This window comes from Chenopodium album, chromosome 5 (genome assembly GCF_948465745.1).
Source record: "Chenopodium album chromosome 5, dcCheAlbu1.1, whole genome shotgun sequence".
NCBI classification, from domain to species: Eukaryota; Viridiplantae; Streptophyta; class Magnoliopsida; order Caryophyllales; family Amaranthaceae; genus Chenopodium; species Chenopodium album.
In genome coordinates, this window is record NC_137838.1 from 21,064,901 (window position 1) to 21,353,258 (window position 288,358).

Here is a 288,358-nt window from a genome sequence, read left to right on the forward strand (position 1 = left end):
GCTAGGGTCAAAGTCGGTCGAAAACGGGGGTTGGGAAGGGGAGGGGATTTGGTGGCCAGAATCATGGAGGGGATATGGTGGTTGGAATTGGGTAGAGGGTGGTGGCTGGGCTGCCGGATGTGAGTTTGGGGCTTTTTTTTAAAAAAAATGTCTTTTTTTTTTTAATTTCTTTATTTTTATTTTTATTTATTTTTTAAAAAACAAATCATAGGCTGACACGTGTTTAGAAACTTGTTATAACAAGTTTGATGACTTGTTAGGACCATTTAAAGTTGAAGAGGTATAACCGTATAAAGGTCAGATATTAAAAAATAATTGAAAGGTAGGATTAATTTGGGCGGATGAGCTATAGGTCGGATTATTTTGGGCAATTTGTCCTTATTGTTATGGTTTGATATTACACATGGGTTATAAATGATTATAAATTTATGAATTTTAATATGTTTTATTTTCAATACAAAATTTTATGGTTGTTTATTTAAGAAAATAAGGGTTTAAATATCGATTTTTCATGAGAAACGTGCTAATCAAGTTACCTAATCATTCTATGTTTATATTACATTAAAGTATAATTATTTTGATTTTATACAAAATTTCAGATTATTAAAGTTTCAATTTTTATGATTAAGTTGTGTTAATTTCATATTTTTTATGCTTCTAATCTCATAAAATAATGTTTGTGGGTATTTTATGATTAAAGCCATGAACTTTAAAGTCTAACCTCAAGAATAAATTTTCAAATTTTATACTTATTATTTTGAAGCCTCTAATTTCATTGAATTGATATATTTTTGGGTTTTTAACATACTAACCTACTATACAATGATTATTTCAAGTAAGTATGATTGTGAGGTTGTTTTATATATCTAAACTAAATTTTTCAGATTATTTACTTACTTTAAAGTTGCTGGAATTTTATGTTAGAAGCTATATTTTCATGATTTTAACATCTAAACTTATAGTGAACTATTGAATTATTAACTTTGACTATTGGGAGTAATTTAAAGGCATTATTTTGACGGTTTAAATGGTTTTAAAGTAGTTTGGTATTGCTATAAATTTATTTGCTTGGGTTTTGATTTAATTCTTGTTTTTTGGTTTAGGAGAGGACTTTGTAGAAGGCGACTTTTAGTTCCTAAATAAAGTGGTCAATCGAATCTTTTATACAAGGTATGTACGAGCTAAGAAACCTTGCCTTTAGATGCATGCATGTTTAGGGATGTTTCGAGAACTTAGTATCATGTATAAAGAAGACTGGCTAAATTGTTTGGTTATTGTAGACACCTAAAAGTGTCTCCCCAAAACCAAACCCGATGATGAACAACCTTTCACCGCCATTATTGGTCGGGTTGAGTATTTAATCTTGGAGTGCTTAAATCCATATTTCCATTTCATAAACCAACCCAAATTCTAGCCCATTTCCCAAAACCATAACTTATTTTCCTCTTTTCGTGTCTTTAAACCCCAAATAATTCATTTCGTGTCCTATAAAATCATTCATTTCGTGTCCTTATTATAAAAACGTTTAATCCAGTTTATTTTGGCCCATAATCTGGGTCCAATGATTAAATAGTTGGATGAATCTTTAAAATATATTTCTAACGATATATTATAAGCCCAAATCCGACTTATAACGAATAAGTTATGGCCAAAATATTAAACTGAGCCCAAACCGAACCTAAGCCCACCTTACCTACGACCCAATGATCATGTGGAAGGTCCAAATGATTTAATCCAATTCCTAAACCAATTAGAATTAATTGGAATCTTCTACAAGTTTCTAAGAGATCTTAATTATCCTTTTTGAAAAGATAAGATTAAAGAGTTTGAAATTGAATAAAACTCCTTTTTTTTAAAGTCCTAATTCTATCCGAATTGAAAGACGTTCAAAGATTGACAGATATTATTTTCGTGCCTCATAGTTTTTATCCAAATTTTATATGGTTGGATATCCCTTGAAATGATCTTTCCAATGATATATTATAATATCAATTCCGAGCTATAACGGAAAAGATATGAATAAAATGTCAAACTCTATCAAAAACTGACACCGTCTCACTATTTCGGCCATATCTTTTATTCTATAAAATATTTTAATCTGATTCAAATTGGGTTAGAAAGTAGACTTCAAGAGATTTTCAACTATATCTTATTTATCTTATTCCAATTTTCGGATCAAAAGATATGATAAAAACAAAAACCGCAAAACTGTTGTCTATCGCAAGAGTTTTATCCGATTCGAATTCTTATCTTTTCTTGATTCTTAGACCTTCTTTTTTCTCTATAAATAGAGGTCATATCTCCCCATTTCAAATCATCAACAAGCATGATCACAAAATAATTATCTTCTCCCTCTTTAGCCTAAACACTAGCCTCCCTATTCTTTCACTATTTCTTCATTTAAGCACTCCAAGGAGTCCATACAATACCTGAAGTTCTATACTTTAACCAAGGCGTGATAGGTACAAATACCTGAGGGTTTGGACCAAATCAAATCTACATTTATTTAATTTAATTTTCAATTTGATTTATATTTTTATTAAAGTTACTAACAATTTATTCATGATGTAGCAATTTAAAGGAACGCGCGGAATGTGAGTAATTAATTAATTTAATTACTCTTATTTTATTTTATATTGCTAGTATCATGATTAGGTTATTTTATATTTTATTTGACTAACAAATTATTTTTGAATTGCTTCCAATATTAATGTTTATTCTATTATATTATTATTGATCACCATATTGCATGTTAAAGGGAATATGTAATTGAAAATCACGCCTAATAAGATAATTTGGACAACCGGTTTAGGTTCCTTTTTAATCTTGTTATTTAATCAAGTGATCACGATATTTTAGAATTATATGTTGCATTAATATTCAACCAATTTAGCTTAATAATAGTTTGGAGCAAATTGAATATTTTATTTGCATGCCTTTGAGATCGTAGGAATTATTTTTCACTGTAAGAATCGAGTAGAGGCCAATACGGGCGATTGTGACTCCATGACTCACTTCGTACCATCATCCCCGATCCTCCTTTCGTGGTTCCGAACCATATGGAGTTAGTAATCTCATGGATTATGAATGGGGTGTAACCTTCACGGGTCAATCGTTGTTGCCTTCGTTGTCCCTTATTCGTGGTTGCCTTAAATGATCCGTGAACGGTTTACAAGTTCCTTAAAAACTTGTTGGCGGCTCCCTAATTTATTTGTCCCTAATCGTATATGTCCATTCCCACTTCCTAAGAGTGCCAAGCATATTCACCATATGCTTTTAACGTAGGCGCACTTCGAGCAACGCCTGCAATTTGGCAACTCCACTAGGGAGGATTCTTGGTTATTTATCGATTTGAGTGATCGGTATTTAATTAAGATGAGTGGATGAGACTTGAAAGATTCTTGAATTGTATTCCTGCGATTTAATTGGCATTTTCACATATGCATATGCAATTTTAGGTCACCTATTTTTCCACAATAGTACGTGTTCTACGTATGTGGCTAGCCCGGGGGGTTTAAGCTCTATCAACCCGAAAACGTTCATGACAGTAAGGGTTCATCCGAGATTTTAAATCCACCCAAACCATGGAGTCGAGTTCGATTTCATCACGAACTCGCGGAGCCGCCCGTTGGAATACACCCTCAAGGGAGGCTGTCTTACTAACGCGTCCAAACTCTTAACCATGGTACCCTTTGATACCCAAAAGCTTGACCATAGTCGAACATAGAACTTAACTTTAGGTTGCGAACTTCATTGCATCATGCGTGACGATATGCTTATATGTGCATTTTTTATTGACTTTTTTAATTATTTTTTGTCTCTTATCAAACCCTTTTTTTTTTATTAGAGTCGAGTCATTGATTTTTTTTTTTTTTAATTTTTGAGTCACCCAGATTTTTTATTCCCGTATACTGCACAAGAGTCAACTTGTTTTGGTCATATCCGGAGTTCTAGAAAGAGTTACATGACTTACCACCTATGGATCTGTAGTCCTGAGTTTTATCTTTCATTTGGAGTAGGTTTCGTCCCAATCAGAATCACAGATCAAAAGTTATAACCGATATACTACAGCCTGTCCAGATTAGGTGTCTTTTTAGCGTCAACTTTTTTTTTCTTCTTTAATTTTTTTTTTTTTTTAATCTTTTCGTGTCAAGCAGTCTTAGCCAAGTCCTTTAATCCATGTCAACTCGTATAATATAGGATTATAGTTTTATTTATTTATTTATTTTATACCCATGAGTCTTAACTCTTCTAGAATTCTAGTCCTCTTCCTAGTTTCTTGTAATCAATTTTTGTGCTAACCTTAACATGTGTTCTTTGTCTTTGATTGTGGTTGATCTTATTTATGACTAACGATTGCCAATGGATCGTTTTCACCTAGTAAATAGCATAAACATTAAAATTGGACAAAAATTAATCAAGTTAGTTTATCTTTTAGTCTTCCGTGCTATTTGGTCATTGGGTCTTTTGTTTTTCACAACGTCCTCATATCTAGCCATGCGATCATACCACGAGTCTTAATAAACTCACCTAATCACACATGTTGAGTCATTGCTCACACTTTGTCTTCGAGTAATGCACTATATTTTTTATGATCGTATATTAGGACCATGCATGTGTCATTTTCCGTCGTAATAGGAATGGGTGGAGTATTTCCCATCAGATTTCAAAATTGTTTCATACACTCTTCCTTTCCAATCCGAGTATTGAGTGAATGCATTAAGTGAAATCATCCTTACACAGTAATTGAGTCTAAAATCACTAGGCAATAGTTGGAAGAATAAGGAGAACGTCATTCCTTCCTTCTTTTCTTCTAATCAAAGCATCAACAACAACAAATTTCTTGTCCCCCCTAGCGGTAACAAGTAATTCATAAGCAACCATGAAGACGAAGCACAAGACAAGTTTCCATACAAGATTTCATGCTTTTTTTCTTCTTTTGTTTCAACCCTCTCCCCTAATAAGTCTAGCATAGGTTCCCGTTATCCATGTGTACTGTCTATGTGTCATATTTCTTACCTTTTCCATCAATGAGCATTCCTTTCCTTTGCATTCGATCATGTCATTCGCAAGAAAAATAAAATAAAAAAATAAAAAAAATAAATAAAAATCAATTACTGAACTGAACACAAGGTATACCAATGATTTGAGGTACCTTTGTAACCCATTCATTCCCCATTAACTGTTCAAACACATTCCATTTCTTCATCAACCACTTTGATCCTCGTTTAACGTTTGGCCTTCATTTTTTCAACCCACATTCACTTAACCCTGGGATTGGAAGATGTGTAATTGTATAACATTCAAAAAGCAAGTAAAAAAAAAAAAGCAGCAAAGCAACAATAAAACAATGTCTAAAGGCAAGTGTTCCAATGTCTTTGATACGAACACGTCTCGAATTGCGTCTCTTATCGAGTGCTTGGTACCGTGCCTGAGAAACATGAATGCTAAGTGAGTGATAGACCGCATGATCTGAGATTGTCCACATTGATTCAAAAGAATGGAAAAAAAAAACGAAAAGCCAAAAAAAAAATGAAAATAAACTTGCAAAATTTAAAATTTTCAAATTCACAATTACATATCTTGGGGGGCTTCTCTCGGGTCTTGAGCCTTTTACCTCTTTCTTCCTTAAACCATCAACTTAACCACAATACAACCCTTGAAAGACCTCTTTGAGGTGTACACACACTTGTGCAAAGTTCGGTTAGATCTACGTTCAGCCTGATTCCTAACAGATACGTAGGCAACCTCACATTGAGGTGCGTCCACATTCATATGCATGATCGAGTCGAAGAATATCCAATGCTTAATCCTATGCCCCTATCCATTTAGAGCTAGACTTGGGGGCTTGAACCCATATCACATTAGCTTACCCAGCCTAAAGAGTCATCATCTTTGACTCTTCTCACATATATATCCATCACCATAACCCTTGCAGCCAGCCTTAGTATCACATTTACACACTTCACTCACACATCCATATCCATATCAATCATCCTTCCCTTTAAGAGCCCTTTATCATGAAATCTTGTTTCAACACTGTGCATGTTTCATCGTCTTTCAGGACAACATTCATTAAAAGAAACATTGTATACTTGCTTAGCTTCCTGACCTGAGCAATGTTCATTGTTTCATGTATCGCATAATATGTTGAGCAACATTTATATACAAAGCATATCGTTCTTAGCTCCTTGACCTACGCAACGTTCATAATCACTTCATCTATAAACGTGCTTAGCTTCCAGACCTAAGTGATGTTCAAGATCGTTTCTTTACACCGTATATGATGCTTAGCTTTATTGCCTAAGTTCATTCATCGATCTATCGTGTCACATGATGTGATTGTCATTAACCTCATGACCTAAGGACATGCATCATGCATACATTATTTTCAGGACAAGCAATTCAATCCATACGATTCATTTCGTCTTGCTCAAGGAGGAAGTTCAAAACTTCTTCCCTTTCATTATTTTATTTTGGGGAAGTTCAAAAACTTTTTTAAAATTTTTATCGAGGGAAGTTCAAAAATAAAATTTCATTTTTCACGTCTTTCTTTTTCGGGAGATTGTCGGTACCCTCCACTCGTCTCATGACAAAAATGACGGAAAAATATTTGCTTTTGCATTTTCGGTTGCCTATGTCTGCACACACTCACACCATGCATATACACACAATCCCAAGTCATACACATGTCATGTCGTATCAAATCAAATCTTGGTCAAGTCAGTTGGTCAAGTCAATCATAGTCTATACAAGTCCCTTAGCAAATTTTATTTTGCAGGTCTCAATTACAACCCACGTCCGGGGACAAGCGGACCATCTACAGCCCACGTTCGGGGACAAGCGGACCATATACAACCCACGTCCGGGGACAAGCGGACCATCTATTATAATATCAATTCCGAGCTATAACGGAAACGATATGAATAAAATGTCAAACTCTATCCAAAACTAACACAGTCTCACTATTTCGGCCATATCTTTTTTTATATAAAATATTTTAATCTGATTCTAATTGGGTTAGAAATTAGACTTCAAGAGCTTTACAACGATATCTTATTTATTTTATTCTGATTTCTGGATCAAAAGATATGATAAAAACAAAAACCACAAAAACTGCTGTCTATCGCAAGAGTTTTATCCGATTCGAATTCTTATCTTTTCTTGATTCTTCGACCTTATTTTTTCTCTATAAATAGAGGTCATATCTCCCCATTTCCAATCATCAACAAGCTTGATCACAAAATAATTATCTTCTCCCTCTTTAGCCTAAACACTAGCTTCCCCATTCTTTCACTATTTCTTCATTTAAGCACTCCAAGGAGTCCATACAATACCTGAAGTTCTATACTTTAACCAAGGTGTGATAGGTACAAAATAACTGAGGGTTTGGACCAAATCAAATCTACATTTATTCAATTTAATTTTCAATTTGATTTATATTTTTATTGAAGTTATTAACAATTTATTCATGATGTAGCAATTTAAAGGAACGCGCGGAATGTGAGTAATTAATTAATTTAATTACTCTTATTTTATTTTATATTGCTAGTATCATGATTAGGTTATTTTATATTTTATTTGACTAACAAATTATTGTTGAATTGCTTCCAATATTAATATTTATTCTATTATATTATTATTGATAACCATATTGCATGTTAAAGGGAATATGTAATTGAAAATCACGCCTAATAAGATAATTTGGACAACCGGTTTAGGTTCCTTTTTAATCTTGTTATTTAATCAAGTGATCACGATATTTTAGAATTATATGTTGCATTAATATTCAACCAATTTAGCTTAATAATAGTTTAGAGCAAATTGAATATTTTATTTGCATGCCTTTGAGATCGCATGAATCATTTTTCACTATAAGAATCGAGTAGAGGCCAATACGGGCGAATGTGACTCCATGACTCACTTCGTACCATCATCCCCGATCCTCCTTTTGTGGTTCTGAACTATATGGAGTTAGTAATCTCATGGATTATGAATGGGGTGTAACCTTCACGGGTCAATCGTTGTTGCCTTCGTTGTCCCTTATTCGTGGTTGCCTTAAATGATCCGTGAATAGTTTACAAGTTCCTTAAAAACTTGTTGGCGGCTCCCTACTTTATTTGTCCCAATCGTATACGTCAATTCCCACTTCCTAAGAGTGCCAAGCATATTCACCATATGCTTTTAACGTAGGCGCACTTCGAGCGACGCCTACAGTTATACATTGTGATTTCCGTATGTTGTGCACTATTCTACATTGCAAGTATTATTTATGCATTAATTATGCCAGATGCGCTTACAGGCAAAGGTATACGATTTGGTGAAATGATTCATTTATTACTCGTTCATGATTATTGAGATAGAACGAATAAAGGAAATATTCAAGTCTTATAAGACGAATTCAAGATTGTGGGGTGCTTTATGCACTGAAGATGTTTATACGACACCGAGGTAGTTAAAAGATTAAATAATAAACATTGCATGTCACTAATAAATCAAGAACTGAAATTGGAAACTTGCTTTTCTTGATTGAATTTATATTGCATTGATTGTATTGTTTTGCATATGAGTCATCACCATGTCTAAACTTGTAAATCACGTAAAGTGAAAGATGGATGAGCAATAAAACTCTGGATATGTGCACATCTAGAGTAATGACAACTAGGGGTTGGGGTACACGGGGTATTAGCCGTGCACTTTTCTACAGGTTGTCTGATCTACGAGTCTCTTATTTTAAATACTTTTCAAAAACTAGGAGTTAGATGAGATCTCATACTAGCTTAGCTACGGTCACAGAGTCGCGCCCGTGGTCGTTGGATGTTTTATTGATGTTTCCGAAAGGAGGCATGGGGTTTTTCTTTTTATTGATGTTCCAAATGGAGCATGGGCTGGACGACCTTGTCTATTGCTTAATACAATCAATTAAATGAAATGATTTAACTAATGTTAACTAGTGAAGTCTTAGTGAAACTGACAATTGAGTCGTGTGTTAAGTCTATAATCTAATGATGTGTGATGATTGATTATTAGTAGCATGCTAGGAACTTCTTATTATATTTCACAGCTTGTATGTACTCAGCTCAGCTGATTGCGTGCTTTTGTATGTCTTTCTTTGGTCATGGACTTCGCCTTTCAATGACCCTGTGATGATCCAATTTTTACACTTGTAATATTGGGGAGCAGATTAACCACAGGTTCTTACACATGCAGCATTCGCATCTAGGTGGTGGGATTTTGAGTGGAGTGTTGGTTGCTTTTCACAATTTATTTTGCTACTTACTTTTGAAGTTTTTTAAACTCGATTTCATTTTTATACTACTTCTACTGGTTTGAGTTTTGAATAAGGGCCTTAATGGTTCCAAGTCGTGAGACTTAATTTGGTTTTGTTTGTTGGTTTTGAAACTTATTTATAACTGATTTAGTTTTTCCGCTGCTAATTTATGATATAGTCTTAACGTTTGAGCACATAGTTGTAGCATGCCAATAATTCTCTTGGATATTGTTCAGGGTACTCACAGGCTTAAAGAGAGAATAATAAATTGGGGTTTTACATATGAAAACCATTAACATCCCACGTTCAGGGATAAGAAAAATATCCCTACGGCCCACATTTGGGGACAATCGAACAATCATCATTTTTCAAACATTAGTGATCATCTCTCAAAGCGAAGATGATTCACGACGTAAGGTTCTAGATACACAGAGACTTCCAATCTCATCATCAGACAAGCTTTTCCTCAGGCATGGAAAATTGTCGATCGTTGCCACCTCTCAAGTCTAAGAAGTCAGCAATTATATCAACATTCCTCAAGCATGGAAAATATCACAACAATCTTCATTTGGTGGATTTCATCAGTCATAGAAAACTACCAAATTTATTTGCCACCGATACACTATTGTCAGATACTATCGATCATATTCATCACCGATACACTGGTGTTAGATATGCATCTATCCCTTTACTCTTTTATCTATCAAACTAACATTTTTTTTACAGGTATCGGCGTATAAAGAGTGATTTAGGACCGCAAAACGTCTTAAATCATTCTCCGTCCCTATCGACTACCACTACTACATTTTTTATCTAATGCAACCCCTGAATTCGTTGTATTAGGCATGAAAAGCCGTTATATTACACCTAATGCTACGCCCCTATACCGTGGCTTTTGTTGGTGTGGAGATATGCCTAATACAACTACATTTTGTATCTAATGCAACGACCTCCCTTATTCGTTGCATCAGGGTATTTTTACAAAAATCATTATGAAAGTGAGACTTGATGTAACTGAAAGGCCAACACAATATATATATATATATATATATATATATATATATATATATATATATATATATATATATATATATATATATATATATATATATATATATATATATAGTTTCATATGCGGCTAGCCGCACTGTACGGCCAGCCGCAATATAATATTTTTTTTTAATCTTTTTTCTCTCTTCTCTATCTCCCATTCTCTTTCCTATTTTCTTCTTCCCACCTAAACACACTCCTTTCATGAACTCTCTTCTATCTCTCCTCTTTCTCTCTCCTTTTTTCATCTTCTCTAGTCAGCCCACTCAAATTAAACAAGTTAAATGGAGCAGTGGTGGTAGGGGGTAAGGAAGGTACTCGTACTCCGTCGTCGAAAAACAAGCTAGAGGTTTAAGGCCAAATTTATCCATGAAAACTCTAGATCTAGAGTTTTTATGGCTGAATTTGGCCTTTTTAACCATATTTCAAGTGAAATTCAGAGCCAATATTTATTTTGAGGTATTTGTTTGATTTAATTTTTTATTTAACAATTTTAATGGTTTTTAGTGGTACGGGAATTGGTGGTGGTGTGGTGGAGTTTAAGGTTTTGAGGACGGCGGGTGAGAAAAGTTGGTGTTAGTGGTGGTTTCGGTGGGTTTGGGTGTGAGTTAATGGCTACTAGGTCGGGGACTACTAGGGGTTACTAGATTGGTCAGGGGTTACTAGGTCGGTTAGGGGTTACTAGGTAGGGGGTTACTAAGGGTTACTAGGTCGGTTAGGGGTTACTTGGGGTTACCAGGGCTTACTAAGTTAGGGGTTATTTGGGGTAGCTAGGGGTTACTAGGTCGGTCAAGGGTTACTAGGGGTTACTAGGTCAGGGGTTACTAGGGGTTACCACGTAAGTCAGGGGTTACTTGGTCAGGGGTTACCACGTAAGTCAGGGGTTACTTGGTCAGGGGTTACTTTGTATTGGGAGTTACTAGAGGGGTTACATAAGTGGGGTTACTTGAGGGGTTACTTGAAGGGTTACTGATATGGCACCTTGTCACACCGTGAGGCCAACCGCACCAGAAATACACTTTTATATATATATATATATATATATACACACACATTAGCTATATTATTAATTAGCACCTAATCATTAGCAGTTTAATAATATCAGTTACTAAAATCTAAAAGTAATACTAAATATAAAATATCATTAAATTTATAACAATCTACAAAGTATGTGCGTTACTTACATTACAAAATAAAATATTGTTTTCATGGATCACTACCGCGCAATACTAATAAAGATATTAATAATAATTAAAAGCTCACTAATTAATTTAACAACTGTGCAAAATACAGTAGATCTTAATATTTTTTGTGGGAAATATGTATATGAAAATATATATTTCCAAATCTTCAGAAGCTCGATCAAGCTAAATAAAACTAGCTTAGAGTCCCCAACAACATTTACTCACCCTCTGTTGGATGACTAGTCACTATACTTCATCTCCATCTAGCTCGCCATTTACCTACACGTTAAAAGAAAATAAAATAATAGAAGTGTTGATAAGTATAAGTTATAATCAATTAACCACCTCTTGGCACTTAAATATGTGGTTATATTATAATTATACGAAGAATTAGGTAGCCATTAAATTTAAAAAAAAAATGTACATGACCATCATTCAAGTTGGGATAATTCATTGGGGTAGGTAGTTATGGTGACATGGCCGAGAACTCTGTTAGTTTAAGCCCAACACCCACCCCCATTTTCCCAACACCTTAGTGTAAACCAACTCTGCACCATAGCTGTAGACCAAAAAAGTAGTGTACATGCACCATCCATCCCTAATTATCTAGGAACCTCTTAAAAATAACGAAAACAATTCATATTGAGAAAGAAGCGTAAGGCATAGTTTGGGCTAAAAGACAAATAATATGGAAAAGCTTATAATGTATAGTGCTGATGCACATGCAGAAAGTCGTAGTGCTAATACACTTTCACAAAGTCTGAATGTACAAAAAATACACATATGAAAAGCACACAATAGAGTATGTACAATGTACAAACTTACCACATTCTACTGCAATTCAAGATGTATGCACCATTACTTTGTGTCTATTAGCTTATTAAGTAATGGAAGTTATAGATATCTTTATTTTGATTTACTAAACTCTATAAAATTTTAACTTCTGTGTAGTTTCATCAAAGATGCTCCTACAAAAACAAGTAGCAAGGTCATGTAACTAAAAGAGAGTGATGGATAGTTGGTCACATATATATTGAGCCAAATTCCTATAGAGTTTGTAGCCAAAATTTTGCAGATTCCATATTTTTTTATCCATAATTCTGCCATATACTCAACCATGGTCAGTGGCCAAAACTTATATTCTTGATTCATAATTTAAGATTTTTGTTGATTGTTAGACTTCGAAAAACTTGCTTTAGAGACTCTCCCTAGAGATAAAACATACCAAATTTGTGTTCACTACTCAGTTATGCTCACTACCACAAATGTCTTAAATCAACAATACAAGGAACATAAGCAGCATACATAAGCATTGGAAAGTAAAAGTTGTCACATGATTAACTGTTGCACCAGAATGGAAGATTGTTCGTTCTGGCCAGTGAGCTGATCTGGTGCACTAGATGCATCATTTGGATTTGATGACATCACAAAATCAGGAATCACAAGATTAATATCGGAATTAGCTTTCTGAAGTTGAGTTAAAACTGCAGTTGTAACGCTTGGTGCAAGTTGTTGTACTAATTGTGCTTGCATACTTGCTAAGAATTCCTCCGAGAATATAAAATCTGAATTTTTAGATTTTTCCTTCAAATCTGCCTTTTTCACACCTTTTCCATGAAGGCGCACACGGCTTTTGCGGTTAGGATTTGGAATCACTTCGGAGTCCTTAGAGTTGTTACCATCTTCATGTTGGGAAGACTCTAAAGCTTCCATTTTGGTATATGTAAGGTAGTAAAGTAATATGTTACTATTTGTCAAAAGTAAAGAAAATAAAAATTATATTTTAAATGTTAACTCACAATATTCACTTTTGCTTTTTCATAGTTGGTAAGGTATGTCCTTCCGACAATTCTCTTTCTTGATTCCTTATAAACCTTTGCTTGGGAAGGCTCATGCTTATCCGAATCTTCTTGTTGCTATAAAACATGATATGTTGAAATGATTATATATTATTAAAAAAAAGAAAAGGCTAAAATTAAGCCTCATGTACAACAAGTAATGATTATAAAATTGATAATGGAACTGCCTAAAATTAGATAAAGTATTTACCAACTCATTGCGTAAAATGGCAAATGACTTACGACCCAAATTGTGCATATCATCTAAGAAAAATTAGAAGATTGTCTTTGTTGGTTTTACTAATTTTCTATGGAATAAAACAATCCAACAAAAATTCAGAATTTTAAGGGCATATTTGATAAAATAAACAAGAATAATAAACTTAAATCAAGTGTGTTATTGTTAAAATAGTTAAGCAAAAGAGATTATGAATTAAGGTTTTGAAATTATTTTCATAGTAAGTAAGACGATTAAATTCGTATATATAATACCTTAGCCTTTTTGGTATGCCAATATTGCAAAAGATCTCTGAATTGAGGTTCTGAAATTGTGTCTAGTTTATGTTCCCATCATAAATCATCAGTAAGATATGCATAGAGGTTCTAGACGTATTTTAGGCAAATTTTCCACCGTATCACGGTGCGCTATACCGTGCCACAATGGACAGTACCGTGTGACGGTGCCCAGTACCGTGTCACGATACACACACCGTGACACGGTGCTCAATTAGGGTTTTTCGCGGCGCTTATCACTTATAGGGTTTCGTGGAATCTCATGTTCATTTCTTCTATAAATACCCTGCTGATTTCTTCAGTTTGAGGCGCCAAATCATTCTTTCTTCCTCTCCTATACATAAAAACCTTCTTTCTTCTCTCTCTTGCTTAAACCTTATTTCAAGCCTTCCTTATTAATCCACCATACATCCCTTAAGCACTCCAAAGAGTCCATACTTGACCCGACGTTCTGTCCTTAAACCAGAAGTGAAAACAATTGAAAAGAGCGTCTGAAATGTGAGTAATTAACTAATTTAATTACTTATTTTATTTTAATATTGCAAGTATCATGATTAGGTCTATTATTATTTGATTTGACTAACGATATTATGGTTAAATTGCTTCCAATATTAATGTTTATTCAATTGTTATTATGATCACCATATTGCATGTTAAAGGAATATGTAATCGAAAATCACGCCTAATAAGATAATTTGGACAACCGGTTTAGGTTCCTTTTTAATCTTGTTGTTAATTGAAGTGATCACAATATTTTAAAATTATATGTTGCATTAATATTCAACTAATTTAGCATAATAATAATTTGGAGCGAATTGAATCTTTGTTTGTATGCCTTTGAGATCCCAGGAATCACTTTTCACTATAAGAATCGAGTAGAGGCCAATACGGGCGAATGTGACTCCATGACTCACTTCGTACCATCATCCCCGATCCTCATTTTGTGGTTCCGAACCATATGGAGTTAGTAATGTCATGGATTATGAATGGGGTGTAACCTTCACGGCTTAATCGTTTTTGCCTTTCGTTGTCCCTTCATCGTGGTTGCCTTTTATGATTTGTGAACGGTTTATAAGTTCCTTAAAAACTTGTTGGAGGCTCCCTGTAGGGAATATTCCAAGCATTATCCCAAACTTGAATCCCACTGTGATCATACACTTAAGCATGGTGGCGTCCAAAGGGGAAAAAAGATAGAGCAAAAGAGTCGCCAACAAGTTTTGGGAACTTGTAAACCGTTCACGAGGTGAATGTTACACCCCTTAAGGATCCAGTAGATCGTCAACTCCAATAGGTCTGCAACCATGACTGGTAGTTTGGGGATGAAGGTACAAATCCAATCTAAAAGAGAAAGAACCTGCCCTAATAATAGGCCTCTACTTTATTCTGATCATATTCATGTGCGCTTTCTGACTAACATGCAATCAATAGGTTTACCCTAAACCTATTTAATCTATGTTGGTTGAATATTAATGCACAAATAAATCTATTATTGGCGATCACTTGAATTATATTCAAATTAACCCTAAACAAGATTATTAATCATCTGATTAAGCATGATTACAAGTACCAATTCCCTTTAAACATGCATAAAAGAGCGTGATCAAGCAATAATAATAAATATATCAAGCAACATAATAATCATAATAATTAAAATAATCATGTTAAAGCATAATATTAATAGCAAGATCCTAGGCATGATACTAACAAGATTAATAACAAACCCTAGCATGTCACTAAACATCAAATATTAAAGCTTTAAACCTAACATGATACTAACATAAATATTAGGAAGAGAATAAAAGGCATCATAGAAATCACAATTGTCATATTTGATATTAGAAATTTCAGTTGTTACCCTAAACATGATACTAGGAATATCAAAACACCCTAACATGACACTAAGAATCATAATAATTACCTAGACATGATTTCTATATCATAATTACAATAAATCAATTAAAGCACTTACCTGGATGCCTCGTACCTCTTTCTAATAATAAAATACACGCGTTAGTAAATTCAAGGAAAATATAAAACAAACAATTAAATTAATTTATTAAAAGAGAGATTTGGGACCAAACCCTCATAAATTAAAACCTTTCACGTATAGGGCAAAGGAAACTTCGAACTTGGCTAGGTGTGTCTAGATCTTCTGAATGCGGTATGGTGTTTGAGAGAGAATCAAGAATTCTTGATGGGAAATGGTGATAGAGAGAATTAGAGAGAATACATAAGAATTGATGAGAATTGATGATTTTTGATGATTGAAAACAGAGATTTTAGGAGGCTATTTACAGAGAAAATCAGCCGGACACGATAGAAAACGAATCAGAGTTTCAAAAAGAATAAAACATGACCGCAGCGCCAAACACGCGCCTGTCGCCAGGCGACAGAGCTGTCGTATGGCGCTGGAAATAATTTTCCACCCGTTTTCTTATTTTGATAAAATTTAAGCGTACGAGAGGCTAAAACTGTATTTTCCTTAAAAACACTTCTTTTATTCTGATTAAAACTCTAAAAAGTCAACTAAAGTCAATTTATCAATGCTAATCAAATTAGGATTCAAAAGAACCTTCTAGAAGATTCTAGAAGACTATAATCAATCCTAATCACTTCAGGAATGATAAATCATAATAGGCCCTCCTCTAGATCATTGGGCCGCACATAAAGATCAAACCGGGCCCAGTTTAGTAATTTGGCCATAACTTCCTCATTATTCATCGAAATTGGGCTTATAATATATCGTAGGAAAGCTCTTTTCGAAACCGACCCAACTACACTATTATTGGACCCTTGCCATGGACCAAACCAAACTGTATCGGCTGTTTTCGTAAAATAGGTTTTCAAAAAACAGAGAGAAAGAACAGAAATAAAACTAACCGCAACACTAGACTTTCCACCTTTTCACTTCATTCCATAATGATTCGACGTGAAAGGTATTCATCACTGGGTTTGCTTTTGGGGAGAAACAAATGGGTGTCTACAGAAGCTCCCACTTTGACTTAGTTTGGAGAAACGCAAGTTTCGAAAACAAAAGTTAAAGTAGCGATGGGGACAGAGAATGAATCATAATGTTCTTTGATCCTAAATCATCCTTGAAACGCCAATACCTACAAACTAGCATTAGTTAAAATAGATAGGAGAGTTTAGAAACGTGTATCTTGCACCGTCGAGCACACGTCTCTGTAGTAACCAACTTGTGTTGCATTGCTGTTGTTGTGACAACCTTCCACAAACTGGGGAACGCCACCCTGCTATTTGTTTGTGACAACCCTCCACAAGCTAGGGATCGCCATCTTGCTGTTTTGATGATTTTCCGCAATCTAGTGAACGCCAGCTTGCTGTTTTGATGTTCACTCATCTCTGAACAATAGAACTTTTTGGATATTTCCACGCGTCTCTGAACAAAAGAGCTTTGATATGATATGCCCACGCGTCTCTGAGCAAAAGAGTTTTTTTCTTGAATCATAGTGACAACCTTCCCAATCATAGCTAAAGTTGTCGAATACTGCTTCATCACAAACCGCTCTTCTCAAATCTTGGTGACAACCTCCACAATCTTAGCGAATGCCGTCGAAGACCGCCCATCTCGTGCTATCTTCTCAAATCTTTGGTGACAACTTCCACAATCTTAGAGAACATTGTCGAAGACCGCCCATCTCGTGCGATCTTCTCAAATCTAGGTGACAACCTCCATAATATTAGCGAATGCTGTCGAAGACCGCTTATCTCGTGCTATCTTCTCAAATCTTGGTGACAACCTCCACAATCTTAGCGAATGCTGTTGAAGACCGCCCATCTCGTGCTATCTTCTCCAATCTTATAATAACCTCCTCAATCATAGTGAAAGCTATCGAAGGTCGCTTCATCTCAAATCGTCCTTCTCAAATCCAAACGAGAGACTCTTTTTAATCTTAAATCCCCCCTGTTAAAAGCTTCGTCATTTTTAATCTTCAAATCAACCCTTCCATCTTTGGAAAATCTTTTTCAAGAACCATATCTGCGATCGATTCTTAAAGGCTTCAAATTGATTTGCGGAAATCTTCCATCCTAGGCTTTCCTTGTGAACCATTATGTCGGTGCTTTTGCAATGAGCCAATGTTTAGGCGCTTTAAGCCAAGTGGGACGATCTTTCGTCGGGTCAATCACCTTATGTGATTGTAATCAAGCCGACTACTTTTTCATGTCGAATTGCTTATAGGAGCTAACTGGCGTACCAAGGAACCCGAGATTGCTGTAAGAGGTCCGCATAATCTAATATGGAGGCCACGCATTGTTTCGCCGCACCAGCGTTCGCTGAAATTATCTGGCGCCGCGTTTTTCTTCTGTCGCCAGGCGACAAATGTTGTTGCCAGGCGACAGCCTTGTCATCTGGCGCTGGAGTCGGGTCTTCCCTATTTTGCCCTTTGCGGCTGCTGTTCGCTACTCGATTTTGCTCCGAACTTTTAACTTGGTCGTTTCCTTTCAACCAAATCCGCTCAAATCTTTTGTGAATTAAAGCTCTTCATCTCTAATTTTTTTATCTATGTAATTTTGCTCAAACTCCTTTCATCTTGGGAGAGTCTCATGCGGCGTATTTGCGCTTTTTTCGAAAAAATCCGGGAATGTTTTTGCTTGCTGGGATGCACCTGCATTTATTTTTTTACTATAGGACTTTGCTCATCTCTTTAATTATCTTAGGGTTGACCTAAGGCTTAGTGTTGCTTGACTCATTGACTTGACACAACTCAAGGTGAGTTGACACGCGTGACTCATGACTCGTGTGTGTAATGTGATGTGCTTGACTTGAAAAATGCAAAAAGGCAAAGATTTTCCGTTATTTTTTGTGGAGGGTACCGACTTTCTCCTAAAAAAGAAAGACGCGAAAAAGAATCGAAGTGTACATTTTTGAAGGTGCATGTCGAATGAGCTTAATCTGTTAACGTTGTCTCTCACATTACAAGGATTGTAACATCTTAGACTATCCTAGTTGACTCGATAATGAAAGTATTTACGTAACTTAGGCGTGGAGGCTAAGTACTTCATACTTTGTTATGCAATGATGATTGATGTTGATATGACAAGGCATGCTTCAGCGTTGTGTTAAGATTTCATGACAAAGGGTTCCTAAGGAAAGTATACTTGGTCATGTATCTATGATATGTGTGATAATGGCACTAAAGTTAGGTCGCAAAGGCTAAGTGTGTGGAAAAATATATATTGAAAAGAGTCAAATGGTGGTGACTCTTAGGCTAAGTAGGCTAACAATGTAGGGATCAAGCCCCCGAGTCTAGCTCTAAGTAGATAGGAATGAGCACAGGAGATCCTTTGATATGATCATGATGTGTAAATGTTAATGCATTTTTATTACGGCCGCAGGTCGATGTGAGGTTGCCTACGTATCCGTTAGGAATCAGGCCGAACGTAGCTCTAGCCGAACCTCGCACAAGTGTGTGTGTACCTCAAAAAGGTCTTTTTAGGGGTTGTAAAATGGTTAGGCTGAAGGTTTGAAGAAGAAGGGGATAAAGGCTTAAGACCCTCGATAAGCTCCCAAAGTGTGAAACCTTGCATTTGAATCTTTATATTTTTATGATTGAGGATTTTTACTCTTTTTTTTTTTGCTCTCCCTTTTTCTTTAGCATATATTTTATTTTTATAAGTGTGGGAAATCACGATCATGCGGTCTATCACTCACTTGGCATTCATGTTTCTCAAGCACGGTACCGAGCACTCGATAAGAGACGCAATCTGAGACGTGTTCATATCAAAGACATGTTCATGTCAAAGACATTGGAACACTTGCCCTTTTGTACACTTTTTTTTTTGCTATTTTATTTATTTTGATATTTTGAAATCACTCAAGCTTTCTAAAATTGAAAATTTCATAGGTTGCACACCATCCCATCCCAAGGTTAAGTAGATGTGGGTTGAAAAAAGAAAATTCTATCGTTAGACGAGGCTCAAAGTGGTTTATAAAAAAGGATTGTATATTTGAAGGATGAAAGGTGATATGATGTGGCTGCAAGGGGTGCCTCAAATCATTGGTATACCTTTTGCTTAATTCGACATGGATTTTTTTTTTTTTTTTTTTTTTTTTTTTTTTTTTTTTTTTGCAATGTAATGAAATGATCATATGCAAGAAAATAAATGCTCATTTTTATTAAAGGAGAAGAAATAAACCTACAAAATAAATCTAAAGAAAGGTGTCTATGCTAGACTTATTGGGGGAAAGGGATAAATAAAGAAAATGAAAAAAGGAGGTCACGAAATCTTGTCGTTGAAGCTCGCCTCTTGTCTTGTGTCGTTTTCTTTATCATCACTCGCTCTTCTTGTTAGCTGGAGGCATGGGAAGCTTGTTATTATCAATCAAATGTTGGATAGCCTCCTTAAGCGTCCAACAACTCTCAGTAGTATGACCCCTACCTTGATGATATTTTCAATATGCATCTGGATTCCAACTATGCAATCTCTTTTCAGGTGCGGGATCTTGAATAGGTCCAATGGGAGTAATGAGTCCCTTGGCATGGAGTTGATCGAAGGTATTATCGTAGCTCATCCCAATGGGGGTGAAGTCTTTCCTTAGTTGCTTCTTAGATACTTGGTTATCCATGGCTAAAACTTCACTAAGATCATAGGTACTAACATTGTTACTAGAGTGGGCGTTTTCAGAAGAAGAAGGATTGTCGTTCTTCTTTCGTTTCCATCCACTGTGGTTATTATTGTTAGTAGCTTTTTGCTTTGCGAGGTCCTCTTCGATCTCGATGCCTATGTCATAGACGGCTTTGAAAGTATTTAAATTATGTTGATATTTTAAATGCTTCGAATATTTCTCTTGGAGATTCTTGATAAACATCCTCACAGATTCTTTTTCGGAGGGCACCTCAATCATCTTAGCGGAAGTTTCCCTCCACTTATTGAAGAAAGAAGTAAAGCCTTCATTCTCTTTTTGTCTTAGCATCTCAAAGTTGTCTATAATCAGTTTCGACTTGAATATTGCATTCATACCTATTAATGAAAGCATTTACTATCGATTCCCAGGTAGAGGTTTTCTCTTTGTCAAGGGAGAAAAACCATTGTTGGCAAACGGTTTCTAGAGATAAGGAAAACAAGGAATGAAAGACTTTCCTATCAATCCCCTTAATGTTCATTATGGTTTCAAAGGGTCTTGCGTGAAGATAAGGATTATCGGTTGCCTTGAACTTAGGGATGTCAGTGGCATTGAACTTGTGCGGAAGAATCTCCTTGTCCACCGAGACCCCTTGTGAGCTAATGCCCTGAAATATGTAGTCACTAGATAGCTTGCTCAAGCTTTCTTGCATAAGATCCATTTGTTGTTGCCTCACAGGGTCATTAATTTGAAGGGTTAAAGCCTTCAACACTTCAGTTATGTCAGTAAATTGATTCCTAAGTTCGTTGACTTCTTCTTGACGTGCCATTATCTTCTTAGCTTTTCTTTTTCGGCTAACCGGTTTATCAAAAAGTTGAACTTGAATAAATGTGTTGTCCTTGATTAATCGCCCTTCTCTTCTTGACCAAGTACTGTGGAAAGGGAAATTAGGGATGTCCATTGTTAATTATTTGACTCAAACTCTATTCAACATGTAAGGATGGAAGAAGGTAGGAAGAATGAAGATTTGATATGGAGGAATCATGTAGATGGGGAGATATGAAAAAGTTAGGAATAGAATGTACCCCCAACTCAAATGACGGAAAAAACCGACTCATGCATGAACCTAAGACATGGTCATGGTGACATGTACATAAAGTGTGTGCTACGACTAGTGAGTGTAGGTGACATGTTAAGACTCTTGTGTAAGACCATGTGGCTAGACAATGCGACTGGACTAAATTAAGGACTTAACGAGGGTACTGTTATTATCAAAATAACCGAATTAATTAGAAAACTGTTTAATTAGACTCATATTGATGACTCGAGCAAAAAGCTGAACCGTCGCCGCACTCTGCAGTGCAGCGCCAGACGACAAGGTTGTTGCTTGGCGTTGCACAACATAGTGTGGTGCTGCAGTCCAAATCGTGGTGCCATTGCTGGAGCGTTAATTTGGGACTGCTTTCAGTATTTTTACTCTACGGGACATGCTTAAAGTCGTACTAAGTCAATTCCGATTAAATTATTAGACTTTAATTATTCAAATTAATTAATTAATTAATTAGGCAAAGGCATTTTAGTCATTAATCAGTTTATTTAGACTTAAACATAAGTCAAACAAATGGTTAGAAAAACACATAGAGTATGCACAACAAATAATGCACAATTAGGCAAGTAGTCACAACATGATGCAATGAGTTTGCAACCTAACCATGGCTCTAGTTCTCTAAAGTTCGGGATATCGGTTAGTCAAAGAGGGTCCATGGTTACTTGTCCGGATGCACCGCGCGGAAGCCTTACCTTTTGAAGGGTTGGCGCGAGTGGATGGGACACCGCGAGTTAAAAACTCGCTTCCATGGTTTGGTGAATTCAACATTCTCGGATGTACCCTTTGTTGCATAGAGCGTTCAATCAGGTAGATGGAGCATGAATTCCCAGAGGGTTATGTACATATGTAGAACACATATGGGTTTCAGAAAAGTGAGAAAAACTCAATTAGGAAGTAGGATCGAGCAAACAGTGCTAAAAACTAGTAAAAATTAGAACGCATATTTCTGGCTCGGTATTGGAAGAACTTGGCGCCAACGAACAGAGGTCGTCGCCCCAATTTGGTTATGTCACCTGGCGACAGAGTAAACACGACAGACTCTGTTTTCTGGACGCCAGTTCCTACATGCCTCAGCAGCTTTCTGTGCTCGATAAAATTTTCCAGCTTCGCGCAGCATTATTTCGATCTTACTTGTGAAAGATATTCCTCAAATTTCTTACGTGTAAAAATCCTATGTTTTAAATCATTACGGATCGTTTTTCCAATGATTTTTTTTATGCATATGACAATAATGTTAATAAAAATTACGCACATGAAATACTTAGAATTTTTCGAGTCTCATCCACTCATTCTAAATCATTGCCGAAATAAATTTCAGGATTTAAAATAGAAATCCTCCCCAGTGGAGTCGCAAAAAAACTATTGAGAATATTTCAAGCATTACCCCAAACTTGAACCCCACTGTGATCATACACTTAAGCATGGTGGCGTCCAAAGGGAAAAAAGATAGAGCAAAAGAGTCGCCATCAAGTTTTAAGAACTTGTAAATCGTTGAGAGGTGAAGGTTACACCCCTTAACGATCTAGGAGATCGTGAACTCCAATTGGTCCGGAACCATGACTGGTAGTTCGGGGATGAAGGTACAAATCCAATCTAAAAGAGAAAGATCTTGCCCTAATAGTAGGCCTCTACTTTATTCTGATCGTATTCATGTACGCCTTCTGGCTAACATGAAATCAATAGGTTTACCCTAAACCTGTTTCATCTATGTTGGTTGAATATTAATGCACAAGTAAATCTATTATTGGCGATCACTTGAATTATAATCAAATTAACCCTAAAAAAGATTATTAATCATCTTATTAAACGTGATTACAAGTACCAATTCCCTGTAAACATGCATAAAAGGGCGTGATCAAGCAATAACAATAAATATATCAAGCAACATAATAATCATAATAATTAAAATAATCATGTTAAAGCATAATATTAATAGCAAGATCCTAGGAATGATACTAATAAGATTAATAACAAAACCTAGCATGTCATTAAACATCAAAGATTAAAGCTTTAACCCTAACGTGATACTAACATGAATATTAGGAAGAGAATAAAAGGCATCAAAGAAATCACAATTGTCATATTTGATATTAGAAATTTTAGTTGTTACCCTAAACATGATACTAGGAATATCAAAACACCCTAACATGACACTAGGAATCATAATAACAACCTAGACATGATTTCTATATCATAATAACAATAAATCAATTAAAGCACTTACTAGGATGCCTCGTACCTCTTTCTAATAATAAAATACACACGTTAGTAACTTCAAGGAAAATATAAAACAAATAATTAAATTAAATAATTGAAAGAGAGATTTGGGACCAAACCCTCAGAAATTAAAACCTTTCATGTCTAGGGCGAAGGTAACTTCGAACTTGGCTAGGTTTGTCTAGATTTTGTGAATGCGGTATGGTGTTGGTGATAGAGAGAATCAAGAAATTCTTGATGAGAGTTGGTGATAGAGAGAATTAGAGAGAATTCATAAGAATTGATGAGAATTGATGATTGTTGATGATTGAAAACGGAGGTTTTAGGAGGCTATTTATAGAGAAAATTAGCTGGACACGATAGAAAAAGAATCAGAGTTTCGAAAAGAATAAAACACGACCGCAGCGCCAAACACGCACGTGTCGCAAGACGCCATGCCTGTCGCTAGGCGCCATGTCTGTCGCCAGGCGACAGAGCTGTCATAAGGCGTTGGAAATAATTTTCCACGCATTTTCTTATTTTGATAAAATTTAAGCGTACGAGAGGGTAAAAACTGTATTTTCCTTAAAAACACTTCTTTTATTCTGATTAAAACTCTAAAAAGTAAACTAAAGTCAATTTATCAATGCTAATCAAATTAGGATTCAAAAGAACCTTCTAGAAGATTCTAGAAGACTATAATCAATCCTAATCACTTTAGGAATGATAAATCATAATAGGCCCTCCTCTAGATCATTGGGCCGCACATAAAGATCAAACCGGACCCAGTTTAGTAATTTGGCCATAACTTCCTCATTATTCATCGGAATTGGGCTTATAATATATCGTTGGAAAACTCTTTTTGAACCTGACCTAACTACACTATTATTGGACCCTTGACATGGACCAAAACAAACTGAATTGGCTGTTTTCATAAAATAGGTTTTCAAAAACAGAGAGAAAGAAAAGAAATAAAACTTACCACAACACTAGACTTTCCACACTTTCAGTTCATTCGATCATGATTCGACGTGAAAGGTACTCATCACTGGGTTTGCTTTTGGGGAGACACAAATGGGTGTCTACACTCCCTACTCTCCTTGTCCCTAATAATTGTCCCTAATCGTATATGTCAATTCCCACTTCCTAAGAGTGCCAAGCATATTCAAACATGCTTACGTAGGCGCGTTTCGAATGACGCCTACGGGTGGGAAACGTATCAATTCTTCAAAAAGTCGATGATCACTGAAAGACGGTGAGATAAGGTAAACATGGAAGAACCAGCAAAAAATTGTGCCATAGTTTCCCGAACAAACATAAGAATGTCCTGTTCCTTTAAACACCGATTTTCAACTCTATAAGGCTTAGCATTAGATTTGCCTGAATTGGTTGCATGGTCCGAGAGGAGTATAGGTTGATGGATAACCTTGGCATGAGGATGGGTTTCGATCCAATAACGAGAAGCATAAGCTTTATCCAGGCGCTTAAAAATAGGATCTGAACCCATTTTATTATTAGTCCAAGTAAAATGTGGTCTAGTGAAAGGAATACCAACCAAATCCATCTATAAACGCCAATTAATAAATCCAATATACCAGGGATTAAATCCCTACCCCCAATTTTATCAGAAACATATTCGACTTGATTGAAATCACCTATCAAGAGTGCATTAGGGAGAGAGTCGAGATTCTCATATATTGTATGCCAAACTGCTAATCTATTAGTTACATGCGGCGAACCATACACAAACACTACATATTTTATATCACTACCCAAAAGCAAGTTATAGAGTACAATGTTTGAGGAAATATAAACAGGCTCCAAACGAGTCGAAGCAAACCAAAACACAACCAACCCTCCACTAATTCCTATAACATCCATACCATAACTACCCAAGATAGGTAAGGAGGCTAATTTCTGTATTACTCTACTATCTGGAAGCATAGTTTCCATAAGAAACCCGATATCTACACCAAAAGTGCGGACTAAAGAGAGCACATAAGGAATTTAAAGGGGAGTCCCCTTGTCCTAATCCCCTAAAATTCCATGCCATAATCTTCATGGATAATCGGATGACACTTTAGGGGAGGCCACCATCTCTACAAAAGAACTCCGAGAATCTAAAGCTGGAGAACCCTTGCATTTCTTGCAAGGGGTAAGACAAGGGAAGAAGAGAAATTGGAAGAGTAGGAGATAATTGTTCAATTGCAGAGCTCCTTCTCTTTTCTTGACACTTGTTCTTAACCCAAGTACGGAAAGTGTCACGACCCTTTTCAATCAAACGTGATAACTAAAGCTTTTTTTATTAGACGACTCTGTTTCGCAGACCCGCGCTCCTGAGATGAAGAATTTGTAGGTGTTTATAGGTACTACGTAGTGGAAATAACATGAATCATATTCATAAAGCACCTAAACCAAGAATCGCATGTATAACACACAAGACACATATTCATACTTTTGATGCGTGAATTCCACAAAGCTATTCGACAAGAAAATCAGGGAGAGAATAGAGCCCCAAGCGTTGCTCCTCTACTTAGTCCACGAGATTCGAACGAGTCGTCCACCAATACTAGATTGGTCGAGTGATTGAGGAAAACCGCAATCCCCACCTTTACGGACAACCGGCCACCACACGAACCACCACCACCACGAGACACCACGTGCGCCGGGGAGTAGGAGAGAGCCGTAAGAGAGAGAGGACTTTGAGAGGGGTTAGGTTTCGTGTTTGCTAATTAGAATTTTGATCAAATGATCAGTTAATTGCTTGCTTGCAAACCTAGGCACCTAGTCTATTTATAATCTCATTATAATTAGACTAGGGCACGAAGCCCAAAACCCCTTCTAGTCCTCCATATGGCCGGCCACCTAGAGTGATGAGTCCCATGATGGGCCTCATCCTCTGATGCTCGATCTAGCCCCTTTGTGTGACCTCATAGGATCCATCCAATTGGGCTTTGGCCTATTTTACTAGTCCAAAGATCGTTAGTACCTCTAGCTATGGAAAAACGACGACCCAAATGTATGAACTTAATTATCTCCATAATTTGATCCAATTATATATCTAGTAATTGCACACGACTGTAGGGAATATTTCAAGCATTAATCCCCTAGCTTGAACCCCACTGTGATCATACACTAAAGTACGGTGACGTCCAAAGGGAAATAAGATAGAGTAAAAGAGTCGCCAACAAGTTTTAGGAACTTGTAAACCGTTCACGAGGTGAAGGTTACACCCCTTAAAGATCCAAGATATCGTCAACTCCAATAGGTCTGGAACCATGACTAGTAGTTCGGGGATGAAGGTACAAATCCAACCTAAAAGAGATTGAACCTGCCCTAATAATAGGCCTCTACTTTATTCTGATCGTATTCATGTGCGCTTTCTGACTAACATACAATCAGTAGGTTTACCCTAAACCTGTTTATCTATGTTGGTTGAATATTAATGCACAAACAAAACTATTATTGGCGATCACTTGAATTATAATCGAATTTACCCTAAACAAGATTATTAATTATCTTATTAAGCGTGATTACAAGTACAAATTCCTTTTAAATATGCATAAAAGGCGTGATCAAGCAATAACAATAAAGTCATCAAGCAACATAATAATAATCATAACAATAATTATCATAATAATATTCATGTTAAAGTATAATAATAATAGCAAGACCCTAGGCATGATACTAACAAGATTAATAACAAACCCTAGCATGTCACTAAACATCGAAGATCAAATATTTAGCCCTAACATGATACTAACAATCATAAATATTAGGAAGAACATAAAAGGCATCATACTTTTAATCATACTTAATATTAAAGTTACCCTAGACATGATACGAGGAATTTATTGTTGTCACCCTAAACATCAAATTAAGGAAAACATCCTAACATGATACTAGGAATCAAAATAACAATCTAGCATGATTTCTATATCTATCATAATAACAATGGAAGCAATTAAAGCACTTACTTGGATGCCTCGTACCTCTTTCTAATAACAAAATACACACGTTAGTAACTTCAAGGAAAATAATAAACAATAATTAAATTAAATAATTGAAAAAAAGATTTGGGACCAAACCCTCACAAATTAAACCTTTCACGTCTAGGGCGAAGGCAACTTCGAATTATGCTAGGTGTTTCTAGTGCAAATCTATGCAGAACTTTGTATATTTGTGAGAAGGCTAGTTTAGAAAAGAGAGAGAGAGAGTAATCAAGACAATCTTGATGAGAGTTGGTGAGAATTGGTGAAAAACTGATGAAAACTGATGAATGAAAACGGGGTTTTTAGAACGCTATTTATAAAGAAAATCAGCCACAAAGATAAAAAATCAAAACAGAGTTCTGACGCATAAAACGGGTGTTAGCGCCAGACGCTGATATTAGCGCCAGGCGCTAACGCTAGCGCCAGGCGCCAAGCGTAGCGTCAGGCGCTAATGCTGGCGTTTGGCGCTGTCTAAGATTTTGACGCGTTTTCTAAAAATCAGATAGAAATTTCTGTACAGGAGGATAAAATCGTATTTTCCTCAAAAACGTTCTTTTATTCTGATTAAAACTCTAAAAGTCAACAAAACTCAATTTATCAATGCTAAATAAATTAGGAATGAAAAGAACCTTCTAGAAGAATCTAGAAGACTAAAACCATTCCTAATTGCATTAGGAATGATAAATCTATATTAGGCCCTCCTCTAGATTATTGGGCCGCATATAAGGCTCAAACCGGGCCCAGTTCAGTAATTTGGCCATAACTTCCTCAATATTCATCGGAATTGGGCTTATAATATATCGTCGGAAAGGTCTTTCCAAGTCCTATCCAACTACACTATTATTGGACCCATATCATGGACCAACCAAACTGGATTGACTGTTTTCTTAAAATAGATTTTCAAAAACAGAGAGAAGAGAAAAGAAATTAAAACTATCCGCAACACTAAACTTTTCACACTTTCACTTCATTCGATTATGATTTGACGTGAAAGGTACTCATCACCGGGTTTGGTTTTGGGGAGACACAAATGGGTTTCTACAACGACGAAGACATAAATCCTTCAATCTCCCACTTGTCTGAGACAAGGGTACAATATTCAAATTCCTTAAGTCAATATATGTGTCGATTTGATAATATGATTGCATCACATGTCGAGATCATATTAATCTAGAAATCGTTTCTTGAAATCTGAGTTAGAATTACAAAACCAAATGATTACTGTGTAATGCATTTGAACGCAGCCACGTATTTTCTGAATTCTCCCTCTTCAAGCGGCCATGACATATTTTCTAATTTAATAGGTAGACTCTATCTAATCTTGTGGTAACAAGCCACCCAATCAACTTCTTAAATAACCAGGAAACACCCTTTATAATTTCCAGTTACGGCTAGACGTTTCAGTGTACCATAGTCATGACATCCATTGAATAAAATCAATGTTTTACTCATGTCAAAGGAATCCACTAATATATACGGAAGCTCTATACTTAAATTTCAAATTAGGTCAATAGTTCGATCATGCATCATTCATGCATATCCAAGTGATTGACCGAGCATCACTATGCCCCTATAGCCCATGAAACTGAGCTTAGGTCATTATAAATGAATAATATTATTGGTTTCGCATTTCGTCTTTTATGTCGCTCTTTGGTACATATGACCTATATATAAATATTTTTTTTTTATTGTGATTTAAATTGTTATTTTCATTATTATTATTGAGATATCAATAATATAATCTATATTGTTGTTTTTGAACGCGTTTTAAAATGCTTTCCGTTACTTTCCTTTCTTGGTCTAATTTTGGGTCAACTAGCATTTATATATTGGTCGGGTTTTTGCTCAAAACTTCCATGACTAAATATATTAGGATAGGCTTGTTTATTAGCTTTCCTAATTCCATTCTTAAGCCTACATTAATCCTTCAATCAAGCCCATAAATGTAGCTTAAGTTAGGGTTATTTGAAGCTCATTTGAAGCCCAATTTCTCTCCCTTTTCACGGCAGCCACAAGGCTTGATTACTGCTCAAATTCAATTCAAAGTAACCCCCATATTTACCCTCATTAAGCCTAATTAAACCCAGCAATTTACTGCCCAAAACCCTTTCACTTCCTCTTCTCATTTCACGTACAAAGAAGTCAGTTTTCTCCACCCAAAAGATGCAGCAAATCACTCCTCTTCTCCCCATCTTTTTCGTGGAATTCAAGGTGGGAATCAAGGGGAAATCAAAGCTTAACTTGCTGCCATAATCGTTGCCAAAATCGTGCTCTATCTCTCCTCTAGAACAAGCAAAAACGAGGCAAGGGAACAAGACTGTTTGGGTGGGTGTTGTGCGTGTGATTGCTGCTGGTTGTGTGTGGTGTTGCTGTCCTTTTCTTTGGGTTTTTGTGGCCTATATATCAAGGTAACTAGCCTTTCTTCCCTTAGATTATAAATTCTAGGTTTTAGGGTTGAATTGATGGATAGAAATCATGTTAGGGTTAGGAATGGTTTCAATTTTCGTATGTAGTGAGTATGTCTGGTTTCGGAATGGATTTGGCCTTATTTTATGTGTTTAACACATGAATTTCATGCCTAGTTTGATTTACTATCAATCCCTAATTGTTTTATGATGTTTTTGATGTGTTTTAATCAAGTTATAACATGATTTTGGGGCTTACAAGTATGATGTACGTGACTGATGTGTGTGTGTGAGACTGCTGTTTCTGTAGTTCTTTCTGGTCGTGGTTAAGCCTTAATTTCAATGACTATATTTCATATTATTGTAGAGGATTGTTTCACGATCGATTTGATATATTATGGGTAAAATTCGGAGGTGTTTAAGACCTCTAAATGACTGATTTTGTGAGACAAGTTGTGTTGCCAACGTGAATTAAGAACGTGATGTTAGATTGAGTTTATGAGCATGTATATATCTTATATTTGTGACCAATTGAATATATCTTCCAGGTTTTCATGTTAGGATTATTTTGGAGTTTATACCATAGCGAAATTCCATGTTTATATGCAAAATTCTATCTTTTTATGAGCATGTATATTCTAAACTCTTGGATTGCTGACAGCATGTTTAATATATCTTCTTAGGTCTTAAATTAATTATCTTGATTGATTTTATTGCCTAATTTGAATTAGCATCATGTTAGGATATTCTCTAAATTGATATATCATGATTTTATATAATTTAAGATAGTTTAAAGTGCCTAAATTAGTGCAACATAGCTGTTGCCCCTAATCTGCTAGGCGTGTGAAGGATGGTGATTTTCAATTGTGTATTCCTTGATTTCTAAGCGCAAATGCATGTTTAATATGGCCTATTGTGTTTTTAGAGTGTGTACTAAAATGGGCTAAGCTTAGTTTCATGTTTAAGGTGGGTTTTTGGGTGATTTGGTATAATTGGTACTGCTGTACATTAGTGTAGGGGCTGCTGTAAATATGACTTTAATTTGGCATGTTCTCTTTTGAATTTTAAGTCAGGAATGGTTTTATATGATGCCTAATGAGTGTATGTATATGCCTTAATTTTTATTTTGCATTTTAAGCATGTTTGGTTGGGTTTTTATGATGATTTTCGGAGTTACTTGTTGCTGTCCTGTTTTGGTTATTTTATGAAATTCTAGTTTGGATTTGTTGTTTAATAAAATGAATTTATGGGATTTTTATTATAACTATTATATGTTAGTTGAATTTATATGTTAATAAGTGATGTGTGAATTTTTGGGTATTATAAACCCCTAAAGTGAAATATTTCTATGTGTGTTTGAATATGTGTGGGTTGTAATTGTATTGTCGACGTCGTAATGCTTTAGAGAAGGATAACACTGTCTTTAGCATCACTTCGCCAAGAGTTGTGAATGCACTTAATTGTTGAATTTCGATAATTAATTATATTCCCAAACTCAGACGATACCTTTTGTGTTTTATTAAGTTGAAGTGTGTTTTGAAAGGGAGTTTCAATTGAATTTAAGAAATATGATTTTCTTATGCAGTTTGAATTGAGTGTAAGACCATTTTTGGCTTCTCTGCAGATTTCTGAGTGAAATATATTGTATTATCTATTTTAAATGATTTTTGAATTGTGTGTGGGGCCATAGTCGGGTGTGAGGCCGAGTTGCTTCCCGATGGTTAATGAACATGCTAACTACCTGGATTGCGAGTCTTAGGTAGCTCAACCTGGGTTAATTGTTGTCGTCCGGGGGTGTGTAAGACCTTATAGGCATCTTCCCATAATCGGGAGTTGGCCAATCTTAGACATGGTCTCTGCGAGATGACCGGGGGTTCGTCCTGACAAACCTTAGGAAGTGGATTGCGAGGCCACTAGCGTTCCCTCCATGCCAGTTCTACAGTTTTGAAGGTTTTGGTTTTGAAATGTTTAAACTAATAAATTATTACTTATTTGAAGTCTATATATTATTATGATTGAAATTGAGTGATTTAATATTGATATTTCCGTTTTAAGTTTATTTTGAAATATTTCATTGTTTGTATGGTTTGATGGTTTTAAGTGATTTCATTTGAGTTTTCAAGTTGATTGTGGTTATGGTTTCTTTCTGTTAATTTAAGTCTAAGATCTTCTATTTCTGATTTGAGGGAGAACTGCTAGTTGCTCCCCACTGATTGTGGAACGTTGTTATAATTTGCAGGTTTCATTTGTTTATTTGATATCTGTGACGCTGGGTTGGGGATTGAGAGTTTAGAACCTAACTTTTAGGCTTATATGCCTTTATTGTTAGTTGACTGTTTAATTATTTTGAATTTAGTCTAGTTTGGCCGATAAGGGTTGTTCTGCCCTTGGCTTTTGAATGTAATTGATTTGTCCATGTTAAAGTTTGTTTGCTATTTTCTTTTGTTCACATAGTTTGCGCTTAGCTTAAACAACTTAATTTGGATGTGTGAATAAGTTAAATTTGACTTTTAGACCTAGGTTAAGCTTGACTTTTCTAATCGAAGTTAAGAAGCCTTCCGTTCAAGCGTAATTCCGCTAACGCTTCCAGTTCCAAAAGGACGGGGTGTTACAACTAGCCTGGCACTGATGACTGTTGCTACTATCGACAATTACTTCTAGCTGCTGCTTTTCTGTTGTTGCTAGCTACTGCTACCGGATGTTACAACTAGTTGCTGCTATTGGCTGTTAATTTTGCCTTTTCTGTTCTAGAATTTGATGGTCTAATCTAGAGACCAAAGTTGACTTTCTTTTTTTTGTTTATAAGATTGTTTAACCAAACAAAAAAATTGGTGTTTATGGAATTTTTTTTAAGATACTATGAAATTATATCAATTCAAATTGTTGTTGATTCTATATGTTAATTTCACATTCATGGTTGTTGTACATGTTTTTATATTAAATAAATAATAAAAAAAAAAAGTTTCATATTTTAAACATTAGTTTGCAAAAGTGATACATAATGTTGATTAAAGTGTTACTGTATGTCAGAAGGTGATTGAAAAATGTTACCTTATAACTAATAAAATGTTACATTAGTTGGCAAAAGTGATACATAATTTTGGATAGAGTGTTACCATATAATTAAAAAATGTTACTAAAAATAAATAAGTGTTACATAAGAGATAAATAGTAACACTTTAAAAATGATAATAATAATATAAAAAAAAGTGTTACATAAGAGAGTTTATAGTAACACTTATAAAAGTGTTATCATACGTTACTCAAAGTGTTACATAAGACCTTAGGTAACATGGGCGGATGTATCACCCACTAAAGTGTTACCTATTGTCTATAATAGCACTTTTACCACTTTATGTAACAGTTTTTGGGTGTTAAGAGGTTTGTTTTGCACTAGTGATATTACACTAGTATAGCACCCGTGCGATGCACGGCTTACAAATCTTGATACTCATATTCATTTCACAAAATTTTAAAATAAAATGATTAAATGAGTAATAATGAATTTACTTATAAATATGTCTTAACCATATATTTTTAACCCTCAAAATAGTGATATACAAAGTATAACTTGAAAACAGCCGTTTTTTTATTCTTAAATTGTATGGAAAGATTTGAAAAATAATTCAAATTAATGAACTAACAATCAATACCCACATTAAGTCATATTTTCCCCCTCATTTCTACTTGCACCACTGGCCACCTCATTTTTAAATGAGGGATTTTTTCTATATGGCTGGTCACATCGTGTGGCCAGGGTTACTTGAGTCTGTTCTTTTGAGCTTCTGGGTAGAGAAGAGCAGAGCAGAGCACAACAGGGGTCAGCAAAGCAGAGCAGATTAAAATTTCAGCTGAGCAGAGCATAGCAGATTTCAGGATAACAGAGCAGAGCAGAGCAGATTTCAACATTATTATTAATACTATTATTATTATTATTATTACTATTATTATTATTATTATTATTATTATTATTATTATTATTATTATTATTATTATTATTATTATTATTATTATTATTATTATTATTATTATTATTATTATTATTATTATTATTATTATCATTATTATTATTATTATTATTATTATTATTATTATTATTATTATTATTATTATTATTATTATTATTATTATTATTATTATTATTATTATTATTATTATTACTATTATCAATGTTATTATTATTAATGTTATTGTTATTATTATTACTTTTACTATTACTAAGTGTATATACCATTGATTTAGGTGAGTGAAAACATAAATATATGTATACCATATTTAACATATGTTTATAGTAGAAAGATAAAAGACAACAGTTTACTTATATTTATTTTACCAAAATTTTAAAATAAAATGATTTAATGAATAATAATGATTTTACTTATAAATTTATCTTAATAATATATTTTTAACCATAAAAATAATAATGATATACAAACTACTACTTGAAAACAACCTCTTTTTTTAATTCTTAAATTGTATGGAAATATTTGAAAAATAATTCAACTCAATGAACTAACAATTAATACCCACATACATATAATGTTTCTACACATTGTGCATCTAATATCAAATGTTTATAAAAGAAATTGTTATTAATTGTTATTATTATTATTTATTTATTTGAAAGAATTGTTATAATTATTAGAAATGATTAATTAATAATATTATTAAATATTAATTCTTAATAGTTTGAATTATTAAATATTAATAATGATAACTATTATTATTAATTATTATTATGATTAATAAATACTTCCTCCGTTTTCTTTTACTTGCAACACTTCCCTAAAAAGGAAATGTCACAATACTTGCAACACATTATAAAAGGAAAGTTACTTTAGGGAAAAACTATATTATTTCCCTTATTTAAAGCACATGGCCCACTAAATTACACTCCTAACAACCACTCATCCTATTTTAAAGTTTATTATATCATGTAAACCCCACCTTTCTTAATTACCGCGCTAAAGGGTGTGTTACATCTAAAAGAAAACGGAGGAAGTATTAATTATTATTAATATTAATAATTATTTTTAATATTAATAATTATTATAATTATTCAAAATAATAAATATTATCATCAATATAATATTAATTATTATTATTATTATTGAATATTAATTATTATTGTTATTATTAATTATTGTTTGAAAATAGAGCAGAGCAGTGCAGAGCAGAGCAGAACAGATTTCTTTTGAGCAGAGCAGAGCAGAGAAGATTTGATTTGAGTAGAGCAGAGCAAAGCAGAGCAGAGCAGCTCTAAAGAACGGGGCCTTACTTGGTCAGGGGTTACTTGAGTTACTTCTGACCGAGTAACTCGTAACCCCTAACCAAACCCCTCGTGTAAACCCTAGATAGATTGTAGCTAATAATATGGCTTAGTTTACTAAGTAAATATTCTTGTGCATAATTGTAGCTAATAATTTTGTTAAAGAGCAGTGGAAAGAAGAAAGAGGTAGGGAAGAAGATAGACAAATTGTTAGGGATTTTAGGATCTAATATAAAATAATACCATGAAAGAGTTTGAATCTTTTCCTTCTCATTAGGAAAGTATGGATTATATACAAATTATAAGAGCATATATAATTACCCTAAACTTAAGGAAATTTATTAGCTAAAATTAGGTTAATTTTTAAATTACCACCCAAAAATGTAACCATTTCAAACTAACCACCCGTTTAATTTTTTATTTTAAATTACCACTTCTTAAATTAAATAAATGCTTAAATTACCAGCCATTTCAAAAATCCAGTGGATTTTCCGTTTGTAAGCCCCACCTAACACTTATTTTTACTCTTTTGACTGATTTTTTCCCCGATTTTTCTCTTTAAAAACGCTCTCTATACTTTAATTCACATTTCTTTCACCATATTATACCAACTTTAAAAGAGAAAAATGTGAATTGAAGTTAGGAGAGCGTTTTAAAGAGAAAAATCGAGGAAAAAAATCAGTCAAAAGGGTCAAAATAAACGTTAGGTGGGGCCCACGACCGGAAAATCCACGGGATTTTTGAAATGGGTGGTAATCTGAGCATTTATTTAATATAAGTGGTGGTAATTTAAAATAAAAAATTAAACAGGTGGTTAGTTCGAAAATGGTTATATTTTTGGGTGGTAATTAAAAATTTTCCCTAAAATTATGCACAAGAATATTTACTTAACAAAACTAAGCGATATACATAAGAGATGGGGAAGAAGATAGATAGATTGTTAAAGATTTTAGGATCTAAAATAAAATAAAACCATAAAAGAGTTTAAATCCTTGCCTTCTCATTAGGAATGTATGGATTATATACAATTACAAGAGCATAATTACCCTAAATTTAAGGAATTTTATTAGCTAAAATTATGCATAAGAATATTTATTTAACAAAACTAAGCGATATACATAATACGGAATATAATTATCTTATATTCTAATAGAGAAAATATATTTTCAAATTTCTATATATTGAGTATTAAAAAAAATAATAATAAAAAAAACCTAAGACAGGGACACGTGGCAGCCATGGAGCTAGTGTACCCTGTTTTAGTATAGTATATAGATAGATAGATTGAAGTTGTTGATGCTAATAAGATAAAATCAATATAAAACTTTAACACATGAATTTAGTTATGTTTGGCTTGCAGTAATCTGGTTTACGCCACAGGCTCACAATCCTAACCCTAATTTTCCAACTCTCTTTTAGTGGGGTGATATCTCTTATCATAATGAATGTCATTGTTAATATAGATATTAAACAAAAATACTACGTATTATAAATTAATGTGCAATGGTATTTTAACATTAATGATGTTAAATGTCATACATGGTAATTTCTTTAATTATATCTTTAGAAAATATACTTACAAGATATATATGTATTCTTAGTTTATTAGTAAGAGAATGCTAAAATATAAGATAATTATATTCTGTATTTATGTATATGGCTTATAGTTTCTAAGTAAATATTCTTGTGCATTATTGTAGCTAATAAGGTTGTTAAAAAGCAGCGGAAAGAAGAAAGAGGTGAGGAAGAAGATAGACAGATTGTTAGGGATTTTAGGATCTAATATAAAATAATACCATGAAAGAGTTTGAATCTTTGCCTTCTCATTAGGAACGTATGAATTATTTACTTAATAAAACTATGTGATATACATAAATACGGAATATAATTATCTTATCTTCTAACGGAGAAAATATATTTTCAAATTTCTATATATTGAGTATTAAAAAGAAAAAACCTAAGATAGGGATACATGGCGGCCATGGAGCAAGTGTACCCTGCTTTAGTATAGTATATAGATTAGATACTTCTTATCTAGAATCATATATATGCATATATTTGACTTTGCCAAATGTATTATATATACAATTCTACAAAACTACATTATAAGATACATGTATGTGACCAAATGCTATATATACATTTGCAATTCTACTATAAACAATGGTGAATATCATAATCAATATTAGATTGTCACAAAAAAAAAAAAAAAAAAAAAAAAAAAAAAAAAAAAAATCATAATCAATATGATTGTGACAACAAGATACAAGCATACAACAATTCCAAAATTTAACGAAATGAAAGATCATATTAATTTGATATCACACGGAAAAATGTCACAACATTTAAATTACACATTCAACACATACAAGGCTCATGATGAACTACTAGGTATCTCGTTATTAACGTTGTAAGAAAATACTTACCTCAATAGCAGTAATATCCCTTTTCTTTTGATTGTCCAGTTGGCTAGAGTTGGTGCTGATAACGTGTTATAAAATACATGAGATTAGAGGAAGAGTAAAAAAAGATGTAGAGAGTTATCTTCATTGTCCATAGCCATTCTTCATTAGGTCATGTCATACATATATATACATTTGAGAAATATGTAAAGACATCATTATGTGAAGGATTAAGGTAGTAAAAACATAAGGGGGTTACAAAGGAAGTAAAGGCATAAGGGGAGTACAAAGGAAGTAATAAAGCTAGGTAGTTACAAAGATATAATGGACATACATAATTCTATTTCATAACAAAAATCTATACTATATACTAAAGTAATCACCGGGAATATTCTAGAATTACACGTGTCACGTTTACATTAAAAAATTTCCCGCCAAAAACTTTTTTTTATTATTATTATTTTTCCTAGAAAATAAAAAGATAATTGATAAAAAACAAAAAGAATATACAACCTTATTTAAAAAATATATATATATATAGCCTAAATAATATAACAATAACAACAAAATTTAAATAAATAAAATATTAAAAATATACACAATTTATAAACAAATACGAAGTACAAACTTATAATACTACGTAATATATAAATATAATTTTTTCTTGTGAACATCCGAGCATATAAAAAAAAATGTTATTGTTAATAAAAATTAGTGAGGTTGACAGCACAACTTAGACGTTTAAAAAGGCATAAGCACATCATAATCTTTTTGAACAAAAAAATTGTGTAGAACGGACTCATGGGGAATCCGTTCTATTAATCAGCCCTACCTCGGCCCGTTTACTTAAAGTTCAGCCCGCGCGTGGCCCTCATTTCGTCGATTAAGGATTCTTCGCCCTTAAAAGTTTATCTTAAACGAAGTAAACAAGCACGTAAACAAGAGAAGACAATTGCAATAGCTGAGAGGTTTATTATATTTTAGTTATTTTTAGGCTATACTTTTTTTTTTAAAAAAAAGTCCTTTTTTACAAGTTATTATTTTGTTCTGTAGGGGTCATTTGGAACCTCCATCGAAGAAGCGTGGTCCTAAACCTGGTTTTAAACGAAGTCGAGTTGTTAGGTGTGAAATTCTATTCTATTTATTTCGCAAAAAACCTTGTTTGGATATAGTATTTGTTGTTTTATTATAGAATATTTTCTGTTAGGAATAGCATTTCTGGTTTCTACGTAGAATATTCTTGTGTAGAATTAGCTTATTGTTGTTGTAATTATATTGTTGTAATTTGATAATAGATCACAATTACTTTGTCAGTAATTATATTATTTCTATCACAAATTAGCTTATTATTTTGTGATAAATCATATTTTCAAATTAGATTGTCTTGAATTAGATTATTTTATTTTGATAATAGTATATGTTTGTCAGGAATTAGATATTTTGTCAGAAATTAATTTCTTTTTGTCAGTATTTAAATTACATTAGTAAGGAATAAGATTGCTTTAATCACAAATAAGATTACTTTAATCAGGAATAAGATATATGTGTGATTACATTACATTAGTCGGGAATAAGATAGCTATTGTTTGAGAATACAATATTTTTGTCATGAATTAGATTATTTTGGTTAGAAATGAAGTTATTTTTGTCAGGAATAAGATATTTATGCTCAGAAATAAGATTACTTTTATTAGGGATAAGATAATTATTGTCAGGAATAAGAATGTTTTATTCAGCTTACAAATTTAATGTGATTTTTTTACTTTTCACTTTTTAGTTCTCTTACTGAAGTTGATATTTCAGACTTAGAACTTGGTAATAAATCTGGTCCTAATCATCTTTTTTTAATTTTGGAAATTAACTCGAAATTAAATACGATCTAAAATTAAATTAACGTTCCATTCAAATTTTAAGTCGAAATTAAATAGAAATTTAAATCGCATGCAAAATTGAATTAATGCTTTTGCAAAAACTTTTAAACTCCAAAATTGATTGTACAAACTCAAATTATAAGTCAAAATTAAGTTGAAATTAGATACGATCTGGAATTATATTAGCCTTCCATCCAAATTAAAAGTCGAAATTGATTGCATGCAAATTTAAATCGCATACAAATTTGAATTAATGCTTTTATGAAAAATTATAAACTCAAAATTGATTGTACAAATTCAATACGATATGTAATTAAATATGATCTAAAATTATATACGAAACAAATTATACCTTTTTCAACAGTAATTGAACTCGAAATTGATTCTATAAGTGAATCAGATTCTCCTTCAATTATCTGTTTGATTTCTCCATTTTTGTGATTTGAATGTTGTGAAATTCGAAGATTTGAATGCTGTGAAATTTGAGGAAATGAAAGCGTTCGAAATATGAGGAAATGAAGGCGCTCGAAATTTGAGGAAAATGATGAAAATGAAAAAATTTAGACATTTTATAAAATGGCTCACGGGCTTTGGTTGAGTTTATTAGGCCCGCGCCTTTTTTATTATGAGCCCGATAGTCCAGTCTCACACAAAACGTTTCATTTTTTGAAAGGATGGAGGGAGGATTATTTTGACAATGTTAAATGTTTACCGATAGAAAGTCTTTTAATCAGTAAAAGGAGAAGTAAAGGAGTAAAAGGGGATGAGTGAAGTTGTAGTGTAGTAGTAGTATTGCATCGTAATATTTTCTTGCATGACATCCTACATATATACTACCTCCGGTCCAATTTACTCGCAACAAAGGGGTATTATTTGTGAGACATAAAATATTCCTTTGTTGCGAGTAAATTGGACCAGAGGTAGTATGTATATATAGTCAAGAGTCCTATACTAAGAGTACAATCATATTCATATATATATTGCCATATAAGTTCATAAGTCTTTGGACTTATATATGGACACTGTAAAATCAAATCGATAATTGGTAATTTGGGATTTACCTTATTTTCTAACACTCCCCCTTGAATGCCCATACTCATGCAGAAAAGGTATATGTTGCCTCATTAAAAACCTCTCTAGGTAAAACCCTATGGGATAAAAAACCATAGCTTGGAAAAAGAGTACAACGATATTGTATTATATGTTTTGGTATACTGCCTCGTTTAAAACCTTGTCAGGAAAAACCCAGTGGGATATAAACCTGATCGAAGGGAAAAGGAGTGCAATACATATAATACTCCCCCTGATTTCAGCATAGTTCGCAAAGATGTCGCATTCCGATTTTGTGAACTAACTGCTTAATTTTTTTTCAAGGAAGTGATTTAGTGAACATGTAAAACCCCGTATTTTATTTAAAATAAGTATTTGAGAAGTATTTAAATAAATTGAAATGTTTTGTATAAAGTATTTTATTATTCATTTTAATAAGTTTAGAAATATATTATAAAAGGAAAGTTTATTTAATTAATTATTTTATTTAAGTTGGGGTTTAATTTAAGAAATTTTTATTTTAGTAAATTTTTATCAGGAAAGGGATTAGGAAAGATTAAAAAAGGAAAGTTTAAGGAGAAGGGTTTCTAGAGAAGGTGTATAAATATTCAACACTTGAGGCAAATCAAACTTTGCCTAGAGTGGAGAAAACCCAAGGTAAACTTCTCTTCCTTTCTCCTTATTTTTCTTTTTCTTTCTCTTTTTCCCCCTTCCCCTTCTTGGCCTCACTCTCACCGCCGGCCAACACCACCACTGGTGGGCCGCCGGCCACCAGCAGCACCAGCCGCCGGTTGCAGGCAACCACAGGCGCTGGCATCAGTCGTGGTGGCTGTCAGCTGCCCCTTTTCGAACAAAAAAAATCTTTTTGTTTTAAAACTAGATTAATCCTAGATCTAATTATTAATAATAAGTTTTGTGATTTGATTATGATATTTGATTATAAATATCATGTAAATTAATTTTCAGATTTTATTTTTAATTGAAAAGCCCCAATTTTTGAAACCCTAGATTCTTGAATTATGAATTATTGAAGGATTATGATATACAAAGGTTTAAAACTTTGATTTAAGTGTTTTAAGCCCTAATTATAGCAAGTTTTCATTAAAATATAATGCTAGAATTTTTGGTAGTGCATTAAAAATCAAGTTTCTTTATGGCCTGTTTGGATATGGGTATTTCATTTGAAATTCTCATTTGGGCCAAATGTCCTGTTTGGATAATACAAGCATTTTGATTTGTATTTGGGTCAAATCTATGCAAATCCAAGTCTTTACAAAATTAATTCCAGCTCAATTACTTTCAAATTCTATCTTACATATTGCCATTTCAAATTCTCCACTTGCCCTAATTTTCTCTCTCCTACTCTATTCCCTTTCTCAATGCTCCAATTTCTGTCTCCTCCGTTAAAGCAGCTCGATCTTCTCTCTCCTCCATTGAAGCAGCTCGTGAGCTTACCCGATTTTCTCTCTTCTCCATTGAAGCGATGCATGTGAGCATCCATTATTATTGAAGCGACTTGTGAGGTATAACCTTCTGAACTAATCGAATATCAATTTCATAATATAGGGTTTAAGGTTTATCGATATATAGTTGTTGTTGATTGTTTTAGCCATCTTTTTGTTCCTTTTATCATAAAAATAGTTGATTTATGTGGTCAATTTGTGTTTTTGATTTTAATTTGCTGTTTAATTTGAATTGTGATCGATTTGCTTGATTTGTTTATTATTTTTGTTGATTGATTTTTCTTTAATCTATTGAATGTCGGAATTGTTGGTAATTGTATTCATATTGTGCTGATAACATGGAATTTTGTATGATTGCTGTGTTGTGGAGTTCAAATTTTCTTACCAGCATAGCTTAGCTTAGCTTGATTATGCATCCATTTATATCTCCTGTTCTGCATCGTTGCGTAGTGATTCGGAATTAGTATTGATGATGATGCGTCGTTGTGTAGTCAATCAAACTTAGGGCAGAGGTTTTTTTTGGTCTAAAGTATGATTCTTTCTTTAATCTATTCTGTATTAGACTATCTGACAGGATGATGTCTTAGATCTTTGGAAATAAATGTCAATGGTTGTGTCAAGCCTTTATTATTTGGAAAGATTGATTTGGTTGGGTCATTGGCTTATGTTGTTTTTGTCTGCTAATGTGCATGTATGATTTGAATATACAAGAGTCACATAAGCGCCCAAGGGATGATGATGATGAAATGGACTTAGTTGTGATGGTTTTAGGTTTGATTATGGTAGTAGTAAAAGCAGGGTATGGTAAGAAATATAGATTAAAGGAGATAACATGGGATAAATCTGAGCGTTCTAGAACAAGAGCTACATGGATGAACACTCTGAGGAATGATAGGATATGTCGAGAGAAATTACGTCTCGATATACGTCGTTTTGAGAAGCTATGTCATGTATTACAAACTAAAGGTGGGCTAAAGACCACGAGAAATGTCACGATAAAAGAAATTGTGGTTTTATTTATTCATACCCTTGCCCATGATTTGAAAAATAGAACAATGCAAGCCCTCTTTGCACGATCCAGAGAGACTATTAGTCGTCAATTTCATGTAGTTCTTGCATCCATGCTCAAGTTAGGGAAATATTACATCAAACAAGCTTATCACACTACTAGTTATGTTGATGATAATAAATGGAAGTGGTTCGAAGGTGTTATGGGAGCTCTTTATGGGACACATATTGATATGACTGTGCCAATTGAGGATCGACCTCGCTATCGAGATAGGAAAGGGAACCTTATGTACTAGCCACTTGTGATCCTAACCTTCGATTCACATACGGGCTACATGGTTGGGAAGCATCCGCATCGGATCCTCGTGTCCTTCGGGATGCTCTTCGTAGACCTAATGGCTGTTGGCGCCAGGCGCCAAAGCTGGCGCCAGGCGCTACAGCTGGCGTTTGGCATTGATCTAGAAAATTACGCGTTTTCTTAAAATCAGATAAAAAATTGCCGTACAGGAGGATAAAATCGTATTTTTCCTCAAAAATGTTCTTTGATTTTAATTAAAACTCTGAAAAGTCAACAAAAGTTAATTTACCAATGCTAATTGAATTAGGAATGAAAAGAACTTTCTAGATGAATCTAGAAGACTAAAACCATTCCTAATTGCATTAGGAATGATAAATCATATTAGGCCCTCCCCTAGATCATTGGGCCGCATTTAAAGCTCAAACCAGGCCCAGTTTGGTAAATTGGCCATAACTTCCTCAATATTCATCGGAATTGGGCTTATAATATATCGTTGGAAAGATCTTGTCAAGCCCCATCCAACTACACTACTATTGGACCCATATCATGGACCAACCAAACTGGATTGGCTGTTTTCTTAAAATAAGTTTTCAAAAACAGAGAGAAGAGAAAAGAAATTAAAACTATCCGCAACACTAAATTTTCCACACTTTCACTTCGTTCGATTATGATTCGACGTGAAAGGTACTCATCACTGGGTTTGGTTTTGGGGAGACACAAATGGGTGTCTACAGAAGCCTCCACTTTGACTGAGTTTGGAGAAGCGCAAGTTTTGAAAACAAAAGTCAAAGTATCGATAGGGACGGAGAATGATTCAGAACGTTCTGCGATCCTAAACCACTCTTGCAACGTTGATACCTGCAAACTAGCGTTAGTTAAAATAGATAAAAGAGTTAAGAAACTCGTATCTTGCACCGTCGAGCACACGTCTCTAAAAGTAACCGATTTGATGCTGCTTTACTGTTGTTTTGATGACCTCCCGCCAAGAGAATGTCATCCCGCTTGAAAACTGCTACGCTTGTAACTGTTTCCAATATAGAAGACTGCTTCGCCTGAAACGATCCTCTTCCGCTATGATAATATTCCACATCCAAGGGAATACTATCGAAGATTGCTTCGCTTGAAACAATCCTCATTCGCATTGATAATATTCCACTTCCAAGGGAATACTATCGAAGATTATTTCGCTTGAAATCACCTTTAGTTGTTTGTGACAACTCTCCACAATATAGGGAATGCCGTCGAAGATATCCTCGCCTGAAGCTATCCTCATTTGTTGCGATAATTTTCCAAAGGAAATAACCGAAGATCTCCGCTTGTCGATCTTTAAAAGCTCGCTTGAACTTTGCTTCCGCCATGCCTGTACGTCGGCGCTTTTGTTGCTTATGAACCATTATGTACGTGCTTTAGCTGTGATGACAGTCCTCTTTTGTTTGGGAATAGTTGCCAACACAACTCTTGTATGATGTATGACAATCCGATTTAGGGAAAATTGTCAATGCTTCATAACGATCCATCCTTGGAAATGTTGCCACGATGAAGCGACAATCCGTATCTCGGAAAAGTTGCCAAAATCCAATTTTTGGGAAAAGTTGTCAATGCTTCGTAACAATCTGTCATAAGAATTTTTCTACGATGGACAATCCACATCTTGGTATATAACTCTTGAAAGCGATCCACCTTGGAAATTTGCCAACGCTATGCGACAATCCTTTTAGGAAAATGTTGCCACAATTGACAATCCGCGTCTTGGAACATTTGCAAAAAAGAGTCGACCGACAATCCACTTCGGGAAAATTTGCCACTTACTGAAATGAATGACAATCCACGTTGAGGAACCTTTGCCGAAATTTATGATGAGTAGAGACCTACAACAATCTTTCGGGAAATTTTGCCATAGGGAACTGGGTGTATGACAATCTAATCTCGGAAAACTTGCCAACGAGCCGATGAATGTATGACAATCCGAACTTGGAAAAACTTGCCAAGAAAGAGGGAGCATGACAATCCACGCTTGGAAACCTTGCCAGAGATGACAATCCAATCTTGGAAAAATTGTCGTTTAAAGAAGATGCACGACAATCCATTTTTGGAAATATTATCAGTTGGGGATGACAATCCAATTTTGGAAAAATTGTCGTTTAAGTGCTTGCTTTTAAACCGATTATAATGAGCCAGTGTTTTAGGCGCTTAAGCTAAGTGAGACGATCTTTCATCAGGTCGATCACTTAGAATGTAATCAAACCGACTACTTAATCATGTCAAATTGCTTATAGGGGCTAACTGGCGTACCAAGGAACCCGAAATTGCTGTATGAAGTTGAAATAACCATCCGGAGAGGCTTTGAGCTCTGTCGTTGCTGAGATATCTCTGGGGCCAGGAATTGACTTAGTCGCCGGATGTTGTGATCTAGCGCCAAGCGCTAACAGCTATTACCAGACGCTAGATGTTTTCGTCTGGCGCTGGAGTAGGGTCTTCCCTATTCTGCTGCACCTGTATTTATTTTTTACTATAGAACTTTGCCAATCTTTAATTATCTTAGGGTTTAACGTCGCTTGACTCATTGACTTGACACGACTCAAGGCATAAACTTGACTCGCTGTGATTGACTCGAGGTTGACTCGACTCGAAGAGTTTGACACATGTGACTCATGACCCGTGTGTGCATAGTGTTGACTTGAAAATGCAAAAAAGCAAAGCAAAAAATTTTCCGTCATTTTTATGGAGGGTACCGACTTTCTCCCGAAAAAGAAAGACGCGAAAAGGAATCGAAGTTTTGAAGATGCATGTTGAATAAGCTTAGTCAAATGTTGTTTGATATTATCTCTCAAGGTTCAAGGATTAACCCATCCTAGGCTATCTCAACTGTTGACTCCATGATGAAAGTATTTGGGTAACTTAGGCACGGAGGCTAAGCACTTTATACTTTGGGATGCGATGATGATTATGACTAATGAGTGATTTTGACATGACAAGGCATGCTTCAACGTTGTGTTAAGATTCCATGACAAAGGGTTCCTAAGGGAAGTATATTTGGTCATGTATCTGTGCGGTGTGTGAAAGTGACACTAAAGTTAGGCCACAAGGGCTAAGTGTGTGGAAAGATATATTGAAAAGAGTCAACTGGTGGTGACTCTTAGGGTAGGTAAGCTAATGATATAAGGATCAAGCCCCCAAGTCTAGCTTTACATGAATAGGGATGAGCATGGGATATCCCTTGATATGATCAGTTATGAATGTAAATATGAATGCATGTTTATTACGGTCGCACCTCGATGTGAGGTTGCCTACGTATCCGTTAGGAATCAGGCCGAACGTAGCTCTAGCCGAACCTCGCACAAGTATGTGCATACCTCAAAAAGGTCTTTTTAAGGGTGGTGACGTGGTTAGGCTAAAGTTTATAGAAGAAGGGGATAAAGGCTCAAGACCCTAGATTAGCCCCTAAGGTGTGCAACCTCGCTTTTGAATCTTTATATTTTTATGCTTGAGTTCCTACTCTTTTTTAGCTCTTTTTTCTTTAGCATTTATTTTATTTTAATAAGTGTGGGCAATCCCGATCATGCGGTCTATCACTCACTTGGCATTCATGTTTCTCAGGCATGGTACCGAGCACTCGATAAGAGACGCAATCTGAGACGTGTTCTTATCGAAGATATTTTCATATCAAAGACATTGGAACACTTGCCCTTTTGTACACTTTTATTTATTTTTTTCTTTTATTTTTATTTTGATCTTTTGAAATCACTCAAGCCTTTTTAGAATTGCATAAGTTACACACTATACCATCCCAAGGTTAGGTAGATGTAGGTTGAAAAAAGCAAGGTCTAGTGGTTTATGAAGAAAGGATTGCATATTAGAAAGGTGAAAGGTAATATGATGTGGCTACAAGGGGTGCCTCAAATCATTGATATACCTTGTGCTTAATTCGACATGGATTTTTTTTTTAATGCAATATAATGAAATGATCATATATAAAGAAATAAATGCTCATTTTTATTAAAAGAAAATATATAATGATCCTATAAAAAAATCTAAGGAGAATAAAAAGGTGCCTATGCTAGACTTATTGGGGAAAAGGGTAAATAAAAAAGAAATAGAAAAAAGAGGTCACGAAATCTTGTCGTTGAAGCTCGCCTCTTGTCTTGTGTCATTCGCTTCATCATCAACCAGTCTTCTCGCTAGCTAGAGGCAATGGGATCTTGTTTGCTTCTATGAGATCTTGAATGAGATTTTGAAACCTGTAACATTCATCACTGGTATGACCGTTTCCTCGATGGTACTTGCAATAGGAGTTTGGATTCCATCTCGAAGATCGATTTTTTGGTGTTGGATACTCGGTAGGGCCAATAGGTTTGATTAATCCTCGATCATAGAGGCGATCGAAAGCAGCATCGTAGGTCATTCCAATGGGTGTGAACTCTCGCCTGGGTTTCCTTTTAGATCCTTGATTGTCCATGGCTAAGACACCATTATGGTCAAAGGCACTAAAATTATTACTAGAATGGGCGTTTTCGGAAGAAGAAGGATTGTCGTTCTTCTTTCCTTTCCAGCCACCGTGGTTACTATTGTTAGTAGCTTTTTGCTTTGCGAGGTCGTCTTCGATCTCGATACCTATGTCATAGACAGCTCTGAAAGTATTCAAGTTGTGTTGATATTTTAAGTGCTTTGAATACTTTTCTTGGAGATTCTTGATAAATATCCTCAGACTCCTTTTCGGTGGGGACCTCAATCATCTTGGCGGAAGTTTCCCTCCATTTATTAAAGAAAGAAGTAAAGCCTTCATTCTCTTTTTGTCTTAGCATCTCAAGTTGTCTATGATCGGTTTCAACTTGAATATTGCACTTGTATCTATCAACGAAAGCGTTTACTATCGATTCCCAGGTAAAGGTTTTCTCCTTGTCAAGGGAGAAGAACCATTGTTGGCAAACGGCTTCAAGAGATAGTGGGAACAGAGAGGAGAAAACCTTCTTATCGATACCCTTAATGTTCATTATAGTTTCGAAAGCTCTTAGATGGAAGTAAGGGTTATCTGTTGCCTTGAATTTAGGGATGTTAGTGGCGTTGAACTTATGCGGAAGAAGTTCCTTGTCCAGCGATACCCCTTGTGAACTCATGCCCTGAAATTTATAGTCACTAGATAGCTTTCTCAAACTTTCTTTCATGAGGTTCATTTGTTGTTGCTTCACGGGATCATCGATCTTGAGTGTGAGTAGCTTTAGTGTCTCAGTCACGGTAACCAATTGGTTCCTAAGCTCATTGACTTCTTCTTGACTTGCCATTATCTTTTTAGCCTTCCTCTTTTGACGAATTGGTTTATCAAAAAGTGAGACTTGAATAAAGAGGTTGTCCTTGATTAATCGCCCTTCTCTCCTCGACCAAGTATTGTGGAAAAGGAATTTGAGGATATTCATTGTTAATTATTTGACTCAAACTCTATTCAACATGCAATGAATGGAGGAAGTGAAGGAAGATTGGAATAGAATGTGAAGAAAAAATATGTAGATGGAGGGATATGAAGATTTAGGAATAGAATGTACCCCCAACTCAAATGACGGAAAAAATCGACTCATGCATGAACCTAAGACATGGTCATGGTGACATATACTCGAAGTGTGTGCTAAGACTAGTGAGTGTAGGTGATACGTTAAGACTCGTGCCATGACCATGTGGATAGACTATGTGACTTAGCGTCTAGACTCAATTAATGACTCGACAAGGTGTTATTGACAGCGAAATTTAACCGACTTAATTAGCAAACTGGTTAATTAGACACTAGGTGATGACTCGATCAATAATCCGAACTGTCGGCGAAACGACAGGACTGGCGTCGCACTGTGTAGTGTAGCGCCAGACGACAGAGCTGTCTCCAGGCGCCACACTCCACAGAGTGGCGCTACAGTCCAGACTTTGGCGCCAATACTAGAGCCTTAATCTGAGACTGTTTTCGGTGTTATTAATCAACAGGGGCATGCCTAAAGTCGTACTAGGTCAATTCTGATTAAAATATTAGACTTTATTTACTCAAATTAATTAATCAATTAATTATTAGGCAAAGTTCTTTAAGTCATTAATTTATTTAATCTCAACACAAGTCAAACAAACGGTTAAGAGAAACATAAAATATATGCACAGCAAATAATGCACAATTAGTCAAGTAGGCACAATATGATGCAATGAGTTTGCAACCTAACCATGGCTCTAGTTCTCTAAAGTTCGGGATATGGTTTAGTCAATAGAGGGTCCATGGTTAATTGTCTGGATGCACCGCGCGGAAGCCTAACCGTGAAGGGTTAGCGCGAGTGGATGGGACACCGCGAGTTTCAGAAAAACTCGCTTCCAGGGTTTGGTGAATTCAACATTCTCGGATGTACCCTTTGTTGCTCAGAGCGTTCAATCAGGTAGATGGAGCATGAATTCCCAGAGGGTTATGTCCATATGTAGAACACATATGGGTTTCAGAAAAATGAGAAAAAAAAATCAATCAGGAAGTAGGATCGAGCAAACAATACGAAAAACTGGTCGAAATTAGAACGCATATTTCTGGCTCGGTATTGGAGGAATTTGGCGCCAGCAAACAGAGACTGGCGCCAGGTTTTAGCTGTAGCGCGTAGCGCCAATGCTGGCGTCTGGCACAACGGTTAAAAATCTGGCGCCAATGCTCTGGCTTCTGGCGCTAATTCCTACATGCCTCAGCAGCTTTCTGTGCTCGATAAAATTTTCTAGTTTCGCGCAGTGTTATTTCGGTCCTAGTTATGAAAGATATTTCTCAAATTTCCTATGTGTAAAATCCTATGTTTTTAACTCATTACGGATGGTCTTTCCAATGAGATCTTTTTTATGCAAATGACAATAATGTTAATCAAAATTACTCACATGAAATATTCAGAACGTTTCGAGTCTCATCCACTCGTTCTAAATCATTGCCGAAACAAATTCAGGAATTAAAATAGAAATCCTCCCCATTGGAGTCGCCAAAAACTGTGGGGAATAATTTCAAGCGTTAACCCCCTAGCTTGAACCCCACTGTGATCATACACTAAAGTACGGTGGCGTCCAAAAGGGAAGAAGATAGAGCAAAAGAGTCGTCAACAAGTTTTAGGAACTTGTAAACCGTTCACAGGGTGAAGGTTACACCCCTTAATGATCCAAGAGATCGTCAACTCCATAAGGTCTTGAACCAAATAAGGGTTCGGGGATGAAGGTACAAATCCAACCTAAAAGAGATTGAACCTGCCCTAATAATAGGCCTCTATTTTATTCTGATCGTATTCATGTGCGCTTTCTAACTAACATGCAATCAATAGGATTAACCCTAAACCTGTTTATCTATGTTGGTTGAATTTAATGCACAAATAAATCTATTATTGGCGATCACTTGAAATTATAATCACATTAACCCTAACAACATTATTAATTATCTTATTAAGCGTGATTACAAGTACTAATTCCCTTTAAACATGCATAAAAGGTGTGATCAAGCAATAAAAATAATAATCAAGCAACATTATAAATAATCATAACAATAATCATCATAATAATAATAATTAAAATAATCATGATCATAAATTATAATAATTATAATCACAATTAACATAATCATGTTAAAGCATAATAATAATAGCAAGATCCTAGGCATGATACTAACAAGATTAATAACAAACCCTAGCATGTCACTAAGCAATAAAGATCAAATATATAGCCCTAACATGATACTACTATGAATATTAGGAAGAGAATAAAAGGCATCGTAGGAATCATGATTGATATAAGCAAATCACCCTAAATATCATACTAAAGAAAGCATCCTAACATGATACTAGGAACATCCTAAATATGATACTAGGAATCAATAAAACAATCTAAGCATGATTTCTATATCATAAAATCAATAAAACAATTAAAGCACTTACTTGAATGCCTCGGACCTCTTTCTAATAACAAAATACACACGTTAGTAACTTCAAGGAAAATAATAAAACCAAAGAATTAAATTAAATAATTAAAAGAGAGATTTGGGACCAAACCCTCAGAAATTAAACCTTTCACATCTAGGGCGAAGGCAACTTCGAACAATGCTAGGTGTTTCTAGATCTAATGAATGCGGAATTTTGTATGTAAAAGGCTAGTTCAGAAAAAGAGAGAGAGAGAGAGTAATCAAGAGAAACTTGATGAGAGTTGGTAGCAATTAGAAAGAATAAGAATTGATGATTGTAGATTAAAACTGGTTATTGAAAACGGAGTTTTAAATACGTTATTTATAGAGAAAATCAGCCAAAAAGATAAAATATCAAAACAGAGCCTGACGCACAAAAAACCGAACCAGCGCCAACGCTGGCTGTTGGCGCCAGGCGCCAAAGCTGGCGCCAGGCGCTACAGCTGGCTTTTGGCGCTGATTTGGAAAATTACGCATTTTCTTAAAATCAGATAAAAAAAATGTCGTACAGGAGGATAAAATCGTATTTTCCCTCAAAAATGCTATGCTCTTTGATTTTAATTAAAACTCTGAAAAGTCAACAAAAGTCAATTTACCAATGCTAATTGAATTAGGAATGAAAAGAACCTTCTAGAAGAATCTAGAAGACTAAAACCATTCCTAATTGCATTAGGAATGATAAATCATATTAGGCCCTCCCCTAGATCATTAGGCCGCATTTAAAGCTCAAACCGGGCCCAGTTTGGTAAATTGGCCATAACTTCCTCAATATTCATTGGAATTGGGCTTATAATATATCGTTGGAAAGCTCTTGTCAAGCCCCATCCAACTACACTACTATTGGACCCATATCATGGACCAACCAAACTGGATTGGCTGTTTTCTTAAAATAAGTTTTCAAAAACAGAGAGAAGAGAAAAGAAATTAAAACTATCCGCAACACTAAATTTTCCACACTTTCACTTCGTTCGATTATGATTCGACGTGAAAGGTACTCATCACTGGGTTTGGTTTTAGGGAGACACAAATGGGTGTCTAGACCAGTTGAAGAGAAAGGAAAGAGAATCTCCCTGATTTGGTCTTGTGTGACCCCGGCTTGCTTGATGGTATTACAATATTGACAATAGTCTGCAATGTGAAAATTTGGGTCTTCACCCTTAGCTCCACTGAATTGCTTCCTCTCTATCATCGTTATAAATTAGGGTTTAATCTCAAATTGTACCCCATCAAGAGCCGGAGTGGGAGTGAGATGTGGAAAGTCTGTAAGCTTTGGTTGTGAATAATCACTAAGCTTCTTTGGAGCCGTCATCTCTGATTCTGGATCTTATGATACCTCTGAATCGCTAGAACCAGTTGGAGGACCACGGTGATTATTGTTATCACCAGAGTCCGCCAGAATTTGCTTGTAAAGGTTCTTCTGTCTATGGAAGGATCGTTCGATCTCAGGATCGAATGGTATGTACCCTGATCTGGAACACCTGGGCATAAAAAAAAATAAAAAAACTAAAAACGAATATGAGTTTTGCCTCAAAGAACTAACGTTCTCTAAGACAAAAAAGAAAATAACCTAGACTACAGAAATAATCAAAAATAAAAATAAAACTGTTTCCCCGGCAACGGCGCCAAATTTTGAAAGGGTAAAGTCGTATCCCCTAATCAAAATTAATACCTAAATCCTCTAACTAATGTAGATAGGGAATTAGGGTAGAATCTACATAGAAACGAGTCTTTTATTCCTAATTGACTAAAGTAATCTAAATTATAAAGTAACCAATATGTAAATTTGAATATGAAGATAAACTACGAAGATTAAGAATAAGGAGAAAATAATATATAAAAGGATCTAGGGCATAGGTTCACAAATAAATAATATTCCAGGGTAGAATATAATAATCATTCATCAATGCATATATTAATCAGATTATAAAGGGCTTTCGCTACGTATTACAACCACACAATTAATCTACCGGTATTAAATCTCATCTTTCGAATCTCGACTTAACCATTTATAAATTAACCTGCCTATTGAAACTAAACCTAAACATCGATTCTCATCTGTCGAATCTCGAATCAATATTGTCAAACTCATGCAAAAAAGATCAGGCCTAATCTAGTCACAGAACATTAAATCAATCAATAGAAAATTAATCTAGCATTGACAATCAACAACAATAAATTACCCCTTCATATTATTTATGGATCCCCACGAACCCTAGAAATAGAACTACTCACACATAATAGAAACTAAACTAATCAAAACAATAAAACAAGACATGATCAAAGGAATAAAATAAACAACTAAGATTAAGAGAAGAGAAATAGTTACCAAATAAATCTGGAATTAAGAATAGATTAAGAACAAAAGTATAAGAGAAAGAAACTAATCTAAAAGCTAAGTAGAGAGAGAAAATCTAAGAAGTAATTAAGAGGGTAAAGAAAAGAGTCGGAAGATCCTAAAATCGTTTTACGGAGAAGTATTTACACTCCGTACGAATCCTAAACTAAAACAAACTTAAACGTCGAATAATCGTCTCCTAACAAATACACGCGCCCGATCGGGCGCGCCTTTTTGCTCTTCAGTACGCTTCTCGCGCCCGGCCGGGCGCGTTACCGGGCGCCGACCTTTGCTTCTCTCACCCGGCCGGGCGCGCCTCCGGGTGCCAGCCCTTTTTGGTCGGCCGGCTCTCTTGGGCCACTATTTGGACTACAATTGGGCTCCAATTCTTCGGACCAATCTGGATTTCCTCTTCGGGTCTTGAATACTCGGTCCAAATGCCCCACCGAGCCCTTAATCACCGGTTCGATAGCTCTAACAGGCCCTGGGCTATAAAAGCTAGTCGCGCTTCTCCATGATCGTATTTGCTCTATAATATCTCGGGAAAATGCTCCAAAAGTGCAAATCCCTGCAAAAGTCAACCAAATCTACGAAAACACTAGAAAACACCAATTAGTAATAAAAGTGGCTCTAAAGAGCCAAAAACACTAATAATTACAACCAAGGGACGGGGGTAAAATACTATATAAAATAAACACATCAGTACTAGATAACATTTAAATTTATGGAGAGGAAACACTCCAACAAATGAAAATGAGCTTTTTAAATTGCGACACTCATCTGCTCGAAATACCATTGAAAGGGCATTTGGGTTGTTAAAGAAGCGTTGGAGCATTTTAAGAGATTCTAGCTTTTTTCCAAAAAAAAAATCAAGTAAGAATTATCAATGCTTGCTTTATCCTACATAATTTTCTAAGGGTAGAAAACATGGAGGAAACGAGTCTTATGCAAGAGGTGGACCATGACTTGATAAATATGGAAGCATAGATGAGGAAGAGGAAGAAGAAGACTACATTTTATCCGCTCGAACAACAAATGAGTGGAACAAATTTAGAGATGACCTTCCTAAGAAGATGTTTCAAGAATATGTGGCACGAAGGGGTCAAGCTACATAGGTTTTAGTTGTAATGAGACATTTGTGTATTATTTATGGTTTGTCATAAAACTATTTATTATGCAATGAGATATTTTTTTACTATGTATGGTTTGTCTTAAAACTAGTTTGCATTTCTTCTTGTCATAAAACTAGTTGGTCTTTCTTCTTGTCATAAAATTAGTTGGCCTTTCTTCTTGGCTTGTTCTATTCATTTTGGTTTTAACATTAGTACAAGTGTTGATTTGATTTTTTATTTTTATTTTCTTGTCTATAGGACCTTTGAACATCATACATTATGAGAAGACTTGGGAAAGAGCCTATGGCACCTTCACAATCACAAAGAAGAGGCTATACAAGTTGGAATATTGAAATGGATGGTGTACTCACTAAAACATTGTTTGACCAAATTAATGAGAGAAATAAGGGTGATGGAGAATTCAAATTGCAAGCCTATCAAGCCGTAGTGGATAGCGTGAGGAAACAATTAGGTATCTTAGTCACCATAGATCAAGTGAAGATTCAGATCAAGGTTTGGAAGAAACATCATTCGGTCATCAATGATATCAAAACTTACACAAAGTTTAAGTGGGATGATAAAAAAAAGATGATAGTGATCCCCGTATAAGACCTTCAAGCATGGAACATATATTGTATATTACTTTGAATATTGATATATGTTCAGTCCTGCATTATTCATATTTTTCTGAAATTACTAATTCATTAGTGTTGGGTGTTTGTTTGTCTGTTTTCTATGTATGCATTCCATGAAACGTGTTCACTTGTGGATTTTTGGCTGTATGCATGCCTCATGCCTGTATCACTTATTAGTTAGCTACAAAACCAAATCTTGAAATCCTAAAAACAGAAGTTTAATCTGGCCTGGACTGTTTAAGCTATTTAATCAGTTGAGTTGACTGCTGTGTTCTGTCTATTTGTTGATAAAATATTGCAATCCTAATAAATTAAAAATCAGTTATTGTTGTTTCTTTGTTTACTCCAATTCAGTGAATCTTATGCTCATACAGAGTGAATCTCAAATAGTATTGCCCTTTCTAATGAAATTCTACCCCAAACATATAATATATTTCCACATTTTAGGATCTGTTCAATGTTTAACTACTGATAAAATTTGTGGTGCTGGCATGATATATTGTCTGGTAGAGGGTAGTGACTAAGGCGTATGGTTAATTGATATGACTGTGCCAATTGAGGATCGACCTCGCTATCGAGATAGGAAAGGGAACCTTATGTACTAGCCACTTGTGATCCTAACCTTCGATTCACATACGGGCTACATGGTTGGGAAGCATCCGCATCGGATCCTCGTGTCCTTCGGGATGCTCTTCGTAGGCCTAATGGCTGTTGGCGCCAGGCGCCAAAGCTGGCGCCAGGCGCTACAGCTGGCGTTTGGCATTGATCTAGAAAATTACGCGTTTTCTTAAAATCAGATAAAAAATTGCCGTACAGGAGGATAAAATCGTATTTTTCCTCAAAAATGTTCTTTGATTTTAATTAAAACTCTGAAAAGTCAACAAAAGTTAATTTACCAATGCTAATTGAATTAGGAATGAAAAGAACTTTCTAGATGAATCTAGAAGACTAAAACCATTCCTAATTGCATTAGGAATGATAAATCATATTAGGCCCTCCCCTAGATCATTGGGCCGCATTTAAAGCTCAAACCAGGCCCAGTTTGGTAAATTGGCCATAACTTCCTCAATATTCATCGGAATTGGGCTTATAATATATCGTTGGAAAGATCTTGTCAAGCCCCATCCAACTACACTACTATTGGACCCATATCATGGACCAACCAAACTGGATTGGCTGTTTTCTTAAAATAAGTTTTCAAAAACAGAGAGAAGAGAAAAGAAATTAAAACTATCCGCAACACTAAATTTTCCACACTTTCACTTCGTTCGATTATGATTCGAAGTGAAAGGTACTCATCACTGGGTTTGGTTTTGGGGAGACACAAATGGGTGTCTACAGAAGCCTCCACTTTGACTGAGTTTGGAGAAGCGCAAGTTTTGAAAACAAAAGTCAAAGTATCGATAGGGACGGAGAATGATTCAGAACGTTCTGCGATCCTAAACCACTCTTGCAACGTTGATACCTGCAAACTAGCGTTAGTTAAAATAGATAAAAGAGTTAAGAAACTCGTATCTTGCACCGTCGAGCACACGTCTCTAAAAGTAACCGATTTGATGCTGCTTTACTGTTGTTTTGATGACCTCCCGCCAAGAGAATGTCATCCCGCTTGAAAACTGCTACGCTTGTAACTGTTTCCAATATAGAAGACTGCTTCGCCTGAAACGATCCTCTTCCGCTATGATAATATTCCACATCCAAGGGAATACTATCGAAGATTGCTTCGCTTGAAACAATCCTCATTCGCATTGATAATATTCCACTTCCAAGGGAATACTATCGAAGATTATTTCGCTTGAAATCACCTTTAGTTGTTTGTGACAACTCTCCACAATATAGGGAATGCCGTCGAAGATATCCTCGCCTGAAGCTATCCTCATTTGTTGCGATAATTTTCCAAAGGAAATAACCGAAGATCTCCGCTTGTCGATCTTTAAAAGCTCGCTTGAACTTTGCTTCCGCCATGCCTGTACGTCGGCGCTTTTGTTGCTTATGAACCATTATGTACGTGCTTTAGCTATGATGACAGTCCTCTTTTGTTTGGGAATAGTTGCCAACACAACTCTTGTATGATGTATGACAATCCGATTTAGGGAAAATTGTCAATGCTTCATAACGATCCATCCTTGGAAATGTTGCCACGATGAAGCGACAATCCGTATCTCGGAAAAGTTGCCAAAATCCAATTTTTGGGAAAAGTTGTCAATGCTTCGTAACAATCTGTCATAAGAATTTTTCTACGATGGACAATCCACATCTTGGTATATAACTCTTGAAAGCGATCCACCTTGGAAATTTGCCAACGCTATGCGACAATCCTTTTAGGAAAATGTTGCCACAATTGACAATCCGCGTCTTGGAACATTTGCAAAAAAGAGTCGACCGACAATCCACTTCGGGAAAATTTGCCACTTACTGAAATGAATGACAATCCACGTTGAGGAACCTTTGCCGAAATTTATGATGAGTAGAGACCTACAACAATCTTTCGGGAAATTTTGCCATAGGGAACTGGGTGTATGACAATCTAATCTCGGAAAACTTGCCAACGAGCCGATGAATGTATGACAATCCGAACTTGGAAAAACTTGCCAAGAAAGAGGGAGCATGACAATCCACGCTTGGAAACCTTGCCAGAGATGACAATCCAATCTTGGAAAAATTGTCGTTTAAAGAAGATGCACGACAATCCATTTTTGGAAATATTATCAGTTGGGGATGACAATCCAATTTTGGAAAAATTGTCGTTTAAGTGCTTGCTTTTAAACCGATTATAATGAGCCAGTGTTTTAGGCGCTTAAGCTAAGTGAGACGATCTTTCATCAGGTCGATCACTTAGAATGTAATCAAACCGACTACTTAATCATGTCAAATTGCTTATAGGGGCTAACTGGCGTACCAAGGAACCCGAAATTGCTGTATGAAGTTGAAATAACCATCCGGAGAGGCTTTGAGCTCTGTCGTTGCTGAGATATCTCTGGGGCCAGGAATTGACTTAGTCGCCGGATGTTGTGATCTAGCGCCAAGCGCTAACAGCTATTACCAGACGCTAGATGTTTTCGTCTGGCGCTGGAGTAGGGTCTTCCCTATTCTGCTGCACCTGTATTTATTTTTTACTATAGAACTTTGCCAATCTTTAATTATCTTAGGGTTTAACGTCGCTTGACTCATTGACTTGACACGACTCAAGGCATAAACTTGACTCGCTGTGATTGACTCGAGGTTGACTCGACTCGAAGAGTTTGACACATGTGACTCATGACCCGTGTGTGCATAGTGTTGACTTGAAAATGCAAAAAAGCAAAGCAAAAAATTTTCCGTCATTTTTATGGAGGGTACCGACTTTCTCCCGAAAAAGAAAGACGCGAAAAGGAATCGAAGTTTTGAAGATGCATGTTGAATAAGCTTAGTCAAATGTTGTTTGATATTATCTCTCAAGGTTCAAGGATTAACCCATCCTAGGCTATCTCAACTGTTGACTCCATGATGAAAGTATTTGGGTAACTTAGGCACGGAGGCTAAGCACTTTATACTTTGGGATGCGATGATGATTATGACTAATGAGTGATTTTGACATGACAAGGCATGCTTCAACGTTGTGTTAAGATTCCATGACAAAGGGTTCCTAAGGGAAGTATATTTGGTCATGTATCTGTGCGGTGTGTGAAAGTGACACTAAAGTTAGGCCACAAGGGCTAAGTGTGTGGAAAGATATATTGAAAAGAGTCAACTGGTGGTGACTCTTAGGGTAGGTAAGCTAATGATATAAGGATCAAGCCCCCAAGTCTAGCTTTACATGAATAGGGATGAGCATGGGATATCCCTTGATATGATCAGTTATGAATGTAAATATGAATGCATGTTTATTACGGTCGCACCTCGATGTGAGGTTGCCTACGTATCCGTTAGGAATCAGGCCGAACGTAGCTCTAGCCGAACCTCGCACAAGTATGTGCATACCTCAAAAAGGTCTTTTTAAGGGTGGTGACGTGGTTAGGCTAAAGTTTATAGAAGAAGGGGATAAAGGCTCAAGACCCTAGATTAGCCCCTAAGGTGTGCAACCTCGCTTTTGAATCTTTATATTTTTATGCTTGAGTTCCTACTCTTTTTTAGCTCTTTTTTCTTTAGCATTTATTTTATTTTAATAAGTGTGGGCAATCCCGATCATGCGGTCTATCACTCACTTGGCATTCATGTTTCTCAGGCATGGTACCGAGCACTCGATAAGAGACGCAATCTGAGACGTGTTCTTATCGAAGATATTTTCATATCAAAGACATTGGAACACTTGCCCTTTTGTACACTTTTATTTATTTTTTTCTTTTATTTTTATTTTGATCTTTTGAAATCACTCAAGCCTTTTTAGAATTGCATAATTTACACACTATACCATCCCAAGGTTAGGTAGATGTAGGTTGAAAAAAGCAAGGTCTAGTGGTTTATGAAGAAAGGATTGCATATTAGAAAGGTGAAAGGTAATATGATGTGGCTACAAGGGGTGCCTCAAATCATTGATATACCTTGTGCTTAATTCGACATGGATTTTTTTTTTAATGCAATATAATGAAATGATCATATATAAAGAAATAAATGCTCATTTTTATTAAAAGAAAATATATAATGATCCTATAAAAAAATCTAAGGAGAATAAAAAGGTGCCTATGCTAGACTTATTGGGGAAAAGGGTAAATAAAAAAGAAATAGAAAAAAGAGGTCACGAAATCTTGTCGTTGAAGCTCGCCTCTTGTCTTGTGTCATTCGCTTCATCATCAACCAGTCTTCTCGCTAGCTAGAGGCAATGGGATCTTGTTTGCTTCTATGAGATCTTGAATGAGATTTTGAAACCTGTAACATTCATCAGTGGTATGACCGTTTCCTCGATGGTACTTGCAATAGGAGTTTGGATTCCATCTCGAAGATCGATTTTTTGGTGTTGGATACTCGGTAGGGCCAATAGGTTTGATTAATCCTCGATCATAGAGGCGATCGAAAGCAGCATCGTAGGTCATTCCAATGGGTGTGAACTCTCGCCTGGGTTTCCTTTTAGATCCTTGATTGTCCATGGCTAAGACACCATTATGGTCAAAGGCACTAAAATTATTACTAGAATGGGCGTTTTCGGAAGAAGAAGGATTGTCGTTCTTCTTTCCTTTCCAGCCACCGTGGTTACTATTGTTAGTAGCTTTTTGCTTTGCGAGGTCGTCTTCGATCTCGATACCTATGTCATAGACAGCTCTGAAAGTATTCAAGTTGTGTTGATATTTTAAGTGCTTTGAATACTTTTCTTGGAGATTCTTGATAAATATCCTCAGACTCCTTTTCGGTGGGGACCTCAATCATCTTGGCGGAAGTTTCCCTCCATTTATTAAAGAAAGAAGTAAAGCCTTCATTCTCTTTTTGTCTTAGCATCTCAAGTTGTCTATGATCGGTTTCAACTTGAATATTGCACTTGTATCTATCAACGAAAGCGTTTACTATCGATTCCCAGGTAAAGGTTTTCTCCTTGTCAAGGGAGAAGAACCATTGTTGGCAAACGGCTTCAAGAGATAGTGGGAACAGAGAGGAGAAAACCTTCTTATCGATACCCTTAATGTTCATTATAGTTTCGAAAGCTCTTAGATGGAAGTAAGGGTTATCTGTTGCCTTGAATTTAGGGATGTTAGTGGCGTTGAACTTATGCGGAAGAAGTTCCTTGTCCAGCGATACCCCTTGTGAACTCATGCCCTGAAATTTATAGTCACTAGATAGCTTTCTCAAACTTTCTTGCATGAGGTTCATTTGTTGTTGCTTCACGGGATCATCGATCTTGAGTGTGAGTAGCTTTAGTGTCTCAGTCACGGTAACCAATTGGTTCCTAAGCTCATTGACTTCTTCTTGACTTGCCATTATCTTTTTAGCCTTCCTCTTTTGACGAATTGGTTTATCAAAAAGTGAGACTTGAATAAAGAGGTTGTCCTTGATTAATCGCCCTTCTCTCCTCGACCAAGTATTGTGGAAAAGGAATTTGAGGATATTCATTGTTAATTATTTGACTCAAACTCTATTCAACATGCAATGAATGGAGGAAGTGAAGGAAGATTGGAATAGAATGTGAAGAAAAAATATGTAGATGGAGGGATATGAAGATTTAGGAATAGAATGTACCCCCAACTCAAATGACGGAAAAAATCGACTCATGCATGAACCTAAGACATGGTCATGGTGACATATACTCGAAGTGTGTGCTAAGACTAGTGAGTGTAGGTGATACGTTAAGACTCGTGCCATGACCATGTGGATAGACTATGTGACTTAGCGTCTAGACTCAATTAATGACTCGACAAGGTGTTATTGACAGCGAAATTTAACCGACTTAATTAGCAAACTAGTTAATTAGACACTAGGTGATGACTCGATCAATAATCCGAACTGTCGGCGAAACGACAGGACTAGCGTCGCACTGTGTAGTGTAGCGCCAGACGACAGAGCTGTCTCCAGGCGCCACACTCCACAGAGTGGCGCTACAGTCCAGACTTTGGCGCCAATACTAGAGCCTTAATCTGAGACTGTTTTCGGTGTTATTAATCAACAGGGGCATGCCTAAAGTCGTACTAGGTCAATTCTGATTAAAATATTAGACTTTATTTACTCAAATTAATTAATCAATTAATTATTAGGCAAAGTTCTTTAAGTCATTAATTTATTTAATCTCAACACAAGTCAAACAAACGGTTAAGAGAAACATAAAATATATGCACAGCAAATAATGCACAATTAGTCAAGTAGGCACAATATGATGCAATGAGTTTGCAACCTAACCATGGCTCTAGTTCTCTAAAGTTCGGGATATGGTTTAGTCAATAGAGGGTCCATGGTTAATTGTCTGGATGCACCGCGCGGAAGCCTAACCGTGAAGGGTTAGCGCGAGTGGATGGGACACCGCGAGTTTCAGAAAAACTCGCTTCCAGGGTTTGGTGAATTCAACATTCTCGGATGTACCCTTTGTTGCTCAGAGCGTTCAATCAGGTAGATGGAGCATGAATTCCCAGAGGGTTATGTCCATATGTAGAACACATATGGGTTTCAGAAAAATGAGAAAAAAAAATCAATCAGGAAGTAGGATCGAGCAAACAATACGAAAAACTGGTCGAAATTAGAACGCATATTTCTGGCTCGGTATTGGAGGAATTTGGCGCCAGCAAACAGAGACTGGCGCCAGGTTTTAGCTGTAGCGCGTAGCGCCAATGCTGGCGTCTGGCGCAACGGTTAAAAATCTGGCGCCAATGCTCTGGCTTCTGGCGCTAATTCCTACATGCCTCAGCAGCTTTCTGTGCTCGATAAAATTTTCTAGTTTCGCGCAGTGTTATTTCGGTCCTAGTTATGAAAGATATTTCTCAAATTTCCTATGTGTAAAATCCTATGTTTTTAACTCATTACGGATGGTCTTTCCAATGAGATCTTTTTTATGCAAATGACAATAATGTTAATCAAAATTACTCACATGAAATATTCAGAACGTTTCGAGTCTCATCCACTCGTTCTAAATCATTGCCGAAACAAATTCAGGAATTAAAATAGAAATCCTCCCCATTGGAGTTGCCAAAAACTGTGGGGAATAATTTCAAGCGTTAACCCCCTAGCTTGAACCCCACTGTGATCATACACTAAAGTACGGTGGCGTCCAAAAGGGAAGAAGATAGAGCAAAAGAGTCGTCAACAAGTTTTAGGAACTTGTAAACCGTTCACAGGGTGAAGGTTACACCCCTTAATGATCCAAGAGATCGTCAACTCCATAAGGTCTTGAACCAAATAAGGGTTCGGGGATGAAGGTACAAATCCAACCTAAAAGAGATTGAACCTGCCCTAATAATAGGCCTCTATTTTATTCTGATCGTATTCATGTGCGCTTTCTAACTAACATGCAATCAATAGGATTAACCCTAAACCTGTTTATCTATGTTGGTTGAATTTAATGCACAAATAAATCTATTATTGGCGATCACTTGAAATTATAATCACATTAACCCTAACAACATTATTAATTATCTTATTAAGCGTGATTACAAGTACTAATTCCCTTTAAACATGCATAAAAGGTGTGATCAAGCAATAAAAATAATAATCAAGCAACATTATAAATAATCATAACAATAATCATCATAATAATAATAATTAAAATAATCATGATCATAAATTATAATAATTATAATCACAATTAACATAATCATGTTAAAGCATAATAATAATAGCAAGATCCTAGGCATGATACTAACAAGATTAATAACAAACCCTAGCATGTCACTAAGCAATAAAGATCAAATATATAGCCCTAACATGATACTACTATGAATATTAGGAAGAGAATAAAAGGCATCGTAGGAATCATGATTGATATAAGCAAATCACCCTAAATATCATACTAAAGAAAGCATCCTAACATGATACTAGGAACATCCTAAATATGATACTAGGAATCAATAAAACAATCTAAGCATGATTTCTATATCATAAAATCAATAAAACAATTAAAGCACTTACTTGAATGCCTCGGACCTCTTTCTAATAACAAAATACACACGTTAGTAACTTCAAGGAAAATAATAAAACCAAAGAATTAAATTAAATAATTAAAAGAGAGATTTGGGACCAAACCCTCAGAAATTAAACCTTTCACATCTAGGGCGAAGGCAACTTCGAACAATGCTAGGTGTTTCTAGATCTAATGAATGCGGAATTTTGTATGTAAAAGGCTAGTTCAGAAAAAGAGAGAGAGAGAGAGTAATCAAGAGAAACTTGATGAGAGTTGGTAGCAATTAGAAAGAATAAGAATTGATGATTGTAGATTAAAACTGGTTATTGAAAACGGAGTTTTAAATACGTTATTTATAGAGAAAATCAGCCAAAAAGATAAAATATCAAAACAGAGCCTGACGCACAAAAAACCGAACCAGCGCCAACGCTGGCTGTTGGCGCCAGGCGCCAAAGCTGGCGCCAGGCGCTACAGCTGGCTTTTGGCGCTGATTTGGAAAATTACGCATTTTCTTAAAATCAGATAAAAAAAATGTCGTACAGGAGGATAAAATCGTATTTTCCCTCAAAAATGCTATGCTCTTTGATTTTAATTAAAACTCTGAAAAGTCAACAAAAGTCAATTTACCAATGCTAATTGAATTAGGAATGAAAAGAACCTTCTAGAAGAATCTAGAAGACTAAAACCATTCCTAATTGCATTAGGAATGATAAATCATATTAGGCCCTCCCCTAGATCATTAGGCCGCATTTAAAGCTCAAACCGGGCCCAGTTTGGTAAATTGGCCATAACTTCCTCAATATTCATTGGAATTGGGCTTATAATATATCGTTGGAAAGCTCTTGTCAAGCCCCATCCAACTACACTACTATTGGACCCATATCATGGACCAACCAAACTGGATTGGCTGTTTTCTTAAAATAAGTTTTCAAAAACAGAGAGAAGAGAAAAGAAATTAAAACTATCCGCAACACTAAATTTTCCACACTTTCACTTCGTTCGATTATGATTCGACGTGAAAGGTACTCATCACTGGGTTTGGTTTTAGGGAGACACAAATGGGTGTCTAGACCAGTTGAAGAGAAAGGAAAGAGAATCTCCCTGATTTGGTCTTGTGTGACTCCGGCTTGCTTGATGGTATTACAATATTGACAATAGTCTGCAATGTGAAAATTTGGGTCTTCACCCTTAGCTCCACTGAATTGCTTCCTCTCTATCATCGTTATAAATTAGGGTTTAATCTCAAATTGTACCCCATCAAGAGCCGGAGTGGGAGTGAGATGTGGAAAGTCTGTAAGCTTTGGTTGTGAATAATCACTAAGCTTCTTTGGAACCGTCATCTCTGATTCTGGATCTTATGATACCTCTGAATCGCTAGAACCAGTTGGAGGACCACGGTGATTATTGTTATCACCAGAGTCCGCCAGAATTTGCTTGTAAAGGTTCTTCTGTCTATGGAAGGATCGTTCGATCTCAGGATCGAATGGTATGTACCCTGATCTGGAACACCTGGGCATAAATAAAAATAAAAAAACTAAAAACGAATATGAGTTTTGCCTCAAAGAACTAACGTTCTCTAAGACAAAAAAGAAAATAACCTAGACTACAGAAATAATCAAAAATAAAAATAAAACTGTTTCCCCGGCAACGGCGCCAAATTTTGAAAGGGTAAAGTCGTATCCCCTAATCAAAATTAATACCTAAATCCTCTAACTAATGTAGATAGGGAATTAGGGTAGAATCCACATAGAAACGAGTCTTTTATTCCTAATTGACTAAAGTAATCTAAATTATAAAGTAACCAATATGTAAATTTGAATATGAAGATAAACTACGAAGATTAAGAATAAGGAGAAAATAATATATAAAAGGATCTAGGGCATAGGTTCACAAATAAATAATATTCCAGGGTAGAATATAATAATCATTCATCAATGCATATATTAATCAGATTATAAAGGGCTTTCGCTACGTATTACAACCACACAATTAATCTACCGGTATTAAATCTCATCTTTCGAATCTCGACTTAACCATTTATAAATTAACCTGCCTATTGAAACTAAACCTAAACATCGATTCTCATCTGTCGAATCTCGAATCAATATTGTCAAACTCATGCAAAAAAGATCAGGCCTAATCTAGTCACAGAACATTAAATCAATCAATAGAAAATTAATCTAGCATTGACAATCAACAACAATAAATTACCCCTTCATATTATTTATGGATCCCCACGAACCCTAGAAATAGAACTACTCACACATAATAGAAACTAAACTAATCAAAACAATAAAACAAGACATGATCAAAGGAATAAAATAAACAACTAAGATTAAGAGAAGAGAAATAGTTACCAAATAAATCTGGAATTAAGAATAGATTAAGAACAAAAGTATAAGAGAAAGAAACTAATCTAAAAGCTAAGTAGAGAGAGAAAATCTAAGAAGTAATTAAGAGGGTAAAGAAAAGAGTCGGAAGATCCTAAAATCGTTTTACGGAGAAGTATTTACACTCCGTACGAATCCTAAACTAAAACAAACTTAAACGTCGAATAATCGTCTCCTAACAAATACACGCGCCCGATCGGGCGCGCCTTTTTGCTCTTCAGTACGCTTCTCGCGCCCGGCCGGGCGCGTTACCGGGCGCCGACCTTTGCTTCTCTCACCCGGCCGGGCGCGCCTCCGGGCGCCAGCCCTTTTTGGTCGGCCGGCTCTCTTGGGCCACTATTTGGACTACAATTGGGCTCCAATTCTTCGGACCAATCTGGATTTCCTCTTCGGGTCTTGAATACTCGGTCCAAATGCCCCACCGAGCCCTTAATCACCGGTTCGATAGCTCTAACAGGCCCTGGGCTATAAAAGCTAGTCGCGCTTCTCCATGATCGTATTTGCTCTATAATATCTCGGGAAAATGCTCCAAAAGTGCAAATCCCTGCAAAAGTCAACCAAATCTACGAAAACACTAGAAAACACCAATTAGTAATAAAAGTGGCTCTAAAGAGCCAAAAACACTAATAATTACAACCAAGGGACGGGGGTAAAATACTATATAAAATAAACACATCAGTACTAGATAACATTTAAATTTATGGAGAGGAAACACTCCAACAAATGAAAATGAGCTTTTTAAATTGCGACACTCATCTGCTCGAAATACCATTGAAAGGGCATTTGGGTTGTTAAAGAAGCGTTGGAGCATTTTAAGAGATTCTAGCTTTTTTCCAAAAAAAAAATCAAGTAAGAATTATCAATGCTTGCTTTATCCTACATAATTTTCTAAGGGTAGAAAACATGGAGGAAACGAGTCTTATGCAAGAGGTGGACCATGACTTGATAAATATGGAAGCATAGATGAGGAAGAGGAAGAAGAAGACTACATTTTATCCGCTCGAACAACAAATGAGTGGAACAAATTTAGAGATGACCTTGCTAAGAAGATGTTTCAAGAATATGTGGCACGAAGGGGTCAAGCTACATAGGTTTTAGTTGTAATGAGACATTTGTGTATTATTTATGGTTTGTCATAAAACTATTTATTATGCAATGAGATATTTTTTTACTATGTATGGTTTGTCTTAAAACTAGTTTGCATTTCTTCTTGTCATAAAACTAGTTGGTCTTTCTTCTTGTCATAAAATTAGTTGGCCTTTCTTCTTGGCTTGTTCTATTCATTTTGGTTTTAACATTAGTACAAGTGTTGATTTGATTTTTTATTTTTATTTTCTTGTCTATAGGACCTATGAACATCATACATTATGAGAAGACTTGGGAAAGAGCCTATGGCACCTTCACAATCACAAAGAAGAGGCTATACAAGTTGGAATATTGAAATGGATGGTGTACTCACTAAAACATTGTTTGACCAAATTAATGAGAGAAATAAGGGTGATGGAGAATTCAAATTGCAAGCCTATCAAGCTGTAGTGGATAGCGTGAGGAAACAATTAGGTATCTTAGTCACCATAGATCAAGTGAAGATTCAGATCAAGGTTTGGAAGAAAGATCATTCGGTCATCAATGATATCAAAACTTACACAAAGTTTAAGTGGGATGATAAAAAGAAGATGATAGTGATCCCCGTAGAAGACCTTCAAGCATGGAACATATATTGTATATTACTTTGAATATTGATATATGTTCAGTCCTGCATTATTCATATTTTTCTGAAATTACTAATTCATTAGTGTTGGGTGTTTGTTTGTCTGTTTTCTATGTATGCATTCCATGAAACGTGTTCACTTGTGGATTTTTGGCTGTATGCATGCCTCATGCCTGTATCACTTATTAGTTAGCTACAAAACCAAATCTTGAAATCCTAAAAACAGAAGTTTAATCTGGCCTGGACTGTTTAAGCTATTTAATCAGTTGAGTTGACTGCTGTGTTCTGTCTATTTGTTGATAAAATATTGCAATCCTAATAAATTAAAAATCAGTTATTGTTGTTTCTTTGTTTACTCCAATTCAGTGAATCTTATGCTCATACAGAGTGAATCTCAAATAGTATTGCCCTTTCTAATGAAATTCTACCCCAAACATATAATATATTTCCACATTTTAGGATCTGTTCAATGTTTAACTACTGATAAAATTTGTGGTGCTGGCATGATATATTGTCTGGTAGAGGGTAGTGACTAAGGCGTATGGTTAATTAATATATACTAGAATTAAAGTCATCTTTAGAACTTATTCTGGCCTAAGTCTCTCTTATTCTATATTGTGTAGTTGTGCTTACCTTGTAGCTTTGATTCTTATGCTCATTGAGGCTAAATTTTAAATTTATAGCCTCTTTTAGTGGTCACCGGAATTATATCCAAATCATACCATATGTCAACCCAAATTACATAATCTTTCCAGTTCTTATTACTGAATGACTTAGTGGAAGATGGCACAAAAATCTTGTTTGGTGATCAGGTCATTGTAAATGGAGGATTAAAATCAAAGTTATATATACCACTTATTATTTTTGTAGTATTCAGTCTGGCACTGTGACAAAAAAATACAGGTTTACTTATGTTAGGCCTTTTCTATTTTATTTTCTAGTTTGGAGGAGGGTCTTTGGTTTAGTAGTGTCAATTGGCAAGGTTGTGAGGGGTAAGTCGAGATGGTTCTCTGGATTACAAGTATGCAACTTCCATTTGATGCACATATAAAGTACAAAATTAATGCATGTCTCAGTCTATAGTTTTATGGTGAGAAAGCTGTGTGGGTAAGCGAAAATGATTATTAATGTATTAGGATTTCAAATAAAGATTAGTTGTGTTCTTGCTGTTCTGTGTAGCTGTGTGTAGATTGCTTCTGCTCGATATCATCATGGTGGGTATCTTTAGATGTTTTTAGGATTGCTTCTGTTATGTGTAGTTGTGTGTAGGTTACTGTTCTGTGTAGCTGTATCTAGGATTGCTTCTGTTCTTTAGTGTTGTTATAAAGAATGGGATATGATATGCTGAATGGTCCACCATAATTATAGCTGCAATACTGCCCTATTACTACTTCCCTTTACTGCTATTCTGTTATCGCTGCCCTCTTACTGCTCATCCTTTCATTATATTACATTTCAGCAGACTTTACTCTATCCTTTCAATATTGTGATTGGGTATGGCATTTGAAATCTGAATTTGTATGACTTTCTTTCTAGCTAAATTAGTTTATTTTGTTAACAGGAAACGCCTGCTGCATCTGCGTATCAAAACAAATGCATCTAGAATTGGGATGACATTTGTACCTTGTTTGCACCTGATAGAGCAATAGGAGATGGTGTTGAGCAGCATGAAGAAGCTGTTGTAGCAATGGAGAATTAAAATGATAATGCAAGTACATTAGAAACAGCTTCCGGAGATTCAAACAAAAGGTTAAAAAGGGATTGTCTTGTAGATGCTGTGAGTAGCTTTGTCGAATCTTTCAAGGTGTACGTGAGTAAATCAATAAGGCCAACTAGTCAAGAAATCTACAAGGAGGTGTCTAGTGTACTTGGAATATCTCGACACCAAGTTTTGAGGGTGGTTAAGAGATTCGTAAATGGCACCCTCGATGAATTTGACATGCTGAAAAATTTACCCGATGATAAAAAATTAGATTGGATCATTTTGTGTATAGATGAGTAGTAGTGTTGTAAGTTTAGCGATAATTAGAGTTAAGTTGGAACTTAGGTATTGAAATTTAGAATTTGGAATTCCATTGTTTCCCAAATAACAACTAGAATTTGAAATTCTCTTGTTTCCCAAACAAGTTTGAATTTGAAATCCTAAATTTGAAATTATCAAATTTTCCAAACAAATGATTTGAATTTGAAATGTAGAATTTCAATTTCGGAATTTGAATTTTATAATTTGAAAAGAAATCCTCATATCCAAACGCAGCCTTAAGGAATTTCAATTACCCATTAATTGGGTTTAAAGTATGATGTTTTAAATATAATTTCAGCTTATTTTAATTAAATTATGACGGTTTTTATAATAGTATATATTGCTGGAAATTTGTGTAGAGAGGATTTTAATACTCTTCTATGATTTTAAATTGTAGGAGACTTCGAAGTGGGTGATTTCTATTAGTCGTAGCGATTTTAAGATCGTATACAAGGTACGTTCGCGTACTTAGCATAATTTTATTGATGTAGTAGCATGCTAAATGTGTTTAATTGATTACAAGTAGTATCATGCTATATTTGAAATGGAAATAGTGATTTGGATGTTATTGGTGATTGAATTATGAAGCATGATTTATTTGTGATGGATTAATGGATGGAAAATTATAGTTTGGGATATCGTTTATGAACCACACTTTTATTTATGTCATGTTAGAGAACATATTTAATTAAACTAAATGTTTAATTTGGTTTGGAATATTAAAAGAGAATTTTATTATGGTTCATATAATTTTTATTGATGCTTTAAGCATGGGAAAGGAGTTGTGTAAGTGTCTATGTACACGAGGAATAAATTATATGTTGGTGCCTTAGTGCACTTAAGGTGTTTTTAACACCGAGGGATAGGATTTGTGGTGCTTTATGCGTTTAAGGTGTCATTGGCACTGAGGTAGATTTAAAAAGGGTTCAACACGTAATATTATTGTAGACACCTAAAAATGTCTCCCCAAAAACAAACCCGATGATGAACAACCTTTCACCGCCATTATTGGTCACGTTGAGTATATAATCTTTGGAGTGCTTAAATCCATATTTCCATTTCATAAAACAACCCAATTCCTAGCCCATTTCCCCAAACCATAACTTGTTTTCCTCTTTTCGTGCCTTTAAACCCAAAATAATTCATTTCGTATCTTTTAAAATCATTCATTTCGTGTCCTTTTTATAAAAATGTTTAGTTCAGTTTATTTTGGTCCATAATCTGGGTCCAATGATTACATAGTTGGATGGGGTTGAAAAGAGCTTTCCAAAGATATATTATAAGCCCAAATTCGTGTTATAACGAGTAAGTTATGGCCAAAATGCTAAACTGAGCCCAAACCAAACCTCAGCCCACCTTACCTACGACCCAATGATCATGTGGAGGGTCCAAAAGCTTTAATTTAATCCCATTCCTAAACCAATTAGGATTAATTGGAAGCTTATATAAGTTTATAAAAGATCTTAATTATCCTTTTTGAAAAGATAAGATTAAAGAGTTTGAAATTGAATAAAACTTTTCTTTTTCAAAGTCCTAATTTTATTCGAATTGAAAGACGTTCAAAGATAGACAGATTTTATTTTCGTGCCTCATATTTTTTTTTATCCAAATATTATATGGGTGGATATATCTTGAAATTATCTTTCCAATGATATATTATAACATTAATTCCGAGCTATAACGGAAAAGATATGAATAAAATATCAAACTCTATCCAAAATTGACACCGTCTCACTATTTCAGCCGTATCTTTTATTCTGAAAAACATTTTAATCTGATTCTAATTGGGTTAGAAATTAGATTTTAACAGCTTTCCAACGACATATTATTTATCTTATTCCAATTTCTAGATCAAAAGATATGATAAAAACAAAACCGCAAAAAACTATTGTCTATCGCAAGAGTTTTATTCCGATTCGAGTTCTGATCTTTTCTTAATTCTTCAACCCCTCTCTTTCCTTATAAATAGAGAACATATCTACCCTTTTTCAATCATCAACAAGATTGATCACAAAATCATTTTATTCTCCCTCTTTAGCCTAAAATACTAGCCACTCTATTCTTCCATAATACTCCCCCTTAGCACTCCAAGGAGTCCATACTTAACCCGAGGTTCCGTCCTTAAACCAAGGTGTGAAAGCTATAATTAACTGAGGGTTTGGACCAAATTAACTCTACTTTTATATAATTTTATTTCAATTTGATTTATATTTTTATTGAAGTTACTAACAGTTTATTCATGATGTAGCAATTCAAGGAAACGCGGAAAGTGAGTAATTAATCACTTGATTACTCTTATTTTTATTTTAATAATGCTAGTATCATGATTAGGTTATTTATATTTGATTTGACTAACGCAATTTATTGTTAAATTGCTTCTAATATTAATGCTTATTCTATTATTATTTATTATGATCACCATATTGCATGTTTAAAGGGAATATGTAATTGAAAATCACGCCTAATAAGATAATTTGGACAACCGGTTTAGGTTCCTTTTCAATCTTGTTATTAAATCAAGTGATCACAATATTTTAGAATAATGTGTTGAATTAATATTCAACCAATTTAGCCTAATAATAGTTTGGAGAAAATTGAATATTTTATTTGCATGCCTTTGAGATTGCAGAAAATACTTTTCACTATAAGAATCGAGTAGAGGCCAATACGTGCGAATGTGACTCCATGACTCACTTTGTACCATCATCCCCGATCCTCTTTTCGTGGTTCCGAACCATATGGAGTTAGTAATATCATGGATTATGAATGGGGTGTAACCTTCATAGGTCAATCGTTGTTGCCTTTCGTTGTCCCTTAATCATGGTTGCCTTAAATGATCCGTAAACGGTTTACAAGTTCCTTAAAAACTTGTTGGCGGCTCCCTACTTTTCTTGTCCCTAATCGTGTCCCTAATCGTATGTCAATTCCCACTTCCTATGAGTGCCAAGCATATTCACACATGCTTTAACGTAGGCGCACTTCCAACGACGCCTACAATTATGTGGTCACTAATTATTCAAGAATTAAATTGGTATGTTTGATTGTTTGAATAATTATTGTTGATTGAATGATTATGGTTTGAGAGTCATCACCAAGTTTAATAATATGTAAATAACGTAAAGTGAAAGAGATTACGCACCAAAACTCTTGGAACTTATTGTAGGGAATATATCAAGCATTACCCCAAACTTGAACCCCACTGTGATCATACACTTAAGCATGGTGGCGTCCAAAGGGAAGGAAGCTAGAGCAAAAGAGTCACCAACAAGTTTTAGGAACTTGTAAACCGTTCACAGGGTGAAGGTTACACCCCTTAACGATCCAGGAGATCGTTAACTCCAATAGGTTTGGAACCATGACTGGAAGTTCGAGGATGAAGGTACGAATCCAACCAAAAAGATATTGAACCTGCCCTAATAATAGGCCTCTACTTTATTCAGATCATATTCACGTGCTCTTTCTGACTAACATGCAATCAGTAGGTTTACCCTAAACCTGTTTAATCTATATTGATTGAATATTAATGCACAAACAAATCTATTATTGGCGATCACTTGAATTATAATCAAATTAACCTAAACAAGATTATTAAATGTCTTATTAAGCGTGAATACAAGTACAAATTCCCTTTAAACATGCATAAAAGGCGTGATCACGCAATAACAATAAATATAATCAAGAAACATAATAATAATCATGTTAAAGCATAATATAAGCAAGATCATATGCATGATACTAACAAGATTAATAACAAACCCTAGCATGTCACTAAGCAATAAAAATCAAATCTTTAACCCTAACATGATACTAACATGCATATTAAGAAAGAAAGTAGGAAACATCACAGGAATCAAAATAAGCATTTTTAATATTATAACCTTCTCCCTAAACATAATACTAGGAAGATCAAAACACCCTAACATGACACTAGGAATCAAAATAACAACCTAAGCATGATTTCTATATCATAATATCAATAAAACAATTAAAGCACTTACTTGTATGCCTCGTACCTCTTTCAAATAACAAAATACACACATTAGTAACTTCAACGAAAACATAAAACAAAACAACCAAATTAAATAATTGAAAGAGAGATTTGGGACCAAACCCTCAGAAATTAAAACCTTTCACGTCTAGGGCGAAGGCAACTTCGAACTTGGCTAGGTGTGTCTAGATCTTGTGAATGCGGAATTTTGTGTGAGAAAAGCTAGTTTAGAAGAGAGAGAGAGAGAGTAATCAAGAATTTCTTGATGAGAGTTCGTGAAAAGAATTGATAGTTCTTGATGATTGAAAACAGAATTTTAGGAGGCTATTTATAAAGAAAATCAGCCGGATATGATAAAAAACGAACCAAAGTTTCGAAAAGAATAAAACACGACTACAGCGCCAAACACACGCTTGTCGCCAGACGCCAAGTCTGTCACCAGGCGACAGACATGTCGTATGGCGCTGCAAACCAGTTTTCTACGCGTTTTCTTATTTTGATAAAATTTAAGCGTACGAGAGGGTAAAACTGTATTTTCCTTAAAAACACTTCTTTTATTCTAATTAAAACTCTTAAAAGTCAATTAAAGTCAATTTATCAATGCTAATCAAATTAGGATTCAAAAGAATCTTCTAGAAGATTCTAGAAGACTATTATCAATCCTAATCGCATTAGGAATGATAAATCATAATAGGTCCTCCTCTAGATCATTGGGCCGCATATAAAGATCAAACCGGGCCCAGTTTAGTAATTTGGCCATAACTTCCTCATTATTCATCGGAATTGGGCTTATAATATATCGTTGGAAAGCTTTTTTTGAAACCGATCCAACTACACTATTATTGGACTCTTTCCATGGACAAAACCAACCTGGATTGGCTGTTTTCTTAAAATAGGTTTTCAAAAACAGAGAGAAACAAAAACTAACCGCAACACTAGACTTTCCACACTTTCACTTCATTCGATCATGATTCGACGTGAAAGGTACTCATCACTGGGTTTGGTTTTGGGGAGACACAAATGGGTGTCTACACGTATATACCTTGAGTATGAACATATGGGGGGAGTTATGGGGTTTTATATTTAACCATAAATTCTACTGGAGTACAGGACGTTGTACATTCCTTTTATTATTATTATGCGCAGGAATTCCACCACTTACGAGTGGTTATTGATGTTGGCACGGTTAGCTCCCGTGTCAGTAACCTCAATTTATTGGGGGAGGTTAGTGGGAAACTCGTTTGATGCGTAATCAATGCTAAATAAATTATGTAGTTTTCTAGTTGAGAAGTTTTGTTGAATGTTGTATGCTTGAAAAACAGGTGCAACAAGGTAAGTTGTGTGTTGATAGGTAAATGCATGTTAGAGTGTTAATTACGCTTATGTACTCAGCTTTGCTGATTGTGTGTTTTGTGTGTTGTTGGCATTGTCTTTATATTGGCCCTATGATGACCCATTTCTAATGGAGAGTAATGGAAACAAGTAGAGAGAAGCTTTTCAGGTGATGAAGCATATTTAAGACTGGGCATGAGTGAGGAGCGAATCATGCTAGTTTCCATAAGTATATGATGTGTTTAATGCTTTAATTATTTATTATATTATTATGCATGACTAACGCAAAGTTTTGGAATTTGGTTGGGTTTTAATAAGGGCCTATAATGGTTCCAAGTTGTAGGTTAATTTTATTTTACTTCGTTTGACTTTGGTTTTTACTTTACTTTCGTTGGTTGACTTTCAAGTTGACTTATTTTTAATGGTTTTGAAATTAGGCTCCCGCTGTGTGTCTTTGATAGTTGCCTTAGCCGTTTTCACGGTGGCGGTAATGTCTTAGATATTCCTATTTAAAGTTTTTAAACAAGGCAAAACAGGTATTTTAAAATAAAGGAATTTCTAGGGTGTTACAGAACAGGTCGGCAAGATTGTCACAAGGCTTAATTTGCTGGATATCTATTTCCTCGTCCTTCTGCAGATAATGTGTGAAGTATAGTTTTGGGGAAATATGTTTTGTTTTATCTCCCTTAATATATCCTTCAGTTACTTGAGCAATGCATGCTGTATTGTCTTCAAATATGATGGTTAGGTCTTCTGTTATTGCGTTCATTCCACACTCCTTTTGGATATTACTGATCATCGACCTTAGCCATACGCATTCTCGTCCTACTTCATAGAGGGCTATCAATTCTGCATGATTTGAGGATGTTGTGGTTAATGTCTGCTTTGTTGATTTCCATGATATTACAGTGCCGCCATAAGTGAACACATATCCATTTTGTGACTTGGCATTTTGAGGATCTGATAAGTATCCGGCGTCTACGTACCCAATGAGAGCAGCATCTTGTTTTGGTTGATAATATAAACCAAGGTCTTGTGTCCCTAGTAGGTATCGGATTAAGTGTTGAACTCCCTTCCAATGCCTATATGTTGGTGCATTGTTGTGCCTGGCCTGGCTAACAAGTTCACAGAGAAAGTTATGTCGTGTAATACCCCGTATTTTCAAGTCATTAAATATGGATTTTCCAAAATATTTTTATCATACAAAATATTTATATGATAATTTTATACCTATATTTTATAATGATTTTAATTATACAAGTCAAGTCAAAGTTTGTCGTATCCAAAATTAGATTTTCAACCGTTAATAAGTTGTACCCGATTCTGACGACATAGTACAAAATTCGCCATTTCAATTCATATATTAGTACACTAGTACTACACAAAATTTTCACATCAATTGTCTAGCATACTACTTCAATACACACACACACACACATATATATATATTTAAAATAATAATAATTAAAAAAAATTATTTAGAGCATGTCGGAAAGAGGGGGAAAACCCACCCACTTGCCTCCTACATTTAAGAATATGGATGGCATAGTATCAAGACACTTCTATAAATAGCCACGGCAGATTGGGAGCATATCATTACTTCACTCCATTTCCTCCTCTAAGCTCCTCTTCTTACTTTCTCCTTCCTACTAGCTTCCTCCTCTTTCTTCCTCCCATATTCCCTCTCTTCATTCGTAGCCTTGCTTCAAAGTAGACCAAATTGGTCTTTCTTCTACCTTCAGTAAGTTGGACTCCTTCTCTAATATGGCATATCCTACTATAATACATACTAATGCACTCCTTACTTCTATCCTAAAGAATGTATGATTAGATTTTATGAGCTACTTTCATTATTCTAAGTATTATTATTACTTACTTTTGCTACTTGCATACTACTATATATACTAGGTACTACTACTATTACTCCTATATCTATGTACTGCTATTACTACTTATTATTATTATTATTATTATTATTATTATTATTATTATTATTATTATTATTATTATTATTACTACTATCGTTATAATTATTGTTGTTGTTATCGTAGTTGTTGTTGTTGATGCTTGCTATTATTATTATTACTAGCTACAACAAATACTTGCACAAATTACTACTACTACTATTCACATATATAAGTACTACTTATTTGCTTACGTATAGTACTACTACTTCCTATTATTATTATTCTTATTATTATTATGGATTATTAAAGATAATTTCATAAATACAAGTGTTAATTTTATAAAAAGGTTATGATAATAAATTGTTCATGCACAACTAGTCAAAATCGATAGTCTAAGTCCTTGTGTCTATGGGTTGAAAAGTATTTGATTTGGATTATTGGTTTGTTATAGGAGGAATTTCAGGTTCGAAATTAGGAGCTCCGTAATTGTGTTTAAAGATCAAGGTACGTACACGTGGCTAGACCTTTTATAAAATAACTTTTATATGCAACGTGATTTACATGTTAAGTGATTTCGAACCATGTCTAAATGATTGCGAAATATATTTCGGTGAAGCATGTTTTAATCGTTTAATCTCAAATGTTAAAATATTTTATATGGTTAATTATAAACTTGTATTGATATTCAAAAAGGAAGTTTTATTGTTTTAATTTATCCCGAGTCTGGGATATTGGAAAGTTTATTTATCAGGATTTATCCCTTGGATCTTTGGATTTTAACTCCCACTACGCGGAGTAAGTTGAAGACTATGGACTTTGTATGACCTAGTTTTTCCCCTTGATATCACTATGTAAAGGAGTTACTAGCTTGGGGGGTGTGCACACTTAGATGGGAAAATGATTTATGAACATATGGACTGATCCATCCTATTCGGAATTATCTTTGAAAAGTTGGTTATTTTGGAAATTGGTTCTTTTGACAAGTTTTTATACATGAATTTCTATTCAGGAATGGTTTGGATAAATTATGATTTATTAAAGTTAAATCTCTTCGAAAGCATGTTTAATTAATTAAATTGATTTTACATGACTAGCATTTGTATGTACTTAGCATTTTGGCTAATACGTATTTGTTTTGTTTTGGCTTGGCCCTACTTATCATTTTGATAAGTAGATAGGTGATGGCGATCGGACAACGTGAACTATATGCTGCATTGGGAATGATGGGCGGTGATCACCTAGTTTAATTTAGTAAACATAGTATTAGTGGTGTAGCTACTTTGAAAGTGTATCAAATTATTATTATTACTATTATTATTATTAATAAAAGATAAGTATTGTTTTCCGCTGCAAAACTCTGTTAAGCCTTACGTAATCACGTGGCGGTAATACTCCCATGTTACTCCCTAAAGTTGGATTAGCATTGTTAAATATTATAGAGTAATTTGGGGGTGTTACAAAGTGGTATCAATTTTCGGGTCTTAAAAAGATAAAAATTGGAATATAAAACTGATGGGTAGACCTAAGAAGGGCATATAGGATAGAGTTTCGCACTTGTTTTTCTGAAATTATATATTAAGTATATATTTAAGTAAAAACTACTTTCCATTTTAATATGAAGAAAGATTAATAGTGGGGATTATTGGATTGGAAATGAGCTCTGGCTAGGCAGGACTTAGGCTAAGGGCAACGTCGTCCCTAACCTCTCCTACCTGGGATCTCATTGGTCCAATTAATCCACATTATGAATCAAGTATTCAACTTATAACTATATATATACATATAATATCTCCGAAATTAAAGAGTTTGAAACGTATTCAAAAATGATTTCGAACTTTACGTGAATTATGTGCATATGGACTAAGCAAACGTCCAAACTATGTTTTAGAATACAAATGTTCGAATTAAATTTCAAATTGTGTTAATATTGATGATAGTCTTTTGGGAATTTTTATATTCCAAGGTATATTAGTGAAGGTTCATGAAGTATTATTCGATAATTATTCATAAATTGGAAATGGATTGGAAGGTGAATTGCACTTTTATGTGACGAATTATATGGAGAAATGTTTGTTATAATTGTATGCAAATCATGATAAATCTTGTGATGATTTTTGAGATGTTACTTAGAGTTGCTTCTAAAATGGCAATTTAGACTTGCTAGTTAAACTGATGAACGTTTAGTATTCAAGATATTTTGTGAACAGTAAAGTTATCACATCTCTGAGTCTTTGTTGGATGGATGAGTAATTTGTTTGTAAATTCATGTGTCTAATTACCCTATTATTCAGGATCATGTCTCTAAGGCAACGAATTAAGAAAGGGAGTAGTTCCAAGGTCATCTCTTTCATCAAAAGGCTAACCAAAATAACCAAAAACATAGCTGGTATTGTCTCAAACCAAGGAAAATCCCATAATGACCTTGATGCTTTTGGGGAAGTTTTTAAAAGAATGGCTGCGGCCAAACCACCCACTTACCTTGGCAAAGTAGACCCATCGAGCTTAGAAAATTGGGTGAGAGAATTTGATAAACTTTTTTATGCTATTAATTGTCGTGAGGAATTAAAAGTCAATAATGTTGTTTAATACCTTAGAGAGGAAGCCGATTTGTGGTGGAGTCAAAGGAGAGATGACTTGTTGAGTAATCCTAACTTTGGGTGGGCTCAATTAAAGGAAGCTTTGAGAGAGAAGTTTTACCCTGCCTATTTGACGAAACAAAAGTGTATGGAGTTTACGAACATTAGGATGGGGAACATGACGATTAATGAGTATTATAGCAATTTCATTGAGTTAATGAGATTTGCACCTGAGGTAGTGCCAACTGAGGCGCTCAAGGCCCAGAGGTTTGAGCAAGGTTTGACTTTAACCCTTCAAGGGAAATTGGGAGGAGTGACTTTTGAGATCTTAGATGAGGTTTTCGGGAGGGCAGCACACCTTTATGGTATCAAAGGGAGAGAGCTAGAGGGAAACTATTCTGGGGAAAAGAGGAAGCCTAGTGGAGCTTTCAATGGGAGTGAGAAGAAACCCAAGGTTAAGGGGAACCCGAGTGGGAATTTCAATGGTAAAAGGGACAACAGGGGTAATTTTGAAAGAGGAAATGGGAACCGAGGGAATGGAGACAAACCCAAGAGAACCTATTTTTGCAAGAGATGTGAAAAAACCCACCCTGGAAAGGATTGTGAGGGAAACCTAGTGACCTGCCGCTACTGCCAAAAGCTAGGCCACCGTGAGTATGAGTGTTACAAGAAGGTTTCAGATGAGCAGTCGGGTAAACCCCAAGATGAGAAGAACCACCCCAAGCCAGCTCAGCCCAGTGGATTCATTCCCAAGCCTACACCCAACAACAGTGGAGCCACTCCCAAGGGTCGTGTGTTCGTGATGAACAGCCGTGAGGCTGCATTTGCTTCTGATGTGGTAATTTCTTTATTTGTTCTATGTCTACTAAATTCTTGTTTGATTCATGGGCGTGTCACTCTTTTAATTCTAGAACTTTAGTAGATAGACTCAAGTTAGAGAATCCGGTGTCTGTTTCCTTAGATATTGCTATCCCATCAGGGGAAGTGGTGAGTTGCACTAAAATGCATTATAGTGTACCTCTTGTTATTTCAAATGTAGAGTTTCCGTCAGACTTAATCGAGCTTGAATTACAAGATCTCGATGTTATTTTGGGGATGGACTGGTTGGGCAAGTACAAGGCCCAAATTGATTGCGAGGCCCAAAAGGTCACATTGTGTGGCCCGGGCAAGGTTAGAGTAACTTATCGAAGGGAGGGGAGGAAATCAGGGTTAAAAATCATATCTGCTTTGCAACTTAAAAAGTGTGTAGCAAAAGGACATCCACTGTATATGTGTAGTGTCCAAAGGATAGAAGAAGGAGATAAAGACGATGGGAAAATATTCCAGTAGTAAATGAATTTCTTGACGTTTTCCCCGAAGAAATTCCAGGGATGCCACCTGTGAGGGATGTTGAGTTTACTATAGACTTAGTGCCCGGGACAGGACCTATTTCAAAGGCTCCATATAGGATGGCCCCGGCTGAGATGAAAGAGTTGAAGACTCGGTTAGACGACTTGCTGGAGAAAGGATACATTCGACCGAGTTCATCACCTTGGGGTGCACCGGTGTTGTTCGTAAAGAAGAAGGATGGAAGCTTGAGGCTATGTATAGATTACCGAGAGTTGAATAATGTGACAGTGAAAAATAAGTACCCATTGCCTAGGATTGATGATTTGTTCGACTAGTTGAAAGGGGTGGGAATATTTTCGAAGATCGATTTGAGATCAGGGTATCACCAGTTGAGGATAGCAGAGTCGGACATTGCAAAAAGTGCTTTTAGGACTCGTTATGGTCATTATGATTTCACTGTAATTCCATTTGGGTTAACCAATGCACCTGCTGTTTTTATGGATTTAATGCACCGAATTTTTAGGCCATACTAGGACAAGTTTGTAGTGGTGTTTATCGATAATATTTTGGTGTATTCGAAGGATCGAGATGAGCATGAGGACCATTTGAGGGCGGTATTGGCAACCTTAAGAAAGCATCAATTATATGCCAAACTCTAAAAGTGCGAGTTTTGGTTGGAAGAGGTAGCTTTCCTAGGTCATGTGATTTCTAAGGAAGGAGTATCGGTGGACCCAGCAAAGGTAAAGGATGTAAGTGAATGGCCGACCCCGAGGAGTGTGTCAGATGTTCGGAGTTTTCTTGGGTTAGCAGGTTACTATAGAAGATTTGTTAAGGATTTCTAGAGAATTGCAAGGCCTATGACGAGCTTCATGAGGAAATAATGTAAGTATGAGTGGACTCTGGAGTGTGAGAAGGCTTTTCAGACATTAAAAGAGAAGTTGACTACGGCACCTGTGTTAGCCCTTCCTGATGGAAGTGAGAAATATGAGGTGTATAGTGATGCGTCAAAGTTCGGGTTAGGTTGTGTGTTGATGCAAAATCAAAAGGTGATTGCTTATGCCTCGAGACAGTTGAAGCCTTATGAGGTGAATTACCCGACCCATGACTTGGAGTTAGCCGCAATTGTATTTGCATTGAAGATTTGGAGACACTACTTGTACGGAGTGACATGTAGGATTTTCACCGATCACAAGAGTTTGAAGTACATATTCACTCAAAAGGAGTTGAACATGAGACAACGGCGATGGTTGGAGTTGATTAAAGATTACGACTTGGAGATTCAGTATCATGAAGGGAAGGCGAATGTTGTAGCTGATGCATTAAGTAGGAAGTCAAGTCATGTAGTTAACGCGATGATCCTACCAGATCAATTATGTGTGGAGTTCCAAAAGATGAATTTTGAAGTATTGGAACAAGGAGAGGTAAAGAAAATTTTGGGTGCCTTGTTGAGCAAACCATCGATTTATGATGAGATTCGAGAAAGTCAGCCTGGGGATGAGAAGTTGAACAAGATTAAAGAAAAGATCGAGGAAGGGTAAATATTGGACTTTGCAATAGCCGATGATGGAAGCATGAGGTTTAAAGGGAGATGGTGTGTTCCACATAATCAAGGTGATTTGAAGCAAAGGTTGATGGAGGAAGGTCATAGCTCTCCTTATTCAATGCATCCCGGAGGGGATAAGTTGTATAAGGACATGAAGAAGACATTCTGGTGGCCAAATATGAAAAGGGAAGTGGCAGAATTTGTGGCTAGGTGTTTGACTTGCCAAAAGGTTAAAATTGAGCATAAGAGGCCGCAAGGAATAGTTCAATCCTTGGAGGTGCCTAGTTGGAAGTGGGATTCGATATCCATGGATTTCGTGGGATCATTACCGAAGACTCGAGCAGGAAATGATACAATTTGGGTCATAGTGGATCGATTAACGAAGTGTGCAGCGTTCATACCTATGAGGGGTACATGGTCGATGGATAAATTGGGAAGAGCGTATGTGAAATTTGTGGTGAAATACCATGGTGTGCCAAAGGACATCATCTCGGATAGAGACTCAAGGTTCTTATCCAACTTCTAGCAGAGTTTACAAAAGGCTATGGGGACTAAGTTGTTGATGAGCACTGCATTCCACCCCACAACCGATGGTCAAACAGAGAGAACAATACAGAAATTAGAAGATATGTTGAGATCATGTGTTATGGAGTACCAGGGTTCGTGGGAAGATCATTTGGACTTGATAGAATTTTCCTACAACAACAGTTATCATGCAAGTATTGGGATGGCGCCATTTGAGGCTTTGTATGGGCGAAAGTGTAGAAGCCCGATATGTTGGAACGACATAAGTGAGACAGTTACACTTGGGCCAGAGATGATCGAAGAGACGGTGAAACAAGTAAAGATGATTCAAGAGAAAATTAAAGCCGCACAAGATCGTCAAAAGCGTTATGCAGATTTGAAAAGGAGGGATGAGGAATACGAAGTAGGTGAGAAAGTTTTATTGAAAATATCTCCGATGAAGGGAGTGATGAGGTTCGGGAAAAGAGGAAAGTTAAGCCCGAAGTACATTGGACCATACGAGATCATCCAAAAAGTGGGAAAAGTAGCATACAAGTTGGATTTGCCTAACGAGCTAGAGAGAGTTCACAATGTGTTCCATGTGAGCCAAATTCGGAAGTACATACTGTAGGAGATTATAGGTACTACGCAGCGGAAATAAACATGAATCATATTCATACAGTACCTAATCCCAAGATCTAATGCATAACACATAAAGAACATATAATCGTACCTTTGAAGCGTGATTCCACGTGCGATCGAGCAAGAACAATGGGAGATAAAGAACCCCAAGCGTGATTCCTCTACTTGGTCCACGGGCACAGATAAAACCTCCACTAATGCTAGTTAATCGTGATTGAACGCTTCAATCAACCTTAAACGGAGAAGAACGAGCAACGAACCAACCACAAACCACCACGAACCACACACGCGCCACCAAAGGTGGCCGGCCGTGAGTCCAAAGGGGAAGGAGAGGGGGGCCGTGAATTATAGAGGGAATTAGGGTTTTGGGATTGGTTGCCTTGATGTCAAAATTCACTGTGTGTGAATTATGACTGCTTGTCTGCAACCCTAGGCATGGATCTTATTTATAGATCTCATCTCTAAATAAGAGCCCATGTCAAAAGCCCAAAGCCTAATTCCAATCTAACTATACTAGCCCAATCCATTTCATGATTAGTTAATTGCTCATGAGGCCCATTAATGGGCCTCTAACTTGCTTAACCCAATACCCTTGTGTGTGACCTCATAGGATCCATTTTATTGGGCTTTGGACTAGTTAACTAGCCCAAAGATCATTTGTCATATCTAGCAACAAACAATGACGACCCAAAAGAATGAACTTATTATCTCCATAATAGTGATCCTTAATATATCTAGTAATTGCACTTATCGAAGACATAACTCCTTCACATACCAGATGCTTCTCATGTCTTACAGCCTGACACCATCAAGATGGATGAAAACTTTATTTATGAGGAAAACCCTGTGATGATTTTGGATAGTAAAGTGAGAAGCACTGGGAACAAGGATGTCAAGATAGTTAAGGTTTTATGGTCAAACCATAAAACCGAGGAAGCTACTTGGGAAGCCAAAGCAGATATGAGGAAAAGATACCTAGAGTTGTTTTCTGAGGTCAGTAGTCGAGTTATGGGGGCGTAACTCCTTTTAAGGGGGTAGAGTGCGATAGAGTTTCGCGCTTTTGCCCTTTTTCGTTAGTTTTGAGTCATTTTGAGTTGTTATACCTAAGTCGTAGTTTGAGTCATTCCAAGTCATTGTAGGTTGTGCATGAGTCAATTTGAACAATTCAAATAATTTTACTTATTTTTCAACTTAAGTTTCGAGGTCGAAACTTCTTTTAAGGGGGGTAGACTGTAATACCCCGTATTTTCAAGTCATTAAATATGGATTTTTCAAAATATTTTATCATACAAAATATTTATATGATAATTTTATACCTATATTTTATAATGATTTTAATTATACAAGTCAAGTCAAAGTTTGTCGTATCCAAAATTAGATTTTCAACCGTTAATAAGTTGTACCCGATTCGGACGACATAGTACAAAATTTGCCATTTCAATTCATATATTAGTACACTAGTACTGCACAAAATTTGCAAATCAATTGCCTAGCATACTACTTCAATACACACACACACACACACACACACACACACACACACACACATATATATATATACTAGATTAGGTCCCGTGCCATGCACGGTTAATTTCAGTATTATTGTCAATTATCGAAATATTTATTAAAAAGAAACATATTCATGAAAAAAACCGATTAGCTAAATATGTATTTTAAAGTTAAACAATTGAGCATATGATTATTTTTTGTATTTCTATATATGTGGTAATGTAATAGTGTTATTTTTCTTATTAACTAAATGAAAAATTTTAAAGCTATGTACTAACCCTCTGAATAAATTTTATTTTTGCACATAAGTAAGATCACACTATTATTTCATTCAAAACCATCCAACCTAAAATAATATTATTCTAATCTTTATTCCAATAACATCTTATTTCTTATTCAACTTTTCTCCTACTATCAACTCTAATTCAAATATCAATGTATTTGAAATTATATTTTGGTACTATATATATATATTATATAATAATTAATAGTTATCAATCAATAAGTTATACAGTTAATTATTGATATTTTTACATAGATATTGATTATCAAGATAAGTTGCTTGACAAAAATAAGTAATGAAAATCTTATGTTGATAATCTATATGATATTTTTTTTCCTAAAAAAATTATTGTTTATTTATTCTTTCTATTATTAAAAATCTAGATGATAATTAATTTTTTACAATTAAAGTTACTTACATTATTGATATTTTTTTTTACCTCATTTAAACTTTATTTAAAAGAAGATCCAAAGAAATAAAAAAAAAATATACGTAGTATATTTTTTAGGACACACCAGGCGATGACACGTGTCATTGCTGGTGTGTCTTTTAGTATATATTATTGATTATTGATTATTGATATATATATATATATATAATATTTATATATTTAAAATAAAAAAATTAAAAAAAAAATATTTAGAGCATGTCGGCAAGAGGGGGAAAACCCACCCACTTGCCTCCTACATTTAAGAATATGGATGGCATAGTATCAAGACACTTTTATAAATAGCCATGGGAGATTGGGAGCATATCATTACTTCACTCCATTTCCTCCTCTAAGCTCTTCTTCTTACTTTCTCCTTCCTACTAGCTTCCTCCTCCTTCCTCCCATATTCCCTCTCTTCATTCGTAGCCTTGCTTCAAAGTAGACCAAATTGGTCTTTGTTCTACCTTCAGTAAGTTGGACTCCTTCTCTAATATGGCATATCCTACTATAATACATACTAATGCACTCCTTATTTCTATCCTAAAGAATGTATGATTAGATTTTATGAGCTACTTTCATTATTCTAAGTATTATTATTACTTACTTTTGCTACTTGCATACTACTATATATACTAGGTACTACTACAATTACTCCTATATCTACGTACTATTATTATTATTATTATTATTATTATTATTATTATTATTACTGTTGTTATAATTATTGTTGTTGTTATCGTAGTTGTTGTTGATGTTTGCTATTATTATTACTACTAGCTACAACAAATACTTGCACAAATTACTACTACTACTACTACTATTCACATATATAAGTACTACTTATTTGCTTATGTATAGTACTACTACTTCCTATTATTATTATTATTATTATTCTTATTATTATGGATTATTAAAGATAATTTCATAAATGCAAGTGTTAATTTTATAAAAAGGTTATGATAATAAATTGTTCATGCACAACTAGTCAAAGTTGATAGTCTAAGTCCTTATGTCTATGGGTTGAAAATTATTTGATTTGGATTATTAGTTTGTTATAGGAGGAATTTCGGGTTCGAAATTAGGAGCTCCGTAATTGTGTTCAAAGATCAAGGTACGTACACGTGGCTAGACCTTTTATAAAAAAAAAAAAAAAAAAAAAATTATATACAACGTGATTTACATGTTAAGTGATTTCGAACCATGTCTAAATGATTGCGAAATATATTTCGGTGAAGCATGTTTTAATCGTTTAATCTCAAATGTTAAAATATTTTATATGGTTAATTATAAACTTGTATTGATATTTAAAAAGGAAGTTTTATTGTTTTAATTTATCCCGAGTCTGGGATATTGGAAAGTTTATTTATCAGGATTTATCCCTTGGATCTTTGGATTTTAACTCCCACTACGCGGAGTAAGTTAGAGACTATGGACTTTGTATGACCTAGTCTTTCCCCTTGATAGCACTATGTAAAGGAGTTACTAGTTTGGGGGTGTGCACACTTAGATGGGAAAATGATTTATGAACATATGGACTGATCCATCCTATTCAGAATTATCTTTGAAAAGTTGGTTATTTTGGAAATTGGTTATTTTGACAAGTTTTTATACATGAATTCTATTCAGGAATGGTTTGGATAAATTATGGTTTATTAAAGTTAAATCTCTTCAAAAGCATGTTTAATTAATTAAATTGATTTTACATTACTAGCATTTGTATGTACTTAGCATTTTGGCTAATACGTATTTGTTTTGTTTTGGCTTGGCCCTACTTATCATTTTGATAAGTAGATAGGTGATGGCAATCGGACAACGTGAACTATATGCTGCATTGGGAATGATGGGCGGTGATCACCTAGTTTAATTTAGTAAACATAGTATTAGTGGTGTAGCTACTTTGAAAGTGTATCAAACTATTATTATTACTATTATTATTATTAATAAAAGATAAGTATTGTTTTCCGCTGCAAAACTCTGTTAAGCCTTACGTAATCACGTGGCGGTAATACTCCCATGTTACTCCCTAAAGTTGGATTAGCATTGTTAAATATTAGAGAGTAATTTGGGGGTGTTACATGTCGGGTCTAGTGTTGTTAGCTAAGTATATTAAGGCTCCAATTGCACTTAAGTATGGTACTTCTAGACCAAGAATATTTTCATTTTCTACTCGGGGTCTGAATGGATCATTTTTCATATTCAAAGAACGAACAACCATTGGGAAGTTGGTTGGAGTTGCTTTTTCCATGAAGAATTTTTTGAAAACTCTTTCTGTATAGTTTGATTGATGGACAAAAATACCATGACTCAAGTGCTCAATTTGCAGTTCAAGGCAAAATTTAGTTTTCCCAAGGTCTTTCATCTCAAATTCTTTCATCAAGTATTTTGTAGTTTCCTCGAGTTCATATGGGGTTCCAATGATATTCAAATCATCAACATAAACTGCAATGATAGCGAATCCTGATTGTGATCGCTTTATGAAAACACAGGGACTAAATTGGTTGTTCTTGAATCCTTCTCTCATAAGGTATTCAGTGAGACGGTTATACCACATCCTTCCAGATTGTTTCAATCCATAAAGTGACCTTTTTGGTTTTATGGAAAGCAATTGTCTAAGCTTGTGGTTTTCTGGTAGTTTTAGTCCTTCGGGGCCTTTCATGTAAATGTCTGTATCGAGTGAACCATACAAATACGCAGTCACTACATCCATAAATTGCATTTGCAGTCCTTGGGACTGTCAAACTTACCAGAAATCTTAATATAGTTGCATTAACTACTGGAGAATATGTTTCTTCATAATCAATCCCTGGGATTTGAGAAAATCCTTGGGCAACAAGTCTTTCCTTGTATCTAACTATCTCATTTTTCTCATTATGTTTTCTCACAAATACCCATTTATATCCAACGGTTTTTACACCGGTTGGTGTAAGGGTTATTTTCAAAAAATTCTCATTTTCAAGTGACTTTAACTCAGCCAGCATTGCCTCCTTCCACTTTGTCCAATCACTCATACGTCGACATTCTTCTACTGTTCTTGGTTCAACATCATTTTCGTTAGACACAATGTCAATTGCGATGGAATTTGCAAATATTTAATTCACGATAACATCTTTCCTATTCCACCGAGTCTTGGTAGAGACATAGTTCATTGAAATTTCATTGTTATCGATATTTTGATCGTCTTGTTCATTCCTTGTAGGGTTGTCTTCTTGTTCGTCCCCTTTTGGATTATCATCATTTTCTTTACTTTCATCCACATTTGGTCTTTCTTGACCTTCAAACGGGGGAACATCATTACTCTTATTTTCTATTCCATCCAATCTTTTCAATTTCCTTGGCTTAGAATCTTTTGAACCAAGTGGTCTCCTACGCTTTCTGCGTGCTTGAGATTCATTTTCTATGGCCTTATTACCGGTTGGGATTTCAATACGTGTAGGGCCATTTTCTGCTGGTATATGTGATTTTGTCACCTTCTTTGTTTCTACAAATACATCAGGCAATTGATTTGCAACACTTTGTAAATGAACAATTTTCTTGACTTCTTGTTCACACATATTAGTTCGTGGGTCTAACATCAACAGTTGTGTTGCATTCCAAATAAGTTCAATTTCATTCTTACATGGGTCCACTTTCTCTCCCCTTAAGGCTGGGTATATTGTTTCATTAAAGTGACAGTCGGCAAATCTAGCCGTTAATAAGTCACCAGTCGATGGTTCAAGATATTTAATTATAGAGGGGGATTCAAACCCTAAATAAATTCCCAGCCTTCTTTGTGGACCCATTTTTGTTCGTTGGGGTGGAGCAATGGGAACATACACAGCACAACCAAAGATTTTTAGATGTGAGATACTTGGTTCTCGACCACAAACAAGTTGTAGTGGTGAGAATTTATGACAAGTTGTAGGTCTCAATCTAACTAGTGTTGTTGCATGTATTATAGCATGTCCCCAAGCAGATGATGACAATTTTGACCTCATTAATAATGGTCTTGCAATCAATTGTAATATCTTAATTAGTGATTCAGCTAGACCATTTTGTGTATGAACATGAGCCACTGTGTGTTCAACATCAATTCCAATTGACATACAATAATCATTGAATGTTTGGGATGTAAATTCCCCAGCATTGTCAAGTCTTATTTTCCATAATGTATGATCTGGGAACTGTGCTCTTAATTTGATAATTTGGGCAAGTAATTTTGCAAAGGCAACATTTCTACTTGAAAGCAGACTGACATGTGATCATCGTGTAGAAGCATCAACTAAAACCATGAAATATCGAAATGGTCCGCATGCCAGATTAATTGGCCCACATATATCTCCCTGAATTCTTTCCAATAATTTTGGAGATTTAGTAGCAATTTTGTTCATAGATGGCCTTATTATTAATTTACTAAGTGAACATGCAAAGCATGTTAATTCATCTAATCGAGGAATTTTGACATTTCTTTATTGAATGTCCAACTGAATGTGCTATTATTCTTTGCATCATCCCGGTTGCTGGATGCCCCAGACAATCATGCCATAAAATAATCAAATTTTTGTCATCTAACTTCTGGTTAGATACCATATTGATTTCCACGGGGCGTATGTTTATACGATATAACCCCGAAGAATATGCTGGCTATTTCTCATATATTTGTTTCTTGCCATGTTTTTCTGTCGTAATGCATATCTACTCCTTTTGATCTGTTGTCAATGTTTCTAGATGATAGCCCTTTTGGCGTACATCTTTAAAGCTTATGAGATTTCTTTGAGTTTTACTTAAATATAAAGCATTATTGATTATAAATTTTGTTCCATTTGGAAGCATTATACAAGCCTTTCCAAATCCTTCAATTAATTTTGCTGACCCAGAAATAGTATTTACATTTGCTTGAAACAAATTTAGTTGTGAAAAATATTTTCTATCCTTCAAGATAGTATGTGTTGTTCCACTATCCAAAAGGCATTGATATTCGGAACTAACTTCAGGCAGATCCATATCTTCACAAAATAAATTTGAGATTAGTTTATAATAATATCATACAAACTTTTATTGATGATAGGAATTAAAAGTACATGACTAGAAATATAAAATACAGGACATAAAGAAAATACATTAAAACATAATATATGTTACATTAGTAGATGGGAAACCTAAGCATTGTTATTTTCTCCAAGGCTGAAATCATTTCCAATTTTAGCATTATCCCTGAAATAATCAGATACGTCAAGGCTGGGACAAGGAGCATTTTCTTCGTTAACATAATTTGCTTCTACATTTTTCTCTTTGCCTTTTACAGAAGCCTGGTAATGGTCTACCAAATGTTTATCCGTACGACAAGTACGTCCCCAATGTCATGTCATGCCACATCTGTAACATGTGTCTTTTCCTTTCGAAGGAGTTTGTTTGTGGCTTCCATATGATTATCCCTTCTGATTTTCAAAATTTTTAAAATTACTGTTTCTTTGAAAATTATTTCTACCACGACCCCGGCCACGGCCGCGATAATTTCCACGACCATTGTAATTTCCATGTCCACCTCTTCGTGTTGCATTTGACTCGGGTGGATAACGATTTGTTGCATTTGCCTCATGATGAATGGCCAAAGACCCAGTTGGTCTAAGATTATGATTTTTCAACAAAAGTTCACTATTTTGTTCCGCAACAAGCAATACACTCATTAATTCATTAAATTTTTTGAAACCTCTTTCACGATACTGTTCTTGCAACAGTATGTTGCTTGCATGAAAGGTAGTGAGTGTTTTTTCAATCATCTGTCCATCCGTGATTGGATGATCACAGTATCTCAATATAAATACTATCTCATGTATAGTTGTATTATAATCAATTACAGATTTGAAATCCTGGAACCGTAAATTCGTCTAGTCAAATAATGCCTTAGGAAGGAGCACCCTTTTGTGGTGTCCAAATCTTTCATTAAGACAATCTCATAATTATTTGGGATCTTCAACCATCATGTACTCAGTTTTAAGGCCTTCATGTGCCTTAACAACACTAAGGCTTTTGCCTTATCTTGTTTAGTAATAGGTTTTACAATCGTCATTGCAGAAGTGGTAGCATCAGTTGTTTGACTAGAGGGACTTTTATTTTCTTTAACAGTGTGCTCCAAGCCTTGAGCTTTCAAATTCATCATTGCATCTACTTTCCATTTCAGAAATTTCTTTCCAGATAAATCTAAGATGTTGAACTATCTTTTCATAAGGTCTCCCATTTTAGCTACAACAAATTAAGTGATAACTAGCATAGTGCCCGTGCGATGCACGGTTTATAAATCAAATTATTAAACCCGTAGGAAAAATAAAAATAAAAACAAAGGTAATTCATTTACTATTAAAGGACTTGTACTAATGGTCAATAAAAAAAATTAAAGGAGCGTTATTTGAATAGTATTTTATGTTATTTGAATTTCTTTTAATTTTTTATAATGTTATTTTATTAATTGAAAAATAATTGAATAATACTTCACATAGCTATATAAGAAGTGGACTAATTTATTTATATCTCTCGTTGAGAAAAAACTAAAATTTTCTTATCATACCATCCGCATCAGTAGCTACAATCAATCTAATATATACATGTTTTATTTACCCGTCGCACTCATTAAATCTATAGACACAATAATAACCTTATATTTGACCTACCAGAACATATATTTTTCTAAGTTAAGCATTGTGCCAAAAACTATATATTATATAATAGTCATATATATAACCAACAGCTGACTAAATATAGTATACGACACAAATACCATGTATATAGGTATGGATACTGATAGTTTTATATAAATAAAATATAGGGAGTATATATTACTAAGATTTATCCTTAACTTAATTATAAAAAGGTTAACAAAACTCTTATAATAGTGCATGGACATTTATATATCTAAAAATATTCTTTTTACATATATTTTCCCCCATTTAATTTTAAATTCCTTAAAATTGTCTCTTGAATTCGCTAAATTGATTTAAAAGGTTATGTTTATTTCAATATTTAAAGCCATTTACTTTACTTTGTATATAGGTATGGATACTAATAGTTTTATATAAATAAAATATACGGAGTATATATTACTAAGATTTATCTCTAACTTAATTATAAAAAGGTTAACAAAACTCTTATAATAGTGCATGGACATTTATATATCTAAAAATGTTCTTTTTACATATATTTTCCACCATTTAATTTTAAATGCCTTAAAATTGTCTCTTGAATTCGCTAAATTGATTTAAAAGGTTATGTTTATTTCAATATTTAAAGCCATTTACTATTTTCATTTCCTTTTGTTTTAATTTTTCTATTTAGAATTTATTAGACTATTAGGTTTCAAGATCGAAGTCAATATCTTTTTACCGTACAATCACTAAATCAAAGTCGCTCAACTAAAGTTTTGGACATTGCATAGCTACACAACATCCAACACATTTAATGATTACATGCAAATAATTTTAATAAAACTACGCATTCGATATAAGTTATTAAACAATTTAACTATATATACATTTTGATAGGTTTATATCTTTCATATTAAGAAAAATTTACAAATGTTATTATCATATTTTGAAAAAAAAAATTAGACTTTTTTGGAGTTTTGTATAAGATAGATAAAGGATAAGTTAATTCCCGTCATATATGCATTGAGTGTTGGATGTTCAATCCGGTTCACCCTTTGGGCTAATCCAGATTTGAGGATCAGTTATAGGTTATTAGGTTCCACTCCCCTTCCGATTGTTGTTGCAGGGGAGCACACAGGTCCTCCCTACCAAGTGTAGTCTCAATCACCACTACACCAACAACCAATTGGTGTAGTGGTGATTGGGACTACACTTGATATGGAGGACACGTGTTATAAAATATTATATTATATACATATATTTTTTTATATTATAAAAAATATTATATTATATACACATACTATTATAGTTAAAAGTATTATTATGTATAAAACAACATAAATTATTGCACGTGATTGTTGTATATCTAGTATAGTACATGAGCAATGCACGATTTTTGAATCAAAATGTTAGTTTTTCTAAAAAAAAATTCATAAGTAATAGCATTGTTAATACGAATATTACAATTTAAAACATGATTAATAGTTATATATAATACATTTTATATCTATCCCTTTTCCGTCAATTGTCTAATTCAATTTAACATTTATTCTTCTTGTTTAGATTGGTTATTGGTTCAGTTTTTTTTTTTTTTTTTTTTTTTTTTTTTTTTTTTTGCAACAAAAACAAAAGGTCATTGTAAAAAACATTGTATAGAAAATGAAAGACCGATTAAAATTAAATTTATGTTCAAGATTATGTATTTTTTTTCCAAGACAACATAAGACAACATTTCGGCTTAGCATTCAGTATTTGTCAAGGAGTACAACAAACGATAAAATTAAAAAAAAATTAGACTTTTTTGGAGTTTTGTATAAGATAGATAAAGGATAAGTTAATTCCCGTCATATATGCATTGAGTGTTGGATGTTCAATCCGGTTCACCCTTTGGGCTAATCCAGATTTGAGGATCAGTTATAGGTTATTAGGTTCCACTCCCCTTCCGATTGTTGTTGCAGGGGAGCACACAGGTCCTCCCTACCAAGTGTAGTCTCAATCACCACTACACCAACAACCAATTGGTGTAGTGGTGATTGGGACTACACTTGATATGGAGGACACGTGTTATAAAATATTATATTATATACATATATTTTTTTATATTATAAAAAATATTATATTATATACACATACTATTATAGTTAAAAGTATTATTATGTATAAAACAACATAAATTATTGCACGTGATTGTTGTATATCTAGTATAGTACATGAGCAATGCACGATTTTTGAATCAAAATGTTAGTTTTTCTAAAAAAAAATTCATAAGTAATAGCATTGTTAATACGAATATTACAATTTAAAACATGATTAATAGTTATATATAATACATTTTATATCTATCCCTTTTCCGTCAATTGTCTAATTCAATTTAACATTTATTCTTCTTGTTTAGATTGGTTATTGGTTCAGTTTTTTTTTTTTTTTTTTTTTTTTTTTTTTTTTTTTTTGCAACAAAAACAAAAGGTCATTGTAAAAAACATTGTGTAGAAAATGAAAGACCGATTAAAATTAAATTTATGTTCAAGATTATGTATTTTTTTTCCAAGACAACATAAGACAACATTTCGGCTTAGCATTCAGTATTTGTCAAGGAGAACAACAAACGATAAAATTAAAAAAAAAATAGACTTTTTTGGAGTTTTGTATAAGATAGATAAAGGATAAGTTAATTCCCGTCATATATGCATTGAGTGTTGGATGTTCAATCCGATTCACCCTTTGGGCTAATCCAGATTTGAGGATCAGTTCTAGGTTATTAGGTTCCACTCCCCTTCCGATTGTTGTTGCAGGGGAGCACACAGGTCCTCCCTACCAAGTGTAGTCTCAATCACCACTACACCAACAACCAATTGGTGTAGTGGTGATTGGGACTACACTTGATATGGAGGACACGTGTTATAAAATATTATATTATATACATATATTTTTTTATATTATAAAAAATATTATATTATATACACATACTATTATAGTTAAAAGTATTATTATGTATAAAACAACATAAATTATTGCACGTGATTGTTGTATATCTAGTATAGTACATGAGCAATGCACGATTTTTAAATCAAAATGTTAGTTTTTCTAAAAAAAAATTCATAAGTAATAGCATTGTTAATACGAATATTACAATTTAAAACATGATTAATAGTTATATATAATACATTTTATATCTATCCCTTTTCCGTCAATTGTCTAATTCAATTTAACATTTATTCTTCTTGTTTAGATTGGTTATTGGTTCAGTTTTTTTTTTTTTTTTTTGCAACAAAAACAAAAGGTCATTGTAAAAAACATTGTATAGAAAATGAAAGACCGATTAAAATTAAATTTATGTTCAAGATTATGTATTTTTTTTCCAAGACAACATTTCGGCTCAGCATTCAGTATTTGTCAAGGAGTACAACAAACGATAAAATTAATTTTTACACTATTTTGTATCTTTATCAAAAACTTTTGTATTCATCCGATTACTTGAATTGAATTTAGGATAACTTGTAGACTATTCTGGGTAACTTTTATCAGTAAAGCATAAATCACTTTCTATTCATTACAGGGTAGCTTTTATAATAGGTGCACAATATTTTATTGTACATCTGATTTTTTTTTTAAATGTTTGTATTGATTTCATAATTGACGTCAAACTAAATATTATCGATTTTATTTAATTTTCATAAAAAAAAACAATATTAGCCTTTCAAAATACGAAATATTTGTTTTCTTAATTATGTCACTTTAATCATATTGCTTCAAATTAGTTATTATTCTTTAACTTAACTATAAATAAAGATTGGAAAGATTTTATGGATTATTTGTAGTATTGGAAAGTATATATTTATTATAAAAAATTACAGAAGGTTTTGTATGAGTCTGTTTCACGTGAGTCCACCACCACCGACCAAAGAGCCCAAACCCAGACCTTAATTTTAATTGCGGCATTAAGAGATCGAGAAGCTAAGCAACAAGCCATTGATGAGTAAAACATTGAAGTCCGCCATTAACCTTCTGTTAATGTAGTAAAAGCTCGAATTTCGAGTAAAACCATTGATGAGTAAAACATTGAACTCCGCCATTAACAGCTCGAATTTCGAACTCCGCCATTGAACTCTGCCATTGATGAGTAAAACAATTGAGTAATAGCTTGAATTTCGAGCTCGATTTGCTTTTGATGTAGAAATGTTTCTTGAACTCCGCCATTAACAGCGTCAACCACCTGCTTTTGTCGCTTCCTTCTTCGCTTTCTCTAATCAAAAAAATACTAATCGATTCAAATTACATGATTTCAGCAACTAATAATGTGAGTTGCGGAGAAAGATGAGAAAGATGGTGGTTGTTGAGGACAGAGAAAGAGAAGAAGGAAGGAGGGGTTTTAATACCTGACCATTATACTCTAATTTCTGATATATTTAACCTATTTTCTTATATTTACAACATATTTTCTGACAATTATAAATTTATAATATGGTATCTAATATTTATAATTTAATAACTGACCATTATAATTTAATTTCTGACCATTATAATCTAATATCTGACTATTATTATCTAATTTATGACCTCAATTTTTTTTTCTGTTTGTATGACTGGACTCACGTGAGTCCGTTCTACACAAAACTTTTACAAAAAATTAAATCAATATTTATGTTAGGAAATCATGAAAATCTTATGCATGTATAGAAACTTGCTTTTATTGTTTGAAGTTTAACAAAAATAACTATGCTTGAATATGTAAACAGTAATTATATAGATATATTTTATACAAAAGATAAGCCAATGAGAGAGTGACATTTGTCATCCTCACATTGAAGCGCTTGTCTTTTAGTATAATATATAGATTAGTTTATAATAATAAATTTTATGTACAACACATATGTTTAGTCCTTCCATAATTATAGTTAGGTTAATAAAATAAGTAATAATTAAATATAACAATAATAAACCATAAATAATATAGTTCTTTTCTCCCCCTTGGTTTATTATTGTGAGTAATTATATGATTAAGCAAAAATTAATCATGTTAGATGCAAAAAAAAAAAAAAAAAAAAAAAGCAAAACGACAACAATAACAATTGTAACAATAATTATAATGATAACATTAATATTATCAAATGATGATTAATAACAACAAGACAACATAATAAAACAAAAAACAAGCTTTTCATATACTAAAACGAAAAAATAAGTGAGTTTTACTTATACATAATGACAAAAATTAATATTGCTAATAATAAAACTACAAGCACCTTAATTAGAAGGAAATATTGTTTTATATTCATTAAATCTTCCTCAAAAGTGAAGGTGTGGGTGTTTTGGGTGCCGTCGTCGGGGAACATATCAGAGAAGAAGGGGGTGAAAAATTTTTAGGTGATTTTTGGATAAAAACGTAGGAAGGGGTAACAGATAAATCTGCCTTTTATAAAGGTAGGTTTATCCGTTACTATTCTATACAACTGTAAAAATATCAAATAATAGTATAATGTACTGGAAAAACTAATGGTCCAAATATATATTTATAATTGTAAAAGGTTATCACACTAGGAATGCAAGCCATAGTGGTCCGAGAGCCCTAATATCTAAAAAAGATCATGCGTTCGAAAACAGAAAGAAACACAAAAGTATGTAAAAGTAAGAAAATTAATAAGTATAAAAAGGCTGCATCTTTTTGTCAATTTAGTTAATAATCACTACTAGAAATAGGCTGAATTCCGACGGAACACCCTGAAATCCGTCGAAAATAGGGTTTCCGGCGGAATTCCGTCGGAAAAGGTTGTCGGAAAAGCAGTTGTCGGAAAAGCAGTTGTAGGAAAAATGAACTTTTCCGACGAAAATTCCGTCGGAATAGTATTTTCAGGCACTGCAACAATCCGTCGGAAAATTCCGACGGATTCAATTTCGTCGGAAATTTCCGACGGAAATTCCATCGGAATTGCTTTTCTGAAATTTAAAAAAAAAATACGCCGCGCCACCATCGGGACGGCGTATCACCACCTCCAACCACCAAAAAACCCAACATCAGACACTGCCACAACCACCAGCCCCTAACTCGTATCAGCAGCCCCGAACCACCCCCCCACCCACAACCACCAGATCTACCATCCCACCCACAACCACCAGATCTACCACCAAACCCGAAAAAATTAGCAAAAAACAAAGAAAAAAAATTAAAATGAAAACTTAAAACCCAAAAAAAAAAATGAAAACAGAACAAAAAATGAAAACACGGCGAAAAAAAATTAACAAAAAATGAAAACAGACCACCGCCACCACCCACCTAAAACCACCGCCGAAACCCAACATCAGACAACCGCGAAAACCGAAAAAATTAACAAAAAAAAAGAAGAAAAAAAATTATAATCCCAACACCCTAAACCCGAACTTCAACAGCCACCATAACCACGTATTTTCGATCTAGTAAACTTGAAACCCGAAAAAAAAATAAAAACAGAACAAAATAAGTTGAAATTCAGACAAAAAAACTTACCACAACAATTCAAAGTCTTGAAATTGGTCTTAAAATTGGTTAAATAAGGCCAAATTCGACCATGGAAACGCTAGATCTAGCATTTCCATGGTCGAACTTGACCTTAAAACCACAACATGCCGGGAACTTGGTCGGGAAATACATCGGGGTGCTTCTTCGTGGGCTAGCTTCGGAATTCAACAATGGAGGAGAGATAAAGAGAAGAGAGGGAGTAGCAAGAGAGGAGAGATGTAGAAAGAAGGTAGATGAAGAAAGAAGAGAGAGAGGGTGTGCGGCTGGAGAGAGGAGAAGGAGAAAGGAAACTGAAAGAAGAGAGAGAGGGGAGTGCGTTTTTAGGGTTTTAATTAGCTTTTTATACGATTTTTTTAAAATATTATCAGATGCTTTTTCGACGGAATTACTACTAAGCAATTATAATAACTAAAAATTAATACTTTACGTAAAAGATGAGCATGTAACATGCATAAATCAAACAAAAAAAACAATATAACAACATGAATAAAACAAAGAGGATGATTTTACAAGTAAGAGAATTGTTTTTCACCGTTGTTTTTGAGGTATATAATACAATAAATGTTTGAGTTTCTGGTATAGAGGATCCCAAATATGCGCAACTATAGAGCATAATCCTCAAAACATTTTAGAAGTAGATAGTATTACTTATTATAGATTTTTGGAAGTAGGTATAAATATACCCGACTGGAAACTCGTGCTGATAACGTGTTAAATGTTTATCGAAAGAAAGTTTTTTAATCAGTGAAAGGAGAAGTAAAGAATAAGTAAAAGGGGATGAGTGAAACTCTAGTGTAAAGAGGATGAGTGAAACTCTAGTGTAGTAGTATTGCATCGTAATATTTGTTTGCATGACATCCTACATATATATACTCCCTCCGTGTTTTTTTAAGTGTTACACTTCTCATTTCCGGCCGTGTTTTTTTAAGTGTTACACTTCCTTTTTTGGCAAAAAAACTACATTAAAATATTATATCTCTCTCCTCTCATGGTCCCCACCCAAACTCACTACTACTTTTTTATTATATATTTCCTCCCCCATTCATCACTTTTCAATAAATTATTAGCTCCACTATCTTTCTTTTACAATTTTTTAATACTCCAACTACCCCACTTACCTCTTATTTTTATTTGAGTCAATTAAATTGCCTAAAACTATGTACCAGTCAAACTATAACACTTAAAAAAACAAAAAGTCCTATACTAAGATTACAATTATACTCATATATTGCCATATAAGTTCACAAGTCTTTGGACTTATATGAACATTGTAAAATCAAATTAATAATTGGTAATTTGGCATTCACCTTATTTTCTAACAGACAAAGTTTTATTTTATCTATTCACTAAATTTATTCGGAATTTCTATTTTACTCCTGGAGTACCATGCACACGGTACTCCAGGTTTATAAAAATCATGTTATTTTAATGTTAACTTCTTATTATTTCAATTTATATACTGTATATGTTATTTTAAAATAAATGTATGTTATTTCACCCCTTTTCTCAGTTATCTTCCTCCCACACTCACTTTCTATCACTCTCTCTCAGCTACTCCAACTCAAAATCACACACTTTTTTTTCATTTCTTCTTCCAATTTTCCAGAAATCAATCTCTCACTCTCACTCTCACTCTCTTCCTCTCACTACTCCAACTCTAAATCAAAGACACTTTCTCTCTCCTCTTTTCTTCTTCCAATTTTCTAGGTTTCTTATAAATCAATTGATTTGAAGCCATTTAAGGGTTCAAATGTGTTCATGTTCAGAAATTTAGTACCTCCTGAAGTGTTCAATTCTCTTAAAACATAACGTTGTTAATATTATTTTGATGTGAAATTATTATTTCAATTTATTTACATGTTATTTTTAAATAAGTACTTGTTATTTTATGTAGAATTTTTTGTCCAAAACTGCCTTTATTTGACAACTTTTTGTCCATAACTACCTTATAAATTTTTTTTGCCTATAACTACCTTCAAAAGATGTTCTCTTTGTTGACCACTACCTAATTTTTTTTGTCAGACATTGACCTTATTTTTCAGGTCACTTAAAGTCATGTGCAGGGCACATGTTTTTATTTTTTTATGATTTTGTTTAACTTTCTCCCATTTTTTTCCCTTTTCTCTCTCTTCCACAAATCAGATACTCCATTTCTCAAATCTCAACTCATATCCCCCCTAAAAACCCACACTACATCAATTAATATTGTTTGCATTTATTTTTTAAAGTTAATCGCACGAAAACATCAATGCCCCCTAAAACCCCAATTGTTATAACTCATTTTCAACAAAATGGTATTTCTCTCTCTTCGATTTAGTAGGTTTCCTGATTTTTTTTCTTCTTTTAATTTGGTGGGTTTTATTTTATTTTCTCTCTCTTAAATTTGGTGGGTTTTCTTTGAAATTTACAATCTATACTAATCTATTAAAAGGCGTTACTAAGAACGTCTCTGTGCCACGTAGACCACGCCACGTCACCTACTCCATTTCTCATTATGCCACATCATCACTACTCAATCAACTAGAATATTGCTTCATATAAAAAAATGATGATAAAGGGATTTGAACACCCAACATTTTATAAGAAAGATAGTTACTTAACCATCTAAGCCAATCATAAGCTATGTTATAAACAAGAAAATAAATGTATATAATCGATAATGACAAGGTCTATTAAAGTAGCAACCGGCGCAACGCCCGGGCTACACACTAGTTGATAATTGTTAGACGTTTATCTTTTAGCAGAATATTTGGTTCACTTGAATGAGTTATGTTTAATAATTTTAACTTTTTTTTTTCTTTTGTAAAACCTAAATGTCAATAGGAAGTGTTTGAGTCTTTGGTTCACAAAATTTCAAAAATTGATAAAATTACCAAAATTTCGAAAATTCACAAAATTCGGTTCGAATTGTTACTTAAATTTCGTAAAGACGATGGACGAAGTGTTCGAGTTTGGTGGAGTCCCTCACAACGTACCGCAACAACGATAACGTGGGTTTGACGGGGACGAATCGTAATATATGTGAAATTGTTTTTTGCACTACTTTGAATTTCAAACCCATCATCAATTGATCACTAGTGTCCTTTCATGGTGTTTGTTACACTCTGAATTTTTCGGGTATGATAATATAGAGAAGAAAGTGAAAGAGATGATATGGGCAAAATAAGAAGAGAGAGAAAATGAATAAAAATGGGGAAAAATTAAACAAAATCGTAAAAGAACAAAACATGTGCCTTGCACATGACTTAAGTGACCTGAAAAATAAGGTCAATGTGTGAAAAAAAAAATTTAGGTAGTGGTCAACAAAGAAAACATCTTTTGAAGGTAGTTATGGACAAAAAAAAATTATAAGTTAGTTATGGACAAAAAGTTGTCAAATAAAGGCAATTTTGGACAAAAAAACCCTTTTATGTAAATTAAAAATGCATGAGTTGAGGTTGAAGTAAATAAATAAATAACATGTTTCAAAAAATAAAATATTATTTTAACAAAATAACACAACATTTAAGCAAAATGATATAAAGTGTACCATGATCCATAGTAGAGTATATAAGAGCATCAGCAATGGAGAGGATTACTCTCCTTTTAGAACACCAACATCGGATACTTTCTCATTCCTTTCCCATGCTTTTTAGTCTCCTTTTAGTTTCCTTGTCAATGCTGGTACTTGGGAAAGGTTACTTTTAGGGAAAGAAAATTGGAGTTTCCTTTCTATGGAAAGGAATGACTTACTCGGCCCATGCGCCATGCAACATGCAAGAATTAACAAAGCAGCAGTACAACGACTATATTTCACGATATACATCCCACACAATCTTGACACTTGTCAAGTAATTATTTGTTTACTATTTTTGTTGCTCCAAAATCGTATAACGGCTATAATTTGCAAACGGTAACTTATTTTGAAAATACGAAAACACCAACGGTCATAAAATTTTTTTTCTCTATAAAATGAGTACAAATTTGACATATTTTCACAAAGTTTCAGTTTCACTTCTACAATACTCTCAAACACAAAATCATATAATTTCCATATTTTTCTCCATTTCACTTTCAATTTCGAAAATTCTTCAATATGGATCATAATAATTCTAATTATGGTCGTAACCTGAATTTTCCAAGTAATTCAAACTTCCAGATAATTTCGGTAGATTGATAGCTTCGAGAGAGGAGATTCGTGATAGAGACGTCCATATGGCTTTGAAGAACGATTTGATTGAGCATTTATGGGCAAGGTCTAGGAGGTCGGATGAAAATTAATATTTCAGTAATTTTTAAAATTATGTTTGTTATTTTCGTTGCTATTTTAATCAACGTGATTCATGTTTTTTTATTCGTGTCGTTTAATCAATGTATTTCATGTTTTTAATCAATGAATTTTATGTTTTTAAATTCGTCTCGTTTAATTAATGTGTCGGTTATTAATTATTATTGACAACATTTACAACATTAATAATAATTAAGTATATTAATAAATATATGTAAATTGAAAAGGGAATAAATGGTGGGGTATATGTAAGTAGCAGAGAGAAAGTGGGAAAGGATACTAATTGATGTTAGGGAAATTTTGAGGGAAAGAATGAGTAAAAGGATGGAGATAGTGGGAAGTGATATGAAGGAAAGAGAAGGTGATGTGTCAAGTGTAGGAAAGGAGAGAGAAAATGGGAAAGGATGAAAACATCCCCAACAATAATAATGCTCTTAGCCATCCTTTTTTGTACTTTAAAAAAAAAAATTCCTTTTAAAAAAAATTAAAAAAAAATCTAATATCATTTTTTGCATTTTTTGCATTTTTCCCCATTAATCTCATCTATTGTCGAAAACATCTAATATTACTCAAACAAATTTTTTTTCCACAAATTTCACTTCCAATTTCAAATACCCTTCATATGGATCGTAATAATTCAAATTACGAGAATAATACGAATTTTCCAAATAATCCAAACTTTCAATATAATCAAAATAATCCTCCTTTTGACCCAAATTTATTGAGTAATCCGATTTTTCAAGCTGCTTTGCAATGGTTTAATAGTCAATCAAGACCAATAAATGTCAATAATATTCCACAATGTCAACCTCCTTTCCCTTTTCCTCAAAGTAGCTCGTTATCTCAACAATCTCTTGGTAATATGGTGGGTTTTCCCATTTCTGAACATTTCACTCAGAACATGGATCAATCACCGGGAGGTTTTGGTGGTAGCAATGCAACTCCAATAGAGGAGAGTGGTGATGAACATGTGGAACAATTAGTGGGGGCGCAACATCTAGAAGAGATTAAAGATGTTGATGTCGAAATTGTTTCCGAACAAAATATCAACACCACCGGACAAAGGAAAAACCAATCATTGAGCATAGCTGAAGACAAAGCACTTGTATCGGCCTACATAAACGAAGGGGGTGACGTAGTGAGAGGAACCAAGACAAAGAGAAGTGGGTTATGGGTTGAAATCTATAACCGCTATGAACGTTCTAGAATAGAAAACCCCGATGAAATAAAGGTAAGAAACATTAAATCTATGCAAAATCGTTGGGATCATATCAATTTACATTGTAGCAAATGGGTAGATGCATATGGTTATCATTATCGAACCAAGGGTAGTGGTGAGTCCAAGCAAAATTTTGAGAAATTTGCTCACAAAGATTACTATGCAACTAACAACAAGATTTTTTGTTTATTGCACTGTTTTGAGGACTTGAGAAAATTTCCGAAATGGGATCCATCTTTGGCCAAAGATCAATTGACTATGTTACCCAGTGGCCAACAAACGTCAACCGAAAAGTGGGGGGAGCAGTAAAAGATCACAACCTGATTCACCATCCGAGGTTGGAGGAAGAGGTAAAAGACCAGCTGTCATGAAACAAACAAAGATGAAAGGTAAAACATCTACTACTTCAACTTCAAGTATAAATCTTGAAGCATTAAACACAAATTTTAATGAAGTTGGTGATAAGTTGAATGATTTGGGTGGGCTACTTCTGGATCAGTTGAAGGAAAGAGATGAAATTAAAAAAGCACAAGTTGAAGAAAAGAAAAGGCAAAAGGACGATGCCATGAAGTTTAGAATGTTAAAAAGATTAATACAGAAGCCCGTTCTTGATGAATTTGAATTAGAAATGTATAAGAAACTTAGAGATGAATTAAGTAGTAGATTTTTTATTTGATTTAATTACCTGATTGTACCGAGTAATCATGATTTGTTATTACAATTATGAGTTGTATGTTTTATTATTATTGTAACTTTGCAGAATTATTGTTAATGTACCTTTTTTAATATGAATGTAATTTCTATATATTAATATGAACTTTATGTTTACTAAATTGAGTTCAAGTCTGTTAATGTTACTTTATATTATTGTGATAATGTATAAGATTGCTACCCATGACATTTCATCTAACCAAAATCTTATCTTCTGACATCCTTTGTTTTATGACCACATATCATCATCTGAAATCTAATTTTCTGACTAACCTTATCGTTTTTTGTCTAGATAATTTATCAGATTGCTCCTATGACATTTCATCTAACCAAAATCTTATCTTCTGACATCCTTTGTTTTATGATCACATATCCTTGGGAGAAATCTTATCATCTGACTAACCTTATCCTATTTTTATCTATAAAATTCATAATATTACTCCCAATAACATTACATCTATCAATATCAACCTTATTTTCCCTTTAGCATTTGAAAAAAAAAAAAAAACCAAAACCTTCTATTTCAAATATTGTTTGGTAATAAACATAATATGAATTTCGATTCAAACTCTTCAAGTTCTTCTTCTTCGTCTTCAAGTTCAACTTATGATATCTATGATCAAATGGTCATGAATTTTATCAACGAGAGTCATCGATTACAAGTAATGCAAAATGCAGTACTTGTAGCTGTAAACAATTCAGTATAACAAAATGAACATAAACGTCAAAGAAAACAAATAATAATCGTGCTGAGAAATCGTGAAGCAGCTTACGACAATTTAGTTTCAGATTATTTTAGTGACCAACCAGGATGAAACCACATTTTGAAGGAGGTTTTGTATGCGAAGACCCCTTTTCCTTCGCATCGTCAACACATTAAGTGCAACTAACCGTTACTTCCAACAACACCTAGATGCTACCATGTGTCTTGGTGCTTCACCCCTTTAGAAATGCACAGCAACCATACGTATGTTAGCTTATGGTTGTTCTGCTGATCAAGTAGATGAGTATCTGAAGCTCGGTGAAAGCACTGCTAGAGAATGTCTTGCACAGTTTGTCGACGGAGTACTTGCTCAATTTGCAACTGAGTACGTACCTTTGCAAGCCAACATTGGAAGATATCCAACGCCTCCTTAGAGAAGGGGAGGATAGAGGTTTCCTTGGCATGTTGGGCAGCATTGATTGCATGCATTGGGTCTGGAAAAATTGTCCAGCTGGATGGAAAGGAATGTATCAAGGAAGATCTAAAACGACAACTGTTATTTTAGAAGCCATTGCTTCCAGGGATTTATGGATTTGGCACGCCTGGATCCTGCAACGACATTAATGTACTTCAGCGTTTTCCGGTGTTTGATGATATAATAAATAATCGTGCTCCACAAGTTCTGTTCACTGTTAACAGAAATAATTACAACAAAGGATATTATCTCACAGATGGGTTTATCCAAAATGGTCGACATTCATAGACGCTATTGCAGTCCCACAAACCTTAAAGTATAAATTGTTCACTACACGTCAAGAGAGTACTAGAAAGGATGTTGAGCTTGCATTTAGTGTGTTACAAGCTCGGTTTGCAATAATTAGGAAACTTGCTTTGGCATGGAGTGTAGAGTTGATGTGGAAAATCATGATGACTTGCATCATCATCCACAACATGATAGTTGAAGACGAGCGTGATACATATTTAAACTATAAAGATCCACTTGAATTCGCTCAAGAACAGCCTGAAAATATGCCAGGGTCGTCCTCAACCAGAAATGCAACAACATTTACCGTAACTCCTGGGTAGTATGATTCTGATAATTTTAGTAGATTGATAGCTTCAAGAGGGGAGATTCGCGATAGACAAGTTCATAAGACATTAAAGAACGACTTGGTTGAGCATTTATGGGCAAGGTCAAGGAGCTCGGTTGAAATTTAGCATTTTAATAGTTTTAAATTATGTGTGTTATTTTCGTTGATTATTTTCATCCGCATATTTCATATTTTTAATTTATGTCTTTTAATTCATGTATTTCGTATTTTACTAATCTTTTATATTAATGTGAAAATGTATTAGTTGACATATTTTTGTTTGATTAATAATAATAATAATAATAATAATAATAATAGTAATAATAATTAAGTGTGTAAATAGGAGAGAGAATATATGGTGGGGTATATCTAAATAGGATAGAAAAGTTCATAAGACATTAAAGAACGACTTGGTTGAGCATTTATGGGCAAGGTCAAGGAGCTCGGTTGAAAATTAGCATTTTAATAATTTTAAATTATGTGTGTTATTTTCGTTGATTATTTTCATCCGCGTATTTCATATTTTTAATTTATGTCTTTTAATTCATGTATTTCGTATTTTACTAATCTTTTATATTAATGTGAAAATGTATTAGTTGACATATTTTTGTTCGATTAATAATAATAATAATAATAATAATAATAAACAAACTAAAATAATAATTAAGTGTGTAAATAGGAGAGAGAATATATGGTGGGGTATATCTAAATAGGAGAGAGTATGGAAAAGGATACTCATTTTTTTGGTGTTTAGAGAGCCACAAGGGCGGGGTGAGAATCGATCCTGGGACCTCCTAGAATCGGGAGGGAAGCTCTAACCACTTAATCTATCCCCCACTCTCTCATGGAAAAGGATACTCATCGATGTTGAAAATATTTAAGAAAGAGGATAAGTAAAAAGATGAAGATAGTGGGAAGTAATGTGGAAGGAAGAGAGCGTGATGTGTCAAGTGGATGAAAGGAGAGAGAAATTGAGAAAGGATTGTTGCATACTCTTTATTGCTGATGCTCTAATACTAATTGAATTTTAATAAGGGTCTGTTATCTTACGTTGAAGTTCACTTCAGTTCAATTCAGCTACTAATTTCACCCTCTCTCTCCTCCATTGAAGCGCACTCCGTTTTCTCTGATCTCTATTGAAGTGTACTCTGTGTTCCTCTGTTGAACTGCCTTCTCACCTTTTTCTCCTCCATTGAAACAGCTTCTTAGGTTATTATTCTATCTATATTCCTTATGAACAGTGTTTCTTTCAAAATAATCGAATAACAATTTCACAATCTCTACTTTACTTTCATACTATCCTAAATTTAATTGTCATTTACTCAATTTAGGGTTCTTCTAATATAGATTATGCAATTATTGGTTATAAATTACTCAAGTTATGAACAATTTTTACTAGCGATTTTGCTGCTGTAATATTTTCTTTATGCAATTATATGTTGAAATTCTTGATTTTATGTGAATTTTGAGACTAATTTGGCAATTGAGTAATATTTGGTTGTTACTGTGTTGCAGAATATTGTTTGTAATCATTCAATGTTAGGATGGAAGTATGACTATGGACCTTTTCTCATCGGACCTAGGGTGGGTTTCCCTCCTGCCTTGACTCGGGGACGGTCCGGTAAATTATTTAGCCCTTTCCCTAGAATCCGCACTTTAACTGCTACATCTGTCAATCCTGTTCCTGCAATTGGAGCTTCTGTTGTTCAATTTCGATGTGCTGTTACTCTTCGCGAACTTTGTCAAGGTCATGTGCCTGAGCCTGTGCTCCGCAGGTTATTATCTTCATCCTTTCTGTTTTGAGAGTTTAATGCTTTTGAAGTTAAATGGTAGATGTAGTAGATTGAAGTAGTAATGTGAAATGAGAAATAGATGTAGGGCTTTGAAATTTTCTTTATAAAGCGCTTTTGAATTCACGTGTAATTTGCATAACTTTTATTAGTGGAAATTGATATGAGAAAAGATAATATATTTCAGTTTTTGTTGGATGTTTTTCACAATTTGGTTGGATTTAGGCATGTAGCTAAGACTTTTGTTTTTGAAATTTAGATGTGGAAGGTGGATACGGGTTCGACTAAAGAGCTTATTCGGCGTGGAATTTTTATGCGATGGTTCTGCATTTGATCAACCTTTTTTATTTTATTTTATTTTATTTTTTATTTTTAGGAAAATAGTCTGTTCACCTTTACCAAGCTATTATATGTGCAACTGTAGCCTTTGTAATTTATTAAGATTTGTTGAAATGTTAGAAAGAGTTAGGATTTTGCTGGTGTATAATGTTCGACGAACCTATTATCTTATCAGGATCGAAAATGGAGCTTTGAGTTAAAATGATGGATTTAATTGGTTGATTGACTATAAATTCTTTTTCTGAATGCCATAGGATGGATGAAAATGGATTTATTCAACCAACAGAAGTGCAGCAACAAGGTCTTCCTGTACTTTTCACTGGTTGTGACTGTGTACTGCATGCTCAGGTCACTTTTCTGCCTCTGTCATGTCTTCCCTTTGATGATATTTATGATTTACAATCTATAATAGCTCCTCATTTCCTGTTTGTTCCATTTCTCAATGGGATGTACTTTATAACACACACTTAAACTAGAATAGAATGCTTCTGTCCAAAAAAAATGTATGAGATGAGATCGTAAACGAAAAATTCTTGCTAAGATAATAAAGAGGACTAATATTCTTATCATCCCCGATTCCCAGCTTGATAAGCAAGTACCTGGGATTGTTTACTGGCTTTTGACCACTAAAATTGTTAAATTGTAGAGTGGAGATGAAGGAGATCAAAGTAAAATCTTTGCAGAAATTTATTTTTCTCCATGTAATAATTATATTATTAGGCTAAACCTATTCATAATCTTTACAGTGCCTTATCACAAGACCTACAAGCCTTTTACTTTAGAAGATTGTTTCCATGTGTCTCAATTCTATTACAAATTTACAAGGGTCAAATACAGTCCTTAAAATATTTTTATAATGTAAAATTGTAAGGGGTTCACACCTTAGAAACTTCCTAAACTAGTCAAAGCTAGTTAAAAATGAGGTTAAAATATGAAACTTAGCCTTGAAAAATGAAACCGAGGTTAAGCTAGATAGCTACTTTTGAGGTGCTTTGACGCAAAATTTTAATGTCAACTTCAAGTCCCAAATGACTCAAAATCTCAATAGAGCCCATAGACAATCCAAGCAGACCATTGTGCACTTGCATTTATGGGGCTCCTACCTAATAGACTGATAAGCTACAAACAATTTATTTAAAAGTGTTTTTACATCCATACACCTTTTGAACAATTTCATGATTTCATGTGACTTTATTTATTACTTTGTGATCTTTGGTGTGATTATCCTTCTTGTCTCTTCTATATTAGCGTGAACTCTCTATGACCTCAAAGAACTTGAGATGCAACTTTTCAGATAATTTATGCTAACCTTCTTGCTAAATCTTTTGAGGGAAAGCGTAGAAGTGACCATTATGACTGAATGTGTCTGCAGTTTTGAACATGATGGATGGAGTTGATATATTCACAAGCTATCATCAACAAACTAAGATTTCATCCTCAAAATGACATTTATTTGGGCCTTCCATATAGATATGGTTACTAAGGAAACTTTAAAACTAGTAAAGGATTTACAGAAGTGACAACATCTTAGACTCATAGCGACTCAAAAATTTACATTAGGGCCAATTATTATTGTGTCACTCAAACAAACGATCACCAGTCATCACACATAAGTATATAACCCACTGGAATTAGAATAGATGCATTTATCACACTTTTATGTTGAAACTACTATTGAAAGAACAGTATCAAGCTTCATATGCCTTTATTACTTACATATTTGCATCATCATGTGATTTTATAGCCTACATGTCTATGCAAACTTCTTCCCCAAATGATTGCCAAGTAATGAATAATAAAGCAAAAGGATTTTATGCTCTGGAAAGATCTTGAGGTGTACCTTAAGAAGATGGATATTGGAAATATTGGGCAATAAATTAGCTAAGCTGGTTGTAAAGCCTAAACACTTGAACAGTTCTTCTATGCATTGAGGTGCTCCCTTCATCAATCTACATATAGCCCACATTGAGAAAATTCCATAACTTCATTTGATTTTATAACTGTCATTAAATTCTTCTGAGTTAGTAAGAAGTTAATGTCATTATCTCAATCACAGGATTTTTTTTTTTTTTTTTGATTTGTTTATTTTTGGGCCAATCAACCTCATATATGTCTTTATTTGTCTCTAGACAGGTTCTGGGAAGACCTTGACGTACCTCCTTTTAGTATATTCAATAATCAATCCTCAAAGATCTGCTGTTCAAGCATTAATTGTAGTGCCAACAAGGGAGCTTGGTATGCAAGTAAGATGATTTTATGCATGTGTTTTTTGCTATTCAATTTATTATTTTGACCCAGAAAGTCAGCCTTTTTATTTTTTATTTTTTAATTTTAATTTTTATGTCATGTTGCTAAACATTTTTTCTTCTCAGCAGACATGGTTTTTGAAATTTTTTCCATCATAGCAAATCAACTTTTGTACTTCATCTTGTTTAAGGAGAGATTGCACTATGCTGATGTTGTTTTTTCTTGATATTTAAGGTTACAAAAGTTGCACGAATGCTTGCTGCAAAGCCATCAGATTTTGGATCAGAGCAGCAAAAATCATGCACAGTCATGGCCCTTTTAGATGGAGGACTGTTGAAAAGACATAAAACTTGGCTAAAGGTGCCTATCCATCTGTTCAATCTCAAATATTCTACATTTGAGCATAATATGAATTTTTAACATAAAGAGGTTTCACATTCAGTTGTTTTTCTTAAGCATTACAGATTAAAGTGTGGTATTCTGTATTATAAACTTGATTATTTAAAGTCGAAATTTACACTTCAACTAGAATCTCACCAGTTCAACTTTCACATTACCACCTCAAAAAATGAACTTATATCTTTCTATTTTTCAGGCAGATCCCCCAACCATAGTGGTGGCTACAGTGGCAAGTTTGTGTCAGATGCTTGAGAAACATGTGTTAGATCTTGGATCAATGAGAGTGCTGGTAATCGATGAGGTAATAGAAATGATTTCTGGATCAACTCTGAATTCAGTCCTCTTTACCAAATAGTAATCCAGGATTGTGAGATATGTCAATGGCCAATGTACCATAATCATATGAACTTACTGTTTCCTGAGACATCTCACATTTGTCACATCTCCATTTCAACCTAGCACTCAGGAAATTCAGAAAGGTGAATAGGCTGTTAATGTGTTGTCGATCGTGGTCACTATGTGTGAGCAGCCTGTATGGAGTTAAAATGCTGATTATTGAGGTCACCGAGAGTTTTAAAAATACATTTAGGTAGGGTTCAGATTCAAGCATTTCATTTTGAGCCTAGAATTTTAAATCTGGAATTTCAAATACTGGTTTTCAATTCCAAATTGTTCGTTTTGGGATAAACTGGAATTTTAAATACTGGAATTTCATCATCGCTGAAAAAATCACCAAAAAATAAAAAAAAAATTAAAAAAAATTGCAGAATGTATGAAGGTAAGGCCATAAAGTGACAAAGGAGCAGCAAGAGTTTGTGGCCGACAGCTTCTTTTCTCTCCTTCTAACTCTCTGTCTTCCTAATATTCTCTTTAGTAATTACGACTAGGTTCACTACGATCCTTGTAATACCATACCAATCAAAATCCAGACTTTAAGGTTGTATTGTAAGCTAATTTTAAGGGAATTCAATCACCATTGTTAAGGACTTAAGGTTTAATGGAGTTTCAGTTTGATTGATTTGAAGATCTTAAATTTTGAGTTTTTTTTTGGGGGGGGGGGGGGGGGGGGGAAGATGGTGGTGTTTGTTTTAGCGATGGTGGAGGTGGTTATGGGGAGAATTTTCACGCAGGTGAAGGCAGTGGCAACAAAGATGGTCAACGCGACGGCTGTGGTTAAGCGTTGGAGGTCATTTAGAAGGTGGTGATGGTTACTCCTGTGGTAGCAGCGATGGTTAAGCAGTCAATGATTTGAAGCATTTGAAATGACATCAATTGAAATTGGATTTCAGTTTCCATAAAATGAACTTAATTATCCAAAAAGACCAAGTGCATATTCTTATAATTCCAAAATAGGTTGTTTGGGACAATTCTATCATTTGAAATGAAATGATAGTTTCTGAATAGACCATTAGGGGAATTTCCTTGCATTTCATCAATGTGCTTTCGCTGATTATTGATAGCACTCTTTGCACTTCCACAAATGGATCTGTTTAATGGACTAGTTATTTCTTGTCACACCTTAGTTTTATGACACATCCAGGAATGTTTCTATTCTTATATTTGCGAGTCTGAAAATTGCTTTCTGGTTTTAATCACTAATAATGCACTTTATAATTTGAATAGAAGCTTATGTTTTTATTTTTTTATTTTAATTTTTTTTTTTTATATATATATTAGGTTGATTTCATGTTTAACTCCTCTAAACAAGTTAGTTCCCTGCGGAAGTTGCTCACCTCATATTCATCAAGCCATTCTCGTCAAACTGTATTTGCCAGTGCATCTATTCCTCAGCATAGACACTTTCTGTATGATTGTGTGCAGCAGAAATGGACCAAGGTTGGTTAATTGAGTTTTATAGACTAATTTGAATAATTGCTTCATTTTGAGTGATGTAAAGGTATTTTTGCCACTTGTGTAATCTTTGTTCTTTTGGCAGAGCAATGTAGTCCATGTCCATGTAAATGCAGTTGAACCAATGCCTTCACGCTTGCTTCATAGATACATGGTAATAGTGAACTTTTTATTTTGATTTCTCTGTTGGATTTTTTTTTGGAACAACATTATATTAGAAATTAATTATCTATTAATATGGGAGGTATTGGATTAATGAACTTTCAAAGGCTGCTTAGGAGCTTTGCTTGGTGATCAGGCAAGCTCACTACTCGCCTGATTGGGAACAAATGCATAATCAATTTTTGTGAAGAAATACTGGATTAGTGAAAGTTCTTCCAGTTGATCAAGCAAAGCCCGGACTGGGTGTGCATCCAAATAATGAATTCCTCTTGAAACTTCCAATTTTTTTGTTTTAATTCCAACTAGCTTGATAACTCTTCTATTGATGATAAACTAGTTATTGGCCCGGGCGATGCCCCGGATCATCATAAATTTATAATTTGATTAAAATTGATTAAAAAGGGTTTATCTTGAACAATGTTAATAGGTGAATGAAGATTTAATGATTTATATCATCTTTAATTAATATATAGAAGATATATCAAATTTAAATAGGGAGGTTGTACATATGAAGAGTTTTAAATTAAACATTATTATAGAGAATTGAAGTTACGCCAATGAAGAGTTTTTCAAAGAGACTAAATATAACTACAATTCAATGCGGTGAGAGAAGAGGGATGGCGCACATGTGGCACCAAATCATATTGAAGGAAGGTTGACACATGGCATTAACATGTCCCTATGAGTTTTTATAATATTATTATTATAGATTATAGATTATTATAGATATAGATTATAGGAGATGACTATTATTTCTAATTTTATGGGTGTTGTAGACACGGAAATTTTATGAGTGTCATACATTAAATTAAATAAATTAATTTGGGTTAAAATCATATGAATGATCCATTTTAATTAATTTTGGCCCACCCAAATAAATAATCCGAATTAATTAAATACAATTCGGGTTATAAAATAAATTAAATGGACCAGGTTAAAAGACTTCTAAGTCATAAAATGGGCCAAGCCCAAACCTACTAAGTCCACTCAAGGAGTTCTCATCTCCTATAAATACACCATTCCTCCATTTGAGGGGATCCAGAAATCATTATTCCAAGAGCTCATAAAACTCAAACGGAATTCTCTCTGAAGTAAGTCAACAAGCACATCAAACTCATGCCGACTTGTTCAGATACACTCAAACACATTTGAACTAAGCTTCAAAGCCCTCGTTCAGGTGTATTCAAACAAAACCCTTAAATACAGGTTGACATCATCAAACGCCACCCTTCATTCAAACTCAAGTCGACGTCATCAAACGTCAACCTACAGGTGTCACACACGTGTCATCGTCAAGCTGCGGAACAGAATCAGAGGACTTAGTTTATTTTATTATAAACTTTTATACAAAGATTGTACCCAAAAATCACATATTAATATAAATTCATTTGTTACTTTATTTCCCGTCTTTATTTATTTAGACTCGAAATTTGTGTAAACAGGTGTCATCATGTGATTTTCTTCTTGATAGTGACAGTTTCAAACCTCTTCATTTCTTGGTTTTATTCCTTCATTAATTGCTGTAAAGCATTATAATATTTTTGATTCCCAAGCTGTTACCATCTTCTTCATTCTTCTTTCCGATCTGTTTATTCTTGTTTCCTTTATGAGTCAAACACAAAGTTATCTCCCTACTGCACTAAAATTTTCTTTTACCCCTTTTTCATTTTGGGTATAAGTTCATGTGATCCAAACTCTCACCTAAAGCACAATTGTCTGTAGAATTTTATGTTAACCTTAGGGAACAAACCAGTGGATATGATTAAGCTCTATCGAATTGTTTTTTCAATTCAGTGAATCAGTGGTCTTTCATTGCCATGGCACAACAATTTTGAATTCATTTTTTTCTTATCAATTTGTTCATATTGCAAGCCTTGAAAATGCCTTATAGTTATTAGTTGAGTAGTTTTATTTTAATTACTTTTGTAACTTTTTAACTAATATATTTGAGCTTTGCGACTATTAGAATGTTGACGCAACTAGCCCTACTTTGATGGTGAAAACTCTCCATGAAGCTAAAATAGACCATTATTACCCTCTTGCTGCAGAGTTTTAGAGATAAGTGACTTAGATCAGTTAGATGCATAATATCTTTTTCGAGTCACTTAGTTGGCCATAGTTAGTACGAGGTGCTATCTGAGACCAGTTTTAGATCCCCAAGGCTGATTCCTTGAGAATTCCCATTAAAGGGTCATTAGGCCTACTGAGCTTTGAGGAAAATTGTTTGCTGTAACCCTTGAAGTCACACTTGTCACCATTTCATTTTTTTTTGCAATATTTTTTGCGGATCAGTTAGTTGAAACGACAAAAATGAATTATAGCCGAGATTGATGTGATAAACCTTTGAGATGGCTATGAAATAAGACGGTAGTTTCTAAGGTTAATTTTCTGAAACCCTGTTGAGCCATCAAACAACGTAAGTCTATGTTTGTTTTAACGGAATCAAGGACTTTAATAAAAATGAATCAAACTTTGACAAATTGTGAATGAAGCATGTTAGGTTGCTTTTTTGTTTGTGAACCGCAATTTTGAATATTAATTACCTTTGTTTCCATCATTGTATCTGTTTCCTTTTCTTTTTTTTTGTCTCTCTCTCTTGTATTATGCATAGCTATGTCTCTTGTGAATTGGGTGTAAGTTGTTTTTAATAGATTTGTCCAAGAACTCAGAGATTTCAAGCTATTTTGTCGATGCTGCAATTCGATTTGCCCGAGTCTGCCATACTTTTTGTCAATGAACAGGTTGGCATTGTTTATGTTATGTTTTTATGTTAATGTTTTTACAGATTGTAAAAGTGAGCTACTGTTTTCGCAATACTGTTGGAGAATTTAGAGTATTTAATTGATTATTCATATTATGTTAAGTTTAAGTCATTTGGTTAAAGTGTCATGACTTAGACAACTAATGATTAAGGTAGTAGTATACAACTAATTAAGAGAAAGGAAGAAAATGGCTGATTCGTCACTATTATTGCAACCGTTACCACTTACTGTTTCAGTTTTGATTTCTCTTGATTTAGTTGGACAATTACATACTTAATGCATTATAACTTAGTGTATTAATGCATTGTTTAATGCATCTCTTAACATTTGATGTTTGATGCGTTGTTTATGTGTGTCTTAATATGTTGTTCAATGCATAACTTAAAGCATTGTTTAATGCTTGACTTAATGCATTCTTACGTTTGATACTAAGCTACTATCTTATATATATGAGAAACTCCTCATATGATGGATGAAAGTTGTGAGATGAAATATAAGTTGTGAGATGAAATATAATTTCTATCTTATCACTTTGGCATAGGGAGTTATTATCAGTTGTTCATTTTCACAAAATCACAAACACTTTTATACATTGAATTGCTATCATCCTACAAGTGATGGTAATTGTTCTTCGTTGTATCTCCTGAGTATTTCCGTGATACCCGGTTGTAGTATAGGGTCGGAATTATACTTTTGGGAAAGTGATCCTGTTCACGCCTTGAAGAATTTTCCAATAATTTCATTTCCATTTCTTTGTGACCCTTGTTTACTAGAAAATTTCCAACAAATACAGCATTTGTTTTAATTTAATCTGTGTGTAAGTAAAATAAATTGGTTAAAGTAGGAGATATGAACAAATGAACAATGCACAAAGTCAAAGTGGAACAAGCTAAAAAACTGAGGAAATATAATTGAACCCTTTCTTTTGAAGTAGCAGAGAAGCTGTATGTTTATGTTTATTCTTAAAAAAATAGAAATCATAGAAGAGAGAGGGGGGTGTTTAAAAAGAAAATATAAAAACTTGGAATGTTTGGCAATCTAAGTTGAGTGTATTGTAATTGCTGCAGAAGATATGGAAATTAATTGTTATAAATATTGTAAAAAGGTTCCTAAAGTGTTGATTCTATTGTTTGAAGTCTGAAAAGTCAAAAAAGGCAGGAGATATACCGACAACTACTCTGCTGATTGAGCATTTAAAAAGCTCGTGTGATGAATTTTCCAACATTTCACTTCTCGAGGAAGACCAGAATTTTAATTCTCGAGCGGCTTCTCTCTTGGTATGTCCTTATGAGTTTTGTTTGATTATTAGGAATAGTATCTGGTTTCTAGTCTCTTCTCTAACGTGTGACATTGCAAAGTTGAAGTCTCATTACTCATAAGCGAACTTGTAATTTGTGTGTTTTACCAATGCTTTTGTATATTATGTGGGCTGATGAAGTGGGGTTTTGAAATGTCTCATGAACAAATGGACAATGTTGGTTTTATGTCATGAAAAAGCTTATCCTCCAGTTTAAAATTGAAGCAGATACAGTAACATGATGTGCTTAACCATCAATAAAGACATCACGTTAGCTATTATTCTTTATTGTTATTAACCATAACTTAGATCTAGTGAATATATTGGGGCATATATAATTGTATATAAGCATCTATGCTAATTCTACATAGCTTCCTGCCTGTTTTTTCTTTCAAATTCTTGGCCAAACGTTGTTGCTTGGTTTTGGCTGCCCTTGCTCTTTATGAATCTCACAAGCTTATTACTCATCCATGAATTTCAGGAGGTTAGAAAAAAAAATTGCTATCTTATTGTGGCGACGGATCTAGCAGCAAGGGGAGTTGACCTTCCAGAGACAACACATATATACAACTTTGATTTGCCAAAAAGTGCAGTGCACTATCTACATAGAGCTGGGAGGGCAGGTAGGAAACCATTCTCAGACGACAAATGCATTGTAACAAGTATTATAGCTCCAGAGGAATATTTTGTCTTGCAACGTTTTGAACATGAATTGAAGTTTCATTGTGAAGAGTTCTTCCTGTGATAGCTCAATGTATTGTGTTTAGTCATATCTTGCTTTTTTTTCTTTGTATTTTTTTTTAAAAATTTTTTTTCCCCCTTTTGTTGCTTGTAGTATTCTATATACTTGGGTGCAAAGCGCTATAATAAAATGCATTTAAGAAATATTAAAGCTTTCATTGTTTATGTCATTCACTTGATTACACTTTTTCTACCACATGTGCATGTGAATGCTAGGCTTAATCTTAGTTGTTTTTTTGATAGCAAATGTATGATGCACTATGACACTATCAAATCACATATTGGTAATAGATTTGCATGTGTAGATATGTTCTTAGTGTAAACGATTAATCACTTGTTTTTGGAGTGTTGAAAATTGTTGTAACTTTAATACTTTCTAGCTACTAGAAGTTTATTGAGTTGTATGTACTCTTCTTTGACTAAGCAATGACTTATAAAGAACAATTTGGCCTTTTGGTTTCCCATTGGAAAATTTGACAGTTGGCGAATAATGTAGCCTTTTCACTTGCTACTGAAGTATCCATGACATTACTCAGCATGCAGACAAAAAAAATTCTCCCCTGATGCTCCATGGTCTTTAACATAATTTTTGGGTCTTCATCTTCATATCTCTTCCTGGAAGAAGGGCTTGGTGGGGTATTATTTGTTATATTACAGTCCCATCTTTGATGATTGAGTTCTTAAATATGACGGTGATGCCAGAACGAATATAGAACCCTTCAGATGTTCTGTCTGCCTCTTGTACCCCCTGTAAAAAAGGAGGATTGTAAAATCAGATGTATATTACTACGTATATATTTAGTGTAGAATAAATATCCTGCCAAAAATGCTGATTAGAATAAATTTGCGTTCCTTTCTTCTTGAGAATGTTAATGAAGCTTAACCATCATTTACACATTGTTCTGGACTGAAATTGAAGTCACTTCTGCCCATGAGGGAAAAAAGAAGTATCTTGTGATTCTTATCTTATTAGGCTACACATATGGGGAAGGGGAATGATTTTTTTTTTTTTTTTTTTTTTTTGCCATTTGGCATTTCTTTAAGACTATTAACTATGCCTTTACATTATTTACATACAGTGTGTTTAGCAAAGAAATAAAAAATTAGTTTTCCTTGTTGCAACTATTGTCACTGGTGATTACTAATATGGAGTTTACAGAACTGGTGGAACAAAAGAAAAGATGAGGTGAATAGGTGATTCTACCTCTGTATTTGAAATTATAACATTTTTTCCAATCCTGGCATTCTTGTCGATGATGCAATCCCTGAAAAATATTGAAGGAAATAGTGTGAGAAAGAATGAGTAAATCTTATTTTTTTGATGATTATAGAGGGGAAACACAGAAATGAGAGAATGTCTTGTACTTGATTTTTGTATTTTCCCCTATTCCAATGGGAACAGCTCCCGCAGCTAACTGTGATGTAATCTCAGCGTCTGTCTCATAGTAATCAGCACCGAGCATTACTGTATCCTGCATCATGTGGAGTAAGGGGTTTCAGAGTTCTGAGTCTAACAATCATCTAATAGTCATACAAGGTCATTCTGCAAAGCCATTTCTGTAGTCACTAATTGCAACCATATTATCTGAGAGACATCAGTTCTTAAATATGTTTATTTGGTTTAAACTTTGAAGCATAAGGAAGGGTTTATAACTGCTGTTTATGACAATGAATAGTATGAAATAGCATTGCTTGGAATGGACTCTCAAATTCCTACATCCTGTCTACTTCACTATCTCCTGGAATAATGGAATGTGTATTCATTCTAAATGGATTGGTGAAAATCAGAGTTTGTCATGTGCTGTATATAAGGAATATCGTGCGAAGGGGGATATTATATACTCTTTGGTGCAGGAGAAAACATAATATTTTTATAGTGGGTAAAATTAGACATTGTGAACATTAGACTTTTAGAAATAGCTGCAGTGAACTATATTCTATTATCAGTACTCAAGAAGTTGCAGATGGAGTACATGCTGAAGTAGATCTCCATTACTGACCTTTAAGTGGACGTTAGAGTTGATGCGAGATCGGATTCCAACCACACTATGCTCTATGAAACAATTGTTCAAGAAGCTTCCATGGGATATGATCGAGTCAACAACCTAAAGAAGCAAAATAAAGGTAAGTCTTTCTATCCTTTTTCTTTAATAAAAAATGTTAAATTTTTTGTTCACTATGTTTACCACCTTGTAAGTGTAAACTGAGTGAGTATAAACTGAGTTATAGATATTCAATTAACCTTGCTATTGTCGATCTTGCTAGGAGGCAAATTTCTCCTTGATGTGTACATTGGTTTGTCTGCATCATAGAAGCTAAATCTTGGAGGCTAAAATGTAGAAAGAAATAAAGAGGAGTTGATTATCTTTTTATAAAGCCAGTACAGGTATCATACATGAACCTCAACATCAACACTTACATGTTCTGTCAAGGCAAGATTTGCCTCAAAGAAGGATCTGATTGTTCCAATATCTTCCCAATAATCGTTAAAAAGGTAAGCCTGCATACATATATCTCTATGAGAATTAAAGCTGAAGCAGACTTGATTTTGAGCAATTTAAGTTGTAGCCAAAGCATCACATACTATAGTTGGATTAGCTTTTGCTTATTGTGTTTAAATTATTTGTCAAAATTGCATGTTGTTGCTTCTTTAGGTGAATTATGGAGGTATACTTCTTATTGTTTTGTTTCTAGAGCTTGATATTGTACCTTGGTGTAGTATTCTCGAGCAGAAGCTGGAATAATTTCTGATCCAAAGTCATTTGCAGTTGGGAATCGCCATCTGAGTAACCAAAAAAAGCCACAGTGCTCAGTCTCGCCCCCCTAAGCTTGTACTCAAGTGTATTCCTATCTTCAAAACATATATAAGCTTAGAAACTTGGAAAGCAATTGGAGCTGTAAATTTTACCTTAATAGGTTAAGAAGTATTTCTTTTTTGAATATGTATACACCCATAGATGCAATATAGGGTTTAATCTGAGCTTCTTCTTTTGATAGTCCTAGAACAGTTGTGTCAACTGCCTGAAACATATAAATGTTATTAGCTCATATCCTTATTATCTACTTAAGAATCAGATGCTACTGTTTGAGTTACAAGTGCTACCATAGCTTTCAAATCTTCTCCTTTAGGTTTCTCACTGAAGGACAAAACTTTCCCCTTGTCATCAATCTTCATTAAACCAAAATCTGAGGCACGGCTACAAAGAAATACAGAATCAGCTATATATAATCTGCAATGAGTGAATTTTTAGGTTTCTGTTCTGCTTTGTTTTTTTAGATTATGCATGTGCTAAATGTGGAAAGTAAATGTGCTGAACTTCATTAGTTCTTGATCCCAGAAAAAGATACCTGTCATCCATTGGCAGGCAAGAAATACTGATATCAGCTCCACTTTGGCGATGGTTCTGTAATTGGAAACATGTATCATTTTTTGTATTTTACAGGAATATGCATTCTTGGAAGTAGCAATTGAAGCAATCTCTATTTGATAGAAGTTTGATTTATAAAAGTGGGAGGATAGCAGAGTAAAGAGTTACTTGCCTGAAGGAAGTCCATGTAATCCATTCTGTACAAGTGATCTCCAGAAAGAATCAGAACATCCTCAATTTCCTTACTCCTTTGATCCTGTTTTTTGTGTGGAAACTCAATATGCTATTTTCACATGTAAGTCTCAACTCAATTTACTAATAGGAGGAAGATATGTACCTCAAAAAGCCAGCCAAACTGCCTTACAGCGTCAGCAGTACCCTGGAACCATTTTTTGCCTGCATCACCTGGAGTTTGTGTGGCAGCAAGAACCTGAAGAAATGAAAATTCATCTACTATGTAGTCAGGTTTCCACATTATTGTTCCCTTTGATTGCTTTCTCTTTTGATCTAATTTGATCTAGGACAGAGGGGATAAGACTGTTTTGTTCGCCTTTTTTCCCACTTATTTCAGGGAACATATATTTGGATAAGGGAAACTCAAGTTTAATTTACTACTTGTATAAAATAAGTTCAAATAACTATTAAAAAGTTCAAGTAAATGAAAATTAGATGAATAGAATGCTCCCTAATATTACAAGGTTGTTTATGGTTTCTCTATAGAGTGAGCTACATAATCTATTAGAATGAATGATGCAACTCAATTTGAAGTAATTTTATTTGTAGCTTGAGTTGCTTTACAGAAACTGTGTTTGATATTGAAATAGCCACAATGTTAAAGCTGTATTAATGATCTTTTGGCTCTGTGTTTGGTATGTGCAAGGGAATGAATCTATTATCCTTAAATAAATTTTAGGAAAATTTGTCAGAAACAACATTTTAAAGTGTCCACTTTATTTAAAACAATCTTTAAATTTTTTTTTTTTTTGCAATTTCAGACCATATTATAAATTTTTTTTATCAAAGACAACCAAATGTTACTTTCCGGCGTTGACTCTATTTTTCCCGATGTTGACCACTAGTGTGCAACGCACATGAACTCGTATATTGTTTAATACACCAATTTTTCCTCCAATTCACTCGTATTAAAAGAGGGATGAAAGAGAAGCATGGTTTTAATAGGAATTAATTAGAGGGAAAAGAGGTGTATTAAGCAATATTGGAGGTCACGTGACTCGCACACTCGTGGTCAACATCGGGAAAAATAGAGTCAACGCCGGAAAGTAACATTTGGTTGTTTTTGGTAAAAAAAAATTTATAATGTGGTCTGAAATTGCAAAAAAAAAAATTTAAAAGGTTGTTTTTAATAAAGTGGACACTTTAAAAGGTTGTCCCTGACAAATTTTCCTAAATTTTATTATGTTGTTTTGAGTGGTGCATACATAAATTTTTGGAAAAATTGTCAAGAATATTACGACCTTTCAGCGGTCTTCCATAAATATAACGACCTTTGGATTATCCCGGAATATTACGACCTTTGACCCTGATCTTCCATAAATAGGACAAAAAACCGGTAACCTACCCAAGACACGTGTTGCATTGTGATAGGTTAGAAATTTTAATTTGATTTTATATTTTTCTTTTTCAAGAAACTGATTTTTAATTAAGAAAATATACAAATAAAAAAAAGAAAGAAAAATGTAAAACCCACCCTGTTCTTCCCCAACCATTCCAACAGCACAATGGGTTTTCCGACAGCCACCTTCCCCTCCCCTTCCGACTAGCCTCGGCGACCACCCTATGCCCTTCACTTCCCTTTTCCGACCACGTCACCCCATTCCCCTCTCCTTTTCGACCAGCCTACCCCATTCCCCTCCCAAATTCGAACTCTGGCAGCCCTCACCTTTTCCCTTTCATTTTCGAATCCCTGAGTTTATATTCTCATCGGTTCTGAAATTCCGGCCAACCCCTAAATAGGAAACCCGCCCACTTCACCTAAATTTCACCGCCATTAAAATCGACTTTCGACCACTTCATCTAAAATTCTACCCAACCCTTTCATTTTCGACCCTGACACTATATACTTGCTTGCATCAATGGATAGAGGACGGAGAAGCGAGAATTACGGTGGGGGTTTCACGGGGTGGGTGGGGCTCGCGGCCATGGTGGGTTTCATAGGGGTGGTGGTTGTAGGGTGTTTCACGGGGGTATGGGGGGCAGGGGGTGCTAAGGGAATTTTTTAAAATTAAAATTATTTTTTTTAATTATTCAAATCAACATTTTATATTAAAATCATTTATTAAAATAAAAAAATTGTAAAATTAAACAAAAAAGTATCTGGCCAATTAAAAAGTGACACGTGTTACACTTAACCCTTTTAACAGGTCACCAACCGGTTACGTCCTATTTATGGAAGATTGGGTTAAAGGTCGTAATATTCCGGGATAATCCAAAGGTCGTTATATTTATGGAAGACCGCTGAAAGGTCATAATATTCCTGACAATTTTTCCTAAATTTTTTTGTAATAGACAATTATTATGCCAAGTGGTGGTAAAGAACCTCAACATAGCCATCTCCTAAGTTGCCACTGCTGCCAAAATTGTAAGCTCGAGCAAGGTGCCTGTTGAGAGAGGCAGAGTTGAATTGTGTCAGAATATAGATTTTGTTGATGCCGCTGTTTATGCAGTTACTCATTGGTACATCTATCAGCCGGTATGCTCCTCCTATGGGAACCTGTCGATATTGAGTTTCAGCTTTTCTGTTGAAGTTAAGAGAAGCAGGTAAGGGAATATTTACTCACTGCTGGTTTTGCACGACGTTTTGTCAATGGAAAAAGACGAGTGCCTGCACCCCCTCCCAATATTATCGCTGCTACAGATTTTGCGCTTGTTTTCTCCTGTTCAACGTCCTTAAGCTGTATTTCAGATTTGATTATCAGGGTAAACCCATATCAACTAAAAAGTAACAGTATTATATCTATTATCTTGCCATCTTTCAGAATTTTCTAATCCTGATAAGACATGATATCACAAGGATTACATATCTTACAACAATGCTAACCCATTCGTTTGCACTCTTAAAAAAAACTCACTAATAAAATCACAAAACCTATGCCATCACTATTCATGCAAAGTATTTTGGCCTAGTGACCAAAACATTTTCAGGTTTGGCAATGATCAAGCGCAATTTTGTACTAAATGTTTGCCATCATCTCTTCGCCTTAAAAAAAAAATTGTATACAGGTTACAGGTTAAGTATAGAAAAAACAAATTTTAATCAGTAAAAATCATTAAGTTCAAAGAATAAAATATAATAGTGAATTAGTAAAATAAGTTTAAATCTGTAATAATAAATCAAAATTAGCAAAAATAACTTCACATTCTATATAAATTAAGAGAACATGGCCCTCCATATAAATTACGGAGTACCTCCATATAAATTACGGAGTACCTTTAATCAATATTGAAGCATTACTAGACATATACTACCTCCGTTACAGGTTATGTGCAACGATTAGACATTTTCCCTCTCTGCTTTATGTCAAATCGTTGCACATAATCTGTAACGGAGGTAGTAATATAAATGCGAGAATTTATGACAAAACACAAATAGATGGGTGTAATTAATGTTTTTTTTTTTTAAACACTATTTTATATAGAAGGTTGCATATATCATCATTCAATTAATACTTGGTAATAAATATTTAGTTTTAAATAAAACAATGCTAATGTATGAATACATGGCTAACATGGGAATATGGGATACAGTACAATGGAAACCAAATTAACATAGTTCAAGTGGTTTACTTTTGCTAAAACAGATAAACAAATTATTCCTAGTAGTAGAGTTATTAGTTCTTAGTAGTGCACCTTAGCTACAGAAGCAACATCAGTAGCAAGCGACATGCACACACGTCGCCGAATCGCCTTCTTGTTAGCTTGAAGAGTTTGTTTGGATGAATTATTCTTCAATTTCAGCCCCATCAATTCCCCATTGCAAAACTTCACCTCTCTCCAGTCCCTCTTACTCGACGCCACGCTTCTGGCCATGGACAACGAAACATGTCCGTTGGCCGACGACAATGTCATCTTTTTTGCAAATAATTATCAAACCAAATCCAATTTGTTACAACACTAATATAACTGTACTAGTTACAAATTAACAATAATGAATTTCTATATATAATGGGAAGAGCATATAATGTTATGCTATATATTAGTAAGATAAGTTAGGGAGTTTTGCTAGGTGAGTCCAACTATATTTATCTATAATTCACTGCATCCACCAATTTTATTTTGTGTTCGTCTGGCTAAAGAAAATTGTGTTTATTGCAATGAAGGCCTTCAATTTGTATGTAATTACGTAAATAGGAATATTCCAATGGTTTATTTGCTCGGATAGTAAGTAGTTCACGTCTTTTTGCGTGACTGTTTTTATTTTCTTAGCAACTGTCTTCTGTCTACAACTCTACTCCCATCAGAAGATACAATCTATGCTTGAGAGCCAATAAGAGGTGCCCATGTGCATAAGTGGACCTGATGAAAAAGATAACTCTGTCCGGCCATTAGAAGTGGTATTTGATGGGTCGTGCCTACTATTGTATCGTGTCAGTATTGAGCATAGCCATCCATTGCCCAAGGCAATGGTGGTCATACTATATTTAATTAATATCTCTCTTTCACCTCACTTATGCCCAATCCTCATACCTACTTATACCCATATACTCCCATTAGTTGCCCTATAAATTTATGGTCACAAATCTTCTCTTTCCTATTTTTTCTTCTACTCAATCACTTATAATTACTTAATTAATTTTTTAGTAATTAATAATACTAATAGATTAAAACATGTAATCAATATAAATTAAAAATAACTATTAATTTTAAATGTTAAAACTACTAGTGAAATGATAGTATAGATGTAATAATATTATAATACGATAACAAATTTTAAATTAGTACTAGATATAAAAATACATGATTATCTAAATCAAGATAATTCTATAATTGCAATATTTGATGAAAAATATTAATCCGTAGTTTGTACAGATTTACCATAAATTATCACATAAACAATAACTTTGCAAACAAAAAAAAAAAAGTAAAAACTACTAGTCCAATAAAATGGTGACAAATGGCGCTTTCTAAGCATTTGCCCACCCTTAGCCAAAGGTCATGACCTGGGTAATGTTTTTCTCTCTCTTAAAATAATATTTTTTGATTTTTTTAATATTCTTTTACAATCTCTCTCCTCATGCCCAGCCTTTGTGGGCAACGGATGACAATGCTAAAACGTCTTTAAATTACGATATCTTTTAGCTAGATTTTAAATCGTGCATTATCACCTTTACGTCTTAACCTGTGATATTTGATGGGTCGTTACACAAATAGGAGCTTAGTTAAATAAGCTTAAAATGAGTTTAACTTGAACTCATAAGCAATGATGAAGGCGTAGAATAGATTTGAGATTAGGCCAAACATGCAGTTGCATTACCAAGACTTGTGCGGTAACTGCGTAAGTGATTCTAAAGAATTTTTTAATAAACATGCGAACATTTTATCACCTAAACTTGTGTATTTGCAAACCTTTCTATGATGGTTAAATTAGGATGGATAAAATACTAAAATAGTACTCAATTTATTATTAAGAATTGAAACCACCTGGTTTTATTCCCGTTTTGAATCCGCTGGTTCTTAACCAATTTCAATTTCAATTTCGAATGTCTGGAATTTGTGCTCAACCTTACTCTGTACCAAGTTACCAACAAGACAACAAACTCAAAATTCTTTATTTGTAATAAGATTATTCCATTATTATTTTGTGCAATTAAAATTATACTCCCTTTGGTTCTTTTATGTTTGCATCATATGACTCATAAGATTTTCACATAAAGTAGGCACATGGTGCACATAAAAGGGGCTAGAGGGATTTGAACATAGTTTGATAAAATAATCCACTCAAGTTATTAGAGAGCGAGAGAGTGAGGGATAACTCAAATGGTTAAAACTTCCCTCCCGTCCGATTTCAATAATATGAAACGGAGATAGTATTAAAGAGGGAGAAACTCTACTAGTAATATTGATATTAATCCAACTTATCCGAGTGAGGCTTTGTTCGTGCCATGACTGTTACGTGTCATTAATTTTCCGCCATTGTTCTCATGTTTTATCCTCTTTGGAGCTTTCCACTTTTACGCTGGACCTCTTTCTCTCTCCTCCATTGAAGCGTATTCTAATTCCTCCATTGAAGTAGCTTCTGACCTTTGTCTCCTCCATTGAATCAGCTTCGGAGGTATACTATTTTTTACTTTCTTTTTTCAATTATCATTTTACAATCACGGTTTTAGTTTTACACTACCGTAAATTTAATCGTCAGTACAGTCAATTTAGGGTTCATCATAGGTTGATATCGAATTATTGGTTATACAATTACTGGAGTTATGCAAGATTATAACGACCAATTTTGTTGCTAGAATCTTGCTATTTGCACTCTACTAATGCGAGAAAAACTCTATGCCATTATTCAAGCCTTATTTGATGATTCAGTCAAATTTAGGGTTCATCATAGGTTGTTAATGTATTGCAGAATTTTGTTTATAATCCTTCGAATGCATATGAAAATGGACCTTTTTTCTCTGGGCCGAGGGTGGCCGCCCCTCATGCCCAGGCTAAGACTTGGAGGAGAGACATCTCCGCTTATTAGAAAGAGTACATTATACTCCCTCTATGGTTTTTAAAGTGCCCCAATTTGATCCACATTTGCCAATGCGAAACTTTGACAAATAATGAATTATCAATAAGTTTAGATTACAAAAAGTTGATGTTTGGAAATTATACATTGAGATGATTTTAACAATTACACATATTTAATTATGTATATAACTCAAACATTGGTCAAATAGTTGGGTTGTATGTGAATAGTGCAAAAGTCAATATGGGGCACTTGAAAACGTAAAAGGAGTAGGAAATTTGTTGCTTGTGAATTTCATTTTTTATTTTTCGGGAATGTTGAGCAGAGGATTTGAGAAAGACTGAAAAGGAATATTTTGTATGAATTTTTTTTTTTTTTTTTTTTTTTCCTTTTGAATGACTGGATAGATTGGTATGGGATTAATCAGTTCATTTATTGATATTGTTGATGCTAGGTTCCTAGCCGAAAATGGTGGCTAGAGCTGCTATTTACATTTCACAGGGTAAGGAGAATGGGAGATTGCTCTTGTATGTATGCAACATTACGGCCTAAGTTTTTCGATTTAATGTACAACCTAGGTCTCTCAGTACCTGTGGTTGACCATGTCTCAATATAGAGAGAAATTAGGTAATCTACAAGAATTCTAGATGTTTCTAACCGGGTTTAGATTGACTTTTGAATGAAATAATTTGTGCTGCTGTGGGTTAAATTTATTGTTGTATGCTACATTTGGTTAGTCATGGACTCAATATTGAAGTGGCAATTATTTTGGCTGCGGCAGCATATTTGTAATTTCAGATTAAGAAGTGGAGGCAAGATTGTTCTAAAGGTGAAAGGATCTTTACTTTGGACAAATGGTGCAAGGATTGTCAACGAGTACATTGGCGAATCCTGGAAGCACTGGACTATATAGATCAACTCTTCTATTAAGGACGGTGAAGAAATTTCAGTTACTGAATAAGGCTGAAAGACATTGCCTCTGGAATTGTGGTGTACAGAATGTATTTATCAAAGGACAATCTTATATCACAGGACAAAGAGGCAGGAGGGTTGAAGCAGGATGGCTTTTCAAAGGGGGTGGGGGTGATAAACGATTGGATGCAAGCATCGAACATAGTGAGAAGGCCAATGAAGATATATTGATTTTCTTTTTCCAGCTGGACTTGGCAACCCGGGTCCAGGTTTGTAACCTTTGCTTGTAATTATTTGTGTACCAAATTATTTTTTGGTCTCTTTGACTATGTTGACTTTAGGGGCAGATTGTTCACTCTTCAGTGCTTCACTGGATATTGTGTTCTACTCATATATTTCATATTCATTTTTTACATCATTTGTCCCGCAAATGAATGATCTTTATATAACAGTGTGATGCTTAGTAACTGGCTGCCAATCTAATTTTGCCTTTCTAATGGGTATTGAATCATCTAAGATGTAGCTTTTTGCATATGTAGTTCTCTCTGGAAGCACCTTTGCAAAAGAAATGAGATGTAACCTTGAATTGCTTCTTATCATAGAAGTGCTATCTGCATTTTTTTGATGCATTGGTTCTTTGTCTTTAATGGAGTTGAACACTGCTTGAATCATTGTTGCTTGCAGATTATGTGCTAATTATCACATGCTAACTGACTGTCAAGCTGAATCTGTCCCTCCAAATGAGCAGAGAAGAATATGAACTAACAAGAAATTTGTTTCTGATTCCTCTGTTTACGAGGATGTTTAATATTGTTCTCATCCACTGTTCTACTTAAATATTCCTATGCTAACTCTGACTGCCAACCTTTTTAGTGAGGATGTTTAATATTGTTCTCATCCACTGTTCTACTTTATCTATCCTTTATACTATTATCTACTGTCTTTAGAATTGGAATATGGGAATCATCCACATCCTGCATCATGGGTAACCTTATGGTAATAGTTGATGTTGTAGTGAGTTATGATACCTGGCATCTGAAACTGGATTTTCAGTAGGCCTCATTCAATTACTCTTCAATCGGATTTTCGAATTTCCCCCCACTTTGTTATTTGATAGGTGGGGAATTTTCCATGTGTAAAGTCATACATCATATCTGCTAATCCATCCACATGAGAAATATAAGAAACTGTAGCCAAGGCAACTAGTATAGACTATAGAGTCCAACATAGGTGAGATTTTGGGTGGCTGGATTTTGGGTGTTCAATATCAATCTCCCTATTGGTGATCTGAATTGTATAATTTTGAGGGATGTACTAAGTTCAAATTTATTTCCCTTCATGAGATCAATTTGCAATTTGCTGATCGATACGCTCCTTTGTTGCCTCTTGCATATTATTCTAGTTCTGTTGGCATTAAGGTGAGGCCTATTATCTTTTGAAATTGTAAGTGAAATTGACATTATGTGTCCTGTAGAAAAGAATGCTCATTTTATAACTGTGTTTATGATTTATTTTTATTTTTATTTTTTTTCCAGTACGCTCTGAACTTGGAGCAGTACGATATTGCTCAACAGTTGAGAACCAGGCTAACTGAGGTATGATTGTTCATATTCTGCTGCATATTGTATATATGGTTCTTTTGGTATTTTTGTGTATTGCAAGCTTCTCTTCTGGTTTGGTCTAAGTAAATCCATATTAGGTTTTTGATGCATTTGTATTTTTGTATAAACTTAAATGTTTGTTTTCAATTAGATGTAAAGGGACAGAACAGATTAACTAATGGCAAAAAAAATTCTATATTAATCTGGCAAAAGGCGGTATAGTGGCCTTTAATAGGAGGGAGTGAACTGAAATTTTTTATTTCTACAAACATCAGTTCTTAAGTCTATCACTTGGTTTTCTTCTTTGGATTCATGTCTTTGAATTTCCATGGTGAAGAATTTTGATATTTAGTACTTCATTTTCTGGTAGGTTGAAGAAGAAGTTATCAAGCAGCAGAATACAAAGAAGGGTTCAACCTCAAAAGTTGACGCTCAGGATCAAGGCATTCGTCTACTGAGATTGCGGTGAGTCCTATTTTATCTACTATTGGGTTGTCAATTATCTTTGCTTCTAATTTCAAAACTTCTTTCTTCCCACAGTGCTGAACTACAGAACGCAATTGACAATGAGAACTATGCCATGGCTGCTGAGTTACGTGATGAAATTTCCAAATTAGAGGCAGAGTCTCTAGCTGCATCAGCAACTGCTTTGGCTTATGAGAATGTTCAGTATGCATTCCGCTTAGGACAGAAAGTGAGACATAAGAAATTTGGTGTGTGAATTGAACTCAGCTCATAGTTTTTGTGTTATTTCATCTTTTCAGATGACATGTATTTTTGCTTAATTTGTGATCTTGTATTGGGTATTTAGGTCCTAGATACTGTCAAATTTGTTGCTGTGTAGTAGCTTCAGTATTCATCCTTGTCCCTTATTATGAGGACATGACATTCAAGGATCAAATTATTTATGTTTTAAGTCTCGTTCAGGAATGAGTAATGGGGTTTGGAAGTTGGCATCCTTGTAATCCCCCCCCCCCCCCCCCCTCCAACCCCCCCTCCCCCCAGTTAAGAGGTAGTTTATAATGTAGACATGTTACATGTAATATGCTTGTAAAATTTTGATGCTTCTCATATGTTCTGTTAGTTTTCTTTACTCCTGGACTTTTTTGTAGGGGCTCTCCCTAGACTTATATAGTAGGATAGTGCAATAGTTTAAATGCCTTTTGTCTATTAAGTATTCTTCATCCTTAAACAATAGTTTATTCTCATCTTTTAGTCGGCAAATGCTTAGTTAGGAGCAAGTTGCACACGTGATTGATTTTCTAACTATCCCAGTTACTGAAATACTTGGGCATAACGCAGGGTACTGGGGTGTGATTTGTGGCATGGATCCAGTGTGCTGTGAATCAAGTGGATGGATGGAAGCTGCGAATATTGCAAGTTTGTCCAATGGTTCTAATCAGCCTTTCTATCAGGTTAAGATATTTCCTTTCTCTCTTTTTCCTACCTTCCTTCCCATTCCCATGGAAGTTTGAAGAAGCTTCCTTTTGCTGCAACAACTTTACTCTTCTAGCGGCAACCTCTTTTCTTTGGATGGAAAACTACTCTACCGTCCTAGCTTGAGTAGTAACTAATAAATTTTTTATTAATACCAGACTACCAATGCCTTTAGCTTTGGGTTTAGGATTTCTTAGATTTTTGTTGATGTTATTCTAGCAACTTTGCCCTCTAGGCATCCATACTTCACTTGTAGACTTTTTTCATCATTTACTTCTGAATTTCTGATGACCTCAGCCGCTACAGACTATACACTGAAGAATTGTTCTTTTGGAATAGAGTAGTTATTGGTGTAGGATTGCCTAGTATTACTTGTCTCAATCACTTGTTTATTGCATTTCAGGTCTTAGTAGATGTTCATGAAGATCCAGACCTTCTTGTGGCATATGGTAATACTTAGTATGCTGGACTTTTTTTTTTTTCTCATATCCAATTCTTCTCTAACCTTTCTTGAATTAGCATTTTAGAGGATCTCGTATTACTTCCCCATTTTCTTTTATTTGCAATACAATTTCATGGCATGCATTTTGAGCAAGAAATCAGATGATGACAGACAAATTAATCACAATAAATTATACACATAGTACCTTTTTTTTTTTTTTTTTTTTTTTTTTTTTTTTTTTTTGACGGGATATACATAGTACCTAACCCTTTCTATTCTCAGTGGAAACTTTTTTTTTTATTTTTTATTTTTATTTTCATAAAGCCCTTTGCTTACATTCTCTAATCACCTCCTAGAAGTGTGTGTTAGGCTGTGTTGCAAGTAAAAGAAAACGGAGGAAGTAATAGCATTGAGAGATGTTTTGTTAACTGTGTGCTTCATTGTGATGCATGTTAATCTACCGGCCTCAGTTTCCGAAGAGAATCTATTAGCGCCAGAAAAGCCGGACTTGGTAAGTAGTCATTTAGCCTGGAATTGGAAAAGACACTAAATAATTAACATATACACTAAGAAATATATATAAAAGAATTTCCATTTTTGTGCAGGGAAGGTTTGATCACCCTTATGTTTCATTTTTATTTTATGGAACTGACACATCTGGAAATTTCATCCCAATCAAGCAACTTCGCGAGAAGTACAATCAACCAAGGTATGAAGTACCTTCTGATCCTGAAGATGAAGAAAGTGGAGAAGATTCTTGATGCAAATTACATTAGAATCAGATGTTCCTTTTTACTTGGGTAATTGTTGTAGCAAATTGGGAAGCCTGATCTTGAAACTCCTGACTCAGCTGATTTGCTGAATTCTCGATACATGTTTGGTAATTGGCTTCTGTGTCTAGATGCTGTATTGTGTCCTTTGTAAATCTTGATAGTGCTGATTTTATACACCGTATGATTGATGGTTGAAAGCTTTTTGTTGCTCGTCAAATCTTAATGTTTTTTGCTCCACACTCGAAGCGGTCTAACACATCCATCACTAATTCACCACACTATCTTCATCTGGGCATCTGGCTTCTGTTTCTAGATGCTGTATTTTGTAAATCGTGATAGTGTCAATCAATGCTGTGTGATTAAACGTCAAATGTGAATGATATTCCAACACATCCATCACCAATTTACCACACCGAAGTTACTTTTCCAATTTTCTATATCATTGTATGGCTATTATTTAATGATATTATTACTTTCCTTTAAAAAAAAAAAAAAAAAAAACAAAAAAGTTACTTTTTCAGTTTTTCTCCCCTTACCCGAAATCGTAATGCGACATTTTGCTTAACATCATTTTATTTCTGTTCTTGCTTGTAGTAACACCTTATTTAAATTTAACCATATGCTGATTTTTATAACGATCAAACTTAAATGATTTACCGTTTCTCTCTCTAGAAAGTTGATACCCCTTTTCTTATCCTCCTATCGTTTCCCCCTTTCTTCTCCCTTGCTCGCCGGCGATCAACGCTTTTCTCTTAGCTATCCCCGGCGAGCCTAGGTCTTCTCCTTTCGGTTTTTTGCTGTTCTGTTTCGGTTTTTTGGTGGAGAAAGCACGAAAGATTGTTGTTTGGTTTGGTTCTTTAAGTTCGTTGGAGGTTTAATCTACTTTGGTGGTGTCGTCAAGTGTTTTGATTCTAATTTTCCAACGATTCAAGGAGCCAAGGCTACTCTTAACGCCGCCATTAAAAGGAATTTCGTTAATTGTTCCCAACGGTAAAGGTGAATTTAAGATTAGGGTTTCTCCCTTGATCAAAGGTTAGATTTAGGTGAGGCGGTCTTCTCGCGTTGGCCTTGACGGCGGGTTGTAGCGGTCGGTTTTGGTTTTGCCGGTGACGCTTTACTAGGTTCTCTGCTTCTTCTTAAGTCTCACTGAGTTTGCTTAGTGAGTATTTGTTTTCTCTGCTTCGGTTTATTATTTAGTTGTTGTTTTGTCTTAGTTTAAGTATGTTTTTAGTGCTTTCTTTGCTTGTGTTCTTGTTCGGGTTTCTAGTTTTCAATAATTTCCTTGCTCTATGTGTTTATGAGTTGGGGTTGCTTAGGGTAGTTCTTTTGGAGGCTAACGAAGTGTGGATGTTGTTTCCGGAGTCCGGTTGGTCGATCAAGCCCTTGTATTTTAGGGTAGTATAGTTTAGCATTCCTTGGGTCGTTGGCTTGTTGGTCCTTTTGGTTGCTCTTTCGGGGTGGGTTTGTGTTACGAGGAGTTGTCAAAGTGAATTTGTGGCTCCTCTATCAGCAGTATGGGCATAGTCCTTTGTGTGTGTGCTAGTTTCCAGAGGCTAAAGTTATTTGTGCAAGCAGAAAGTATTCCCTATTTTTGGTGTTTGCAGGGAAAAGGTAGTTTTGAGGGGTGAGGTTTGTTTGCTTTTCCTATTGCTTCTTGGTTGCAGGATGATTTGGGTATTCATTCATTTCCTATTATCCCAGTGTCAGTGTTGGTGATGACAAAGTCAATCATCACTAAAAATTTCAATCTTGAAGGAGGCTCCCCTCTCTAATGTTTGGGGTAAGCAAAGTCTTCCATTTTTTTGCATTTTATATATGTAGAATTGCAGGAAAGGAACCTGCATATTGGTGCAAGGCTCTCTTGGTTTGGCTCCCGGACTCTTAGGAGGTGGCTATGCTTTTTGATCCCTAGAAGTGGAGTCGTGTTATGGGTCCTTTTTCTGGCAATAGGATGCTTTCGACTTTCGGGTATTTTGTCTCTACATTACGTCCTTCGTGAATTTGCATTGGTATCATTGCAAGTTTCAGTTCCCTTCTTTAGTGATGGTTTGCACTACTCTCTATCCATCTCAGTGGTTTTGGTTCGTTTGGCGTAAGAACCTTTAGGTTATCCAGGCTCCGTGGTAATTGGTATATTGCGTGACTTCTTAGGTCTACTCTTTCACTTCGATTTCCCTCTTTGGGTAAGTGGTAAACCCTGTACATGGGTTTGCGTGGGCTCTGCTCCAGCTTTCAAGGTTATTCTTTTTTTAGTTCTGTGTTTAGCTAGATGTGTTTGGTTGTCTTTAGTTACTTGTTTTAGCTCTATTAGGTTGTAATTTTCCCTTGATTTATGAAGTTCTTACTGTATAAAAAAAAAAAAAAAAAAAAAAAAAAAAAAAACCATATGCTAATTCTCTAGATATAATCTGTGTATCCCTTATATATTTGGGTTTTTAGTAATATAATTATAATTTCATATATGATTTTGTATGAATAATCAAGTTTCACAAAATATGTAAATATTCTTATATAAACACACATCAAACAATCAACAAACTAGATGTGTTAGGTTGAGCAAATAACCATCATACATACTCCCAAAAGATTTATCACAAACTTTAAGCCTTATTAATCTCAAAATCACACTTATATAAAACAACACTTCAAACCCCTTTATGTATAACCTAATGAAGATTTTAAAATCACCTTAGAAAACAAACACCTAAATCCAATCCTTTCTGCCTCATAAGCTCCAATCCTTAAAGTAGAACCATGTAGGATTTCTTGGTGAAACATTAGAATACATGTCTTATTTTAGTAGCTTCTCCCGTGCCAAGCATTGCAACAAAATAACCACATCAAAATCACAATAGTAACAATAAAAGCATCAAAGAACTATAGCATAACCAATATAGCATATGAACACACCTATCCCATAGTACAATTCTTTGAACTCAAACCATGATATCGATTATCGACTTTAGAGTCTTGACTAAAGCTACTCAAATCTGCATCATCTACAATGATCACTTGTGAAGGAAAGAAGTAAGGCGTTGGAACAGCAGCTTTGCATTATCCGAATCCGGGTTAAAGATATGAAAGCAATGGCCTTCTCCTTTGGTCTCAAACAACTCCACACTCCCTTCAAAGCCACTATTTTTAACAGCGTTATAGTATCTAATCTCAGTATTCCTCTGCCCTTCCTTTTCAGCAACTAGCACAAGCACCCTAGCGCACCCAAGCTGCGCCAAGCTCGGAGCACCGTCAGCCATTGGATTAATCATGGGGCTATTTGAACCACCAGGTGCATCAGGATACACGAAGTTCCATACTTTGTAACCCATCTGAACATCAATATTTGACGAACTTGGGTCATCCATTAAGTGTGAATGCGAAATAAATGCTCCTAGGATCTTAACCCCGTTGTCTAAAATCTCGGTACCTGCCCTCATGGCTAGGTTGTGGGCTATGTTGGCTCCAGAACTGTCACCCCCAATAAAGAGTGCATCAAGACTTCCATGGCTTGCTAACCACGGGTCTTGAAGCGAGGCAACCCAGTTGAGGGCTGTCCAACAGTCTTCATAGGCAGTGGGAAGAGGGTGCTCAGGTGCAAGCCTATACTCAACTGAAACAATTACCAATCCGCCTTGTGAGGCTAGGATGTTCATGTAACGCTGGTGGGGAAGAGAGAAAGCAGATTCGACACAAAAGCCACCACCGTGAAAGTAAACTAAGATGGGGTGGTTATTTGAGGCAAATTTGGGCAGATAAAGCCTAGCTGAAAGATTTGTATCACTGGAGATTGTGACGTCTTTTGAGGAGACACCGGTTTCTGGGTCATCAGGGGTGGGAGGTCCTAGTGGTGAACCAAAAAGTCTCTCAACTGAACCATCTTTATAGACTCTGATGAACCCCGGAAGCTCTACTTTTACCTCTTTCGATGTAGAGTTCATCATAAATTGAAGGAAAGTGCAGTGTTTGAGAAGTGATGGAAATTCAGAAAATGAGTAAGATTTGCATCAACAATAAGTATTCTTAGATAAAGAGGTGCAGCCTATCAGGACTTATAAGACATGGTAGAAGGTTAAGTCACGAAATTGACCATTTCAAACCAGAGATGAAATAATATTACATTTCACGTAATGAATGGTGGAAAGATCACAAATTTGACTTTTAAAGTTCATTCAAAAAACTAAAATCTACGAGAAAATCTAAGCCATCATCAATTACTGTAACCATATCAATTAAAGTAAATCGAAATCGTACCCTTAAAAGAATGTTGTATGAAATGAAATTCTATGAACTAAATTGTGACATGTTATTGTTCTCTAAAGTCTACCTGCAATTAAGTTTTACTTCACACTTAAGTATCCAATCGTTTAGAATAATACATTGTTGATAAAAGTATAAAACCAAATTCCAGCCGATGAATATGACTCCATTCTGTTAAACCATACATTGACAGATTAACCTGAGTAGAAGCAACTAGATACACCTACTTGTATGGTCCAAAATAACCTGTAACCAAGATCTTGAGTTGATGACTCGATGCTTGACCTGACCTGCTCGATTTGCCAAATTTTTATATTACGTGGAATCAATGCTTGTTATAGACATGTCATTCATTACCACACTAGTTAAAATAAGAGCAGCTGCAACATTCTAATTACACAAGCACCTAAAATCACCAGCTTATGAAGTCATGAACAACATAATTACATTCCCATACAATTATACAAGCAAAAGGAGAAAATATAGACAGGGTAAGATTCTATGCTTACAGTAATATGTAATCTTTCCAGATTCTCTGTAAATCAGACGCATTTTAAAGGTAATTATAATTAGTCAACATCACTAATTCTTACAGCACCATTTCAAATTTGATCATTTGTTTCAAGTGTTTAAACAGTGAGAAGTCACCTTAGTTGTTTTAAAGGTCATTTAAATGCTTTTCCAGTGAGATCGGTTTGAGCCTGATGCGTTGGCATGCACACTATATCCTAATTCTGCTCCTGCGGAAATCAGATCAGACTTCACATATGCTTGATAGATAACTGCTTCCAGAGATTTGCCTTCGTGAGGACACAGTGTTAAAGATTAATATTTTTGTTTTTTTAAAAAAAAAATAAAATAAAGGCAAGGTGGCTAAGACTCATCAAGCACAAAATGTAAGGCATAAGAGACCTTTGAGTCATGTCTCCTTGTCGGTGATTTGCTGCTTCAACCAGACCATTTCTAAGATCGAGGATAAAAACAAAAACTGGCAGCTTTAAGTCACTAGTTCAGAGCACTGGGTTTGGTGAGTAATCTGAGAAAATAGTTTCTAATTTCTGGCAAAATATGCTGCATAAGAGATGAATGCCTGCACAATTACACAGCAAGGTCAGTCAAGTATTCTACATATAATTTACTCGAGCATCGTTACCTATTATATACTTGAGAAAAGAATTAAAATTGCTAAATAGCAGAAGCAATCATAACTTCATAAGCACAAACTCCATTTTTACTTTTTGGTTTGTCCGTAAAAGATTGCCCCATTTTTATTTTAGATATAAAAGGACAAAATTATCAACCCACTCATTACAATTTTAACAATGTTAAAGGGGAACTGGGCAATCTATTAGAGTTGGAGGGAGTATTAGTTCCTTTACTTTGAAGACTCACATGATAACTAACCCCCTGGTCTCTGATATCAGTAGTACTTGCCAGACAAACAAAACAGATATATCATTCACCTCATATTAGATATATAGAATTTTGCTAACTTGCAAGCGGCTACTATTACTTTATCAGTTTGGCGATTCTCCCTTGTAGGCTTTGGACATACAACCTTTTATGTGGTAACCTTAAAGTGTCTTCAGTTCTTCACAAAATTTAGACAATGATGTTGAAAATTTAGCTTTCTAAAGTTGCAGACTTTGCACTTCTTATTATTCTCGGTAAACGTCATATGTTTAAATTCAATCATTAAGTTTCCAATCCTTTTTTGTGCAAGTCTGAAGTAAATCATAAATGCACATAAAAATGATACTCTATTTGATAATAACCCTAACAAGCATATTTTGCAAATAATAATCGCATACCAAGCTTCGCCATGTAATTTCAACTGCACAACATTAAATTGGTTTAGATTTGTACCAGAATACCTGAAACACCCAGTTTTAAATTCTCACCTCATAGAAGGGAAAAAAAAGAAAAAAAAAAAATACTACTTCCTCCGCCCATAGATAAAAGGCCCATCTCTCAAAATTCTCAATCCAAAGTAGAGGCTCAATTCTCATTTGGGAAGGGTTCATCAATAATTCACTTTTAATCAACAAAACCCTTCTACCCCAAATATAAGGTCACTTGCTCCTCTAAAAACAATATACTGTTCACATTAACTTCTTTTCAAATTCAACTATATTTAACATATAAACAATAACCCACTACAACCTCTCTCAATTTTGTGCCCAGGAGAAATGGGGATCGGATTTAGGGATCGAGGGAATAGTCAGCTAGTAAAGCTAACAAAAGATATTATAGAAACTACATACCCTGGTCTATCAATCAATTTATCATACTGCTCCAAGATGAAAAGGATGTTAGCCTGCCTCAATGAAACAGCATGAAATGCCTCAGAAAGCTCGTACATGCTTGACACATTCTCCAAGGATATATCCTTCATATATTACAAAAACCAATAACTCATTATATGTCATCATTCAATAGAAGAAAAATATATCAAAGAAATGAATGATTATCCATGTCAGCTCACCTGAGCTATGGTATATTCACAAAGGCGTTTTAACCCCTCTAAAAGATACTGATCTGCAGCCCTAAGGAGATCTTGTGCAATGTCTGGTTTTATGTCTACTGATCCAGTATATATAAATCTGCAACAAAATGACAGAAATAGAAAGACACATGAATTCTATTGCTAAGTTTACAATTCTTCAGCAGAAATTGCTACATGAATGCATATTTAAATAACCTCATCATCAATTCAAAAATCTCCCATCTGATGTTAGGAATCTCTATATCTCTGGCATCCTTTTCCTGTATCACAGTGATAACAGCATAAGTCATATTAGAAAATTTCCAAGCATATAAATGAGTGCACAGTAGTCTGTTCTATATAAAAATACCATAGTTCCACAGCTTTAAATATAAGGGGGATTTATATATATATATATATATATATATATATATATATATATATATATATATATATATATAAAAGCTAATGTTTCTTGCTAGAACACACGATGAATGATGCATGTTATCTTCAGGACTAGTTGAGAAGACCGTCCTATGCCATATACGAAGTAATTTGAGCAAGCTTTTGTTCCTAGAATTTATTTTTTCTTTAAGCCCAAATTGCACCCTCTCCATCCATCCCCCATTATATTATTTTGTCTTTGATGTGAATCGAGTCCCCTTTCATATAACTATATTTTTTGCTTTATTTAGGTACTCTCTTGGTTTTACCTCACTCTTAAAGTGGGGGTTTTACAAGTGGGTTTTTAATAATGTTTTTATTGTTTTCTTAGTAATAGTTATGAGGCCTAGGGCTTCCAAAGTTGTATTAATTGGTTAGTGGGCTATTTTGGTTCATTAATTAATTGTTAGCGATTTTATTTAGTTTGCTTGCAGAGCAAGTATGATAGATTTATTTTTCCTATATATATTAGTCCTATATCAATTATTTTGAGAGGACGTTTTATAATAAAAAGTTAAGTTTATTGAGCTTTTGCTCGAAGAGAACTTTGTTAAGGTTCAAACTAGTTGTTAACTAGGGTTTTGTTATGGACTGACTCGGGTGGCAGATTTGTATGGCTGGTTAGATTTAATGTATTTAGAATTGTTTAAGGAAGGAAGGTTGAAAGCTTTGATTTCTCACAAAAGAAGCATTACAGGGGCAATAGCTTTAGGCTATCAATCTCATATGGTAGCTTGAGGCTACGACTCTCTACAAGTTCCTCACTAATTTCTGGATAATCCCCTCACTAAGATTACACAAACTACTTATATCACAATGGTCACATGACCTTGAAACTAACAAGTAATACTTAGCTTAAACTGGAAAAACATAAGGAAACAATGTAAACTAAAGTAGCTTCCCTTCCTTCCCTAATTACTTTTGTCATCTTCTAATTTGGAGTTGTCAAAGCTGTCCAAGCCCAGGAGAGTTTTCTGATGCAGCCTCTAGTTGACCCTTGTTGACTTTCCTTCTTCTTGTATAGACTTTCAAAGGAGGTTGACCCGAGCTATTTGGATCCGTGACAATACCCCGCCCCAAAAGACTCACCTTGTCCTCAAGGTGGAAAGTCGGAAACCGCAGGCGCAAAGCTTCACTGTCCTCCCAGGTGGCCTCGAACATAGGTAGCCCTTTCCATTTTACCAAAACTTCCACATCCTGCCCCAGTCCATTGGAATTTGGGCGGGCTTCAATGATATCCTCTGGTTCGACCAGCAATTCGAGTTCCTCATTGATCTGCTCGGGTATATCTTGATTGGTCTGAGCTACTCCCACCGCGCGTTTCAATTGAGAAATGTGAAAAACGGGGTGGAGTTTGCACATTGATGGTAGGTCCAATCGATACGCCACCCTTCCTATCTTCTGGAGCACCTTGTACGGCCCGTAGTATCTGGCGGCGAGTTTCTCAAAGGGACGAACCGCCAATGATTTCTGACGGTAGGGGCGGAGCTTCAAGTAAACGGCATCCCCCACCTTGAACTCGTCATCCCTTCTTTTCTTGTCTGCGTAACTCTTCATAACTTGTTGGGCCCTAACCAAATTAACGCGTAATTCATCCAGCATAAAATCCCTTTCCCTTAGTCCCTCCTCTACGCTGCTAACCGGCGTTTGCCCTGTACCGATCCGCCATAGTTTCGGCGGTTCCCGACCATACACCACTTGAAAAGGAGTCATTCGGGTGGAAGAGTGGGGTGATGTGTTGTAGCAGTATTCCGCCCATGCTAACCACCTTGCCCATTGCCTAGGCTGACTCGCTGCGAAACAGCGAAGGTACATCTCAAGCCCTTTGTTGACAAAGTGTCTGTCCGTCGGACTGTGGGTGATAAGCCGTACTGCGTTTAAGTTGTGTGCCCTGGAGTCGAAACAACTCCCTCCAAAATATGCTTAAGAACACCTTATCACGATCTGAAACAATCGAAGAGGGTACCCCATGGAGGCGCACCACCTCCTTGACAAAACAGTCAGCCACCTTTAACGCGTTAAAGGGGTGTTTGAGCCCTATAAAGTGACTGTATTTTGACAATCGATCCACCACAACTAGCACCGAGTCAATCCCCTTTGATAACGGCAAACCTTCGACGAAATCCATGGAGATGTCCTCCCACACCACCGTCGGAATTGGAAGCGGTTGGAGGAGGCCCATGGGGTGTTGCTGACTGACCTTGCACCGTTGGCAAACCTCACACCGGCGCACATACTCCCCAACCTGCTTTCGCATCCCTTGCCAGTACCAATCCGCCGCCAATCGGAGGTATGTCTTGACCTCCCCATCGTGGCCGCCTGAGGGGGTGGCGTGGTACTCATCGAGCAATTTGGGAATGTATTTGGAGCTTCTGGGAATTACAATCCGATTCTTGTAAAGGAGTCTCTTGCCTTCTATAGAGAACCCAATTGGACCTTCTTTCTTTTCCAGGCTCTTCTTGATTTGGGCCAGCCCGTCATCTTCCTCTAACTCCCTCTCTAAATCAGCCCATTCAACCCCACTTGAAGACACTAGAGCTGCCAGTTGGGCCTCAGGAATTGTTTGGCCCATTTCCCCTCCAAGTCGTGACAAAGCATCCGCAACCCGATTGGAGGCCCCGGGTTTGTATTGCACTTCAAAATCAAACCCGACCAGCTTCCGTAACCACTTTTGGTATTCTCCCCCGACCTCTCTTTGTTGTGTAATGTACCGGAGACTTTGTTGGTCGGTGCGAACCACAAAATGCCGGCCCAACAAATAATGCTTCCATCGGACTATGGCCAAACAAATTGCCATGAGTTCTTTCTCATATATGGACTTGGCTTGGGCCCGGATGCCCAACATCTTACTATAATAGGCTATAGGTCGACCTTCTTGCATGAGAACGACGCCCAAACCATACCCCGAGGCATCGGCCTCGACCACAAACTCTTTGCCAAAGTCCGACATTGCTAAGACCGGGGCGGAGACCATGGCCTCCTTGAGTCGTTGGAAGGCTTGAGTAGCCTCCTCGGTCCATCCATAGCACTCCTTTTTCAATTGGGCCGTGAGTGGGCTGGAAATCATGGCATACTTAGCCACAAACTTTCTATAATACCCGGTGAGCCCAAGGAAGCCCCTTAGCTCCCTTAAGTTTCTTGGACAAGCCCAATTTAGAATGGCTTGGACTTTCCCTTTATCCATGGCCACCCCATGGTAAGAAATGATATGGCCCAAATATGCAATTTGATGTTGGCCAAATTCACATTTCTTTAAGTTGGCGTACAACTTATGCATAGCTAGGAGTTCGAACACTTGCTCCAAGTGTCTAGCATGATCATCTTCATTTCGACTATACACCAATATGTCGTCGAAAAATACCGAGACAAATTTCCGTAAAAAGGGACGGAAAATATCGTTCATCAACGATTGGAAGGTGGCCGGAGCATTTGTAAGCCCAAAAGGCATAACGAGGAATTCGTAATGCCCATCATGGGTTCGAAACACGGTTTTAGGCACGTCTTCGGGTTTAACCCGAATTTGATGATAACCCGATTTTAAATCGAGTTTCGAAAACACTCTTGCCCCATGGAGCTCATCGAGTAACTCATCGATCACCGGGATCGGGTACTTATCCGGTACCGTTTCCTTGTTTAGGGCCCGATAATCCACACAAGACCGCCATGACCCGTCTTTCTTTTTGACAAGTAACACCGGACTAGAAAAAGGGCTCGTTGACGGCCTTATGATTCCGGCTTCGATCATCTCTCTAATGAGCCGCTCAATTTCATCTTTTTGGACTTGGGGGTATCGGTAAGGACGAACGCTTACGGGGTTGCTACCCTCCTTGAGCGTGATTGAGTGTTCGTGCCCACGCCTAGGAGGAAGCCCCTTGGGCATCTCAAACACATTCTGAAATTTTTGTAACAATGGCCAAGATATTCTGGATTGGGCCTTCCCACTTGGGCTTCATCATCCTCTTCCAGCTTATTGATTTCCACCAAGATGCCCACTCTTTCCTTACTTAGGCTACGGACCATAGCCTTTAAGGAGACTTGCGACTTCTCGAGGGTGGGGTCCCCCACCAGTGTCACCGGCACTCCGGCGATCGCGAACTTCATGATGTGGGTCTTCCAGTTCGTGGTTACACTCCCAAGCTTCTCCAACCATTGAACACCAAGAATGAGTTCCGCGTCGCCCAAGGACAATGGTAGAAACTCTTCGGTCACGGTAACCCCACCATCCAACTTAACGAGCACCCCCTTACACACGCCCCTTCCTCTTATCATCTCGTCGTTTCCAAGCGCCACCCCAAACTCACTATTACCGTGTACCTCTAGGGATAACGCCTCCACTAGTTGGTCCGCGATAAAATTATGGGTTGCCCCGGGATCTATCATCACCACCACCCGTCGGCCTCTCACCTCCCCACCTAGTTTCATAGTCTTTGGGTTCGAAAGTCCCACCACCGAGCATAGCGACACTCCAACCGTGGGCTCACTAGGCTCCCACGACTCTTCCTCCGCGCCTTGCCCATCCTCATCCTTGCTCTCCTCATCCTCTCCGGTGATCATAAGCGTGAGCTCTTTTCTCTTACACCGGTGGCCCACTCCCCAACGTTCATCACACTTAAAGCAAAGCCCCTTGGCCCGCCTTTCTTGTACCTCCGATTCTATCAGTCTACGGGTCGATCCTACGGCCTTGCTGCCCACTCCGGAGGTGGTTTGCCCTTGATTCACTGAACCTTGAGTTGGTTCAAGGGCTTTGGGCCATGTTTTTGGGCCTAGGGTATTGGGCAGCCCATATGTTCTTATAAGTCCAACCCCTCCCCCACTTTTCTCTAACGGCCCACTACTACTCGGAACCCGAGCCTGAGATCCACTTCTCCCCCCTCCTACTGGCTTTTTATCTTGCTGGTATCGGTTTCTCTCTTCGATTCTCCTTGCCACCTCCATGGCTCTCTCCAAATTCGAGGGGTTGAGCAAACGCAACTCCGCCTTGATTTCTCTCTTCAATCCATTAATAAACTGACCCATCATGAGGCTCTCGGGTACGTCTTCAAGTGGCGCTGCATACTCGATGAACCGCCGACGGTAGTCAGCCACCGTTCCATCTTGGGTCACGGCCAGCCATTGCTCGTGCAAGGAGCCGGAGTGAGACGGTCGGAACTCGCTCAGGAGTTTCTGTTTGAGATCCCCCCACCCGTAAAAAGGGCGACGTTTTTGTTCCCCCTGGAACCATTTCATGGCCGCCCCATCCATGGCGACCACCGAGGCTTCCATTTTCTCCCTCTCCGACAAATGGTACACCTCGAAATACATCTCGGCCCTCGCCGTCCAGTTATCGGGGTCAGAGCCGTCGAACACCGGGATTTCTATCTTTCTGTGTTTCCACCGACCTCCTCTGTTGTGGTCGTCGCTGTCTCCACCTCTCCAATTTCCACCCCGCCATCCTCAGGGTGGTTGCCCTGCTCTCCGTACGACCCTTCGACTAACAGTGACAGATTCGCCTCCATCTCTTGTCGGGGACTATTCTCGCCATTTCCCGCCTCGAACGGCGGGTTGTTAGTGTTTTGTTGTTGCGGCGTTTGCCTGGCCTTCTCTATGGCCTCTTGTAATTTGCTGATTCTTGCACGGTCGATCGCGCCTTGAGTGTCAACGTCGGTTCTGAAACGGTCTATGCGTCCCTCGGACGGTGGCCGCCGTCACCACCTCTTCAGTCCTTTTCCGTTCTTCTTCCATCGCCGCCTTGACAGCTGCCGCCACGTCTGCCGTCGCCGACTCCCCTTCCACCCGTGGTTGCAATTTTTCTTCAATGGAGGTCAGTTGCGCCTTCAGACTGGTTAAAATTTCTTCCACGGCGCTCAGTCGTTGCTCGGTGTTGGCTGCCATGACCGAACCTGGCTCTGATACCACTTTGTTATGGACTGACTCGGGTGGCAGATTTGTATGGCTGGTTAGATTTAATGTATTTAGAATTGTTTAAGGAAGGAAGGTTGAAAGCTTTGATTTCTCACAAAAGAAGCATTACAGGGGCAATAGCTTTAGGCTACGACTCTCTACAAGTTCCTCACTAATTTCTAGATAATCCCCTCACTAAGATTACACAAACTACTTATATCACAATGGTCACATGACCTTGAAACTAACAAGTAATACTTAGCTTAAACTGGAAAAACATAAGGAAACAATGTAAACTAAAGTAGCTTCCCTTCCTTCCCTAATTACTTTTGTCATCTTCTAATTTGGAGTTGTCAAAGCTGTCCAAGCCCAGGAGAGTTTTCTGATGCAGCCTCTAGTTGACCCTTGTTGACTTTCCTTCTTCTTGTATAGACTTTCAAAGGATGTTGACCCGAGCTATTTGGATCCGTGACAGGTTTTGGGATCATTGCTCCTAAGATCAAACCTAGAAGCCGTTGCCTTCTAAGACTATCCCTAAACATCAGTCTTTCACATTAGATTAGTATGGTCTGCTCTCTGCTCACAGCATATTATATGGTCTTCCTTAAACACCCTCCATAACAGATATAACAATAAAAAATTGGAATTTCTTTTATACAAATATATAGCTCATAACTGTACATAAGCGAACTAAGCAAATAAGAGGCAAAAGGCCCAACTCATCTAACTAAACAAGTAAAACTCACCCGATAACCACCATCAAACATTGCACGGAATGCATCAGATGAAGCAAGAAGGCAGATTCGATGAGCAAAGAACCGTTTGCCTGAAATTTGAGGTAATGCTATTTAGAACTTGTGCAATTGTGTTCAGAAAATTAATCTCAGAACAAACTGATAATAGGTACTATAAACAAGCAAGATAGATGCAGTTTGAACCTTGAACTAGAAAAGTAACATCTGAGAGTGTAGCATTATTTACATACTGCTCGCCTAAGTAAACCTGCAAAATCAAATGCTATTTATGAGAACCCCCGACTGCAAAGTAATAAGAATTTCAAGAACTCCATATAGGACACACAGCATTTAACATTGACATCACCTAATTTTCAAACAAAACTACCATCAAGTATTTAGAACACATGTAACATTTTTTATAGCAACATGCTTTGATATTTAGAACATGAAGTCAAAATTCTAATAATAAAGTCTAGAGTAATCTAAAATACGTTTTAAGAAATAAGAGTGTTCTAAATTTTAGCCTTTTCCCTAATTTCAAAACACTGGAACAATACTTTATAAACTCCTTGTATGTTGTATTTATAAATGTAATCAACCTTTTAGTCTTTATAACTTTAAAATAAAGTTTATGCAGCAGTTTTCACCACAAACTTATTTTATCAAACATGTAATCAAAATTACTTAGAATATATCAAAAGTTTATTGCAAGTCTTAAGGTAAACTGAGCAGTGGCGGATCCGGATTTCCGAAATGGTGAGTCACCATCAATTATTGATCACATGTGAAAATAATTTTTTTTTCGGAACTAGTTCATAATTGATTTCAATCCAAAATTGTACTACCTCCGTTAATTTTTAGTTGCAACAAAGGAATACCCTTTGTTAGAACTAAAAGTTAACGGAGGTAGTATATATATATATATATAGTACTTACTATCTTTTCTTTATTTAAAAAAAAAACCAAAAAAAAACAAATAATACTTAAAAAATCTAACTTATAAGCTGAAAGTACTACAAGTAACATGTAACAAACAAAAAGTATACACCTTTTTTTTTTTGAAATAACAAATAGTATACACCTATTACTCTTAAATGTAGCAAAAAAAAAAAAAAACAGTAAAATGATCTTAAACACTAGTTGTTAGTATAAACGGTCTCTTTTAATTAAAAATAAAAGGAGTGATACCGCTAGCATATAAGAGACCGGTTTTATAAATAACCGGTCTCTTTGATTGATTTTTTTTTTTTTTTTTTTTTTTTTTTAATTTTGAGGGTGGTGATGCACGTGCACCAATGTAGCTCCACCTTGGAATTGAATGACTTTTCTGGTTTCAAAACTTTATACTAAGTATTTGTTTCTCATAATATTAATTTTAAAAATATATGAATCATTCATGTTAATGTTGATCATTATTGCAAAGGTGGGTATCATCCTTTTTCTTTTTAAACAATAGAATTTAAGATGTAGAACATAAAACTATCTAGAACAAAATACTACTCCCTCCGTTCCTTTTCTATGGTATGTTTCTATTTTGGGTGCTTCCTTTTCAAAGTTACGTTTCTAATTCCAATAATAATATTTTTACACACATACCGTCATACTTTATTAACCTACTTCCAATGCAACTATTCCCATAAACCAAAAATATTTACCTATTCCTAAATCAAATATTGTAAATATTTCCATTTACCAAAATAATTAATCTACTCCCAAAACAAATACTCCCATTTTAACTACTCCGGAAGCATTTTTCCTAATACCCATGAGAAAACCCAAATGTAAACTTTAAAAAGGAACAAGGGGAGTACTATTTTTAGAACACAGACTCAAAAATACTAAGAACATGAATTCAACCTAAATAAGTCTAATCTTAGAAATTTGATGTGTTTCATTCTACTTGTAGATTTTTTTTTTTTTTTTTTTTTTGGAAGAAGAAGAAGATTCTAGTTGTAAATATTTTCATTGAATATAAGCTTGAATCTTCAATGGAGTCTAAAACAAAAGAAACAATGACAGAACAGCATTAGTAGCAAAACCTTCAATGGGTTCTGTCCTTGTACAATAGTTGACTAAAAGAGCTAAGACAATTATCTAAGCAAGAAAATACCATTGTACAATCATCACTTAGCACAAAACATAGAGCATCGAATAAAGGGGAAGTCACCTGTGATATGGGAGAAGGAGGAGCTGCATCAATGGGGGAAAGGGTCATAGCTTTGCTTGCTAATTTACAAAGGGCCATAGCACCATCATGTTGTTGCTTAGTATTAGTGGATTTGAGAAGCCCAAGAAGTAATTCCAGTCCTAGCCAAATAACATAATATCAATGACAGCAAAATATGAATGTCAATTGAATCGGAACAATTTTAAGACCATACAGCTATGGAAAAATCCATACCATTGTTATCAATAAAGATTGATCTCTGGTCTTCCGGAGAACACAGATGAGCAAGAGCCAAAGCTACTTGTCTTTGAACAGATTTTTCTCCCACACGCATGAGGTACAATAAGTGGGTCAATACCTTTAAAACCATAACTGGACTATAAGCGCTTTCAAAATTGATTGACTAAAGGCATATATAAACAATAGAAATTCATAATACTAACCCGGCCATGTATTTTCTCCTCTAATCGTTTCAGTGTCTTGGCTACACAATCTTTGGTTGCCTGAAAGCATATGTTTAGCATAAAATATTTATAAAAGATTCAGGGATACAAGAATAAACTGGAATAGTTTACAGCTCCCACAAATGCCCTATTGCTTAAGTCCTTCCGTAAGCTATAGCAAATACAACAGAGCAGAAAGCAGTGTCATATACTACAGCAAAAAACAAACCTGAACAATAAACTCTCCTTCCTGCAACTTTTGAAGACCACCAACTTTTACAAAATCAGCAACATTATCCTGGAAATTTCAGTAACAAGGGTGTGATATTAAACCGATAAGAAAGTTAAAATTAAAAAGCCAATAAGTTCCAATTGATTTAACTCAGACCATCCAAAATTATAGATGAAGATACCTCGTTATCTGCAAGACCATAGAGGGCAAAAGCAGCATTATGTTGAAGAGATCCATTTTTTGCATCCAGAAGCTTTAATAGGGGCACTAAACCACCACTGTGAGAAATCCCAGCTTGATTATTTGACTCCTAAATAAAATTCAAAGAATGTCTCACTAGATGGCCCAGAGAAAGAGTTACAAATAAAATCAGAACTTTAAAAAAAAAAAAGAGAGAGAATAAATTTTATACGATTGCAGAGCCAAAGTACTCAGCAGAAAAGGTTTTGGAGTAGAACAGTTTACTATCACCTCCTGAGAATGCATCAATAAATAGTTTACTATCTCCTCCCTAGAAAGGAATACAGTACACACAGGCCACAGGGTGAGCGGGCAAAGCTAAGTGTGGTCTCCAACTCTGCAAATTATTTCAAGTGTTCACTTTCTCCAAACTAGCAACACAACAAAAGCTTTCACCTAATTTGAAATTTTGGCCTTCAAAATAGAAAGGTGAAAAGAGGAAATAATGGTGAAATTGGAGCTTTTTTGGTTGCTACAAAAGATACGACAAGTAAAGGACCCTGAGGAATCAGCCAACCACACTCTTCAATCATGGAATTTCAACAAAGAAACAGAATCAAGCCAGCTCAACAGGTTAGTAAGCTTCCCAAACTCCCAATCATGAATTTCCCTCCATACAATGAAAATTCTAAGACATATTAGTACCTTGTTCACCCAAAACAACGAAATTGGAGTATTATAATAGGCAGCTCACAATCTTTAGAGAGAAAAAGAATGGATACTAAAAGGCTCCTCCAAATACGATGCACTCCCTACTACCCACCTTGTACTTGACCCTACAGGAAGAAGAATTACGAAACCTTTGAAACATAATTCCAAGGGATTGCATATTTGCATAGGGAATTAGCGCATCCCAGCCAAAGTGCCACTCCTTTGAAAACACCATACCCAAAGGCTGTTGCCGCTAAGCCAGAGGCTGGGCTAGGGGGTGTATAGTCCGATCATCCAAAGAAACCCTCTGTATCACACTATGCTACACGAAACCATTGAAGTAAATGCCACAACAATTCTCCCACCAAAAAGACGACTTTAGATGCCATACTACCAAAAACCAGGCCTCCCTCTTCCTTAGATATACAATTACATACAATCAACAAATCTTCTCTTTACCTACCGTAGACCACAAAAATATGTCATTAGCTTCTTCAATGTCCTTGTTACGCACACTAATATGACCCTAAAAGGGAGCGAGAGAAAACACAGTGGCAGAAATACAAGGCTAAATTACTCCCTCCATCCTAACTCAAAAAAAAATAAAAAAAATAAATAAAATAATCAATCATCTATCTTCCTATATACTTGACATCCTATCCCAAAAACAATTCCTTCAATAATATTTGCCCCTAAAGGTTGACCAACATCACATTAATATTAGTAACATAAATATGTATGCATTAGGATAAGAGTAACTAAAGAGCTCAGCAAAGAATTGCAATAATAGTTTTCTTCCAGAATCCAATTGTTGATTAGGCTCTCTAGTAAACTAATAATTTCTAAATCCTTCTAAGAAAAACAAAATGCCTTCATTGTTTTCATTTCTAATGGAATCAAGAAGGCAGCATATTTTGCATAACTTGAAAGTCTGTGGCCAAACATCAATTTACTTTAGAAACATCCATTATGTTATGATATACCAGAGCACACCAAGATGAAAGACTCATGTACTCATGTGTACTTCATTTTATCTTATACCTTGTGCCAAGAAATTCAAATGCATTCACAATACTATAACAGTTATAATAAATGAAAGTGGTAATACGCAGTATGTATGCAATTTTTTTATATAGTATAAAGGCGATGGTGAGCTTACAAGGTCAAACTAGATACTTTTTTATAAGAAGTCAAACCAGCATAATAGCTAAGTTGGGAAGCATACACCTAGCTCAAACAAGAAACTAGCTACATGCTTTAAACACCTTTTACAGCTTCATATATCACAGTAGTCTACACTAGTCCAATTCACAGGAGGCCACTATGGGCACAGGCCTCAGAGACACAAAGTACTTGAGCAAAACTCTTCTTATTGCAATACTCAACCCCCATCCCCAAATAACAAAGGGAAGAGAAGGTAATGAGCACATATAAGACATCATTTGTAAGCCAAAATTTACATTCTTGTTCCACATATCCTTACAATATATTTTACTTGAAAACAAGCACTTCCCATCCATACAAATTAATCCTAGCATCTGTCAATCACTTGCAATACTTTAAGATATAGTTCTAAATGTGCAACCAAAAAAAAAAAAAACCATAGATTTAATTAAAGCATAATTAACTACACATCCACACATCATGATTCATTCAAAGTATACACCACGTAAATATTAACCTGTGCTAGCCTCCCTAAAGCAAAGGCTGACATTTCCCTCAGCTGTAAATCAGGGGATTGAAGCATTTCAATCAACGGTGGAACAGCACCTCTCTGAACAATGTGAATCTAGAAACAAAAATAAGGAAATTATCAAGTTCAAACATAGCTAATATTATTTATGATAAATTTGATGCAAGAAGAAGAATGGATAAAACAACAGAGAAATAAAACCCGTGCATGTGTACATACTAGTAAGGGCAATAATGAAGATATTTTAATCAGAAAGTTTTCTCAGGTATTGAAAATGAGTGTATCACAGATAGCATAGCATTCTAATACCTCAACCAGTCACCTTAATCATCAAAACATAACGAGACTTAAGTGTTAATAGCCCAAAACTCACGCCATAGTAATGTATATAAACAAAGCTAAATAATTTAGTTCTCTTTCAGAAAAATGGGTAAAACAACAGAGAAATAAATGATAATATTTCATTCCATATTCTACTAGATATCTCAAGATTGCCAACAAAAATATCTGCATCCTGAGTCACTAGTGAGAAACTAACTAATTCCAAATCTAAACTAGTACTGGTGTAAGGATTCGTAACAAACAGATGAAGCAAATATGACAAGTTTCTAATAAGAATGCTCCTAAACTTTAAAATAACTAAAAAAGAACATAGCTCTGTGAAAGACCTTGCAATCTGAATCGGTTGCAGCAAATTGTCCAAGTAATAATGCAGCTTCCCTCTGGCTCTCGGAGCAGCATGAACTGTTTACCAAGAATATTTACTCAGTTATAAACAGTATTAAGAAAAAGAGAATGAAGAAGTGTTTAAAATGCATCAGTATCAACATATATTAAAATATCTGCCATTAAATCTGAAAAGAAATTCATTACATTCACAGCAATGACCACAATTGCAAGGATTTCTTAACATTTCCTGTTACGTCAGATTGCAAGATCATTTTAAAGTAAGCAAAAGGACTTCTAAACCTTGCAAGGAAAAACGAGCAAATAAAAAAAATATCTAAAACCCACATAGAAATGCCCAGAAAATTAATTTCATAATTATAAAGAAGAGATAAATACATACAAGTACGTCAAAGATATAACTGCAAAATTACCTGAGTAGCCTGATAACAGGTTGTAATGCTCCAGCATGCAGGACATCTTTTTTTATGTTGGGCGACGAATGAACCAAATTTCCAAGCACACCGACCTGAAAAATATTAAAAACAGAAAGCATGATATACATATGTGCTAGAAACTTCATCTATGTCAATTAAAACTAAGGAAAATAGGGGCTTTGACACCCCCATCACATTAAAATCCACTACATTGAAATGAACAAGATTACCGCTTCATAATGTATAGCAGAATCTTCAGATCTAAGCATCAGAATCAGAGAAGGAAGAGCATTACATTCAACAATCTGTATGGTCATAAATTTAAACTGTTAAACCTTAAATAACTTGAAGAATTGTTATTAACGACAGTACACATAAACTGATAAGCTGGCTTCAGAAAGGTCTATCACCTGCTTCTTATTTTCATCATTTTTAAAAGCCAGAGTGCGCAGTGCCCCAGCCACTGCCCTCTGTACCTTTGCATCACTAAATTCAAGTAGTTCAACTAGGGGTGGAATACCACCTTCCGTCCTGAATAAAATCCAGAACCAAAGTCAAGCAAGAAAAACAGAACAACTATCTAGTTCAGATACAGCAAAATTAATCTGAACCAACCTGACAGAGGTTTTGATGCTGCTATTCTCATGAGCAAGGTTAGTAATTGCATCAGCCGCTCTCCGAATGACACCATTGATAGCCCGAGAATTCAAGCCACATTTGTGTCTCTTCAAAAGATCTACGAGGAGAGGTAAGACACCAGCATCAACAATGCATTGTTGATGCTCTGGCTGCAAGCAGAATCATACAAAGGGTGACAAAACATAATAGCAAGGCTTTGTAAGCATAAACGAAACAACATACTACTTCCAACCAATTGAGTGCAAAACTAGATGGATAGGCAGTTTTACATTCAAGAGTTTGAGGTACTTCATATGAGGTGCCATAAAAGTCACACAATAGTAACCACACATATATACTATAAGTAACAACACACTTGCCCACACATATATTGCTAGAAGAGATGCTAAAGATGTAACATAGCACTATGTCGAAACAATATCCACCAAACCAAGGCAAATTTTCTCATGAAATTTAGATCTTCAATTGGATGCAACATTTTGAGTCGCCAACTGATTTCATTGCCACTCCTGCATGAACTTTTTAGTCCACATGCAAGTTAACCAATGTACACTTAGCAAAAGTGTGGAATACTGGAATAAAAACAGATAATCAAATCCTTCTTTAGATGATATGTCAGAATCAACAGCATATAATTGTTTCCTCCTACAAATATCCTTAAAATGGTTCACCAACATTTCTTGCTAAGAACTATCAGCTATATATACCTTACCACCTCTTTGCATATTGAACATCTATACCTCACCAAAAACCACAAGTAGTGAATCCGCATCATTCTAACTGTTTAACATAGAAACAACGCAACTAACTTGGTATTGAACAAATCCAGTATAGTACTTCCATTACAGACAAACCTTGACAACAGCTTGTCTATCCCTTTCAATTATCACAATAACAGATACATAAAATAAAATTTCATACCAACTCTTTCAAATCATGCATTAGAATCTCTAACAGCTACAATATTGCATTATGTACAATGCCCGGTAAATAGAAAATCAATATTGCTATAATTTGGCAATTCACAACATTCGCCAAATTCGAAATTGTAAATGAAATTTAAAATCACTGACCTTCAAGTCAAGCATTAAATAAATACATAATCCAATTCTTTCAAGTCATGCATAAAAATCTGCTAGTAACTTCCAATATTGTATGATTGTATCATGTACACTTCATAACAAATCAATATTGCTACAATTTGGCAATCCACAACAAACATTCACTAAATTCGAAATCGAAATCAAAATTATAAACATTCACTGACCTTCACAGCAAGAAGCCCAAGAGCAAAGGCACTAGCTTTCTCAACCTCATGCTCATACGGCTTCACCCCATCATCTTCAACCGGCGACGGCGGCGCCTTAAGATGCTTCACCAATAAAGGAACAGCTCCACCTTCCACAATTATACTCGCTACATCCTCTATTACAACAACCACAAAAATTCAACAAACTTCACTAATCAATAGATCATACAAATCAAAACCCCTAATTTATCACAAAATCTCAATTTCCACCCAAATTATTCAACAAACAAGGTAAAAATCATACCATTTTTCGCCAATTCTGCAAGAAGATGAGTAGCGCGCTTAGCGGCGGCTCTATCGGCTTCAGTCCACGAATAGGTGTTGCTTAAAATCTCAACCTGAGCAACAACCTCTCGACGAAGAGCTTCACCTGTAACAATGGCGGATTCTCTCTCTTCTTGTTGTTGGTCTAATTTCCGCTTTTGCCCTTTTCTGTCGCTCGAATTTTCCTTCCCCTGCCACTCCTTGGACCCCATTGCTGCAGCCCAAAGGGACGAAGAAAAAAAAAAAAAGACTTGAGTATATTTTGGATAGCAGAAATATTAGATTTGGAAGGGTAATTTTGGGATTTTAAAAGTTTTCTCTCTCTACTGATTGCTTGACATGTTTGTTTTTGTTACTTGTTATACCAAAGCAAATTGTTTGGGTCCGGTTTGCCGGGAATGATTTTCCAGAGTCCGGTCACTGGTAAGCCGGTTATGGTTGTTTTCCGGGGCTGGCGGACGGATGTACACCCATGTCGCACAGGATGTATTGTGGTGTGAAATTAGAAATTGAATACTCCCTTCATTTCTAAATACTTGACACGCTTGACTTTTTTGCCTATTCATTTATAAACTTTGACTTTTTTATTTTTAAAGATTTTTTTTTTGGGAAATTCTCTTTGCTAACACCATACTTTTAAGTTTTCTCAGTGGTAAATTGCAAAAAAAATTTATTATCTCTGGTAAACTCGAATTTTTATATTAAGCTAACTATAACATTAATGATTAATTTTAACTAAATATTTAACCATAGTTAGGTTTTTTAACATTTAAATGATTTTAAAAATAAATAAAATTAATTTCTTTTAAATATAAAAAATAAAAAATAACCCAGCCCCCTTCCCTGACCTGCATCCCACCACCCATCGCCATCGCCGGCGCCCAATACCCCGCCCCAACCTACGTTGCCGCCCAGCCACTAGCCTGGTCGGCGTGTCGGCCTCCTAGCATGCTGCGCCTCAACCCATTCCCTGAAACCCACCTCCCTTCTCCCCGAAAACCCATAGAAACCACCCCCGAAACCCATTTCCGTTCCCCTGAAAACCCTAGAAACAAACTCTGAAATTCCCTAATCGTCCAATACACCACCATAAAAAAAACCATAATCAGCCCTTCCTCCACCTTCAAGACTCTCGCCGCTGATTTTTAGAACCATGGCCATTGAAAACTCGAAGCATCAGCGTTCTGAAACCCTAACTCCTAAAGTCACTGATTTGGGTCGTGGGTTTTGGTTCGGTCTGGGCGAAGAAGAGAGTTGTGCGATTGCGGTGGAAGGAGGAGAAAGAGTGGGAGATTGTGGTGGCTGATGGGAGGAGATTGCTCGGCCAGAGGTGAAAGAGGAAAGGTCGTGGCGGTGGTTTTCGGTGGTGGGGGATGAGGGACTGGCGATTTTCGAGGGTGGGGGATGGAAATGTTTCAGGGTTTTCGAGGAAGGGGAGAGGTGTGGGATGGTCGCCGGCGTTAAGGGGTTTGGGTGCCGGCACTGGTGGGTGGGCCCGACAATGAAGTGCGGTGGCGCTGGTGGAGGGGAGGGGGCTGGGGTTGGTTGGGGAACCGGTGGGTGGGGTTGGGTTTTTTTTAAAAATAAAAATTATTTAATTATTTAAAAAAATATAAAAACTAACTATGGTTAATGAGTTTAAATTAAAATAAGTATTATCTTTGATAATCAAAACTTAGGTTTACCAAAGATAATAAATTTTTTTGTAATTCACCACTGAGAAAAGTAAAAAGTATGGTGTTACCAAAGAGAATTTCCCTTTTTTTTTTGGTGTTCCACCCGGTTCACCCTTAGAGCTAATTCGGATTCGGGGATCAGTTATGGGTGGTTAGGTTCCAGTCCCCTCCCGATTGTTGTTGTGGGGGATCGAATACTAGTCCTCCCTACCAAGTGTAGTCCCAATCACCACTACACTAACATCCAATTGGTTATTTTTAAAGAATTTGACTACTCCCTCTGTGTTTTTTTAAGTGTTACACTTATAAAATCCGGCCGTGTTTTAATAAGTGTTACACTTTTTATTTTGGAAAAAAGGTACATTAAAATATTATATATCTCTCCTCTCATGGTCCCCACTCAAATCCACTACTGCTTTTTTTATTACTTCCTCCGTTTTCTTTTAGATGCAACACACCCTTTAGCGCGGTAATTAAGAAAGGTGGGGTTTACATGATATAATAAACTTTAAAATAGGATGAGTGGTTGTTAGGAGTGTAATTTAGTGGGTCATGTGCTTTAAATAAGAGAAATAGTATAGTTTTTTCCTAAAGTAACTTTTCTTTTATAGTGTGTTGCAAGTATTGTGACATTTTCTTTCTAGGGAGGTGTTGTAAGTAAAAGAAAACGGAGGAAGTATATCTTTCCTCTCATATTCATTACTTTTCAATAAACTATTAACCTCACTATCTTTCTTTTACAATATTTTAATGCTCCAACAACCCCACTTACCTATTATTTTATTTAAGTCAATTAAATTGCCTAAAACTATGTGCCGGTTAAACTGTAACACTTAAAAAAAATACGGAGGGAGTCTTATTTTTAAAGTATGTATAAAAAAAAATTGTTTAATGGATATTAATACGTAGTATAAAATTCTACAGTATTAACTTTTTAATATTTATTTATTACTCTCTCCGTTTTTTTAGTAGAGTCTCAATTCTAACATTTATTACTCACATAATAAACATAATAAAGAGACATGGGAATTTAATAAAAGAACGAGGGAGTAACATTCAATCATATAAATTGAAGGTCAACCCATTTGGGTAGCTTAACTTAGCTTTTTTAGACTCGTTCAGGAACGGGGGAAAAAAATTATTAGTTTCTAATAAAAATTATAAATTGAAGGTCAAACTTGTGCATTATCATGTGTGTCACGTTTAACAAAGTCACTTAATAAGGAACATATAGACTACTACTTTGTTGTGGACTTGTGGATTTGAACAAACCAACGGGTACAAGCCAATTGCCAAAGCAAGATAAGTCGGAATGTGGTGATGAGGCTGTGTAATTAGTTGTTTCGACTTTCGAGTTAGGCTAAATTTAGTTCAATTTTGTTTTGAGTTTTATGATTTGTACGTAGTATATTTCATTTGATTTGACTGTCTAATTTAACTAAAATTTTTTTTACGCAACAAAAATTATCATTAATGAATAGTCATACATCATCTACCATAATAATAATAAAGATTTGTAAACCACATATTTAGAGAAATTAACATAACTTTTACATTCAAACTCATAACTAATTTGCATATTTGGCATAGCTCACACTCCAACGCTTCAAACTTGACGTGAGCAGTGATCTTCCATCTTTATAGTGTTTGAACTTCATCTTTATAGTATTTGAATTCATGACCAACAGTAATTAAGTTGAAAGTTTAACCATCTTAGCCAAACTTTTAGTTATACTTTTATATTTAACGCTTTTTATTATATCTAACTTTGATTGGGGTGTTTATCTTGTATATTATTTTTTTATTAGTTCTTCTATTGTTTAATACGGAGTAATATTTATTATGCATTACGTATATAGAAAATAAAGTATTACAATATGATAATTATAGTAATGATTGTTGGGGAATTGATTTAATGGGTCACAAAAAAAACACGAAATTAGACAAATTAATACTTCGAGGCCTGAACGATATCAATTTCCCAAAGTAATATTTCGACCCTGAATTTACACATCGGGTATCACGAAATTACTAGGAGATACAACAAAGACAATCATATGTTTTAATAACATATTTATATGAAACCAAAAAAAAAAAAAAAAAAAAAAATCATACTGCCATTTTCAAGAAATTGGGTTTTACAATTGATTTTAAGAAAATAATCATACTGCCATTTTCTCAAGTTTCATTTGAGAAAAATACAAACTACTTTTTCTTGAATTAGTTTCCATCAAATGTTTTAATAACATATTTATATGAAGCTAAAAAACAAATCAGCCAAACCGAACAAAGCAAGCGAAGAAAACCGTCACCCATATTTCAATAAGACCCGCGCCCGACATGGCCACGGACCGCCCTTCCGGGCAAATCTGGGTGACGATCTTGGACAACTCTCACGCTCGTTCGGGCGGCGGTGGCCCTACCGAGCGATGAAACCCAAAGTTTCAGCAACCCTTCTCGCGCTCTGTAGGGCGGTGAAGGTTCAACCGAGCTAAAAGCCCTCCTGTCCTTTCTTCGCTGATCCCGCACCCTGCAGGGCGGCGGCAGCCTGGCTAGGTGGCAGAAGACAGGGAAGCTTTGCTCCCCTGCTTCTCCTTGCTTATCCTCTAAACCGAGGTTCGTTCTTCACTCTAAACCGAGTATACTCCCCTAAACCGAGGTTATTAGCTAGCTTCTAATTACATTGCTATACTTAATTAAGCATCTTCACCTATTAACACCTTCACCTTTATTAATTAAGAAAACATGAAAATTGTCTCATACTCTAAATTATTCAACAATCCTAACCCATTTAGAGTATAAATTAGACTCATTGCAAAACATCATCATCGCAAAGGCAATCTTATGCATAAATGAAAGTGTACAAAGACTTGAACTTCCACTTAGTGCAATACACATTCCAAGAACCCGTATCCATTTGGGGTCGTTATACGATTGAACCAGAAGCAATACATATTAGATTCATGAAGATATTACACACACAAGATAAATTACAAGATTACTTTAATACTTGACACATAAAGCCATGTGTCCCTATCTTTTCATAAATACTTCAAAACTATGCCCCAATAATTTCTTGAAGCGGCTAAACTTCGTACTTATATAGGTAGACTTCCAAACATACTCCTGTGACCGAGCAGTATATCAGGAATTCTATTAAGTTAAAACAACCTCTTTTCATCACAGTACCTTGGATGATTAAATAAGTTCCCAATCATCAACTAAGAGAATAAATCTCATTGAACTTAAGACCCAACGTCATATTGGGCGTTAAGTTGAGATTCTCCTAATTGTGATTACCATAGAGCTCCAATCTTAAAACATTGCCATCCTTATATTAACATCTCTTACCCATGCTTTTAAGCAATTGGCGAGATTAAACTTCGTATGAAAATAAACAATAGTTTTTACACTATCCTTGTTAAGTCCTTAGATGTAATTATACCTTACACCAATATTCCTTAACTCACCATTTTACTCTTGGCTATATGCCTTAGCAAAAATTTACATTGTTATCACAATTCATCACTATTATTAGTGATATTGGCTTTTACAACAAAGGAATCTCACCATGCATTAAAACCCCTAACCATTCTGCTTCTTTACCAGCAGAATGTAATGCAATGAACTCCAATGTCTTATAGAATCCGCAATGCAAGTTAATTTGCTTCTTAGATGCCCTTGAAATGGCACATCCCTTATATGGAAATACCCATCCACTTGTGAATGAATGATCTCTATTTGAGATCCAACTTGCATCCGAATATCCTTCAACAACCGAAGGATACCCACTATATCATAAACAATAATCCATGATTTAATTCAAGTACTTCAACAAACTATGAACCATTTGTCAATGTAGCATTCTGGGATTACTAGTGAACCTACTCATTTGACCAATCGCATGAGCGATATTTGGCCTAGTATTTGTCATGGCATTCGACAAAACATCCTACAACTCTAGCAAATTCCAGTTGTGAAAACTTCATTAACATTACTAGGTAATAAATTTATGCTAGGATCCATAGGTGTTGAATAAAGAAAGGTCAAACTTTCACTAACATTGAACTTCTTGAGCACTTTCTCAATGTAATGAGATTGTGACAAGAACAACTTCCCTTTTTCTTTCTGTATTCTTATACCCAAGATGACATCTTCTTCTCCCATGTTTTTCATGAAAAACTATGAACTAAGGAAATATTTTGTCGTTTCAACTTGTGACAAATCCGTTCCATCCAAAGATCTACATGTCATCTACATATAGAAAATTATGACACCTTGACCGTTGTCATCAAATTTGCTATACACACATGTCTAAATTGTATAACTTAAAACCATTAGACAACACTACCCATCAAACTACTGATGTCATTGCTTAGGTGCCTATACGGTGATTTAATTAATTTGTAAACTTCTGTCAATTGGCCTTCCACAACAAACCTTTCTGATTGTCGCACATAGACCTCTTCCAAATCTGCATTCAAGAACACAGTCTTAACATCCATTTGATGGATCACTAGAATTTTAATTTCCACAAATGCAATTAATTAACAATCTAATTGTTGAGATTTTAGTTACAGGTGCATATAACAGCCTTATGCCACTAATCGGGCCTTGAACTTATAACAATTCTAACAATCCTCAATTTCTTTTTGAAGATCCATTTGCACCCTATAAGTTTAAACTATGCGGTAAATTAGCTAAAATTCAAGTGTTGTTTCCCATGATAGATTTCATCTTATCATTAATTACTTCCTTCAATTCCAAAATGGAGCATCCCGAGACTTCATAGCCTCTTCATATGTTAAAGGATCATCTTCCACATTAAAATATATGGATGTTGTGGTGAAACTTCATCCCTTGATCATTCAACCAAGTACACATGAAAATCCGGGCCAAAGGTTTTTCCTTTCCTTAACCTCTTACTTATCTTTAGTTGTGATGATGATGTAGATGCCTCCTCTAAATGAGTTTGGTCATCCATCTCTTGATCAATGAAACCTTGATTCAAAACTTTGAGCATTGTTATTAAAAGTTACATCCTTTGATCTAGGAATTGAAGGAAATCTAATTTCATCAAACCGTGTATCCCTTGACTCAATGGTGGTGTGAACCATCTAAAAGTCATTTTGTCTATTACATAGAACCTATAGGATTTTCTATGTTTCGCATATCTTATAAAATGCATTCAACTTCTCTTTCACCTAACTTTTACGTTTAGGTACCGACATCTTTACAATTGCCCTACAACCCCAAAATTTGAGATGACTCAAGTTTGGTTTCTTTTTTTTTACCATAGCTCATATGGGGTAACATCCTTCCCTTTCATGGGAACACGATTTAACACGTAACAAGCCATTAAAAATGGCTCCACCCCAAAATCCATCACTTAAAACCGAATATGACAACATAGAATTATTCATTTCTTCTAGTGTCCTATTCTTCCTTTCCGCTACACCACTTTGTTGTGGTGCAAATTCCGGTGCGGTAATTTCATGTACTAAACCTATACATGGAAATAACTTGGCTTATAGTATTCACCTCCTATATCGTTTCTCAAACTTTATAAACTCTCTGTTAGTTTGTAACTCCACTATTCACTTAGTACTTTAAATATGTCTAGGTTTCATCCTTAGAATACAATAAATAAACATATCACTACAAGAAAATAACCTTTTCGTAGCGTTTATTTTAACCTTTAGTATCAATTGTAATTGCAACAAAAAGCTTTCCCAATGAATGGTCATTCGATACAATATCCCCCGTTGTCTTAGCCTTTAGTAGTGGTTTTCAATATCGTTGGGGTTGGCCTCAATAATCGATACGAAAAACTACATCCAATCGTGGTGATTATTGTAGCGATTACAATCTCTATAAATGTTTAACTCATTTTCTTCAAAAAAAAAAAAAAAAAACATGCGTATGATCTTTACAAGATTCAAACATGCAACCTCAAACTCTTATATTAAATGTTTCACCAATAAGCTATGACATATTTTATGTATTCTTTGTCAAATAATATTTATATATCTAGTGTTGAAAAGGCTTTTCGCATCGATTTGTAGGATTTAGTGGCGATTGTAAATGATGCGATTTCTCAAAATTATATAAATGTGTAAAAATAGTGTGGATATGTATTATTATGTTTTCCGTATCGATTTTATATGGGAAAACCATGGCGATTGTAAAAATGATACGACATCCTTAATTATTTCACAAACATACTTGCATATTGTAGCAAATGTACAATCGCTACGAAAAGAGATTTTTCTTGTACTGATAGCAACATCTTGAAAAACATCAATGACAGTTGCTAAAAACATCAATGACAGTTGCTAAGGAAGGTGTGATATGAAAGCACATATGCACTTAATCAAGAAATAAATTATTATTTTCATATTTGATTTAAATAAGAGAATTAAAACATAAACAAACATCAATAATTTGACAACACCAATGAAATAAAGTAAATAAATAAATATGTCATAACTTAGTTGGCTTAATCCAAACATAACATGACATATTCAAACCAACAAAATAAATCAATATTAGTAAAAACATATCTCCTTTCATCATGATAATCAAGAACTAAATTCTTCCTCCAAAACATGGACATCATGAAAGATAAATACATCTAACTCACTCATCATAAACCAAAATCAGGTTCATGTATAAGAATTAATACACCATATATACGAATTTGTCAAATTCCTCATTGCCATCGAATTTGTTTCATATACATATACTTATACAACTGAAATTACATAATATAATTACACAAGATAACACCATAAAATATAAAATAAATCATAGTCTTGTAAAATAAAACAATAAATTCAAAACTTGAATAAATTAAATTATCAATAGTATATACCAAACTATCCACATTAATATGTTCATGAACGATCGAAATGAGCATCACTTGAATTGAATCAAAACGTTTGAATTACCTCAAAATTATTCTAATTACCGTGGTCATTAGTCATTACCACATGACCCATTGAAAACTACAACGGACCTTTTACCATGCATAGACAAAAAAAATACTTTATTAAAGCATAACTCTTGCCACATTTATTACCATCGATAGTCAACAATCCATGAATCACAATTAGCATATATAATATCAATATACATACTTCCTCCGTTTTCTTTTAGATGCAACACACCCTTTAGCACGATAATTAAGAAAGGTGGGGTTTACATGATATAACAAACTTTAAAATAGGATGAGTGGTTGTTAGGAGTGTAATTTAGTGGGTCATGTGCTTTAAATAAGGGAAATAGTATAGTTTTTCCCTAAAGTAACTTTCCTTTTATAGTGTGTTGCAAGTATTGTGACATTTCCTTTTTAGGAAAGTAAAATAAAATGGAGGAAGTATTATATAACAATTAACATAATAAATACATGTTAATAGTTTCTATTAAAATTTTCATCAAATAAAAACATAATTGATAATAAATCTTCCATGCTAAATAATCATAAAATAAATAATAAAACAATGAATATAATCAAGCATGGAATAAAATATAATAATATAGAAAATTAGAAACACAAACCAATTCGCCACGGAAAATCACAATAATAAAAATACCGCGAATTGCATCTATTTAATGGTACCGAACAAATTGTTCTTCCACTTGTTCCTCTTCCTTGTGGCCTCCAGCGTTTCATCTTCCTCCTCCATTAACTTCGGGGATGTAAACAAACACCACTCCAAGAGATATCACCAAAAAATGCAATTACGAACTTTTACCATCTTCGTAAAACTACTAATCTTAATTTGTCCAAATTATGGAAATTGCAGGACAATTTTTACACCATGTCATCTTTGTAGGAAATTATTACTTTGGATTGTTGGGGAATTGATTTATCGGGTCACAAAAATGATACAAAATTAGACAAATTAACACTTCGAGCCTGAACGATATCAGATTCCCAAAGTAATATTTCGACCCTGAATTTACACACCAGGTATCACGAAATTACTAGGAGATACAACGAAGCCAATCATATGATTTAATAACATATTTATATGAAGCCAAAAAAATAATCATACTGCCATTTTCAAGAAATTGGGGTTTGCAATTGATTTCAAGAAAATAATCATACTGCCATTTTCTCAAGTTTCGTTTGAGAAAAATACAAACTACTTTTTCTTGAATTAGTTCCATCATATGTTTTAATAACATATTTATATGAAGCCAAAAATCAAAGTAGCCAAACCGTACAAAGCAAGCGAAGAAAACTTTCACACACATTTCAATATGACCCGCGCCTGACCGGGCCACAGACTGCCCTTCCGGGCGGATCTGGGTGACGATCTTGGATCACTCTCGCGCCCGGTCCGGCGGCGGTGGCCCTACTGGGTGGTGAAACCCAAAGTTCCAGCAACCCTTCTCGCGACTTGTAGGGCGGTGAAGGTTCAATCGAGCTAAAAGCCCTATTGTCCTTTCTTCGCTGCTCCTGCGCCCTACAGGGCGGCAGAAGACAGGGGAGCTTTGCTCGCTTGCTTCTCCTTGCTTATCCTCTAAACCGAGGTTCGTTCTTCACTCTAAACCAAGTTTACTCCCCTAAACCGAGGTTATTAGCTTCTAATTACATTGCTTTACTTAATTAAGCACCTTCACCTATTAACACCTTCACCTTTATTAATTAAGCAACGCAAACGTGAAAATTGTCTCATACTCTAAATTAATCAACAATGATGTGGAGCATCGGGCTACACACTAGTTTAATTAGCAATAAAAAAAATGAGCATAAAATAATAAAGTATGATATGGACTTAGGTCGTGTTCAGTTCGCCTTAATTTCACTTACTTTAAAACTCATAAGTTCATATTAGTTAAAAAAAAAAAAACAAAAGTTTGATAACGGTTACTCTGCTTCAAATACAACTAAAATAAGTTTAGATAAGTAATAATCAGATGAATTGGACACACCCTTATGTTTTTTTTTATTATTTTTTTTTTTTTTGTTGCGGATCTAATTTGAAATAAGTATTGTGCTTAAATAATGTGAGCTAAACATAGCCTATTTTTTACGAGAAGAAGAATTATATAAGTAATGAATGATACATCATCTAGAATAATAATAAAGGTTTATAAACCACACATGTACCCATAACTCACTAGTAGAAAAAGGCAATTAGGCAGCCACAAATGAGAAGCGATTAATGAAACCCGTTGCCAAAAATCCACCTTAACAAAATTTCTAATGTTAGTTCACCTAGTATTTTACAAATTTGACATAGCTCACACTCCACTGCTTCAAGCTTAACACAAACAATGATTTTCAATGTTTCGCATCATTCTAAGTAGAGACGTTAGCAAATTATGATGATGTTATGATCGTAGAGTTGATGCGAAACCCTAAACCTACATAAATCTGATAGGTTGTCGTACACCTGTCAAAAATAAATTTCTAACAAAACCAACTAACAATGTAGTAGGGTAAATAGGGTCGAATCCACAGAGAGATGGCTATTCAATCTAACTTCTAAGGTATGGAGAAACTAAACAAGTCACGAAATTGGGATAAGAAAGTAGTCTAAATTAAAAGAGGTATAAAATAATTAATAAAAAGACCTAGGGTTATGGTTCACCATGCTTATAATTCTAAATCTATCAAACATCAATAACAATTCAATCAATCAATTATCTAGAGCAATTGCTAAGCCTACGGTCAGGTCTTAACGCTCTCAATTCAACATATGTAGTTCGGTCGCTAACATAATCAGAATTGCTAATTGTAGGTAAGCCTCTAAAAAAGTAAGATCTTTCAATTCAAACTCTTATTAACAATAATTAATCAAACAATTGATCAGGTTGCAAGATTAACTATAAAACACTATCAATTAGAGAAATCAATAATCAAAATATTAAAAATACCAATCACGATTCATTATATAATCATGGATTCCCAAACCCTAGAAATAAACTACTCAAACATGAACGAAATAATTAAAACTAGATAAAAGGAATAAAACATAATTAAAAATAAGAGATAGAAATAAAATACCTCAATGAATTGAAATAATAAACCCAAGAATCATCCATGGAAGAATCAATGGAGATGCCATGAGAAACTAGGGTTCAAGAGAAAACTCAAAAGAACGTAAAATAATAAAAAGCATAAAAACGCATAAGGGAAAAATAATATCCCTCGGAGTATTTATAATATTTTAAAACTAATCTAAAAATAATTAAAGAAAAGAAGTAAGAAAATATAAATTACATAAGTTGTAATGTAATTGGACGATAGAATATGACGTGGCACGAATAAGATCGATAAATCAAGGGACGAGTGAAGATGTGCAGCGGAAAAGCCTCGTGGGCTACCTTGGCTGCTCGGCAGAACCTGCGGCCGCAGGGTGGTGGCCGCGCCCTGGCAGTAGCAGCAGCGAGCATCGGGTGGCCGCGGGATATGGTCCCAGTCTACATAGCTCGGATTAAAATGAACACAAATTTTGTTCTAGAAAGCTTCTTGGGGCATGTGACCTATTATTAGAAATCTCTTCAAGTCTAGTTTCCAACGCAATTTGAATCGCATCAATCCAATCTGTAGAACTCAAGTTATGATCAAAAGAGTGGACAAAGGTCAGTTTTGCCACTTTGTAAAATATCGTTTAACTTCGTTTTTAACTCAAATTCATTTATGAAAGATGCATGGCGACCCTTGTGAATGATATATTCATTCCTCATGCATATAAATCTCAAAATAAACATTCACGAACATGGTATCTACGATTAATAAGCTCGATTCGTTGGCTTCCATCTCAATATCATCCGAATTAACTCCAAACACTTCGAAAGCGTCCAAAGGACTATAAAATCACCTGAAACATCAAGACAAACACAAACGGAGCGTAATAGAGCACAAAACAAACAAATTATGCATTTGCGTCCTAAAAGCAACAAAAGACCTAAAAAGCTACTATAAACTTAGCATAAACGTGCCTATAAATCCTATATAAATGTGATTTATCAAATTCCCCCAAGCTAAACCATTGCTTGTCCCCAAGCAACACTAGACCAAGACGAAGAAACAAGAAAATTAAGACTTTCAGGGAACCAGAATTAGACCGACCTGACTCTCGAGCAAACATTCAAACCAAAGTTATTAAGACCAAAATCTAGCTCGGATACAAATAGAACCACTTAACATCACGGTCCACAATTGAAACCAAACTTGGCCACAAACGATTTCCCAATCAAGCTAGTCTTCGCCGCACACCTTGTAGAATATAAATATTTGATGCAACATAGGGTAATTTGACGATAGCAAGAGACAATGTTCACTCAATCACAAAACAGACATGCCGATCAAAAGGACTTTATAAGCTTGTAATGGGGCTAAGGTAAAGAGGTAGGATAATATTTTAGGAAAATGTGAGTAAAAAGCAAACTTGGGGAGCAAAAACATAAATGCGATCAAATAATGATCTAAATCCGATTGACATCACCAACTTTCTCCAAAACATTATATCGAACCAAGATTGAAATTAATTATACATTGTAATGAATTATTTTTTTTCTTCTTTTCCTTTTTCTTTGCCTTTTTTTTTTCAATTCTTTGTCTTTTTCCATGAAGTACATATAACAAGCTTTTTTTTTTTTTTTTTTTTTTTTTTTTTTTCACGTCTTCAAGTAACACTTCTCAACTATAAATTCAACTTTTTTTATCAATCTTTATTCCACCATGTTTTGCATAAATTAAAGCTTAACACTCAAACAACGACACCACATCAATAAGCTCCCCAAGCTAGCTAGACTTGGGAATAGTAACCAATGGGGCTAAAGAGGCTTGTAATATAGCTATATATCAATGAATGGGCAAGGCAACAACATGGGTGAGCAAAAAGGGAACAAATGTATCTAAATATCATCTGAAGGCTACCTAAAGAACATGACCTTTATCATATGCGGCATGCGTGAATCATAATCAAATTACTAATAAATCTCAAGCCAAAGTCATTGAAATAACAAATTGCATCAATCACACTAACACAAAGTAAGGTGACCTAGCAAGAGAATTGGCTAGCTATACTTGATAAGGGACAACCAATCTTTCCACAAACCATTCAATTGATTCACATAATGTCAAGCAGTTAGCAATGTATAGCACAGACTGACTGAATTTTAGAAATATAACTGAGATCTAAAGAAGCTCAAGAGAGTCAAACCAAATCCGCACACGGTTTGAAATCAAAAATATGAAAAATAGACACAAGTATGCACTATCAAAACTACTAAAAAAAAAAAAGAAAGCAATACATTCTTTTTTGTTGTATATAAACTCCCACTCTTAATGAATGGTACAAACCATACAACACCTACAAAGCAATAAAAACTAAACTAAAACACAGCTAACATGCACAGAGTAATGATGGCAATCATTCTCCCCCAAGCTAAACATCACATTGTCCTCAATGTGAGCAAAGAGGAACTAAAGCATAAATAAGGGAGATGCACAACTCACAAAGGGGTGGGTAAGCGAAGGGAGCGTCAAATGTATAGACATCTCCACCACAATTGGTAGTTGTAATTGGGTAGCCGATATAGCCAAGAAACTTAGCTATTTTTGTACCTAGTAATAAAGTTCAGATCATCACTTGAACACGCATTAGCATTATTATTTAAATAACGAAATAAAAAAAAAAGAAAGAAAATTGGGTTGCCTCCCAAATAGCGCTGGTTTTTAAGGTCACGCACGACCCTACTCAATTCGTCAATCGGAAGAATCCAATGCCTTGAGTAACTTTTCATACGCCCCTGCAAACATATCATTGAGCACCACATATGGCTTGAATACAAGCACACCAATCTTGAAATATAGGGGGTTAGAAAAATCAGAAGAGAAATTAAAAGAAAAGGAAGAGTAAGAAGAGGAGGAATAATCAAAATATAAAGAAAAGGGAAAGAATTTACAACTTCTCTCTACTTGATCTTTGGGCAATATAAACCTCTTTGAATGAACATCAAGGTCCACTTTGCCATTGTCTTACAATGGAGATATTTTGAGAAAGTTAGAGCAATAAATCATAGAGGATGAATTCACAAGTTTAAGACTCTCTACACATGGGACATAAAGGGAAGGTAGGGTTGGCTCAACATCCATGAATTTATAATTTTTAATCGAACCCTATTCTATAAGCATATATTCACAAGAGTCTGTAGCTTGAATTTTCATAACTAATGGTTCCTCAACCACAAATTCATCATATAAAGGTTCATCATCCTCAAAAATATCTAGCATATCCACTTTGTTCTCATCTTGAACATCTATTAATTCATAAACACTCTCTTGAAAATTTCATTCTTAATCCACCCTTCATCATCATCATATATGTATGGTAAGGCACTAGACTTTACAATAGAATGCACTTCATACTTGGGAGAGGGATTCGGAACATGCATGAAAGTGTTATTGTAAGAACAAGAAGAGGCATCATGATCATATGAATTGCAATGAGGAAAATAGCAAGGGGATGGAGTATTGGTCAAATTAGTGAAGGAAGAGAAATTTTCTAGAGTTGGTTTAGCATACAATGTAATTTCCCACTCATATATATCTCTAGCTAACCACTCAATGAAATCCCAATCAAAAGATCCTCCACTGCATAATATAGACTCAACAATAAACTTAGTTTCTTCATTTAGACCCTCATAAATCACTAAGCACATTTCCCATTCTTCAATTCCATGATTAGGACCAACAAAGTCACCAAGCCTATAATAATATCTCCAAAACACCTCACTCTCAAATTGTGGAAAATAAAAAATAGCCATTAAAATAAATCCACAAATGAGAAAGAGAAACCTACAAACACAAGAATTAGTAGAAAAAAAATATATATAGATTACTCTCACCAAATAAGAAGCTAAATAAAATTAAGCCGTCTCCCCGGCAAGGGCGCCAAAATTTGATAGGTTGTCGTACACTTGTCAAAAATAAATTCCTAACAAAACCAACTAACAATGTAGTAGGGTAAATAGGGTCGAATCCACAGAGAGATGGCTATTCAATCTAACTTCTAAGGTATGGAGAAACTAAACAAGTCACGAAATTGGGATAAGAAAGTAGTCTAAATTAAAAGAGGTATAAAATAATTAATAAAAAGACCTAGGGTTATGGTTCATCTTGCTTATAATTCTAAATATATCAAACATCAATAACAATTCAATCAATCAATTATCTAGAGCAATTGCTAAGCCTACGGTCGGGTCTTAACGCTCTCAATTCAACATATGTAGTTCGGTCGCTAACGTAATCAGAATTGCTAATTGTAGGTAAGCCTCTAAAAGTAAGATCTTTCAATTCAAACTCTTATTAACAATAATTAATCAAATAATTGATCAAGTTGCAAGATTAACAATAAAACACTCTCAATTAGAGAAATCAATAATCAAAATATTAAAAATACCAATCACGATTCATTATATAATCATGGATTCCCAAACCCTAGAAATAAACTACTCAAACATGAACGAAATAATTAAAACTAGATAAAAGGAATAAAACATAATTAAAAATAAGAGATAGAAATAAAATACCTCAATGAATTGAAATAATAAACCCAAGAATCATCCATGGAAGAATCCATGGAGATGCCATGAGAAACTAGGGTTCAAGAGAAAACTCAAAAGAACGTAAAATAATAAAAAGCATAAAAAGGCATAAGGGAAAAATAATATCCCTTGGAGTATTTATAATATTTTAAAACTAATCTAAAAATAATTAAAGAAAAGAAGTAAGAAAATATAAATTACATAAGTTGTAATGTAATTGGATGATAGAATATGACGTGGCACGAATAAGATCGATAAATCAAGGGACGAGTGAAGATGTGCAGCGGAAAAGCCTCATTGGCTGCCTTGGCTTCTTGGCAGAACCTGCGGCCGCAGGGTGGTGGCCGCGCCCTGGGAGTAGCAGCAGCGAGCATCGGGTGGCCGCGGGATATGGTCGCAGGCTACATAGCTCGGATTTAAACGAACACAAATTTTGTTCTAGAAATCTTCTTGGGGCATGTGACCTATCATTGGAAATATCTTCAAGTCTAGTTTCCAACGCAATTTGAATCGCATCAATCCGATCTATAGAACTTAAGTTATGATCAAAAGAGTGGACAAAGGTTAGTTTTGCCACTTTGTAAAATATCGTTTAACTTCGTTTTTAACTTTAATTCATTTCTGAAAGATGCATGGAGACTCTTGTGAATTCTATATTCATTCCTCATGCATATAAATCTCAAAATCAACATTCACGAACATGGTATCTACGATTAATAAGCTCAATTCGTCGGCTTCCATCTAAATATCATCCGAATCAACTCGAAACACTTCGAAAGCGTACAAATGACTATAAAATCACCTGAAACATCAAGACAAACACAAACGGAGCGTAATAGAGCACAAAAAAAAAACAAATTATGCATTTGCGTCCTAAAAGCAACAAAAGACCTAAAAAGCTACTATAAAATTAGCATAAATGTGCCTACTTTGCTTCATTTTCTTTTAATAATCCCAACTTTGGATTATTCTAGAATAATCCCAACTTTGGGGGTTGTTTATTTTAATAATCCCAACTTTGGATTATTCTAGAATTTATCATTGGAAAGATAATTTAAAGAGCTATCCAACTATCTAAGATTTAGATAAAAACTATGAGGCACGAAAATCATATTTGACTATCTTTGAACGTCTCTCAAATCGAATAGAATTAGGAGTTTCAAAAAGAGCAGTTTTATTCATTTTCAAACTCTTTTAATCTTATCTTTTTAAAAAGGGAAATTAAGATCTGTTACAAACTTATAAACTTTCAGTTAATCCTAATTAGTTTATGAATGAGATTAAATCCTTTGGACCCTCCACACGATCATTGGGTTGTAGGTAAGATGGGCTTCGGTACGGTTTAGGCTCAGTTTAGTATTTTGGCCATAACTTATTCGTTATAACTCGGATTTGGGCTTGTACAATATCGTTGGAAAGCACTTTTAAAGCCCCATCCAACTAATCAATAATTGGACCCAGATTATGGACCAAAAAAACTGGTCTAAACATTTATAAAAAGGACACGAAATGAATGATTTTAAAGGACACTAATGAATTATTTTTGGTTTAAAGGCACGAAAAGAGGAAAATACGTTATGGTTTGGGGAAATGGGCTAGTAATTGAGTTGGTTTATGAATCTATTGGGATTGAATATGGATTTAAGCACTCCAAGATTAAATACTCAACCCGACCAATAATGACGGTAAAAGGTTGTTCATCATCGGGTTTGGTTTTGGGGAGACATTTTTAGGTGTCTACAGAAGTACAATATATAATAATCATAATAGATTGTGAATTTTTTATTATTATTTATAATATATCCTTAAGGCCCAGTTATCTTGACCTTCACCTCATTTTTGCTGAACTAAAACTATTTTACTGAACTTAGAATTTAAATTGTTTTTACTGATAAAGCTTATTTTTATTGATTGTCTAGAACAATTGTTCTTTAAAGATACTGATCATTGATAGGGTAAAGTCGTATCCCCTAATAAAAAATAATTACCTAAATCCTCTAAATAAAGTAGATAGGGAAGTAGGGTCGAACTCCACAGGGAAACAGGTCTTTTTACTCCTAATTAATTATTATAATCTAAATTATCTAAGTAACCAATATTTTTGTGAATAAAATCTAAACTACGGAGAATAAAGTCGAAAGGAATAAAGTAGGGAGAAAATCAAATATTAAAAGGCCTAGGGCATAGGTTCACTAATAAACAATATTCCAGGGCAATTCATAATAAGCAATCATCAAGCATTGGTTAATCAGATTGTAAAGGGCTTTCGCTACGTATTATAATCACATAGTTAATTTACCGGTATTAAATCTCATTTGTCGAATCTCGACTTAACCATTTATAAATCCGCCTATTGAAACTAAGCCTAAATATCAATTCTCATATGTTGAATCTCGAATTATTATTGCTAAACTCATACAATTAAATCTGGCCAAACCTAATTGCATAGCATTAAAACAATCAATAGGAAATCAACCAAGCATTGATAATTAACAATCACAAAATTACCCCTTCATATCATTTATTAAATCCCCATAAACCCTAGAAATTAAACTACTCACAAATCATCATGACTAAACTAATCAAATAAATAAATTAAAGCATAATCAAGGAAGCAAATAAAATAACTGAAATTAAAAGAGAAGAAATTGTTACCAAAAAGAAATCTGGAATTAATGGAAACAATTAAGAACAAAAGTTGAGAGAAGAATTAAGAGAGATAAATATTCTAAGTAGAGAGAGAAAGTTTAAGAGAGAAGGTAATCTAAAAATCCGTACAAAAATCGTACTTAAACGTTTTCTAAAACAAAAATTAAAACTAAACTAATCGGGCTACATAAAAACACGCGCCCGATCGGGCGAAGGGCCGCCCGATCGGGCCCGCCTTTTTCTTCGCGTTCCTTCCCAGCAGCATCGCCCGATCATGTTAGATGCTCGCACGATTGGGCGCGCTTATAGCCACACACAGCACTAGAGCGCCGCGCCCGATCGTGCTAGAGGTTGCCCGATCGGGCCCTTGCTCCATTTTGAGGCTCGGATTTTGATTGGGCTTGATTTCTCGGCCCAATCCGGATTTCCTCTTCGGGTCTTGAACACTCGGTCCGAATACCTCGGGATCCCAATTACCGAGCCCTTAATCACCGGCTCTCACCGATCCTGGGCTCCAAAAGTGGTCGTGTCCTTCTAGTTTCCGTAGTTGATCCATAAAGCCCGGGAAAATGCTCCAAGAGTGCAATTTCCTGTAAAATACAACTAAAACTACGAAAACACTAGAAAACACAAATTAGTAATAAAAGTGGCCCAAAAGAGCCAAAAACACTACTAATAACTACCAAGGGACGGGGGTAAAACACTATGTAAAATGGACACATCAATCATATTTACTAATTATTTTTTTTTGTCAAATCGATATTATTTTAGCTGAACTCAACTTATTTTTACTGTATTGAATTTTATATTACTGTATATTATTTTAAAGTGAAGTAATCATACCCTAAATACTTTTTAAAGCAATTTTTATGGTGCATAAAATGAAAAATTATAAGTACTTTAAACATAAGAAATATTGGTTGTTTACCAAATTTTAAAATAAAGTACTCATAATTGATTAATATATATTTTTTAAATGGATATTGTTTTAAAGCATTTTTGGAAAGGAATTTTATGATGTAAAAACTACAATTTCATAAGATTTCTATTGAAATTTAGTAATTATTTTATTTATATGAGTGATTAGAAGTCCAAAAAAATAAAACCCAACATAAGGTTTTTTTTTTTAATTTTTTTTTATTTTTATAAAATCTATCCAATATCTCTTATATGGTATCTAGCATGCAAGTTTATGCATATTTTTTTCCCAATGTGGTGCGACACTTGGCTACCAAGTGCCCGAACGAAACTTCTTTAAGAGGGCTTTTGTAATCCCCCGTATTTTTAAATATTGTGATACCCGTAAATATTGTGATTATTTCTAAATTCTATCTTTTTATTGTATAAAATTATAAAACCTTACTTTTAAGTAGGCAATCTTATAAATACTCCCAGCAATTCTAATTAAATTATCAGCCTTTTCCTTCTCATATTATGAACTTTGACTCCTTTTTTTTTTTTTTTTTTTTTTTTTTTTTTCACATTCGTCATGTATGGATATGTCATGCATGATAAAACTAAATCTTAAATTTATTTTCATTCATCCAATTTCTTTTAACTTTCTTAGTTTATGAGCAATGTACTTCAACGTTTCTTTGCATGGTTGTTGAGCGTCTTCATCTACCCTTTGGCTTTCTTAATTATTGTACAGCACAAGCAGGTGCATGTGTAAATGAAGTTGTAAATTCTTGTACATATGAAACCAATGCTATTACTTTCAATTTGGTTCAAATTCGAAATTGATGGGGAAGGTAATCACACGAACCTTTGACGAGGGAAAACTAGGTCGTTATCAAATCTTCCCTTGGTCAAACTAAATTTATAAACACTTAACAAACCTAAATACGAGTATAGAGGCAAGTCAAGGGTTGAACCCAAAGGAGCGGTAATGTTCAAGCACTTTCAATTATGCGCCTAAGCTAGGTCGAAGACGAAGGTAAGAGAGAATGCTAACAACTAACGAAACAAGTAACCAAGGAAATAAAACACTATGAACGGGGATCAACAAGTAATCATGTCAATTGCAACAACTTGGGAAGAGCATGCTAATCAAAGGTTGTGAAGACTAATGATAAGAGCAATCAATTGGAATCAAAGAGCTATCTCCTAATTGTTAAGCTTGGGTTCACTATGAATAAAAAAAACTAAGAGAATCACAATCAAAACCAATCGATAATTGCAATTCCTAAATCAATTGTTCGTGTCATTAGCAATTGCAATGCAATCTAGCATAATTCTCAAGGCCTAATCGAATAACACACATGCAAACCTTCACTAATCACTTTAATCACAACAATCAATCAACACAATTCCCAAATTAATCACAATTAATCAATCATACAAGTTTCACCCAATTCCTAGCCAACAACTACTCAAATATCATCTTCTATCAACAATCAACTAGAGGAACTAAGAATCAACAATATATCAAGAACAATTACACTAATCAAGCATCAAACATCAAAATTAAAACAAAAAAACATGAAATTAAACAAAGCAATAAGGTGAGATAGAGTTAAGAATGCTCATTGATAATAGAGAAGATCTTGAACACAATTGTCACACTTGTATCTTCAATCTCTCAATCACCATTGAAATACTTCACTTTATCTCTCTAAAACTACTTCTAAGCTAGAGAGAGAACATACTAATCTAACCTAATTCTAGAGAGAAACTGTTTTCATCTAAAGTATTTAATGTATGAAGAATAAAGAAGGCTGTACAATATATATACAAAAGGAGAAAATAGATGAAATCGCAAGTAAAACCCAGAAACCCACGCCCGCGGAGGAGAAAACCCCTAAACCCGCGCCCTCGGGCTGCCCGCGGCCTGCCCTCTCCAAGTTCCTGGTCGAAAATGGTTGCTAAGAGGCTGCAGCAGAACCCGCGCCCGCGACAGATTTGCAGGACCAACTTTGGAAGGCTGTAACTCACAATCTATGAATTGTATGAAGATGTGCGACCTATAATCGGAAAGCTCTTCAAGTCTAGTTTCCAACCCAACTTGAATCACCTTAATACGATCTGTATAACTCGATATATGACTGAAACAATGCACAAAGGTCCTTTTTGATACTTTGCAAGCCTTCATTTCCCTTTGTTTCTAACTCAAATTCAATTCCGAAAAGTGCATATCGATCCTAGTGGATGCTATTTTAAATTCCCATGCATAGAGCCTGTGGCTGTGCTGCTGCGCTTCTAGGAGCTCGGGCTCGCTTCCTAGACGCTCGGGATCGCCACCTCGGAACTCGAGTTTGCGAAGCTTGCTTGGATTGGCTTGACTTGCGTGCTTGGCTTCCCTAACTTGGCTCCGTTAAATTCCTTGAATGCACTTGAGCTCCCTCCTTAATTATTAAATCCGCGGGAAATCGACGTACTTACAAAATAAGACAAAGAACGGAGAAGCGAGAGAAATAGCCGAGAAATGAATAAAATGATAAGAAAACCATTAAAAGCACGCATTTCTCTAAACTAACACAAAAACACGCAAATCGAGAATTATTCTCTAAAAACACGAAATAAACGACTAAAAACGAGCATAGAAATATAAATAAAACATAGCCTAAAGGTGCCATAAATGGCACGAATCAACCTTATATATATAGGACTTGTTTGTATTTTATTACGTATAATTATGTGTGAATTGCATGATTTATTATTTGTAATCTTGTACGTATATATGATTAATTATCATGATATTACACGGTTTGATGGGATTTGAATATTGTATTATTTTGTTGTATATAATTGATTGTACAGTAATATCTAGGACTTTTAATATTGTTGCTATAGGGCATATTGTTTATCGAGTTTTAGGGTTAATAAGGCAGATTATTATTTTCGGCCTATGAGTTAATTATAACTGGGTATTAGTTTTATTGCCCTATAAGAGTTGAGATATACTGTGATTGAATCGAGTTCGAATTGTTATATTATTTGGGAACGCGTGCCACTATTGAGATATTGTTTATTAACTAGTGAATGGTTATTTGATTGATGTGTGAGATCAAAAGGTTGAGAATTCTTATTATTTTATACTTGGTGTGAGGCTCGGCGTTATAGACCTTATTTCTTGGCATGTTGTATAAATAGCTCACTTAGATTTATTGGGTTGTATTGTTCGGATTTTGTATGCCTTAGATCTTGACAGATTGACAAGTGTGGCAGTAACACCTCCGATTTAGGTGTACGCTTCCGCAATTTTATTCAAAGGTTGTTTATTTTTCCTTTAATTCTTATTTATTTATAGTTAGTAAATCTGGAGTGTTACAATTTTATAAATGATTTTTTTTCTTCATAATATTTATTTGTATTTTTTCAAGAATAATTTATTATAAAAGTTCCAAATTATTAATTTGGGTCAAACATTATATTAGTACAACTTATTTTATGAACCTTCATTCTACGGAGTACAATTTATGTCCATACAAACCAAAAGTCCAATTCATTTTTATTACTTAATTGACCCATTATTTTCATGAGGCTCAATCTTCCTACTTATCCTACAATTCTTTCTCCTATAAATAACCCAATGAATCCCCAAAATATTCGCCTCACAAAAGGTTAGTTGATTTATTTTCTCTTTACTTTATTTTCTTGTCTTTTCCTTTTCCCTTTATTTTTCTTTTCTTTTTTCATTTTTCTTTCTTTCTTTTCCCTCTTCACGTGAGTTTCCACTCACCTTACGACCCGACCATCTGTCGCCTGCCACCCATGCCGCCGGTCGTTGACCACCGCTAGATCACCACCCGGCCAACCTGTGGCCCAACCTTGGCCCACCGTGGCCTCCTTCTTATTTACCTTTGTTTTGTTTATTTTGCATAATTTTAAATTGAATTATCTTGGGTTTTAGTTTTAACTGATTGAAATTGATTTGATTAGTATCAAAATTATATTTTCATGGTTGAAAACTTATAATTTCAGATTATTAGTGTTGATTTAATTTTCAGATTTTGTGATTTTAAAAGCCTAGGGTTTTAATTTATTGAAACTGGGATTTGAGGGTTCTTATGAGCATTTAAATTGGGGCTTTTGTTCCTATTGAATTTCTAATCAATAATTAAGCATAAAAACATGTTTTTAAGGAAGTTTTAATGAGTTATAAATCAATTTATATTGCTAGAAATTAGTTTGGGTATGATTATTGGTTGTTTTCTAGGAAGTGATTATTCCAATTCCCTAGGAGACTTTTAATTTAAGTGATTAAAAGTGGAACAAAGAATTGTTTACATGAGGTACATACATGTCTACTTCGTTGTAAGTAGTTGTAGGGAATAGTTTCAAGCCTTAAAATCCCACTAACTTGAACCCCACTGTGATCATACACTAAAGTACGGTGGCGTCAAAAAGGGAAGAATATAGAGCAAAAGAGTCGCCAACAAGTTTTTAAGGAACTTGTAAACCGTTCACGAGGTGAAGGTTACACCCCTTAACGATCCAAGAGATCGTCAACTCCATAAGGTCATGAACCAAATAAGGGTTCGGGGATGATGGTAAAAATCCAACCTAAAAGAGATTGAACCTGCCCTAATAATAGGCCTCTACTTTATTCTGCTCGTATTCATGTGCGTTTTCTGATTAACATGCAATCAATAGGATTAACCCTAAACCTGTTTAATCTATGTTGGTTGAATTTAATGCACAAATAAACTATTATTGGCGATCACTTGAAATATAATCACAATTAACCCTAACAAGATTATTAATTATCTTATTAAGCGTGGTTACAAGTACGAATTCCCTTTAACATGCAAAAAAGGTTTGATCAAGCAATAACAATAAAATAATAATCATCAAGCAACATAATCAATAATCAATATCATAATAATCATAAATAATAATAATCATAATCATGTTAAAGCATAATAAAAGTAAGATCCTAGGCATGATACTAACAAGATTAATAACAAACCCTAGCATGTCACTAAACAATAAAAATCAAATCTTTAACCCTAACATGATACTAACAATCATAAATATTAGGAAGAGAATAAAAGGCATCATAGCAATCATATTTAATATTAAAAATACCCTAGACATGATACTAGGAATATCATAATAACAATATAAACATGATATCTACATCATAAATCAATGAAAACCATTAAAGTACTTACTTGGATGCCTCGTACCTCTTTCTAATTACAAAATACACACGTTAGTAACTTCAAGGAAAATAATAAACAAAACAATTAAATTAAATAATTGAAAAAGAGATTTGGGACCAAACCCTCAGAAATTAAAACCTTTCACGTCTAGGACGAAGGCAACTTCGAATATGGCTAGGTGTTTCTAGATCTTGTGAATGCGGAATTTTGTATGAAAAGCAAAGTTTAAAAGAATGTTTTTAATTAAGAATCGATGAAAGAAAACTTGTGAATGAAGAGAGTTGATGAATGAAAGATGTAGATGATGAAGATAGTTGGTAATTGGTGAATGAAGAGAGTTGATGAGAATTGATGAGAGTTGGTGATTGAAAAAGGGGAGATATGACCTCTATTTATAGGAAAAAAGAGGGTCGAAGAATTAAGAAAAGAATCTAAATTCGAATCGAAATAAAACTCGTAGACAGCAGTTTTTGCGGATTTTGTTTTTATCATATCTTTTGATCCAGGAATCGGAATAAGGCATATAATATGTCGTTAGAAAGATCTTGAAGTCTACTTTCCAACCCAATTGAAATCAGATTAAAATATGTTGTAGAATAAAAGATATGAACGAAATAGTGAGACGGTGTCAGTTTTGGATAGAGTTTGATATCTTATTCATATCTTTTCCGTTACAGCTCGGAATTATTATTATAATATATCATTGGAAATATAATTTCAAGATCTATCCAACCATATAAAATTTGGATAAAAAATATGAGGCACGAAAATAATATCTGACTGTCTTTGAACATGTTTAAATCCGAATAGAATTAGGACTTTAAAAAAGGAAAGTTTTATAAAAAAAGGAAAGTTTATATTTAAATCAAATTCCTTAATCTTATCTTTTCAAAAAAGGATAATTAAGATATTTTAGAAACTTATAGAAGATTCTAATCAATCCTAATTAGTTTTGGAATAGGATTAAACCTTCGGACCCTCCTCATGATCATTGGGTCGTAGGTAAAATCCGGTTTGGGCCCAGTTTAGTAAATTGGCCATAATTTCCTCAATATTCATCAGAATTGGGCTTATAATATATCGTTGGAAAGGTCTTTGCAAGCCCCATTCAACTACACCACTATTGGAGCCATATCATGGACCAAAAAAACCGGATTGGCTGTTTTCTTAAAATAAAGTTTTCAAAAACAGGGAGAAGAGAAGAGAAATAAAACTTTCCGCAACGCTAGACCTTTCCACACTTCGTTTCATTCGATTATGATTCGACGTGAAAGGCACTCATCACCGGGTTTGGTTTTGGGGAGACACAAATGGGTGTCTACAGAAGCCCCCACTTTGACTGAGTTTGGAGAAACGCAAGTTTCGAAAACGAAAGTCAAAGTAACGATAGGGACGGAGAATGATTCAGAACGTTCTGCGATCCTAAATCAATCTTGTAACGCCGATACCTGCAAAACTAGCATTAGTTAAACAGATAAAAGAGTTAAGAAACGCGTATCTTGCACCGTCGAGCACACGTCTCTGAAAGTAACCGATTTGCCGCTTTACTGTTTTGATGACCCCCTGCAAGCTAGAGAATGCCATCCCGCTGTTTCGATGTTCACTCGTCTCTGAACAAAGAGCTTCTTTTTGATATGTTCACGCGTCTCTGAACAAAGAGCTTCTTTTTGATATGTTCACGCGTCTCTGAACAAAGAGCTTCTTTTTGATATGTTCTTCTGAATGATGTGTCCACGCGTCTCTGAACGAAGAGCTTGATAATAGGATGCCCACGCGTCTCTGAGCAAAAGAGCTTGAAAATAGGAGATCTTTGATGATATGTCCACGCGTCTCTGAACAAAAGAGCTTTGAAAGAAATGTCCACGCGTCTCTGAACAAAAGAGATTGAAAGAAATGTCCACGCGTCTCTGAACAAAAGAGCTTTGAAAGGAAATGTCCACGCGTCTCTGAACAAAAGATCTTGAAAGAAATGTCCACGCGTCTCTAAACAAAAGAGCTTTGAAAGGAAATGTCCACGCGTCTCTGAACAAAAGAGCTTGAAAGAAATGTCCACGCGTCTCTGAACAATAGAGCTTTGAAAGGAAATGTCCACGCGTCTCTGAACAAAAGAGCTTGAAAGAAATGTCCACGCGTCTCTGAACAATAGAGCTTCGGTGCTTGAATGTTTGTTGCGATAATGTTCTGAAGAAATATTTCCGAAGACCAACGTTTGTCGATCTCTAAAGCTCGCCTGAACTTTGCTTTCGCTAAAACCAGTATGTCGGTGTCTCCGTGATTAGGCGCTTTAAGCTAAGTGAGACGATCTTTCATCAGGTCGATCACTTATTGCAATTGTAATCAAACTGACTACTTAGTCATGTCAAATTGCTTATAGGGGCTAACTGGCGTACCAAGGAACCCGAAATTGCTGTATGAAGTCGAAATCACCTTTCTGAGAGGCTTCGAGCTCTGTCGTTGTTGAGATATTTCTGGCGCCAAGAATTGATTCTGTCGCCGAACGCTGTGATAGGGTCTTCCCTGTTCTGTATTTATTTTTGACTATAGAACTTCGCCAATTTCTTTAGCCATCTTAGGGGTGACCTAAGGCTTAATTATCTTAGGGTTGACTTAAGGTTTAATGTTGCTTGACTCATCGACTTGACACGACTCAAGGTATAAACTTGACTCGATATGTTTGACTGACTCGAGGTTGACTCGACTCAAAGTGAAATGACACATGTGTTAGACTCATGACCCGTGTGTGCATAGTGTTGATTATGCGACTTGAAAATGCAAAAAAGCAAAAATTTTCCGTCATTTTTGTGGAGGGTACCGACTTTCTCCCGAAAAAGAAAGACGCGAAAAAGAATCGAAAGTTTGAAGATGCATGTTGAATGAGCTTAGTCAAATGTCATTTGATTCCGTCTCTCAAGGTGCAAGGATTAATATATCCTAGGCTATCTCAATGGTTGACTCCATGATGAAAGTATTTGGGTAACTTAGGCACGGAGGCTAAGCACTTCGTACTTTGTGATGCAATGATGATTATGATTGATGAGTGATTTTGACGAAGCATGCTTCAGCGTTAATATTTCATGACAAAGGGTTCCTAAGGGAAATATATTTGGTCATGTATGTGTGCAGTGTGTGAAAGTGACACTAAAGTTAGGCCGCAAGAGCTAAGTGTGTGGAAAAATATATTATTGAAAAGAGTCAAATGGTGGTGACTCTTAGGCTAGGTAAGCTAATGATGTAGGGATCAAGCCCCCAAGTCTAGCTCTAAGTGAATAGGGATGAGCATAGGAGATCCCTTGATATGATCATGGTGTAAGTGTGTGAATGTGAATATGAATGCATGTTTATTACGACCGCACCTCGATGTGAGGTTGCCTACGTATCCGTTAGGAATCAGGCCGAACGTAGCTCTAGCCAAACCTCGCACAAGTGTGTATACCTCAAAAAGGTCTTTTTAAGGGTTGTAACGTGGTTAGGCTAAAGGCTGAAGAAGAAGGGGATAAAGGCTCAAGACCCTAGATAAGCCCCCAAGGTGTGCAACCTTGCTTTTGAATCTTTGTATTTTTATACTTGAGTTTCTACTCTTTGTTTTAGCTCTCTTTGCTTTAGCATTTATTTTTATTTTTATAAGTGTGAGCAATCTCAATCATGCGGTCTATCACTCACTTGGCATTCATGTTTCTCAGGTACGGTGCCGAGCACTCGATAAGAGACGCAATCTGAGACGTGTTCTTTATCAAAGATATTTTCATATCAAAGACATTGGAACACTTGCCCTTTTATACACTTTTATTTATTATTATTTTTTTCTTATTTTTGCTATTTGACTTTTTCAATTTCTGAAATCACTCAAGCTTTGTTCTTTGTAAATTGCATAATTTGCACACCATCCCATCCCAAGGTTAGGTAAATGTAGGTTGAAAAAAGAAGGGTCTGTCGTTAGACGAGGCTCAAAGTGGTTTATGAAGAAAAGATGTAAATTAGAAAGGCGAAAGGAGATATGATGTGGCTACAAGGGGTGCCTCAAATCATTGGTATACCTTGTGCTTAATTCGACATGGTTTTTTTTTTTTTTTTTTTTTTTTTTTTTTTTTTTTTTTTTTGCAATATAGTGAAATGATCGTATGCAAGGAAATAAATGCTCATTTTATTAAAAAGGGAAAAAGGAAAAATCTACAAAATTAATCTAAAAGAAAATAAAAGGTGCCTATGCTAGACTTATTGGGGAAAGAAAAGAATGAAAAAGAAATAGAAAAAGAGGTCATGAAATCTTGTCGTTGAAGCTCGCCTCTTGTCTTGTGTTGTTTCCTTTATCATCACTCGTTCTTCTTGTTAACTGGAGGTATGGGAAGCTTGTTATTATCAATCAAATGTTGGATAGCCTCCTTTAGCTTCCAACAGCTCTCAGTAGTATGACCCCTACCTTGGTGGTACTTGCAGTGTTCGTCTGGATTCCAACTAGGCAATCTTTTCTTAAGTGGGGGATCTTTAGTAGGTCCTATGGGAGTAATGATTCCCTTGGCATGGAGTTGATTGAAAGCATCATCGTAGCTAGTCCCAATAGGGGTAAATTCCCTTTTCGGTTTCTTTCGACTACCCATGGCTAGGATCTCACTAAGGTCGAAAGTACCAACACTATTACTAGAATAGGTGTTTTTGGAAGAAGAAGGATAGTCGTTCTTCTTCCCTTTACAGCCACTGTTACCATTGCTACTAATCTTGGCCTTCTTGTCGCGCGGAGGAACATGAAGGAGATTTGAATCAATGAAGTCTTGAACACGATCCTTGAGGGCGAGACACTTTTCAGTAGTGTGACCGCGACCTTTATGGTATCGACAATAGGAATTTGGATCCCAATTAAGAGAACGTTTTTCAGATGGAGGGTCTTGACTGGGACCAATGGAGTGAATGAGACCTTGATCGTGAAGACAGTCAAAAGCTTCATTGTAAGTCATTCCTATTGGTGTGTATTCTACAATGGTCCGTTTTTCCTGTGGCTTAGGAGCATTGAGTTCTTCATTAAACTCTTGGCGAGAATTTTGTTCGATGGCCATCACCCGATTTGCTAATCCTTCTACCACATTCAAGAGCATGGCAATGACATCTTGCAGTTTTCGAATTTCCTCTTTTAGACTTGACGAGTCTTCAAAGAAAAGACTTTCATCCTCCTCAATTATGGCCACTTCATCGAGAGAGGTCATATAAGCTGTCTCGATCATAGGCTCTCCTACAGGTGTGATAAGAAGTGATGGATCAAAGGATGCTTGGTCATCTTCGATGGCTAGAATCTCGGAAGTTTCATTGTTATCGATCAGATCTTGAATAGCTTCTTTGAGTTTCCAACACTCTTCAGTGTCGTGACCCTTTCCTTGATGATATTTGCAGTGCTTATTAGGGTCCCACTTAGGTGGCCTAGCTTCTGGAATCGGATCTTTGATGGGCCCTATGGGCATGACTAGTCCTTTGTGATGTAGCTTCTCAAAAGCCGTTTCATAACTCATGCCAAGTGGAGTGAACACCCTTTTTGATCTTTGGATTCGTGGTTTAGAGGTGTTTGTAGCATGTACCTCATTAGAGGAAGAAGAAGGATGGCCGCTCTTCTTTCCTCTCGCACTATTATCTTTCAGAAGGTCATCTTCAATGTCAATGCCTATATTATAGACAGCTTTGAAAGTATTCAAGTTGTGTTGGTACTTTAAGTGCTTTGAATACTTCCCTTGGAGATTCTTGATAAACATCCTCACAGATTCTTTTTCGGTAGGAGCCTTGACCATATTAGCAGAAATTTCCCTCCATTTATTGAAGAAAGAAGTGAATCCTTCGTTTTCCTTTTGTTTTAACATCTCAAGTTGTCTGTGGTCTGTTTCGTCTTGGATGTTGCACTTATATCTATCTATGAAAGCGTTTGTCATCGACTCCCAAGAAGAGGTTTTTTCTTTCTCGAGAGAAAAGAACCATTGTTGACAAACGGTTTTGAGAGATAGTGGGAACAGAGAGGGGAAAACCTTCTTATCGATACCCTTAATGCTCATTATAGTTTCAAAAGCTCTTAGATGGAAGTAAGGGTTATCTGTTACCTTGAATTTAGGGATGTCAGTGGCGTTGAACTTATGTGGAAGAAGTTCCTTGTCCAGCGAGACCCCTTGTGAACTCATGCCCTGAAATTTATAGTCATTAGATAGCTTGCTTAGACTGTCTTGCATGAGATCCATCTGTTGTTGCTTCACGAGATCATCGACCTTAAGTGCGAGAAGTTTTAGTGTCTCAGTCACAGTAGCCAATTGGTTCTTAAGATCATTGACTTCTTCTTGAGTTGCCATTATCTTCTTATCCTTCCTCTTTTGACGAATCGGTTTATCAAAAAGCGAGACTTAAATAAAGAGGTTGTCCTTGATTAATCGCCCTTCTCTCCTCGACCAAGTACTGTGGGAAAGGAATTTAGGGATACTTATTGTTAATTATTTGACTCACACTTTATTCAACATGCAATGGATGGAGGAGGTGAAGAAAGATGGAAGAATGTGAAGAAGATTTAGATGGGGGGATATGAAGAATTAGGAATAGAATGTACCCTCAACTCAAATGACGGAAAGACCGACTCATGCATGAACCTAAGACATGGTCATGGTGATGTGTACTCAAAGTGTGTGCTAAGACTAGTGAGTGTAAATGGTGCGTTAAGACTCGTATCATGACCATGTGGCTAGACTATGTGACCAAGACTCGATTAATGACTTGACAAGGTGTTATTGACAGCGGAAATTAACCGAATTAATTAGTAAACTGGTTAATTAGACTCTAGGTGATGACTCGACAAATAATCCGAACTGTCGGCCAAGCGACAGAACTGGCGTCACAATATGGTGATTGGCGCCAGGCAATTAAGTAAATGTCTGGCGCTACACACTATACAGTGGCGCTACAGCTCAGACTTTGGCGCCAATATTAGAGCTTCGGTCTGGGACTGTTTTCGGTATTATTAGTCAACTGGGGTATGCCTAAAGTCGTACTAGGTCAATTCCGATTCAAAAAAAAAACTTTATTGACTCAAATTAATTAATTAATTAATTAAATAGGCAAAAGTTCTTTAAGTCATTAGTTTATTTAATCTCAACACAAGTCAACAAATGGTTAAGAGAAACATAGAATATATATGCACAACAAATAATGCACAATTAGTCAAGTAGGCACAATATGATGCAATGAGTTCGCAACCTAACCATGGCTCTAGTTGTCTAAAGTTCGGGATATGGTTTAGTCAATAGGGTCAATGGTTAATTGTCCGGATGCACCGCGTAGAAGCCTAACCGTGAAGGGTTAACGCGTGTGGATGGGACACCGCGAGTTTTAGAAAAAACTCACTTCCATGGTTTGGTGAATTCAACATCTCAGATGTACCCTTTGTTGCCAGGAGCGTTCAATCGGGTAGATAGAGCATGAATTCCCAGAAGGTTATGTCCATATGTAGAACACATATGGGTTTCAGAATAGTGAGAAAAAATTCAATCAGGAAGCAGGATCGAGCAAAAAATACGAAAAACCGGTCGAAATTAGAACGCATATTTCTGGCTTGGTATTGGGGGAAATTGGCGCCAGCAAACAGAGACTGGCGCCAATTTTTAACTGTAGCGCCTGGCGCCAATAATGGCGTCTGGCGCTACGGCTAAAAGTTTGGCGCCAAGCTCTGGCCCCTGACGCTACTTCCCACATGCCTCAGCAGCTTTCTGTGCTCAATAAAATCATCCAGTTTCGCGCGGTGTTATTTCAGTCCTAGTTGTGAAAGACATTTCTCAAATTTCCTATGTGTAAAATCCTATGTTTTTGACTCATTACGGATGGTCTTTCCAATGAGAACCTTTTTATGCATATGACAATAATGTTAATCAAAATTACGCACATGAAATACTTAGAACTTTTCGAGTCTCATCCACTCATTCTAAATCATTGCCGAAACAAATTCAGGAATTAAAATAGAAATCCTCCCCAGCGGAGTCGCCAAAAACTGTAGGGAATAGTTTCAAGCCTTAAAATCCCACTAGCTTGAACCCCACTGTGATCATACACTAAAGTACGGTGGCGTCCAAAAGGGAAGAATATAGAGCAAAAGAGTCGCCAACAAGTTTTTAAGGAACTTGTAAACCGTTCACGAGGTGAAGGTTACACCCCTTAACGATCCAAGAGATCGTCAACTCCATAAGGTCATGAACCAAATAAGGGTTCGGGGATGATGGTAAAAATCCAACCTAAAAGAGATTGAACCTGCCCTAATAATAGGCCTCTACTTTATTCTGCTCGTATTCATGTGCGCTTTCTGATTAACATGCAATCAATAGGATCAACCCTAAACCTGTTTAATCTATGTTGGTTGAATTTAATGCACAAATAAACTATTATTGGCGATCACTTGAAATATAATCACAATTAACCCTAACAAGATTATTAATTATCTTATTAAGCGTGGTTACAAGTACGAATTCCCTTTAACATGTAAAAAAGGTGTGATCAAGAAATAACAATAAAATAATAAGCATCAAGCAACATAATCAATATCATAATAATCATAAATAATAATAATCATAATCATGTTAAAGCATAATAAAAGTAAGATCCTAGGCATGATACTAACAAGATTAATAACAAACCCTAGCATGTCACTAAACAATAAAAATCAAATCTTTAACCCTAACATGATACTAACAATCATAAATATTAGGAAGAGAATAAAAGGCATCATAGCAATCATATTTAATATTAAAAATACCCTAGACATGATACTAGGAATATCATAATAACAATATAAACATGATATCTACATCATAAATCAATGAAAACCATTAAAGTACTTACTTGGATGCCTCGTACCTCTTTCTAATTACAAAATACACACGTTAGTAACTTCAAGGAAAATAATAAACAAAACAATTAAATTAAATAATTGAAAAAGAGATTTGGGACCAAACCCTCAGAAATTAAAACCTTTCACGTCTAGGACGAAGGCAACTTCGAATATGGCTAGGTGTTTCTAGATCTTGTGAATGCGGAATTTTGTATGAAAAGCAAAGTTTAAAAGAATGTTTTTAATTAAGAATCGATGAAAGAAAACTTGTGAATAAAGAGAGTTGATGAATGAAAGATGTAGATGATGAAGATAGTTGGTAATTGGTGAATGAAGAGAGTTGATGAGAATTGATGAGAGTTGGTGATTCAAAAAGGGGAGATATGACCTCTATTTATAGGAAAAAAGAGGGTCGAAGAATTAAGAAAAGAATCCAAATTCGAATCGAAGTAAAACTCGTAGACAACAGTTTTTGCGGATTTTGTTTTTATCATATCTTTTGATCCAGGAATTGGAATAAGGCATATAATATGTCGTTGGAAAGCTCTTGAAGTCTACTTTCCAACCCAATTGAAATCAGATTAAAATATGTTGTAGAATAAAAGATATGAACGAAATAGTGAGACGGTGTCAGTTTTGGATAGAGTTTGATATCTTATTCATATCTTTTCCGTTATAGCTCGAAATTATTATTATAATATATCATTGGAAAGATAATTTCAAGATCTATCCAAACATATAAAATTTGGATAAAAAATATGAGGCACGAAAATAATATCTGACTGTCTTTGAACATGTTTAAATCCGAATAGAATTAGGACTTTAAAAAGGGAAAGTTTTATAAAAAAAGGAAAGTTTATATTTAAATCAAATTCCTTAATCTTATCTTTTCAAAAAAGGATAATTAAGATATTTTAGAAACTTATAGAAGATTCTAATCAATCCTAATTAGTTTAGGAATAGGATTAAACCTTCGGACCCTCCTCATGATCATTGGGTCGTAGGTAAAATCCGGTTTGGGCCCAGTTTAGTAAATTGGCCATAATTTCCTCAATATTCATCGGAATTGGGCTTATAATATATCGTTGGAAAGGTCTTTGCAAGCCCCATCCAACTAAACTACTATTGGACCCATATCATGGACCAACAAAACTGGATTGACTGTTTTCTTAAAATAAAGTTTTCAAAAACAGGGAGAAGAGAAGAGAAATAAAACTTTCCGCAACGCTAGACCTTTCCACACTTCGTTTCATTCGATTATGATTCGACGTGAAAGGCACTCATCATCGGGTTTGGTTTTGGGGAGACACAAATGGGTGTCTACAGTAGTATCATGTTTAGGTACCAAAAGGAAAGAACTTAGTTTCATGTTTAGGGAAATCTTTGATGGAAATTGTTTGGTTAAACATTGAATTAATTCATGTGGTTATGTTTATGAGACATGTTTTAGTGAATTGATTAAGTTTGTATGGAATTATGGATGTGAGCATATTAAATTAGATTAGTTGTTTGTATGGAATGTTGATACAAGCATATGTTTATTGGATTGGTTTATTATTTGAATTATTGAAAGATTGGAATTTAATGGTTTAAGTGGAATGAATTTATTAATTATTCCATGAGGTTATTTTATTTATTACTCAAGCATGATTTTTTAGTATGTTGAGTAAAGGTGGAGTAAGCCGGAATGGTTAGGTGGGTTGACTATGTACAACAAATTTTGGATATTTTTGAATTTAAAAGAATTAAAGGTCAACTTGTGATGTGATCATCATTGTTCTAATTAAGATTAAAAGTTAATTTCTATGAATGGTTGTCCTTCCGTTATTGGGTGGAACGCAGTACTCATTTTTAGTGTTGTTACCAAGTTGTCTTGAACCTTTTGCTAAAATTTGGATAAGAACCTTGAATCTCGATTGGAGATAATGTCCTTAGGCACTCCATGTATTCGAATTACATTCTTCACATAGACATTTGCCAATTGTTTCTTTTTCCATGTTTCCTTTATTGGAATAAATACCGCAGATTTTGCAAGTTGATCTACAATCACCCAAATAGTTTCATTGCCACTTTTGGTTCTACGCAATCTTGTGACAAAATCCATGGATATCGAATCCAATTTCTAACATGGAATCTCCAAAGGTTGAACCTTTTCCATAGGTCTCTTGTGATCAATCTTGAACTTTTGACAAGTCAAGCATTTACTTACAAACTCAGTTACTTTTCTCTTTATGGTTGGCCACTAATACAACACTTTTAAGTCCTTGTATAACTTGTCCCCTCCTAGGTGTACAAAATATGGAGTATTGTGGCTTTATTCCATGATTTTTATCTTTAAATCCTTACACTTTTCTAGTATACACCATATTCCTTTGTAACTCAAACCTCCATCATCATGGATCCTGAAATCTACATTCTTCCCTTGGCCCATTTTCTCCTTAATCGATTGTATTCCTTCATCACCTTTCTAACTCTCTTTTATTTCATCCAACAATGAACTCCCAAGTGAAAGAGCACTCAACCTTGCTTTTACTTCACCATATAGTTCACAACCTCCATACTCAACGCTTCATATCTTCACATAACTCGTTAGGCATGATTAAATATTCACACCATGACTTGATTTCTTACTCAAGGCATCTGCAACAACATTTTCAATGGTACTGTATGTTTACGTCATAGCCATTGAACAACTCCAACCAACGTCTTTGTCTTATATTGCGACTTGTTTGAGTGAAAATATACTTGAGACTCTAGTGATCCGTAAAGATTTTACACCTCACCCCATACAAATAATGGCTCTAAATCTTCAATGCAAACGCTACAATCGCAAGCTCAAGATCATGTTTAGGGTAATTAACCTCATAAGGTTTGGGTTCGCGAGAAGCATAAGCTGTCACCTTTCCATTTTGTTGCAACACACACCCCAATCCATTCTTCAAAGCATCACTATAAACTTCAAATCCATCATTTCCATCAAGTAAGGCTAAAGTTAAACAGATGTGGTGGTTAAATGCTCTGTTAGAGTTTGAAAGGCTTGTTCACACTTCTCATCCTATTCAAACTTACTTTCCTTATTCATCAAGGTATTTAAGGGTCTAGCAATCTTCAAAAATCCTTCACAAACTTTCTATAGTAGCCAGCTAGTCCCAAGAAACTCCTTATGTCAGACACGTTCTTAGGCGTAGGTCACTCACTTATTGCTTGATCCTTTGTTGGATCGACAAAAACACCTTTTTTAGGCACATAATGTCCCAAAAATGCAACCTACTCTAACAAAAACCCGCACTTTAAAAACTTAGCATAAAACTTGTTGTCTCTAAGAGTTCTCAGCATAGTCCTTAAAATGCTCCTTATGATCTTCCTCACCTCTCGAGTATACCAAAATATCATCAATAAAAACAACCACAAACTTATCCAAATACTTATGAAATACTCAATTAATCAAATCAATAAAAATTGCAGGTGCATTGGTCAACCCAAAAGGCCTGATTATAAACTCATAGTGCTCATATCTAGTTCTAAAAGTAGTCTTAGGAATGTCCTTATCAGCAACTCTCACTTGATGGTACCCCGAACGTAAATCTATCTTGGAAAACACACTTGCTCCCTTCAATTGATCAAACAAATCATCAATTTTGGGCAGTGGGTACTTATTCTTTATTGTCACATTATTCATTTCTCTATAGTCAATGCACAATCTTGTGCTCCCATCTTTCTTCTTCACAAACAAATCTGGTACTCCCTAAGGCGATGCACTTGGCCTAAAATATCCCTTATCTAATAATTCTTGCATGCAATTGCACTTTCAACTCCCCCATCTCAATAGGTGCCATTCTATATGGTGCCTTAGAAATTGGTGATGTTCTAGAAACCAAATCTATTGTAAACTCCAATTCCCTATTTGGGGTAGCTTAGAAATCTCTTTAGGAAATACATCCAAAAACTCATTCATAGTACAATTGGCACATCTTCCACATTCACCTTATTACTCATTTCCAAGTCTTGCACACAACAAAAGAACAAAGGATACCCCTTACTCAGAAGTTTCGATAATTTCATTGCAGAAATAATCCTAATACCTCTTGATTTCCAAAAATGTCTGTAAGATACAATCTTTTCCAAAGGACTCCTTAAATAAACCTTCTGTATCTCACAATCAATCTTAGATTTTTAAGTAGCCAATCAATCTATTCACAAGATAAAATCAACGTCAACTAACTCAAATTATATAAGATCGGATGGAAAATCAGTCTCTCCAATCCTCATAGGTAAACCCTTAGGCATCTTAGTACACTTCACAGCTTAAATAGAAGCCTGGCATCTTAAACCCTTATGTCACCCCTCTCCCTTTTATTTTTATTATTTTGTTTAAAAATAAATTTGTTTATGTTTTGATTTTATTATTTAAATTTTATTATTTTAGTATCAAAAACGGATTTTTATGATTTAAATTTTAAAACTTATAATTTCAGATTTATAATTATGTTTTAATTTTCAGATTTTATAAGTTTTAAAAACCTAGGGTTTTAATTATAGAAATTTGGATTTTAAGGTTCTTATGAGCAATTAGATTGAGGCTTTTATTTCTATAGATCTTTTAATCAATAATTAAGCATAAAAACATGTTTAAGGGAGTTTTAAGGAGTTTTTGATCAAGTTATATTGCTGGAAATTAGTTTGGGAATTAATTTATGATTATTGGTTGTTTTCTAAGAGGAGATTATTCCCTAGATAGGAGACTTTTAATTGATCAAAAGTGTCAAAAAGGATTGTTTACACGAGGTACTTACATGTCTAGTTTGTTGTAAGTAGTATCTTGTTTAGGTACTAAAATGAAAGAACTTAGTTTCATGTTTAGGGAACTCTTGGATGAAAATTGTTTGGCGAAACATTGAATTGATTCATGTGCTTATGTTTATGAGGCTACTTATAGAGTAAAGATTAATTGTGAGATACAGAAGATTTATTTAAGGAGTCCTTTTAGATAGATTATATCTTACAGACGTTTTGGGAAACCAAAAGGTTTTGGGATTATTTCTACAATGAAGTTGTTGAAAATTGTGACTAAGGGGTGTCCATTGTTCTTTTGTTGTGTGAAAGACTTGGAAATGAGACTTGGAAATGAGTAATAAGGTGAATGTAGAAGATGTGCCAATTTTGAATGAGCTTTTGGATGTATTTCTTGAAGAGATTTTTGGAATGCCACCAAAGAGGGAATAAGAGTTTACAATGGATTTGGTTCTTGAAACAACACCGATTTCTATGGCACCATATAAAATGGCACCTGTTGAGATGGGGGAGTTGAAAGTTCAGTTACAAGAATTGTTGGAAAAAGGATATATTAAGCCAAGTGCATCTCCTTGGGGAACACCAATTTTGTTTGTGAAGAAGAAGACGGGAGCATGAGGTTGTTCATTGATTACAGGAAATTGAATAATGTGACGATAAAGAATAAGTATCCACTGCCCAAGATCAATGATTTGTTTTATAAATTGAAAGGATCAATTGTGTTTTCCAAGATTGATTTACGTTTGTGGTATTATCAACTGAGAGTTGTTGATAAGGAAATTCCTAAGACTGCTTTTAGAACTAGATATGGGCATTATGACTTTATATTCATGCCTCTTGGGTTGACCAATGCACCTGCAATTTTTATGGATTTGATGAATTGAGTACTTCATGAGTATTTGGATAAGTTTGTTGTTGCTTTTATTGATGATATTTTTGTAAACTCGAGCGGTGAGGAAGACCATAAGGAGCATTTGAGGACTGTGCTGAGAACTCTTGAAGACAACAAGTTGTATGCTAAGTTTTCAAAGTGCGAGTTTTTGTTAGAGAAGGTTGCATTTTTAGGACATTATGTGTAACATCCTATAAATTTCCCCTTTTTGAAATACCTATTTTACCCTTTTCAAATACAAAATAGGAAAGGACCAAGGCATTATCGCCACCGTGATAACGAAAAAGGCATTTATCAAAGATACACAGCGAAATTAAAGATGTTTTCAAAACCTTTCTAAACAATGTTAAAGTCAAACAGTCCACCAAGCAAAAGTGAAGTCAAATCAAAGTTAAACTTACAACTTAGAACCATTGTAGGACTTTCAAAACCAGACGAATATTTATAAGTAATGTGTTAGTCTCATTAAAAAACAATAATAAACCAATAATCAATAGTAAACACATATTTAAGATAAAACTAGAGTAAGATTTGCTCTTCGCTCAAACCCCTAACATGAATATGGTGCAACACCTGAAAAAGCTTCTCTTTAATTGTCCCTACTACTCACCATAAGAAATGGGTTGTCGTAGGTCCAAGATAAAGACGAGGACAAATACACACAGAACTCAACAATCAGCAATGCTGAGTACATAAGCATAATCAAAACACACTAATATGCATACAACCTAGCATCAATTAACTTACCTTTAGCCCTGAGTTCAACATTTAACCAATAACACAAATCATAAGACAATTTGATTATTATTATTTAGTTTGATTATGCATCGAAAAAGTTTCCTCCCTTAACCCGCTCCAATAAAGGGGTACTAACACGGGAGCTATCCGTGCCACTTTAAAAGAACCACTCGTAAGTGGCGGAATTCCTACGTATAGTAAAAAGGAAAGTACAACGTCCTGTACCTCCAATAGAAGTTATTTTTTTAGACATAAGCTTAAACAGATTACATATAATTATTAAAAGACAAAAGACTATTGCTGGCTATAGTGGCTAGGTCATAAGTTTTCCGTACCGTTTCCTATTGAACCTTAAGGACGCAACACCAATCAAAACTTGTGCTCAACTGTCGAATTCGATCCCCTGTCCAACGAAGACCAATACCACTCACCTGTGTATCCCGTAGTAGTAGGATCATAGACTTAGAGTCCGTGTATATAGTTACTGCCGGCAAGGACCTTACCGCAGTCCATTGTAGACCTTATAGACAGGCGTTCATCTTCGCATGTAGAGCCGATTGAGCCAAGCCGTTGCTAGCTCCCCCAGTAGTAGGCCTTGATCCCCTTGAACACCACTCTCCATGCACCATCTCGATATATTTCTAATCTATAAGTGTGCTTATGCCAAGAACCATCAACCAGAATCACAGTAGGCAACACACTCATCCCACCATCACGAAGGACAACTCGCTCTGTAACCATTTTTGGTGGGTGTAAAGATCTCAGACCTTCCTCAATTATCTTGGAGAGAAAACCTTGCTGGCGTAAACCTTCAGAAATTATCGCCGACGTTGACAGGTCAGACAAAGATGAAGATTTAAAAACCCTTTTATTCCTTGCTGTCCACAAACCCCACAAGGTTGCGATAAAAAAGGTAGTTCTATGACCATTGTGACCATCCTGGCCTAAAATTAGGCAGATATAATACATAATCCAATCCTAAAAAGACTGGTCTGCGTTAGGTTCTGAGTGGATATGTAAAATTCCACTCCTCCAAACATCCTGAGAAGTTGTGCAAAACATGAAAAGATGTTTTAAATCCTCCTCCCACGAGCCACAAAGGTTGTATTCAAGTGAGATCTCAAGTCCTTTTCTCCCCAAATTAGCTTCAGTAGCAATTCCATTCCAGAGAAGTTTCCATATAAAAAGTTTCCACTTTGGCAGAATGGGGAGGGACCAAAGGGACTTAAAAATATCCTCCCGAACCATATCCCTCGAGTCCACAAAAGAACGTTTAAGGAATACCTTATTTTGACTGCGAATCTTCCTGACTTGTTAAAATTCTAGAACATGTAGTCTTCCTCACCGTGATCTGATAATTCCAAGCTAGCCATTACTGACGCATCCTTAGGCTCAAAGGAAATGACTAGCTGTGGCTAGTTCCAACCATGAGTTTTAGGGTCTAAAAAATGACTCACCCTCCAAGTTTTTGCTTGACGGAGTGTAATGTTGGAATTTAAAACCGGAACCTCACCCGCCATCCACCTGTCCTTTCCTACCAATATGGAGTTTCCATTCCCCACCTTCCAACCATAACCCCCAAGAAGGTTATTTTAGGCTCTCGCGAGGCTCCACATGCCCCAAGAGAAATTCCTATTTATCACTCTAACCTGAGTTCCTCTTAAGAGCGGAGAATGAAACCTTGCTAAACAGGCCTTAGCCAGTAATAATTGTGGATTTTGAAATAACCTCCACGTCTGCTTCATAAGTAAAGCCTTATTGAAACAAGCCAAGCTTTGGACCCCTAGACCCCTCCATTCCTTTTGGAAGGTTGACTTTATCTTTGCTTACCCAGTGCATCCCCCTCTGATCTTTGTTTTCCCAAAGAAACCCTGCTAGCAAAGAGTCAAATTTGTTTGAAATACCAGCAGGCATCTCAAAACAACTTAGCACATGGGATGCAATAACGATGAGAACATAATTGATTAAATGATCTTTTGAGGTTGGGAGAGAGGAATCACATTCCATCCATAGATTCTTTTCCTAATGTTATCAATGATGAAATGAAAGGATGCCCCTTTACGCCCCATTGAATCATTAGGCACCCCTGAATGGACACCAAATTGATTAACTTGAGCCATCTCCAAACTTGATCTAAAACCATTTTGAAGCTGAACTAGGGTATTCGGACTGACCTTGAAATGTGACTTTCTAAGATTCAGCTGCTGACCCGAGACCATGCAAAACCTGTTGAGTATGCCAGAAATAGCCATGCAACTTTGATCTGACACTTTGAAAAATAAAAGTGCGTCATCCGCAAAAAACAAATGTGAGATGGAAGGGCCCCGCGTTCTTAATTTAATACCATCGAAGAGTCTCATTTCACAACCTTGCTCAAGCATCCTAGAGAGGACATCCATACAAAATAAAAACAGATAGGGTGACAAAGGATTTCCCTTACGTAAACCACAGTAAGGCCGGAACTGGTCACTTGTCTCCCCGTTCAAGAGAACTTTGTAAGAAACTGTGGAGATGCACTGTTTGATCAATCAAATCCATGTCCCTAGGAACCCGTAGTGTTGAAGAACCCTCTCCAGAAAAACCTTATTTACCATATCATAGGCCTTACTCATGTCAATCTTTACTGCGGCCAAATAATCTGCAATCTGCTCCCGACACCTTGCTATTAATTTTATCCATCACCTCATGGCTCAAAAGAATGTTATCAGTCATTTGTCTTCCTGTAATAAAAGCATGTTGAGACTGTGAAATGAGATCAAGTAAAGCCTTCTTCAGGCTATTGACTAAACATTTGGAGACACATTTGGAGACAGTATTGCGAATACTAATCGACCTAAGATTAGCCATCACCTCTGGAATATCTACCTTTGGTATCATCACCAGAATTGAATGGTTCCATTCCTTGAGAATAAACCCCGTGTTGAAGAAACTCTGTGCCACAAGAACAACTGAATTTCCTAATGTCCCAATGTTTCCGGAAGAAATAAGTCGTGAAACCATCCGGACCTAGGATTTTATCCCCATTTTAACTAGGGCCGGCAAACGGATCAGGTTGGGTCGGGTTCGTGTTTGGGTTAGTTGATTTCGGGTCAGCTACACCCCAACTCAAACCTGATCCATTTAAGTTTTTGGGTTGAAAACCCTAAACCGAACCTGATATTTTCAGGTTTGAGTCAACCCGAATTTGACTTGTTTTGACCTGATTTTTTTGTTTGTGTTTAAATTAGGTTTATTGACATGAAATTAACCTTAAAGACATGATTCTTTTTTCTTATAACCTTTTGGTTTTCAAATAATTTAATATTTTCAAACACACAAATTTACTGATTCAATTATTCACCCTTACCAAAATAAAACTTTCTAACAAAGTAATAATCCTACTTAACGAATTACAAGACAAATGAAGTCCTACTTAACGAATTACAAGCTAAATGAAGTCCTACTTAACGAATTACAAAGCTATTAAAAATTTTTAAACACAAACTTGAATTTTATTTCCCAACAGTATTAAAGGATGCATCATGTAGTACTTTCATCAATGGTTCAAACTAATCTCCTTTGCCTCACCTCTAAAAAAAAATCTATAAAAAATAATAACAAATTTAAACAAAATGTACTTAAGTAACAATGCAACATGCTGATAATTTCACAACGATGCATAGATCTAAATTGAATAATGCTTACACATGCATAAGATGTAAATTAAATTAGTAATCAAAAGTATAAATTATAAATCATGCCAAAAATTAAAACTAAAATACATGCAGACAAAATCTGAGTAACAAACATTCTCCCAATTAAATTAGTTTATAAAACTTCTAAAGCAACAAGAGCAACAAGAAGAACAAGACAACACAAATCTAAATTATATCAACAACACAACAACATAAATTTAAGCATATCAATAAGAACAACAACAAAAATATGAAAGCACTACCGTATTTGAAGCAAACCTGTATAAAAAGAAAATTGAAATCAATAAATTACCTTTTAGATTGATATAGGCTGAACACTTGAACAGTGAAGGAGAAGTGCAATTCACAAGTGTTTGATTTCTTTAGATCTGTAGAGAGAAAATTGGGAGAGAGAAAATTGGGAGAGAGAAAAAAAATTGAAAATTGAGTGGGAAAGTGAGAGTGACGGCTGAGAGTAAAGATCATATAGGATTTTAGGGTTTAGATTTTATAAAATCTTTATTTGGGCTTGGGTCATCAAATCTTACACGGGTTCTTGCAAATATATATTTTTTTTAAAAGAAATATATATTTCGGGTTAGATGGGTAATTTTCGGGTTGAAATTTTCAACCTTAACCTAATCCATTTAATTATAAGGTCGAGTTCATGTTGACCTATTTATGCTTTCGGGTAAAAAATATTAACCCAAACCCGCTATTTTCAGGTCAGGTTCGGTTTTCGAGTCAGGTCAGCTTTTGCCAGCCCACATTTAAACTAAACATAGCCCTTCAGACCTTGTCTGTAGAAAAGGGTTTGGTCAAACTAGACTTCTACCTGTCTATCGTTCATACTTGGTATATCTAGCTCCCTCATGTAAGGAGGGTATGCCCATCATAGGGGATCCTTCTCCTTAAATGCCCATGGTCGTTTAAAAGCCTAGGACTTTACACTTGTTAGGGTGTATTAGGATTTGAATTCTTGACTGTTTGGGGGTCCTTGAATTAGAATTGATTCTATCATTATGCTTTTTTTTTGTAAGAAACAAGTAGGAGTCGCCAATAAGTTTTAGGAAAACTCATAAACATTGTTCATGCCTTTCTCCCACGTAGAGTTCAAGGGATATTTAGCACGAATCGTAAGTTTACTCATGCCCAAATTAGTTTACATGTACCAGAAATGAGTTCGAGAGCGAGGGTACTAATATAACGTTCCCTTTAGGGGGGAATCGCTATCCTAGCCCTAGTACGACCTCTACTAGCTCATCTATTTTCACAATTTCATCACCAAACAATATATGCAACGCGATACAAAAACTTAGTTAGTTGATTTTATTTAAAAGCATCAATCACTTAGGAATTACATTGCAAAGGTCGTTATTCTTATTTAATCAATGTTCGTATAAATAACAATAAATAAACAAGATCTGCCTTGACGTAGGCGATCAATCAACAACGCAATATCTTTCTAATGATATATTGTAATATTAATTCTTCGCTATAACGAAAAAGATATGAATGGAATACGAAACTCTATCCAAAACTGACACCCTTCCACTATTTTTGCCATATCTTTTAATCTACAAAATATTTTAATCCAATTTTAATTGGATTGGAAAGTAGACTTCAAGAGCTTTCCAAAAAAATATTATATGACTTATTTGGACTTTTGGATCAAAAGATATGATAAAAAAAACATCCGCAAAAACTATCTTGCAGCGCCAAACAAGTTGGCGACAGAAGCGTGTTTTATCCCTTTTCGAACTCTGATTCGTTTTTATCGATTTCGGACTATTTTCTTATAAATAGGGTCCCTGGACCTCCGTTTTCAATCATCAATTCTAACCAATTCTTAAAAAGAATTCTCTAATTCTTCTCTCTCTAAGCTAAAGCTTATTCTCTCTCTCACTCTTTCTAGCCTAACCTTTTACAAACACAATTCCTCATACATTAGCACTAGACACACCTAGCCAAGTTCGAAGTTGCCTTCGCCCTAGGCGTGAAAGGTTGATATTTCTGAGGGTTTGGTCCCAAATCTCTATTTCAATTATTTAATTTAATTGTTTGATTTTATATTTTCCTTGAAGTTACTAACGTGTGTATTTTTATTAGAAAGAGATACGAGGCATCCAAGTAAGTGCTTTAATTGTTTAATTGATGTTATGATATATAAATCATGTTTAGATTACTATTTTGATTCCTAGTATCATGTTAGGATGTTTTATTGCTTTCTAGTATCATGTTTAGGGTAATAAATAAGTTTCTTATATCAATTATGATTTCTATGATGCTTCCTATTTTCTTTCCTAATATCATGTTAGTATCATGTTAGGGCTAAAGCTTTGATCTTTATTGTTTAGTGACATGCTAGGATTTGTTATTAATCTTATTAGTATCATGTCTAGGATCTTGCTATTAATATTATTGTAGACACCCATTTGTGTCTCCCCAAAACCAAACCCAGTGATGAGTACCTTTCACGTCGAATCATAATCGAATGAAGTGAAAGTGTGGAAAGTCTAGTGTTGCGGTTAGTTTTTTTTAATTATTTTCTTTCTCTCTGTTTTTGAAAACCTATTTTATGAAAATAGCCAATCCAGTTTAGTTTTGTCCATGGCAAGGGTCCAATAATAGTGTAGTTGGATTAGTTTCTAAAAGAGCTTTCCAACGATATTCCGATGAATATTTAGGATGTTATGGCCAAATTACTAAACTGGGCCCGGTTTGATTTTTATATGCGGTCCAATGATCTAGAGGAGGGCCTATTATGATTTATCATTCCTAATGCAATTAGGATTGATTATAGTCTTCTAGAAACTTCTAGAAGGTTCTTTTGGATCCTAATTTGATTAGCATTGATAAATTGAGTTTTAATAGTTTTATTTGGAATAAAAGAAGTGTTTTTAAGGAAATTACAGTTTTACCCCTCATACACTTGAATTTTATCAAAATAAGAAAATGCGTGGAAAAACTGATTGCAGCGCCGCAACTATAGCCCTGTCGTCTGGCGACAGGGACGTGTTTGGCGACAGCGTCGTGTTTTTTTCTTTTCGAAACTCTGATTCTTTTTTTATCATATCCGGCTGATTTTCTTTATAAATAGCCTCCTAAAACCTCTATTTTCAATCACCAACTCTCATCAAGAAATTCTTGATATACTCTCCCTCTCTCTTTTTCTAAACTAGCCTTTTCTCAAATACAAAATTCCGCATTCCCAAGATCTAGACACACATAGCCAAGTTCGAAGTTGCCTTCGCCAGCGCCCTAGATGTGAAAGGTTTGATATTTCTGAGGGTTTGGTCCCAAATCTAGTCTGAACTTTCTTAAATCTTTATTTTAATTATTTAATTTAATTCTTTGTTTTATTATTTCCCTTGAAGTTACTAACACGTGTATTTTGTTATTAGAAAGAGATACGAGGCATCCAAGTAAATCCTTTAATTGTTTTCATTGTTATTATGATATAGAAATCATGCTTAAGTTTTATTCCTAGTATCATGTTAGGATGTCTTATTGCTTCCTAGTATCATGTTTAGGGTGTTTGCTTATATCAATTATGGTTTCTAGGGTGCTTCCTATTTTCTTTCCCTATATCATGTTAGTATCATGTTAGGGATAAAGCTTTGATTTTTAATGCTAGTGACATGTTAGGGTTTATTATTAATCTTGTTAGTATCATGCCTAGGATCTTGCTATTATTATGCTTTAACATGATTATTTTTAATTATGATTATGAATATTATTATAATAATTATTATTTTGATGATAATTATGATTACAATTATGTTGCTTGATATATATAATGTTATTGCTTGATCACACCTTTTATGCATTGGGAATTAGTACTTGTAATCACGCTTAATAAGATAATTAATAATCTTGTTTAGGGTTAATATGATTATAATTCAAGTGATCGCCAATAATAGTTTATTTGTGCATTAATATTCAACCAACATAGATTAAACAGGTTTAGGGTAAACCTATTGATTTCATGTTAGTTAGAAAGCGCACATGAATACGAGAAGAATAAAGTAGAGGCCTATTATTAGGGCAGGTTCAATCTCTTATAGGTTGGATTTGTACCTTCATCCCCGAACTCCCAGTCATGGTTCCAGACCTATTGGAGTTAACAACCTCTTAAATCGTTAAGGGGTGTAACCTTCACCTCGTGAACGGTTTACAAGTTCCTAAAACTTGTTGGCGACTCTTTTGATCTAGCTTCATTCCCTTTGGACGCCACCGTACTTTAGTGTATGATCACAGTGGGGTTCAAGTTTGGGGTAATGCTTGAAATATTCCCTACAATTATGCTTTATTTTTAACATGATTGTGATTATTATTTTTATGGTTATTATGATTTTTATGATTATTATGTTGCTTGATTCTTATTTATTGTTATTGCTTGATCACGCCTTTTATGCATGTTTAAAGGGAATTGGTACTTGTAATCACGCTTAATAAGATAATTAATAATCCTGTTTAGGGTTAATATGATTATAATCCAAGTAATAATCCTGTTTAGGGTTAATATGATTATTATAACCAAGTGATCGCCAATAATAGTTTTATTTGTGCATTAATATTCAACCAACATAGATAAACAGGTTTAGGGTTAACCTAATGATTGCATGTTAGTTAGAAAGAGCACATGAATACGAGAAGAATAAAGTAGAGGCCTATTATTAGGGCAGGTTCTTTCTCTTTTAGATTGGATTTGTACCCTTATCCTCGAACACCAGTCATGGTTCCAGACCTATTGGAGTTGACGATCTCATGGATCGTTAATGGGTGTAAACTTCACCCTGTGAACGGTTTGCAAGTTCCTAAAACTTGTTGGCGACTCTTTTGCTCTTGTTTCATTTCCTTTAGACGCCACCATGCTTAAGTGTATGATCACAGTGGGGTTCAAGTTTGGGGTAATGCTTGAAATATTCCCTACAGAACACAAGAGGGTTAAGGGTACACAAGTTTACAAAGTTTCTACTAGAGTTTGGGGTTAATTTCTGTCTGTTTCAACCTCGTATTAACCCTCTATTTATAGGGAATGGATGCATTTAGGGTTTTGGGTATTCTGCCGCAGCAGATGTCGGGCGCATCAGAATGGGTTGTGCGCGACTGCCTAGCGCAAGTGATTTAGATGCACTACTCAGGGCAGTGCACCTAGATGTCTTGCACACAGTATTATGGTAAGATTCGATTTTATATTTTTATGAAATTCTAAATCTTTCGCAAGCGCATCACTAGACGTTGCGCTGGGTGTCACGCGTAACCTTTTGAGTTGCGTGCGCCAGACCAACGCGACTCATTGGGATGCACGCGGATTTTTCTATGGCAGCATTGATTTTTAACCTAGTTGCCTCTAAATCCGTCATAATTAGGTTTTAACATCGGGCTTAAGCCTAATTATGATCTGGATTAGTTATATTGGACCTTAATTCATTTTGTTTTGGGTTAGACTAGTCACTTTTCATTCTTGTGACTTAATTAGTTGTCCATAAGCATTCTTCACGTTGATCCAATACAAAGATGGTTTTATTTATCGTCATAGCACTTCCTGTCGGGACAGGAGGCCAAAAGTAGATGTCTACAGTTATCCACCACTTTGATCGAGTCTAGAATAGACGAGGATCAAAGTAGCCAAGGAAATAAATCTGAGACTCATTCTGTGAAGTTCCTAAAGAATAGAGAATCTTTTAGTAGTGTAAAGGATGTCGAAACGATCCTTGATCCGCTAAGTGTTTAAGATAAGTAGCTATTAAGGCTAGAAATTTTTTTATCTATTCTTAACGCGCTGAAGAATCTAGATTGATACTTTGCAAATGTAGAATGCTTTTACAAGTAAAGGTTGTCCTGGGTGATGTCATGTCATGAGAAGACATCGGTTTAAAAAGAGTAAAGAGGATGATATCCTCTCAATTATGGCATCGTTGATCTAAAGTCCCTCGATATGTCATTGAAACTTCAGTCTGATTTTAATAAGTTAAAAGATGATAAAATGAGGGGTGTTTCGGCATTCGTAATTTAACACGTGAATAAAGTTCTTGACACCCGCTTGCCAAAACGCAGTATCCGGGGCCCACAAGATAGAAATATATGTCTTATAAGGGCTGGAGGCATAAATCCAAATCCAGTGAGAGAGAAGAAAATCGGCAACTCTCTCAGTATTTTTGTCCACAAGATGAGAACACGTGTCTTAGGACTGGGGGCACGTGTCTAAACAGGTGCGACATCGCTCGTCGCTCTTTATGCAGGGGGTGGACGGACACCCTAGGTGTCCGGTAAGCCAGTAAGCTCACTAACTACCGTATTTGATTCCAATCGAGAATATTCCTTGTCCTCGATGGTTCGGCGCGCCAGTCGACTAGTTTAGCTAACGCCTAAAGACAAAAAACTCTACCATATTAGTTACGAGAGGTAGATCACGTTGGCTGGGAATAGGTGAAATTTTGCACAACACCTATGCCATACAATTTTACGTAGTATGATACACCATGCAATTTTACGTTGCACGATACAACATCCTTTTCACTGTGGATGCCAAAAAGAAAGAAAAGAACGTGACATTTGTAAGTACAGTAAAATGACAAATAAACCTATCTATGGGAGCTCTTACATAAAGCACCACTACGGAACATTTTAAGACACGCTTACGAAAAACGTCCAAAAGTATGCTTAGGGAAGGCACAAAGCACGATGTGCATGCATTATGATGTAAAAAACTATCAAAAAGAAAATAAACTACAAGATGCAAAGCAAATAAAAGATTTTGATAATTTGCGCGCCATTACGTCTAACAACGAGCAAAAACCATTAGAAATAAATCAAACAGATCAAAATCAATGTACTGGTCTTTTAGTGACCAGTATCCGCGCGTCACTCAGTGGGTCGCACTGGCCAGACGTGCACATCGTTCTTAGTTGCGCTAGGATGTCACACACAACAGATTGAGTTGCGCGTGACATTTAAATCAACAAAAAGAAAATCGTTGAGCGCAATTGAAGGGAATATTTCAAGCATCCCACACTTGAGCCCTACTGTGATCATACACTTAAATATGGTGACGGCCAAAGGGAAGGAAGCTAGAGCAAACGAGTCGCCGACAATTTTTATGAATTTTTAAATCGTTCATAGGGTGACGGTTACACCCCTTCACGATCCATGAGATCACTAACTCCATAGTGGTCTGGAACCATGACTGGATTTTCGGGGACGAAGGTACAAATCCAACCTAAAGGAGATTAAAACTGCCCTAAATAGTCCTCCACTTAATTCTTCTCATATTCATGTACGCTTTCTGACTAACATACAATCAATATATTAACCCTAAACCTGTTTAATCTATGTTGGTTGAATATTAATGGCAAACAAATATATTATTGGCAATCACTTGAATTTAAATCACATTAGCCTAAAATCAAATTATTAATTATCTTATTAAGCGTGATTTCAAGTACAAATTCCCTTTAAACATGCAAGAGAGGGAGTGATCAAGCAATAACAATAATATCAAGCAACATAAACAAATAATCATCATCATAATAATCTCAATCTGATGAAAGCATAATAATATTATTAGAAAGATCCTAGGGATGATACTAGTTAATAAGATTAATAACAAATCCTAGCGTGTTTCTAAACATTAAAGGTCAAAGTTTTAACCCTAACGTGATACTAACATGATAGAAGAAATAGGAAGCAACCTAATCATGATACTATAAAGCAATAAATAACATCCTAACATGATACTAGGAATTAAAATAATCTAAGCATGCTTTCTAAAGAAATAGAACAATAAAACAACTTACTTTGTTGCCTCGTATCTCTTTCTAACAAAATCATACACACGTTAGTAGCTTCAACAAAAATATTGAATCAAAAGATTAATTTAAATAATTGAAATAGGGATTTGGGACCAAACCCTCAAAAATTATCAACCTTTCACGTCTAGGGCGAAGGCAACTTCGAGCTTGGCTAGGCTTAGAAAGAGGGAGAAAGAACAAGCTATTGCTTAAGAGAGAAGAGAATAAGAATAAGATGATTGTTGATTTGAAAACGGGGAGTAAAGACCCTATTTATAGAGAAAATAGTCCCAAAACGATCAGAAAAGATCGAATTTGAGTCGAATTAAAACTACTTCCATCGCGGCACGATGGAGCTGTCGTTTCGCAATGGTGAACGCATTACTTTAAAATCGTACGGAGTGCTTTTTCTAAGATAATTAAGTAATTAGACTCCATATTTATTATAATTAAAACCAGATTTAATCTTTTGAAACACTTGTTTTATTCCAAATATAATTCTTTATAATCTAAAAACATAATTATTAATCCTAATTCCACTAGAATTTAAAAGAACCTTCTAGATTATTCTAGAAGATTAAAGTCAATCCTAATGATTTTAGGAATAACTATTAATGGGCCCTCCACTTGATCATTGGACCGTATATAAAACACATTTTAGGCCTAATTTAGTATTTTGGCCATAACTTCCTCATTATTTATCGGAATTGGGCTTATAATATATTATTGGAAAGCTCTTTGCAAGCCCTATCCAACTACACTATTATTGGACCCATATTATGGACCAAAATTAACTGGAGTGGACACTTTCCATAAATAGAGTACGAAATGAAATATTTTCGAAAATAGGAAAAAGTATTTTTATTACAATGTCCGCATCACAAGACTTTCCACATTTCACCTTGTTCGATAATCAGTTACGTGAAAGATATTCATCACCGGGTTTGATTTTTGGGGAGACACAATTAGGTGTTTACAGAGATTTTTCATTTCGCTCTCTCTCTTTCCTTCGTCATTTTCGCTTCTTTCTCTCTCTAAAAAGCTCGAATTTATTTATTTTTTGAAGCTAAAGGAAGTAGATCTCATCCCCTATTAATTTTTAACATAATCCAATGTAAATTTTTTTTTTTGCCTTTTTCCTTATTTTTTGGCTGAATTTTGGGAATGTTCGAACCGCAAAACCCCAATTTTCGAACTTGGGGGTTTTTGATTCAGTCAATTGTTCTTGAAATTGTTTGCTTCATGTTGTCATGCTATGTTTAAAGAGTGTTTTGCAACAAATTTCACGAAAAATGGTAGAGTATTGAACCTTGTATGAGCATTTCTTTGTTTAAGTTCGTTCTTGGCATATTTCTTCGAATTTGGGCTCGAATTTGGTTTTTTGCTTGCTCATTTTGGTTATACTTGTTGATTATGAAGTGAATTATAGTATTAGAACTACAATTACTTTCATATATCATGTTTCGAAAATTTTGAATCCGAAAAATGGCGCGAAGTATATATTTTAGCTTGTTTTTTGCCATGTTCGAACCTCAAGATTGTTTTGTAGATGATTATTATGGTTATGTTATTATTATTCGTCTAAAAGTAGTTGATTCTTTGATATTTAGGAGTATAATCTCTAGAATACTTAGTTTAAACTGCTATAGGATGGCTTTTGTGGGTGTTAAAAGCCCCCATTTACCGAGTTTAACTGCAGGTATCGTAGCCCCCAAGCGTGGGTTGCATTTGATAATCATGTTTTTCCCTTTTGGCAGCCATTACGCTGTCGAAATGAGTCTAGAATACGTATATTAGTATTTTAAGAAAACACAAACTAATAAGGGATTTTATTCGTTATAGCATGGATTCTCCTCCATTCGTCGACGCCGAGGAGGACCTGTGCCCGACGAGGCATTTTTCCCTCAAAAGAGGGTGACACGTCCTCGTGAGGAGGTTTGAGAGTGACGCGTTGGAGCTGATTGACGTCGCCATGAGGATGTGGTCTAGGAGGCTTCTCCCGGGACCCTTAGGTCCTTAAGTGGGACCCATACCAACGTTTCGATTGGAGTTGGTGCGACATAGTGAGTTCTTTTACGTCTCTGTCTTTTTTTATATGACTATTTCTCTCTTTTTTTAAAATCCTCTGGTCCTAGCGTTTGTACGGCTTGGGTGACTTGAGAGGTCGCTTCGAGAGTTTACTCAACGTGGTAAAGGAGGTGGTGGAGATTTCGGGAATTAGCCCCCAGTTGGCGGCTCTTCGGGATTTATCGAGTCAGCCTGCATCGTCAGCTTTCCTTTGTGGGTTGCTAGAGTTTTGGTGGGATTCTACCAAAACTTTCCACTTCCCATGGGGAGAGATGATGGTTACCCCTTTCAACTTTTCTATGATCAAGGGTTTTCCTTTCTGAGGTGAGCATGTGGTTATGAGGCCGTGAAGGGGTCAGACAAGAGACTGGGTGACCTTGTGGGGGATCGTCTTGCGGCGACCTTTCATGTGTACGTGCAGTCTTGTCCGTACTCGGTTCTTGCTGACGAGCTGTCGGTTGACGAGGTTGATTAGCAGTGTACACCTGAGCAGGTGGCTCAAATATACATTGCCCATGTTCTTTCCGTCATTATTCTGAGTGATAGGGGAGAACGTTTCGCTATCAGGGTACTCATTTGCCTTAGTGATTTGGGGCAAGTGGGTAACTTGAGTTGGGCGGAGGTGTCGTATGCCCGTATGCTTATAACTATGGGCAAGGCGACCCAGGTGATGGATTCCGCGGCAGATGTTGAGGTGCCTCGGATCTCCACTTTGTGGCATGGTTGTATCCTCAAGGTGCGTATCTTAATCTTTTGTATATTTCATCATCATTTCGGTTTTTGATTAATCGTTTTCTTTTTCTTTAGGCTTGGGGGTACTCGTACCTACCTTTTCAAGCCCCCATGATACTTGGGGGGGGGGGGGGAAGGGGGAGGGGGGCTCGTTTTCCTATCAGCCATCGTCTGGTCACGATTAGGAAAAGACGAGCAACTTCAGCCGGCGACTTCCGCCAGAGGATACTTTAGGCGACTCGTGCGTCGGTGAGTATGAGTTTGACAACACATGTTCATATATATATATTTTTAGAATGATTTTCTTATGTGGTCGTGTTTTGTAGATCGATCTTTGTCCTTAGAGTTTGATAGTCGGGGTCCCGGAGGCTGTCCGGGCAGGCATGGTTCGCTGCAATTTCGGGGCCCTTTATCAGGGACTCTCTGTGCTCCAAAGGACAGACGCTTGGTTCTTAGGCAAGCGTGTTCTCTAGTAGTCTTTGTCCGAGGAGCCTTTGGTTCCTACACTCTGATCTGGATGTTGCGTACACAAATAGTCTTACACGCATACGTACCTTGAATAGTGCCTTAATTTGGCCACACTTACTAGAAATCGCCTAACTCAAAACTCCCTACAATCAGTGTAATACTCCGTAGTTTTATTATATATATTTATATATAAAAATTAAATATTTTATTTATTAAAATGATTTATTTCATTTTTAAAAGAAATTATTTATTTAAATATATTGTAAGTGTGTATAAATAAAATGCATGATGAATTGAGACAATAAAAGTATTTTTAATTAGGTCAATCGTATTTAAATGAGCGGACCATCTTATTGGGAATTTAGGAGCCTAATAATTTGGCCCAAAGTGAGAATTTTAAGGGGATTAGGAATTACTATTGGCAAAGTTGTGAATATGAGTTTTATTTTTAAAAGGAGAGTATAATTGCTTTAAAACCTCAAGATTTTTCCACACAAGTTCATAATTTTCAGATTTCGCAAAAATTCAAAGGTTTTCTCATTATTTTCTCTCTTCTTTTTCCCTTTTTTTTTTTCCTTTTCTTCCTTTTTCCCCCTAAATCCCACGCCACTCTCTATCTCCTTCTCCCTCCTCTTGCGCGGCCAACACACCGGCGCCACCACCACCACCACTAGCGGCAGCAACAGCGCCGACAGCCGGCCGACACACTTTCTCATCCTCATTCTCTCTCTTTTCGGTGTGTGTGTATAAAAAAAAACTTCTTTCAATCCTAAAATTAATTCTATTGATTTATTGTTTTAAAGGCATGATTTTATTATGTTTTGGTATTGATTTTGGGATTTTGATGTTGCTAATTTATTAACATAAATTTTAGATTTTTATTTAATTAAAAACCCCAAATTATAAACCCTTAGAAATTGGGATTTTGTATAATTGATTAGGGATTGAAGTTAGGTTATTGTTTTTTATTAATTCATGGTCTAATTATGTTTTTGAGGAGTTTAAAACATTTAATTTAATGCTGGAATTTATTTACAGACACTACTTTTTAATTATGTTTTAAAGGCATGGTTTGATTACCCATAAAAGGAAAAAAGGTTTTAATGATTTAAATATGATTTCCTAGTATAAAAGTGATGTTTTATACTAAATAAGTATGCTGAAATTTTATTTAAGTCATGAAAATCAAGTCTTTTTGAAAGGATTTAAAGTACCCACTTAAAGAAAAAGTTTTATGGCTTTATTGTCATTAAAAGGGGTTGATTAGTATGATTTAAATAGTATTTAAGTTCTTGAAATTTGTGAGAATAGTGGATTAATTATAGTTATGTATTTTTAATTGTAGGAAATTTCGAACTAGGAAATTTCTAGAAAGTGTGGCCGAGGTAAGGCGTTATTCAAGGTACGTATGTGCACAAGAATATTTGTGTATGCATAATATCATGCTAGGATTGTGAATTGTGATTGAAGTGATGAAGTAGTAGCATGTTTGGTTGATTATATGTTTGGAATTGATGTTGGTTGAACATGAATTATTATATATGCAAGCATGTAAATATGATATTTGAAGCATATACAAGTTGAATATATGTAAATCATGAAAGTATGTTTTATTTTTGAGTATCAAGGAAGCATGAAACTAATAACCAAGACCTATATATGTTTAAAAGAGATATAATTAGAATTATTGAACATGATTCATGAATTTTATTCTCACCCATTTATTATTGGTGTTGAGTCAAGGAAGTAAGTTTATTTAATTGCTCACTCAAGTAAGCTGAGCTTTATTCAAAAAAGTTTATTAGTGCATTCTATGCACCAAGGTAGTAATCACGCAATTTTGTGCACAAAACTAGGAAAGGAACCTTAATTAAAATAAATAGTATGTGCTCACTAATTAATTCAAGAATTAACTGGAAGAATGTGTTGATTGTTGTTATGTTTATTCTTGATTGATTGGTTGGAGTCTTCACATGTTAAATTGGTAAATCACATAAAGTGTAAGAGGATACACACTAAAACTCTTGGAACATATATACCTTGTGTATGAACATATGGGGGGAGTTATGGGGTTTTATATTTAACCATAGCTTCTATAGGGGTACAGAACGTTGTACTTTCTTTATAATTATTTTTCGCTGGAATTTCGTCACGAAGGTGTGACATAGTAAGTGCCAATTGGGGTAACTCCCTAATTGGAAGCTCCATTTTAATGGATTATATTTTTAAGGAAGGAAACCCGTTCGATGCGGAATCCAAAGCTATAATTTAATAACTAGTATTGCTAGTTATGAGTCAAAGGTAAGGTGAATGTGATTGTATGGCCATCATATTTTATTACTATTCTTATTGATAGGATATTCATGTTAGTGTAGTGCATATGCACTCAGCTTTTGCTTATTCGTACTTTTGTGTTTGTGTTTGGCTTTCCTTTGGTTGGCCCTACTATAACCCATTTTTATGGTGAGTAGAGGCTTGAAATAAAGGGGAAGTGATAGGTACTTGAAGCATGAAGGTCATGATGGGAAATGAGTGCCGATATTACTTGTTATGCTTTCTTAGTTTTATGATTTAGTTGTTTATTATGGACTAACCTTGATGTGTTTATTTAAAGTTGGGTTTTACAAAGGGTCATGTTTGAATTGGTTCCAACTTGTGATTTAATTATTTCTATTTTGTTTTGAGGTTGTGAACTCAACATTTATTTTGAAAGTTGGTTTTTATTTTAGACTTTCGCTATGTGACTTTGAAAAATAGACTTTGAAAGTTAGTTATCACGGTGGCGGTAATATTTTGGATATTTCCTTAAAATATTTTTAATTAGAGTAAAAAGAGTATTTTAAATTAAGGGAATTTCCGGGGTATTACAATTAGAAATACATAACCAAAATTAATTCACTACTAACACAAATTTCCAGCAACTTTAAATATTTCATACCTACTAATCAATTTCAATTTAATGGTTTAAAAGCCTTAAATCTATTTCCTTGTGTGGGTTTTAAAACTCCTTCACCAAAACCTCAATTTTGGTGACTTAAATAAAATTTCATCATACTTATTAATATATAAACATCACTAGTAAATCAGAAAATTATATTTAAATCATTATAAACCTTTTCCCTTTTCCCTTTTATGGGTATTCAAAGTCTAAGACAACAATTAAAGAATAGTGTGTATAATCAATTTTCAACATTAATTGAGGGCTTAAAACTCATTAAAAAGCATGCTCTAATCATCAATTTATCAACCACAATAAACTAAGATCAAACCCTAATCAAAATCGTCAAATTCCCAAATTTTAGGGTTTGTAAATTAGAGGTTTTTAATCAAATTCCAATATGAAAATTCCAACAATAAATACCAACAATAATTATTCAAAAACAACATCAAATCATAAGTAAAATCATGCTTTTGTATTAGATAAACAAGCTTTAAGTATTAAAAGAGAAAGAATTTTTTTTTATTTACTATTGAACCGGAAAAGAGGAGAGAAAGGAACCGTTGGCTAGCTGCTGCTGGTCGTCCGGCGGTGGCCCAATGGTGGATCGAGAGAGAGCCATGAAATAAAGAGAAAAAGAGAGAAAAATAGGAGAGAGAAAAGTAAGAATACTAATTTTGGAGTTTTTGTGAAATCTAACAAATAAACTTGAATAAGAAATTCCTTAAGTTTAATTTAAGGGTATATCTACCATCTTTTAAAATTAGAAATATTTTATTTGCAAATTTTTCATTACTAAAACTCTACCTCTTTACAACTTATCCTTGGGCCAATTCGTTGGGCTTTTAAAAATCTTCTACTTCCCAACCAACTAGTCTAATGATTAAAATTAATTCAACCCAATTCAATATATTTAATTGTCTCAATTAATTGCTCATATTAATTTCTACACACTTATTTTTATAATTAAATAATATTTTATTAAATATAAAATGTATCATTTGAATGTATAAAATAAAATATATAATTTACATATAAAATATTGTAAAAATGTGGGGTATTACACTTTATGTCTCCTTTTACGGTATAACTTTGGAGTACAATCACAGTTAAACTAATCATTGTGGAAAGATAGTGTTTTACTCATGTCTATGGAATCCACTAATATAATCAGAAGATCTTTACTTGAACTACTTCAAGGTAGGTCTAGGTTTGATATGCATAATGTCATACAGATCCATGTATTCATGAAATTGTGCTATCAATCAATCTTATCCTTTGTTGAAATTATTTATTCCTTGTTTAATGATTTCAAACTAGGAGCTTGTAAATAATATATAAATTCAGTTTACTTTTGTGTTTCACTTACCAAATCATCATATTTGATATCCCATTGAAATTCATGATTATTTTTGGTCATTTTTATTTAATATCAAACCATATTTAAATAAGAGAAATGAAATTCCTTAAACATGAATTTGCAAGTTAATAATGTATAACAATTGTAATATGTTTTCTCAAAACATGTCCAATTCTAAATCCACTCTAGCACTTGCTTCAAACCACCAGCCCTAGTGCGGTCTTCATTCTTAGGCTAAGGTAGAGGTTTAGTAAGAGCATCATCAATATATTCTCATCCGTGTGAACTTTGCAAATCTTAACATTCCGCCTGTCAACAATCTCTCTAATGAGGCCTGGTGATACTTCCTCATTACATGCTTAGGCTTGCATGATTCCTTTAACTAGGCAATGACACCATTATTGTCATAGTATAGCTCAAGGTGCAAAGCCTGCTTTTATTAAAAACTTTTTAATCTAAACAGTTCCCTTTTTGCTTCAACTGCAACAAAATACCCATATTTTGTCGTAGAGTCTACCACTACAAAAAATCAATCAAATTACAACATTTTTTCTATGACGACCAATAAAAACGTTGTAATATTGGACGTTTACGATTATTTTCTAGTGGCGTCCTAATATTATGATGGATTTAGTAACCGTCGCAAAATTACGATGGTTTTTGGCCAATAAAACCGTCGCAGAGGTTATTTGAATATAATTTTTTAAAAAAATATGTCAAAAATATTGAAAAAAAAAAATTTATGACGGCTTAAAACCGTCGTAAAATAATTAGTCTACGACGGTTTTATAACCGATACTAATTACGACAGCTTAGAGCCCGTTGTAATGTCTTCTTTTTAAAACAAAATTAGGGTATTTAAAACAGTTAACCCTAATGGATGAACATCTATTCTGCCATTTTATTTTACATAGTTGTTGTCCATATGGAATGACACTTGATGAAAAGTTCATTAGAAAGCCACTGCCTCATAGCCCAGTTACGAAACTCGACTTTATTTATTAGTGTCTTTATTAGAACCAATAACAACTCTAAAAAAATCCAAAACTAATGCTAAAATACAAAACAATTGTTAATACTAACATCACTAACATCAAAATATACATACCATCAAAATAAATATATGAGAGAAAAATAAAAGGTAATAGATAGTTCACAACACTCAATCTCAACATGCTATTCATGCTTCTTCTACTTGTCACTTCTCTTTATTTTGTCATACGGGTCGCCATATAAATGGGTTATCACAAGGCTATGATAGCTACAAATACAAATATGAATCAGCAAAAAACCGATAACATACACTAATAAGAAAATACGCACTAAGTGTATGTAACTTTAAAATGCAAAGGAAAAATGCCTTTAAAACCCCTTTCAAACCAAAAACAATTATTTGTCCTTAAACAAACTCAATATACTTTTTATTTAGGCCCAAAATACTTTACAATGTACGAACTCAGTTAATAACGAACCAAAACGCGTTAAAATATGGCGCCTTGCTTTGTCAAATAGGCTTGCTGCCATCAGATTTCCAAGCACGACTCACAAATTAAAGTTATTTGAGGATGTCGAGCATAACCCTGAAATTCGCATGCGAAAGATCTTTGAAATTATAGGATAAAATTAAGTATACTTCTACTTATTATTATTTTATTCTATATTAGGTAACCCAAGTAATATGAAAACATTGAAAGGAAGTCCATGTTTCTTCTTGGCCCAATTAACTTGTGCCCACTATTCTCCGTCACTGACTTAAATAATCACTTTACTCTTCCAAATACAAAAGAAATAAAAGGGAAATAGAGGAGTAAAAAAAGCTTCCAATTTCTTCTTTAGCCAAAATTGATCCTCTTACTCAATCATGTCAAAAAAGGAAGGGAATCAAATTTGCAAAGGATTTACATGGACAATCCCACTGAATCACAATAAATTATATTGGCCAATATAAATATTTAAAATTAAGAAAGAAAATTATTTACCCAATTAATTTTGGGTATTATCTCCTTGCTTCCAAAAATATCATAAATATTTGTGTATAAATTAGAGCCCTTATACCTAATTGGGGTATGCAAATTTACTCAGAATAAAGAAGGAGAATTACTAAGAAGATTGTGAATCAATGGAATTGAAGCGAGAAGGTGGGTGTTCAAGGGTTCAACTCGGCAGCAAATTAGTCATTGTGAGCATAAAACCATCTCCTTAATTATATTGTTCTTCTTAAATTTTCTTTTTAATACTCTAAATCTAATGATCTTGTAGTTTCGGTTGATTTTGGTATCACTCGCATGAAATTGATTACGAGGACCTAAATTTTTGTTTAATATTCTAGTTCAATTGGTTTTTAGTTTCACCATTATAAGCTAATCGTGATTTGTAGTATGTAAATTTGCTCTTCTTCAAATTACATATTATTACTAGCAACGTCAATCTTAATTAAGGTTTTAATTAGGGTTATAATCTTAAATTAGGGGCATAATTTAATTTGATATAGTTAATTTTGAAATTTGTTCTTTGTGATTAATTTGTCTTTGATTAATGAATCTCTATTCCAAACACGTTTGGATTTAGCTATTGTAGGTTGCGATCTTACTTATGATAAAGATTTCAATTTAGAGGCAGTATTGGTCAAGTCCAAAAGAAATGATTAAAAAATGATGAAGAGTTCGCCATATGAACATTTACAATTAATCTTGAGTTTAGTTAATTACTAGTCCTTTATGCATAAGACGTTTTATTAATTATTATTATGTGTCATCTATGTCATAACTTTGTGAAAATACCCTAACCAAGCGATAGAAATAAAATATATAAAAATCATGTAGATGATTAGAAGTATGTACAAAGAATTTTGTAATTTGTCATCAAATATGATTTTAACAATTATTTATTTTTCATGATTGAGCAAATTCTATAAGTACCAAAATTATAATAAATCTTGAGAAATTTATCAATACTGCGTAATGTACCCTTAATTAGCACCGTATTTACTTATAGTTTAAATTAATATTTTATTAAAAAGTATTTTTTTTAATTTAAAATACATTCATGCGATTTGAAACTTTTATGTTATATGCTAATTTATTTCACATTTTTTGTTTTATAATTTGAACATGTTTTTTTTCATTACATGTCATTTATTTGATTCCGTATCAATAATTGCAATCATTGCTTTTGTCGAAATTATGTTTATTGTTTGGTAAGTCTACAACTAATAAATTTCTCTTTAAACAAACCTTGATTTTTTCCTGTATTAATAATGGGTTATGAGGGGCATAATGGTCTTTAGGAGGGACACCCATACATCACCTCTTGGATGATATAATATCAATCAATCAATCAATCAATCAAAGCCTTAATCCCAAAAGTGGGGTCGGCTAACATGAACCAAATTTGATTATTCCGATATCTGTTTGGCTCATGTCATGGGATGTGAAGAAGTTTTATACTGGCTGTCACTGGCCTACCGTAACCCTCCTCCTTTATCCAGGCTTGGGACTGGCAGCGGGAAACCCACTGGCGGAGTTTCTTGGATGATATAATAATGATGCTAAAATTATTGGCTTATTGCTTAAATCTTATGTTAGTTATTATCCAACTTTGCTATCATCTCTTATAGATAGTACGGAGTAGAACAATAGTAGCTTTTATCTTTTTTATATCGTTAGTTTGATTTTCTAAACCTCCTTTCTACATACATATATAGGTAAATAGTTGCAAAATTCGTATGCACTCGCAATATTTATAAATACTACTTCGGTTGATGTATGCACTCATAATATATATGAAGAGTCTTGAATTGATTGATTTTCAGTTGATACAGTATACAATAGTCAACACATACCAAGTAATGTAATAGGTTATTTATTTATTTATTTTAAAATCTAGGGAAATTCTACATGGTGGCCCTCAAGGTCCACATTTTCTATTTGGTGGACAAAAAAAATACCATAATTTCTAGTGGCGTTAAAGATTTGTAAAACTGTATGTAGTGCCCTTATTTCATTAATGGACTTAACCAACAAATTATGGCTAACCTTTTAGCTCAATATAGTTAAGTTACTAACTTACCCATGAATTAAAAAAATACTTTTTTTTTCTTTTTCCCCTTTCTTTTTCTTCTTCTTCTTCTTCTTCTTCCCTTTCCCTATCATAACTTAGGCCACCCTCTTGCCTCAATTAACTTTCTAACCACCTCCCATTCTTTCCCATTTCTTTTTCCGGCACCTCCACCTTCCCCTTTCTCCTCGCCACACCACTAAGCACCAACAACAACAATGACGTCGCACGACCACCTTAAAACCCACGGAAAATCTTGATTAGATTTTCAACCCTTTTCTGTTCCCAACTAATCCCTTAATGTCACACAACGCGAGTCTAAACCACCATACCACACAAGACGCGCACCACCGTTTCACGCGAACCACCATATCACGCCACACACCAGATCGCACAACAACTAGATCGTGCGACCGCTACCGTATCACCTTAGATACCAGATCGTACCCCTGGCCTTCCTCTTCCATTCTGATTTCTGGCCACCCCACCTAGAAACTTTCTCGATATTTAACTACCCTTAGAAAACCAAACTACCCTACCCTTAAAATCCTTCACTAACTCAGGTGTTGGGATTATTGGTTAGGTTTGCATTGATTTTAAGGAGTGGCAAGGGGAGGTTAGGCACTGACCAGGTGGCTAGGGAATGTAGGGGGAGTGGGAAGGGAAGGGGATTCGTGGTTGGGGATGGAGGAGAGAGAAAGGGTAGTTTAGGTCGCCAGATGGTGTTGTGGCAGTGGCAGCTGGGTGGTGGACTGGTGGTGGTAAGTCAATAAGGGTTTGGGTTAAAATATTAGGAGGTAGGTTAGTAATCTATTGGATTATGGTTAAAAAAATGAGCTCAAAATCACAAATGGGGTTTGGGTTAAATTATATGGAGGTTAATTGGTTAGTAATTTATTGGATTATGGTTAAAAAAATGAGCTCAAAATCACAAATGGCTAACCATATAATGAAAAAAGATCACTAATTAGAATTATACCAATCTTTAGTGCCATTAAAAATTATGACATTTTATTTGTCCACCAAATAGAAAATGTGGATCTTGAGGGCCATTATGTATTATTTCACTAATATCTATAATAGAATATATAAATGTAACTTAGGCTTATCCTAGGGGCTGGACAAACTAATTAGCCCTCACTATTGTGTGCCACTTTATAAATCTAACATAGTGAGTAACAACTCCGAAAACTACAAGGTAAAGAGAAATAATTAAAACGAGTAACACTCAAAAGTTTAGTGTTAATTTTTTTTTTTTTTTAAAAAGTTATGCGATATAGCAAGATATTTTAAACAATATATGGAGTAAAGTGCTTTTTTTTTTAAGGATTTAAATCCGAAACCCCAAAATTACAAAAAAAAATGAGGAAAAAAAAAGTTATTTTGGGTATTTTCGGGGTGTGATGCTTATATAAGTATTAAGCTAAGTTTGGTAACATTAAAATGTAATCATTGTATTTTGTTAAGATGTTGAGGGGGATCTCATATATATATATATATATATATATATATATATATATATATATATATATAAAATTATTACTTTAAACACTAATAATTATCTTATCTAAAATTTTAAATTTATACTACATAATATTCTATTTTATGAAGCAATTATTTTAAAATACATATATATATATATCGCGTATTTATCTATTGTTTATATACTAGGATTCACCAACGAAGGATTTGTCAAATTTTAGTATGACGGACTTAGAGCAGTATGAAAACCACCTGGAAAATTCTCTACGCCAAGTTCGATCAATGAAGGTATTTATTTTTTAATTTTTCAAATCAGTACAAAAACTCATGTGTTTTAATTTACTTTAACATGTTAGTATCTTAGTCATTTATTTTGTTTATGATTGGCAGAACAAACGTATGCTCCACCGGATAGAAGATCTTCATAAAACGGTATGGTTATTTCATAATTTTATTGTTGATATAAGTACATACTAATTGGTGTTTAGATTTAGATCTTAATTAATTAAAATTATATATACATATGGTAACTAGAGATAGATACATACTTCTAGTTTAGAGAACACATAAAAATTTATACTCTCTATAAAATTAAATAAACTAATCAATTACACTATATGTCTTATATGTAAAAGTAACCAATCATTTTAACATGCAGTTTAATAGGCAAAAGATTTATACTTCCTCCGTTCTGTTAATATTGCAACAAGGAGGAAATTACGCATCCCGAAACACCTTTTATATGCTAAATATCTATAATTGTGTAAGAATAAAAATTATAAAAAGTTGATATTATGAAAGTATTTTATGAGACGAATCCAACAAGATCCCACTTGACTATATTTTGCTTAACGTATAACTCATATTTTATGGTCAAACAAGAGTGATGAATAGTGCAAAAAGTCCATTATTGCAATATTAATAGAACGGAGGAAGTAATATATTTGATAATGACAATATTAATAAATTATTTTATGAAAGTACTTTTATGGTATCATATATTTATAAAGTTAAGGATTATGTCTTTACAGAAAATTTACTTTTATATATACTGTTGCACATAATATAGTAGGGAAGACTATACATAAGAAGAATAGTGTAGACCTGCCTAAAAAAAATAAATATTATTAGCAACAAAAAAAAATTAAAACAGTTTTTAAAGTGCAATGAGCCCATTGACGAACCTAACATAAAATCACTCTTGTGAGCATTTGGATTTATTCTCTCTCCGAACTCTCTATGACCCCCAACCCCATAAAACCGTAGGAACTCGCCGGAGTTTCGGCGCCACAACCGCAATCTGGCAAGTTTCCTCCTCTTCTTCTTTTACTTCGTTCCCTTCTCCTCTTCTTCTTTCCCCTTTTTTGCTTTTAGGCGTCTTCATCCTCACAAATTAAACTACGAGTCGACTCCCTCATCTTTTCTCTTAAAGATCAATTATTCTTATTTTAGAAGGTGTTTTGTGAGTCTTATCCCGCCTAAGAAGATTTCGAAAAGCCCCTGTATTACCCACCTTAGAGGGGAAGGTTCACGTTCAAAGTATTTCGCCGGCAAATCAAAGTATAAGAACTAGGCCTAACGCCACTGTCAAAGGTCATTGGTAATTTTGACTGTGACGAAAACGGTAAAGTTAAGGTTTTCATAGGTCCTTGCACTAAAGGGCTAGGCCTAACGCTGCCGTCAAGATTGGTTCGTGACGGAAACGACGAAGTTAGGGTTAGGGTTTTGAGTTTCTTTGCTATTATGGTTTTGGATTTTGGGTTCGAAAGGTGCTCTTCGATTTGGTCTTGTTACCCAAGTATGTTTTTTCTTGGTGTTATTAAGAGTTTACTTTACTTTTTAAATTATGTAAGGCTTATTTAAGTCTTTCTTTGTTGTTGTCTTGTATTTTTGGTAGTATTGACTATAGTATATTTAATTTTATAATTGTGTGAGGAGGGAGTTTAGATTTCTCATTAAGGGATTTGGTTTTATTGTATTGTTGAGAAAGTTAACAGGTGGTGTTGTTATTTGGGAGACAAACAAAAAGTTGATCATGGCTAGAGTGAAGTGTGTGTTATGTTGGAATGATTATTGTTGTCATTCTTTTTCCTTCTTTGTAGTGATAATTACTCTTAAAATTTTCTATCCGAAGTAGGCGCCCAAACTTTATTTTGGGGTTTCTCGAACCTCGACGTTGTCAAAGCTTTCTTGCCAACAAGAATAGCTTGTGAACGAAAGGTCACATGTGCAATTGACCAGTTACATGGCCTTACTTGGTGATAAGTTGATCCTACTAGGTAAGATTAAACTAGCCATGATTGAGAAATTTCGGTAATCTCTGCTCTGTTTGTGTTTTGTAGTAGGTATCCGTTCTTTGGCCTATAAGGATGTCCTAATTTGCAACATGTCCTGCCAACCCCAGTTATGTAATATTGTTTTGGAAAATTTAACAACAACAAATCAAGCTTTGCCCCGTTCTCTCAAAATAGACGAACCTTTAAATCTTTCCCAAAAATAGACCAAAGTTTGCATCTTTTTTCTCCCAAAATAAACCCAAATGACAAGTGACTTGTACAACCGGTCATTTTTTTAAATTTTCTTTTAATTAAAAACCTTAAATTATTTTTTCAAATTTAAAAATACTTTCCCTCACCCTACTACTAACCATAACCTCCTCCACCTCTCCTCCCTTTCCAGCCACCACTCCCACTCCCTCTCCCCCTTCTCCCATTTTTTAATATCTCCCACTGCATTTTCAGACCACACCCCGCTCCCCATGAAAACCTTAAATTGAAAAACAAAGTGAGAAATTGATGTATAAAGAAAGAAGAATTGGAAGATTGAGAATTTAAAGGAAGATGAGATGATTTTGCAGGAAAGGTGCGCTGGTTGTTATGAGATGGGTGTGGGGTAGTTTCACAGTGTGGACGGGAGTTGGGTGGGCTGAAATTCGAAACTTGGTGGTGGTGGTGGTGGTGGTGTGAGGATGGTTATGGTAGATTTTGGGTATGGGTTTTTGGATGGTTTTGGTAGGTTGGTTGGTGGTTGGTATGATGTTTTGACTGACTTTGGTGGGTTGGTATGGGTGTTTTCTGTGGGTTGATATGGTGGTTTCGTTGTTATTGGTGGGTTGGTTGGTAGGTATGGTGATTTCGGTGGTTTTGGTTGTTGGTATGGTTGTATATGTGGTGGTTGTTGCTAATGGTGTACATAGGTGGTGGTGGTGAAGGTTAAGGTGTAGGTGGCGATAATTCCGGTGGCATTGAAGGTCGCCGACGTCAAGTTGGCCGTTGGTAGAGGAAGGGAGTGATTGTGGTGGGAAAGGGTGGAATTTTTTTTTTTTTTTTTTTTTTTTTTTTTTTTTTTTTTTGTAAAAATTATCAAAAAAAAAAAATGACCAACGATTTAATGATAAATGGAATTTTATCTGGTATAACAGGTAAGGTAACCTGTTTGGTCCTTTTTGGGAGAAAAATGTTAAACTTGTGTCTAATATTGGTAGATTTAAAGGTTAGTCCAATATGGGAATAGCGCCCAATGATTTGTTTGTTTATGTTAAATTTTCCTATTGTTTTAAGTGTCGAAAGTTTTAAAGACTTAAATGTTAAAATTCATGTAGTGGTAAGTTTTAGTTTTTGTTTCATATTTTGTAAACTCTGATTTTATTAATATATTTTGCTATCGTAAAAAAAAAAATGAGCATTGGGATTTGAAATTGGCAATCAAATGCACTTTTGCAAAAGCAAATTTTTACCACTCAAAATCACATGCATTATTTATATCATATTAATATTACCTTTTATTTGAAAAAAAAATATTTTCTAGCCTTGAATTGATAAATATGTGAGATCTATAAGACTTGTAAAGTATAAATTATTTTTCATTCTATTTTTCTTTGATTCACTACATACTATACTTGCAAAGTATACATTATTTATCATTCTATTATATATGGTGTTCAATTATATATCATTCACTACATGTTACAATTTTCTCACAGATGGAAAAAACCTTGGCACAGTTGAGTGAACAAAAGAATGCTAATGTAACATTGAATAACAATAACTCGACGCAAAACAAGTAAAGTTTTCCCTTTTATCGTTATTTCAATTAATTTGATTTAATCTTCACATTGATGACCAAAAATCCCTTAATCAACTTAATCTTTATAGAAATATTACTGCTGGTGTTAAATGATAGATAAATCCATTGACTACATTTATAATCTAATTACTTTGTAAATTGATTAGAATTGAACTATATAGTAACTTTAAGTGTATGTTATTCATATTGTCAAATGTCATATACTTATGTAAAATTTTGAAAAAAATAATTAAATACAAACTAAAACTAACCAAATTAGTGAGGCTACTATAATATGTATATCCCAATTAGATCTAAAACAAAAAGGATATAAAGTCTTCTAACCTTGTGGCTCCTCTGCTAACAAAGCAACGAAATAATATTTTAACACTTCCCCTTAAAACAAAAAGAATGTAAAAAAAAATTATAGATGACATGAAATTGCAAATATTAAGATGATGGAGAGAAATCAAAGTCCCTAAAGGTCTAGGTGTGTTGGATTTATACAAAGAATAAAAATTGAGGTGAAAAAAAGTATCCGTGAGCTAAAAAGGGATAGCAGACCTCCAACTTTCAACATAAGAGAGAAAGTGAAATTTAGTCGTATTGAGGATTATCATGCATTTTTGTTTCACAAATAAATATTGGACATCAAGGAGAGTTGGGTTAGCTACTTCCGACTTTACATGAGAATTAATTTTTAAAAGAATATTTTTTTAAAAAAAAAAAATCTTAATACACAGCAAATTAAACAACAACTCTTTCAAATTTAAATTTGTATAAACAAATTTTTAGTGCTTGTATAATTAAGATTACATAGATTTCATTATATTTTATTAATACAAGTGTTAGTTAATTGCATTTTAATTTCTTAAATAGATACCAGCAAAAGGTCTCGACTTCACCACTTAAGCAAACTCTCCCCATTTTAAAGAGTGAAAAGAAGAGATTCAAACCTTCATCTTCTAAACGCCTCAGGAGGAAGAAGGATAAGTATCCAGGCAAACCACTTTGTCCTCGTCGGGGGTTTCGGGGTGAAGATGACATGAATGAAGGTGATAGCAACCATGATACAGACAACTACTACTATGATAGTAGTGATTAATTAGTTTATTAGAACTTACAAGTTTGTTTTACCCTTTAGTTAAAATTGTTTTAATTGATTGTTCAGCGGTATTAAATTAGGAGCATGGACGGAGTTATGTTCAAAGCAATGAGGGTTGTTAACCTCACTTTATTATTGTAAACCTTGTTACATACAACAGTTAAAACATGAGAAATTAAGTCTTTAAATAAGGAAAATTTGTCAGAAACTACTTTTTAAAGGACATTTTTTTGTCAAAAACTACATTATAATTTTTTTTGTGAGAAAGTACCATTTAAACAATTTATTTTGCAAGGACATACCGCTCCTCAGATTTTCAAGTTTAACCTCAAAAACATGGCATTCATCAGTCACGTGATTTCATTAACCCTTTTTTCATATTATTTTCCTTCATTTAATCTTTCTTACCCCTTACCCCTTAATAATACCAAGTACCTTCTCTATCCTATAAAGGCATTGAATCAAAATTTCATTCTAAAATTGAATCTTTGTGGAAATTACAAACGAGTCTGAATATCAGGTAATTCGAGTATATATGTTACTTTGATTTTTGAAAATTTAAGTGTAGTGGATGTTAATAAATTATGCAACTACTCTTGTGCTTCATCTTTGCTTCCCATGCTTTAGTTTTCCCTTTCTTTCATACTCTACTTTTAAGGCTTTAACCATTTAGTAAGGGAAATGCGTAGGTGTCCCAAATATAATTTAAAATGATTTCTTTTATGCTTGATTTTAGTAGTTTGGTTGTTGTCTAGTTACAAGAGAGTTGTGATCAACCTAATAGTGATCATTTCTTTTGTTCAAGAGGACTAGGATGGTAGGGACAAAAAACAATAACAATGAATTGAATGAAGTACTGAGGCAACTAGAATTTGTAGCTTAACAGCTAGCTGAAAGGGGTAACAATAACAATCCCAACCCTACTGAGGAATTGCTTAAAAATATTTCCCAAAACAAACCTTCTATGTACCAGGAAGAATCTGACCCGACTGTACTTAAAATATGGTTAAGATAGTTTGATAAGTTGTTTGTGGTGGTAGCATGTTCGAATGAGTCTAAACTGAGTAGTGCAACTAACTACTTGAGGGGTGAAGCAGACTTGCATTATAGTGGCAATAAAATGATTAGGCTGTGAGAGCATTCCCCAATTTTGGATAGTTAGTGTTCAAGGAACAAGTGAGGGATAAGTTCTATCCAATATTGTTGCAAATGTAGAAAGCTGATGAGTTCCTAGAGCTCTAGATGGAGAATACACATTGACATAGTATTACACCAAATTAATAGGCATTGAGTTATCTAGATTTACCGATGATACTGTGGCTATTAATAGGCATTAATCTAGAAGGTTTGAGAAGGGATTCCCTCTTCCCTCAAATCCAAGTTATCAGGACAAGTGTTTGATAGAATGGATGAGTTGTATAGTAGAGCGATAGATCTTCATGCGTTGGAATTGAAGGAAAAGGCTGAGAAAGCGGAGTTGGAAGCTAAGAAGAATAAAAAAGAGCCTATGAGAAGTTCTGGACCTTTTGGGAACCAGAATAACTTTAAGAAGCAGAAGTTTAACATCCACCAAGTTAATAACTTCTTGAACAATTAAAATAACCAAGGTAGGAGTAACTTTCAATCTAAAGACTAACTACTAAGAGTGTACCATTGAAAAAGTTGTTCTAACAACCACCTAGGGAAGGACTACGATAGTTATCTAGTCACTTGTAATCTATGTAACAAACAAGAATATTTTGAGTATTATTCCAGGAATAAAGGGAGTCAAGGGAACAATCAATTTAAGAGCTGTACACTAGGTGAAAATATGAATTGGCCACCGGTTCAAAACCCCCCAATGCCACCGGTTTTGAACCGGTGGTCATTTGGGGGGTGGCAATACTCCGAAGCAAAGGCCACCGGTTCAAAACCGGTGGCAAAAATAAGTATTGCCACCGGTTAACCGGTGGCAATAACCCTTCCAGCTTTTTTTTTTTTTTTGGTATTATATATAAATGCCACCGGTTAACCGGTGGCAATGTGCATGTAAATATATATATATATATATATATATATATATATATATATATATATATATATATATATATATATATATTTTCCACTTGAAATATACTCCAATGATTCAATGTAATTATGTAAGAAACACAACATCGAAAAAAAACATCGAAATCAACCGAAATATAATCCAAAATATAATTATCATTAAATTGTTATTGTACAATACCAAAATCAAAAAAAATTACAACATAAAAATAAATTAATAAATAAATAAAATTACAACATCAGAAACAAAAAAAATAAAATTAAGTTTTAAAACAATATTCCAAAATCAACATCTTGATTTTTTTGACACAAACATCTTGATTCTTCGTGGAGTCATAATCTAATACCTGTATCAATTAAAACACCAAAATTAATAAAACTCAAGAACTAAAAAAAAAAAAAAATGCATTATCTACCCAGAAAACTCAAATTAATAATTAAAAAAAAAATTAACCCAGAAATCCCCGAAAAAAAAACTGAAAACTCAAAATAAAACAAAAAAACCTAAAAAAACGCATGCAATTTCACCAGAATACTCGTACAATTTCGAAAATCAGAACACCAAGATTAAAATTAATAAATAAAAACTCACAAAAAACACGAAAAAAAATTAAAAAAAAAATATTAAAAAAAAATCCAGAACACTCATGCAATTTCGAATTAAACATAAACCCAGAAACCCTTGAATAATCAAATTAAACCCAGAAACATAGACCCATCAACACTCATCAATTAAACCCAGAAAATTCCAAAATCAATTAAACATAGCAATTACAAAATCAATTAAACCCAGAAACCGTAACCTCGAAATATCAACCCCAAAAACTGCGAAAAAGAGCGAAAATTGGTGTTGATGATGTAGATCTGACGGTGTTGTTGATGTTGGTGTTGCTGGTGTGGTGGTGGCGTGGTGGTGATTTCGTGGGTAATGGATTTTTTTCGGGTGAAGTTGGGTGATTTCGGTGGTTGATGGTGGCTGTGTAGTGCGGATTTGATGGAGGACGAAGGAGGAGAACGGAGGAGAGAGGACGAAGGGAGACGAGAGAGAGAACAGAGAGGGAGAGCAGGATAGAGAGAGATCGAGAGAACAGAGAGGGAGAGAAGGAGAGAGAGGGGGAGTAAGAACGAAGGAGAGAAGGAGATAGAGAGAAGGAGGAGAGCAGGAGAGGCGATAGAGGAGAGAGAATATTAGGGTTAGGGTATATAAAGGAAGGGAAAAGAGAATGGTGGGCTTTTTTTTTTTATTATTTGATTATTGCCACCGGTTCAAAACCGGTGGCCTTTATCATTTATGCCACCGGTTCGGCTTGAACCGGTGGCAATGTACATATGCCTAATCCCGCCCATTTTTTAAGCCACCGATTTTCAAAAACCGGTGGCCATTGAGCGGTGTCTTTTTCAATTTTTCTACTAGTGGTAGGAAGAACAGAGTCATTAGAAGAGCTCTCAGGTTAATAATGGAATGAAATTACTACTACTGCAGAGTTTTAGTTAGACATATAGGAGTTAAAGTCTAATAAGTTTGATTAAACTAACCAAAGTGGTTAGATCGATGTTTCTTTATTTGATCTAAGGAGTTTTTGATTGCATTGAGGGAATGATAAGCCTATAAGTATTGGGATCGATTGTTTGGACTTAAAATTTGAGACTTTTACTCTATGGTGCCAATCAGTATGGTTTGTTAGGAAATATGAGGTATATCACCCGCGGAGATGAGTGAGTTAAGGAACAGTTATAAGATTTAATTTTTTGGAGAATGGGAATATTAGACCGAGTGCATCACCTTGGGGAGTACCCGTGTTGTTTGCAAAGAAAAAGGCTGGTAGCATGAGGCTATGCATCGATTATATGGATTTGAATAATGTAATAAAGTTTGCCTCAGGTAATAGAACCTCAGGCGAAGGTGAAGAAATCATTTTTAATCGACGCGGGATTGCACTATTTCCCAAATGACCTATTTGATTACTTGAAAGGTGCAGTGATAGTTTCTAAGATCAATCTGAGGTCAGGGTATCATCAACTGTGAATTGCAAAGAAGGAAATTTAGGACAAGGTATGTACACTATGAATTTATTGTAATACCTTTTGGGTTAACTAACTGTAGACACCTAAAAATGTCTCCCCAAAAACAAACTCGATGATGAAAAAACTTTCACCGCCGTTATTGGTTGGGTTGAGTATTTAATCTTTTGAGTGCTTTAATCCATATTCAATCCCAATACATTTCATAAACCAACTCAATGCTTAGCTTATTTTGCCAAACCATAACTTACTTTCCACTTTTCGTGTCCACATCACAAAACTAAGAGAAACTGATTTTGTGGCCCTATTATTTTGATCCAATTATTATTTTTTGGATAGGTCTTTCAATAATATTTCCAACGATATATCATAAGTCCAATTACGATTTAAAACGAAGAAGATATGAGCAAAATACTAAACTCGGTCTAAAATCGACACTCTTTCACTAAAACGACCATATCTTAAAATATACAAATGATTTTGACCTGATTATAATTTTTTTTGGAAATTCGATTTGATAAGATTTCCTACGATGTATTATATGCCTTATTTCGAGTTACGGATCAAAAGCTATCATAGTTTTGAAAATGCGTAAAAAACTGAAATTACCGCGCAATAGCTTCAATACCTTGTCACAATACAAGCATACGTGTCACGGTGCCTTGTACCATGACAACGACACTCTTCACCGTGTCACATTGCTTTCCCATGTCTATTCCGTGTTTTTTCTCATGCGCTAAAATGAATTTGGACGCATTTTTGGCAGAATTGTACACCGCAACACGGTGTGTTGTACCGTGCCACGGTGTACAGCACCGTGTCACGGTGCCCAGTTAGGGTTTTTTTGTACTCTTATCTCTTCTAAAGTTTTGTTGAATCCCCTGTTCATTTCCTTTATAAATACCCCTCTCATTTTTGCAGTTCGGGGCACAAAAAAATAATTATCTCTCTCCTTATACAAAGGATCATTCTATTCTCCCTCTTTAGCCTAAACCCTAGCCACCCTATTTTTATATAATACTTCGTCCCCTAAGCACTCCAATGAGTCCATACTTGACCTGTAGTTCTATACTTAAACCACGGCGTGAAAGTTATAATTAACTGAGGGTTTGGACCAAATCAGCTCTACTTTTTATTTAATTTAATTGTTTCATGTTAATTTATTATTTATTTTCCTGACAATTTATTAATGATGTAACAATTTAAAGGAGCGCGCGAAATGTGAGTAATAACTAATTTAATTACTTATTTTATTTTAATATTGCTAGTATCATGATTAGATTTATTTATTTTTATTTGATTTGAGTAACAATTTATTGTTGAATTGCTTCCAGTATTTATATGTATTCTATTGTTATTATGATCAACACATTGCATGTTAAAGGGAATATGTAATTGGAAATCACGACTAATAAGATAATTTGGACGACCAGTTTAGGTTCCTTTTTAATCTTGTTACATAATCGAAGTGATCACAATATTTTAGAATTTATGTTGCATTAATATTAATACAATTTAGCATAATAAGGCCCTGTTTGGTTGGGCTGAAAACCATTTCCAGGAAAACTATTTTCCTCATTTTACGTTGTTTGGTTTGGGCCGGATAGGAAAAGGAAAATTTGGGCTTGTAGGGAATAAATTCAAGCATTAATCCCCTAGCTTGAACCCCACTGTGATCATACACTAAAGTACGGTGGTGTCCAAAAGGGAAGAAGATAGAGCAAAAGAGTCGCCAACAAGTTTTAGGAACTTGTAAACCGTTCACGAGGTGAAGGTTTCACCCCTTAACGATCCAAGAGATCGTCAACTCCATAAGGTCTTGAACCAGATAAAGGTTCGGGGATGAAGGTACAAATCCAACCTAAAAGAGATTGAACCTGCTCTACTAATAGGCCTCTACTTTATTCTGATCGTATTCATGTGCGCTTTTTGATTAACATGCAATCAATAGGATTAACCCTAAACCTGTTTATCTATGTTGGTTTAATATAATGCACAAACAAACTATTATTGGCGATCACTTGAAATTATAATCACATTAACCCTAAACAAGATTATTAATTATCTTATTAAGCGTGATTACAAGTACCAATTCCCTTTAAACATGCATAGAAGGTGTGATCAAGCAATAACAATAAATATCAAGCAACATAATAAATAATCAAAATAATAATTATAATCATAACAATAATCATCATAATAACAATCATATTAATCATAATAATAATAATTATAATGATAATAAAATTATAATCATAATCAAAACAATTATAAAAATTGCGGAAAATAATACAACCTTTAGGCGGTTCTTTTTTTATAATACAACCTTTTGATTAAGTCTTAATAATATAACCTTTGGAGGGTGTTGATTTTAAATAAGACATAACCGGATGCAACCGGATAAACAAGTTACCACTGCCACATGTCATTATATGATTGACTTAAATAATTTTTTTTATTTTTATTTTCTTTCCCCTTCCCTAAACATTAATAAACCACCATTGCTCCACCCTCTCTTTCCAACCCCACCACCACTGTACCACTGCCAACCCCGCTGCCAATCCCCACAACCAGAATCGACCCTTCCCTTTCCCGACCACCCCGCTGCCAACCCCCACAACAAGGCCAAAACTCCCACGTAACCCACCATTACACAGTTCGCGACCACCGCAGCCACCATTCCTACTTTCCCAACCACCACAGCCAATCACTCCACCTTTCCTTACCACCACAGCCCCCATTCCACCTTTCCTGACCACCGCAACCAACCAAGATCACCAAAAACTCCCACACAGCACACCGACCTCACGAACCCAGCAATCATTGCTACTCCACCCCTCTTCTCGCACCCGCATCACCAAGTCCCCAATTACGCACCAAATTAAAACCAACGCCACCAATTACCCCCAATTATCGCCAATTAGCCATCCCCATTCAGCAATTTGCCACCAATTTTAAACATTTTCACCCTCCGCCATTGATTTGTTGAGATTTGTGATTGATGGTGATGTCGGGGCGCGAGCATGATGTGTGAAGAAGAGAGTAGGGTCGAGGATGGTGCCGGTGGTTGGAGATTAAGGATGGGCGAGCATGATGTGTGAAGAAGAGAGTAGGGTCGAGGATGGTGCCGGTGGTTGGAGATTAAGGATGGGCGAGCAGGTAGCTAGGCTCGGGGTGGGGGAGGTGGGCTTGTCACCGGCGGCTAGCGGGGGAGGGGGCTGGACAGGCAGGGGGGTTTTATTATAATTTTTTGTAAATCAATTTTTTTTTAAAAAAAATCAAATTTTAATGTTTAGACAAATTACATAACGACACGTGTCAAAGGTGACTTGTTTACTAGGTTACAAGTTTTTTGTCTTGTTTAAAATCAACACCCCAAAAGGTTATATTATTAAAACTTAATCGAAAGGTTGTATTATTAAAAAAGAACCGCCTAAAGGTTGTATTATTTTCCGCAATTTTTCCTAAAAATAATCACAAATCATGTTAAAGTATAATAAAAATAGCAAGATCCTAGGCATGATACTAACAAGATTAATAACAAACCCTAGCATGTCACTAAGCAATAAAAATCAAATCTTTAACCCTAACATGATACTAACAATCATAAATATTAGGAAGAAAATAGGAAGTATCGTAGGAATCATAATAAGCATATTTGATATTATAACATTTTCCCTAAACATGATACTAAGAATATCATAATAACAATTTAAACATGATTTCTACATCATAACATCAATAAAAACCATTAAAGTACTTACTTGGATGCCTCGTACCTCTTTCTAATAACAAAATACACGCGTCAGTAACTTCAAGGAAAATAATAATTAAAATAATTAAATTAAATAATTGAAAGAGAGATTTGAGACCAAACCCTCATAAATTAAACCTTTCACGTCTAGGGCGAAGGCAACTTCGAATATGGCTAGGTGTTTCTAGATCTAATGAATGCGGAATTTTGTATTTGAAAAGACTAGTTTAGAAAAAGAGAAAGAAAGAGATGGTGAATGATTAAGGAAATCTTGATGAGAATTAGCGAATGATTAAAGAGAATGAAAGAGAATTGAAAACTGGTTGTAGGCAAATATAGATGAATGTTGATGAGAATTGGTGAATGAAAACGGAGTTTTTAATACGTTATTTATAGAGAAAATCAGCCAAAAAGATAAAATATCAAAACAGAGCATTGGCGCACCTAAAACAGAGCTGGCGCCAACGCTGGCTAATTGGCGCCAGGCGCCAACACTAGCGCCAGGCGCCAATGCCAGCGCCAGGCGCTCGGGATTAGCTAGCACCAGGCGCTAGTCCTGTTTTTGACGCGTTTTCGAAAATCAGATAAATTTTGCCGTACAGGAGGATAAAATCGTATCTTTTCCTCAAAAATGTTCTTTGATTTTAATTAAAACTCTGAAAAGTCAACAAAAGTCAATTTATCAATGCTAATTGAATTAGGAATGAAAAGAACCTTCTAGAAGAATCTAGATGACTAAAACCATTGGGCCCTCCTCTAAAGTCAATTTATCAATTAGGAATGATAAATCATATTAGGCCCTCCTCTAGATCATTGGGCCGCACATAAGGCTCAAACCGGGCCCAGTTTAGTAAATTGGCCATAACTTCCTCAATATTCATCGGAATTAGGCTTATAATATATCGTTGGAAAGCTCTTGTCAAGCCCCATCCAAATACACTACTATTGGACCCATATCATGGACCAACCAAACTGTATTGGCTGTTTTCTTAAAATAAGTTTTCAAAAACAGAGAGAAGAGAAAAGAAATTAAAACTATTCACAACACTAGACTTTCCACACTTTCACTTCATTCGATTATGATTCAACGTGAAAGGTACTCATCACCAGGTTTGGTTTTGAGGAGACACAAATGGGTGTCTACAGGGCTGAAAAACTATTTTTCTTTGTACAAGAAAACATTTTCCCCCAAAATAGAAGGGAAGCCGTGTTTTCACTCTTCTTCCATCTCCCCCCTTCTCCTTACGATGCTTTGCTACGAACTTAGGTAGAGCTTCCTCACTCGATTTATTTTTACAAATTGGTAATATTCTCTCTCTTCTTGTCTTGATTATTAATCTAGGGTTAAACATGTTTTAAAATTTTGATTATTTTAGGGTATTTTTTGTACATATTTTTATTATTTTAGGGTATTTTTGCATAAAATTTGTTAATTCTATTCGAAATTACTATTCTAATGTAATTAATTTTCTAACAATGGTTATAATTTGGAAAATTGTTGTTAGATTCATTCTACTTGCTGCAAATTTAATTTATATTCATATATTTTACATGTTTTTATCATGCCCACAAAGTGTTTGATAAATTGCCTCACCTAAAATTTGTTTTATTTTGTTGATTTTTTTTTTTTTAAGATTGTAACCTAGTATGATGCGGATCAAGGGGTAGTATCTCAAAATTCACTTCTGGTATATATATAATACATCTCTAATGGTTTGATTTTAATTGCTTCATTATATAGAGAATGTAAGAAAATTTCGATCATATTTTTTCTGGTAATACTCATTATTATGTTACATATTGTAGAATAAATCTATAACACATTCACATGCATTTTGTTTCAGTAAAATAAACAATTAAATAATACAATAATTGAATGCTAGTTATGGGTTGGTTTGTTTTTCTTGTTGAAGGGAGAGAAAATTTGCTAGTATGTTGTATAGATTTGGGAATGTGGGGTCAATGCTAAATGCTTTATCATGCCCTTCAAAACTGTTGGGTATCACCATATGGTGTGGTGAATTTGTTTGGAGCTCTCCTATTTTCCTCTATCAGAAATTCACTTAAAACATATGATTTAGAATGTTTATTATGTTACTAGATTGTTTTCTGAATCAGCTGGTTATGTAGAATAATTGGTTACATCTCCTGAAACTAGTGGGATCTACTTATAAGTTTATACTATAAGTTCAAATAAGTGCTACTCCATGTTGATAATCTCGGATATAAACTTCAAGTTTATACTAAAGTTCTTTGTTTTTTCCATGGCTGCTGATGGGATGGTGTTATGCTTGTTTTTTTTTTTTTTTTTTATATATTGTTGCTGGTCATTTGTATTTTGTGATGTTGGTTTCTAGTTTTTGGAATTTTTTTTAGTACCCAACAAATTTAATTTTGTAATTATTAAGATAATTTGCTATTTTTGTATATGTTATGGCTTATTATATAATTTGTTGTATATGTTATTGTAGAGGACCCATGAAATAAAAGGCATGATTCTTGGTTCTGTGGCAGCTATAATTGCTTCTGTTCTTGCTCTTGTTGAAGAGTATAAGTTTAGGAATAAAAGGCCTAGAATAATTAGGCAACCTTATGTGAATAGAGATAGTTTGAGGGAGGCAAAATATCAATAGTATTTTATATTGTTGTGACACTCATTGTCTAGGACAAATTCGTATGAGGCCTGCTGTATTTCATAGCTTATGTAATGTTCTAGTTGAAAGAGGACTTTTGCGGGAAAGTGTTTGGATGAGTGTTAAGGAGCAAGTAATTATATTTTTACACTTATTGGGTCATAATGTAAGGTTTCGTGTGATTGGGGGAAGATTTTTTCGATCAACATGGACCGTACACTACTATTTTCATATTGTACTTCAAGCTATCCTTCGATTGTATCCAGAGGTTGTGAAACCCAACAACTTCAATTCAACCACAAATTCAAAACAACCATAGGTTTTTTCCATGGTTTGAGGATTTCATAGGGGTTATAGATGGAACACTTGTGCGTGCCTCCGTTCCCATTGAGATATAAGATAGATTTTGTGGTAGAAAGGGCGGAACAACACAAAACGTGCTAGATGCTGTTGATTTTGATGCCAAGTTCACTTATGTTCTAGCTGGCTGAGAGGGTTCTGCACATGATTCAAGAGTCCTTAATGATGCGCTAAGTAGGGGTTTCAAAATTCCAGAAGGTATTTGTCTCTTTGTTGGTTCTGGCTAGTTGCAAACTGAAGATAAATTGATTATAATATGCATTTTTATTTTTGTGTGCAGGGAAGTATTATCTTGCAGATGCAGGTTTTGGTAGTCGCAAAGGTCTTATGACTCCATACAGGAGAACCCATTATCACTTGAAAGAATATACAAACAATTCTCCAGAAAATGAACGGGAGTTATTCAACCTTCGACACACTTCAATTAGAATGGTTGTAGAGTGGGCGTTTGGAATTCTAAATGCGAGGTTTCGTATCTTGGATGTTGAGCCTTTTTGGTCATTGAAAACCCATGTTGATGTGGTTTTAGCATGTTGTGTGATACACAACTTCCTTAGGGGTGTGGATCCTAATGACCCGATAACTAGAGAGGTAGACTTGGAGATGGATTCACAAGATACAAGAACATTGCTTACTCGAATGGAAATGCGAGAAGAAACAAATGAGTGTGTTAATAAAAGAAATGTCATATCATCAGCCATGTGGACTGCATACAAGAGGCCTCGAACAACCTGAAGTCTTTCTATTTCCTTACGTTGTAATGGGTTACACTAATGATTTGAAGTGGAAATTGCAAAGATGTTTATATTCTCCTTAATTACATGAACTTTTATTTTAGTGATTGTATTTGAAATGATAATATTTTCTTGATAATTCATTTGGTTTGCATATGAGAAGCATGTGTATCTACCATTGCAGGTGAAGAATGAAGAAAAAAAAAGGGAATTTTCATTGGTAAAAACAAATGTCCAAGGAGATATTGGTATTTCTTGCAGAAGAAGTGAGAAAGGGAAATACGCTAGATAACACTTTCAGAACAAGCTCATTTGTTGCTACTGCAAAAAAATATATCAGAAAAATTTAAAACTTCCAGCACGACTGACCATGTTGAGAACCACATGAGGACGTTGAAAGCTGATTAGGGAATCATATCGAAGGTTCGTGGTAACTCTAGATTTGGGTGGAATGACATTGTGAAGATGGTAACAACATCTCCTAATACTTACAATAATTATATTCAGGTATCATTCTAACTTAATTTTTTTGGGTGCTTTGAATTCTAAATGAAATTAAAAGATTGATGTACTTCTGATCATCTACATGGGAATATATGGTAAATGATTTTCTTGGTTTTTTTAAGCTTTTGTATGAGGGAAGTGAATGTTACACACAACAGTCATGTTTCAACTCAAGTATGTTTCAAGTATTTCTCTAATATTTTTCTCCTTTTGTATACAGGAAAATCCTTCTCATGAAAAATATCTCAACCGAAAAATTGACATGTATGAAGAAATAGCAATCGTGGCTGTTAAAGATATGGCTCGTGGAGAATTTTCTAAGAGTTTTGCTGATATTGAACTTATCAATGAGAGTGGACAAAGGCAGCCTACAAGTATGACAGAAAATGGGACATCGAAATCAGATAGTGCCACTTCTTCAGAGCCAAGACAACATCGTAAGAAGACTCGAGGTGAAGATGACACTTGTGACTTGCAACAAATATCTAATCAACTAGGAGAAGTGGTTAGTGCTTTGAAAAAAATCAAACAACCAACTTGATGTGGAGAAACTTTATGAAGAGATAATGACGATGGATGATTTTGAAGAAGCATTTCGTGATGCCGCAATTGACCACTTAGTTGAGCAGGAGATGTTGCCAAAGATTTTTTGACAAAGAGTAAACCTCTCCGAAGAGTTTGGATCCGAAACTTCATAAATTCCCTTAATCATTATAATTAGAATGAGTATGTTTTATTGTTTGTCTACAACTACTTACTATAAATGTCTACTACTATGAGTACATAGAAAGTAAAGTATTATGTAATGTCTTGTTATTTGAGTTGATGCAGCTACTTTGTACTAGTCTACAACATTTTATCTTACTTATATAATTTTATTATGCTAATTTTTACCCTTTTATTTCTTAATTGCATTTAATATTTACAAAAATAAATTCAAAGTTAGCTTAGAAAAAGTTCGAAGATTATTATTATTGGTAGTAGTACGGTATGAGAAAGAACTGATAAGATCTTATAAATAATATAGGAAAGACAAAGAATAAAAAATTTTTTTACAAAAAAGATGTTGATTTTCAGTTGAACCAAATGATGGAAAATGCTTAAAAAGGAAAATCAGTTTACATGTAACCAAACAAGGGAAAATATGTTGGAAATACATTTTCTAATGGAAAAGGTTTTTCATAGAAAATCATTTTCCATTGAAAACCTTTTACACCCAACCAAAAAAGGCCTAATAGTTTGGAGCAAATTGAATCTTTGTTTGTATGACTTTGAGAGCGTAGGAAATACTTTTCACTATAAGAATTGAGTAGAGGCCAATACGGGCGAATGTGACCCCATGACTTACTTCGTACCATCATCCCTGATCCTCCTTTCGCGGTTCCGAACCATATGGAGTTAGTAATCTCATGAATTATGATGGGGTATGGTGTAATCTTCATGGGTCAATCGTTGTTGCCTTTTGTTGTCCTTTAATCGTGGTTGCCTTTAATGATCCGTGAACGGTTTACAAGTTCCTTAAAAACTTGTTGGTAGCTCCCTACTTTCCTTGTCCCTAATCGTTGTCCCTAATCGTATATGTTAGTTCCTACTTCCTAAGAGTGCCAAGCATATCACAACATGATTACATAGAAATTTAACAACACCTACACTAACGCACCTATGATTTTCATGGACTTGATAAATATAGTGTTTTAACCTTTCCTAGACAAGTTTTTAGAGGTGTTTATAGATGATATCCTGGTATTCTTTAAGAGTAAAGAGGACCATGCTAAGCATTTGAGGTCAGTGTTAGCTACTTTGAGGACTAACCAGTTGTTTGCCAAATTCTCAAAGTGTGAGTTTTGGTTAGAGAAAGTAGCATTTTTGGGACATTTTGTATCTAAGGAATGAGTGGAAGTAGACCCTACAAAGATTGAGGCTATAAAGGGTGGCCTACACCCGAGAATGTGTCAGATATTCGGAGTTTCTTAGGCTTAGTAGGATAGTATAGGAGATTTATAAAGGACTTTTCAAGGACAGCTAGACCTATGACTTCGTTGATGACAAAGGGTTGTAAGTTTGTTTGGAGTGATCAATGTGAGAAAGTGTTTTCAACCTTGAAAAAGTGTTTAACAACAATACCAGTGTAAACTTTACCGGATGGGAGTGGCTCTGTAACACCCCCAAATCTCCCTGTATGGAAATACCAGAATAATACATATAATTATACCGTAGAGATAGACTTGGGCGTATTACCGCCACGTGATTACGCAAGGCTATGCAAAATAGTTAAATAAATAACAAAACTTGCAGCGAAAACTCAAATTTCTTTTATTAATACTTATAAAAATAGTAACATTGTTATGAGTACTCAAAATAAAGACAAGAGCAACATTCCTAAACTAGGTGAAGCAAATCTTGGGACTCCCATATGCTCATTCATGGCTCCACTTGAAAATAGTCAACACTGCTAACCATTACGGTAAACAGGGCAAACCAAAACAAATAAGAAATACAGATTAGCAAATTATGCTAAGTACGATAAGTGCAACATAATGCAAACTCAATTTATTTGCAAACATGCTTTTAAAATCAACGGAAATTTCACCATATACCACTGAGTTTAAGTTTAATTCACCGTATACCACCAAAAACTTTCTAATACACCAAATACCACTCAATTATTGTATATTAATATGAAATGCCTTTTTGGCTAACTGCCGTTAGTGAGTCGTTTGAGGTAATTTACCATTTCACCATGTACCATTTTATGTAAAAGTTTTTTCACCATATACCATGTTTTAAAAGTTATTTCACCATTTACCCATTTTTTGGAAATGGTAATATTTTCAAAAAACTAGTCGTTAAACACTAATAACGGCTAGTTTGTTGTTATATAAATGGAGTGTTTGAGGGATTCACGTAGTACTTCACACTTCCAAAAGCATTTCTAAAAGATGTCCACACACTCAAGGTCATCATCTTCCTCTTTCGATTTTTCGTATGTAAAAGTGCTCTTTTACCAAAATATAGCTAAGAATTCTAATGCATATTACTTTTAGCAATGATAATTTGTTTACAATAATCATTTTAACGCTACAAATACAATAATTTAAAACATAAGTACTCCTATTTTAGTCGCTATGTCGACTATCTTTTGTTTTCTAGCTACTCTTCTCTCACTACAAAATTAAGTCAATATAGCATCAACTAAAATTTGTTGCTATTCACCAACAATTCGTTGCCAACTCTATTTAGCAACGGGTTGGAAACAAAAATTTGTTGTTTCTAAAAGACTTGTTGCTATGGGATTTTGGCTACTAGTTTCAAAGAAATTTTGTTGAAATATTGCATCAATTTAAATATAGTTTCCACGATGGTTGTTGTTTTTGGTGCATTCGTTGCCAACTTTGGCAACATATTACCATTGGTTGTTGCTAAAATTAGCTACAAATTATTAATTTTAGTTCTTGAAATAGCAACAAATGATTAATATTGGTTCCTAAAAATAACAACAAATTATTAAAGTTGGTTCATAAAAATAGCAACAAATCATAAATATTGGTTGCTATCAACCCTATGAGACAAAAACCTAATCCCAATTAGCAATTCGGTTCAACCCGATCCCGACCTTTAACAATATGAAATCTCACTCACGTTAGGTCAACTTGGGATCTTTGAATCCCCAGTCTCAAGAACCATAGTTGGTAGGATTCGAACTTGTGACCTCAAAGTCACACGGTGAATCTCTTACCAACAATACTAAGTACTATTTGTTTACTTCTATGCATATAATATAATTTATAGTAAGTGAACGAAATATTGGAGACAAAATTGAAAAATTTATCTCTAAATTAGGGACAAAATAAAAAATCTGTCTCTAAATTAGAGACGAAATTAAAATCAGTCTCTATTTAATGTCATTATATCAACAAATAATAAGAAGAGTGTCTTCAAATAATTTTATAAATAATAGCAAAAAGTGGCCTACATATAAATTAACAACAAAATGTAACACTCAATGGCAACAAATAAAAAATACGTCATCATCTAGCAACAATAGTTAAGACGACTTGTTTCTAATGGCAACAATAATTCAAAAATTCATTGCCTTTGTTTGTTTCTAAATCAAAACAAATAAAATATTTCTCGCCATAGTTTGTTACTATATGGCAACAAGAGAAAAATATGATGCCATCTAGTAACAACTTGTAAGATAATTTGTTTTAAACGGCAACAAATCAAAAATATGTTGCAATTAATTAATAAAAACAAAAGCAGAAAATGTCACTTTTAATTAGGAAACAAAAAAATTTATATTCGTTACTATTTAGCAACGTTTTAAAAATTTGTTGTTGTAGACACCCATTTGTGTCTCCTCAAAACCAAACCCAGTGATGAATACCTTTCACATCATTTGATTATCAAACAAAGTGAAAGTGTGAAAAGTCGAGTGATGAGGATGTTTTTATTAAAATATCTCTTCTTTCTGTTTTTGAAAATATTTCTCTTCTTACCTTATTTATGAAAAACGTACATTCCAGTTTAGTCTGGTCCATGATAAGGGTCCAATAATGGTGTATTTGGATGGGGCTTGAAAAGACCTTTCCAACGATATATTATAAGCCCAATTCCGATGAATGATGAGGAAATTATGGCCAAAATACTAAACTGAGCCCGATTTGGTTTTTATATGCGGCCTAATGATCTAGAGGAGGGCCTATTATTAATTATCATTCCTAAAGCTATTAGGATTTATTATAGTCTTCTAGAATACTCTAGAAGGTTCTTTTAAATCCTAATGGAGTTAGGATTGATAATTATGTTTCAAAGAGTTTGAAATTGAATAAAACTATTCCTTTTTAGAATCCTTGTTTTGTACGAAGTGGAATATATTCAGATTTTATTTTCTTTCCTCATAATCTTTGTTCAAATTTTATATGGTTGGATAGATATTGAAATTATCTTTCTAATGATATATTATAATATTAAATCCGAATATAATGAAAACGATATGAATGAGACATGAAACTCTATCCAAAACTGACACCCTTCCACTATTTCGGCCATATCTTTATATCTACAAAAGGTTTTAATCTGATTTTAATTGGGTTAGAAATTACACTTCAATATCTTTCCAACAACATATTGTACGCCTTATTTTTACTTTCGGATCAAAAGATATGATAAAAAAAAAAACGGGTGAAACTGATTATTAGCGCTTGAAGACAAACATTAGTGCCTGGCGCTACCCTTCAGCGTCTGGCGCTAATGTCCAGCGTCTGGTGCTAATTGAGTTTGATTCTCGTTGAAACTCTTATTCGCTTTTCTATCCGTTTGGCTGATTTTGTCTATAAATAGCCTCCTAAAACCTCCGTTTTCAATCATCAATTCTCTCTATCAATAATCATTAACTCTCTAATTCTCTCTCACCAACTCTCATCAAGAATTTCTTGATTCTCTCTCCCTCTTTCTAGCCTAGCCTTTTACAAACAAAATTTCTCATACATTAGCACTAGACACACCTAGCATAGTTCGAAGTTGCCTTCGCCCTAGACGTGAAAGGTTTAAATTTCTGAGGGTTTGGTCCCAAATCTCTCTTTCAATTATTTAATCTAATTGTTTGTTTTATTATTTTCCTTGAAGTTACTAACGCGTGTATTTTGTTATTGGAAAGAGGTACGAGGCATCCAAGTAAGTGATTTAATTGATTTTATTGATATTATGATATAGAAAGAATGCTTAGGTTGTTATTATGATTCCTAGTGTCATTTTAGGGTGTTTTGATCTTCCTAGTATCATGTTTAGGGTAACAACTATAATTTCTAATATCAAATATGACAATTATGATTCCTGCGGTGTTTCCTATTCTTTTTCTAATATTCATGATAGTATCATGTTAGGGCTAAAGCTTTGATTTTTAATGTTTAGTGACATGCTAGGGTTTGTTATTAATCTTGTTAGTATCATGCCTAGGATCTTGCTAATATTATGCTTTAACATGATTATTTTATGATGATGATTATTATTATTTTGATTTATTGTGTTGCTTGATTATATTTATTGTTATTGCTTGATCACGCCTTTTATGCATGTTTAAAGGGAATTGGTACTTGTAATCACGCTTAATAAGATAATTAATAATCTTGTTTAGGGTTAATTTGATTATAACTCAAGTGATCGCCAATAATAGATTTGTTTGTGCATTAATATTCAACCAACATAGATAAACAGGTTTAAGGTTAACCTATTGATTGCATGTTAGTCAGAAAGCGCACATGAATACGATCATAATAAAGTAGAGGCCTATTATTAGGGCAGGTTCAATCTCTTTTAGGTTGGATTTGTCCCTTCATCCCCGAACTACCAGTCATGGTTCCAGACCTATCGGAGTTAACGATCTCCTGGATTGTTAAGGGGTGTAACCTTCACCCTGTGAACAGTTTACAAGTTCCTAAACCTTGTTGGTGACTCTTTTGCTCTATCTTCCTTCCCTTTGGACGCCACCGTACTTTAGTGTATGATCACAGTGGGGTTCAAGTTTGGGGTAATGCTTGAAATATTCCCTACAGTTGCCAATCTTAGTGTCTAAGCTAAGAAGTTTTTATTTTTGTATGAGGTCCTTCAATTCTTGCTTCAACAAGCTCTCACCTCCATACAACTGCGTGTCTATCCCTTCCCTGTTTTGATTATCGTAACCAGATACGACATTTTGCTCCACATAACCCTTACACCATCTAAATGTCTCACATACATCACACTTATAGTACAACCGTTGTGGATTTCTTGCCGAATCTGAGCTCTTATTGCAAACTTCCTACCACAACAACAAGCTTTGTTAGGCACTTTTACATACCAAAAATCGAAAGAGGAAGATGATGATCTCGAGTGTGTGGAAATCTTTTAGAAGAAGTGTGAAGTACTACATGAATCCCTAAAGCACTCCGTTTATATAACAAACAAACTAGCTGTTATTAGTGTTCAACGACTAGTTTTTTGAAAATATTACCGTTTCCAAAAAATGGGTAAATGGTGAAATAACTTTTAAAACATGGTATATGGTGAAAAAACTTTCACATAAAATGGTAAATGGTTGGTAAATTACCCCAAACGTCTCACTAACGGCAGTTAGCCAAAAAGGCATTTCATGTTAATGTACAATAATTGAGTGGTATTTGGTGTATTAGAAAGTTTTTGGTGGTATCCGGTGAATTAAGCTTAAACTCAGTGGTATATGGTGAAATTTTCGTAAAATCAATTCCAATAATTAATCCAATAATTTCAAACTCATTATTCCAAAACTGATACCGATGATTCAATATTTAAAATAATACTTAATAAAACCAATTCCTTTATTAAGAACCAATTTCCTTTAATCCAATTCCTCACCCAAGTGTGCACACCCCCAAGCTTGTCTCCTTATATTACAAGGCTATTCTCGAGGAAAGACTCGGTCATACAAAGTCTAAATTCCCATCAAATAAACCAAATCCGAATAGTGGGATTACCACCATTCTTATAAAGCATTAATAATAATAATTCAATAGTTTAATAAATCTTTTTAATATCCAACAATTCCAATATAATTCAAACTCCTTTTTAATAATTCCACATACTTTCAAAATCAAAATCTTTTAAATAAATACTTGAGAATAATATCTCATATTAAAAACCTTTCAAAATTAATAACTCTTCCTTAAAAAAACCTTTTATTTAAGAAAAATTTGTCTAGAACTACCCGTAAGCTATAGTGTTTTGTTAACAACTACCCATTTTTTTTTAATTGTTTACAACTACCCGCAAGATGGGAAACGTTTGGGTAGCACTACCCATTAACGTTTTCCGTCCAATTTTCACGTTAATGGGGCCCACCATTAACCTTTCCCACCCAATTTACTCCCCCCAACTACCTTTTCTCTCTCCTCTTTAATTCCTTTCCCTCCAATAACAGTCAAAAATCCGATTGAAGAATTCAAGCAATTGAAGAGAACTGCAGGTAATCTCTCACACTTTCCTTCTAATTCATTGATTTTTGCATTTGTTTACAAGTTTTAATTGATTGGAATTACAAGAATTAAGGTTTAAATTATTGTTTTAATATAGGGTTTATGTGTTCATCAATAATATTTGGGGATTTTTGATTTTTAGGGTTTAGGGGGGTAAATTGAGTAATGGGAATCAGTAATGCTCGCTTAGAGATAGAATTTTGAAGCATTTTAATAACTAAATTGGCATTTTAATTTGTAGGATGTCCAATTCTTCATACCATTCAGCTATGCAATTTCATCCAAACAAGTGCAATTGTGGCATTCCACCTAAACCGGAGACTTCGTGGACTACAAAAAACCCTTCAGATAAAATGAAGCAAAGATAGGGATGGTAGGGCTGCAAATTTCTGAAAAAGGACGAAGATGATGGTGAATATTCGCTGCTTAGGTCAGAAAGGTTGAAGGTCAATTGAGAGAGTAAAAGAAGATAGTGGAGTGATAATGGAGGAAAATTAGAGAAGAGAGAAAAGGTAGTTGGGGGGAGTAAATTGGGTGGGAAAAGTTAATGGTGGGCCCCATTAACATGTAAATTGGACGGAAAACGTTAATGGGTAGTGCTACCCAATCGTTTTCCATCTTGCGAGTAGTTGTAAACAATTAAAAAAAATGGGTAGTTGTTAACAAATCACCCTATCTTGCGGGTAGTTCTAGACAAATTTTCCTTTATTCAAAAAACCTTTTTAAAATCAAATCCTTTATTTAAACATGATAAGTAATTCAAACCATTCAAAACATGATTTAAAAATCAATCATTCAAAATACTTTTAATTTATTAAAACAAATATTAAAATCAATACCTCCAAATTTAATTTATTTCAAAATCATAATTCAAATCAATTTAATTTAATCACCAATCAAATCATATAAAACATGTTATTCAAACAATCACTTTCAAAAGTATCTAGCCACTTAAACATACCTTGATCCTTGCTAGCAAAACCACACAAAAAGAACCTCAAGAAATTTGATTCCGAATCACTACACCAAAAACTAGATTAGAGATCGCAAAATATAGAACGTTTATTAAAGGTAGGTGTTCTCCAGAAGAATATAGATCGTTTTAATATAAGAGGCGTTCTGTATGTTAATACATATAGAATGGTTAGCATAGTTAACAGTTCTGTATTTCAATTTACTCAAATAATTAAAATTAATAATTATTTATTGTAGATGATATAAAACGGTCATCTTGACAACCGTTTTGTATTATATTAATTAATTTTTATTTTTAATTATTAGGTAATTATATACATACGTACATACACAGTAATAATTTATCCATGTTTTCAAAAAAAAAAAAAATAAATAAAAAAATTACCGAAATTTCCGTCAAATAAAATTTACCCAAAATACTAAAAGGGAAAATTAAAGCGCTCATCACTTTCACTTTCATAAAAAAGTGAAACCTCTTTCTCATTCATCAGTAAAAAATAAAGTGAAACCTTCATCAAACCTCCCGAGCAAATCCTTCATTAGCCGCTTACTGCACCGCCGCTCCACGTCTGCAGTACCGCATCTGTCTGCTGAGCCACCAGTAAATTGAGGTACTGTAGGGAATATTTCAAGCATTATCCCTAGCTTGAACCCCACTGTGATCATACACTTAAGCATGGTGGCGTCCAAAGGGAAAGAAGATAGAGCAAAAGAGTCACCACCAAGTTTTAGGAACTTGTAAACCGTTCACGAGGTGAAGGTTACACCCCTTAACGATCCAGGAGATCGTCAACTCCAATAGGTCTGGATCCATGACTGGTAGTTCGGGGATGAAGGTACAAATTCAACCTAAAAGAGATTGAACCTGCCCTAATAATAGGCCTCTACTATATTCTGATCGTATTCATGATAGGATTACCCTAAACATGTTTAATCTATGTTGGTTGAATATTAATGCACAAATAAAACTATTATTGGCGATCAATTGAATTATAATCAAACTAACACTAAACAAAGTTATTAATTATCTTATTAAGCGTGATTACAAGTTCAAATTCCCTTTAAACATGCATAAAAGGTGTGATCACGCAATAACAATGAATATCATCAAACAACAAAATAATAATCATAATTATAATAAATTATAAAAATTATAAAAATAATCATGTTCAAGCATAATAATAGCAAGATTCTAGGCATGATACTAACAAGATTAATAACAAACCCTATCATGTCACTAAGCAATAAAGATCAAAGCTTTAGCCCTAACATGATACTAACATGATATTAGGAAAGAAAATAGGAAGCATCGTACTTTTAATCATACTTGATATTAAAGTTACCCTAGACATGATACTAGGAAGATCAAAACGTCCTAACATGACGCTAGGAATCAAAATAAAAACCTAAGCATGATTTCTACATCATAATAACAATGTAAGCAATTAAAAAACTTACTAGGATGCCTCGTACCTCTTTCTAATAACAAAATACACACGTTAGTAACTTCAAGGAAAATAATAAAATAGACAATTAAATTAAATAATTGAAAGAAAGATTTGGGACCAAACCCTCAGAAATTAAAACCTTTCACGTCTAGGGCGAAGGCAACTTCGAACTATGCTAGGTGTTCCTAGGTCTTGTGAATGCGGAATTTTTGTGTTAAGGGTGGTTTAGAAAAGAGAGAAAAAGAAAGCTTCTAGCCTTGAGAGAGAAAAGAATTAGAGAACTAAGGAATTGGTGATTGTAGATGATTGTAAATGATTGAAGATGATTGTAGATGATTGAAAACGGATTTTTTAGGAGGCTATTTATAGAGAAAATCAGCCAAAAAGGTAGAAAATCGAACCAGAGTTCTGACGTGAAAAAACGGAGTTAGCGCCAGACGCTGACATTAGCGCTAACGCTAGCGTCAGGCGCCAAGCTTAGCACCAAGCGCTAATGCTGGCGTTAGGCGCTTATTAGGTTTTTGACGCGTTTTCTAAAATCAGATAGAATTTAACCGTACAGGAGGATAAAATCGTATTTTCCTTAAAAATACTTTTTTATTCTGATTAAAATTCCAAAAAGTCAACAAAAGTCAATTTATCAATGCTAATTGAATTAGGAATGAAAAGAACCTTCTAGAAGAATCTAGAAGGCAAAAACCATTCCTAATTGGATTAGGAATGATAAATCCATATTAGGCCCTCCTCTAGATCATTGGGCCGCATATAAGGCTCAAACCGGGCCCAGTTTAGTAATTTGGCCATAATTTCTTTAATATTCATTGGAATTGGGCTTATAATATATCGTTGGAAAGCTCTTTTCAAACCCTATCCAAATACACTATTAATGGACCCATATAACGGACCAACCAAACTAGATTGGCTGTTTTCTTAAAATAGGTTTTTAAAAACAAAGAGAAGAGAAAGGAAATTAAAACTATCCGCAACACTAAACTTTCCACACTTTCACTTCACTCAATTATGATTCGACGTGAAAGGTACTCATCACCGGGTTTGGTTTTGGGGAGACACAAATGGGTGTCTACAGAAGCCCCCACTTTGACTGAGTTTGGAGAAACGCAAGTTCCGAAAATAAAAGTCAAAGTAACGATAGGGACGGAGAATGATTCAGAACGTTATGCGATCCTAAATCACTCTTGTAACGCCAATACCTGCAAACTAGCGTTAGTTAAAACAGATAAAAGAGTTAAGAAACACGTATCGCATCATCGAGCACACGTCTCTAGAGGTAACCTATTTGTTGTGACGATCTTCTGCAATCTAGAGAATACCGCCTGAAGACTGCTACGCCTGTAACTGCCTCCAATTCCGCCGTGAAATTCTTCAAAAAGACCACTACTTGTTGATCCTTAATGCTGCTATGCCAGTACGTCGGCGCTTTGTTGCTTGTGAGCCAGTATGTCGGGGCTTTTGCTGTGATGACAATCCTCTTTTCTTTGGGAATAGTTGCCAACACAACTCTTATATGATGTATGACAATCCAATTTAGGGAAACTTGTCAATGCTTCGTAACAATCCTACTTGGAAATGTTTCCACGATGAAGCGACAATCCGTATCTCGGAAAATTTGCCAAAATCCAATTTTTGGGAAAAGTTGCCAATGCTTCGTAACAATCTGTCATAAGAATTTTGCTACGATCGACAATCCACATCTTAGAATATAACTCTTGAAAGCAATCCACCTTGGAAATTTGCCAACGCTATGCGACAATCCTTTTAGGAAAATATTGCCACAATTGACAATTCGCGTCTTGGATCATTTGCAAAAAAGAGTCGACCGACAATCCACTTTGGGAAAATTTGCCACTTGCTGAAATGAATGACAATCCACGTTGAGGAACTTTTGCCGAAATTTATGATGAATAGAGTCCTACAATAATCCTTTGGGAAATTTTGCCATAGGGAACTGGGTGTATGACAATCCAATCTCGGAAAACTTGCCAGCGATGACAATCCGAAGTTGGAAAAAATTGCCAAACAGAGAAGGAGCACGACAATCCATGTTTGGAAACTTTGCCAGAGATGACAATCCAATCGTGGAAAAGTTGTCGTTGAAGAAGATGCACGACAATCCATTTTTAGAAATATTGTCAGTTGGGGATGACAATCCAATGTTTTGAAAAATTGTCGTTTAAGACGAATGCGCGACAATCCATATTTGGAAATATTGTCGTTTAAGAAGAATGTGTGACAATCCGTATTTGGAAATATTGTCGTTTAAGTGCTTGCTTTTAAGCCGATACGTTGGTGCTTGTAATGAGCCATTGTTTTAGGCGCTTAAGCTAAGTGAGACGATTTTTTTCCAGGTCAATCACTTACTACGATTGTAATCGAGCCGACTACTAATCATGTCAAATTGCTTATAGGGGCTAACTGGCGTACAAAAGAACCCAAAATTGCTGTATGAAGTCGAAATAACTGTTCTGAGAGGCTTCGAGCTCTGTCGCTGCTGAAATATCTCTAGCGTCAAGAATTGGCTCTGTCGCCAGACGCAGGGATCTAGCGCCAGGCGCTAAAATCTGTTGCCAGATGCCAGATGTTGTTGTTAGACGACAGCCTTGTCGTCTGGTGCTGGAGTCGGGTCTTCCCTACTCTGCTCTTGCTGCCGCTGTTGCTTGGTTTTGCTCCGAACTTTGAGCTTGGTCGTTTCCTTTCAACTAAATCCGCTCAAATCTTTTGTAAATTAAAGCTCTTCATCTCTAATTTACCGATCAATGTAACTCCTCTTATCTCGGAGGAATCTCCTGTGTCATATTCGCGGTTTTTTCAAAAAAAAATCCGGGAATGTCCCCGCTTGCTAGGATGCACCTGCATTTATATCTTTGATTATAGGACTTTGCTTATCTTTCTTTAGGTTTGACCTAAGGTTTAGTGTTGCTTGACTCATTGACTTGACATGACTCAAGGTATAAACTTGACTCACAGTGATTGACTCGACTCAAAGTGTTTGATACATGTGTTAGACTCAAATCAAGGTGATATGACACGACATGACTTAATGTGTACATGCCTCGTGTGTGCATTGTAATGTGATCGTGCGACTTGAAAATGCAAAAAAGCAAAAAATTTCCGTCATTTTTGTGGAGGATACCGACTTTCTCCCGAAAAAGAAAGACGCAAAAAAAAGAATCGAAGTTTTTGAATGCATGTTGAATGAGATTAGTCAAATGTTGTTTGATACTATCTATCAAGGTTCAAGGATTAATTCATCCTAGGCTATCTCAATTATTGACTCAATGATGAAAGTATTTGGGTAACTTAGGCACGGAGACTAAGCACTTCGTACTTTGTTATGCAATGATGATTGATGATGATATGACAAGGCATGCTTCAGCGTTCTGTCAAGATTTCATGAGAAAGGGTTCCTAAGGGAAAGTATATTTGGTCATGTATCTGTGCGGTGTGTGAAAGTGATACTAAAGTTAGGCTGTAAGGGCTAAGTGTGTGGGAAAATATTATTTTTAGAAGAGTCAAATAATGTTGACTCTTAGGTTAGGTAAGCTAATGAAGTAGGGATCAAGCCCCCAAGTTTAGCTCTAAGTAGATAGGGATGAGCATTGGAGATCCCTTGATATGATCATGGTGTGTGAATGTGAATATGAATGCATGTTTATTACGGCCGCACCTCAGCTCGATGTGAGGTTGTCTACGTATCCATTATGAATCAGGCCGAACGTAGCTCTAGCCGAACCTCGCATAAGTGTGAGTGTACCTCAAAAAGGCCTTTTTAAGGGTTGTAACATGGTTAGGCTAAAGGTTAGAAAAGAAGGGGATAAAAGCTCAAGACCCTCGACAAGCCCCCAAGGTGTGCAACTTTGCTATTGAATATTTGTATTTTAATGCTTGAGGTTTTCTACTCTTTTTTAGCTCTTTCTTTTTCTTTAGCATTTATTTCATTTTTATAAGTGTGGGCAATCCCGTTCATGCGGTCTATCACTCACTTGTCATTCATGTTTATCAGGCACGGTACCGAGCACTCGATAAGAGACGCAATCTGAGACGTGTTCTTATCAAAGACATTTTCATATCAAAGACATTGGAACACTTGCCCTTTTGTACACTTTTATTATTATTTTGTTTTTCTTATTGCTTTTTTTTTTATTATTTTGATCTTTTTAAGTCACTCTAGCTTTTTATGAAATTGAAAATTGCATAAGTTGCACACAATCTCATCCCAAAGTAAGGTAGATATAGGTTGAAAAATGAAGGGTCTATCGTTAGACGAGGCTCGAAGAAAAGGATTGCATATTTGAAGGGTGAAAGGTAATATGATGTGGCTACAAGGGGTGCCTCAAATAATTAGTATACCTTGTGCTTAACTCGACCCTATTTTTTTTTTTTTTTTTTTTTTTTTTTTTTTTTTTGCAATGCAATGCAATGATCATATGCAAGAAAATAAATGCTCATTTTATTAAAAGAAAAAAGAAAGAATCTACAAAATTAATCTAAGGGGAATAAAAAGGTGTCTATGCTAGACTTATTGGGGAAAGGGTAAATAAAAAAGAAATAGAAAAAGAGGTCACGAAATCTTGTCGTTGAAGCTCGCCTCTTGTCTTGTGTTGTTTGCTTTATCATCACTCGCTCTTCTTGTTAACTGGAGGCATGGGAAGCTTGTTATTATCAATCAAATGTTGGATAGCTTCCTTTAGCTTCCGACAGCTCTCAGTAGCATGACCCCCACCTTGATGGTACTTGCAGTGTTCATCTGGATTCCAACTAGGAAATCTCTTTTCAGGTGCAGGATCTTGAATAGGTCCAATGGGAGTAATGAGTCCTTTGGCATGGAGTCGATCAAAGGCAGTATCGTAGCTCATCCCAATGGGGGTGAAGTCTTTCCTTAGTTGCTTCTTAGATCCTTGGTTATCCATGGCTAAAAATTCACTGAGATCAAAGGTACTAACATTGTTACTAGAGTGGGCGTTTTCGAAAGAAGAAGGATTGTCGTTCTTCTTTCCTTTCCATCCACCGTGGTTACTATTGTTAGTAGCTTTTTGCTTTGCAAGGTCGTCTTCAATATCGATTCCGATGTCATAAACGGCCTTGAAAGTATTCAAGTTGTGTTGATATTTTAAGTGCTTTGAATACTTTTTTTGTAAGTTCTTGATAAACATCGTCACAGACTCTTTTTCGGTGGGCACCTCAATCATCTTAGCGGAAGTTTCCCTCCACTTATTGAAGAAAGAAGTAAAGCCTTCATTCTCTTTTTGTCTTTGCACCTCGAGCTGGTTATAATCGGTTTTGACTTGAATATTACACTTATATCTATTAATGAAAGCGTTTACAATAGCATCCCAAGTAGAGGTTTTCTCTTTGTCAAGGGAGAAGAACCATTGTTGGCAAACGGTTTCAAGAGATAAAGAAAACAAGGAATGAAAGACTTTCTTATCAATCCCCTTAATGTTCATTATAGTTTCAAAGGCCCTTAAGTGAAGGTAAGGATTATCTGTTACCTTGAATTTTGGGATGTCGTTGGCATTGAACTTATGCGGAAGAAGTTCCTTGTCCACCAAGACCCCTTGCGAACTACTGCCTTGAAACTTGTAATCATTAGATAGCTTGCTCAAGCTTTCTTGCATAAGGTCCATTTGTTGTTGCTTCACAGGGTCATTGATTTTGAGAGCTAAAGCCTTCAACGCCTCAGTCACGTCAGTCAATTGACTCCTAAGTTCATTAACTTCCTCTTGAGTTGCCATTATCTTTTTAGCTTTCCTCTTTTGACGAATCGGTTTATCAAAAAGTAAGACTTGAACAAAGGTGTTGTCCTTGATTAATCGCCCTTCTCTCCTTGACCAAGTACTGTGGAAAGGGAAATAAGGGATATTCACGGACCTACCAAACAGGATTGGCTGTTTTCTTAAAATAGGTTTTCAAAAATAGAGAGAAGAGAAAGGAAATTAAAACTATCCGCAACACTAAACTTTCCACACTTTCACTTCATTCGATTATGATTCGACGTGAAAGATACTCATAACCGGGTTTGGTTTTGGGGAGACACAAATGGATGTCTGATGAGTGGCATTTATGCCACTCTTTTATCCTTTTTCTCTAAGGATTCTCCCCTCATTTGCACTTGTTTAGCCCTTTTTCTAAGCATTTTTACTTAGTTTTGCTTCCTCTTTTCTTTCTCCTTTATCTTCCCTTTTTCTTAGTCTTCTCGCTTTGTTCTTATTGTGATTTTCATGCTTATGCTTTGTAGGATTCAAGAGGAGGAAGCTAAGCTCAAGGGAAGCTGGAGGAAACATGATTCAGAAGAGGTTCGGCCGAACCTCTTGAAGGTGTAGCCGAACCAAGGTGTGGCCGAACCTGCTCAGTGGTTCGGCCGAACGTTGAGGCAGGGGCAAGATGAAATTTGGCAGTTTTGCAGGAGTGGCCGAACCACAGGAGTTCGACCACACCAGGATCAGGGAGGTTTGACCGAACCTACCCATGGTTCGGCCGAACCTACCCTATAGTCCGGCCGAACCTACCCTGTAGTCCGGCCGAACCTTCCCATTTGTTCGGTCGGACCTCTCCTTTTATCAGCTAGCTATGTACGGACTATATAAGTCCCATCTTAGAACGTTTTGAAGATTAGATTAACTTAGTTTTAATTTTTCTACATTTTAGCTTAATCTAGAGAGAGAAACACTATTAGTCTTCATTGGTAGAGAGAGAAAGTGTGGTTTTCTTCATTGATGAACTTGGATTTTGAAGAAGGAGTTATGTTCAATCCTTTGTAGACCTTCATCTTCAATTAATGAGCAATCTATTACTCTTTCTCTTTACCTTTGTTTTTGTTTTTGCTTATTTGCTTTGATTTTTCTTCTTTGCTTATTAATCATGTTAATGCTTATTGATTTGATGATTGATATTGATATGATTTGTGAGTAGTCACCTAGCCAAGGGTGTGGGGATGGTGTAGTTGCTAATTGTTCATGCTTATAATGTTGGGGTTATGTTAATGGTGATTAAAGTCTTTGCATGCTTGATATTCTTTGGTCTTTCTTGCAAGTGCACATTGTTAGTTGATCAAAGATGAGTCTTTACTAACAAGTAACGGAAGTTGACTTAGTTGAGATTCATTACTATCGATAATTCTTTGTTTGCACCTTCTAATATATGGTTCTAATGTGGAAACATAGAGGCTATGTTAGGAGAAACCAATTAACCCCGGAAGACTGTTAGATTGGACCCCTTTGCTTCGGTATTCATGCATGTTTAGTTTACCATTGATATGCTACTTTGTTATTGCATGATCAAGCGTCAACTTCACCTACCCATTTCCCTTGGTGCCTAGCTATATTAATTTTAATCCATTTCGTTCTTAGTTTAACCTTCTAGTTATTCACACTTCTTGTTCCGAGATAGCTTAGACCCTAGGTAATGAATGCAGTGCTTAAGAATTTCTCCCTGTGGTTTGACCCCTCTATTTACCCTATACACGTATTAGGTCAGTAGAGCGTTATAAATTCATTTGATTTAGGTGTAGTCGCTCAACGACACGATTATTGCTTTGTCAAATTGGCACCGTTGCCGGGGAGACGGTTTCCATTGCTATTTCATTGCTTGTTTGAGACTATCTCATATTTATTTGTTAGTGTTTGCTACTTTTGTTACTTGTCAGTGCTTACGTTCTTCTTAGCTTTGTTGTATGGACAGAGGACGAACCCGCTCAAGATCTTTGATTCCCATCGATCCAGAGCTAGAGAGGTCTTTGTCCCTACTTCGAAGAGAAGCAAGAGCAAGGAGTAGAAATTCCCACACTCCAACGAGAGGAGTAAGAGAATTAGAAGATACTCCACCCTCTTCACCCTCAAGTGAAGAATTAGATAGCCCTAAATCATCTTCGAGTTCAGAAATCAACCCTTTCTCAACCTATAAGTTTGAGAGTGAAGAAGGTTCTAAAATGGGAGAGAATACGCCTTTGAGTCGTCTTGGGGCCCCCGAAGCTTTTAGAGCGCAAAGTGGGATCCTAACTCCTACTACTCAAGCCAACAATTTCGAAATCAAGCCTAATTTGATTGCCTTGATTGAGAGGAAACAATTCTCGGGTGGAAAGTTTGAGAGTCCTCATGAGCACCTAAAAGAGTTTGAGAAATATTGTGACACAATAAAGGCCAATAGAGTGACTCAAGAATATATTCGCCTCAAAATGTTTCCATTTTCGCTAATTGGGAGAGGTCTAGAATGGCTAGAGAAGGAGGTGCCCCCTAATTCTCTCACAACATGGGACCAAGTGACTACGGCTTTCTTGAGGAGGTTTTATAACCATAGGAAGACCGCCGAGGCTCGGTCTTTGATTCAAGGTTTTCGCCAAAAGAGTGGTGAGTCTCTAAGTGCGGCATGGGAACGATACAAAGAGCTTCAACGTCAATGCCCACACCATGGGATACCCAAGTATCAACTCATTCACACTTTCTATGGAGGTCTCACACCTCAAGGAAGAACAAGCCTAGACGCCGCGGCCGGTGGTCCAATCATGAATAAAGGAGAGCATGAAGTGGAGTGTATTATAGAGGAGGCCACAAAGCACTATGATGATTGGTACGAAGGAGAAAGGGATGCTACTTCTAGCAAGGGTGTTTATGCATTGGAGCAAGCCAACGCAATCAACAACCTTTCTACCCAAATCTCCAAAATGACCAAGCAAATGGATGAATTGATGAAAGAAAGGTCTAACCCTCATGGTAATACCTCCCCTTCAACCAAGGGAGGCAATGGTATGGATACTTCCTCCCCCTCTTCTTACAATACAATGCCCCAAGGATGCATGTTTTGTTCTAATTGTGAAACCTATGATCATGATACGTCTCATTGTGTATATGCTTGTGAAGTTCAACCCCCTTCCCATGAACATGATGGTAATATGGAAAATGTCAATGCTATGAATTTTGCTCCTAGAATGGGAAATGTAGGAAACTAGAGGCCAAACTCCAATCAAATGGGGAATTGGAATCAAGGTGGAAACCGTGGTTGGAACCAAAGTGGTGGTGGTTATGATAACCAATACCATGGTGGGGGAGGCCCTTCCAATTTCAATGGAAGAGGCTACTCTAACCAAGGGGGTATGGTAATCAAAACCAACAACCTAATTCCCGATACCATGACCATCAAAATCAAAATTTTGGTGACCAAGGTACATGGGAAATAATCAACAAAGCAATGTTCCTAACCAAGGCACCGGAGGCAATAGGGGACAATTTGTTTCTAACTATGCCCAAACTAATAGGCCTCCGGGTTTCCATCAACCCCAACTTCCTCCACCTCAACAACCTCTTCAACTTGAAGCCCCTCCAATAGATCCCATGATGGCTAAATTAGATGCTCTTTTAAAAATGCGTGAGGAAGATCAAAAGAAACATGAAGAGGCCCAAAAACGAACCAATGCTCATATGAAAATGCTTGAGACCCAAATTGCTCAACTTGCATCTAATTCATCCTCTTCTTGGGAAGTTAATCTAGTCTTCAAAACATTCTAAGATGGGACTTATATAGTCCATACAGAGCCAGCTGATAAAAGGAGACGTCCGACCGAACAAATGGGAAGGTTCGGCCGGACTACAGGGTAGGTTCGGCCGGACTACAGGGTAGGTTCGGCCGAACCATGGGTAGGTTCGGTCAAACCTCCCTGATCCTGGTCTGGTCGAACTCCTGTGGTTCGGCCACTCCTGCAAAATTGCCAAATTTCATCTTGCCCCTGCCTCAACGTTCGGCCGAACCACTGAGCAGGTTCGGCCACACCTTGGTTCGGCCACACCTTCAGGAGGTTCGGCTGAACCTCTTCTGAATCATGCTTCCTCTAGCTTCCCTTGAGCTTAGCTTCCTCCTCTTGAAAATCCCGATGGTTCCTACAAAGCATAAGCATGAAAATAACAATAAGAACAAATCGAGAATACTAAGAAAAAGGGAAGATAAAGGAGAAAGAAAAGAGGAAGCAAAACTAAGTAAAAATGCTAAGAAAAAGGGCCAAACAAGTGCAAATGAGGGGAGAATCCTTAGAGAAAAAGGATAAAAGAGTGGCATAAATGCCACTCATCAATGTCTACAGGTACGTAGGCTCGATTTTTTTTTTGTTCGAATTTTTCTTGTGGTAGAGTATTTGGATTCTGATAATTGTCAATCCAATTGCATGAATCATTCGAATTATGGAGGAAACAGAAGTAAATTCGAGAATTTGAATTTTAGGTGATTGAAAAAACCTTCAAAGTTCTTGTTTTTGGGATAAATTCATCGATTGTTTGTATGTAAATATTAAGTCGAATTATTGCAGTAAGTTAAATCAAATTACCCTTAATTTTGTCGAATTTACTCAACAATTTTCTGGGGTTTTGATTCGATTTTTTTGCTCAAAATTGCTCGAATTTGATTAAATTTTTGCTCGAATTTGCCCATAATTGAATTTGTTCGAATTAATGCTCGAAAACCTGTGGTTTCTTAGGGTTTTTTTGTTGTTTTGCTCGAAATTGGGGGTTTGTAAACCTGAATTTTTTCCAATTATGGGTGTTGTCAACATTGCAGTTTGGTTGTTGAATTTGTAGGGGTTTTTTGGTCGCAATTTCTGGGGGTTTTTGGGTCGAATTTCTAGGGTTTTTAGGTCAATTTTCTGGGGTTTTTGGGTCGATTTTTGGGTCGAATTTCCTTGAAGCTATGAAACATGTCAAGAAATTGACTCATTTGGGTCCTCATTTTGTTGGTTCTGATGCTGGACATTATTAGTCCTGGAATTCGTGCAGATTAGAAAGTCTAAATAGTTGTGATGTTTTATCAGTGACTCACAACTTGAAAGTAAAAAATTCCATTCGAAATTAGAAATAGCTAACTTGTTTTGACAAAAAAAAAAATATGTGTAGCAGTATGTTTGAAATCTGATACTTTTAATTTGAAGGATCCTGGGTATTAAAGTTTCTCTCTTGGTTTTTTGTTTGACTTTCACTCTTTTTTCTCTCTTGGTTTTTTGTCTGATACTCTGATTGTGTTGGCCCTTAGCTATCTGGACTTTTGTATGCCCTCTATCTACTAAAATTTGCATACTTGATAAGCCTCTTCTCATGGCTTTTGCATCACTTGCCTTTCACTTAAGTGATCCTTACGATTTTGTCTGCAATTATTTTATTGACTACAGTTTCTCTAAATACATCATTTTCAATCTTTCTCTTATGGTTTTCTTTTCCTATTGGGCAGTATGTGCTGCTTGCTGCAGAAAAGATAAAAAAAACATCTCATTGGGAAGTTGATGTTGAGGTGGAAGAGTTTTATGTCAAGGAGGGTGCAAATCATCTTAATGGCGGCTTATTTGTAGGGAAAACAATTATTTATGCTGATCTAAATCATATTATCTTGAGGATCACCCCCAAATATGAATCTGAAGCCAAGGAAAACTCTGTTTTGGTTTCATCTCACATTAATACTGTTTTCTCAACGTACGTATGTGATTATAATATCTTTCACTGTTGTTTTGACTTTTGACTGTCTCTGTATTTGTGAATTGTGACAAGCTTCTGAAGAAGAGTTTAGTAATACACTTATTCTCTTGAAACATCTATATCTATGTATGCCTTTCTGATGGACTAGAGCTTGGACCTGTGTTTCATGTCTTTAAAGGATTAGATGGAGTTAATCTGATGCTATTAAATTATATATATGAAGTATATTTTGATGGCTTTCGTTAAATCTGGAAATATTTTTGTTATTTTTATTACACAGAAATTTATATTGCACGTATACAGGATCATGGATTTTCTTATAGGATAAATGTACAAGATACAAAACAGGAATACAACAAATAAGGGTCAAAAAAATGAAATACAAAAATAATACAGATTATTAAAATACATGATTAATACGATACGAAGTATAAAATACGTAAAAGGGTAATTCGAATAATTATGGCCAGATTTAAAAAAAAAATATTAAAGAACTGTTATCTAGCTTAACCGTTCTCTATTGTAATGAAATATAGAACGGTTAAGTGGCCTAAACTGTTATTTATTCCTTCCTTGGAGTACGAATTTAAGAAGGGAAAAGAGAACTGTTGTGACTAACAACCGTTCTCTATTTGTTATTATGTAAAACGCCTAAACGACCCATTCTCCATACTTTATACATCGCTTAGCAGAAGAACGCCCCTAAGGCAATCTATAAAGCCTATTCTAACAGTTCTCTAAGGCCTTTTTTGTAGTAGTGAATATCAATCAACACTTCGCACTTTTAAAGTTCAATTACGAACACACCTTGCAAATAACATAACCATAAGGTTATCACAACACAAACTCAATCTAATGTGCATGGACTATAAAACTCTTTTAAAATAATATTTTAATATAAAATTATAACTTTGAAATAGGTATTTGTATTTTATAAAACAAACTATGAAGAAGATAAAGGAATAGGATTAAAGAGAATTAAATTTTCGCTGGAAAGAATAGGCAGAACTTGCAGAGGCCATAAGTCCTTCAATATAACTCCGAATTGGGTGATTCTTGAGCCACACCTCAAGTATTTTTGAGAGGAACAATCTCTTGTGAAACGTCAATACCCCAAAAACTAACCAGAAGTGCCCGAAAACTGGCTACAAAGATAAACGCAGGCCCGTAGCAAAGCCAGGGCAGGTGGGGTGACCGTCGTGGGCCCCCGAACCAAAAGCCCAATTTTAATTTAATGAAAGGCCCCAAATTAATTATGTATAAAAAAAAAGAGAAAAAGAAAAAAAAAATAAGGAAGAAGCGTATAACTTATTAGCAAAACATTTTGTTTCAAAAATTCAATCCCATATTTTTCGCTGTTCAACCTTCTTCCTCCCTAATTTTTCTCCCAAAATATTCACTTTCATAAGTGAATTTGATTAACCCAAAAAAAAAACTGCCATAAATTAAATTTTATCCCCTTTTTCGGTAAATTTATTTTTCAATATGTATCTCAATTCAATTTTCGGTCAGATTAATCCCTTCACTTACATAATTATGATAAACGGTAAATTTTCCTTCAATTTTCAACAAAAATTTATCTCATTATATATAATCCTGTTTGTAAACTCTACTTTATTCATCTAAATCTTTTCTTTCTATCTCATTAAATAACAAAATGCTTGTCGTCATGCGCTAATAATCAGTTTCACGCGTTTTTTGTTTTTATCATATCTTTTGATTCAGAAGTCCAAAAAAGGCATATAATATGTCGTTGGAAAGATCTTGAAGTCTAATTTCCAAAACAATAAGAATCAGATTAAAATCTGTTGTTGTTAAAAAGATATGGCCAAAATAATGGAAGGGAGTCAGTTTTGGATAGAGTTTCATATCTCATTCATATCTTTTTCGTTATAACTCGGATTTAATATTATAATATATCATTGGAAAGATAATTTCAAGATATATATAACCATATAAAATTTGGATAAATATTATGAGGCACGAAAATAAAATCTGAATATATTCCACTTCGTACAAAACAAGGATTCTAAAAAGGAATAGTTTTATTCAATTTCAAGTTCTTTGAAACATAATTATCAATCCTAACTCCATTAGGATTTAAAAAAACCTTATAGATTATTCTATAATATTATAATCAATCCTAATAGATTTAGGAATTATAATTAATAATAGGCCCTCCTCTAGATCATTGGGCCGCATATAAAAACCAAACCGGGCCAAGTTTAGTATTTTGGCCATAACTTCCTCATTATTCATCGGAATTGGGCTTATAATATATCGTTGGAAAGGTCTTTTCAAGCCCCATCAAAATACACTATTATTGGACCCTTATCATGGACCAAAATAAACTTTAATGCACGTTTTTCATAAATAAGGTAAGAAAAGAAATATTTTAAAAAACAGAAAGAAGAGATATTTTAATAAAAACATCCTTATCACTAGACTTTTCACACTTTCGCTTTGTTCGATAATCAAATGACATGAAAGGTATTCATCACTGGGTTTGGTTTTGGGGAGACACATTTGAGTGTCTACTGAAGCACCCACTTTGACTGAGTTTGGAGAAACCAAGTTTCGAAAACGAAAGTCAAAGTATCTGTAATACCCCTCATGATTGCTTTAAAAGATTTTGATATACTACTCATATCAACAAGATGCATCTTCTTTTTAGGGAGCTCATTTGCTAAGATACTCCATAGTTAAGCGTGCTTGGCTGGGAGTAGTCTTGGGATGGGTGACCTCCTGGGAAGTTTTCTCGGGATGCGCATGAGTGAGGAAAAAAATGCGCCGGAAGGACTTGTGTTGGTTTGTGGGGACAGTTGTTGTTCCTCGATGCGCATTTCATGACAATAGGCCCCTCCCTAATTTGTTTGGGGTCGGGGTGTTACAAATGGTATCAGAGCAACCCTGCGACCACGTGCTGACCGTGGATAATTAATCCTATGTCAGTCACCTAGCGGGGGAGAATTATGAGGCCATATGGCCGTAACCAGACTGGATGTAACACTTTGGCTACCCAGTTGCCATTAGGCGTAATACTGGAGTCCCTAGCTTTCCAGGCGCAACGAGGGTGTTGTCGTTCTCAAGTGGGGGTGTATGTAATACCCCTCATGATTTCTTTAAAAGGATTTGATATACTACTCATATCAACAAGATGCATCTTCCTTTTAGGGAGCTCATTTGCTAAGATACTCCATAGTTAAGCGTGCTTGGCTGGGAGTAGTCTTGGGATGGGTGACCTCCTGGGAAGTTTTCTCGCGGGGTGCGCATGAGTGAGGAAAAAATGCGCCGGAAGGACTTGTGTTGGTTTGTGGGGACAGTTGTTGTTCCTCGATGCGCATTTCGTGACAATAGGCCCCTCCCTAATTTGTTTGGGGTCGGGGTGTTACAGTATCGATAGGGACGGAGAAAAATTTAGAATGTTCTGCGATCCTAAATCATTCTTGTAACACCGATAACTGCAAAACTAGCATTAGTTAAACAGATAAGAGAGTTAAGAAACGCGTATCTTGCACTGTCGAGCACACGTCTCTGGGGGTAACCGATTTGTTGCTGCCTTTGCTGTTGTGACAACTTTCCGCAATCTAGGGAACGTCGTCCTGCTGTTTTAATGTTCACTCGTCTCTGAACAATAGAGCTTTTTTGGATAGGTTCACGCATCTCTGAACAAAGAGCTTCTTTGGATAGGTTCACGCGTCTCTGAACAAAGAGCTTTTGAATGATATGCCCACGTGTCTCTGGAGCAAAAGAGCTTGATAATAGGATGCCCACGCGTCTCTGAGCAAAAGAGCTTGAAAGAAATGTCCACGTGTCTCTGAACAAAAGAGCTTGATGATATGTCCACGCGTCTCTGAACAAAAGAGGTTTGATGATATGAATGTTTGTTGTGATAATATTCCGAAGAAAATTTCTGAAGACCAACGCTTGTCGATCTTTAAAGCTCGCTTGAACTTTGCTTCCACTATGCCAGTACGTCGGCGCTTTTGCTGCTTGTGAACCAGTATGTCGGTGTCTCTGCTGTTTATGAACCAGTATGTCGGTGTCTTCCGATGAGCCAATGTTTAGGCGCTTCAAGCTAAGTGAGACGATCTTTCGTCAGGTCCATCACTTATTGCGATTGTAATCAAGCCGACTACTTAATCATGTCAAATTGCTTATAGGGGCTAACTGGCGTACCAAGGAACCCGAAATTACTGAAAGAGGTTGAAATAACTGCTCTAAGTGGTTAAGCGTTCTGTCGCCGCTGCAATGCCTCTGGCGCTACGATTTGGCTCTGTCGCCAGACGCTAGGATCTAGCGCCAAGCGCTGAAATCTGTTGCCAGACGCTAGATGTATTCGTCTGGTGCTGGAGTCCTGTCTTCCCTATTCTGCTCTTGCTGCTGCTGGGATGCACCTGTATTTATATTTGACTATAGGACTTTGCTAATCTGTTATTTTAGGGTTGACCTAAAGTTTAATATCGCTTGACTCGGTGACTTGACACGACTCAAGGCATAAACTTGACTCGTTGTGATTGACTCGACTCAATTTAAATGACACGCGTGACTCATGACTCGTATGTGCATTGTATTGTGATCGTGCGACTCGAAAATGCAAAAAAGCAAAAATTTTCCGTCATTTTTGTGGAGGGTACCGACTTTCTCCCGGAAAAGAAAGACGCGAAAAAAAAAGAAGCGAAGTTTTTGAAGGTTCATGTTGAATGAGCTTAACCCGTTAACGTTGTCTATCACAGTACAAGGATTGTAACATCTTAAACTATCCTAGTTGACTCGATAATGAAAGTATTTAGGAAACTTAAGCACAAAGGCTAAGCACTTCATACTTCGATGCAATGATTATTATGATTGATGAGTGATGTTGATATGACAAGGCATGCTTCAACGTTGTGTTAAGATTCCATGACAAAAGGTTCCTAAGGGAAGGTATATTTGGTCATGTATCTGTGATGTGTGTGAAAGTGATTCTAAAGTTAGGCCGCAAGGGCTAAGTGTGTGGAAATATATTATTTTTAGAAGAGTCAAATGGTGGTGACTCTTAGGCTAGGTAAGCTAATGATGTAAGGATCAAGCCCCCAAGTCTAGCTCTAAGTAAATAGGAATAAGTATAGGGGATCCCTTGATATGATCATGATGTGTGAATGTGAATGTGAATATGAATGCATGTTTATTACGGCCAAACCTCGATGTGAGGTTGCCTATGTATCCGTTAGGAATCAGGCCGAACGTAGCTCTAGCCGAACCTCGCACAAGTGTGTGTATACCTCAAAAAGGTCTTTTTAAGGATTGTAACGTGGTTAGGATAAAGGTTATAGAAGAAGAGGATAAAAGCTCAAGACCTTCGATAAGCCCCCCAAGGTGTGCAATTTTGCTTTTGGAATATTTGTATTTTCATGCTTGAGGGTTTTAACTCTTTTTTAGCTCTCTTTTCTTTTTTTTTGTTTTTGCATTTTTTTATAAGTGTGGGCAATCCCGATCATGCGGTCTATCACTCACTTCGTATTCATGTTTCTCAGGCACGGTACCGAGCACTCGATAAGAAACGCAATCTGAGACGTGTTCATATCAAAGACATTGGAACACTTGCTCTTTTGTACACTTTTATTTATTATTTTTTTGCTTATTTTTTGTTATTTTAATCTTTTGAAGTCACTCAAGATTTTTATGAAATTGAAAATTGCATAAGTTTCACCATCCAATCCCAAGGTTAGGTAGATATGGGTTGAAAAAGGAAAGGTCTATTGTTAGACGAGGCTCAAAGTGGTTTATCAAAAAAGGATTGCATATTTAAAGGGTGAAAGGTGATATGATGTGGCTACAAGGGGCGCCTCAAATCATTGGTATACCTTGTGCTTAGTTTGACATGGAATTTTTTTTTTTTTTTTTTTTTTTTGGCAATGATCATATGCAAGGAAATAAATGATCATTTTATTTAAAAAAGTGAAAAGTAAAAATCAAACTCTAAGAAATAAATTCAAGGAGAATGAAGGGTGCCTATGCTAGACTTATTGGGGAAAGGGTTTGAAAAAAAGAAGAAGAAAACATGAAATCTTGGTGAGAAACTTGCCTTGTGCATTTGTTTCATCATTACCCTCCTTTTTTTATTTTTATTTTTGTCAATCACATGACTCAAACTCGATTCAACATGCATGATATGGATGGAAGAAGTTAGGAAGAATGACGGTTGTGATATGGAGAAAGCATGTAGAGAATGGAAAGATGATGTAGATGGAGAGATATGAAAAAGTTAGGAATAGAATGTACCCCCAACTCAAATGATGGAAAAAACCGACTCATGCATGAACCTAAGACATGGTCATGGTGACATATACAAAGTTTGTGCTAAGACTAGTGAGTGTAGGTGACATGTTAAGACTCTTGTCATGACCATGTGGCTAGACTATGTGACTAGACTCGAACAAAGACTGAGTTAAGACCTCACGTATATTCATTAAACTGGACAGGCTGTGGTATTTTAGTCATAACTTTTGATCTGTGACTCTGACTGGGATGAAACCAACGCCAAATTAAAGATAAATCTCGGGGCTACAGACCCATAGGTTGTGCGACTCGTATTTCTGTATAGAACTTCGGATATGACCAAAATAAGTTGACGCTTGTGCAGTATACGGGAATATAAATCCGGGTAGACTTAAAGGGACTATGACTCGATTTTAGACATATTTATTAGATCAAATTAATTAATTAATTAATTAATTAATCAAAGTCTTTTGTCATTAATTAGTTTATTAAGACTTATTTACAAGCGCAAGTCAAACCAAACGGTTAGCTTAGTCACATAATAAGTATGCACAAGTAAGAGATGCACAAGTAGTCAAGTAGTCACAACATGATGCAATGAGTTTGCAACCTAACCATGGCTCTAGTTCTCTAAAGTTCGGGATATTGGTTAGTCAAAGAGGGTCCATGGTTAATTGTCAAGATGCACCGCGCCGAAGCCTAACCGTGAAGGGTTGGCGCGAGTGGATGGGACACCACGAATTTAGAAAAACTCGCTTCCATGGTTTGGTGAATTTAACATTCTCATATTTACCCTTTGTTGCACAGAGCGTTCAATCAGGTAGATGGAGCATGAATTCCCAAAGGGTTATGTCCATATGTAAAACACATATGGGTTTCAAAAAGTGAGAAAAACTTAATCAGGAAGTAGGATCGAGCAAACAGTGCTAAAATTGGTCAAAAATAGAACACATATTTCTGGCTCGGTATTGGAAGAACTTGGCGCCAGCAAAAAGAGGTCGGCGCCAACGATTTGGCTTTGGCGCCTGGCGACAAAAGCTAACGTCTGGCGCCAGATCCAAATCATAGGCGCTAGACTCTGTTTTTTGACGCTAGTTCCTACATGCCTCATCAGCTTTCTGTGCTCGATAAAATTTTCCAGTTCCGCGCTGCATAATTTCGATCCTAGTTGTGAAAGATATTTCTCAAATTTCCTACGTGTAAAAATCCTATGTTTTAACTCATTACAGATGGTCTTTCCAATGAGATCTTTTTTATGCTTATGACAATAATGTTAATCAAAATTACGCACATGAAATACTTAGAACTTTCGAGTCTCATCCACTCATTCTAAATCATTGCAGAAATAAATTTCAGGAAATAATATATAAATCCTCCCTAGTGGAGTCGCCAAAAAACTGTAGGGAATATTTCAAGCATTATCCCTAGCTTGAACCCCACTGTGATCATACACTAAAGTACGGTGGCGTCCAAAGGGAAGGAAGCTAGAGCAAAAGAGTTGCCAACAAGTTTTAGGAACTTGTAAACCGTTCACAGGGTGAAGGTTACACCCCTTAACGATCCAGGAGATCGTCAACTCCAATAGCTCTTGAACCATGACTAGTAGTTCGGGGATGAACGTACAAATTCAACCAAAAGGAGATTAAACCTGCCCTAATAATAGGCCTCTACTTTATTCTGATCGTATTCATGTGCGCTTTCTGACTAACATGCAATCAATAGGTTTACCCTAAACCTGTTTATCTATGTTGGTTGAATATTAATGCACAAACAAACCTATTATTGGTGATCACTTGAATTATAATCATATTAACCCTAAACAAGATTGTTAATTATCTTATTAAGCATGATTACAAGTACCAATTCCCTTTAAACTTGCATAAAAGGTGTGACCAAGTAATAACAATAAATATAATCAAGCAACATAATATTAATCATAACAATAATGATAATTATGACAATAATAATTAAAATAATCATAATCATATTTATCATAATCATGTTAAGCATAATAATAGCAAGATCCTAGGCATGATACTAACAAGATTAATAACAAACCCTAGTATGTCACTAAACATCAAAAATCAAAGCTTTAGCCCTAACATGATACTATCATGAATATTAGGAAGAAAATTGGAAGCATCATTGGAATCACAATTGTCATATTTGATATTAGAAATTATAGTTGTTACCCTAAACATGATACTAGGAAGATCAAAACACCCTAACATGATACTAGGAATCATATTAACAACTAACCTAGACATGATTTCTATATCATAATATCAATAATTCAAGTAAAGCACTTACTTGGATGCCTCGTACCTCTTTCTAATAACAAAATACACGCGTTAGTAACTTCAAGGAAAATATAAATTCAATTAAATTAAATAATAATAGAAATTGAGATTTGAGACCAAACCCTCAGAAATTAAACATTTCACGGCTAGGGCGAAGGCAACTTCGAACTTGGTTAGGTGGTTCTAGATCTAATGTATGAGGAATTGTGTTTGTAAAAGGCTAGGTTTAGAAAGAGGGAGAGAGAATCAAGAAATTCTTGATGAGAGTTGGTGAAAATTGATGATTGAAAACAGAATTTTAAGAGGCTATACATAGAGAAAATCAGTCGCATGGATAATAAAACAAATCAGAGTTTCAACGAGAATAAAACACGGTTAGCACCAGACGCTGGTCATTAGCGCCAGGCGCTGAAGGCGCTAATGCTTGTCGTTAGGCGCTAATAATCAGTTTCACGCGTTTTTTGTTTTTATCATATCTTTTGATCCGGAAGTTCAAATAAGGCATATAATATGTCGTTGGAAAGCTCTTGAAGTCCAATTTCCAACCTGTAGACACCCATTTGTGTCTCCCTAAAACCAAACCCGGTGATGAGTACCTTTCACGTCGAATCATAATCGAATGAAGCGAAAGTGTGGAAAGTCTAGTGTTGTGGATAGTTTTATTTGCTTTTCTCTTCTCTCTGTTTTTAAAAACTTATTTTAAGAAAACAGTCAATCCAGTTTGGTTGGTCCATTGTATGGGTCCAATAGTAGTGTAGTTGGATGGGGCTTGCAAAGACCTTTCCAACGATATATTATAAGCCCAACTCCGATGAATATTGAGGAAATTATGGCCAAATTACTAAACTGGGCCCGTTTTGAGCCTTATATGCAGCCCAATGATCTAGAGGAGGGCCTAATATGATTTATCATTCCTAATGCAGTTAGGAATGGTTTTAATCTTCTAGAACTTTCTAGAAGGTTCTTTTCATTCCTATTCAATTAGCATTGATAAATTGACTTTTGACTTTTCAGAGTTTTAATTAAAATCAAATAGCATTTTTGAGGGAATTATATGATTTTATCCTCCAGTACGGCTAACTTATCTGATTTTCGAAAACGCGTTGAAAATAGGCTTGGCGCCTGGAACCAGGCCTGGCGCTAGTGTTGGTGCCTGGCGCCAGTTAGCCAGGGTTGGCGCCAACTCTGTTTTTTGTGCGTCAGACTCTGTTTTGTTTATTTTATCTTTTTGGCTGATTTTCTCTATAAATATCGTATTAAAAACTCCGTTTTGATGGACGAATTCTCATCAACAATCAGTTTTCATTCGCAAATCATTAATTCTTTAGCATTCTCTAAATCATTCATCTTTTTCTTTTTCTTCTAAACCTTGTTTTCATATACAAAATTCCGCATTTACAAGATCTAGAAACACCTAGCCATATTCGAAGTTGCCTTCGCCCTAGACGTGAAAGGTTTAATTTCTGAGGGTTTGGTCCCAAATCTCTATTTCAATTATTTAATTTAATTGTTTGTTTATTATTTTCCTTGAAGTTACTAACGTGTGTATTTTGTTATTAGAAAGAGGTACGAAGCATCAAAGTAAGTGCTTTAATGGTTTTATTGATATTATGATTTAGAAATCATGTTTACATTGTTATTATGATATTCCTAGTATCATGTCTAGGGTATTTTTAATATTAAATATGATTGTTGTGATGCTTCCTATGTTCTTCCTAATATTTATGATTGTTAGTATCATGTTAGGGTTAAAGATTTGATTTTTATTGCTTAGTGACATGCTAGGGTTTGTTATTAATCTTGTTAGTATCATGCCTAGAATCTTCCTATTATTATTATGCTTTAACATGATCTATAATTATATTTATAATTGTTATGATTATAATTTTATTATTATTATTATTATTATTATTATTATTATTATTATTATTATTATTATTATTATTATTATTATTATTATTATTATTATTATTATGATCAACATGATTATTATTATGGTTATTAATTGTTATCCAAGATTTTGATTTTTATTATTATGTTGCTTGATTATTTATTTTGTTATTGCTTGATCACCTTTATTGCATGTTTAAAAGGGAATTGGTACTTGTAATCACGCTAAATAAGATATTTAACAATCTTGTTTAGGGTTATTGTGATTATAATTTAAAGTGATCGCCAATAACCGTCTTTTCGTTAGTAGTACCATCAGTTTAGAGACCAAGTAAGCTAGTTTGTTTGTGCATTAAATTCAACCAACATAGATAAACAGGTTTAGGGTTAATCCTATTGATTGCATGTTAATTAAAAAGCGCACATGAATACGATCAGAATAACGTAGAGGCCTATTATTAGGGCAGGTTCAATCTCTTTTAGGTTGGATTTGTACCTTCATCCCCGAACCCTTATTTGGTTCTAGACCTTATGGAGTTGACGATCTCTTGGATCGTTAAGGGGTGTAACCTTCATCCTATGAACGGTTTACAAGTTCCTAAAACTTGTTGGCGACTCTTTTGCTCTATCTTCTTCCCTTTTGGACGCCACCGTACTTTAGTGTATGATCACAGTGGGGTTCAAGCTAGGGGATTAAAGCTTGAAATTATTCCCAACAGTTTTTGGCGACTCCACTGGGGAGGATTTCTAATTTAATTCCTGAATTTGTTTCGGCAATGATTTAGAATGAGTGGATGAGACTCGAAAAGTTCTAAGTATTTCATGTGCGTAATTTTGATTAACATTATTGTCATATGCATAAAAAAGATCTCATTGGAAAGACCATCCGTAATGAGTTAAAAACATAGGATTTTACACGTAGGAAATTTGAGGAATATCTTTCACAACTAGGACTGAAATAACACTGCACGAAACTGGAAAATTTTATCGAGCACAGAAAGCTGCTAAGGCATGTGGGAAGTAGCGTCAGGGGCCAGAGCTTGGCGCCAACATTTTAGTCGTAGCGCCAGACGCCAGTATTGGCGCAAGGCGCTACAGTTAAAAGCTGGCGCCAGTCTCTGATTGCTGGCGCCAATTTCCCCCAATACCGAGCCAGAAATATGCGTTCTAATTTCGACCGGTTTTTCGTATTGTTTGCTCGATCCTACTTCCTGATTGAATTTTTTCTCACTTTTCTGAAACCCATATGTGTTCTACATATGGACATAACCCTCTGGGAATTCATGCTCCATCTACCCGATTGAACGCTTCGTGCAACAAAGGGTGCATCCGAGATGTTGAATTCACCAAACCATGGAAGCGAGTTTTTCTAAACTCGCGGTGTCCCATCCACTCGCGCCAACCCTTCACGGTTAGGCTTCCGCGCGGTGCATCTGGACAATTAACCATGGACCCTCTATTAAATAAACCATATCCTGAACTTTAGAGAACTAGAGCCATGGTTAGGTGGCAAACACATTGCATCATATTGTGCCTACTTGACTAATTGTGCATTATTTATTGTGCATATATATATTCTATGTTTCTCTTAATCGTTTGTTGACTTGTGTTGATACTACATAAATTAATGACTTAAAGAACTTTGCCTAATTAATTAATTAATTAATTAATTTAAGTCAATGAAGTCTAATATTTTAATCGGAATTGACCTAGTACGACTTTAGGCATACCCCGATTGACTAATAACACCGAAAACAGTCCCAGACCGAAGCTCCATTACTGGCGCCAAGGTCTGAGCTGTAGCGCCACATTATGGAGTGTAGCGCCTGACGACAACTCTGTCGTCTGGCGCCAAGCTCCACAGTGCGACGCCAGTCCTGTTGCTTGGCCGACAGTTCGGATTATTGGTCGAGTCATCACCTAGGGTCTAATTAATCAGTTTTCTATTTAATCCGGTTAAATTTTGCTGTCAACATTATTTATTTGAGTAAATGATCGAGTTTAGGCACTAAGTCCCATGGTCTTACACAAGAGTCCAAGAATGTCACGTACACTCAACGCACACACCAATACACATACTTTGACCATGATTAAGAGAGTCTTGTGTGCGCGTTTTTTCCGTCATTTTTTTTAGGGGGGTAAGTCGGATATTAATCCTCCAATAAAAAAAAACTATACTCAGGCCCTGTTTGATTCACGTTAAAAAAATAATATTAAGTAAAAATAATTTCAGTTCAGTAAAAATAAGTTCAGTTCAGCAAAATTAATTTCAGTTCAATAAAAATAATTTCAGTTCAATAAAAATAAGTTCAGTTCAGTAAAATTTAGTTTTCTTAAAGAAGAATTATAATAGAAAATCAGTAAAAATAATTTCAGTTTAGTAAAAATAATTTAAGTTCAGTAAAAATAATTTTAGTTCAGTAAAATTAAGTTCAGTTCAGTAAAAATAAGTTCAGTTCAGTAAAAATAATTTCAGTTCAGCAAAATTAAAGTGAATCAAACAGGGCCTTAGTTCCCTAAAAATATGTACATTATTTTTGCAAAAACAAAAAATATACACCCTTTTCTTTTTTCCTTAAAATAAATCGTAAAGTCAAGTTGATTCAAGTTGAGTAATTAAAACGCAAAATGGTTTATTTACAGCGCGTGGTCAAGAAAAGAAGGACGGTTAATCAAAGACAACCTCTTCGTACAAGTCCAACTTTTCGACAAACCCATAGCTCGTAAGAGGAAAGCTAAGGTTATAATGGAAACACAAGAAGAAGTCAATGATCTTAAGAACCAACTAGCTACCGTGACTGACACACTGAAGCTTCTCGCACTCAAGATCGATGATCCCGTGAAGCAACAACAAATGGACCTCATGCAAGAGAGTTTAAGCAAGTTGTCTAGCGACTACAAGTTTCAAAAGCTTACATCATAAGGGGTCTCGGTGGACAAAGATCTTCTTCCGCAGAAGTTCAATGCCAACGACATCCCAAAATTCAGAGCACCTGACAACCCTTACTTTCATTTAAGAGCATTCGAAACCATAATGAGTATTAAGGGTATCGATAAGAAAGTCTTCCCCTCTCTGTTTTTACTATCTCTCGAGACCGTTTGCCAACAATGGTTCTTTTCTCTCGAGAAAGAAAAGACCTCTACCTGGGAGTCAATAGAAAACGCTTTCGTTGATAGGTACAAGTGCAACATTCAAGTCGAGACTGACCATAGGGAACTTGAAATCCTCAAGCAGAAAAAGAATGAAGGCTTCACCTCTTTCTTTAACAAATGGAGAGAAACCTAAGCTAAGATGATTGAGGTGCCAAGTGAAAAAGAATCTATGAGACTATTCATAAAAAATCTCCAAGAAAAATATTCCAAGCATCTCAAATATCAAAATAATCTCCATACTTTCAAGGCCGTTTATGACATTGGGATCAATATTGAAGATGACTCTGCTAAATTAAAAGCTGCCAGCAATAACTCCAACAGTGGCTGGAAAGGAAAGAAGAACGACAATCCTTCTTCTTCCAAAACCGCCCACTCAAACAATGTTAGCGCCTTTAATTTAGGAGAAGTCCTTGCTATGAACAATCAAGGACCGAAGAAACCATTTAGGAGGAATTTCACTCCTATTGGCATGAGTTATGACACCGCGTTTGATCGATTAAATGCAAAAGGTCTTATAACTCCTATTGGGCCATTTGGGGACCCACCAGTTGAGAAGAGGTCAGCTAATTGGAACCCCAATGCACACTGCAAGTATCACTAAGGTAGGGGCCATCTCACTGAAAACTATTGGAAGCTTAAGGAAGCTATCCAAGACTTGATCGACAACAACAAGTTGACGTTGCCCCCTGCCAGTAAGAAGCCAAGCATTAACAATGCACCTCTAGCTCATACCCTGGCTATCTCCGATGAGGAAAACGAGGTTGACCCCTCATCTCTCATTAGACCTGTCAAAGAAAACAGCGCCATAGAAAAAGAAGAGGAGATCTTTTTCGATGTCAAGGATAACCTTCCAGAACCAGCAAATAAAGAAGATATACAATTGCTCACACTGTCTATGAGGGAGGTATCGCAACTACTACATGAAGCTCTCAAAGTTATGAACGAACTCCATAAGAAATATGATGAGCTTCCACTTCCGAAAGATGAACCTAAAAGAGAATTCACACCAGTGAGAACGACTTATGAGGCAAAGCATTTTCCCTTACAAGTCACTGAAAGACCCAAGAAGAGCAATAGAATTTACACTCCAATTGGGGTCCCATATGCACAAATGTTCGAAATGCTCTCCGAGAGTGGCAAGATCAAACCTCTCGAACCGAGACCATTCGAATCGTTGAAAAGGACAGATAGATACTACTGTCAGTATCATCAATCAGAGGGTCACACTATAGAAAACTATTTCTAATTCAAGGATTTGGTACAGAAAATGATTGATGAAAAGAAACTAGTCCAAGTTCAGCAAGAAGAACATGCAACCATTAATGGAGTTTGGGACAGTGATGAAGAAGATGTCTATCTAAAGGACCTAGTAGGACTTCCACCTTCTATGTCATATACCACAGATGACGTTTGGGGTGAAGAAGACTCATCAATAGATGTCCTCACAAGATCTGGGAGAATGCAACCTCCCATTTCAACACAACCTATGCCAACCTCACAACAAGTTCCCATACCTATTATTGAAGACAAGATATTGTTAAGCGGTTTAAGAAGACAAAGGTTGAGATGAATGTATGGAAACTTCTGGCAACATCTCGAGAACATAGGTTGGCTGTAATGAATGCCTTGGACAAAATTGGGATAGACTCTGACACCACTCCTGAGGGACTAGCCAACTTCCTCACAAGTGAACTTCCTAGTCCGATTAATTTGATCACCTTTTCTGACAAAGATTTACCCCCAGAAGGTGACAAACATTACAAGGCATTAAACCTCACAGTAGTTTGCAAGAGGATGAATGTTCCTATGACTCTTCTTGACAATGGATCGGCTATCAATGTCTGTCCACTTAGAACTGCGAGGATGCTTGGCATAAGGGACGAAGATTTAACTCCGTCTACACAAGGAATAAGGGCCTACGATAACACTCGTCGTCAAGCTCTTGGCAAGATTACCCTAAATGTAACGGCATGAGCAATAGAACATGCTACTACTTTCCAAGTAGTAGACATCAAAGATTCATTCAACTTATTGTTGGGACGCCCTTGGCTTCATGATCTAAAGGTCGTCCCTTCATCTCTCCACCAACAAGTGAAAGCTATAGTTGGAGGAATTCCAATCACCATCGATGCTTCGCCTATGAGAATCAAATCTATAGAAAATCCACTTATTAATGTGGAGCACGACGAGGATGATGAAGACCTATGGGGCTTTAACGAAGAAGTCTCCATAATCCAGGAGGATGAAAGGACCCCTCTTTGCCATGACCCCCATTCCAACATGATTGTCAACGCCATGCTGAAGAAACAAGGACACTTTCCTGGGATGACCTTAGGAAAGAAGAAAGGAATGGCAAAACCGCTGGAGTCACCTGGCCTCCTTAAGTTAGACACTTTCGGACTTGGTTTCGAACCGACTCGAAAAGATCTCAAGCGAGCCCAGGAAAAGTCGAAAGCACGTAGGGACGCTCGCATTAAAAAGAAAGCAATTCCAATGGATCAATACCCCCTTACGCTTAATGGTCAGTTCATAAAAGAAGGAGAGGACTATCCATGCCATGAATTTCTCGAGCCATTTGTTGTAAACGACATACGACAACTGGGATTTGAGATTTTCTTGGATTGCTACTTCACTAATGAAATCCCAACTCCCATCCACAAGGAGAAAGCACCCCCATGCTTTGACTTTAACGTAATGGGATTACTGTTTGGGCGAGAAAAGAATGACCCAACTTATAAAGAGGATAACTCCTCGCTCATTCAAACAGTCCTACAAAGTGAAAGATTCGATCCCTCGAAGCTAATTACTCCAGCTGAAGGATCACTACAAGGGTGGCGCAAGACAATCAAGGTGACTACTCCAAGTGGAAGGAAGATATCCATCACGACAGGGCAAGGACCGATGTTTGAAGAGTCGTCTGAGTTAGAGTCCGAGTCAGAGTCTTTCCCTTTAGAGTCTTCTAAGTCTTTAGTAGTAATACCCTCCTATTTCCTCTCCTAAGATAGTTAGTGATCCAGTCCCTGAGGACATATCACTCTTTGATGTAATGATCTCAGAGTATAATAATATTTCTCATTCTCCTTACTTCTCGTGTTCTTCTCTAACCCAAGATGACGAGCATTGCTTAACTAACGATGAAAAAGACAAAGAAATTATTAAAGCAATGGAAACACTCAAAAAGAAAACACCGGTAATCGAAGAGACTGAAATAGTTGATATCTTAAATGATTCAACTCATAAAAGAGAAGTTAAAATCGGATTAACATTGGATAAAAAAGAAAGAACCGATTTAATTAACTTACTTAAAGAATTTATCGATGTATTCGCTTGGTCATATGAAGATATGCCAGGCATTAATAGAGAAATAGCTCAACACACTATACCACTAATTCCAGGAATGAAACCTGTAAAACAAAAGTTGCGTCGAATGAAACCCGACGTAGCCCTTAAAATAAAAGAAGAAGTTCAAAAACAGATAACTGCAGGTTTCATCAAGGTGTCCAAATACCCCGAATGGGTCGCCAACGTCGTCCCAGTTCCGAAGAAAGACGGAAGGGTAAGGATGTGTGTCAACTATCGAGATCTAAATAAGGCAAGTCCAAAGGACGACTTCCCTTTGCCACACATCGATATTCTGGTAGATAACACGACAAATCACGCGCTTCTTTCGTTTATGGATGGATACGCAGGTTACAACCAGATTCTCATGGCAGAAGAAGACATGGAGAAAACAACCTTTATAACGCCATGGGGCACTTACTGCTACACGATAATGCCATTCGGGTTGAAAAACGCGGGTGCTACTTACCAACGTGCAACAACTGCCTTACTCCATGACATGATGCATAAAGAAGTCGAAGTATATATCGACGACATGATTGTAAAATCAAAAGACCGTCCAGGCCATTAAGTAGCCTTAAGGAAATTTTTCGAAAGGCTAAGAAAATATAATATGAGGTTGAATCCATCAAAGTGTGCTTTTGGAGTCACCTCAGGCAAGCTCTTGGGTTACGTCATAAGCTCTAGAGGAATAGAGGTAGACCCAACCAAGATCAAAGCAATCATGTCAATGCCACCGCCTAAGACTGAGAAACAGATTCGAGGATTTATTGGCCGGTTGCAATACATAAGTAGGTTCATATCAAAACTGACGACAATATGTGAACCAATCTTCAAGAAGCTCAAGAAGAATGTACCAGTAATATGGGATGACGAGTGTCAAAAAGCCTTTGAAAAGATCAAAGCCTATCTCGCAAATCCTCCCGTATTAGCACCAGCACTTCCCGGAATACCTCTTAGGTTATATTTGACGGTTACCAAAGAGACAATGGGAGCTATGCTAGCACAAGAGGTAGAAGGCAAAGAGAACGCAATCTATTACCTAAGTAAAAAGATGCTCGAATACGAAGCACACTATACACCGCTCGAGAAGTTGTGCCTCGCCTTGGTGTGGGCCACAACTAAGTTAAGACATTACATGTTGGTGCATACCGTTTTCGTAGTCTCCCGATTAGATCCACTCAAGTATCTATTCGAGAAATCTACACTCAATGGACGTATATCAAGATGGATAGTCAATCTAGCACAATTTGATGTAAGGTTCATGCCACAAAAAGCTATTAAACGATCCGTGGTGTCAGACTTTCTGGCAGATTTTCCAATAGAAGACTCGACGCCAATACAGGACAATGAATTTCCAGATGAAGACCTAATGGTTACTGAAGATGATACTTGGACCTTGTATTTCGACGGAGCCTCAAACCAAAAGGGATGTGGCGTTGGAGTACTACTAGTATCACCTAAAGAAGAGCACGTTCCAATCTCCATAAAGCTTGATTTCGACGTTACCAACAATGCTGCTTAATATGAAGCATGCGTGGTAGGCCTTGAAACAGCTTTGGCATTGGGAGTGAAAAAATTAAGGATATTCAGAGACTCTTCTTTGATCATCAATCAGATATCTAAAAGGTGGAAAGTAAGGAGCGAAAGCCTAGCCCCTTATCAAACCTATCAATTAGACAAGGTAGAATATACATATCTACCTAGAGAAGAAAACCAATTTGCCAATGCCTTGGCAAGATTAGCCTCAATGGTTAGGATTCCCATGGAAATCGAGCAAATGCCCCTAACCATAGAAAAAAGGCACAAACCAGCATACATCTAGGCTATAGAAGACGACGAGGTAGTCCAAGGTGAAGAAGAAGAAGAAGAAGAAGAAGAAGAACCGTGGTACACGGACATACTCTATTATGTCACCAATGGAGAATACCTTCCTCATGCTGACAAAAGAGAAAAACGAGCATTAAGGCTTTTCGACATCTTCGCGTTCCAGAATTAATTAAAAAGTCAACAGAAGATCGGCGAATTATCGGCGTCGCAGAAAAGAACCTGGCGCCAGAAAGCAATCATTAGCGCCAGCCGATGAAATTGGCACCTGGCGCCAACCTTAAATGACAGGCGCCAAATGCCAATAGCTGGCGCCAATTTGGAAATAAACTCTGGGCGAATTTCGGTGTTTTTCGGAAAATTTTCGACTTCCGTACTCGAAGAATTTCTTGAAAATTAATTTTTTTCAGTTTTCATTGCTTTAATAAAATAAATTTAAAGTAAATAATTTAATTAAAAGATGAAATTACATTAATAAAATAAAATTACATTATTGATGGAATTTAAATAAAGCTGAAATAAATTAACTTAAAATGAATAATAAACTAAGTCTAATAAATTGAAAGTTAAGCAATGCTCCTAATCTTTCTTTTCCTTTCTAGCCCTTTTCCAATTTTTTTCTGCTTCCTCCTCCTCATCCATAACTTTAGCTAGTAGGCACCCTTTAGAGGACCTACATTCAATTTTAGAGTAAATAGTCTCCCCTTCGGCTAACACTCCATGCTTCTTTTCCACCCAAGCCTTTTTATTTGTGGTGTTAGCTTTCCTTTTCCCTTTATCTTTGGTAGCATTTATCTTCCTAGGCATTGCAAGTGTTTTGAATTCAGTTCTTGCACCTAGACGTTCCTTGGAAGGAATCACCCTGTCACCCAGACGACTCTTCACATCAGTTTTACCCTGATCTCTACCCTTTGAAGGTTTCTTCAGCAACCACTTCTTCACATCATTGGGTAAGGAAGGAGGAACGTTTTGGGTGATCACTTCCCATAAAGGTCTAGCACCCCAGTAAGCATCAAATCTGTCTATTTCTTGAGATACAGAGTACTCATATGGAGGACGAAGATCCCCGGAAGGAATATTCTGAAGCAAGCCGTATTGCCTTTTTACCTTGCAGGGGTAATAATAAGTCACACGAGACAAGCTTGGGAGACGGCAGAAAGGTTGCTTGTTAACACCATCCTTTCTATTTTCCACCATGGGACGACCCACTTGATAGCAAAATCATGTGATTCGAAGACTTTTCTCCACCCATGGCGCCTAATCTTAGGGAAGCGTTTCTTCCTCCTCACGAAGCAATTGGGAGTATACTTCTCCATATCGTCCGGAGGGCTAATTAATCCTAGCCTTTCCATTAGCCACATCTATAAAACATTGCAATGCAAAAAAATTATTATTACAAACAAAAATATATTTTTTTGATTTCTGTAATTAAAAATATTATTTTTCTAATTGTAATAAAATTGGAGAGCCGCGAAAAGGTGCTTTTGGGTCCCTTTTCAATTCATCTAGACTAATCATAGTCTCTCCAACTATTAATGGCATTGGATTTCTCCCTGATTCAATTTGTTCTAGTACAGTGGTTATAATTGATTGACCTTCATTATTTTTACCACTACTAAGAAAAAATTGGTTAAGCATGCAAAATAAGAATGCCCTTCTTCTATATATATGAAAAGATTCAGAAAGAGGTTTATTAAAATAATGGCGTGCGAATTCTTTCAAGTTAACTATGTTTCCATCTACTATTTTTGATAAATCCCTTTCTTTTAAATTAAAGAAGCGCTCAAAATCCTTATAATAGTATGCTTCTACTGTAGGGGTTACTACGAGGTCTATTGCAGGGAAGCCTAAAATAGCACCAAATTCCTCTGGCAAAGGGCTAATCTCATCATACCCTATTCTGAAACGATGAGTATCAACATTCCAAAATTCTAAAGCGGTATGTATGAAGTCTGTGTCAAGATCTACCCCTTTGATGCCATAAATTCCCCCCAAGTGACATAAATCTAATTTTTTTCTGTCTCTAACATTAAAAGATCGACACCATTCATGAGTGTATTGGGTGAAGGTTTTGGTGACTAAATACATGATTATTATTTTTTCTAAAGCAGAGAATTATTTTATTCGCTGGAATTATGAGAAGAATCGGCTGGGCAGGGGGCTATTTATACACAAATTGCGAGAAGTTTTAATCAGAATGAAATACGCTATCAGCGTCAATTGGCGTCAAAACCCCGTAATTGGCGCCAGCCGCCAGCGCTTGGCGCCACACGCCAAGTGTAGCGGCTGGCGCTACGCGCCATATTGTGGCGCCAGCTGGCGCCAAGTTGTCACAGCAGGCGCGCGTGATTAACCTGCGTTCTTAATACTAATCTCGAGTCGGCTAATGACTTTATGGCTCCGATTATCTTTCCTAAGCATCTTTTTTATCCTTTTTCTTAATTAATTAAAATAGCTATTATTTTTTATTATATAATTCTTTTTTTGGACTTTATTTTAAATTCCAAACACCCGAAATTTTATTCGACTTTTTCCTTTTTTTTTTCTTTTTGGGGGAGAGAGTCGGATACCCTCCATCAATAATAAAAATGAAGGAATTTTTTTTTTGCAAAATTGTTGTCACACTTCTCTTGCACACACAAACATACACATAATAATAAATAAACTCATAATAGCATAAATATACAAAATGTGTCTATAAATAATGAGTCTAAGGCAAAGTTCTATAAAAAGTCAAAATAAAATATACATAGGAACAAACTACGGCGCTGGAGGACGTATCCCATCATATCATAAAATTGCGCCGTACGAGGAGTCACCTCTCCACCAGTTCCAGCTCCAGCTCCAGTCTCCGTAGGGGGAGGAAGACTCAATGTAGGACCACTCCAGCCAGGATCAAACTGAGGCTGAGGCTGCGGAGGCTGCTGCGATGACGAGCCTATCTCGTACATCCTACCACCTCTGAATGCCGAGGTAGCCTCTCCTACCGGTGCAGCATGAGCACCCTCAGAAGAAGATCTTGAGCCCTCTGCAACGTCAGCACGAGCAGCCTCAGAGCGACCACCTCTACCCCCCGACGAAGTTCGACGACGTCTCAAGCTAGACCTCGCTGGATCCCTCCGCCCCTCAGGTCTCGTGCGGGTGTGAGAAGCAATAGGCTGGCCCTGAAAAAAGAATTAAATCAGAAACAAGTTAAAATTGAAGCAGCAATACAAAAAAATAAGTAAAGAAAGGCTACCTCTCGGATGACGTCATCCCGACGGCAAGTGGCCGCATTCCTCATCCGGACGAGCTGGCTCCGGAAGGCATCTATGCATCGTGCCATCGCCGAAACCACCTCGCGTGAAAACTGTCAGAAAAATAAGTCAGTAAATATGCATGATATATGAACACAAAATTGTGAATATCTAGGCTTACTCGAGTCAGGTGGCGAGGAATCGATCGCTCTACGAAGCGCTCGCCCTCGGGAGCCGGAGGAATCTTCTCCTCGATCGGCCCGTACATCCCCTGGTAGTGGATGGACATACGGGGTGGCACGAACTCAGCAGCACCGTCCTGATAAAACAAGAAAAAATCAGTAAAACATTACTTGGGGGCTACTTCATGGAAAGAAAAAGCTGAAAAATCTTACCCTCACATCCTCAGCCGGTACGGGGGCTGGAGCTAACAAAGGTAGTAGCTCCTCAGCATAGCATCGCCTAAGATCACATAGGACCGCCAAGGGGTACCAGCTCCCTCAGACATGCTCGACAAGCGCGCCTCATCAAACATATGACGTGGTGGAGCAGTAGGAACAACAAAGACATCAGAGGAATGATGTCTGGCAACCCTCTCTCCTAAGTACGCGATCGCTCCGTAAGTCCCCAAGAAATAGCGACGCTTAGTAGTATACTGTGCGGCTAACCCAGGGACTGTCCAACCGCCCCACGGCCGGTACACCACCTCAGACCCCTACAAAGAACATCCATCAGGCGAGAATATACCTAAAGCACTGTGAAAAAGCAAATGGATAAAAGTCGTACCGCGATGATCCAGTTCCGGACATGTGTAGTAGACATATCCACATGATGGCCGCCCCAGGAGGCGCTCACTAGAAATCCCCGCGGCGATGGTCTCGCCGGCGCAGCAGAAGGAAAGTACTCGTAGAACCAGATCTACAAGGAATTAAAATTGTGAGTAAATGCTAAACTAATATGTAGAGCTAAACTTTATAGGGAATAATGTTTACCTCTACGACCTTCCAAAAGGCAGACAAAGCGACGTTCATCCCAAAGGACCAGTGACGACACGAGTCCCTAAGTGCACGAACGAAGTCAGCATATGCCAAGCTTGCCCAGTCATAAGTCCCGATCCGGTGAAGATCATGGACAGCAGGGAGATAGTAAAGCAATGCCCTACTACCTTTGTCAGGGGAGAATGTCCCTGACAACAACATCAGCGCAAAGATGCGCACCCGCTGCTCTCGGGTGGTCGCATCGTCATCAAGAGCCGTTGCTAGCGTCGAGCGGCGAATTCCCCTAGCGCTAAACTGAGTCGTCTCGACCTCAGCTCGGGCCCGAATAGTGATCAGCCCCAACAGCTCCTCGACCTCCGAAGAAAAGATGTCGATCCCACAGTCGAACGGCAGTGGCACAAAAGTGAACTCCAGTCCTGTAATGAGACTGAAGTCCGTAGGGGTGACCATCATCTCGCCCCAGGGAAAATGGAAGGTGTTGGTGGTGTCCCAGAAGAACTCCACCAAAGCGCGCACTACATGGTGACCCCCGCTGGAGGCAACCATAGCCTCAGAGGTCTCGAACAGAGTAGCTAGTCCGCAAGACTCCCATAGGAGTCTCGTCTCAAGATCCCTGGCGATGTACATCCTGTACAAATCGCCCAAACCATCACAGCCAGAGCCATGATGCCGCGTCCTCCCGGGCGTGATGCCCCGTCTCACCCTCTCAGAAATGTGGTGGACGGGGGCGAAGAACAGGGTCCGCTCATCCCACTCCGGAAGTCGACCAAGCGAAGTGGACAGCTCGGCGTTGTCCTCCACGGGCTCATGCTCCCGTCTGGTGTTTCGAGACCGTGAACCCAAGCCTCGCTGTCTAGCCATGCTACATTGTGCAAAATCATCATAAATTATGGTTCTATAGTATCTAAGGTTCGCCTAGCCGCATGATACTCTGTTCGCAAAAAAACAGAGTACGTAGTACTAAAACAGAGCACAAATTCGAATTGAGCATAACGACATTTTTCAAGCAATCAAACAATTTCTTGCAACTCTATAGTGATTATTGTGACAAATTGAACAAGAATTGCTAGCAAAAAAAAAACATCAAGAACAAGTCACATTGTTCTTCACGATCTTAAGAGGTCTAACAATGGAAAATTGCTCATTTCTTCACCAAATTGTGCCAAACAAGTCTCAAATTACTCCCAAGGCAATATACAAACATAATGAAGCGATTTCATGGCATAAAACATGACAAACAAAGCGAATTGAGCATTATAAGTTTTGAATTTTCATGGAATTCATGAATAAACATGCCAAGAATTCATAAAAACCAATGTGAGTTTGAAGAAAACTTACATAGATCGGGAAAATAGATGAAAAGAGCTTTGATTTGCAACAAATTTGAGCGAATTCGGTTGAGAAACGGGCAAGAACCGAGCAATTGAAGTTTCGGGTTTCTTCGAGTAGTTTCGCGACGAGTAAAGCAGCGAAATGAAGAGGAAAGGGGTATTTAAGGAAATCCCCGTGCTGGCGCCAAGCCCTATGCATTGGCGTCAAAAATTAGGCTTGGCACTTGGCGCCAATATCAGCGCCTGGCGCTAAGGCTAATAAGGTGGCGCTGATGGTCTTTCAGTGGCGCCAGAGCACCCAGCCACCTGATGGGGTTGTTCTACCTTTCTGCAACATATTTTTGGGTTCCTTGGTACGCCATTTACCCCTCTAAGCAATTTGACATGATTTAGTAATCGGCTTGATTACATAAAGTGATCGACCTGATGGAAGATCGTCTCACTTAGCTTAAAGCGCCTAAGCATTGGCTCACTAACAAAAAGCACCGACATATAGGTTCAAAAGCAAAAGAGCACCGACATACAGGTTCAAAGCAATGGAAGCGCTGACGTACAGGCATAGCGGGAGCAAAGTTCAGGCGAACTTTTAAAGATCAACAGGCGTGGGTCTTCGGTAATTTCCTTTGGAAAATTATCGCATCAAATGAGGACGACTTCAAGAGAGGATATCTTCGACAGCCATTCCCTAGCTTGTGGAGTGTTGTCACAAACAACTGGAGGTAATTTCGGGCGAAGTTGTCTTCGATCATATTCCCTTAGGCATGGAAGATGGTCATAATGCGGATGGAGATTGTTTCAAAAGAGAAATAATCTTCGATAGTATTCCCTTGGACGTGGAATATTATCTATGCGGTTGGAAATTGTTTCAAGAGAAATAATCTTCGATAGTATTTCCTTGGACGTGGAATATTATCAATGCAGAGGAGGATCGTTTCAGGCGAAGCAGTCTTCTATATTGGAAGCAGTTACGGGCGTAGCGGTTTTCAAGCGGGATGACATTCTCTAGTTTGCAGGAGGTCATCAAATAAAAACAACAGTAAAGCGACAACAATCGGTTACTTTCAGAGACGTGTGCTCGACGGTGCAAGATACGCGTTTTTTAACTCTTTTATCTGTTTAACTAACGATAGTTTGCAGGTATCGGCATTACAAGATTGATTTAGGATCGCAGAACGTTTTGAATCATTCTCCGTCCCTATCGCTACTTTGGCTTTCGATTTTTGAAACGTGCGTTTCTCCAAACTCAGTCAAAGTGGGGGCTTCTGTAGACACCCATTTGTGTCTCCCCAAAACCAAACCCGGTGATGAGTACCTTTCATGTCGAATCATAATCGAATGAAGTGAAAGTGTGGAAAGTCTAGTGTTGCGGATAGTTTTAATTGCTTTTCTCTTCTCTCTGTTTTTTGAAAACTTATTTTAAGAAAACAGACAATCCAATTTGGTTGGTCCATGATATGGGTCCAATAGTAGTGTAGTTTGATGGGGCTTGCAAAGACCTTTCCAACAATATATTATAAGCCCAATTCCGATGAATATTGAGGAAATTATGGCCAAATTACTAAACTGGGCCCGTTTTGAGCCTTATATGCGGCCCAATGATTTAGGGGAGGGCCTAATATGATTTATCATTCCTAATGCAGTTAGGAATGGTTTTAGTCTTCTAGAACTTTCTAGAAGGTTCTTTTCATTCCTAATTCAATTAGCATTGATAAATTGACTTTTGACTTTTCAGAGTTTTAATTAAAATCAAATAGCATTTTTGAGGGAATTATATGATTTTATCCTCCAGTACGGCAAACTTATCTGATTTTCGAAAACGCGTTGAAAAAAGGCTTGGCGCCTGACCCCAGGCTTTGGCGCCTAAAACCAGGCCTGGCGCCTGGCGCTAGTGTTGGTGCCTGGCGCCAGTTAGCCAATGTTGGCGCCAACTCTGTTTTTTGTGCGTCAGACTCTGTTTTGTTTATTTTATCTTTTTGGCTGATTTTCTCTATAAATATCGTATTAAAAACTCCGTTTTGATGGACGAATTCTCATCAACAACCAGTTTTCATTCGCAAATCATTAATTCTTTAGCATTCTCTAAATCATTCATCTTTTTCTTTTTCTTCTAAACCTTGTTTTCATAAACAAAATTCCGCATTTACAAGATCTAGAAACACCTAGCCATATTCGAAGTTGCCTTCGCCCTAGACGTGAAAGGTTTAATTTCTGAGGGTTTGGTCCCAAATCTCTATTTCAATTATTTAATTTAATTGTTTGTTTATTATTTTCCTTGAAGTTACTAACGTGTGTATTTTGTTATTAGAAAGAGGTACAAAGCATCAAAGTAAGTGCTTTAATGGTTTAATTGATATTATGATTTAGAAATCATGTTTACATTGTTATTATGATATTCCTAGTATCATGTCTAGGGTATTTTTAATATTAAATATGATTGTTGTGATGCTTCCTATGTTCTTCATAATATTTATGATTGTTAGTATCATGTTAGGGTTAAAGATTTGATTTTTATTACTTAGTGACATGGTAGGGCTTGTTATTAATCTTGTTAGTATCATGCCTAGGATCTTGCTATTATTATTATGCTTTAACATGATCTATGATTATATTTATAATTGTTATGATTATAATTTTATTATTATTATTATTATTATGATCAACATGATTATTATTATGGTTATTAATTGTTGTCCAAGATATTAATTTTTATTGTTATGTTGCTTGATTATTTATTTTGTTATTGCTTGATCATCTTTATTGCATGTTTAAAAGGGAATTGGTACTTGTAATCACGCTTAATAAGATATTTAACAATCTTGTTTAGGGTTATTGTGATTATAATTTAAAGTGATCGCCAATAATAGTTTGTTTGTGCATTAAATTCAACCAACATAGATAAACAGGTTTAGGGTTAATCCTATTGATTGCATGTTAATTAAAAAGCGCACATGAATACGATCAGAATAAAATAGAGGCCTATTATTAGGGCAGGTTCAATCTCTTTTTGGTTGGATTTGTACCTTCATCCCCGAACCCTTATTTGGTTCTAGACCTTATGGAGTTGACGATCTCTTGGATCGTTAAGGGGTGTAACCTTCATCCTATGAACGGTTTACAAGTTCCTAAAACTTGTTGGCGACTCTTTTGCTCTATCTTCTTCCCTTTTGGACGCCACCGTACTTTAGTGTATGATAACAGTGGGGTTCAAGCTAGGGGATTAAATCTTGAAATTATGCCCTACACAACCCAATTAGAATCAGATTAAAATCTTTTGTATATATAAAGATATGACCGAAATAGTGGAAGGGTGTCAGTTTTGGATAGAGTTTCATATCTCATTCATATCTTTTTTGTTATAACTCGGATTTAATATTATAATATATCATTGGAAAGATAATTTCAAGATCTATCTAACCATATAAAATTTGGATAAATATTATGAGGCACAAAAATAAAA

General features: G+C 35.4%; 5 protein-coding genes, 2 long non-coding RNA genes, 1 other non-coding gene and 1 pseudogene across 16 annotated transcripts; 4 read left to right on the top strand and 5 right to left on the bottom strand.

Moving 5' to 3' along the window:
• Positions 1–22,757: 22,757 nt before the first annotated feature.
• On the top strand, positions 22,758–134,299 carry LOC145632018 (clp protease adapter protein ClpF, chloroplastic-like). 2 transcript variants are annotated; one of them, XM_081684267.1, is made up of 10 exons: positions 22,758–22,769; positions 128,489–128,537; positions 129,715–130,118; positions 131,385–131,444; positions 131,821–131,915; positions 131,991–132,163; positions 132,753–132,865; positions 133,291–133,336; positions 133,800–133,840; positions 133,935–134,299. In XM_081684267.1, the coding sequence occupies exons 3-10, from the start codon at positions 129,792–129,794 to the stop codon at positions 134,088–134,090; spliced, it is 1,011 nt and encodes a 336-aa protein (XP_081540393.1). In that variant the 5' UTR covers positions 22,758–22,769; positions 128,489–128,537; positions 129,715–129,791; the 3' UTR covers positions 134,091–134,299. The 2 variants fall into 2 exon arrangements, with proteins under 2 accessions (XP_081540393.1, XP_081540392.1); XM_081684266.1 differs by lacking the exon at positions 22,758–22,769 and having other exon boundaries at positions 128,342–128,538; positions 129,719–130,118.
• On the top strand, positions 42,882–69,444 carry LOC145632728 (uncharacterized; annotated as a pseudogene).
• Positions 108,366–119,039, top strand: LOC145632016 (DEAD-box ATP-dependent RNA helicase 58, chloroplastic-like). 3 transcript variants are annotated; one of them, XM_081684262.1, is made up of 11 exons: positions 108,366–108,502; positions 108,809–109,068; positions 109,677–109,770; positions 111,552–111,665; positions 111,904–112,029; positions 112,265–112,369; positions 113,746–113,904; positions 114,005–114,073; positions 116,733–116,822; positions 117,980–118,120; positions 118,622–119,039. In XM_081684262.1, exons 2-11 carry the CDS (start codon positions 108,830–108,832, stop codon positions 118,883–118,885), a joined length of 1,401 nt encoding a protein of 466 aa, XP_081540388.1. In that variant the 5' UTR covers positions 108,366–108,502; positions 108,809–108,829; the 3' UTR covers positions 118,886–119,039. The 3 variants fall into 3 exon arrangements, with proteins under 3 accessions (XP_081540388.1, XP_081540389.1, XP_081540390.1); XM_081684264.1 differs by lacking the exon at positions 108,366–108,502 and adding an exon at positions 109,343–109,404 and having other exon boundaries at positions 108,941–109,068; XM_081684263.1 differs by lacking the exon at positions 114,005–114,073.
• On the bottom strand, positions 119,023–126,520 carry LOC145632015 (glucose-1-phosphate adenylyltransferase large subunit 3, chloroplastic/amyloplastic-like). The gene is made up of 15 exons (XM_081684260.1): positions 126,117–126,520; positions 125,048–125,161; positions 124,807–124,980; positions 122,587–122,679; positions 122,422–122,505; positions 122,230–122,285; positions 121,985–122,078; positions 121,790–121,902; positions 121,591–121,663; positions 121,301–121,381; positions 121,124–121,210; positions 120,882–120,986; positions 120,247–120,353; positions 120,086–120,146; positions 119,023–119,629 (listed from the first exon to the last, which is right to left on the bottom strand). Exons 1-15 carry the CDS (start codon positions 126,333–126,335, stop codon positions 119,528–119,530), a joined length of 1,563 nt encoding a protein of 520 aa, XP_081540386.1. The 5' UTR covers positions 126,336–126,520; the 3' UTR covers positions 119,023–119,527.
• Positions 134,300–134,389: 90 nt separating the features above from the next.
• On the bottom strand, positions 134,390–138,637 carry LOC145632019 (2-hydroxyisoflavanone dehydratase-like). The gene has a single exon (XM_081684268.1). The coding sequence runs from the start codon at positions 138,038–138,040 to the stop codon at positions 137,111–137,113; it is 930 nt and encodes a 309-aa protein (XP_081540394.1). The 5' UTR covers positions 138,041–138,637; the 3' UTR covers positions 134,390–137,110.
• A 146-nt stretch (positions 138,638–138,783) lies between these two features.
• Positions 138,784–156,893, bottom strand: LOC145632017 (ARM REPEAT PROTEIN INTERACTING WITH ABF2-like). Of its 6 annotated transcripts, XR_014112451.1 has the most exons (21): positions 156,624–156,893; positions 156,338–156,495; positions 155,047–155,219; positions 154,842–154,962; positions 154,662–154,736; positions 154,429–154,523; positions 153,997–154,072; positions 153,317–153,424; positions 150,926–151,054; positions 150,742–150,810; positions 150,513–150,572; positions 150,304–150,427; positions 150,070–150,209; positions 148,104–148,167; positions 147,912–147,991; positions 141,058–141,122; positions 140,842–140,959; positions 140,621–140,745; positions 139,269–139,446; positions 139,005–139,096; positions 138,784–138,891 (listed from the first exon to the last, which is right to left on the bottom strand). XR_014112451.1 is itself a non-coding variant. In XM_081684265.1 (19 exons), exons 1-19 carry the CDS (start codon positions 156,853–156,855, stop codon positions 139,362–139,364), a joined length of 2,097 nt encoding a protein of 698 aa, XP_081540391.1. In that variant the 5' UTR covers positions 156,856–156,893; the 3' UTR covers positions 138,784–139,361. The 6 variants fall into 6 exon arrangements, 1 of the variants encoding a protein (XP_081540391.1); XR_014112450.1 differs by having other exon boundaries at positions 138,784–139,096; XR_014112449.1 differs by having other exon boundaries at positions 138,784–139,138.
• Positions 156,894–217,750: 60,857 nt separating this feature from the next.
• Positions 217,751–226,855, top strand: LOC145630583 (uncharacterized). The gene is made up of 4 exons (XR_014112104.1): positions 217,751–218,111; positions 221,660–221,758; positions 221,861–221,902; positions 226,415–226,855. It is a non-coding gene; the product is annotated as an uncharacterized LOC145630583 (long non-coding RNA).
• Positions 226,856–228,812: 1,957 nt separating this feature from the next.
• On the bottom strand, positions 228,813–229,710 carry LOC145630584 (uncharacterized). The gene is made up of 2 exons (XR_014112105.1): positions 229,490–229,710; positions 228,813–229,033 (listed from the first exon to the last, which is right to left on the bottom strand). It is a non-coding gene; the product is annotated as an uncharacterized LOC145630584 (long non-coding RNA).
• Positions 229,711–257,428: 27,718 nt separating this feature from the next.
• On the bottom strand, positions 257,429–257,534 carry LOC145633480 (small nucleolar RNA R71). Its single transcript, XR_014112804.1, has one exon. It is a non-coding gene; the product is annotated as a small nucleolar RNA R71 (small nucleolar RNA).
• Between the last annotated feature and the right edge of the window lie 30,824 nt (positions 257,535–288,358).

Excerpts from the sequence above, each read along its gene's own strand:
- LOC145632016 (XM_081684262.1), top strand. The coding sequence starts at position 108,830 with ATGTTAGGATGGAAGTATGACTATGGACCTTTTCTCATCGGACCTAGG. Across the intron at positions 112,030-112,264 it reads GACATAAAACTTGGCTAAAG|GCAGATCCCCCAACCATAGT; the intron begins GTGCCTATCCAT and ends TCTATTTTTCAG. Across the intron at positions 116,823-117,979 it reads TACTTTTTGTCAATGAACAG|TCTGAAAAGTCAAAAAAGGC; the intron begins GTTGGCATTGTT and ends TATTGTTTGAAG.
- LOC145632015 (XM_081684260.1), bottom strand. The coding sequence starts at position 126,335 with ATGACATTGTCGTCGGCCAACGGACATGTTTCGTTGTCCATGGCCAGA. Across the intron at positions 122,286-122,421 it reads ATTACATGGACTTCCTTCAG|AACCATCGCCAAAGTGGAGC; the intron begins GCAAGTAACTCT and ends TTCCAATTACAG. Across the intron at positions 120,147-120,246 it reads GGGGAAAATACAAAAATCAA|GGATTGCATCATCGACAAGA; the intron begins GTACAAGACATT and ends AATATTTTTCAG.
- LOC145632018 (XM_081684267.1), top strand. The coding sequence starts at position 129,792 with ATGGTGCAAGGATTGTCAACGAGTACATTGGCGAATCCTGGAAGCACT. Across the intron at positions 131,445-131,820 it reads TGAGAACCAGGCTAACTGAG|GTTGAAGAAGAAGTTATCAA; the intron begins GTATGATTGTTC and ends ATTTTCTGGTAG. Across the intron at positions 132,164-132,752 it reads AGTGAGACATAAGAAATTTG|GGTACTGGGGTGTGATTTGT; the intron begins GTGTGTGAATTG and ends GGCATAACGCAG.
- LOC145632019 (XM_081684268.1), bottom strand. The coding sequence starts at position 138,040 with ATGATGAACTCTACATCGAAAGAGGTAAAAGTAGAGCTTCCGGGGTTC.
- LOC145632017 (XM_081684265.1), bottom strand. The coding sequence starts at position 156,855 with ATGGGGTCCAAGGAGTGGCAGGGGAAGGAAAATTCGAGCGACAGAAAA. Across the intron at positions 153,425-153,996 it reads CAACCGATTCAGATTGCAAG|ATTCACATTGTTCAGAGAGG; the intron begins GTCTTTCACAGA and ends TTTTGTTTCTAG. Across the intron at positions 150,811-150,925 it reads ATGGTCTTGCAGATAACGAG|GATAATGTTGCTGATTTTGT; the intron begins GTATCTTCATCT and ends TGAAATTTCCAG.